This window comes from Tauraco erythrolophus, chromosome 7 (assembly GCF_009769465.1).
Source record: "Tauraco erythrolophus isolate bTauEry1 chromosome 7, bTauEry1.pri, whole genome shotgun sequence".
Lineage (NCBI taxonomy): Eukaryota > Metazoa > Chordata > Aves > Musophagiformes > Musophagidae > Tauraco > Tauraco erythrolophus.
The window spans coordinates 51,328,277-51,616,634 of NC_141471.1; the positions used below are offsets into that span (position 1 = coordinate 51,328,277).

General features: G+C 39.0%; 2 protein-coding genes across 45 annotated transcripts; one reads left to right on the top strand and one right to left on the bottom strand.

The window, feature by feature from the left end:
* Positions 1-9,656: 9,656 nt before the first annotated feature.
* On the bottom strand, positions 9,657-162,551 carry CLASP2 (cytoplasmic linker associated protein 2). 44 transcript variants are annotated; one of them, XM_086615098.1, is made up of 43 exons: positions 162,284-162,551; positions 148,962-149,040; positions 137,221-137,324; positions 133,914-134,005; positions 133,512-133,587; positions 131,913-132,010; positions 124,423-124,493; positions 102,191-102,337; positions 85,056-85,135; positions 80,155-80,247; positions 79,367-79,512; positions 77,801-77,936; positions 76,023-76,093; positions 73,928-73,987; positions 72,662-72,739; positions 71,887-72,054; positions 69,136-69,191; positions 67,806-67,976; positions 64,584-64,607; positions 61,809-61,826; positions 59,754-59,855; positions 59,591-59,617; positions 56,554-56,580; positions 54,431-54,601; positions 53,385-53,492; positions 49,085-49,147; positions 48,294-48,400; positions 44,924-44,947; positions 44,211-44,455; positions 43,433-43,496; positions 38,129-38,292; positions 36,908-36,986; positions 36,709-36,759; positions 31,531-31,674; positions 27,411-27,554; positions 26,867-26,973; positions 25,974-26,127; positions 22,017-22,245; positions 17,475-17,668; positions 16,533-16,661; positions 14,636-14,842; positions 13,367-13,483; positions 9,657-12,297 (listed from the first exon to the last, which is right to left on the bottom strand). In XM_086615098.1, exons 1-43 carry the CDS (start codon positions 162,476-162,478, stop codon positions 12,211-12,213), a joined length of 4,707 nt encoding a protein of 1,568 aa, XP_086471224.1. In that variant the 5' UTR covers positions 162,479-162,551; the 3' UTR covers positions 9,657-12,210. The 44 variants fall into 44 exon arrangements, with proteins under 44 accessions (XP_086471224.1, XP_086471225.1, XP_086471223.1 ...); XM_086615099.1 differs by lacking the exon at positions 56,554-56,580; XM_086615097.1 differs by lacking the exons at positions 56,554-56,580; positions 59,591-59,617.
* Positions 162,552-185,130: 22,579 nt separating this feature from the next.
* On the top strand, positions 185,131-219,509 carry PDCD6IP (programmed cell death 6 interacting protein). Its single transcript, XM_086614729.1, is given in 19 exon segments — positions 185,131-185,235; positions 185,237-185,337; positions 191,422-191,476; positions 193,284-193,353; positions 196,647-196,774; positions 197,318-197,471; positions 200,639-200,739; positions 203,146-203,262; positions 205,709-205,931; positions 206,678-206,801; positions 207,519-207,696; positions 208,100-208,211; positions 208,984-209,153; positions 209,926-210,174; positions 211,526-211,660; positions 212,587-212,681; positions 215,397-215,529; positions 215,961-216,166; positions 216,947-219,509. Coding segments are annotated over 19 exon segments (2,625 nt in total). The 3' UTR covers positions 217,116-219,509.
* Positions 219,510-288,358: the final 68,849 nt, after the last annotated feature.

The window sequence follows — 288,358 nt, forward strand, 5'->3', positions numbered from 1 at the left end:
GAGGCACCTCAGGGAGGACTGTCTGTTCATTCCTGCTTGCGTACAGGAACTGATCTTTGCTTAAGCAAGGATGCGAGCTGGAGTCTTTTCAAGGTTAATTTTTCCACTTACGTGTCCATACGTAACTGCATATTTTACTAAGCACTCTCCTAGCAGATATAAAGGGCTGCATGAGTCCCAGTGATCACTGCTGCATTTTTTAATATATTTTTATAATTCAATTAATTTGATTTCAGTGACTGTAGAAAAAGCACGTGTCCTGCTGTCCAGTTTGCTCCATCTACTGGCAAGTTGTAAAATAAAATCATTGTCTCCAACCCTAGATTGAGGCAAAGGTGTCAAATGCGTACAGCGCGTTGTATTTGGAAGCCAAATTTCCCTTTCAACTGATTATTCTCAAGAAAAGGACTACACATCCCTCAAACCACTTTCACAATCTTCCCTTGGGGCTGACCTGAGCTTCCCACACAGAGGGTAGGCGTTTGGTTGATCCATCCGCGGGTCCTGAAGGAACTGGCGGATGAAGTTGCCAAGCCACTGGCCATTGTATTTGAGAAGTCGTGGCGGTCTGGCGAGGTCCCCGATGACTGGAAGAGAGGGAACATAACCCCCATTTTTAAAAAGGGGAACAAGGAGGACCTGGGCAACTACAGGCCGGTCAGCCTCACTTCTGTGCCTGGCAAGGTCATGGAGCAGATTCTCCTGGGAACCATGCTAAGGCACATGGAGAGCAAGGAGGTGGTGGGTGACAGCCAACATGGCTTCACCAAAGGCAGATCGTGCCTGACCAACTTGGTGGCCTTTTATGATGGGGTAACAGCATCGGTGGACAAGGGTCGACCAACGGATATCATCTACCTGGACTTGTGCAAAGCTTTTGACACTGTCCCGCACGACATTCTTCTCTCTAAACTAGAGAGGCATGGGCTTGATGGATGGACCACTCGGTGGATAAGGAGTTGGCTCAATGGCCACACTCGGAGAATGGTGGTCAACGGCTCGATGTCCAAGTGGAGACCTGTTACGAGTGGCATCCCTCAGGGGTCCGTGTTGGGCCCGGCCCTCTTCAACATCTTTGTCGGTGACGTGGACAGTGGCATGGAGTGCACCCTCAGCAAGTTCGCCGATGACACCAAGCTGTGTGGTGCCGTCGACACGCTGGAAGGGAGGGATGCCATCCAGAGGGACCTCGACAGGCTGGAGAGGTGGGCCCATACCAGCCTCATGAAGTTCAACCAGGCCAAATGCAAGGTCCTACATCTGGGTCGTGGCAATCCCAGGCACAAATACAGACTGGGCAGAGAATGGATCGAGAGCAGCCCTGAGGAGAAGGACTTGGGAGTGCTGGTGGACGAGAAGCTCAATATGACCCGGCAATGTGCTCTTGTGGCCCAGAAGGCCAACCGCATCCTGGGCTGCATCAAGAGGAGCGTGGCCAGCAGGTCGAGGGAGGTGATTCTCCCCCTCTACTCTGCCCTCGTGAGACCTCACCTGGAGTATTGCGTCCAGTTCTGGAGCCCCCAACATAAGAAGGACATGGACCAGTTGGAGAGGGTCCAGAGGAGGGCCACAAAGATGATAAGAGGGCTGGAGCACCTTTCCTATGAGGACAGGCTGAAAGAGTTGGGGCTGTTCAGCCTGGAGAAGAGGAGGCTCCGGGGTGACCTTACAGCGGTCTTCCAGTACCTCAAGGGGCCTACAAGAAAGATGGGGAGAGGCTGTTCAGGAGGGCCTGTTGTGATAGGACAAGGGGTAATGGTTTTAAAATAGAGGGAGGTAGATTCAGATTGGATATTAGGAAAGAAATTTTTACCATGAGAGTTGTAGAACACTGGAACAGGTTGCCCAGAGAGGTGGTGAATGCTCCATCCCTGGAGATGTTCAAGGCCAGGTTGGACGAGGCCCTGAGCAACCTGATCTAGTTGGAGATATCCCTGTTCCTTGCAGGGGGGTTGGACTAGATGACCTTTGAAGGTCCCTTCCAGCCCTAACCATTCTATGATTCTGTGACTTGCATTTCTATTAAATGGAAAGACTAAAACCACAGATCTCCCTTCACTTGAAGGGCTTTCAGTCCCTAGCACAGAATGGCTCCCATCTCTATCCTATCCCACAGAGCTCATCTGGCTTTAAATATCAGGCACATGCTTAGCCTCCAACATAGCCAGTTGTTTTTGACAGATGCCGGTTTGCCAAAATGAAGGTGGGAATACTGCAGTTTCGATCAGTCTTTTTTTGCGAAGTTCAGGAGAGAACTTGTGAGTGAAAGCAACTGAGATTCCCAATCAGTAGCCTGTTTTTTTTTTATATCTATATACACACACATCTTCATGTGCATACTAAAAAACTGCAGTCCAATTTTTTCCATCTTTAGCACAGTAGACTTTTAAAGTAGCCCTTTCAGAATTAATTTTTATATTTTAAAATAAAAAACGTCAGAAGACCTAGATTTATTCTTATGTCAAGACCATCAACTTAGTGTCGTTGACAACAGTGGCGGCAGGGGAGCCCAGGCGAGCAGCTGCAGATGAGGCCACTGGCCTGGCTTTGCCCTGTAGTTCTATGCGTGGACAGCGAGTGAGCTGTTAGCCTCGGCACTTCAGTTCTCCCATGTCAGTCCTGTCGTTGGCTTGCCCAGCTGTTAACAAACCTTTGACTCTACCGACCACACAAGGAGGCCGTAATAAAACACAGGAGCATTGCAGAAAGCGTGCGCATGCAGTCTCTTGCCTTCATTTGAGTTTTCAAGTACTGTGCTTATGCAAACTAAAAATAACTGAGTCATTGGTCATCCAGAAAGCTACTGCCTTGAGGAGATGGGGTGTTTATTAGCAGAGGAGGGTGAAATGATGAAGGCTATTCTGATGTCAGTTTCTAAACACCTGCTTCTTATAAAAAGCAGAAGTTCAAGACCTGTGTCATGGCTGCCCCTCATGTTGCACAAACTGTTTCAAACTTGAGAGCGCGCGGCCACAAAAGCTGCCGCTACGAACCATCATATCCCACTGCAAGTATTCCTGACAGCACAGAGAAACAAAGCAGAAACAAATCTTGTGCACTTCCATGCAAAAGCACTGTGCAAGAGGAAAATTTGCCTCTCTTTATACCCTCTAAGGGTTGACAAGATGCTTATCACTCATAGAAGCTTTGAGTTCCTTGTATGGAAAATACTAAAGAGAACACGTAGGAAAGATGTTATTAGTCAAACTAAAATTAAACACTACCCAAAAAAATAAAATCAGTATTTCTTTTCTTTCTTCTCTTTACAGTCTAGAGTTTTGACTGGTCTTTGTTGCAACCAGTATATGGGTAAAACTTCAAGTACAGCATAGCTTTGTTTTCAAATCAGGATAAACTTCCCAAGTTCTATTTAATTCTGGTATTTTGCCTCGTGAGGCACTGTATATTCCTCATACCCACACCTGCTGCCCTTGACTAACCTCTAGACATAAAGGTATGTAGTTACACAGTCTTGCAAGTTTGGGGACAAATAAGGTGAGTTTCTTACCTTGTACTGTTTACTGTTAAGGGGCTATTTTTGTTTCTTGCTTTATAATCTGCCCAGTAAGTACTAAAACACATCTCAGTAAAGGAGCACTGTATACACAAACAACAAGACATTATTTATTTAAAACATCTCTTCCTTTAAGGCTTGTGTATGGCATGCAAAGTCCAACCTGAAATTTAAGGTGGAGAGGCTAATGTTTTGCTAATGGGTGGATCTGCACTGAAGTTGAGTACTTCAGCATATGGTGCCTGAAAACCTTAATTGTTGGATTTTTCCAGAAGCAGCATCCAAAATGACAAAGTCTCCTAAGGCATCGTTCAATTTGCTAATCTTTTTTATAGTGATCAGACTCCTCACTGCATGTTGTGATTGCCTGAGAACTACAGCAAATGACAGTAAACACTGGTATTATAACTGGCTATATATGCAGATTGTCTCGTCTCTTTGTTTTTAGCAAGTAAAAATTATTCTAAACACCACCACATGGAAAAACTCAAATCAGGTACCATGTAAGACATTGTAAATTCAGTATATATTCTGAAAAAAAGTATTTAATGGAAGCTTTTGCTGTTCAGTGATGAGGTCTAGTTGTGCTTAAAATGCTAGGTCAGTTTAAAATCAGAAAATAGGTTTATATATATATATGCAGGAGCAATCCCTATGTACTTCAGCCCCAAAACAGAGTATAGTGGGAGAAGGTGGTGCTATTTTGTTATGTTGCTGGCAAATGCAGGGTAACTTTGGAATGAAAACACCTGTCAAACCAGATGTTGATGACCCTGTTCACCTAAGTCACTACGTAACAGTGAGGTATTCACGTCTAGATGATACTGCCTGCTTGGATGGGCTGTGACTCCATCATACATGTATGTGAAAGGTGCTGAAACATATTTCTAGCCCTTCCTTGTACGCACTTTGGAACAAATGCACAACCTCTCTGTCTCCTATATACATTGGTAGCCGACTGTATTCATTGCCACTACTATAATGAACTTAAAACACTGACAGTAACAATCGGAAGCAAGAAAAACTTCTGCGTGTGATCCATGACTGCACTGACTTGCCGTTCCCATCACACATCTCCTGACACATTACGAGCCAACCCAGCCCAGTCCTATTGCTATCTCTGGTCACCCGAAGGTGGTGTCACTGGTAACAGTCAGTCTGCAAGGAGCAATGCACTGTGTCTGTTTGGTGCAGTGAAGGATAAGCAGCAATGTCTGCATATTCTCCATGTCCACCTGCCATCTTTATTCTGGATTGTTGGATGGGTTTAGGCAGCCTAATCCAGGCCTCCTTAATGCTGAAGCACTGTAAGGACTGCTGTATTCACCACTCATTCCTCTGGGATACAGAAGGACCCTTGAGAAGCAAGGCTGCCAGCAAAAAGTAAAGGGAAATGGGAAAAAAACATAAAGAACATTTCTGATAGACCTCCTAAACTTCAGTAGAAATCTCAGGACATTAACAGCACAGAGACAAGGCAACACATCACAGGGTATGTGACCAGAATGGCATGCGTAACAGCACTGAGCACACTACATACTGCAACAGCTCCTCCTGGTTGCTTAGATGAGATACATTAGATGTGTAGCAGACTCTGCTTGGACTCAGCGTCTCTGTGACATGAAACGCTTAGAGAACTGATTTCATACGTAAAGGGGAAATATGGATTGCTTCCAATGCCTTCGGTGTCAGATTACAAAAGGAGTAAGTCTGGCTTTTTCTGAAGAATGCAGGGATGCTCCTTTCCTCATGGGATCTATCCCCTTTTAGAAAAAGTCTGAGTCTCCACTGCAGAGTGTTACTGCTCTGTAATTTATTCCTCCATAGTTGTATTCCTCCTGTAACCTACTTCTGAATCTAAAAGGATGCGATTAAGGTGCTGAGGTATGAACTGAGGAATATGCATCTTACTGACTTCACATCTTGTATGAGATGGAGGCACGGTAGGTATTACCTTTGCATTCTTCTGCTGCCTCTTAGGAAGACTTTAAGGCCTGCTAAAGAACCTATCATACAGAGATCATCTGTAGGCATAAAGAGATTTAGACAGCAACGTTGCCCAGAAAAAAATTTGATTTAACCCATCACATCATACTCAAATCGAAACTTAAATTAAAAGGTTTTTATGACTGTGGCAAAAGATGGAGTCAGTTTTTTTGTAGAAGTCTCTAAAGGTGGACAAGTTCAAGTGTTTTATTCTGCCGTTCTATGCTTGCTGAGTGCCTACTTGATAGGCTAAAAAAAATTTTTAAAAAAATCAGTTATTTGGACTTGCTAACTGCTCAGCAATGTAGGTTTCCTGCGTGTTCTGACACAGAAAAGACAGCTCAGTTCCTTCTCAGTCCTCATAGACAAAGTTCCTTTTACCTGAGGCTCTAAGGCAGCTTTGGTACTCTGCCAGGCCTAACATTTTTTAGCATCCTGCTGTCTTGGCTCTGTGGACAAAATCCTCCATTATCAGTGTTTTCCTCTTAATTCCCAATGCAGAAAGCAAGACATCGTGTATTCCAGGAAAATCCCTTTCCTAAAAACATTACAAAGCATGTGGGTTTAAGGTTTTTAAGAACAAGAGCTACAACTTGCAGGAGCTTAAATTAAGTATACGTACCATGTCTCTCCTCATATTCTGTCACAACCCTGCTGTTTTTCACTTCCTAACAGGGCAAAATCCCCTTTCTTACATGGTTCAAGAAGCAATGGCTCATTAACAGACTTCTGAGAAAGGGCAGCCTCTGATGATACCAGCAGTTACTTCCAAGTAAGGTTTTAAAAAGTTTCATCTGATAATTTCTGAGCAATCAGGTAACACCCAATTAAGATTTCTCTTCTTAAGCAAATACAGGCTATATAAACAGTGATGCATGAAAACTCTTCAGGGAACACAGGTAATTTCATCTGGGTAAAATAGTTCAATTGATTAGTTGGCCAACATGGCCACAGCTGTCACCTGAAAGATGAAAAACCATCTCAAACACCTCAGAATTTATCTACATAAAATACAACCACCTATAGTGACATTTACTATGGTGTAAAAATGTTTCATCCACATCAGTTTAAGTTGTGCTGAAAGTACAAAAAATAACAGGCCAGAAATCACTATTTTAGCAGATTAGAGGCTTTTTGCACTTGAAATGGTAATTGTAATGGTAAAACTGTAATGGTACACAAGTGTATTGTTTCAGATTAGCAGATAGATTAATTAAGCATTTTAAAACTACTGATCTGCAATTCTAATTGAAACAGACACATCCAGTCCAGTCCCGTCCCCCTCCCGCCCCGGCTTGCACTTCAGCTGTGTAAACCGAGTTGAAATCAGTTTCCTTGTCTTCCCTGGTATTTTAACATCAACTGCATATGCCCAGGCTAAACAAACTGTGCTAATAAATAGTTTTTTGTATTTCCCCTGCCCTCATATAGGCAGACCCTCAAAGGCCAGGACAGACGTGCACTTTTGCCAGCATCTCTGGCACAAGTTTCTGATTCCAGGGTGCTGCTGGAAGACCAGTCCGAGATTGTTCCCCAATATGATTTGCCTGGAATAGATTAAGGGAGCTCCCAGGAGGTACTCTGTTGGCTATAATAATAGGGAATAACTAACCAGTCCGGCTGACTTTTGTGAATGTCTGTCTACTGCCTAACTTAAATCTACATGTTTGTTTTACTGGTATAAATCTGCCTTGGACAGACAGGCATCCCCTTTGGAACTAGCCTGACATATAGTTAAAAGAACTGACTCCAGTACTGATTTCAGTATGAGTTTATATAGCGGTCCAAAGATTTGCATCAGTGAGCAACAGCATGATCTAGGACAGGAAGGACAGTAAAAATGGAATACTTGTAAAACTCTGATGCCCAAAATAGAGTTTAGTTACCTTTCTATCTCCTGACAATGGTAACAAGTCTGGCTCTCAGAGTTATATGCAGGTATGTTATTTTTTTCCACTGAAGAAAAGTATTTTCCATGTTTCGCAATCCAGCATTATTTCTAATCTTACTGCCTCCAAATAGGCTTCTTTAGGATCACTTGTATCTACCTAAAATACATGGAGAGTTACAGAATTTTTAGATTTGACAGAAATCCTATCATATTCAAAACTGCTTGCAAAATACCATTTAAAAGTTTCCAAGAGTTATTGTTTAACAGTAATTTACAAATATAGTTGTGATTCTGTCTGAGCAGAAATTACCTATAAGCAAACTTTCCTCAGTATGGAACTTCTCAGTAAATGTGCTCACTATCCTAAAATCCTATCAGCAAATGAAGAAACCTTCTTTAACTGAGACAATCCAAGCTGCATAGCTTGGGAACCCTCAAGTCTTAAAACATACTTAAGTATACACACATATACACAATATAGAAAAACAAGTAAATTAAGTTTGATTTTTTTTTTCACTTGCCAGACTAGTACAATTAGATTCTCAAACTTCCCGTATTACTGAAAATCATCTATATTTTAACAAAAAATAAAGAAAAACTTTCATCTGTTTGAGAACACATTTACAATATACACAGCAAATCTTTAAAGTATATACTTCTAAAGAGTTGGAAGACTTAACTACATAATGTCAGAGGAAAATGTAAGAAGTTTTCTTTAGAGAATGTGGTACGAATATTACCTTTCATCCTACCTGGAAGTAGACTGCAACTGCAAAACTGATCAGTTTATTGCTTTAATTGGGAGAAGACATCAGTTTTCTTCCTGCAGATAAATCTTCCAGTTCCCAAACTGCCTGTTTATCCCCATCATATTTATGTTTTTTGTGTTTGTGTTTATTGTGCTCTCTGTTTGCATTTGCTCACTCCCAATCTGACGTGGTGAAAGTCAGCAGAACCAGCTGAACCATTCTCACTACTGTAGCATAACTCAACAAATTTATTCCTCAAGATTTTCTCTTTTATGATTGCTTTCAAAGGGACAATGTCATATTCAGAATTTGAATTCTTTTGCTGAAAATTAAGCTGTAGGCAGTTCAGGCCTGCATTCTCAACAGGCTTTGTAAAAAGGGCATGTTTGTGAATTTACTCAAGTGTTTAAACAATCATAGAAATTACCAAAAATATGTAAGTGTTTCAAGATACAAATGTTTGTTCTTCTTGCTCAGGGACTCAGACCACAAATAGTAAACACAACTCAATCTGTTCCAACCTTGATCTTCAAAAACAAGCAAGCAACCAAACTCAGGAAAATTTATGTCATCAGCTCTCCTTTCAGTTTACGTTTACTAAATCCCAACTTCCTTGCTAAGACTTCAGCTGAACATAACGTGTTACTTAAAATTCTTTAAAGCAAATGACATCCAAGTCAGAGACATCTAAGACACACATTTCCTCCCCTGATCTGCTTTCTCTCCTTCTTCCTCTTTCTTTTTAAACCCAAACTCAACCTTTAAGAATTACCTTTCAGTACTCAAATGACTGCAATGACCTATCTTTACAGAATATCAGAAAAGAACATAATGAAACTCCTTCTGAAAGAACACCAACTTATAATTGTCCTAATACTTCCCAGATCTTTATGCTAATCCATTGGAGGAACCACCTCCAGCAGGAACATAAGGCATGACTAATCGTTGCTTGAACTTAACGGAACTAATGTCTGTTTATAATATAAGAAATGAAGGCAAAAAGCAACACAGTGAATCTAGTAACTGGCTGCAGCAGAAATAATTTTGTTGCAAATTCTTACATTCTGATAGTTCCATGTAATACAAACAGATTTTATCCACTATAGCAGCTCCATCTTCGTTGGAAACAGAACTAGTCATATATCATAAGTAAAATATTTAAATATATTGCATTTAGATTTTTAATACATGGGTAATCTACACTTAGAACATTTAAAAATGGCTAAGAAGCAAAACTGAGGGACAAACCTTGTGGAAGTTCCTTCCTCCCTCCCTACCTGGAGCAAAATTTTTCAGTCATAGAGGAAATAAAAACATTTCTCTCTTCCAACTTTTGTTTACACGTAAAAAAATAGGTTAATCCAGAATATATACGGTATGTTTCAATGACTTATTTTTTCAGTATGAAATAGCATCTTCAAAAAGATAGTCATCTTAAATAGTCATCTTAAAATAATCCTGTGAAAATAAACACTCCCTGTAGAAAAAGCAGGAATAACATACGGGACTATTAAGCTTAGAATTTGTGCAATTTCTTTGAAGTGACTTTTTGTATAATAAAATGCAAACTACAAGATGGTAGACAGAAAAATATTTTTGAATTAAAAACCAAAATGCAAACAATGTATAATGTACAAATAAATGAAACAAACAAGAAACCTGCCTAGAAGAGAAGGAAACTAAGTGTTCATAAAGATTCTATTCAATTTCCAAGAAACACTTTTGTCTAGTATATTCACTGCATTTCTCAAATGCCAAGTCAGACTCAATAACAAGACTATATAAAGAAACATCATTTGGACACATAAAACATGAAGATTATTTTTTTTTAACCAATGTTGTATCAATCGCATTGATAATTTTTCTTATAGCATGTGATCAAATAAAACAGAAAACCAGAATGTATACATTGCTAATTTTTTAAGTAATGTTATGTACATTTTATTGCAAGTATATGCACAATGGTAAGCATAGAACTATAAATACACAATGTAATTAAACAGTAGAAAACAACAAGGATGTTACACATAACAAAGGAAAGAAAGAGGAGATACTATTTTCTTATGTAGCTGCTAAAAAGGGCTAGCGACGAGTTATGACAGTCTTGGTTTTAAGTCTTTACATATATTTCTACAACTTTTCCTCCAAATAAATCTCTGCAACAGCATTGCTTCTTTAAAAACCACATTTTAGCTCTTTCTATTGCATTCACTTCAAACTGAAGTGAAAACAACCCTTCATGTAACTACAAGCATCTGACTTAATTTGTATTCAGTTTTGCTTTTCAGGGTTCCTAGCAAGTAAAGCGTGTAAGTAGTTTCTTATGATACTTGGCTGCAATGTTGAAGAATAGAGTTTTGAATACACACTAAGTGACAATTTGGAGGAAAAAAAAAAAAAAAAAAGATTTTCTGTAGATAGTTCTTCCACCGGATGCTATATGCAGCAGCTCAGTCAAAAATTAGTCACCCTGAAGAGGTAGAGAGAATTTTAGCCTAGCATAGATCATCATCCTTGGCACTGCTATTTTCTCTCGTATCAGGATACACTTCCTACAACTAGGTAACAACACAGGCAAAGGGAAAAAAAGTCAGGGAAAAAAAGTTCCACCATTCCTGGGAAGAGCACTGTTTCATCCCAGTTCTCAGTTAATTAGCTTGCTGCTTATATCCAAGACCAAAAAAAAAGAAAAAAAAAGAAAAAGACAACATTTAGGGACACATTTACTCATCTTTGCTCTCTTTCCATTATCAAGTTCATAAATACAAAGAACCATTATTCACAATAAACTAACTCTTTTCAAAAATGGAAAAACAAACCCTGGAAACATTTCCACACCTTAATCCAGATGGGTCTTGAGGATGCTATTCAAGAAAACCATGCAAATAATTTGGTGCAGCTTTCCCAACTCATCCAAAATATATATATTTTTTTTTTAAATTAAAAGGTGGCAAAATCCATAGCATTTGTGACTAATTCCCCCTCCCCCCCATTTAAACTCAATGCAGAAAATCTTGGTGCTTTTAGGAAGGTAACGAATAAATAGTTTTCTGCACTGCTGTCATAAAATCCCATGTGAGTTACAAGACAAGACTACTTGTTCCAGCAATTAGGTTGAGAGGAAACATTCTAGTGATAAAGATAAATACATACTGAGCATGCTTGGGCAGAGCACTCCATTCTGAAGCATCCTGCTTGAAGAACGAAAGGTGACAAGGATGGTTCACGTCCATCAAGTGACCATTAACTCTGCTGCTACAAAGCAGACTGCCACACTATCACCAGGTCAGCAATGCTACCCCTGAAAGGGCTGTCATCCAGTTAAGAGGTACTGGTTGTACCAGTCCCCTGCCGTGCACACTGAATTCTTATTTATGCAACAAACATACAACCAATGAACAATATCACTTTTACAGAACTGGATCAATCCAGCTTTTTTTATAGGCATATTTCTCAATCTCCAGAATATCCCAAACAAGCTGTAAGTAAGATGATGAACCACCAACACAGTGAATGAGTCTCACTGCAGTTCAGACTAGTTCAGCCTTGTTTCACATCACTTCTTGTTTCTAGCGAAGGACATGATAAACAAAATAGCAATAAAAAAGTAATGTTAACTGCAGCTGAATAAAAGCAACAGAATTTATATTTTAACTTCTGAGGCTTAAAGCATACCTTTTTAATTAGCATTAAAAAAAATCTTTTTTTTTAATACAGTAACACTGGCAAAAGTTAATGGGAAGACACAGAGGATTGTGAACAGGATAACTGATGGATTAGATTACTTTTAAATTTTATTCTGCTTTGATCAACTGATGTTAATACTGTTTTTTCTTGGATTTGGAATAATTCTATTGCAACAGTCACATGCAGGCTGAGGACAGCCATTGGTTAAAGAAAAAAAAAAAAACAAAACAAACCAAAAAACCCAAAACAACAAAAGAAAGGGGAAAAAAAAAACCTAAAAATGAAAACAAGAAAAAAGTTCCAAAGTTGTATGTAAGAATTTTCCTTTCACTGAAGAGGGCCTTGCCCTTGCTTTAGGAGACCTGGGTAACTTCTCAGCTTCATTAGCTTTGTCCAGACATATCTGCTGTTGTGTCCCCTGGTCCAGAGCCTGTTTGTGCACGTTTGATGTAAAGGTTCAATAATTTCATCTGCAAATTTAAGCCAGAAATTCACTTTGTTTAGTATTTGCAAACTGTACGGACTGCAGGAATGGTACAAAGGAGACATTAAATTATTTTATTTTCCCCGAAAGTGAAATTATATTTTACACAGTTGATTCAAAGGTAACATACTTGCCAATGAAAACATCAAAACACAGCAAGATTTGTCACAAGGAAACCTCAAGCTTCTTTAAGGATGTAAAGAAGCGAATAATCTAGGGTAGCTAGATTGAGACAGATAGAATATTTTCCTCAAACTGCAATGCTGTTCTAAATAAGGCAGGATTTTTTTTTTTAAGTTAAAGTTGAGGCTTTAAGCCTCTAAGTAGAGTTGTTGATGCTGGTGTTTATTAAAGCTTCCAATACTGTCTAGAATCATATTCAACACAATCACTGCCAGAGAGTGTTTTGAAAAATATAACTGTAATATTCAAAGAGATACAAAATTAATTGTCCTGTTTTATTCTGAAGGACAAGGAGATTCACAATTAACATACAGCTGTTTGCATGCAAAAAACTCTATGTAAGCGATGTCAGTAAATATCCTGAACCAAAAAGGATCACAGACTGGTTACTATTCTTATTATTTCAAGTTAGAGATACTGAAAGAACAGATGAAAGCAAAATAACAAGGAAGGAGAATAAATAAAACTGCTGTATGTAACATCTACATATTAGATTTATTGCTTTCCAACTAGAACTTGCATGGAAAACAAGACAAGAAATACTGATAGGAAAAGCCATGCTGAGTATAGCCGTTATCACTACCACCTGGGATACAATCAGTAATTAAATCCATTAAACAGCAGTAAAAATATATAATTTAGTATTTATCTTAATGTTAAAGTTCGTAGACTTGCATAAATAAAAGATCTGTGGATTTTCAGTTTTGAACATTTTATGACCAAGTTACATTAATCCTCAGAGGGTTTCAGTAGCCCCGATATTCTCATTCAAGTACATACTTTCATGAAAGTTTCTGGTAATTGTAACCAAAATGCGAATGCACACATGCGACTGCGAACCGCGATTTCTTAAAAAGGTATCTTTTACTTACTTTACTGCCCGTGAGTTGACTGAGATGTGGTTTTAGTTCATCACCAATTACTGCATGAATGGCTACAAGGCAGAAAACACATGCCTTACGAACACTGCTCTCTGAATTATCATAACCCTAGAAAGCAATAAAATTAACATTAATACCTTATCAGTTAATGATTAAAAGCTTCAGAAAGCTATTTACTTATTTACTATAATAAACAGATTGAAGTCTACAGTAAATGAATGCTAGTGTAGCCCAATGAAGCATTTCGACAAAAAAACAAACACACAAATACAGAGCATGCACTTAAAGGCAGGCTGCTTATTAATCACCATTGATAATAATTTTCCAGACCGAAATTAAAACCCCCACAATCCTGTTCGTAAGTTACACTGAAAACAGAGCTGCTGTTATGCAATAGGTGAGTACGTAAAAGAAATTCTTCTAGATTATACAGATATTTACTTAAAGCAGAAGACCACTCAACTTAGAGCTTCCTTACTCCAAAGGAAGTATTCTCTCAACAGCCAAAGATTCTTCCGTTAATTCCCATCTTGTTCCTTAATGATTTTTCTTTTGCCGCTTTGCTAGTACCCCATGCCTGGCTGCCTCACTCACATCCCCTTCTCAGAGGGCCCCTTCTCTGCCTCTACCTTCCCGCAGAGGTATGGTTGGATCACACCCATTAAAAACAGAAATCTGCAGAATGCAGCTGTCAAACTCTGAAAAGTCTTTATCCATCATGTGCAAATTAATGTATCTTGGCTCTTGGTAAGGTGGGAAAGAATTTATTTTTAAAGACAAAGGAAGAGAAACCTCTGATTCCCTTCTCGTTTAGTAAAACCTTCCCTAACAAACTGCTCCTTCCCTCTTGTCTTCCCCAAACCCCAAGTGATAAAACCCTACAATTATACACAAATACAACATGGACAATTTCAGACCAAATGACTGCAACTTGGAAAAAGATACAAACAACAAAAAACTATCTTGTAACTAAAAGTATATGCCAAGCTTAACTATAACCAGTACTTTATATCCTACAGAGATTTCCTTTGAGTCCTAATCACAGTTCCAATTTAGCTACCTGCCAATCAAAGAGTTTGTTCCCACTATCTTGAGTTACTTTGGGTCAAAGCAGCTATCAGCTGAGACAAGTAAAATTCTTCATGAGAGTCGAGTAGTATTATTTTTAAAAAGTCTTTGCAATTCCTATATATACAGTTTCTTTTTTGTTGTCCGTTTTTCTTTTTTTTTTTTTTTTTTTTTCCTTTCTTCTCCCCTTACCTGTATTAGACCTGGCACAATCTCTGGTAAAAGCTGAGTAAGGGTTTCTTTAGATACTCTTTCTATGACTTTCGTCTGCATTTTGATTGCAGCCAGATTAATGGGGTAATCTGCAGTTTGGATAATTGGACAAAGAACTTTGATGCACTGATCTGGGCTAATGGAAGTGGCCAGCATGGAAGCAGCTTCTTCAGCAGATCTCACCACCTATTAAAGGAATAAATAAAAAACATGGAAAAATGATTTACAAGACACTGTTACTATGGTCTGTTATCAGGCAGTAATGGTCTTCAGTATAAAAATTTCCTACCAAGAGTTCTACAACATTGTAGAAATATGTGACTGAAGAGCCCTTTGAAAAAATCTGTTTACAAGATTCCAACTGTTGGACATAATTTCCTCTTCCCAATATTCTGTGACTAATCTATGTCTTCACAATATGTGTATCAGCTTTTCAAACCTGCTTGTTGAATCAGATCTGAAATTTCTCTGTTCTGCAATACCCTCCCAACTACATACTGAAATATCACCGCGTTTGTAAATCTGTAATTTCTTGTGTTTTCATTTGTTATTGGCTGTTAGGTCAGTTATCGCTGACAAGACATGTTTTCGCATTCATCTCAAAAACATGTTCAATGACATGCTTAGGTTGGATTGCTACCTCTGGAAGTCAGTCTAGCTGTTTCTCCTCCCCTCTAAGCTTGAAAGAAACTCTGACAAAAGAGTACTTTAAGCCTGAAGAGTATGCAGAACAAGAGTAATTAGGTGGGAAGTCAATAGGTACAGAATCTTAGGATACAACATGGGCACAAAAGTGAAAATTCATATCTGATCTTCATATTAGTGCAGCTGTGGCATCTGTCATCTACAAGACAAAACTTACATCAACCATCATTGATGTACAGAAACCTCCATAACTGTTTCTCTCCATCCTTGTCCTCTTTACTCTCTTTCATATACACAAAATCAAGAGAGAGAAAAAGCACAGTAACAGAGAAGGAAAGATGAGGACAAGACACTAATAAATACAATATACAAAACAAATCAAGACAGTGCAGGGAAAAGAGAAATGAGTATCAGATTAGTGACAAAAGTCATCGGTATGGGACGAACTGAATGGGTCAAACTTCAAAATCTGGAAGTCTAGAGTAAGTTCCATATAGAGTAAGTGCCCTTGCATGGGGAGGGCAGGGAGAAGATGTACTTATTCAATAATAAACCTGGATTCTTTCTATAGCATCAGTGACACATTTAATACCGAGGTGGTTACTGCATTTGTGTTTCTTCTATCTATATGCATTATCCTTTATTATGTATGTGTGCATCACAAACAGTTCTGAGCAAGATTACAGTTATCCTTCTGCTTCTGAATCCCCCCACTGTATCAGCCACAACCAACTCCTCCCTTTGATATGTCCCTGGGTGTTCTCCCTTAACAACATTCAAAGACATGCTCTTAACTGATGCAGAGCTGGCTAAAAACGGAAAGGGTTGACAATTCCTTGCTGTGTTCAGTCCCATCTCTCAACCATGAAATCCAAGAGCTTGCTGTAGTGCTCCAGGACATTTATATCTGTCTAAAGATGGCATACAAGGAAAAAACTCCCTTCAGTTACTCCTTGAAGAGCTATGATGACACATCACTGGTTACTACGTCCTCTAGGACAGCACACAAGGCAAATGTTATTAGGGCTGATAATAAGCATTTCAGAGCTCGTAAAACTGCAGGTTTTTTTTTCGTTGCACACACGTGTTAACTAATAACAGCTAAATGCTTGATTATTAAGCAAATTACTTCCTCAGTAAGATCTGACTAATTTCTCAAACATTTTTTGGACAGCTGTTTCATTTAATAATTTGTTGTAACTTCAAAAAAACTGAATAACTGATTACTAACCTCCTTATGAGGATCCTTATGCGCTTCTAACGTCTTCATGATTGTGAGCTCTGCATAATTCTTAAACCTTGCTGGCTGGTTTCTTAGAATTTCTCTTAGAACTTTCAATGCCAAAGCTCTAATTGCATGCTAAAGATTTAATATTAAAACATATGAGTTATGTATCTTTAGAACATAGATTTTAACATTTGTTCAGCAGCTGGAAGAGTCGTTGATAATGGAAAAATATCAGATTATTCTCTACACATATAGACAGTATGAACCTAGTGGTAACACACAAAGCCAGGAAAAAAAAAATCTTCAGTTTCTCACTCTTCGTGATCTCTCTTTTTGCAGATAATTCAGATGGCATATCATAAGCATGTTGCTAACCTAATTGAGTTATCTATGCTACCCAGAAGTCAAGTACAAACAATTTTACTCTTCACAAGTGCTGATAAAACCTTCATATCACATCATGCCAAAACATTTTTGATTTTTTTTTACATTTTAAAAAAATAAATCAAAAGCAAGTGTATTTTTGATCCTCAGTAATTTCAAAAACATGGCCCTTGTAGAGAACAATTAGACAGAACTCAGCCTCTTCACAATGAGCATTACTATATTTCAGAAATATGTTTTTAAATGCTTTGCCACACGTGATGTTTCAATATTCTAGATTCCACAGGGACTATTAGCACATAAGCTTTGAATCCCAATGAAAAACGTTTCATTTAATTTATCATGTGAGAATCAACAAGTAAGAACACTTCAGAAGGTATTACTGGTGCCCTTTTCACCATCAGAGCATTTAGATTTCATGAAATTTTTGTATTTCCAGTTTTTGCTTCAAGACTAACTGTAATTTGTGCCCTTCCTACAGTAACCCATACAAATTTCAAAGATACTGAAAGTAAATCATGTGCTTTGTTAACACCCTTAGCTGGATTAATCTGAATTTACCTCTTTATCTCCAAGAGTTTCAAGCAGCAAAAGCAGTATTGTTTTGAAGTGCTCATCCCAAACACCGAAAGACTCTTCTTGAGTTAACTTCATGAGCTCATACAGGGCAGCTTTTCTTTCCTCGACTCTTTCGTTATGGTTTGATAACTCTTTCAGTAACTCTGCAACCAGATCAGAATGGTCCATGGGAGGCTCTGTCAAAAAGTAATACAGAAAACACAGCTCTCAGGTCACTGCAAATAAACATTAGTACCTGCTGTACAACTGCAGGATATTTTCTAGGATGGCTAGCTGGCTTTATAGCAGGCTTTTATTTTTTTCCCAAATTTGTCTGCAAAAATTGCAATTTGGCTACTATATTTTCAGTGCAGCCAACACTTCTCAACACACTTGCAATAACAAAAAAAAACCTGTAAGCTAGTTTACTGCAAAAGTTTTTACACTTGCAATACCCAAAGTGATAAGTACTCTGCATCCTTTTAGATCTGATCTATACACAAAATGCTACCTTTTCCATATGACCCTTCCATCCAAGGTGATAAATTTGTCTTTTCTCCATTAGTATTACAGAATTGCTTAGACTTTAAGTCACGGTTCCACAGCAATTGCTGTTAAGAAAAACGGGGGGAAAAACGCACAAAAATGGTGCACGGTACACAATAGCTGAAATAGAAGCAAACCAGGGCCGTTAGCCCAACAGATATTCCCAACAACAGTCATCAAGAGATGGCTCTGGATTTTAGTTTTTATTAGAGAGGATTCCATGATGATGCTAGAACACATTAGTAACACAACCCATATTTGTAAACACTGGACTGCAAATAGAAAGATCTGAAAACAGTCAAGAAACTTAAAAATGGTCTTAATGAACCTTAAATACCAAGTTGTTGCTTTTACTCCATCATCAAGACCCATTTATGGCCTTTTAAGAAAGAAAAGCATACAGCTTCCATCTTGGCACTGAGACTTTTGGATAAATCAACAGAAACACACCTTTTTTTTCTGGAAAAAGGTTGAAAGTATTGGCATAAAATGCAAATGTTCCTGCACTGCATCTTTCACAAAATTACTCCAGGTATTAACACATGAAATACATTCTCCATAACAAATTTATTAGATCATATGCTTAAAAAAAAATCACAGCCCTTGAACATCTTATGTTACTGTACTCAATATTGTAACTTATAAATGCTGTACAAAGAAACAAGTAAAAGCTGAATACTACGTATTAAGTACCTTAAAATTACACAGTTACCTTAAAAATCACACTGGTTTTGCACCCAACATTCATGTTTGCACTCTGTTTTGTATGAACAATCAGGAGCACGAGCACTTGAAAGCAGAAACTTTTTTCTGCAAGCGCTTCTACTGCCTCTGTATTAATGCACGCTTTGCAGACGCTCTAAAGGGATCATTAATGTTTGCCTGAAAGGCAAACTGAAATTGCATTAGGCGAGTTATTAATTGGTACAGATGAGCAGAACGCACAATCACTCTTACAGAGGCAAGATCATTACTTCAATTACCAGAACTATAACGCTTGTTCTACCAAACTGTGAGGATTACAGCTATTATAAATCCTATTTTGGGGAATGCATATTGACACATAATTAGCAAAACTACCCATATCTGTTTGAATAAAAGTTGTTTGCGCTGTGGAAGTATCAGAATGAACAAAGTGGCAACTTGAACACACGGAGGGAAGGGGTAAAGACGGGAGAAGGTAGTAGCCATGTCCATGCAGGCATAAAGGGAGGAAAAAACTCCAGTAGTGGAGGAAATAGCTGGAATTCCCCAAAAACATGAAGACAACCAAGAGGGATATGCCTTCACAGTCTGCATTTTCCATTCCTCTGTATGGACTTAGCACCCAGTGTTTCATTTCCAAACATTCTCTAGATAAATATGGAGAAGTGTAAATCAAGTCACATTCAAAGTCTGCTCTCAAAGTTTCTTTTTCAGAAGAAAACAAAACACAAATGATAAGGAGTAGCTGCAACTCCTTTATTTGAATGAATTAAAACATGCATTAGAGATATAAATATTTGATGAGGAACAGCTCTTCTCAAACCAATCAAATAATATCCTTTTGACAGGATAACCAGTGTAGAGATTAAAAGGGAAAATGTGGTTATGTCCTAAATCTAGTAAAGATTTTCCTACTGTCACCCACAGGATTTTAATACACAAGTTAGCCAAGCATGGTGGCCAAAAAAGCCAATGGAGTGGGTGAAGAACTTGATAAATCACTTGCAGGGTGACTGGAATATAAATGGCTTTCTATTAATCTAGGACGGTATGAGTGACATCCCTGCTTAGGTCTGTGCAGAGCGGGTTCTGCTTGATGCTTTTGTTAATTATATCAAAGGAATATGGAGACCACTTATGAAAATCTGCAGATGACATCAATTTAAGAGCAGTTGCAAACATTCTGGAGAACAGGATAAAAATTGAAAATTCTAAGGATAAATCAGAGGAATGGTCTGAAAGCAGAAAAGATAGCAAGTGCAGGACCCAGAAGCAGGAATTTTAAGCCCATATACAAAACGTCAGGTAAAAAGGAAGATGTTTGGAAAACACAACCCATGGAAATAAAGTGAACTAAATAAGCTTCTTTGGAGAGGAACACTGGTTTCCAACAAGGGACTGTGGACTGCTTTTAAGGAGTCTGGAAGTGACTTTGCCAGGTTTTCCCTATGCTTTGGAAAAAGAGCATCTCCCTTGGAAAAAGAGTGCTAGCGGTTGGAATATTTAGGCTGTTAACTGAAAATCTGTTTTCTGTAAGAGGTGAAACACTCAAGTGGCCATGTGGGGTACACTGTGGCATCTCCTCCAACTGTTTGCAGAATATATGTTCTTGCCTCAGTGCTGTTAACAGGACTGTATGAGCAGCTAAGGTTCTCCCATCAAGCCCTCCATTTCTGCATCTTTCTCCCTATGACACGAGAGGATGGATAGCTAGGAGTCAAGTAAAAACAGGATTTTGTGTCATTAACAGACAGCAATTCTATAGAGTTTCTGAAAATTAAAACCTAACGTCCAATGAGTGCTTCAGGTTTATGAGAAAAGCATGCAGCTCCTAATTGAGGAACTGCAGGCACGAAGTATTTTATGGAGTATATCTTTTTCATGTAGACTTTTTCAAAGTTATCTTAGATTAAATTCTAAAAGTAACACAAATATGACAGAATGCACGTGGTAGAAGTAAAACTTAAGGGCGAACACAGGAATGAATGCAAGTACTTCGTTAAGACACATTAAAGAGCAGACCTAAATAATGCATTGCACTACTCCAGCCAGGACACACTAATATGGGATGGAGAGGCTTCCCTCCAGCCAGTCATGAGTTTTTAAAAAACCTGAACGTGCTGGTGCAGCACAGACTGCATTTGGTTTAATGCAATATCCACAAATATGTTGTCAGAAGGTATAAAGAGGCTTAACCCATGTAACAACAGGATCCCTGTAACACAGAATCTTGATCATAAACTGGCTCTGTATGTAGATGACAAAGGTATTTAGTTATTGATATTTACATGACATGATTTGTAAAAGTTTGCTTTCACCTCAGTCTTTTTCAGAAGATAATAATTGGCCATATGCCTCTTCACTAAACAGAAAACAAAGAGGAATGCAACTTAGATTTGTTTTTAATGCAATGTAAACTTAAAGCCAACTTATAGAATAGCTGAATAAAGCACCATGTCAGAAAACAGCTTTGTTTTTCAATGTTTCTGTAACACATCTTTGCTGGATGACAGAAGCAAAGAATTCAGAGGGGGTAAAATTCATTAATTTGTTTACTTAAACCCTGATTTTAATCTATAACTGAGTATGAAATATCAACAACAATGAATACTAGATTATGAAAGCCTCCTACTACCTTTCCAAATAATGATAGCAGTGATACTTTGGAACTTTCCCAACTTTTAGATACAAAAAATTACCCAGAGATATACTATATATTAAGAAGAAGTTCTGGAAACCTACGAAAACAACAGCCCAAGTTCCTAGATTTACATGGACTAAATGAACCACCTTCCTGCTAAGAACTGGTTTTCTTTTTTTTTTTTTTTTGTTTTAAAGAATGTTTAGTCAATAGAAAACAGCAATGTCATGTTTCAAATACAAATATATTACTAGCAAAATACTTAGTCTTTCACCTAATTCCCAAACTGTTTTGATCCAGTTTTACTTCCTTGTTGTAATTTTTTTTTCCCTTTAAATTTGAATCATGAAGCAATCTGGTAAGTAAATTCATATTGACAATACTGCTATGGGATGTACTACCAAAAGTATACAATATAGTTTGGTATTTATCTTATTTTTACCCTTAATCTCTACAAATACCAAGTAATCCAACAAAGTCATTCAAAAGGATTACTAACAAAAAACTGATTCAAAATACGATATTTATAAAAACCTCTCGAAGAAGCAGCGCTAGTGATACATATATTGCCACTAAGAAATTTATAAACTGAACTAAAAGATGGAAAATCTCACCGTTTTTCTTCTAGCATAGAATGCAATTCTGAGCCTTACCATCAGGAAATTGCTCTGCATCATCATCAAACATGGCTTCTTTCAAAGCAGATTTATTAAATGAACCGATACCATCAGAGTAATTGTACGGGTTATAATCTCGTGAACGTGGCGAAGAGTGAGGAGGCATCGTGTTGAGTAATGACGTTTTGTTATCAAGAGCTGTTCGGCCTGTATCGCTCACGCCACTTCCTGCTCGTAGGTCCACTATTCCAGAAGCACTGCAAATCTGCAGGAAAAGGAGTATCATACGAACATCGGAAATACACACGCTTTTCAATTAGCTACACTACTAATTCACCTATGTAGCGAAAACTTACAAAACTTCAAAAATTTCAAACAAGAAGTCTTAACAACAGTTTCCTTTTTTTAAGGAAAGCAAAGTTTAGGGAAGTGTACATAGTCCAAAAATATTCATGAACCAGAAACAGTTGTCAGTATTTTATCTGAGAAGTTTGATGCCAAGTAATTAAAAATATGTTTAAGCATGTATATATTTGGCAAGTTCAACAAATCTAAAAGCCAAAATTCCACAGAAACAGAAGGGTAAATCACTGCATGTAGCACTGAAAAACCCGTAAGCTCTGTACAGAATAAAATAAAACCTTTGGAAAAACATATATTTAGGTGCACACATCTCAAAAGGTGAATTCCAGTTGTTTTGCAAGATCATCTATTTATATGTTGCAAACATTTTAAATAAACAAACAGCAAGTTGGCCAGCTTGCTGCCAAGGGAATGTTCAGCAGCAGTCTGGCCAACCTGGTGAGGCAGGCTTTAAACTGAAGGGCTTAGGGAGCGGGGTCCAAAGTGGCAACGCTCATGCCATTGCAACCAACTGGGGAATAAGCCAGACCAACCAGAGCAGCAACAAATGTTCCTTCACTGCCTCCCAAGACAAGAATGAGAAGACCAACCTTCTCAAGAGTATGTATACCAATGTATGCAGCCTGAGGAACAAACAGGAGGAACTGCAGCTCCATGCCCAGTCGGAAAGTTGTGATATCATAGGAAGAACTGAAACATGGTGGAACAACTGACATGACTGTAAGGTCATAATGGATGGCTATAGGCTGTTTCGTAAAGACAGGCAGGGAGGAAGAGGAAAAAGGGTTGTACTCTACGTTAAGGAGAACCTTGAACATATAAAAGTCAACTACGGCAATTGTGGAAGCCCTATTGAATGCCTCTGGGTTAAGATCAGAGGGGTTGCCTCCAAGGGGGAACCTACAGTAGGCATCTGCTACCGACCTCCGTAACAAGACAATAAGGCCGAGGAAGAAATATTTGGGTCACTTAAGCAAGCTTCAGGTCAACACAACCTGGTTCTTTGGATAACTTGAACTACCCAGACATTCTGTGGAAGAACAATACAGCAACTCACATGTCATCCATCAAGTTCCTGGAATGCAGAGAGGATTGCTTCCTCATACAAATGTTATATGTGCCAACCAGGAATGAGGCACTGCTGGACTTGCCGCTCGCAAACCAAGAAAACCTGCTTTGTAGTATCTGGTTAGCGACAGCCTTGGCTGCAGCGATCACAATACTGTGGAGCTGGGGATCCTGCTGAGCATGCTGAAGGTTAGGAGTGAGGCACAGGTTTTAGATTTCAGAAGAGCAAGCTTTAGCTCACTCAGAGCTCAGTTGGGAGGGATTCTGTGGGAGGCTTCCATGAAGGATTAAGGAGCTAGTGAGTGCTGGGAGTTTTTCAAGAATGTTCTCCTTGGAATCACAAGAACAGTTCATCCCCTTTAAAGGTAAAGGAAGTAGGTGGAGCAAGAGACCCGCTTGGCTTAACTGCACACTTTTGAGTTGCTCAAGAAGTGTACCAGAGATGTAAAAGCAGATGAATATCCACTGAGAACTACGAGGCATTTCAAGGGCATTGCAAGGGCATGCAGAGAGGCAGTTAGAAAACCAAAAGCTCAGCTCAAATTGAAATTGGCCACAGATACCAAAAACTACAAAAAAGGGTTCTTCAAGTATGTAAACAACAAGTAGAAACAGAAGGAAAATATTGGTCCACTGTTAAACAGGAAAGGTGAAATAGTCACCAACAACTCTGAAATGGCAGCAGTTCTCAACACTTCCTTCACCTCTGGCTTTACCAGCACTGTTGGGCCCCAGACCTTGGGAACAAAAATCCAAGCTGATGCAAACAGACCCAAACTCAGTGAAGGAAGAGTTGGTATGTGAACTATTACAGGAGCTTGACCCCTACAAATCGATAGGCCCTGATAATATCCACCCGAGGGTGTTGAGAGCTGGCTGACGTCATTGCAAGGCTGCTTTCCATAATCTTTGAGAAGTTACAGAGATCATGGAACATCCCAGAAGACTGGAAGAAGGCTAATGTAATCCCCATCTACAAGAAGGGCTTAAGGGAGGACACAGGAAACTATAGGCCCATCAGTCTTAAACTTGAGTCCCTGGGAAAGTTATGGAATGAATCTTCCTGGAGGCTATCACAAGTCAAATGAAGCACATGACTGGGAAAAGCCAAAGCGGATTCACCAAGGGCAAATCATGCTTGATGAACCTGATTGCCTTCTACAACAAAGTAACATGCTCAGTTGATGTGGGGTGAGCAGTAGATGTCTACCTGGATTTCTCCAAGGCTTTCAATACCATTTCCCACAGCCTCCTCTTAGAGAAACTGATGTGTTATGGTCTAGGCAAGAGGTCTGTGAGGTGGATGGGGAACTGGCTGATGGGCTGCACTGAGGGTGGTGGTAAATAGCTCCTTTTCAAACTGGCAATCTGTCACAAGTGGAGTGCCCCAAGGATTGATTCTGGGCCCAATGCTGTTTAATTAAGTGATCTGGATGATGGGATCAAGTGTACCCTGATGAATTTTGCTGATGATACCAAACTGAGCGGAGAATTGGACACTTTGGAAGGGAGAGCCACCCTGCAGGAAGACCCAGACAGGCTGGAAGAGGGGGCTAATGAGAACCTTACAAGTTCAACAAGGACAGGTGTAAGGTCTTGCACCTGAGAAAACATAATTCAAGAGTGCAGCACAGGCTGGGATCTACTCAGCTGAGAAGCAGCTCCATGGAAAAGGACCTGGCAGTCCTGGTGGACAAGCAGCTCAATACGAGTGAACTTGTGCTGCTGCGGTGGAAGAGAAAGCCAACAGGATGCTGGATTGCATCAAAAAGGGCATCACCAGCAGAGATACAGAAGTCATTATCCCATTCTACTCAGCGCTTGTCAGGCCACATCTGGAAGTGTGTTCAGATTTGGTCCCCACTATACCAAAAAAGATGTGAACAGGCTGAAGAGGGTCCAGAGAAGGGCCACAAAGATGATCAAAGGCCTGGGAAGACCGCTGTATGAGGAACAGCTGGGAGAACTGGGTTTGTTCAGCCTTCAGAAAAGAAGCCTCAGGGAAGACCTTATCACTATGTTCCAGTATTTAAAGGGTGGCTACAAAGACAGAGACTCCCTTTTTACAAGGGGTCACATGGAAAAGAAGAGGACTGACGGGTACAAGTTACTCCCAGGGAGATATTATTCCAAAACATAAACTACTCTTAAAAAGTGGAAAATTTTTTACAATGAGAACAATCAGCCATTGGAATAATCTCTCCAGGGAAGTGGCAGATTTCCCAACATTGCACACTTTTAAGATTCGGCTGAAGAGGGTGCTGGGCCATCTTGTCTAGACTCTGCTTTTACCAAGAAAGGTTGGACCAGATGATCCTTGAGGTCCCTTCCAACCTGGTATTCTACAATTCTAGTGCTACTCAGAATTATCATTTGCATTTCCAAAATGTGGTTTCAAGACTAGGAACATATTTTTCTAAAGGTCTGAAGTAATTTAGGAGAAACGTTCTATTTCTAAAGTTGTAACATATAAACCTACTAAAAAGATGCTTTATCATCTGTAACAAATCAGTCACTGGCTTGGTTTGCTGGTTCTAAGATGCAATGAGTTTAAATACTCACCGAATCACCATCATCTTTTTTGGAATCTCGTTTTACAGGCTCATTCATATCTTCCTGACTACGAAAACTGAAGTTCTGAATGGCTTCAGTGACTCCACGAAGAGAGCTGTATATATCTTCAGAATTCATATTTTCAGTGTCATAGTCAAATGCACTGTAGACCACAGAGGAGGACACAGGAATTAAGATGGATCATTCTGTAACCCCATATTTTTAAACAACATCAGCACTACAGAGACTCAAGAACTATTAATAAAATTATTATTTTTCTTGAAACACATTACAGAAGAAAGCTAGCTCTCCACATAACAAAACTGTACTACATTAAGTAGCAGCATCTAAGAAACAAACTTCTTTCGCTATTTTACTCCAACGATTATGAAACAATGGGGATTTTTACACTATTCTCTCTTTCTGAAAAAAGTCCCAAAGTAAGGAGGACTGATAAAACTCAACAGTTTTCACAGTAAGCTGACTGCTAAAAGAACAATTACAAAATCCACTTTGGTGGCAACATCAGTACCACAAAATTAAAGACCAGAACACATTTATGAACTACTACTTCTTTTAGTCTCCTCAGTATTAAGTCTGGTTTGATGACCTAATCTAAAATTTGCTAGAGGTGAACACTTCGTTCCTTCTCTTGCTAACCCACTTGCACTCCAGGGTGCATGGCCCTTCCCACCTCAGGGCAACCCTGGCACTTGTCAGACCCTTCAGGGAGGCCAAGCAGTTCACTGTACCGTCATTCTGTGGAGGGAGGGGGATTATTTTTCCAGCATCTGGCAACTTATGCAAAATTCACTCCATGCTTTCGCTGTTGGGGTTACAATTTTGGATAACATGTAATGAAGCCTTAGAAGCAGACCTGTAGCAAAACCAGCCTACATTACCTTGGTGACAAAGTGTTCTGCGATGTGTTGGTTGGGGAAGTGAGAGGACTGGACCAGCTTGCTGGGGAGCGTGGAGTAGGTCTTGTTAAGGGACTTCCCATTGATCCCTGAAGGAGGAGAGGTGAGAAAAGATACTCCAGTAGGACTTCAGCTTCCCTTTTAACTTATTATTGTATTTTCTAGTGCCCAGAAACATTTAAAGAGCTTCTATTTAATTTCTTAGATAGGGTAACCAATTGCTAGTAACTTCAATCAGGTATAACTTTGAAATGAGTAAAGTAAAAGATAAACTACTCTTAAAAAAGCACATTCAAACTTATTAAGTCACTTGGAAGCAACATAGATTTAGGAAGTATCACACTCTGAAGGAGAAAGAAAAGGCATTCCATAAAGAGTGGTATCTGCTACTGAGATAGACTTCTACATAGGATTTGGGTTGCCTCCCCTCCTCTACCAACCCTGCTCTCACAAATAACTCTACTGAAAGGAACTTATGTTCAAAACACCAGTAACTTCAGAAAGAGTAAGATGACAGTGTAGATACCTGACCACTGTTGCCTGTATTCCGGAGATGATTATGGAGAAGCTTTGTGGCTCCGTCCTGAAATGTTTTTGGTAAAGCACCCAAAAGCATTGTAAACTCTGGGGTGTTGAGTTCAAAAAGGGAAATCAGCACGGACTGTGCAGCCTACAAGAAGAAAAGATTGAAGACATTAATTTGATTTTCTAAAGTAATTTTATCAGCAACAGATGCTATACTGAGTGGTAATCACAAAGTGTGACTTCAATCTTGATCAAGCTTGAATAGATGTTAACGGATGTGAACAAAAGCAATTCATATTTACTGGTAAGCTGGAAGTTCAGATATTGATAAATCCAGGCACACAATAATGAGCTTAAACTTTGCACAATCATTTTAACAAGCAGTCTTTCAGAAACGTGGTCCTCAACTCCCTCAACCCCAGATCCCTACTTGCTAAAAAAAGTACTGAAGGTATTTGCAGAATGGCTTTTAAAAGGTTTGGAAAGTTGAACGAACTTAAAGAGAGGAATGGAACATACCAGCCAGGAACAAGCCTGCAATTCCTTTGCCTGAGTTCTGCAAGGGGTAATTACCAATGAGAGATAATCAACACACTAGCTTGAAAAGGAACAGTTATTGCTTTAAAAATTAATAAAAAAAAAAAGCACAAACCAAAAACCAACCACAAAACCAACAAACAGATACCCTAATTTGGAATGAGAGAGTCCTGATTTTGAGTTGTGATGATGGCACTGGATATTCTTTATAACTTATCCTACAGTCTAACTAGTTAGTTAACCTTCCTTCCTTCCCACCCCACTTCCTTTATCTTTTCAAAAGACAGGAAAACATCACGAGGAATAATTTAGCTGAGTACATATTCAAAAGGTGAAAACTGTTAAGCATTGGAGTTTGTAGTCTACTGGATGTCACCTCCCACATCCTCAATTTTAATAGTTCATCTTTAACGTCATTCTCACCCTATAGCGTGGTTTACTATATATACATTTTTTAATCTGAATCAAGAATCAGAGCTCTTTACTGACAAAGCAACACAGTAAGTTACACAACGGTTGGGTTCCCTCCAGTAAAGGAACGTCGACTGCATGACTTAGCAATGTTTGTGCAGTTTGATGAATATTCACTGGACAGGTTAGTGAACTCGTCAACACAGCAACTCATCTAACACATGTCATGAAGGGCTAGGGATTAAGTTCACCAGAACTGTTTAATAGTTTCTTTGTAGTATGAAACTCTGATTCTAAGATTAACCAACTATGTCTAGTTTATACAGCTCACCATCAAGGTCTGCCACACACTGGAGAGAACCAGTGCCTCATGATAGAATGATAGGCAGCTTGCTTAAGCAGCAATATACTTCAAGCAAATAGTTTAGAAAATTCTTTTAGACATTTATTTCCCTCCTTTTGCTTCCAGAGCAATGAACTGTAGCATTTTTTAATTAAAAGTGGAAAGCCAAGGTATGAGCACACATACCAGCACACATCTCAGTATTAAGTTTAATGACAAAAATACAAGCATGTTAGATTACCACAAATTATCTTTGCACACTCGTGACTGGCTGTTTTCCTTAACTTTTATTCCCGTCTCCCTCTGATAGCCTTCCCCTCAAATGAACACCCTGAATGCCCTCTACAATCTGTCTTCAATGTTTCTCTCTTCCTTGTTGTTTCTTACAGTCTTTTAAAAGAAACTGATACAAAGCAAACCCAAAACAAATCCCACAACTGAGCAAAACCTTAGGAATTACCAGTTCCCATTTCTGTTCTGTCACCCATGTCTCCACTCTGTAACACTATGTCTATTTCAGCTGTCAAAAAAATAACATAATAGACAACCCGAGGTCATATCGGTAAAGAAACTGATACCATCGAGGCTGCCCAAAATGAAGCTCAACCTGAAGTATCAAAATTGACATTGACTCAGAGGTTTTCAACTATGCCATTATCTATTTTTATTCTCTCTTTCTTGAAAAAAAAAAAAAAGGCATTTTAGAGTATTTAAAGATTTTTCTTCTCCTTAGCATAAGCTCTCTCTCTTAAGTCCAGTCATACAGATAACATACTTAAAAGTCTGCAATAAGAATTAGAAATATTTTTTTGGTTTTGTTCTTTCCAGAAAACCTTAAAAGAAATCTAGTTCTGAAACAGAATTTTACCTTCCAGAAAGAAGTCTCATGTCACTGAACTGCACTAAGAGTGCCCAACTTCAGACTAATAAAATAAAAAAGATTTTTCATAATACTTAGTACTGGAAATGTTTTTACTAAAAAAAAAAATAATCCCAAACCCATCAATTACAGAGAAATACACTTGACAAAAACTTTCGATTTAAAGAAATCATATTAAATGCTATAAGCTTATTAAAATAAATAAAATGAAAAAGCCTGTGATAGCAGGTTGTGAAGCCTGTTAAGAGAACAAAACATTTTATACCACCAGAATAACTCTTGACTACTTATTGGTGAAATTTTATTTTCAAGAGTTATTAAAGGCTTTTGGCAGTTATTTGCTTTTAACAGCTGTGTTATGGAAAGAAAAAATAAAATGAGAAAACTTCATATAACTAAGGTGTTCCAGATGATTAAACTCACTGGCAATTCTTTCCACGATTCAGTTACTTATTGACATAAAAACGCTTATTACAGATATGAACCATCAGATAAGACAGCTTGCCACGTGTCTTAGTACTAAAACTTGACTGATTTAGAAGATAGTGCTACTTGAATTCTCCTTCTGTTTTATGGTCTTACATATATCACTAGAACATGGTACTAGGCAAGAAAAGTCCATAGGACATAACTTATTACTGCTTTCTCAAACTCATGAAGTTATGTAAGTGAAAGATAGAAACATTATCTCCAATATAAACTCTCCTATGTATTTTTTTATTACGTATTACAAACATTCCAGGTATCGAGAAGTTGTGGAAGTTATTTTTATTTTTCTTCTTTTCACATTGCACACTTTGTGAGGCAGTTCCCACTATTTTCTCTCAATTCTCTCCCACAAAACATCTCTCCTAAAGAAAGGAAGCATTGGTACTTTTGGTACATTTCCCAGAAATGCTGAAGTTGCCAAAACTCAAGCTTAATTGAAAATAGCAAAGGAAATCTAAACAAATAAATTGTTGCAACTCTTCAAACTGTAGAAATAAACACAGAAAAAAGGAACAGAAGGGTTAGTTCTCCATGTCACAGATGTCTGCACTTATGAGCCACAAAGTAAATATTTCATTTAGCACTGGAAAAGTGTTAGCATGCTGTTAATGGCAGCTAAAACAGAATGGCTGGTGACAATCAAAACAATAACAAAACCCTATTCCATCAAACTGCAAACAAAATTCAAAGATTTTTGCTTTCTATAATTGGAACGACTATTTAGAAATCCTTTCCAAAGACTGCATTAGTACATTTCTCATGGTTATATCCCCGGTGTATCTACATAGCTCACAAATACTAATTTTCACTTCACATCGGTCACACAGAGAAGGGAGTTCTGCACTGGAATTGTAGCATTACAAGAACAAACCTTTGATACTACCTGATTAAAGCATAAACATTCTTTTTTTCAAGTATCAACAGTTATTTACTTATCTTTTGTTAAACTCAAAAGATTCGAGAAAATCCAACTGAGACTGAACTGAGTTTGCTCCCAAACTTGCCATTCCTGCAACGAATGCGCTATTTGCACCAGAGAGCGGCCACTGAAGTAGTATTGAAACGGTATAAAAAAAGCCCACTGAACAGATCTTTACTAGATAGTGCTTGAAACAAAGTTATTCCTTATATTATGGAAGATAATCTCCACACACGAACACAAAAAAATACAACCCTAATGGAGAGTTTCAAGATGTGTTAATTTTAGATTTTTACTTAAATATTCTTAAAAATATAATTTTTGGCAAAGTTTTACTTTGTCAATTCTGCTACGTTATACAGAAAAATTAGGTGTGTTTGCTGAGAAGGATATAAAAATGTTTTTTCTCTATGAAAGAATAAGTTTGTTTTTAAAGAAAAATTTATTTTTTTTTTTTGTTTAGGCAAGAATAGCTTCTCTAATTTGCCAAGATACTTGGAATGTACTGCAATTCTAAGCACACTTTAACAAAACAAACATACCTTCCTAACATCTGAGCTTTTAGGTTCTGTGGTCCAGGTGATGATTCGAGACACTGCTAACCTAGTTTCACTTGAATTTACAAAATCTCCTGGATCCATCTGTTGTGCAAGAGTTTCTATGTATTTAAGGATTGCAACTTTGACCTGCAAAGAGAAACAGAGTCAGGTGGACAATAAAAATGGTGTGCTGCAAGATCAAGTGTGCTCACAGAGCAGAATGCTCATTCCCTAAAATAAATGTGCTTTTTTCCAATTAAACATCTTTTCAGCATTGATATAAAACTCTCTAAAATAAATCAATTTATAAATAGATATAATATTTCAAGAAGGGAGTTCAAATTCAAATATTAACAGAAACTGGTAGCAACTAAAAGATACACAAATCACTGCATATGCAGAAGCTTATATTTAACAAGAGGAATACCAAAGTAGTCAGAGTATTTAAGAATAATCAGGATTTTATAAAATTATTCAGAATTATCAAGAACTTTTTTCAAGTACTAAAATGAAAAATTAACATAATCTGATAAAACAATAATCAGTTTCTATTAGATGCTACAATGTAGTTAACACTCAGCATTCTTTTACAAAACACCAGAGTTGAGCAGTCACTATCTTTGGGAAGAAGCCACACGAATCCTCCCATTAAACACTAAAAAGGTAGGGAATGAATTCCTACAAAAGACTTAGAAGGGCTCACACACACACTTTTCCTTTGAAGATATTTAGAAGATAGAGACATGGATTTATCAGGGGGATAGAAAAGCCGCTTTACTCCCTCATTTGTCTGAACATTGTTCTCCTACTCCACTAACTCCCTCTACTCCCTATGCAGAATCTGTTTCATACATCCCAGACTGCAGCACCTCTCTAGTTTCTCCAAAACTGCATCACTGCACAGCTTTGGGCAAAAGGCTATTATGCCTGTATCCCCCTTAAGTATTTATCTCCTGAACTCCTGCTACCCCAGAGATCTGTCACAAAAAGTGTCAACAAAAGTGGTGAACGTATATTTAAGCTACCTATTTGACTTAGCTGCTTTTATTTCCACTAATAATTACCGTGAACCAGAAACACCTACCAGGAGGGAGACATCTATGTCCATCATAACCAGAACAAAAAAAGGTTCTGAGTGTATTTTTAATCATTCATGACTTGTAGTACAACTGTTCTGAGCAAAGCTATTTAGAAATCTCCCTTGGTCATCAAAACTTGCAAGCTCTTAAAAACTCAAGATACACTAAGTGACACACACATTAGTGATAGCTGATATACGTAGATTAATAATGAATACTTCATTTCCATAGAAGCTGTTATCCAAAGTTATACAACAAGCAACAGCTGGAGGCTTTCATCTTATGCAAATCAATATAAAGAAACGCAGTAAAAACCATACTATTTGCTAGATTCTTTCCAAGGGGGGAAAAAACCCACAAACATCTCTGAAGCAAAATACCTCAGGCTACATGGTTTTCTAAACATGAAATGAGTTAAAATTTCTAGATTGCCAAGTGAAACCATTATGACAGCACTATGTTTCACTGTTCCCAACTTAAATACGTATAAAATCATGCCTTAAAAAAAAAAAAAAAAAAAAAAGCACTGTTAAGAATTCTAACACACCATCCAGAGGCATTTCTCCCAAATAAAAAATTCTGGAGTACTGTTTCTGTGACAGCAGTATTATTTAGTCTTTAAACTACTCCCACAGAGTAAATTGCACAGACTTTTGGAAAAACGGAGGGTGGTCTCAGGAGACAGAAGAACACTGCGCAGAAGCCGAATGGGGAGTTAACACTAAAAGTTTTTCACAGTGTTTTTCATTAATTCCTTTTGAGAGAAAAACTTCTGTAAAGGGTACCTTTCTATGCTCAAATATAATGAGACAGTACTATTATGGATTAAAAAAACCCACTAATTATGATGTATTTTTGACACTATTTCCAGTAAGTACATACAGAGTTGAGATCTAGAAATAAAAGGTCTAACATAGTCCTCTTGAACAATCTATTTAATATCTCTGAGAGAGGAAATAAACAAAGTAGCTTCAGAAATTCTTATAATGAATATCTGCCATTAAACTGAAACCACTGTCTATGAAGTTGTTTAATACTGTCTGTACTCTTCTAGGATGAATTTATCGTACTTTAGCTGGACTATAAATACAGAGACATTTTTCCTGTACAGTATATAACACAGACATTTTGTTTAAGAAAAGCACTTCTGTAGTGAGTTCAAATATAGATCAAGTCACAATTAGCACTATTACTCACACAAAAAAAAAGATTAGACATAAACGGAACTAAAGTACTTCATAAACATCTTTCACAGATAATGAAATGACAACTTCCATCACAAAAATATGTGCAACTACCTCCAGAGACTCAGGAAATACTGCAAGGATGCTACACAGTCAGTGCCAGAAGGCAAATTGTTTTCCTGTCCTGTGAAAAATTTCAGATTTACAGGTTCATTTGCTGCATCAGGGTAAGACAAAAGGAACATTTCACGTAACAGGAAAAAAGGAGAGAGGAACGTAGAGAAGCTGCTTTACCTAAACCAAAAATAAGTCCATCTCTTACAGTGCTTCCCTGGGATGCAGGAGACTCTGCCTTACTCAAACTGAATACAATCAATCACACAAAGTGACTCTCAGATTGCTACATCCCAGGTGTCTGTCCCTAAGTTACTGCACATATAGGAGTGACTGTCTCTGCCATTATTTAACCAAATGACTAAAATACACACTAAAGATTAATTCTGAAGGGCACTCTCATCTCTGTGAATCTGTGTCGTTGGTTGGTTGTTTTTATTTAATCCAGAAATTTTCATACGGACTCAGATCTTCTGATCAACTGCAGCAAAAACCTTTGTCAACAAACTAGTATTTTCAAAGGAAAGAAAGGTTCAAAAACTTGTAATGAACTTTGGTCACAAATGCTTAAATCATTTCCTCACTGAGTGTGAGCCATTTGATATTCAACCTAAGAAAAAATGAAATGGATGATCTGAAGTGTATTTCAGGATGACATCCACACTTTGGAAAGCATGTTCTGCACCTGCAAAAATAAGCTCAATAGATTATACTGTGCCTAGAAAATATGAGTCCTATACCCATCCATACATTTGACCAAAACAGATACATGCATCTGGCACCTCTAAACAGTGTTTCAACAGTTCACCACACCTACATGTAAAATTATAGCAAAAGAAAATAAGATAGGTACAGCACAATACACTGTGCTGCATCCTCCATGAATCAGGTCAGTAGAATTGTACCTTCTCTATGTTTGGTCCTCTTACTGGCTAGCTGTCCAAATCCACCTCTGTGGCTACTCTAAAAGCTTGACTTTTATTGTCCAAGACTTAGCTGTGTTTTAAAGTGCAAGAACGACAATGACTGTTTACTCTAAAGGATCATAATCATTTACTACTATCACATGAAAACCAGAGGGAAAAGCCATTTGTAGAAGGGAATCCTTCCACAGAGTGCATTTCTGATCTACCATCCCTTCCTCTACCTGACGACCTTTAAGGACACTGAAAAATCCTTTCTCTGATTTTTCGTGACACAGTGAATGCTGTTTCTCAGTGTATCTAGCCCAAAGTCACACTCTGCAACAAAATAATCACCTATCAGAGCAAGAACAAATGCTGAAGACTTCAAGAAATGGAGTAGCGCCCTAGGATTGTTAATTAATCTGATAGGCATCTGGGTGCACTGAGAATGGGATTTAGGCAAAATATTCAAGAATGTGGATATTAAACAGATACTGCTGCAATTTAGGCTCAATAACTTTACTGTCTGTATCTTGCAGTTACATCAAAGATGGAAGTAGGGGGTAGATACCACTTCCTTCTGAAAAAAAAGCTTACCTTCTCTTAAACAGTTATATAATTTACTGTACCAAATTTCATTTTAAGTACTCTTGATTTTTTTCAAACTAACAGGTGTTCTCCTGTGGAAGTAATTTTTACTGGCATCTTGATTTCAGAAGTCTCTCTCAAATACTGGAAATTATTTTCAGAATGTCTTCCCATTAAGTGTTTCAGATTTCTTATTTCCTTCTATGTCACTTAGTGAATAATCTTTAACTTAGCCCCAACTCAGCTAGTAGGAGTCCATGTCTCGTTCCAAATCTACACTCCCAACTTTGAAATGTGACCAACACAGCTATACTACTGAATGGACAAAAAGAACATTTCAACCATCAAATTCACCTTCCTGGGGAGGAAAACCATGTAAAGCAAAACCAAACCAAATTTGTTCCAAGGATTTATTTAAACAACAAACTGATTTTTACTACCTCATTTGCTGTCTTCAATAAATGACAGCAGTCCCTTTTTAACACAGCTCTATGAAGCAACAGTGGTCAACGTATCAACTGTCCTCAAAGTTTAAAAATGTAAGTTTTACTGTATTGTAGACAAAAAAGGCATATTCACGTGACTTTAGGTTCTACATAACTTGGGAAAAGTCATATTCTTGTGCAGTATCAAACTATGTAAAAACATTTCGTGCAGGATAGAGCAGAAAATGTCAGCTATCATATGCTTGTTATTTCCCCATTTACGTCACTTGAGAATCTTCTTAGGATTTGATGCATTTATCCTAAAAAATCAACTCTCTTTAGAACTGTAAATGTACTACAGAATACATTTTTACTCTTCAGTTATGCTGGCAGGTCTATGGACTATAGATTCTTATGTAAAAATGTGTGTAATTATAAAGCTACACACTGCTTTCAGAAAAGTAAGTGTACCACAAAGGGAGCTGATTTTTAATGTAATAACTCAAGTTCATATTAATACGAAAATAGTGTAAATTAATTCAAGACCTATCAGGCTGAACACAGAAAAAAATGAACTAGGAAAACATGATTGGGAAATCACAAACATAAAATTAGAAAAGACTTGATAGAGTGAGTTTGCATAACCAGCTTGATGTTAGGCGGCCACATTTTTGTTGCTCATTTTTACTGCACTGTGGTTTTATTAGATCTCTCTTGCAGCAAACATTTTCATACTAGAGTAACGTTTAAAATTGAACATCTGCATGCTTAAAGTTTCTTGCCAAGGTTAGTAGCAGCATACGAATGCATTCAAATAAAAATTATTGGAAACACTGTAAGAGTTTGACATAGGGTTAAGAATAAAGACAATAATTCAGACAAAAACCTTTGAGCTCCAAAAAGAGCGAAGCTGGTCCTGTAGTGCTGGCTTGACTGTCTGAAAGTTTACAAAAACAAAATCCACTAATTGAAAACCTTTTTTTTTTTTAACAAAGCAAACATAACAATTCAAATATAAATACTAAGACAAGCAAATGTCTGTCAATAAAGGTTTTTGTTTGCAATGAAAGCCTGAAAATTCTTACCTTCAGGCTAGGTGTTTGGGTCTGGTCAACAGTAAATCTCATTAAAATACTGAACTGGAGGTCATTTGGAAAAGATTCCCTGTAAAACGAACACATCAAATCGTGTGAAGTTATGTGAAATTTGAAATTTTCTTTTAATACCTGTTTAGAGGCACTAAATAAGCCCTCACTCTCTTCAAAGAAAAGCTTTAGGACTTCTAATCAAAAAAAAATATTACCAGTTTTGTTGATACTGTATCTGACTTTCAGAAACATTCACCTAGCATGGAAAGGACAAAATTTAAGAAATTCCTGTGCTTTGAAGAAATTATTGCTATTCAATGCAAGTAACAAGGAATGATACAATAACGATATGGTATTATTCTGATTCTAAATCTATGCAATGCTCAAATTAATATGCAGTATTCCTGCTGGAGGTATATACCACACGGCTCCTGCACATTTCTCTGAACTATCCTACTCCACCCTCAGCTGCCTCCGCTCTCCCACACTGCACACTCTGGGTATGACCTTCAAGGGCTCTGCTGCAGCAGCAAAAAAGAGCTGTAGCAGATCGTACTCCCCTCTCTCCCCACAACACACACCATAGCCTTCCTCGGATTTCAGCAGAAGCCTAGACCACTTAAGACTGTCCTGTACTTCAGAGAACAGAGGATAAGAAGTAGGTCCCAGTATTCATCTGGAAATAAAACTGGCCAAGGATGGCCAGCTCCAATGATCCCCTAAGACCATTCTGGAATCAGGCTATTAATGAAGTTTGGGGAGAGTGGAGGGAAGACAGAAATCAAATCCATTATTGCCGTAACTCCTTAAAAGCCTGCTGACACTGAGAGATTAATATTGCAACAACATTTTGATACCAAAATAAAGAAGTTTAAATACAAGCACTGCATCACTGAACACAAGGCAAGACAACAAACATATATGGCTCAGATACAGAGTTTTGGAATCAGCTAAGTAGTATCATATTAATTGTTCAACATTAAGGACTCAAACCCTTTCACCTAAGAATCATTTAGGGAATCAAAATGCTTAAGCAGTGAGGTTTACTGAAGTTTCACAATCTGTTATTAGCTCTACATTTTCCAAGAATATCACAGCACACTAAAAAAAAAAATCAAAAATTTGGAAGTAGCATAAGGGTTTGGATTTTTTTTTTTAGTGTTTGGGGTTTTTTTAATTTTTTTATTTTTTTATTTTTCTTTTTAAGAACTCCATTACCTTGTAACATCAAGTGCCTTCTGAACTTTTGCTTGTACAGACCCAAGCAAATCAGCACCCATTTTTTTCAACAGCTGTGTCAGCAATACAAACAGCCAGTCCTGCAGATCTTCTTTATGGACCTGGATGAAGTCCACCAGTGTTTCCAAAAACATACTGAACACCTAAAAGGCAGAAGAAGATGGAAAGAGGGTAGGATGGGGCAAAAGAGGAAATGACACTGACATATGCTGAACTTACAAACAAAGAAGAAAGCAGTAAGGGAATCAGAGGCAGAGAAAGGCAGTGTTTTGCAGCCAAGCAGGAAAAAAAAAAGAAAAAAAAAGAAATCTGTCTTGCTTTTTCATTGGATTTTGATACAAGAGTACACTGGAAATGTTAGCTGACTTCTGTAGAAGTTTGAAAATTAAGTATTCCATGCAGCTTTGTCAAGAAAAGAAATGCTTACTGTGATGGCTGGCGCAACCTCAATTTTTTTCAGTAAAACTTAATTTTTTACCTTTTCAAGCTTTGTCATTAACTTGATTTGACATATTCCTCAAAGACTACAAAAACCACTTTATCACCAAAAAGCTCCTACAATTCTTTAGCAAAATATTCATCATAAATATCTGCATTGCTAATTACTGCAAAATCATGAAAGCTCGCCAATTCCTTTACATAAAATATTTGTGGAACAGAACAAAATTCTCTTGCTATTGCAGGTATCCAAACACAAAATTATTCATCAGAGTCCGGGAAAAAAGCCATGATACATTTCAGACTGGCAGGTGTTTAAAACATAAAAGCACTTTCGTTTTTTCAAAAACATGTTCTTCTTTTCAACAAGTAATGCTGGATACAAAAAATACATATAGTGTTGAAAAGACTGCATTCAGTTAAAAAAAACAACAACATATATTATTGTATTTACAGTAACCTCTGCACTCAGACCAGGTAGAAGGGCTTTTCGGAGGGAAGAGGTAAAGCAGGTGATGACAAATAGGTAACTTTGTTTAAAGAGCTTTTTTTAGCGTCTCACTGATTTTATGCTTTTTCAAGACTTACAGTGAAATCAGGATGTATATGCTCTATACCGGTGTGGCCCATGAGTTTCCTGTTTCTCTGACAAGAAAAACGGGTCTTTGGGCTGAAAATGCTACCTTCACAACTGATAAGCGCTCCAGCTCCAGCACATAGCTGGGAGCAGAAGCAGAAGTATTGCCATGATGCGAAGAGTGTTGAAGATGTTGCCTCCTCAGCATTTATAACATGGATACAAGGTTGGAAGTAGCTGCTGCAGAGGAAGGGCTGGAACTCCACATCCTCCTGCGTCTGAGCTGGCTTATTATAAGGTGAAACTCTGCTACTGTCTGTGAGAGTGGATGATCCCAAACTGTGATCATACCTCACATGGCTGCAGAAACCAGTTCACAGAAGTGGGCTTTCTTTCACAGCACTGACAGAGTATGGAGGAGTTGGTGCATGCTGCTGCATGCCTTCATCGCTGAGGAAATTAGATCTCTTTTCACATTGATAATCAAGCCAGGGTAAGCAAATTCACACCATAAAGTGAAAAAAAAAAAAAAAATCCATACTGGTGTCTTCAAAAGAAGTGCCTCAAAATTTACACTAGAAATAGAAAATCTATTCAGATTCTTTCAGGACCTAATAAAGATCACAGAAAATCTTTCAAGAGACATCTTAAATACTGAAAGGTTGTGTTAGAAACAAAACAATGTAAATCCTACTCAACAAAAAGCCCATCAGGATGAGCTACTTTAATTAACTTCTCTTTTGGGGCAAATTACTTGGAAAATTGTAAAAAAATTAAAAATTGCTAACTCCTCTGCTATCTGCCTAAATTTTTATTCAAGTCCGAGGTTTAGAAATCACCCTCCCAGTAGTGAGAAGAAATTTTTATGTTTAGGATTGAAAATGTCTTCTGTATTTGGCTGAACTGAAACAATATACCCCACTTTGTGGATGCACAAGTAGAGGGCACAATTGTAAGACCTAGGCAAAACCAAACCAAAAAGTACTTTCTGGACTGTAATACGACAGTCTTTGGATTTCACAGCCCTAAAATAAGGGGAAAACATATTGGACTTAGGCAAACAACAAAAAAATTTCTGGCTATGAAAATTACACTAGGGGTCTTAGAATAGAATTGTATTTAAAACCCTTCAAATTAAACTATACAGCTCAGCAGAATTTAAAAACTGTACCTGTTTCTTTGAGTTTTCAGACACTAATACACATATCTTTTTCATTAAAATGTACAAGCTGAACAAACTGGTTACAACCTCTTATTTGATGGAGTAATGTGCACTTCTTAGTACATTTTAAACATGTAATGTGGTTTAAATTGAAATTATTATGAAGCGAATTATGAATCAATGGCAAAAGTACTCTAAAGATCCTGTGCCAATGTTTTATCTGTTAAAGAATACACATAACTGAAGAGTCGACTTTGTTTCCAAGTTGTGTTTGATTTCAAGTTTACCACACAGTGACTGTCTGGAGAAAACTCAAGTTGAGTCATCTTGTTGTATTTACAAAAAATACGTATCATACCATTTTGTCTTAGGCTAAAGCATGAAGAATTTAAGAAGGCTATAAGAGCATTTAAGGTAAAGGATGAATTTGGAATGGAAAATGGAACTCAGCCATGTGAAAAATGCATGTGTGTACTGTGATTTCTGCAGTTTCCATTTTTATGCTGTGAATTAAAATTCTGAAATCAAGCATCTAAAGTTGAAGTTTTCTAATAATTTGATAGTGGAAAAAAATAAACAAATATGAAAATAATTATAGGTGATCTACCTTAAAAGTGAATTATTTCAGATGTGCCAACCACCACAATATAAAAGCAGGAATGCATAACCAAACAATGTCAGTTAATTAGTAGATAAAGCACATCTCGAAACTTTACCACACAGTTTACATAATTGTATATAGCATTTTATGATTGCAAAAGGCTTGACACTGCATGAACTCTTTGGGGAAGAAAAATAGAGAAAAAGGGTTAATTGCACATTCATGCAAGTAAGGTTAGGCTTCCAACAAATATTGAACCAACTTACTCTCTAAAGAGAGTTCCAACACAGGGGACAGCATGCAAAACAAAAACAAAAATAAAACAAAACAAACAAAAAAAACAACACAAAAAAGGAAAAAAGATAAAAACACACAAATTAGTGGCCATCAATACAAAGTTCCTGTATGGAATACAAAACAAAATAAAACAAAAAAGGTATTTCAAAACTTTTATGATAAATTTAGTAATTTTATTGGGATATCCAATGGTTTTTATAAGTAAGCACTTGGCATGTCCTTCATGTCATTCTCCCATTTTCTCCTCCAAATGACATTACTCTCTTTTTCTAACCAATACTCTACATCCAATTATCATGTTAAAGTAAACCTTTAGAAAAACAACCAAATGTGATGACAGAATAATTCTTACAGACACTTGAAAAGAGTCTAAGATAAGATTCGTGTAGCCATATGTGTGTGATTAAAAAATTAACAGTTAATGAACTATTATACTTAAAGGATCCTCCCGATAATATAAGGACAACTATTAATAGTTTTGCAACACCAAAAAGCAGGCAAGGTTTCAGTGACTGAAACAGGTGTACCACACATGCTATATAACACAGGCCACATCTTCAAAACCTAAGCAACATTATTTTAGGTCAGAATGTCTAGTAAACAAAACAATCAACTAGAATAATTCAATGTAACATTCCTAAAAGCTGAAAAGATAAAATGCTCTTCTGATACATACAACTAAATTTTGGAAGATTTTAGTTATCCTTCCCTGGCTCCCTCACTACAAAAAAACTCCAAGGTAGTTCTGATATATGCACAGCTGCAATATTAATTAACACAAGAACAAGCAAAATTAAATCAAGCTGCTATTCAAAATTTTGTCATTACTTCATTTAGAAACCAGTAATACTTCAACATTTAATCTTCTTTCCTCTCCTTTGACTTAGCTGTTTGGGTTTTTTTGAATCTTTCCTTCGGCTTCTCTTTAACCACTTGGCTTTAGTCTTTTCTGCTGGATTTCTGCAGCATGTAAGCAACTTTAATGCCATGTTGCTGTGTCCAATGCAAGTTTCTTCCAAAATACATGATGTCACAGATAGCAGCCAAGTCACTTTTTCCAGCAGGAAGAATCAGGAGGACAGATGAACACTAACTTAAGCTGACAGGACTTCTCATGACTCTGAACTTAATTTGCCATTGCAGCAATAAGGAAGACTTAAAAATATGTAAAATGTATTGCATAATCAAAGTCGTTTTTCAGAATTCTGCTGGGAAAAGCCAATAGTTCTGAAATAACTACTTTGCTCTGAATTCTTCTGTGTTACCATTTTATCAATTCTTAAATATGGACACAAAGTGTCTATAAAAGATAAAGTCTCTTATAAACAAGCCTATAATTCAAACAAAACATGAAGTTACATGGTTTTTACATGATACTAATATAACTTTATTCAGCTCCTTATTTACATGCAGTCCTTTTGCTATGGGAAATGAATGAATATTTAATTACTGCTAGCTGTACTAGCAAACCACCTCCCACAAAAATGGTAAAAATATTATCAAGTGAAGTAACTCAGTTAAAAAGATTTTCATGGTCTTAGAAAACAGAAGGATTATCCTCCTTATTATATCATCCATACTGGGTCTTTACCTAGGTAAACGTGAATAAAACATCACATTTTCTTTTATAACTAAGTATAGTCTCCACCTTACTTAATGAATACTAATGATGATGTAACAATTATTCAACAGTCTCAACTGCCAGCCCTATCTACGAAACTCGAGGAAGATGTCATAAGCTATGATAACACAAAATATCCTGGAAAATTTTTTAGAAGTAGATATTTGGTACAGTTCATCAGACTCATTATGTATGATTTAGTCACACTACTTTCTTTATGATTTAAATTACTACTCCAGAGCTTTTGCTTCTAATTGAGAGAAAACCATTACTCATGATGAAGTGGCCTCTATAGACAACATGACTTCTTAGAAACACAAATTTTGAGCACAAACCGTGGAACTACTTCAATGCATTTTACATGAAACTAACCTTTACCTTATTTCAATTATCCTGTGAAAAAGGTGGAAAATTATCTTGTTCAAAATTGCAAATTAAATGGATTGAAATGTGACACCATTTGCTGCTTACAGAACACAGCTTGTGAAATTTTTACACGTGCAACTACTGCTGTCATGTTTTACGACAACTCGCTTTCTATTAATGTAGGTTTGCAAATGTTTACTGCAAGAAAAACCTAAACATACCTTACTGTGAGGATCAGCAAACATTCTTGTGAAGATTTCACACAACCTTTTCAACTCAACACGACTGTCAAAGTGATAACAATACATTAGTGAACTCTCCTCGTTAATACTACCAGAACAGTAATGCACAGCAATCAGTGAAATCAAGTGTAAATATTGAATCAAATAATCTAGTAAACAAAGTAGAAAAAAGCATTTTGTTTAAGGCATGGATAAAAATGTAATGGGTTTTGTCTAAAATGAGACTTTCAACCTAGAAAAGTCTCTTTAAACTAATTCATATACTAAACCATTCCCAACTATTTTAACAGAGCAGATAAAGGTATTCTTAATAGCTCGTAGTAAAGTTTCTTCCAAATAAAATCCCAATTATTATTATTAATATATAATCAATAATTATAGCAAACCTAATCGCATAATATAATCAGATAATTAATAATCACTACAATAATAATTAAATTGTAACATGAAGAAATAAAAATAAAGGACTTCCATCAATACTACATGTAAGCATTTTAGGAATCTTTTGTATTGCAAGAATTCTCTTGATTTTAAATCCAATTTCTTAAACTGAGCTTTTAAAACAGATCCTATGTACTAGTGGCCAGAATTTAAATAGCTTCCTCATTCCTTCCCCCATCTTACTCTCACAGCCACACCCCCTGCTTTCTTTCTCCCCACCTTTCTGTACGCTTTAGAACACTAGTCTCCTCTCCTACTCCCCTTGCCTCACTTCAACTCTGATATAAAATGTTTTGCTGATAACGTGTCTTCTTACCTTAAAGTTCTCTGGTTCTTTAGTAAGTTTTGCAGGCCTAGAAGGCCTTCTTTTCTCTCTGACCAGTTGGAGCTGGCACAGCGATTAAGGACTTCAGCCACATCTTCTGTCTGTCTCATATACGTTGGTATGCTTCCATTCCTAGAGCTATAGGACCTTTCTGAACAGGCACTTGATGCATCACTGTTGGCATCATCGTCTGAGTACATCCCATAGGACTCGTATCTTCTTCGCACAGGCTTCTTCTATTGTACAGAAACACCCTACATGAGTACTGATTTTCAAAGAGATAGTATACATACCCATAATCAGTAGAAAGACCAACAATTCAAATACTCGGTGCGATCCCTACTCCCTGCAGTGACAAATGACTCCAACTCTTCAACAGGTCAAACAGAGTGAAGGAAACTATTTTAAAGAAATATGGCTTGTGTAGTATTCCAAATATGAAAGTAAAGCAAATGCAAAGACGACGTACGTTTGATGAAATGTTCAACTTAAAAGTTTACTTGTAAAAATCCACAAAATTGCATTATAGGGTGACATAAAGACTGCATTGAAAGTTAGTTATTTCACTTTATAACTCTATATATATGTTACAGAATGTAAGAATCAGGTTTAAACCCACATAATCTGTCATTTTAACTTACTTTGTATCAAGCATGTTAATAGCAAAATATTAAACTACTGAAGAAGGAAAATAGTTTCTATACCTTAGTCCGTATGTCTCCTAAGAGCTGTTAGCAGCAAATTATTGAAAAGAAACAGAAATTGAGAACAGGAAGGTAAGGCATAGCAGCATTGTGATTATTAAACTACCTGCCTCTGGAAAATATATAGTCTTATTCTAAATTTTGTTCTTAGCTCTCTATCTGATTAGCTTATCATGCATTGCCAAGAAATAGTTTGCTAAACTTCATTTTTGAAGGAAATATTACATATCGTCTGCTGGTTGTTCACAGACTTCTCTGTCAAAATCTTTGTGTCTAACGCAATGATATTTCAACATGAAGACTTAACACATGCAGTGAATTGCTATCTAAGTAGAAACCTTCATTTAAACTTTATTTTCCCATCAACTTCTCCATCTCAACTTCATTTCAGTATCTTAATTTTGTCATTGCAACAATAACTACAGTAGTCAATGCCCTACAAAAAAATTAATTACATAATGCAAAATGCCAAATCCCCAAAAGCAAGCCAACAAAACAAAACACAACATGCCAAAGGTCAGAGGGGAAAAAAAAAAGCTATTTATCCTAAAAGGAAAAACACACATCTCTGCAAAATAACTCTTCCATTCAAATTATGGCGTTGAACCTAGTAGTTAAAAATTAAGTTTCATTACATACTCAAAGAAGCAGTAGTGTAAGTGATTGTTTTCCCCCTAACTACCACTGCCATTTGCACAGGGTTCTCATTTTTGACTGTGGAATAACTTAAAGGATATCGCAATACAAATTAGTCAATACATCATGTAACAAGCAAGCTTATGTGTAAGAGAATAAAGGAAGGGACAACTGAGAAGCTCAACATGACCCGGCAATATGTGCTTGCAGCCTAGAAAGCCAACTGTCTCTTGGGCTGCATCCAAAACAGCGTGACCAGCAGGTCAAGAGAGGTGATTCTTCCATGCTGCGTTCAGCTCTGGGGCCTCCAACATTAGGAAGAAGATGGACCTGTTGGAGCGAGTCCAGAGGAGGGCCATGAAGATGATCAGAGGGCTGGAGCACCTCTCCTATGAAAACAGGCTGAGAGAGTTAGGATTGCTCAGACTGGAGAAGAGAAGGCTCCAAGGGAGGCCTTCTAGCAGCCTTCCAGTACCTAAAGGGATCCTACAAGAAAGCTGAAGAGGGACTTTTTACAAGGGTGTGTACTGATAGGACAAGGGGCAATGGCTTTGAACTGAAAGAGGGGACATATACATTAGATATAAGGAAGAAATTCTTCACTCAGAGGGTGGTGAGGCACTGGAACAAGTTGCCCAGAGAAGCTGTGGATGCCCCATCCCTAGAAATGTTCAAGGCCAGGCTGGATGAGGCTTTGAGCAATCTGGTGTAGTGGAAGGTGTCCCTGCCCATGGTAGAGGAGTTGGAACTAGATGATCTGTAAGGACCCTTCCAACCCAAACCATTCTATGCTTTTATGAAAAAATCACAGAAATGAGCATTTTTGAAAAGAGCCACCATAAGCAAAATTAAATAAATAGAATCTGAAATGCCAAGGACTATGCTCAAGTGAAAGGTATATATCAAGATGATCATATTGCTGCATTTCATGTGTCTTATATTCAAACGAGATCTTAGCCAGAAGGCTGATACCCCTTTGGCTTGAGCAGTACTACAATTGGCCAAGTGTTTTTCATACCATAAAAATAGTAATACAATCCAGAATATTTTTTATTTTTACATTATATCTGTCAGGACTCTACTTTTTAAAAACACCGTTTTGAGAGGGTGCTTCAGTCTATGATGAAACAAGAAGGGTGCTCATAACCAGATTTCCATCTAAATGGAGCTGTTTGTACAGGACAATTTGTACATTTAGAGCATGGCAAGCAAACAGGTATGCAAAAAGTACAATAACAAAATGTTGCTGTTCTTGATCCTTCTTTGTAATGACAGATTCTAGGTAAAATACAAACAAACCGAAACTTTCTAGTTAAAATACAAACAAATTTTCCTCTAATATTTCTACGAACAAATTTTATTACTTCAACAAAGCAGGACACATTCAAGCCTCAAGAGCAGTCACTGGAAGAGTTGAGTTTCTCCTCAATTTATGTTCTTCACTACATACCTTGCCCAGCTAAATTTGAATAAGCTATGAAGCTGCCAAAAGTACTACTGATACTTTTCATGTAGCACCAGTGTGAATAAATCTATAGCACAGGCTTTCAGATTATAGCCAGAAACTTTTCATGTTTCACAGACTGTTCTTCTATAGTTCCCTTCCAGTTCACTGAAAACTTTTTGCAAGTTTACAATACCAGAAAGAGGGAAAACCATCTGATTTCACCATGACCTCTTAGGCAAGATTTCACATATATCCTGATCTCTATGCCAGTGAAGGTACAAAAATTTTAAACAAATATGCCAAGACGACAGTATTAACCAAATCAATAAATTGTGAGACTAAGAACACGACAGAGTTCTTCAGATTTTCTCCTTTGAAATTTGGTTTCTCTCTATCCAGTCGTATTTGGCTATAATTAAATTTTTTAGAGTCTAATTTTTAGTTTTTTACTAACATTCCAAATAATCTTTTTGTTAAAACAGGGTAATAACAAATTTCTTAAAGCATTCTGATAACTAGAAAATGGGTACCTATAAATATTTAATGATATGCAAATAGTATACAACACCTGATAAAAATGTATCTGACTCATAGCCTCAGTATTTCCAATTAATTGAAGATTTCAGCTTGCTGATATAAATGTCAGAATAGCAAAACACATGATGAGTTCAGTTTCGCTAACTGGAGCAGGTAGGCAGAGGAGCCAAACCCACCCAGTCTTTACTTTAGCCAGTAAAGGTTAGGAAAAAGAGTGGCATAACCAGTTTTAAATTCAGAGTAACATTCTGAAAACAAAAGAAAACAAAAACTAAACTTAAAATAGTTTACAGACTTGGTGCCTGCCAAGTCATCAGTTCATGTCTTCAGCATCAATCCCACAGACAGAACAACTTTAAATGGAACTCAGGCTTATGATAAGCCCAGTTCTTTAGCTGTCACCATTCCCAGCTCTGACAAACCTCCAACCTATCTCAAAGTTTGTCTGGCTGTTCCGGGAAACTGCTGGTTAGTGCTACCTGCTCAAATGGCTGTTTGGGACACGTCAATAGAACAGTCCAAGACTGTTTCCTGTCTGCCATGCAAAAATAACCATTTCTCAAAAGTTAAGACTTCCGTAGGGAACAAAAATTCCAATACTTTGCAGCTCTAACAATTCAGTTTCTCTTTTTTCCCCCACCTAGAAGCCAATATAATACTGAATTACAAATTCTTCTACATACTTTAATGTATAGATAACAAACGTTTTACGAGTCTGTATTCCACACAAGATAACTGCAAGATTCTTACCAAAGCATCTGCTACTGCCTCTTCCACGTCAGAACCTGTGTTCAGAACTCGCATAGCACTAACTGATGACGACAATCTACTCGACTGACTAATTCCAAAGCCAGTACCTGTTACAACAACAAAAACAAATATAAAGAATTCAGTCAGAACAGCAATGTGGCACATTAATATCACACTCACTTAAAAAAACCCAAGCAGAAGAAAAGCATTTGCTTAACATTTCTACTCAATTATGTAGTATCTAAAATACTGGTTATTTTCATTCTCAAGTCTTTAGTGGTGCAGCTAAAAGTAAGAAATGAAGTAAAAAACTAGAGTCAAATACAAACATACTCTTCCAATATAACAGGGAAAAAAATCCCACAAAACAATGGTTTTAACCCGAAGAATCTTTTTTTTTTTTTTTTTTAAATTAGTGTCTTCTTCATTTTGGGTTTTTGTTTTCATTTAAAAAGAAAGTAAATACAACAGGAAGGATACTGAGAGCACTGATGAGAAAACTACATGCATAAAGAATGCTCTACAGATACTGAAAAATGGAAAACTAAAAAATGTTCTTCTGCAAGTCAAAATAAAATGGTTGTTAAGGAAGAAAAGGATTAACATTGGAGGGTGGGGGTGGAGACGAAATCTAGAAACATAAACACATCTATCTGGATTATTAAAAAACACAAAACTCAAACTAATATAAATAATGCTCTTAAAAACTGAACTATGAGAATAACCAAGTGGGTGGGGGAAAAAAAAAATCCAGGATGACTGCACAGATGACAAGTGTACTCATCCTTCACCTGTAGCCCCATAAACATCAGGAGTGTAGAGGGCACCGGTGGATCTGGAGTGATGTCTGGAAGCTGCAATAACAGGATCATATAAACCCTATCTATTACCATTAAATCAAAGTGCTGCAATAGTTGCTTAGATGAACAAGAGAATATTTATGAAAAAAATTCAGCTTTAGCACAAGAAACTGAGCATTACACAGAAGGAAAAAGCTTCAGAGAAGATCTTTGACTGTACAGAATATGATTATATAGAATTATACAGGTTTATGTACACTGGACATTTCATGCATTTTTTTTATTTAAAATATTAAGAGCAGATTAAAAGCAAGTATGTTTAAGTTCAAAGAAGAACAAAAAAAATGCATAGACACACATATACACACACACACAAACACACAATCCTCAGAAACACCTAAAAAGTTCCACTGATACTGGTCCTTCACTGTAGAGTTAACTCAATTCTATGTGCTCAAGTTAGCACCAGAGCTCATGTACCAAACATTACCTGGCAAAAAGTGACTACCGCATAAACTTACTACGTTAGTACCTGACAATCTGTATAAATGTGAGTTCTTGCCTATGTGTAGGTAAGTCAACCTCAGTTAAAACTCACCACTGTGCAGATGAAAGTTAAAATTATTCAATTTTAATTAAAAGTTTAAAATAATTTAATGCAGTTAACATTTCACATTTGTATTGTTTTCTTTAAATAAATAAAATGTGAAATTGAAACATTTATGTTAGTTACTACAGCTCATTAAGATTCTTTAAAGTTATGGAAAGTGGGAACTAAAGATCCTCAAGGACTTTCAAATAAAACTGAGTACCTTTTTCCTTCTGGCACTTGCATAAAAGTTGTCTTTTAGAGATTCTAAAGAAGTTGACTCACCATTGGTAATATTTTCTTTCTTAAACCAAGTAATTTTAAATTCAATGTATTTTTAAACAGTCGTCTTTCTTCAGTTCACTTCAGTTAGAATTTTACAGGCACATAAATGAAATTGGTTTTGACAATTTTAACTTGAATTCAAACGTCCACCCACAGTGACACAAAGCCCAGATATACTCTTATAATTTAATAAATAAACGTAAATGTAAATCTTTTACACTTTTGGATACATAAGGTAGCATAAATAGAAACAAAGAATCAATTTAATCATATTTTACTCTTGATTAACATAGACAATTTGAGAGTCTGATTTGAATCAAATAACCCTGACATGGATCAAACCACATTTGGGGAAGCTCACATCTTAACTGAGTGAACTCCAAAACGATCCTAAGTCCTGTAAAGGCCTCGGAAACAACATTGAGGTTTTTTCATTTAAAGTTCTCTACTCCTTACATTATGTAAAACAATGTATTTTATTTCAAACTAAATCTACGTGGTTTAGCTAGGGCATTATATTTTGCAAATAATGCTTTGTGGAATACTTGTCTCAGCATGGAAAAGGAGACAGGACAGAAGATGTCAAAACATAGGCATCAACGCTGACAGAGCTTTAAGTACAAGTAATAATAGGATAAACCTTTCTATTGCTTTCCATCAACAAGCCCTGAAAATTAAACATACAATTAAAAATTCAAACTTTAGGCATGTAATTCAAGATGTTCCTGTCCCCATATATGTTTGAAATACGCTGGACAAGTTTTTAGGACAGCGGAAGGAAGTACTGTATTTGATCAAACATACCTCACTGCAAAGCATATTTTCAAGAATATTCTTTGTACTCCTCAATTGAAGAAATTGTGCAAGTATTTACTTTTGTTGTTTCATTTTTTAAAAAAGGTGAATAGAAATAATAATTATTTCGAATGAACTTAAAATAACAATTTCTTGGCTAAAATATGGAAATTACACTGGTCTGATACTTAATATTAACAATATGCAACAGAAAAACAGGCACTTCCATATAAACTACAAATCACTTACTTCTCAGAGTGGCTGTTATCTCCCAGTTTATATTCTTACGCTGAGTTGTGAGATTACATAAACACTTCATACCAATGTATACAGAGAAACAATTACGTAGCATTTGGGTAATTTTATGCCCAAAGGGCTTTGCATTTGTAAGCAAAAATTTCTATGCTGAGAATCAGATGCAATACAAGTCACATTCCCTCGTCCAGCCCCATGTGCAAGTGTCTGCCTTATTCCAACTGGCACTTGTATCCCCAAAAAACATTAAATTCAATATATTTGACAGAAGTTAATAGCATCCTATAGAGATAAAACTGGTCCAACAAAACAGTGAAGACATTCAAAATCATTCAAATAAGAAGTCATACTAGAAGGAATCCTAGGAATCCTCATTTATTCCAGGTATAGTTGCTCTTTTAAAAACTAAACAAAAAACCCACACAAGACCATACTGGATTCCTATACATGCTACCTTACACACTCTGTGCTATCAGACAATTCAACCTACTGTATTCCTACAGGTACTTGTTTTGATATCTGAGCACAAAAATTAAAGTCCATCAATAAAAATAAAACTTCAAGTAGCATCTGTCCCAGTGACCTAACGTACGGTATCAGTTTAATACAGGTTTCTGAAGATAACAAGCATTTAACCAAATATAAAACCTAAGTCAGATGTCACACGCATGCAACTGAAGTCAAGCTGCAAGGCAGAAAAAGCAGCTTTTTACAGCTTACAAAAATATCCAGAATGTATCCTTGTTTTTAGATAAGTGTGTGCTACAACACAGTCTGCCAGATGTGTTTTTCTTAGAAAGAGATATAAGTTTACTAATGGATCCTGTCTACTTTTAATTTAATTTCCCAATTAAATAGCATCTGGGCAAATAAGCATTAGTTATTGAAACAGCTTTCATTCAATTAATTCGTACTTTCCCAGTAAAACCATCGCTAACAGGAACCATACGGTCTTAACAAACTACAATAGACTTCCAATGCTAATTACGAGTACAGTCGGGTGCCTCAATTTGAAATAGAGACCAGAGATTTACTATTTTCAGACTATGTTTAAGAGCTGGTAGTACCAAGTCCTAACTGTAAGCCACACTTGAAGAAACAAAAGAAGATGGATACATACTGAAGACTAACTCAGACAAAGATAACACCAAAAGAGATCAGTTTCAGATACAATCTTACAGAGGCCGTTTCGGATTACCAAGCAATCAAAAAAAAAGCCAACAGGTAAAAACTTCAAATTAAAAAAAAAAAATCAAAACCAAAACTTCTATCAAAATCTTACTACCAACTTTGTAGTAACCTTGACAAGGATATAAGGAGATGAGAAACTTCCTTAATCCTTAACCAACAACATGTTAAAGTACTTATAAGCTAATGTTCCCATGCCTTACTGACATTTCAGAAACAGACAACAGCTTGACAATCTCGCAAAATCTTGTAAGTGTCAGGACAATAAGTTGAAATACTAAGTGGAAAGAAAACTTTTTGCTTATAGCAGCTCTAGGAATGAGGACCGAATGCAGCTATGCGTGTGTGAAAGCTGAAGTTTTCAATTCCTCTTTTCTTCCCCATGTAACATCAGCTGCTACTTCAATTACTTATCGCTAGTTCTACACAGATTAAAGTAAACTTCAGAACACGGTACTTTGGTTCATCTACTTGGATATGGACTTCGCTGCTTGCCTTGTTCATTTTTAGAAAACGAAAAGAAGCCTCAGAATACAGTTCTGCTTCAGTAGATTGGTCCCTTATCTGCACCATCACGTTTACTTGCTTTAATAGCAAAAAGTTACTTATTTTTTAATTCATTTTTCACATGATACAGTGATGACAGCATAGCTAAGGAGACAAAATGAAGCATGTTTTCTTCTCCTACATCAAAATGATTCATTAACTAGGGAGCAATTTTGAATACTAGCAGACCCTAGCTGTTGATGCAAGGTTGATGCAGGAAAAGGCAGTGGATGACAGCTGCACTATATTCTTTGCTTTAGCTGGTCAGTGAGAAATAGATTATCTAACTGCACCCAAGTAATGAATGCTGTAATAAAGAGAATCACATAATTTCAAAGAACTTTCCAAAAGTAGAATTGCCCTTTCAGAAAACGTTACTAGGCACTGCATATCACGCATCTTTCCAGACTTGGTATTTAAGAGAAGACCAACACTAGCAAAGCATTTATTTTTCAGCTGTGCAACCCATTCACACATTGGTCAGTTCTCCACTGAGGGAAGCGGTGAGCGAGTGAAAGGAAGGGAAAGTAACGGTGGCTGGCTACAAGCTAAACGAAGGAGGCACGGACTCGTTAGGTGCACATAATGAAGGGCAAAGACAGCCATGCACAACAAGGGGCTCCGAGTACTTACCAAGGGGTTGAAAAGAGCGGACAGGGCTTGTGTCCCTGCTACTTTCACGGCTGGCCTCCCGACTGCATCCCTGACTCACACTAGGCCGAGGAATGCGGCTGCCTCGTGCTAGTATGATTCAGGGTACAGACAAACAGCAGCACAGAAGGGAGAAGACATAAGAAAAGTTGCAGGTTTAATGCAATTCTGGTTTGCGATTAGATCAAAGATGTATTTCTAAGAAAAGACACCGACTATTATGTCGTATTATAAGTCATCACTGTTTCCACACACTTTCTTGATGGTGCTGGATTACACTAGGAGTAGCCAGTTCAATTAATCTATTTCTTCACACAAGTAAAAATGGGGATTTACCAACTCTTTAAAGAATGGTTGAAAAACTTCTTGAAAAGGATGGAGAAGAAACAAGCAACAGAAAACATGAAGACTATCGATTCAGAACTGTACTCAAGATCAAGTTAATCAACAATAACACAAATAAAAAGACCCACAGCTTCCTAAAGAAGGAAAATACAAAGTTAAGCTAAGGCAAAAATCAAAATACAAACCAAACAATAGCAGCAATGCCATTAAAATCAACTGGTATTTTTCGGTAATACTGTTCGTAATAAAGTGTAATCAGGTTATACTGCGAGGCTTAAGTATATGTCATTCAGTTTTGTATGAAGTAGAAGTATGCACATGCACGCACACATACAAATACACACAAAAATAAAGAAGAAAATCTTTTCAAAATAGTATCACGCTTTCATTCAATTGATGTATTTTGGAGGTGAGGACAAGAAGCGAAGAAAAGTGAAAGAGAAGGAAGAAAGGGAAGTGAGGATAAGAACAATTACTGCATTCTGACAGAAAAAAAATTAAAGTTTCAGCTTAAATTTAAAACTCTCTCAAAGACTATCCTCAGAAAACAGGCACATTACAGATTTTTACTGATAAGTATTCAAATGTTATCATGCACGTATAACTAAACTCAAGCAGTAGGTATCTAGCACTTAAAGTAAGAAGGGCTATAAAGAAACCAAGAGTTATTGAATGATTCTTACCTACTGACAATCTAGAAGGACTAGCTTCTCTACTGCATCCCTGACTTCGTGGGATTTTGCTTCGTTTTTGTGCAGCTGCAGGATTCACTAACACCCTCTGAACTCCTGTGTTCATAGTGGAAAGTGTGGTGGTTGTCAAAACTCTTCCAGGAGACCCAGATCTACTGCCAGCTGAAGGCAAAATGAATAAATATAAGTAACTGCATAAAAGATAAATAGCTATGGTTGAAAAGACAAAAAATGCTTGAAGTTAGTAGGAAAGTGGTGGTAGATTGAAATGGTCTGGAAAAACTTACAAGGTAAAAATATGAAATAGAAAACCCTGGTCTAAGTTCTTAGACTATATTCAAGGCAGATAAAGTTATCAATGCAAGAAAGCACTTGGAATGGTATTTAGCACTAGATATGCTCAAGAAACCATAAATAGTATTTCTAGTCTTGATCATCAACAGTTCCAATGTCCCTAACATTAACATTGGTATGTTAATATTTTAGGGTACATGATCTCACTAATCACATTTTCCATTGAAAAATAACTGCTAGAAAGCTAAAAGGAGCAACTTTAAACTGGTGATTTCATAATTATCCCAGCTCTTCCAATGCAACCAATGTTATAATAGAATAACGTAATTTTCTTAACATTTAAACTCTTCTCCCTTGCTTTTAAAAGCATGGGATCTTGAAGTGCTACTCTTCAAGTAGTAGCTTCAAGAAGTTAAATAAAATGTCACTGAAGACAATTAAAATATTCACGTTCATTTATGTAGAGGTTACTCTACAAATTCCAAGAAAATCTTCCACTAGTTTTAACAAGCTAAAAAATTATCAAGACATAGTTAAGGGTCCTTTATTTTTATTGACCAAAACTGTAATGTTAAGTGCTGTAACTGTTCATTTCAACACACTGTACCCACTACCAAAAACTGGTCACTGATCCCTAATCTTGACATTTCAGTTACAGAAAATTTAAGTTCTAAGCCCTAACAAAAAAATCCTTTCTCCTCTAGTTATAAACAATTTATACCACCAGTTGACATATATATTGTTTCCAGCTGCAGAATTCAAGCAGTCTGACCAAATAAAAAGCCAAACATAATTTTAACGAAAGGTTAATTACATACAGGTATGAACTCTTCCGTAACCTTTTCATCAGGTAACTGTATGACCACAGCTATGCTATCACATCTATAGACTTAACATGCAAGATCTCAAGTGAGTTTCATGGGTTACTTCTAATGAGGCACATTTAAAAAAAATACAAGTTGATTAAAGCTTGACCATATAGGAAAAGAAATAAAATCCCAAACAAAATAAAACATATGCTGGGTGGAAGGAAGAAAACAATGTACCATGCATATACTTTCAGATTCATTGTTTGAATTCGAACTTGAAATGATTATTTAGCAAAATCCCTCTTCCAAACTATGGACCTATTCAGCAGAAATGATAAAATAAAATATTATGCAGCCTGGAAAAAACAAGCATAACTTCTGTAGTGAAAAAAGAATAGGCAAATCTATAAAATTGCAGTGGTCTGAAAAAATGAAGGGTTCAGCAGTTTCTTCATATCAGGGCATTTCAACTTAGACCTTGTATTACTATGACTTCTTCCTAGCCTCCAAAATGTTACATTTCTTTAAAACAATGAAAACATTGCAAAAGTTTTCACAGTGCCAGAGACTCTTGGAAAACTTTTTTCAATAGGTCAGAAACCTGAAACCTACTCTTTTCATAATATAAAGAAACACAACCTCTCATTCTAATACTTTCTATTGTCTGACCTGCAAAGTGTACCACTATATTGTAAAGAAACCAAATGAAGCTTAAAATCCTGAAAATACTATGCTAACAGCAGCACTGGCATACTGTTGTTACTACTACTACCAGTAGTAAATCTAAGTGAACTGAATGATGAAAGGATAACTAGAACAGTATTCCAAAATGACAAAAACTCCCATCTCCTCCCATCTCTACTGCCTTCTAAGTAAGGATTACATTCAATTACGTAAGTGCAGCATATGGAAAAAAGTGAGCCAGAATTTCTGCTGAATAGGATCCTTAAATGAGGTATGTCAAACAGGTGATCAAACAATGATGTATACACAAATTCTGTAGACTCTTACCACCCATGGGGTTAGCAGACTGTGATCCTGAACAAGTGTAAAGGCAGGATTAGGGTAGGGGTTTATAATCCATGAAGAGGGAGGGAGCAGAGCAGATTAAAAAATGGATGGCAAATGGAAATAAGAAAGCTTTAGTCATTTCACACAGGAAAAAAAGCCACAAGGGGGTTACGCTAAAGCAGTGCTTTTAAGTAGCTTCCACAATTGAAGAATTAAACTCAGATGCACAAAGCAGATGAAGCAAAGCTGCACAAGCAAATTACAATTCTTCAGCTTTCTAATCAACAACTGGATAATACTGAAGAATTACATTTCAATTAAACATGAAACTGTAGCCTTCATATTACTTCAAAAGAATAGTATTGTTGCCAAAAAAAGGTTCAAGGAGTTCAACAGCTGAACAAAAATTACACACAAGGCCAAAACATTATTTTTTGAGACAGACAGTAAAGAAACTGAGCTGCAGGTGCGGTGGATGACAAAAAAAAACCCCAAACCTCACAATGGTACAACTGAAAAGACTTGCATAGAATTTCAGGTTTTTCTCTTTAAAATTAATCCAAAGTATAAAGGTAAGAATTTGTTTCCATTCAGAAATTTAAATAATTTTTCTCTGAATGAAGATTGTAATGTAATTTTAGCACACTTTGCTGAATTACCTGACAACCAAACGGGAAGGGAGAGGAAAAAAATTGAACAATTTTTTTCCATAGATAAGAATAAAATAACGAGCTATAGATTATATATGCATTTATTTTATGTTACAGTTTAAGAATAGAAGAGGAAGAGTAAAGGGCTTCTAAAACCCTTAAAAAAAATGTTTTGTAAAAGCATTCAAATTTGCAAGTCTTTCATAAAATGATCTTTGAACAGAAGTGGTAAATAATTATAACCTAAAATTTACAAAAGCATCTATGTTACAGTGGTTTTTAAAAAATAAAATCTTAAATCTAGTATGAAGCTATTCTCCCACTATAAGCTGGGGAAATAAAACAATCCTCTGTAAGGAAATATCAAGCATCTCACTCCCCACAACGCTGTGAAAATTTTCAGTCATGTAAAGAAGCATCACCCAGCTGGCATACGGTGTCTGACAATTCTCCTTCACCTGTCCACTCGCATCTGCCCTGTTTATCTTCCTTAAAACATCTCAGAATTCTTGTTCTCCCCCACTGACAGGTTATAATGAGCTATCTGAAGCCATCAGTTCTGAACAGAAATAGTCATAAAAGGCTGTAAAGATACATTCACGCATTTCATTTTCACACATCGTCACATGGAGACTAATCTAGTTCTCAGTATCAGTACAATTTATCTCTTTAGATGCTAATACTGTGCAAAAATGAATTCTTTTGGGAAAAAATTGTCATTATTAGTAAAAAGAAACTGAAAAAGCTTCAGTTTGCTTCCCTGAATATACAGTCAGTTTAATTAATATTATATGATGACGATAATCACAAAAGTCTTATATTGCTACCTAAATTTAACCCCTCCCCCAAACAGTTTACCGAACACCTTAACTTTTTAAGAATTTACCAAATCTTTTCAAAATACAATGGTATTTTCAAAAAGCTTATTTCAGAACTTTCCTAATACTAATGAAAAGAGTGTTAAAGATACGGCTCATAACTTTTCATAAAGGGAAAAAGTGATTTGATGGGATTGTTATCTACCCCTTAAATTATTAATCCAAATATTCTTTGCTTACAACATGGTTTACATTTTCAGTGTTAGAATGATACACTAAGTTTTGCATGTTTGCCATAGCAAGTAACTAGACTTTATTTTCAAGCTCTCATCCCGTAAACACTTGTGGGATTAGATAACTGTCACATCAAAAATAACACTTAAAAGAACTTCTGTTATTGATTTTTATTATTTTATATTTACCTGCTAACATTTTTTGAAAGTTTTATTTCACAAAACCTGCAAGCATTGGATCACGTTTGATCCAATAGTATTTGTTGGAAAATGAAGTAAAGCAAAACTGAATGGGAAGCATTCTAACAGGAAAAAAACACCTCTTTAACCTGCTATTTAAAGTCTAAAGTCATTCTATTTATGACAAATACAGTCATTGCTATGAAGATAAATGTTTTTGCCATTGAACAAAGAATTAAGGGGTTTTATTAAAATAAAGTGGATATCGTTACTGATACAAAATGAATACTGGAAAATGGAAAACATATATGATTTGCTGCGTTTGCAACATCAGACCTGACAAACTATAGGACTGGTTTGTTTATTTTCATTTCATTGTTTATTAATCTGTCTTTCATAATTTTCATTGCGTTTCACTTAATTAGAAATGATGAGAATGTGAAAACACTACAGAGCTTAGTCAGAAGATGTCTGTTGGAGACATCAGATGTGTGAACAAATTGCTGTAGGTCAGCCAGTGCCAAAGAGTATGGGGTAATCAGGTCTTTTTAACTAATGACAGAGTGCTCAGCTAGAACGAAAATTTTGCATTTGCTTTGGTTTCTAAGCTCACATAGAAAATTACTGTGGATTAGCTGACATATGGTAAATTGCTTGTTTTAACCCTTGGATTCAATATAAGTAACTGATTATAAAGTTAGGGTTTAGTGTTTTTACTCCAAAGAAGAGTTAAGTAAAAGTAATGGTTGTAATAAACCAAAAAGAAGTACATATGCAAGAGCTGGAGCAGTGCCTAGCTTAAAAAGAAAATAAGTATTTATGGCTGAAAACTAAGACTTTTTGAAAAATGAGGTTTTGCAGGTAACACTAAGGACACCATTCAGCCTACCCATTCTTCTGTATTACTCGTCCATGTGTGATATGTAACTGACGCAGAAGTTTATTGGTGTTTTGTATTGGGGAGGTCAGAAAGGGGGGGAAAAGAATGTTGAGAAGTTATAATTGAAGACAGAATTTAAGAGTAGATTTAATTTCCTGTTACATTATCTAATTTAATTGGCAAACTAAGACCTAACCTAGTATTTTGTCCAGAGAAAAACAACATGAATTAGAAAAGCATGCAAATACCACTGACCCAAAACACTGAAAAAAATACCTTCATTTTTGTCTGGCGATGATGAACCTAAGGCACAGAACAACAACTCAGTATGTAGCTTTTTTTAAAAAAATTAACTTTGACTGTAGCCATTGGTCAACGAATATATGCTTAGGCATTTGGCCTCTTTATCAGGTATAAGTGGCAAACAGAAAATACATACGCTGAGACTGTGACACCACTTTGGTTCTACTCCGTCCTCTGGAATCTGTTTTAGAATTTCCGATACCAACAGAAGGCGTTGAAAGCTTGGTTCGTACACGACCTACAAAAGAAAGATGGCATTAAATCAGTTTTTCACAGTAACGTACAAAGCAAAGCATCAGTAGCATTTACTAACATTTTCTTAAGTTTCTGTAGATAAAAAAGAAGCATAACATAACTCAATTGGTGAAAATTTGCTTGGGATAATTAGCAGAAATTTGAACACCTTGAAGGACTTAATAGTTGAGGAATCAAAACACTTCTCTGATGCTACATGTTTCATTAAACAATTTAGACATTATCTTTTAAACACCCTCAACTAGCTAGCTAGTTCTTGCTTCCTACATAGTTAGGTTGATGATATTAAAAAAAGTTTATTAAATGTAACAGGCAACACATACGCTAAAGTTGCTGTACCAGGTATACTCTTCTCATGATTACTTGTAGTTGTAATTCTATTTTTGCAGTCATAAAACTACAAAAATTATGTTGACTATTTTTTGAATAGGGTTCTGAGGCTTCTTCCTAACTTCACTCCTCTTTTTAGAAGTCTAAATATCAGCTTTCTTATTACTGAAGATTCTACTGTTTTCCTGGCCACAGTCATGTAGACTTCTACAGAATTACTCAAGCCTTTTACAGTATTTTGCAAAGACTAAGTAACACTTAAGTACTTCTCAGTGACAACATAATATAAGTAGTACTACTTTTCTCGACAGATAGTTTAACCTGTCCCTTCCTTAATTCTTCTGAGTATCTCCAACTCAGAGTCACTTCTCTAGAATGCCAAACCATCTTGGTTTTGGGTTAAATCTTTCTGCATTATTAGCCATGTTCCTCATAACATTCAGAGTATACAATGAAATCACAAAAGAAAGGAAGATCCCAGTTGGATGAATTATAGGTAACCAAAAGATTATTCATAAAAGAAAATAGCAGAGTTGTGTACTACATTTCCTAAGCCAACCTCTCAAAACAACAGAAAAATCAAACAAAACCAAAAACTGAAACCATGCTAACCATGATTCTTGTAAGTTGCAAGAACAAAAGCCAAAAATCTTTTACAGGGTAGACCTAGCTCAACAAGTAATCCACTTTTAAAAACAGCATAATTAAAAATATTTTCTAGACACGCAGAGTCAGTATTTGACCCAGAAGAATTAGGTACACAGACTGTTATTTAGTTCTAGCCTCTTTAGGCTTTCCACAGCAGAATTTGGAGACCAACCAAGTTAACATTATTCATCCAAGTAGAGGGAATAGCCATAGATGAGAGTCTATAAGAAGAGAATCAGGATAAAGGAGGTTATTCACTAAACTATTAGAAAACAATATGCTAGCAAGAACGGTTAGAGTAACTAGTCCAAACTCTACTAGTTATCCCCGTGCAATGGCAATGTTTTCCCACTGAGTGCTGTGAGACTGCAAGGCATGTAACTGCATTCAGAATTTGGCCCAAAAACCTAGGAATACAGAGTGCCACTATTTCGATACTATGTTAAATTATCAGCTGGATCCTGATTCAATTTTATCAAAGTGAAAAAATACTTTGTATTTGTCAGGCAAATGAACTGCTAACTCACTTGGAGTCTCTACATCCATTCACTATTGACAGGTTTGAATGCTAATAGCTTATTGAAAATTAATTCTCAAGTCTCAAAGAGATGAGTAATAGTAGCACCTGCTTCCCAGAGCACGAACACATGTTGATGAAACATTCTGTGACAAGATTTGCTTTAAAGAACAAATGCAAAATTATAAAGCTCCTATATTTTCACACTAAAAATGTTAAGCAATGACAGTTCTACTGCAGATGAGTACTTGAGAACTAAAATAAAAGCAAAAGAATTTTAAAAACACTACACGGCAACCAAGTATTAGATGCATAAGCTATCTGGAGTTATGAACCTCCACAAAGCCCCAGAAAGACCATATTCTACTTTTAAAGCTTAATTTTTATCAATGAAAATATGAAGCTGAAAATATTAGCTATTCTAACAAAATATTTTCTTACCATCTTCAGAAGCTGTTCCTAAACAGAAAAAATAATAAAATACATGATATTCCAAACAATACTGTGTCTCTCCAACTCCTTTTTGAGATCAATCTTAAGAATGTTGACATTTTATCAAGTCAAGAGGTCTAAAGCTTTTCTGTTGCAACTCCATTATCCAACTGAAGAAAGTCATCAAGAAACATCCATACTATACCATTAGTGATTTACAAGAACACAATATATAGCACTGCCTTCCAAACTTGTTACAAAATCACCAAAAAAAAAACAATAGAAAAAAAAATCTATGAGGTAAGTCAACAAAATGACATGTACAGATCAAAACAGACATTAAAAACATTTTAGTGTAAGCTCCTCTGAAAACATAAACCATACTATTATAAATTATCTCAGAGAAAAACACAGGGACAGTGTTTCCCACACTGGACAGTGATAATTTCATAGAAACCGCCAGCAAGGAACATTTCTTTGAATGAAGTCCACGACTACTCTCAAGATCTATATGCACAAGATCAAGTTTTGCTTAGAGAAATGGAAGTAATACGAGCTTGCTGAAACCAGATCACACTTATGCCAAGCTTAACCTGGCTCAATTACGACAAAATGAGAGTCGGACACATCTTCTTACTGAATTGATGGGAAGCTATCTAAACAGCAATCCTTCCTCTCTCTAAGTTTCTTTGAAACAAATCTGATTATGGAATAAAATATGTATCAGTAGCAATAAAAACATTAAATGCCTCAAAAAAAAAAAAATCGAAGAGTATTGCCATTTTTGTTTTCTCTCTCTGTCGTGTCTGCCTTGTAAGTGAACTACAATGAATAAAATGTCTGTTAGTGTCTTTGGCTAGCCTGAACTTAACTTTCTCTGCAAATCTAGCTATGGCTTTCTCACAGTATACTATATTTAAGGCACTATTTAAAAAAATTCCCTCTAAAAATTAATTCAGTGTAAATTTCAAAGCTTCTTCGCAAGAATCAGTTACAGTAATACGTACGCAGGAGTGACTCAAAGTTTTCCAGATCAAAGTTGCCACTCTACAAAAAAAACCCTACCCCCTAAACCCAACATTTTTCCAGAGCTAGATCCTGGAAGGCAGGTTCTATGCAACACCTAAGTCAGGCAAACAGCTAGCTGCTGCTTAAAGGGGTGGTTCTGCTTCTCCTTCCTCTCTACCCTTTTGCTGCCACCTGGTTTGGACGGCTGAAGGCTCACTGTCAGCTCCAAAAGCTAAACAACAGAATGCTATTAGCTTTCATTTTATGAAACCAGTCTTAGGGAGCTTGTTCACCTACAGTGATTGATAATAGACTATTACAAAGCACTAGTGAAAGAAGTGGTAAAAACACATGGCCAAGATCAGAAGGAAAATGAAAAACAATTAGTTCCTCCTGGTGGTAGTTAGATCAGAGCAGTTACATCATACAACTACAGCTGGATAGCTAAGCTGTGTTCATTCTCTCACACACATTACCCCTACAGACATCTTCTAGAAAAAACAAACTGTTATTCTGATCAATTGTGTAGCACTCCTCCTCTTATTTCTAAAGAGATAGATGTGTGGGACACCATTAGTTCTGACTACTGATCTGAACAAAAAAAGCCTGTACACACAGCCCTAAGAATCTTCATTGCTGGTGATCATGTGCAAAACTCAAGATTAACTGTTTAGCACAGATAGTTATAAATAAATACTATTACATGCAACATAAGGAAATCTGATATGCAAGTGAGTGAGACAAGGCACTACTATCCCGTACAACCACCCCTCATTTTATTAAAGTAGGCTTGCCATTTGGAACACTCAAAAATGTCTCAAATTGTTCCAATTCTTCTCTCATGAAACTGACAGCCCAGGTTTTAGAAATCTTCTGTTTCCAATTCTATAAAAAATATCACCCGTTTTGCTTCCAGTAAACTATTCATTCCTTGAAATATCTACTGTTAATATACACGTGACAAGAATTGTTAAGTAGCAAATATAACTGACTTGTTCAGTGTCCTCCAGCGATAAATTAGAACTAGAATTATCGGGCATCAAGTCAGACTGTTGCTTTATTATATGGGAAGCATTACTTACAAACAACTGAAACAGACAACTGCTATGAGAAGCCCGATTCTCAACTGCTTTGCAGTCAGGATAAAAATATATGATGACTCCCTCCATGTGTTTAATACAGAGAATTAAGAAAAAGTCAGTGCTAAAACTTAGCTGGAATACTTGACTTGGTAAGCTATTTTATCACATAGGTGGTCTTAAACTATTCTTTACTAGAATTACAATGTATTACACAATTTACAGGCATTTAATATTATGTAGCTAGACTAGATTTTGATAGAGTACTTCGGAAAAAGAAATTTTTAGGTTATTTCTTAAAAAAATCCTTAATGTGGTCAAGCATCTTCTGTTCTCTCATCGGTGTTCTATCAAGGAATTAAAAAATTTGACTTTATAGGTAAAACTACGAAATATGATGGAACTACAGCTCGTTGAAAAAAGCATGTATTGATTACAGAATTGCTCTGTGATGAATAGTTTTTTTTAAAAAACAAGAGTAACGTCCAATTTCTGACAAAGTTTTTGTTGCCAATATAGACCAATCATAAAACACACTGACAAATACAGAAGACATCAAGATTACACAGGATTTAATGAAAACAGCATACTATTTTGTTAATGGACAGACAAATATATCAAATATCAATAATTTTACATAAAAGACAGGTTATTAAATATTTAATGGAATTAGAGGACAGACTAAACAATTTCTTACCATCCATCTTGTCAGAAGTATCCTCTTTGTTGAAAAAGCAGGCAAAGAAACATGGAAAACTTAGTGTGTTAGAATAAAGGTGTTCACAGCAGAGTCATAAAACATTAATTAAGGAAAATACATTAATATTAAATACAGCAGACATGTTTATCTAATTCATGCATGCATAAGCTACCTTAAGTAAAGTTGGTTTCTCTCAGTCCAAGGTACAAAATTACAGGACAGGGTACAAGTACCTTGCACAGGGATGTTGAATCTCTCCCTATTATCCAAAGTTGAGCAAACTCTTACAGTAAGATACTTATAAACTGTTTCATTCTTGGTGTCAACAGTTACTGAAGCATCAGTACATATTTATATCATTATTGAACTACAGTATTTCTACTTCTTACAAAATTTGCTACTGAGCATGTAGCCCCACCTGGGGTAGGTGACAGAAGGGAAAAAAGACATCACAATAGACAGAGCACAAACAGGACAAAGTTCCACTCTGCTTTAAAAGCATTAACAATTTACCAGTTCGCTGGAAGGTAGTGTGTACACATTCTGACAGTAACAATCAAAATTAAAATATTTAGCACGAGACATACAATTACAGCTCAAGTCTCCTCAAAAAGGACATCAATACTTAAGGATGTCAAAAATAGTCAACATTTAAAGTAACTAAAGTAGTGAATGTCATGTTGCTTCTAGAATAGTCTTTAAAAAAATTATAAATAAGACAGCAAGAGTTCTTCTATTAATAATAAAAGTGGAAGAGACGGGTGAGACAATTATAGATGACTATGATCATAAACTTGTGGTCCACTGAGGCTCTAAATTTGGCAGCTGTTTAAATAAAAGGTGGATGCTTCTCTAAGTAAGGGTGAAAATAAATTCAAGCTCTGGGAGACAATGTTATTTCTTTTGGTATTGACTGCAACACCTGACAAGATGTGGAAAGCCTTATGGAAATACAGTACCATTTCCTAGGCATTTGAGTACCATGGTCAGCATTATCTTGGTAATTCTGTCATTTAAGTTGCCATATTTGGCTCTAGTATAAACAACCTCCTCAAAATGAACAGAGTGGAAAAGTTTCTAAATTAGCCCACTTTCTGAAACGTGGCACTTGCTTGGATTCACATTCCATTCACATTAAGGTTACCTTTTGAAAACGAAAAGCAAACAATATTTTGAGGCGAATACCATGGCTAATCCATAGCCAAACACACAACAGTCACGAGTATGTGTCATTTAAATTACCTTACCACTATTAAAAAACTGTTAGGTGAATGAGCCAAGATCAATTCAGCAGTACTGCTTTTGTGTGACTGTAAACAAACCTTGGTCTCCTTGAATATCACTGCCCTTACACCTTCTGTAATAAGATTTGACTTGACTATACATTGCTAGTACCACATTATTTTGCCATTTCAAACCACCATCGTATGTATTCTTCTCCACAAGTGATAGCATCTGCTAGCAAGGCAAAGCTTTCCAGCTACTCAAATCCTTCAAAAGAATACAACCTGGATTTACTGCCTATTCCTCTCCCCCACTCCGACTCACCGAATCTATAAACTACAAAGAGAATGAGCTATTTCTTTATTTCTGTTATTTTCCTGCATAAAACCACCAGTATTTACTTCCCCAAAAACCTCTGTGCCCTTCTCAACTCTTGCTTACAAAATTCTGGGCATGAATCACATATTGCTTAAAATGTTCTGAAAGCAAACCAATACTCTAACTGAGAGCGAATTTTCTGTGAAACTCAAGACCAAAGTAGTTCCTTCATTTCAGCAGCATGAAGAAGAGGAGAAACTTCTCTCCATTAATCTTTCCTTTCTGTTAGACTTTTTGTCCTTCTACTACCATGCTCTATGTCACTTCTCACAACAGTTGAACTCCAGCTTTATCTGAGAGTCAGAATACGTCTTGTTGCACATAAAACCAGACCAGGCAATACTTCGACCTAGGAGAATAATCTTACCACCTATTCCAGGTTTTTAGGCATTAAGTTAGGAGGAACTGCGAATTTCTCAAACAATAACCACCAAGCAAACTGAGCACCCTAACTTTGGAGTTCACTTGCTACCCAATGGGTTCTCCAATTCCCTGACTGTGGGCACTAGAGGGAGCCCACACCCGAAATTACTATTTCAAGTAGCAAATACTCCTTTTAGTTAGCATTGCTCACACTCATAAATTTAATCCTAAAATCAACGGTGTTCAAACCATCTCAAGTAGGCCCCGATGACAAAAGAATGAATTAGTTTAAAATAGTTTTTTAATTTAAATAATTAAAAAAAAAACCACAATCAAAAACTTCGAAAATCATAGCCTAAGTGTATCCTAACGTCTCCACAAACACAAGCTAAATCAGGAGAACTATACAGTTTCTCAGTCTCTCTTGTCATCATCTTTGGCAATACTGACATTAGGACATGCCCTCCTTGGTGGTCTAGATGGCACACAAGCCAAGAAAAGAAAACTAACAGTTGTGTGAACACTGAACCTCACTTTCCCCATTGCTACCCCTACAAGTATGGATAACCTAAGAATAACAAAAACATGTCCATATTCCTTTACCCTCCCTACTCGGTGGAGGTTCTAGCATCTACCACCACCACTACTATTAAATACCTTTCCACACTCTTATCATTTATAGCACCTTCTACATCTAACAGCAAGTACTCCCATTGATTAAGACTGTCACCTAGATAAAAACATATGTAGTTCCATCAACATGCTTAGGAAGAAATCTAGGAAATCAATTTTGTATATTATTGCGTAAAACACTTCTGTATCACATGAAGAAGCCACCGCTTACTGCCAGGACGTCTCTTTAGCATTGTTGTAAAACAGTCAGCTAAAGAGCTGGGAAAAAAGGAAAATTAAGAGTCCTAATACTCATTTCCCTGTTACTTCTAGAAACAAAAGAGCCATGATTACCACCTGCTGTTAAGTGAACGTAACGCTCCTTCCAATACTTAATTCCAGATTCACACATTTAAAGAGTATAGTATGGATACTTTCTTTGCATTGTCATTCTTCCAGCATAAGAAAAATCAAATATCTAGCAAAGCTGGTAACTTACTTCAGAACACCTGCTCCTTTGCAATACTCCACTACTATTAAGAATGATGACAGTTTTTCAAATGTAGAAGCATATTCCCTGTAACTTTTTGATAAAAAAGCCTCAAAAAACATTTCACAGCATTGTAAAGATGTTTCCCTTACCTAGCGAAGCATAAGATCCTGGAGGTAGGCCAGCTGCTGACAAGCGCCCCGCTCCAGCTGTCTGCCCAGCAGCGTGGCGGGCCTTTGCACCTGCCGCAGCATTAACATCGATGTCGCTGCGCGACCTTTGCAGAGTTCCTGGGCTAGGAACGCTCTTGCTGCTGCCTGAAACTAGAAAAAAAAAAAATTAAGAAATTTGTTGGTAAGGAATAAAACTAACTATATCTAAAAGGTCAACATTTTCTGCTACTGCAGCATACCAGCAAAAAGTACAGAAAATGATACAAGATTGTTTAATATTAACTCGACTTACACTAAGTACTACTGAAGTAAGAAGCAAACTAGACCTGGTGTTGCTGTGAAATTCAGATGAAGAACTGATTATTTCACAGTAGTATTTATCTTCATTCAGCACGAAATTTTACCATTATTTAATAAAAACTATGTGCTCCCACCCTAGTACAAATTACATAATTCTGAACATTCATGTGACTTATTACATTACTGAATGTTTCACAAACTGAGGAAATTCACAGCATTCCTTGTGATACTGAGGGAAGATAACACTCCCACACTTCAGCTAAGATCGAGTCACACGCAAGCTGAACGCATATCTTGAAATGCTTTAGGGTCTAATCTTTTGTAAAGTATCTTTATATTCACCTCCTATTATTTACTAAATATTAACTATTTGCTTCAGTTGTTTTTAACCATTGGTTTATGTCTTCAAACTTCACTCCTCCTTAACAGTTTCAGTATCCAGAAAACAAACACTCTCAATAACTGGCCATTTTTAAAAAGCAGTTCAAAGATTTACTATGCAAGAGTTACAAACACATCATGTGAAAACAGAATGAAGACACTAAATTCTGAAAACTCAAGACAAAATTAAACTCTCTCAATTACAAGTCTGTGGTTTTGGTTTTTGTTTTCTTATAAAGCAACAGCTACATGGTAATAGATAAAAGGTACAAGTCCTTCATTTCCAATTGCCATAAGCCTAATAATCATGAATGGACCATAAAATAATGTTTTGTTTCTTTGAGAGTGACTGTTTCATGACAAAATTCCAAGACAGATTATCAATTAATAGTACCAATACATAGCAGATTATGTCTTACACTTTCAACAACTGAAAATTCATAAGACGTGAAGCGAGCATGAGGCCATCTTAGCTCCAGGTGCAGTCTGCAGTGACACATACCATTATTCAATTTGGAAACACGCTAAATGCTTCAGACAGTAAGATTTTAAGCAACATTTAAAGCTTTTAAATCAAAGAACATTAAGAATAATTATTGTGCACTGCACTATATAGCAACCACCCTACCTCTGCCTGCAAGGCTTGCTGGGCTGGCTGCAGACCATTTAGAAGACAGAGGCCGACTGAAAGAAAAGAAGTCAATAAACCAAGTAAGTCAGTCTCATGCATCAGATCCAAAAGGCAACAAGTAACAGAGAGGAAAAAAAAGTAATCTTCTGTTCTTTTCTCTTCTTCAACTTTCTCAGTGTATAAACACACTAAATACAGAATGATACAGAAAACACAGACATCTTATCTTTTGCATTTTATAAAATTACATCTTCATCACAACGCATTATCCTTTGGTTACCTATAGGCCCAGTTTGCTAACACAAAGTTCAGGCATTGCAGACTTGGTCACGGCAATGGTTTAAGGTTGTCAATACAAGGTTTCAATCATAGGGCTGATCTTCTAAATCAGCTGTCAAACAAAAACAGCAGGAGCTACACAAAAAGCTTGATTTATGAAAGAAATTACGTGAAGTAGTGTCTACAGTAACAGGGAGAGCAGCTGCAGATTCATAAGCCTCCTCCAGTCCTACATCTCCCAAGAATCAAGTTACAAATTAAAATAAAACAGTGGAACTCCAAGCAGCTAGACTGAATTCACCCTGTTTGAATGTTAGAGGCTTCTACAATTTATAGAACAAGAAAAATCTCATGTTTTTTCCTCTATGCTTCCTCTCCATTTCCCTTTACCTTACTGCAAAAATTGATGAAGCAAAATTTTTCTGTCTACTGAAGTTAACTGTGAGCCCTTCCTTCTGCCTGGTTCAGAAGGGTAAAATGCAATCAGAGGGACCACAGAAAAGCAAAAGACTGGCAGAAGCAAGCATGGTACTTTATTCATGGATTCATATCTAGCCATGTAAATATTTATCTGACTGGGAAGGTTTGTATTTGCTGAAAAAGTTAAGTATTTCATCAATAGTCAAATTACAGCCTGAGTCTAGAGTCTCACCTTTAGTAAAAATAATCCCTCTCTAATTTAAACAAAAAAGCAGAGAGAAAAGAAATGCTTAATATTCTGTATTCATCTGAGTTAGTAGCTCACGTGCTCAATGATAATACAGAGGTCAGGACTGTTACCAAATTCCTCACAGGAGATCATGTATTTGCAGCTTATTATGAATAATACCTGCTTTTCTGACATCAATAACTAGTGTTGTGGAGGTATTTTGCTGCAAGTTGAGGAGGCCCAGGCAGAGCTCCTGTGTGCATTCTGACCTTACAAGTTGCCTCAAACAGAAGGCTCAGACAACTGTTACAATTTCAGCACTTGCACAATCTAGTGCAAATGACATTTCATTTAAGCAGTTTCATGTAGGTAGGCACAAGTCACCACATTTCCACCATTCTCTTTAAAACCACTTTTGATCAATGATCTGTAAGAGTTGTAAGTTCAGAGGGTCAAAAATCGAGGAGGATCAGACTTTTAGGAATACCGCACCCATGTTTACTAAGTTAGTCTATACAGGAGGAACTCAGCATCTGGATTAGAAACCAGAAATACAATTTTGCATAACACAGGTAAAAAACACATGTATCTAAATGCAAAACTAGTGACAAAGAAATTAAAAATGAATCTATTTCCAGTATCATGATCTCTTCTATTCATCTCTTATTTTACTCCTTCCTTTCTGTACTGCAATACTTGCACATCTTGCAATAAAACAAGTTACACTTACTCCAGGACTTAAGAGTATTTTAAGATTCTAATTTCTCTGTAATTTAGTTTTTAACATTTTACTACTAGTAACTCATTAACAGCACTTTGATTTCATGACAGAGAATATAGATTAATTTAAACAAGAGTAATTAATCTTTGAACAAACATTTGTTTGTGGAAAATGAAGTGTTAGCAATAGTCTACATCACAGATGATTATTTAAAAAATGTTTTTTATAATTACAAGTATCACAGGAAAGATAAGATTTGACACAGAAGAGGGAATTCTCTGGTATTTAAGGCAGTAGTCAAAAAAAGAGCAAAAAATGACTTCCAATATTCTAGAAGCAGTCATTGCTTTCAAGTCAAAAGCGAGCAAGATAAGTTCTCTGGCTTTGGAAATTAAGCATCTGAATTGAAATCTTAACAGGTTTAAATACTCTGAGGAAGCTTTCTAGAATTCAAAGGAAAAAAAACAGCACTGTTTTTTTTCTACTGTTTTACATTTCTACTAAAAAGCCAGTAGATTTCTTTTGCTGTTGATACCTAAGCAAACTTTGATCTATTCAGCTTGAGATTGCCTACACATTTTAATAAATAACTAACTGCAGCACAGAACCACCCTCTAGTTATTAGCATAGCTGGAATACACTGCTAATACTCACTCAACACCATGAAGACAGGAAAAAAAAAAGATCTCTGATCTGAATGAATCTCCTCGTCAATGTCTCTTTCTCATATTTCCAGTGAAAAGGGATAAAAAAGGAATAACATCCTTATTTCTTTACTAGACTTATTCATTGTACCAGAATGCTGCACATCAAGATGTTAACCTTGAAGATACTTCGGTGTAGCTGAGGCTGCTAAGGAATAAATATGTGAGTAAGAAGAGCCTGCTAAAATCCAGTTAATGACTGCCCTTATTTTTCACCTTGCTGGGGTAATATTGTCATATACCATAACACAATAAAAGATATTTTTATTAAAAATAGTTAAAAGTGACGAAATACAATTGCAACTTTTTTGTACAGCACAGAAGTCTGGCTCATTTGCTTTTGAAAAATAGTTTTCATTTGTTTATAGGCTCAGAAACAGTTAAGCGACCCTTACTTAAGGCTCTCCTGTGAGCTGGAGGATGACCTGTCTGACTGAGGGAGAGATGCTATGCTGCCAGAATTCTTCAAGTAGGTCTGGAGGCTTCTTTGATAGGGTGGCTCAAGAGAATTGTAAAGAGTCTCAGCTTCACTAGGAAAGTGATTTCTAAGACCCAGATAAGCCCTGCAAAATAAAAGAATAACCACATGTAATTGCTCTATATTTTCTTCAAATTGCAGAGTCAGGAAGTAAAGATTACAGAATGAACCAGGGATGTGAGGGAAAGAAACTCAGACTAAAAATACATAATGCACCCAATACTGCTTATCAAATTATAAAAGAAACTAGCTACATTGACTCAATCTTTTCAAAGTAACTTAAGTCTATCCTCTGAAATTCTCACATTCACTTACCCATTCCGTGCCAAAGCAAGAGAAATTCTTTTCTGCCCTACTCACTAGTCAAAGTGCTGTAGCTGCTTAATAAATTAATGGAGAAGGAAAAAAAAGAATGACTACGTGGCAATATCAACCTTTATGGCTCCTGTTTCAGTAAAATCCTCAAACACTGTACGACAGTACTGATCACCTCAATTTTCAGAATGTCTTTTGCAAAAGAAACTAGGTATTAATTCAGGACTCCGAGAATAGAAACATCATTTTTCAACCTAACTTGTGTCTTCTTCTTCAGCTATAGTCAGCCGCTCGCCTCCGATTAGATCCTTCTATTGCTCATGTAAAACAAACATGTAAAACAGATTTTTTTAGAGCAAAACGTAGCCAAAACTCACTTTCTTGCCTCCACTCTTGCTTCTGCATCAGCATCATGAATGCCCTTCTTGATTGTTTCAACCAAGACAGCTGCATGCCTAGAAGACAGACATTCTTCATGCTGCTTTGCTACTCCAAATTCTATTTTTAGTAAAGTTTTATAAAGTTTAATTAACATTTCTTCAAGTTAAAAAACAGATGAGATTGTTTACTTCAGATCTTAGAAAGAATTACAAACGCTTAAGCACACTGATAACATAATTGCATCTTCTGTAAAAGATTTAGGTACGCTTCCTTTTTCAATCTAAAATAATTATAATCTACTTTTCAGACATACATCCACCTATCACACTTAAAAATTTATTTTAAAATACCTTTTTAAAGACATCTACTTTCCTGAAATGGAAAAATTATTTCCCCTACTGTATTAACAGTAAGAAAAAGCAAAAAGTTACGACTTGTAAGTTTCTTTTCCTGGAAGTTCACCTCTGAAAGCTTTTGGTGTGAGTTCTGAATCTCAACACATGCTCAAAGTACAGCAAAGCACCCATCAGAACAATCAAAAATTGTGATAATAAACAGATTTTAATTCAAGACATGTTTTAGGTTTTGTGGGTTTTTTTTGTTTTGGTGAGGTTTTTTGGGAGGAGGTTGGGATGTTGTTCTTTGGAGTTTGTTTTTTGTTTTGTTTTGTTTTTAAATACACACTGACATAAGTCAAGTGCTCTCCCCATAGCTCCCTTTCTCAAGAGCACCTTGAGGGGTTGAAAGGTGACTATGGAGCTGGATCAGTTCTTCAGAGCCTTCTCTGAAGGCCCTGTAGTCCCTTTGCTGTTACTCTGTGCTTACAGCACACATTCTGCACTATTTTCATATCTACCTGGAGAAGCTACAGTGTGCTCAATAATTACCAGAAGTCCTCCAGTCTAATCCCACTTGCTGTTTTATGGTCAACACACAAATTTCCTCCTTTCAGGAGCAAAGACAAATGTTTACCCACACATCTCTGCTGCACAGAATACATGATATAAGTGAAACTGAGAAAGTATGGTACCTGTTGCTCACATACAGTATAAGAGGCAGAGGATAAGGAGAGGAGGCAACACAAAGTCAATGCTGCAGCATACAGCTCTCCTCCCTGACACTTGAATGAGCCACATGAACTGCTGTGCTAGAAAGGGTGGCCAACACTAAACAACATAATCCAATTAAAGGATTCAGTGAAAAGATTTGTCTTAAAGTTCATCAGCAGTTTATTTTTGGGGAAAAAGTATCCTGGCCCATACCTTTCCAACGAATGTGTTTGCCACTCTTGTAACAAGAGGTCTAAAAATTCAAAGGAGCGCCTAAAAAGACAGAAGAAAAAGTTATAATTAAAATTAATTTCTCTCATGTGCTTGTGGAATAAATAGTAGCTTTTTTCTTTTCCCCAAGGGAAATAAGTACATAAAAGTACATTTCTCCATCAAATAAAGACACTGGTCGTCTTATTGCAAAGTTAAAATATCCTGCATAGAAAGCAAACATGCAAGCTAACTAATCCTAAACTTCAAAAAAATAGACATTGTTCAATTAATCATCTGTCATGCTATTATACATATGCTATGTTAGTTTTATTAGCCCCAAAACAACAGATGAAAATCAATAAAGTTTAAAAACTGTACAGACTATAAAATCTTAATATTAAAAAAAAAAATCAATACTTGAAAAATTCAGCTATTAATTCATAACATAACGTTTCTATCGCAGTGTACTTCTGTCCCAAACACTATTCCCATCCTTTCATCCATCATCACTGAGTATGTGGCAAAACAGAAAACATGAGACCATTAGTAAAGGGCTCCGCATGTAGAAAGCACTCCTTAAGATTTGCTGGCACTGTACAAACTACGTTATGTAACATTATTCATTATTAATTCAGAGTTCTTGACAATTTAGCAGACAGCCATTAGCAAAAGGCATACTTTAAAATATGTCTAAAGCTAGATAGATCCTGGTGAACAAGTCAAAGTGACATAGATTATGAAGGTGTAGATAAGTCTTCAAAAAGGTAGCAGACTCTTACTACCTGGAACTATTACTTTTTATGGTTATTTTGCATCTTTGACCTGTTCTGGAGGGGAAGATTTCATTTTTATTCTGTCCAAATCCTTTGGACACCTACAAGACATGGCAAGAAACCCTGAACAACTTTTCACTATTATAACTGACCTAGTTTTCCTTTTTCTTTTCAAAGGAATGAAGTCAACATGAAAACAATGCAATTCTGGTCACCTTCACTGATGATCACCAAACTGTGAACTGCAGTACCAAAGCCACCTACAGTCTAATGTTTCTCAGCAAAGCCGCCTCAGTAAGCAGAGGCACTGAAGCTCTGTGAATTGTTCTGCAGTCAAACCAGAAGTTATGACAACTTAGTACAATCTGGGTTGAGACAATACTTGCTTTGGATGCAAAGACAACTTAGATTCGGAGCAAACAGCTTAGATGCTCAAGCTATTTCTTGCATAGACACAGTTGTATCGCTTTCAGGGCTAGCCTGGATCCAGAAACAGCGTTAACTGCTTCCAAGAGATTCTGTGCAGAAAACGAAGCTGTTGGAAATCAATTAATTTTGTCAAGAGCCAATCCAAGTGTTCAAGTATCGTGTTCTTGAACAAAGCAACGTGCTGAAGATGCACCTCAGTTGTTAAAGGTAACATCGCATTGATCCACCATGTCCTGTCTAAGCTCACAGCCACTGTCTCAATCCCACAGTCCCCAGCACAGTAGGTTTATTATTTTGGGCACAGTATCAGACAGCCTAGCTCCACGCATTCAAACCATTCTGCACAACAGTTACCAAGTCCTCCTGGAACCAGAAGAGAAAGATGCTGGCACACACTGCATGCAGTACACCGTAGTGCTTTGGTAAGAGCCAACCTCACTAGGCCTGTCAAGTCTGGCCCCAAGAGTACTAAGAGGCTCAGGCTGGTTCTTCCCAAAGACATGCCTATCTGTTTCATGCTCTCCAAATGCCTCTCAATACCTGTGGTGTTTATTCTTGCTAGACTGAGTAACACAGATTTAACTATGGCTTTTTTTCTCCTTCTGGTTTTAAATCTGAACGTACTTTTTCAACAAGTGTTAGGAACGCTTTAAATTGGAATAAATTCTGCAGAGGATACAGTGCACATCCCTGAACATGGCAGAAAGTACCATTCCTCAACATCATCCAATGTAACTTCGCTGAAATTAATTTTTGTAGTTTACTAGATAACACAGTTTCGTGTATTCAGAGTTAACAGCCATAAATCATCAAATATATTTGATTTTCAACATATGATCATCATATTTTAAAAAGCGACAGCTTTATGAATTTGTTATTTACAATGTGCTCACCTTCTAACCGCAACTGATTTTGAGGTACAGTTGCTTGTTATTAAAGGTATGAGTCGTGGCACATGGGTATGCTGAAGAAAGAAAAAAAAGACAAAGCAGTTAATGACAAGAGCATTCGTGAATTTGTACTGTACTAATTAAGTCAAATAGAAAAAGCCACATAATAAAAATTGCAATCTTTTAAAGAGCTTACTGAAACTAAATGCAGAATACTATTAAATAAGAGACTGCCGAAAGCATGCGAATTAAAGCTCTTTTTTTCTAAAACATTAAGCAAAAAGCATTTCCAATGCCATCAACAATCACATCACAATATGCAATATTTAGCTGTAAAAAGTCATATATGTAGGCTCAAATATAAGTGTCTCCTCAAAGGAGTTGTAAGCTGATGTTACTTTGGTTTTGCCACAGAAAAAATAAAGCAATAGACATAGTAGTCTTAAAAAATCAGAGACATGGAGCGAAAAGCAGATCAACCTGAAACTACTGGCATTGTTTTAGGAATCAATCAATACAATTAGTGTTACAAAGACCAAAATTCCTTTTAGTGCAAAATATGTCAATAAAATAATAAAAACATGATGTGTAGTATAAGCAAGCTTATGTATATAGTCTATATGGAAACACCTAACATCCTCAGGGGAAAAGAAAACCCTTGAACTATCATTTAAAGTGGGTAAGATAAACCACGTTAAACCTGAATGCAGTACTTCAATTCCGAATTAAAGAAGCCTTACTTCATCTTAACTAACTGTAGATACAAAGAATTAACATTTTAATTCCAAGTAACAGTAACATGGTTCGACAAATCCATTTTCAGTTCATTTCTGTATTCCTTTTTTGATTAAACACTTCTAAAACAGTCCCAAATACAGTGTCAAACTGGAGCCTATAAAAAAAAATGCTTAAAAAAGACAGTACTGAACAATTCTTAGTATCTCATGTATCATGCTTTGTCCTTAGGTATTATTGCAGGATATAAACACACAAATCACCAAAAAAAGCAGGTAATTATCAGCTCTCAGAGTACTGCCAACTTCAAAATTAGAAGAGAATTAATCGAAAAATCTCAAAGTGCCTTGCACTTGCCTATGCATTTGCGAAGTGCCTATGCATTTGTCCATACTGATATATTTTTCAACAGGATTTTAGCGGTTTTGTTTGTGATTTGCACAGTTTTCAAACTGCAAAGTGGCACGACTGCCAAAAAGAGAACAATAAGCAGTATCATGGGAAAAAACAAAACAGATGGAGAAACCTGTATGTTCCAAGTCTTTGGAGCTACTGACACTGTAATTTCTACAAAATGTTCCGCAGAGGAATCGAAGCCTCAGGGTTGTTTTCATCCCTCTACTCTGCTCTTATGAGACCCCATCTGGAGTACTGCATTCAGCTGTGGGACCCTCAACACTGAGAAGACATGGTCCAGAGGAGGGCCACGGAGATGACCTGAGAGCTGGAGCATCTCTCCTATGAAAAGAGGCTGAGAGAGTTGGGGCTGTTCAGCCTGGAGAAGAGAAGGCTCCAGGGTGATCTTCTAGCAGCCTTCCAGTACTTAAAGGGGGCCTACAGGAAAGCTGGAGAGGGACTTTTTACAAGGGTATATAGTGATAGGACAAGGGGTAATGGATTTAAACTGAAAGAGGGCAGATTTCGGTTAGATATAAGAAAGACATTTTTCACTCAGAGGGTGGTGAGGCACTAGAACAGGTTGCCCAGAGAAGTTGTAGATGCCCCATCCCTGGAAGTGTTCAAGGCCAGGCTGGGTGAACACCTACCCGAATAATGAATCTAATTGCTGCACACCCAGAAGTTGCCATCACTTTGGCGCTATTGGGAACCAGATTAAAAAGAGTAGGCACAATAGCTTCAGCGCCATGATCGAACTTGTTTCCCAGAACAGTTGAAAGATGGCTATTTAGGAAAAAGAAATAAAACTAGTTAACAAATTAATTTCTTAGTCTTAAAATAACAACGTTCACTGTACATTTTAAAGATTTATCTCTCCAAACAACACAATTTCTTAGTTTCATGATTTCCAAGTTCCTATCTCATTAGAAATGCAGGATTTTTACAACATTTTTGTTACTTAAGGAAACACATTGAAAAGTTGAACACTAATAACTTTATTTCATAACGAAAAACAAATACCACAAATCAAAAGGCTAAAACTCTCATGTCCATATAAAATATCATTGTATTTCTGCTTTTTAATACACTTTGAGAGTATATAAATCTAAAATCTCATGGAAATTATTGTTTGAGATTTTACTCCTTTTGAAAGCAGGCAAAACTGCAGAATTTATCATTAATTAGCCAATCACAAAATTTGACTCCCTCATTTATCAAAGGTTATGGGTTCAATTAAGAAATACACAAACATACAACACACAGTAATTTAACTGTTCAGTGGTGACAACAAGCTCTTCTTTTATGCAGAGAGACTAAGTGAAAAGAATTTGCAGTCAGCAGCAAATGAGGCATCAAATATACCTGTGTTTTAGGGATCAAGAAAAACTCCAGGCTTTTAGGTCTGAATGAGGACATTTACACAGTGCTTTCACACTACTTCTGACATCGTATTAGAAAAGGTTAGCGTTATTTTCTCAAAGCCTCAAATTCTCTGGCAAGGAAAGTTGTATGCTTCAACAAGTCCCCATGGTCTGTTCAATGAGGAGACCAAAATAGCAAGGGTGAACTCTGAGGCATATCTCTTCCAGATGGTCACTGAAAATCAGTGCTTACATTAATGCCTTTCCAGAGGAAAAAAAAGTAATGGAAAACATGAAAAAGGAAGAGACTGCCCTGGTGTAAAAATAAGGCTATTTCCGTCTACCCTTGAATCCAATGACAGCCTCAAGATAAAGGTGAAGATCTTATTTCTGTGTAGCCATGGCTTCTAAAATTACCATGGATATGAAATACCTCACCAAAAGGTACCATGTTCAAAACACTGTAGGGCAGCTCACTTTGTTACTACAACTGGTCACAGTAAAGTCTTGTGTCCATCACCCAAGAATAAGTGCTATGAAGACTAGCCCCCGGTATTGCAGGAGTACTTTCAGCAGTTTGTATTAACTTGCACTAAGCACCCAATGTAATAATGGTAACTTGTTCTTCACATACAATCTGTTACAGGACTATCAATTACGTATATCACCTAAAAAAAAAATTCCTTTACATGTTCTTTTTCTCTATGGCTTGAGACGCTGACTTAACTCTATCAATCGTAGTGTACAGCAGTCCAGTAAGATAACCCTCCTGCAACACTGATAAAGTATCTTTAAGTCAAATTCATACTAAAAATCTAGCAATGTACAGGAATGTACATAAACTATACTTACGCTACAGTAATGCATGCTTCTCTAACCACCTGGGATCTGAGATCCTTGGCCGACAGTTTGAAAGCACCATCCAACAACCGTAAATGCTGGAAAAATCCGTCATACTGTGCAGCTCCAGCAACAAGCAATGACCGAACTTTCTTCAGCTACAAAATTTAAGGTGTTTAGTTTAGGACACTATCAATACGCATTTCAAAATAAAGACGTAACAACTTCAGTGCAAAAATGTACGTAGGCATGTCTTTAAAGCAAAATATCACTTTAAAATGTATGGCAGTAATTTAAAAAAAACTGTAAAAAAATCTATTACTTAAATTCTATAGCTAAAAAGTCTCAGATCCCAGTATACAAATACACGAATACATAATTCTGTTCACGTACCTGTTTTCAAACACTACTATGCCATAAACCTGATAAAACCCATAAATGCTACATACACACAAACATTTTAATCCTACAAGTGAAACTTATCACAGCCACACATAAGAGGTACTAATGCTAGCAGTTTACCTGCAGAATATGTACTTTTGCATAAATGCCAACTGAAACATACATTACAGCTTTTAGAAAAGCTTCCTCTTAAATGTGAGTAAAAATGAATTTTGGCCTTTTTAAAATACTTGCTCAAACTTATTTGGTATATGGAAATTCAATTTTAAGAAATTAAAATGAACATTTCTTTGATTATCTGGAGTGTAATTACTTTAATAAAAATGATTTTAAATATCTAGCTGCCTGTGCTTTATGAAATACAACCACTCAAACACAAAACCAGGTTAAAAGTTTACCGCATTAGTTCGTTGATCCCAATCATGTTTGTCATCTGAGAGAATTTCCCTGATTTTGTTCAACGTTTCTTCAAGTTCTCGACTAGAATAGATCTGAAGTATTAAAAAAACAGAAAATGTATGTTGTTAATATCCCAGGTAAACTGATGATGGAACATAGCTTGAGAAGACTGAAACACAATTATGTTCTGAAAATCTTTCTGCAGAAGTTCGAGAACTGTGTGAGAGGTATAAACGGGCATTTTAAGGCAAATCTTTGAAGATTTCACCAAGTAGTGAATATTCATTAAAACAAAAGCTGAAGAATCAATATTTTCCTCTAGATTTCACCTTTCACCCTTGTCATGATCTAATCGTATCTAGAATTTCATTAACTCAATTTAAAATAACATAATTCAATACAAGCAGATGTTTTAGATAATCTATTGCAATACTACTGCGATTCAATTTCATTTTCATATGCGCTACTATAATGATATTCAACTAACAGATTTTCACTCAATGCAACTCTTCTGGGGCAGGGACTCTCTTCTGCATTACAAGAGTGCATGGCTCTATGAGGGCCTAGCTGGGCTGCTAGTCAAAACAAAAATTAAAAATTTGTCTGAAAAAATAAATTAAAAGCTTCAATAGCTTCTATATGTATTACTACTCCAAGCCTATCATTTAGTAACTTATATAGTCAGTAAACAGATGTAAGGAGCAGCCTCCAGTCAGAGTTCTCTATTCTCTACCTCCAGCAAAATTGAAGCCTGACCAATCTAATCATACATCAGTCGCTATTTGGTAACACATGAATTAATGCATTTATTGGTAATTATATATGTACAACAGTGGATTTCTAAAGAAGAAAATTTTAAAAAAGTAGTGATGAAAAAATATTATTAACACCAGAAATAAACTGAATCCCGTTCTATCCTCCTAGACAGAAGCAACAGGATGCTCTTTTCTGCTTCCACTGAATATGCAAAATTTAAAGGCTTGGTTTTTCCCCACATTGAGAACAAGGTGAAAAGAATATGAGGCAAACTATCAAAGAGAAACCTGATCTGGCCAGGGTTATTTCAAAAATATATTTCTGGCTAAAGATTTCCAATATTTTTGATCAAAAGTTGTTTACATAAACACATCAGGCAAAACTCAGTTGCCCATACACAGGCATCTGGTGCCATCTGAGACACATCCAAGACATCCACATGGGGGTGGCAGATATGATTCAGGACTTCAAGGAAACTCAAACCATTCTAGACTGAAAGCTGGAGTCCAGCATGATAACTTATATAGCACCTAAACAGTAGTGCCTGATGGTTCCTCCTTATTTATTTAAGCCCATGACAATTTTTTTTCTGTGCAAGAGGACAGAGCATGTAGAGGAAACAAGGACCAATGGTTAGGACACCTTGCTTTGCTTGAATCGCTGAAGAGCTTTGACCCTGGTCTCTGGAACACACCGTTCTGCATGTACATATGCATCTTTTATTTTGTTGTAAAAAGATTGCGGAATGCCTTTCTTCTGTTCTTCACTTAAGCTGAACGTGTATTTACTACAAAATACCTGATTTTCCTGGGAAACTTGAAATTACTACAAAAGTTATTTTCAATACAGTCTAGAGTTCTGATTTCCTGAGCACATCAAATGAATTTAACTTACAGAAGATATGGGACCTTTACTCTATTTACATCTACTTTTATTCCAATGCTTTGACAGGACATGGTTATGGAGCCTTTGACCTGACATTCATGCTCTAAAACACCCACATATCTTGTTTGTAGGATAAACAGAGTAGGAATCACTTCAGAAACAAACTAGTACACCTAGGCCAGCTTCACTATCATGCTGAAAACAATTTTTGAATATGCTTTACCAACAAAACTGAAATTTTTACTACCACACAGCTATGTAAGCTTTTGCAGGGTACACTGTAGAAGCAGCTTCACAGTTCTATACAGGGGACACAACTGCATCCATAAAAAACAAAAAGCTATTCCTCATGATTACTATTTTCTTCTTTATTAGATGTAAATAAACATCTGATGGATAACTTCAGAAGAAAGGATTTGATGAAAACAGTGCGTTCAAGCATAACAGACTTTCTATTCCACTGCCCACAAAAATCAAACATGAGTTTTGTATCACCACTTAATATACTTGTGCATACTAGTAGTGTTTAACACTTGTTACACAACACTAATTTATTCTTAATGCTAATTCCATAGGTGATCGTACTATTAAGAATAAATACTACATGTGTTTCAGTAAGCATATTTTTCAAATTAAGTTTCTATTATCAAAGAGAATTCTTACTTCCCTTTTAAGAGTGGAAGGGAGTAGTCACTGGTTAACTGAAGATGCAATTTCACATTATGATGACTAATGCCATCAGAATTTGTGACATGATTCAATACTTTCAGGCTCCGCCTTTACCATCGCCACTTCACTCTGTCTCCTGTAAAACTCCACTCAGGGTTTTAACATACAAGAAGCTAACCTAACAAAAAGCTACAGAGGGACGGCAAAAATACCTCTGTCAACTCAGTAGCCTATGCCAATGTATCACAAAGAAGTGAAGTAAGTGCAACAACAAAGGAAACAGGGTGATGTCTTTTGATGGCAGCTAACTGAGATCTGTTTAGTGCACACCCAAAACTCAGTCTGAGGTTCTGGTCACGGTACAAATACCTTTTGTAAGCTGTCTCATTGAGTAGATCCTCAAAAATAGGCTATTTTTTGTTGTCAGCCTATGTGTTTTCAGAGACCACGGGTTGTAGTTACTGCCACAGGCAACAGACAAGCACAGAAGCAACATGTACAACGGGTTTATGTCCACCCTACTTGCATGCCTAATTTTTTTTAACTACGTGGGACAAACAGAATTGGATCTATGCAATTTCTGCTATGCAAGTTGGCATTGTAATGACGAATTAAATAAACAGCATAGTTTTATCTAGTCATGAAATTAAAACTGTAATTCCACTGAAAAATCCTGAATTGTCAAGGTTGTCCATATCTACGTTAGTTTCAGAGGAATAAAGGTCATATTTTAATAATGTCTTTTCTCCCTGCCCTTGATTAATTATGCTTTTAGAAGGCCGAGATGAAATTTTGTGTTCAGGCAATGACATAAAATATTTATTTGTTCGTAAGTTCCCACATCAGACTTTCAAAAACAATTAAATTTGTTTTGAAACAAATTCTAGCTATTAATGGGAGTTACTCCTAATAACCTGAATGCAGAATTTTCTTCAATTTAAGCAAAAGCAAATAAACAGAGTTGTAAAAACATTATGGTTGTAACCTTAAACATGAAGGCACAAACCTCTCACCACAGTACTCTTCTTTTTAGCACACAGATCCATCAGACTATACCTCCACATTACTGGAAAGGCAGATCCACCCTTGGAGGCTTTTAAGAATTAGTTAAACCAACATACACCGTAAGTAATTTGAATTTACTTGATTAATCCAGATGCACGTAATCTTGATCCAAAATTGGATGTTTTTCCATAATATAGTTTCCTGCTCTTTACTTTCACTGAAGCCACTACTAAAACCTGTTTCCTGGTCACGAGGTCTTTCTTACGTTCTCATCCATAAAACAAGTAGGTTATTTTGAGATTAGTTACACATTTCTCCCCTGCATCCTAATCTCAAGTGAGATTAATAATGACAAGTGGGTCTTTCTCCTCCACTTCTTGCGTTTTAGGCATTATCTACCTTCCTATGTCATCCAGCAGTCAGATAGAAAAATGATATGTGCTGGTCAACGACATACAGTTATCCTACTTCTGTTCTCGCAATGTTATTAGTCAACCTGAGTGATTACAGAACTGCAAATTACTTAAGGCATCGAACTACAGGCAGCACATTTTCTGTGCTGTGGAACACAGCTCTGTTCAACATAATTGGAATAATAATATTAAGAGCTGCGTTTTTTTTTCTCTCTGAAGAATTCTTAACATAGTTTGGAGAAACGAAGAAACATAAAGCTCTTACAGTGTAAGACAAAGATTTCCTCAGTGTGATAGGAACCATGGAGATAAAGTGTTCCTTCATAAAACCAGACAGTATTTCTGCCCACAGAGGGAGATCTAACAAATAACTACGCTATCATCTTAGGAAATAAAAAAAGAACAGAAGTATGTCTCAAGAAAAGGGAGTCATACAAAATCCTTCTGGTGTTTGGGAACTATGGCTTGCCTGAGTTTTTGGTTGCCTTCCACACCTCAGCTGCTCAAGGAAAACTTATTCAAAATAGGTCTAGGAAAATAAAAGCGTGTTAAATGACTCAACTGTGTGAAAGTACCAAGTATGTGCAATTCCCACACTTCAAGAACAGAAATTGAAATATGATCTTTCAACTAAAAACTCAGAATCCAACCGGTTCATTAGTATTCAAATGAGGCACTAGATTTTTTTTTTTTTTTTTAATTTATTGCTAGACATGAGAACATGTATGCCAGACAGACCATTACAATTCAGGTACATTTGAAAATACAATTCTTGCTTTTTAAATTATTTGCCTGTATTATTATTACTTGATTATCCCATGAAATGCTAAATTTTCCAAACGTTATGGAAATCTTTTTGTTATTTAAACTAAAACATACAATTATTTTCAGCAGCACCTAGGAAAAGATTAAGAAATGCAATAATGGATTTTAGTTGAAACATAATGTGATGGTAATTATTAGGACGGCAAAGAAAAGGTGGGTTTTTTTTTTTTTGTAAATAACTGGAAAAAGTAAAGAGCTTTCCACGGAGACTAAAGTCAGAAAGAAGGAAAAGTAACAACACTTACTTAGAAGACATTAAAATTAAAGACGACTTAAAAGTAGGCTTCCATGTAGTATTTCAAACAGCATATTTCTGAAAACACACATAAGTATACACCGCATCTTACCTGTACAGTAGGAACATCTGTAAATGCCTTAATAAAATCATCCTCGTCCACAGCTCCAGCTCCTCCTTCTTTAGAGGAACCTACATAAATGTAAAATACTGTTAAGTATTACGTAATGTACGTCACGGTTTTCTAACTAAACATCTTTCACAATACCTATTTTCAAACATTTAATATAACTTACAAAAAAACTGAACATTCATCATCTAAAACTGCAAGACCTTGAACTCTGTTTTCACCATGAATAAGAAAAAAGTTAAACTTCTTTTTTCCAGAAATGAACAATTCAGAGCAGTTTCCAATTTGAGAAAGTTAACGCTTTAATTTTATTTTCATTTTTGTGTTTTATTGGAAACATGTTCATTACAACAATCCTCTAGCTGCTGTTTGCATAGAATTCTGAGACCTGCATCCTGATAACACAAATGTTCCCAAATCAAGCACAGAATTTCAAACTATTTACCAAAGAGTTATTTGTCATCAAATGGATTTCCTCAGAATGAATTTTCACCTTAACACGTGTCACAAGCAACCAGCCCCAGAAGTCTGGGGTTTTTGTTGTTTGTTTGTTGGGGTTTTTTTTTAAATCTTGCATAGTAGCCCTACAAGATTCATTTAGCTTGTGCTTCCCAGTATTCTCATGAGGAGCTAAGATGAGGAGCTCACCCAACTGTGAGGTGCATTTCTCAGTCTCAAAGCTCCAAGAATGTCAATAGAGAAAGCAAGGACAAGGTGAAGGGAATGTTGTGTTGAAGCAAAATCTGAACTCCAATGATTGGCAGCCACCTCCTCAGAGTGCTCATACCCATGGATGTTTCACAGTAGGGCTCCAGGATTGTATCACCTAGAAGAAGGTCACAAGAACCTTCCAGACACATTACTAAAAAACTATCACACTAAAAATGTTTCCTCTCCAAAAAGGATCAGGGAAGAATACCAACAGGTAACCTGCTGGTTTCTCACTGGCATATGGTTGCCAAATTTCATTAAAATCTTGGGCAGAAACTAAGGCAACTCGAAAAGAAAATAATTTGAAAACAGCATCTGGATTTCACTTCCATGCAAATACTAGGATTACCAAGAAAGCCTTATTTTTTTTTGAAAGCAATGAATGCAAGTTTGCTACGAAATCAAAGAACAAGGTCATCAGATCCAGGCTACACTACAAGCCTAAAACTCCAAGTACAAGGCAAAGCTTGGAGAATCCCTAAGTATCTTCAATAAATGAATCAGGCAGATAATATGACAAGACAGGTTAGCTACATGGAGATAGTCAGTCCAGTAGAACATTTCCTTCTTAAGAGGACAAAAAAAAAATCTTACAGCAAACGAGTGCTCAGGAACTAGGGTCTTGTCTAAACTCTTTCAGAGTGAGGACAACAAGATAGATGACAATGTTCTCCCTAACTTGCAGAGCACAGCTGAAATGGAGGTATCAGGCAGAGAAGACATGTATTTTACTAACTACAGAACAAACGAAAACCATGAGAAAAAGCAGTTAAGGCTGAGTGGTCAACTAAAATAAAAAGCCAGGACTTCTTGACAACTGAAACTCTTGGGGGCTGCACTCTTCAAAAATGTTTCACAGTTTACAGTCCCTGATCTCCTGTTTATAGTGTAGGGAATTAAATCTGCTGTATTTGTATACTTGTGCAGTTTGGAAACATGAGGGTCCACTACAAATTTGATGGCAAACTTAATAGATCTCAACACCTCTATGCAGAACAAGATCTCTCACATGCCTTTGTGGCTGCTTAGCATAAAAACACTGAAGTGGTATCTAGCAAAATTTGGACGTGACGCCTGCGGGATGATATAGGAACATCTAACAAATTTTGACAGGCTAAGCTCAAGGATGTTGTAAAGAGATGCTGTACATAACACACTTCTACGTGTGTATCTCCAACAACATCTGTCATAATTGCCAATGGCAGCCAGAAAGGAAAGAAGAAATCATAACCACCTGTTTCTTCTCCCTCCGGACAGTAGAGGGAACAAGTCCTTCTACAAAGAGAATGAGTATCTGACTGGCTAAGAAAAGGAAGAGGGAAAAATCCCATCTGCACCCAGAACACACCCTTCCGCCACAGAAACTTGTAAAGCTCCTAAAAGGGAGAATGGCCTGGTCAGAGCAGAATTTTGTGGAAAGGAACCTTGAAAAGAAAGAATTTGACACAGGGGCACCATGCTAAACTAGGTGGTGTAAACAGCTACCTGGATGCTCAATTCATAACCTGATTTGTCCCTCCCAAAACACTCCAACATTTAAGAATGTCTCATAGTACCAAAATAATCAATATGCAGTACATAACTCAGGAAAAGTAAATGGAAAAGAAATCTTAAGTAGCCAAAAGGTTACCAGAAAACCTGATTTTCAAAGGTTAAAAGATAGTTTTCACATGGTCAAAAACGTTATTTTTCAAATAACTGTTTATAATATAATCAGTTCATAACAAGTTTTAGTCAAAGCTAACCCATTGTGTTAGTCACAACACAGTAAACCCCTATGAAGCTCATACTACATGTTTCTTTACAACCTAATAAAATACTAAGACTACAGAGATCCTGTGACACTATAAGCAAAAAAATTTTCTGCAATTAACAATTTATGCAAGTCTTCTATTATTATTCAGTTACATAAACACCTAAACACCACTGTTGAAGCAGGGAAGAAGGTACTTTGCATTCTCATCCATTATTTATGCTTTTCTGACAAGGGAATAAACTTATAGAAATAAAACATTAAAAATTGACACATACAGGCCGTGAAGACAAAAATCATAGAAAATGTTTGCATTTCAAGTACTCATAGCGTGCTGTATAAAGTAAAGAATAAAAGGGGATGAAGTTGCCTTTGCTAAAAAGTAGATGATGTTATCTTTCATCTGCCTCAAAGTAACCTTTTTCAAATGAGAAAACTGCATGGACTACATGACAGATTTTCTAGCACCTTAACATCATCCAATAACGCATCCTGAGGAATAAGAGAAAATCCTTGACTTAAGGAATAACAATGTATTACTTTAAAGAGAGAAAGAGGAAGAACAGACTATTATTTAAAACCCATCTGACATAGTTCAGGCACACAGGATTTCCCACCTTCCCTAGTCTCAGCAATTAGTTCACCTCTATAGACCACTATTCTTGGAAATTAATACTCCCAGACAATTGCTTTATTGCCTCGTTGCCTGGTAATAGAAAAAAGGTTATGCATTCTTTGGCAGGTGACACTTTTTTGAAGTCAACTCTAAAAGCATATTCACTTCTATGTCACTCATCTTTCTCCTCCTCAGCTGCATGATCGCATATGCATACTGAAATAAAGTATGAAGTAACTGACTTGGTATACAATATAAACGGAAGACAAAACTCAAGAGGAAAAATATTGTTCAACTTTTCCCTTCCCTTCCAGATGTCTTTGTAGATATGTTTACCAAATCACTGTTTCTGTAGAGACTAACCAAAAAATGACAGAACTCAACCTGCTGCTTCCCAATTCAGGAGAAAGTCTTCTACTACGCTAAGAAGATACATAACAGTCACACACATGTAGATGCCTTCAAAGAACCTCTCATGCTTTTGTAAGGCTTGACTCTCCTCCACGAATGTAACACCTGAGTTCCGCAAAATTCTCATTTCAGACATTACTGCCTACAGACTCAAACTGACATATCTGACAGAGCACACATTTTGATAAGCTGTTTGTTGTTGTTGCTTACATTCTCAGTCCAAGCTGTGATTATAAATTTCTTGGAAGTATCTCTTTCAAGTGTAATGCCTTCCACTGAATAATGCATGTTCTCAACCTTACCCACAGAACACACAATCCTCTGACCAAGTACAGACAAGTTCAACTACTGCATTCCTAATGGCAAGAACACCATAAACAATTCTAAGGGGCTGTAACCCCACGGCATTTAACACCTTTAAGTGCTCAGTAGATACCTAAAATCCGGACCCTCATCAATTGGCTTTTTGTTAAAATTTGAGTGCAATTTACATTATCCTACTTTTGGACTCAGCCCACTGAATCCAACTGGGACTCCCTCAGAGGAGGACTTAATACGAATTAAATTACAGCAGCTGAAGCACCTCTGAGGTTTCCAGCGTATTTGTGGTTTTGTGTTTTGGTGGTGCTTTTTTTGTTTGTTTTGGGGTTTTTTTTAAACTTAAGTTCAAGGAGCCTGGGGATGGAGGCAAAGGAAACAAACCCCTCACTTCCCACAGACTACTAAGAGAGATGACATCTTTGTAAGTTAAATTCAAGGTTTTCTAACATTTTATGAGGCCCTAGGAGTCTTATTTTGAAGAAAGATTTTTCCAGTCACAAGGCTTCGAGTTCAGCATTGTGAATAGCTCAACACCAGACAGGGTACTGTATGCAAGCGAAGAACTTAAGTCTTTTGCAGAATCAGTTTTCTCACCTAGGAATTAAATCCTGTGGTTGAGTTCTTCCCCTCTTCGGACTGAAACATTTGAAATCTTTCCATTGTATGGCAACAACTTTGAACTGCTCACTTGCTCTACACTTTGATGCTCTCCCCACTAGTATCTACAAAGTTGTGCATGATAGGATGACAAAACAGTGGGACAACACTAAATGGGAGAAAGATGTTATGAGAGTGACACTAGACTGGTATTTTTGTTTTGAAACAAAGAACTGTTTAATCAAAGCATGCTTACAAGCACTGGTCTAAAACCAAAAAAACACTCAATTTGTATTCAGTAGTCACTCTTTACTAGTCAAAATTTAGTTTTTTCTGCTTCTGTGGGTCTTTTGACTAACATTTCAGAATAAAAATTCCCCCTGTGAAAAAAAACGTAATTTCAAAACTGGTACAGAAACTTACAAGTAACACAAACTAAAACTTTGTTCCACTTTTTGTTCTTAAAAGCTTCTCTCTACACACTTCTCTAAAACATTCATAACTATTCTCTGGTACAATGCGTGTCACAAATTCAAGTGTTAGTAAACTTTGAGAAGGGTACTGCTATACAAATATCTCCTATCCCTCAGAATTCTCTAATTGCCTGCAGTAACAGTATCTTACTGAGCAACACTTCTAGAGTAAGATCCTGTGGATTACAACTTTTTCCTGAAAGAAACAAACAAAAAAAACCCTCTATACCCACATCTCAACTCATTCAAAAGCTTCACAACTTATCTACCAGATATCAAAGCAGAATTAAGAGATGCAGATCATTCTGGATTAAAAAAAAAAAGGTACCGTTACCCTTTTGGGTTTGTATGACAATAACAATCAGCTGTAAATTAGGAACTGACAGTAGCTTCAGCTCAGCATAGGATAAGTGGACAGGATAAGCTCAAGTACTTACTCAGCTTTTCATATAATAGGTTGACCAGCAACTCCCACTCACTCCAGCTGACCTCCCTCATTCTAGCACTGGTACAGCTGAACAGTAAATCACAATCGGGAGTGGCTAAATTGAGAATAAAATAAACTGGCCAAGAAGAATGGTTTTGATGAGGCAAGTTCTCTGGTCTGCCTCACTGTGGGGCCATATAAACACTGTGCTAGCACAATCCAATGGATGACTCGGAATACAATGAGTTAGTGGAGACAAAAAAAGGAAATTACTCTAGGTAGCTTAAGTAGTACAGCTGCTGAGAGCTTAAGTACAGACTGAAGGGAGTAGAGGAATACTCAAACACAATGAACTCTAGCAAGGACAAGTGCAGAGGCAACCTAGTGGAATGGACACCCTGTCACCCTAAACACAAGGGTGGGGGAGAGGAATGTAAAGAAAGTGTTGATACAAAACAAAAAGCAAATGCACCCACACGAGTCACAAATAATCAAGTTACAGAAATCAGATTATGCTTCCTATATATTACAGCAAACAATTTCTGGAATCCCTTTCAAATACAATGACACCAAACCTAATTGTTTGTGAACAGAGCTCTTTAGCATGATACTTGCAGCGGACAGAGACCCTGTTCAATAAACAAATTCTGCTCCCAGTCCCAGTGGACAGATGTTGCAACGGTCATATTTAATTCTTTCTTTGAATGTACGTTCTGCTGTTTGTCAGTCTCTGAAACTAGGATTTTTCCTGAATCTTCTGCAGCTCTCAGATAGTCTTCGCAAAATCTACTTATTTATCCTTGGGTCAGCCCTTATTACTATTTGATAAAACTGGCAGCTTGCTTCTAAATAGGTATCTGTTGGAGGCAAGGAGGAAGTTACCAGTGCTTCATGATCTGAATTACCACCTCTGAGACAGCACGGATGAATTTTGAAGACCGTGATTCTGATAAAGCCTTGTGTATAGACTGAATTTCAGTAGCTCACTAAGTAATCCTCTTTATCTTTCCAGGTATCGTTAAGATTACTGCTACAGTTAATAAAACAGTCCAGAAAAATATCTTTTCTTATGCAATTTTCACAGTTCTCCTGCAAAACATGACAAATGTATGGAAAAGTAGCTGAAGACTGAGAATCTCTGAAAATTCCCTTCATGTTTTAAATTACTGGTCATCTAAAGCAATTTGATATACTGTACATATACATCTTGACATATTAACAGAATACAGGAAACATTGGTGACCTTACCTTGATTCTATCAGTGTTCTAAATGTTCTTACTTCCGCGTTTGAAAGACTGATCTTTGGATTTTAATCAAAAAACTCGAATAAAAATCTCCCGTAAGACAAGCAAAGAACGATTCTTCAGTCTCAAATATATTGATAAAGCTCGAAGGTATTCTTTCACCAGGTGACTAAGAGTCACTTAGTATAAATGCCTTCAGGTTACCTGCTTAAGTTAGGAAAACATTTGAGAGCAATGAAGTAGTAGCACTTGCTCTAGTAAAAAACACTTCGATCAACATTAGACAAGGTGGGTTTCTGTAAACAAGGCAGATTTACTTTTAGATACTTACATTGGTAAATCCTCTAGGATGGATATAATTAGACTAATTTAAATAAAATTATGTTAGTGTAATAACTTGTACCAAATTATACTCACAGCATAAATTGTACCAATCAATGCATAAATTTTCTGGTGTAACTGTTAACTTGTATAACAAAGCCAGTAAGTGATGTTAAGAAACAGATCATGCTGCTAGTTGCCACAGCTCTGCCAATAAAGGGGGGAAATCAAACCATGAAAAGCTGTCGTGATCTTAGTTTAGACAAAAATTTTAATCCACAGAATTCCAGTTGCCTTGTGTCCATTTTCTGAGAAAACACGCATCTGGAAACAAGTAACTCCTCATCCTCAAAAACCTCTCTGTTATTATAAACTTGTCTATATTCCTAGTGCTTTTGCAAGCACACATCTTTGCCTACCAGAGAAACCTCACAAATAAAACTTTGGAACCCACGGGGAGATTACCTTATTGGGTTGCTAAGCACATCTGTCTGATGGTAGTTATTACTTGCATAGGGGGGGAGAGAGGAGGAGGGAGAGGAACAGCAGAAGGAATATGTACCAGCCTCTTAAGCCACTGCAGTTCATGATTTATTAACTTCAGCTGAACTGCCTTTGACAAAGACACTGGGTAGGCAATTAGGATCAGTAAACCTATTCAGTTGTTCCAACGCAAGTCACCAGAGTTTTTAGAAGTAAGTTTCAGAAATAAAATCTATTTTTAAATCATCAGATACAACACTAAACTGAAGCCTTTTTTTTTTTGGGCAGAACCTTAACTGAAAAAGCCTGCATGTTGTTTCAAACCAGGTTAGAAGACTATTCAAGTTATAACCAAGTCACTTAGCAGAGTAGAAAAGCCTTCGCTAGAAAGCCACTTTAAGAAAACTGACAGATGAATTCTGTCATGTTCAGCCCAAGTGACTGACATTCATTCTGAACTGACTTGTCCACCTCAGCTCCTCCAATGCCAAAAGTCATTGTCCCTGAGGCACCCAGAAAGTCATTCAAGTTGAAACAGCTGCACAAACTGAACAGAACAGCAAAATACCTTCAAATATCTTCATAACACTTTCTATTCCTTACTTCATCTGCCTACATTAGAAACCTAGCAGACACAGCTAGAGAACTTCCCAGAGATCCCACCTGTATCGTGCCTGCCTCATTAAAACATTCCTCCTACATTCCAGAGACACTGTACATGAAAACAAGTTCTAACCCAGCAAATGAGCGTGCTGTCTCTGAGGACTGAGATGCTAAGCAGGTCCCTCCATACAATTACTCACCCCAGGAAAGAACAGGAGGAAGGACAAGAAGAAATCAGGAGTGAGCAATGCTTACAAGCAAGAAGGTGGTGTGAGCTGTTCAACTATTAGGATAGCACATCTCAATCCTTGAGGTGTGCCACATTAGGCAGGAGAAAATACAGGACTTGGGTACTAAGAGGAAGCACAAAATTTTTATGTGGATGAAAAGACTGAAGATCACTGCACCAGCATGCATACCTTGAAATCTAGAGCTGGTCTGGAGCATAAAAATTCCTTTGGAATTGCGCATTGAACACTACATTCTCTGAGAAATTTAGTCAGTAGTATTTGATGCTCATTCCTAATAATGAATGCAGTTTCAACAACTTTACCCTCAATTCCTATGTAGCATAGTTTCACAGGTATAAAATATTAAGCATGCTACCTTTTATTTTCACACAGGCATGCTATGGAAATCAGTTCACAAGCATTTGTGAAGCACGTAGAAACACATATGACAACACTACAACAAAGAAACTCATAGTGTTTTACTTAGTATGAGGTTTGGACAACATATATTAGGTAAGATCAAACCCTGGGTGTGGAAAAAATTCAAGCAGTTCAATGAGCAGCAAGAATATGGATACCTGATTTCTTTTAGGCTTATCTCACCGTTGATTAACGTCTGTTCCTATTCAAGTGGAAGCTTACAGAGTCATCTTTCAACTCATGCACAATGTTCGTGCTTGCACAGTAATCTTTCAAAGCACTCATGTATTTCTTTTCTCTATTGGCACTCATTTTTCACAAATATTTAAAAGAACAAACATTTGAGACCTTCACTCATTCGTCCAGTTTCAACAGGTGAGTTTTAAGGCTATGCTAATTTTACAAGCATGACAGCATTAATCTTATTTTCAGTTTTTAATATAACTTTCTAATAATCTAATATTTACACATTTTACTTTAACTTGTTTCTAGTTTTACACCTGAATAGGAAAAATTGCATGAATTATTTCACATTACAGAAATTACTCAGAACAACCAGGAACACAAACAGTTCGTTTGTATAATCTACAATTTGTGTTACAAAACAGACTGGTTTGTGATACTGTGATTTTTTTAAAGCTGTTGTGGTGTAACAGTTTCAGAAAAATAGTATTTTCACTACTGCTGTCACTTCAACTGTCCATGCTTTTCTGAAATAATTTAAGCAGATACTGTATTAAAAACAATTAGAACTAACATTGCCTATCATCGCAAACTACACAGTTACAGTTTTTACATGTTTTAAACAACCCATTTTTAATCTTTTACTTCTGTAAGTTCTCTAATTCCTTCACAGAAGGTCAAAGCCATTTGATTTTAATGTATTGGTTTCCTCTCATATTTTTAAGAACATCTTATCTATTTGTTGCAAGTAATATTTGCACCTTTGGTGAAAATTCTCTACTCCAATTATGAAAATAACTTGTATCTTATGGTTCTACATTCCTTGCTTCTTTATTTGAGAGCATACACATTTGCTCAAAGAAATGAAACAGGGTTTTTTTAAGATAATTCTCCACCCCCAACCCTGCCCTATTAAAGAGGAATCACACCTGCTACTTTGCAAAGCAGCAATGCAGGAATATTCTGGAATGGTTGTTTTTGCTTACTCTGTAACACAGCCACAGCCCATAAGGACTCAAAAGCTGTAGGGTCAGTTATTTCAGCCCAGCTTCCTCCTCTGTCCTTTCTCTTTTCCTTCTGGAGTCACTCATATGAAAAAAATAAACAAATTGCTTCCCCTTCTTACCACTTGAAAAAAATCAGTATTCAATGTTCACACACTGAACAAGGGGTGGGTTGTCTTTCTTATTCTCATCACTGCCTGGTACTACCATGATGGATAGTAGGATGTCTGGGACTACAACACAGGGTAAAGACATAAAAAGAAGGTTACACAGTGTGGTGAGCTCTTATTTCCAGACATCTTAATTTCTACTCCACTGTTACTCTCTTCCTATTTTATCCATTTGTAAGCTGCCTTCTAGGCTATAAGCCTTTTGAGAGAAGACTATCAGATACAGTATCATGCTTATACCAAAATAATAAATCCTAAAATCTAACTGAAGCTTCTAGAAATTAGTGCAAAATAACTAAAGTAGTATCAAGTATCTGCCAATGGTCCTTGGGTGACGGATATAAAAACGTGAGACTAATGAGCAGTAATTATGAAAACAAAACATATATTGTGTGAAGGTGTATGTATAGGTGTGTGTACATATATATTTATAATTTATCAAGTTTATTTATTTTCATTCAGATTCCTCATTAGGGTTGATTTTCCAATACACCTGCTGAGGCCAGCTGCAAAGGAAAGTATCTGTTAGAGGAATGGAAACACCAGCAACTGGGCAAGCATTTATAATGGCCAAGAACAGACCACTGATCACGTGCAAGGAAACTCTTGAAGTGCCATTCAGAGGAGTAAACAACAACAACATCCAACAACTCTCAGAGAACCTGGAAAGCTGGAAGTCCTCCTACTTCCCTGAATTCTGTGTTAGGTTAAAATAGCAGCAGTTCACAACAGCAGGATTGCAACCCAGCAATTCCACAGGCAAGGATCTCCAGGAAGGAAGTTAATTGACATTCACTGTGAGGACAATGAAGCAAACAGGCATTCTTTAACAAATCCTCTGATTCAGACTCTGATACCCAAGGCTGATCTCAAAAGGCTGCTCAGAAAGACAAAAAGGCTCATTTCAGCTGAGATCTTGCAGAAAAATCCTTGAATTTTACAACAATCTGGAAACCAAAAAGGAAAGCAAGTGCCACAGAGTGTCAGGGATGCAGACCAGGATTATCTCAGAGCAGTTTTACATTATATGAAGCACCAATACAGAACAAGGAAAAAAAAATTAAGCCTAGTTTATTTTACATGACAAATACAGCACACTGGAAATCGCTTAATGAGGGCAAAACTAGAGGAAGGACTCAAACATAATTTCTGCAGAACTCAAAAGTTAAAAAAAAACAAACCTTGGGCATTGATTACTATGAAGCTTTTTTTGTGCAAGTAAACACAGAACTGTCTTTATGAGTCTGAAAACAATCGATACAGTAAGCATGAGTTTACCCTGTTCCAAGTCCATTCACTAACAATTTACATTCACAGTTCCATAATTCCTGAAACCCTTCTACAGTACGTAGTTTCAATGAGGTTAAAGTCATCTGGCTAAGATTTCAGAAGGCAAGCGTCTATTTTTCAGTAGTACATTTGCTTTATGCAGAACCTTTCCATTTAAATTGTTTCCTACTAAAGCCTCTACACTCTTTGAAAAGTCTTCTGCTAGGAAATAGAGCTAAAAGAAGCAAATCAGTACCATTTTAATACTGCTCAAACAGCTGTATTGCTATTGTTGAGAAGGGCAAAAAAGCATTATAATGCTGATGGAACACAATATAGACAGACAGACAAACTAAACTTAAATTTCGTAAAGTTGAGAATATCTTCCTACAATTAAGAATGTGTTTCTGTAGTTAAGAAAAACATAAACAATGTTATTACGGTTCTCACAGCCTTCTTTTGCCAAAACTCTTCACCCAGTTCAGTCAAGTTTTCTCGTTACTACACTAGGAGATATTTTTAGTGTTTTTGAGCAATCATCAAACTTCAGGAGGCCTTTTTTTAAGAATTAAGACCATCCTAAAACCAAGGGTTATTTCAAGCAATGCCAGCATCAAATCTCAAAATGGCACAGTTGCAGTCTTCATTGGGGATCAGATCCTTTGAACAGTTTAAGAAAAGTAGGCAACATCACAATTTTTATGTTAAGAAAAAAATGCTTTTTGCATGCACACTTTTTTTTTTAACAGTAGAAAATAAAACTTTATGTCCTTGGAGTTTCACTTCATATTCGCCACGCTTGGCATCAACAACATTCTCACTCTAAAATATCTTTTTAAACAGCAGTTAAAATAATTCTGACATTTGAATTCGTAACATCCCCTTTGCTGTTGTTTCACTGGATGATTCATCCTAAAGCAACACAGACTGTTACAAGAAGTGTAACAACATTATTACTGTTCAACAGTAAGCAATGTGCAATAACACTCCTAGGCCAATACACTGGAGATTAGAAAAAGCCAAGGAACCACAGGTATAAACACATGATGCAGTATCTTCCCACTGAAGACAATTGCAAAAAGTAGAAAGTCCACCTTGTTTCAAATTACAGCATTGAGAATGATGTTTCAGCCCTACAAAGCTTCTCATAAAACATATTAACAGAAAGCTAATTACAAACTTTTGTCATGACTGGCTTTCATCAGCAAGCTTTTCTTTCAAATGCCACATGGCTCTACTGAAGCCTATTCCTAATCCATTTTCAAGACTACCAACTTAAACTGAGATCTTGGGAAAAGAAAGGAGGCCAGTTTTCTTGTTGAGGAACAGACTGAGGCTTCCTACTAACATCTAGGCTACATGAAACTTCTGAATAGGATACAAGCAAACAATTCCCTGGAAGACTTGGAACAGGGAGCTCACATTTGCAAGAGAACCTGCCAAAGCCGTGTAAGAGATCTGGAGCAGTGGAAGGACCAGAATATAGCTCATTTGGCTAACATACATCACTTAAGTCTTTTTCGACTGTAAATTACAGTGTCCCTTACAACCAAAAAGCTGCTTGCCATACTGCCAAGAAAGAGCTCACGAGTATCCATTTCTGGAAGGACAGAACACACACAGTGCACATTCTCAGTAACGCCTTAGAGCACAGGGGTATTGCCAGAGGCTCTGCTACTTGAATCAAGAGCTGAAAGTAAGTGTGTCAGAAACAAGTATGTCAACCATGTGTTTCCTGGCAAAGGACTAACTTGGGAAACTATATTGACCATGGAAAAAGAAAAATGCCAAACAAAGCACTGTCCCATTAAGTTGAAGACCCATCATTTCTCATTCATCACAAGCAAGAGGTCAGTGTCTGAACACGTTCCAGCAGTGAAGTCAGATGAGAAACAGACTGCTGGGATTTCTTACTCTCAGGGCAGTACTCCACTGAGGCTGCCTGCTCTGGTACTTTTCTGGCAAGCTGTCTTCTACAGACTTAATCACACCTGTCAGCAAATGCACGAGTTCATTCTACAAGCTCTTCCACCCCTACAGCCGACAGCAAAAGATCTTGCACAGTCATACCCAGCATAAGGAGAGAGAATTCCAGCCCAAGCAGGCCATCGCTATTGCTAATGTACAGTACACAGCTGTTTCACCTGCCTTCCTAGACAATGATCTTGCATTTCTAATGTCACCCAAGTGCATTTTCTACATGAAATGGAAAGTGCCCAACATGGTGAAAAAAATCATCTTTTTGTATATTGGATGGGTCCTTTCACTTGAACCGAGTGATCTAATCAGTGCTCGAATTATCCATTTCTTTAATAAGAAACATCTCCATGGAGTATATAATGAAAAGTAAGCACACATGCATCTGTGGTATAATTTGGGAGATATCAGCATAAAAGAAAGAAGCAGCATGGCTAAGACTTTTAATTTTCTTAGCCTTAAGACAGGATAACCACCACCACACTTCTGGAACCAGGAAAAAGCTGTACTTCCTTTATTGTCATCTACAGCTGATAGGAACAGGCATCTTTCTAAAGCAATATCCTAGGAAAAGGACCTCTGCATGTAAAATGCAGTTTAAATGAATGGAACTTGCAGTAATCTCAGCCTATGCTCAACCCCAACTTCTACCTGCACTGGCGGTTCTGCCTAGACGGACACAGAAGCCTCAAGAGAAGAATGTGCAGCAAAGGAGCATTTCAGCTGCAGTTCACTGCCATGACTCTGGGGATTTTTGTGAAAAGGAAAGAAAAAGCAACACGCTCAATGGAGTTGCTGCTTTCTCCAAGGTTGAACTGCAACTTGTCAGTATGTACACAAGTATATATGAAAGAGTCAGAAAAAATGTAGGTAAGCAGAACCGACAGAGAGTAGAGTCATGAGGTGAGCAGATATGAGCCTGAAATACCTGTAGCCAGTGTTTATGAAGGAGAAGTGAGAAAGGACATTCCCACTGATCACAGGCTTGGAATGTAGTGGTGAGCAGAAGGACTTGGGACTGTAGGATATGGCAGAGCCTTAATAAATCAGCAAGAGCAGACAACTTCCAGAACCATAGATTTGCTCCATAAAGATGGCAATTTTGAGGCTGGAGAAAAATTTCAGGTGTCCCTTAGGCACCTGCAATGCAGACCCTTCAGAAAGTGCATGTCAAAGAGCATCAAGGTTTGTCTGTAGCCATAAAGATCCATGAAGTCTCAAGATAAGCAGAACAGGATGCCCTAACTGGACACTTCGAAGATCATGGTACTCTGTGGAATAAAGCTCTCTGAACCCAGCATTTTGTCCTGTAGTGATAGTGTGCTTGTAAGCACTTGCCCTGTTCACATATATTTCTCTAGCAACCATTTCTGCTACTGTCAGATGGGACAGTGGACTATACAGACCAGAACCTCTTGTCTGACTTAGTACCATTGTTTGTTTATATGAATAATTATATGGGAAACTCCTCACTTCTGGAAGAGTCTATGACTTGATTGACTTATTTAAGAAATACATTTGATATCTACACTAATGTCCCTTATCAGGCTAGGAGATACCGGATTTGTAAATACTATGCAGAAGAGCAAGGCTCTCTTAGCATAGACACTGAACATTTCTATCTGTTAGCAGGCTTGTTACTAGATAGAACTAGTTTAAACACTGGTAACATCAGAAAAAAGTATGGACATAGAGAAAAACACATTGAAAGACAGAAAAAAACAGCAGCAGGAGCAAAACGAAGACAAATACTAGCTGCTAAAAATGAAAACAGTAATAATAGCCTTGCTGATCAATGGTCACACATGGAAAATGCCAAAACCAAAAAAGACTGAGGGTCAACTCAAGGAAAACTTGAAGGGAAAAAAACGACAACAAAGAATTAAACTAGCAAGCATACAGTTTTATGTCATGAAAGATATCTGTGCACAAGCAGATTAATAGACCTGTAAAAGTTTGTCCCTGGTAGACAGCAAGAGAAAAAAGTAGAGGTAGTCAAGAACTGAAGACTAGAAGACAATATTCCAGCTTCTAGCCATTTGGTGAAGTACACAAGGCATAACATCTTTCCTACAAAACATGAAGGCAAAAATTCTCCATGGTCAAGCACCTGAGTAGTCTGCACAGCCACACCATAGAGGCACATACAGGCAAGCATTCAAAGAACAATTTAATCAACATTATAAAGGCCAGTCAAATATTTAATCCTAAATTTTCAAAATTCTGACTACGGACATAATGACAGAATAAAAAAAAAAGGTGAAACAGATGCTTATGTGAACACTCCTTCAGTATTTTCCAGAGTTGAAAGGAAACAGCATAAAGCCAGGAATGACCAAAGTGCTCTGGCTTTGGCACACTTAAATTTTGTCCTTCTTTTATGTATTTTTTCATTTTAATTTTTTTAAGTTTGGCAATCTAGGAAAAGGAGGAAAAATAATGTAATAATTCTTGGGGTTTTTTAATCTCTTTTACTACCAAATTTTTAGATAAACTGAAAATAATCAGTTGATTGGTTATTTTGTTATTTCCCTTCCCCTGCTCTCCTATCTCCATGTTTTTACTGCAGAGCACGTAAAGCGGAATTCTGCATGTAAAAACAATTTTACATTAAAAAATAATCTATATTTAATAAAACATCATAAAAGAAGCACATACTTTGAGAAATAGGTATCTGAAGCATTCAGTTCTGGTACTATATATGTTCGTCTTGCATGCAAAAGCCAACACGTTTCATGTTAAAGGAGATTATATTATTACTACTTATTTGTGTAATAATAATAAATACTAAGAGTCTATTTCAAGAGATAATTTATTTTAGCAAGTCTTTTAGGTGGTACTTTCTGATTCATCCTGCTATCAGTTTTGAGTTATACTATGGAAGGGTTGATCCCGCCCTATGGGAAGCTTTTCATTTTATTAGGAATTCTGAAGATCGCATTAGAAAAGACAATAAATTGCAAAAACATTAGCTATATCTAATTAAGATGAAAATACTTAAGGCAGCTTGTTTGGCATGTATATCTTCTTTCAAATTTTATCTTTGCTTTGCAGTTCACATAAGGAAATGAATGTTACATGAATAGGAACAAGAAAAAATTACTTACTCTTACAAAAATCCCTTACCAAAAGAATCGCTTATTCATAAAAAAGTCATATCTGAACCATGGTGTATTTTCACTTAATTATATATTTTTCTGAATATGTACATGAACCATCAAAAAAAATCTGTCAGTTCTTAAGCAGTAAACAGTTGCTTTTGCTAGATACCCCCGCCCTAAAAAAAATGCGGATTTCCACCTTCAAAGATTATAATTAGTAAGCACCATCATTACACTGCTTTGAAGTCTACCATGCAAAAAAAAATCCTGGCAAGGGTTTTGGCCCTCATTTTTTATCTTTCACAACCGATTTCACAATACTCTGACAGTTTAAGGAATAATAAAAGTCATTCAGGTGTAACAGACACCTCTGCTGAGATATATGGTTGATGGCTAGTCCTTTCTAGCCACGTGAAACAGTGCAGACCTACAGTAAAAATTTCATCCACGCAGACCCACTACAGAATTTTGCAGTATATTTATATATACAGTAAGCGAGGTGTGGATTCTACGAGAGACACCCATTTATTCATTTCACCGACACAACTGCTATCTCCAGTTGTTAATTTTATTTATAACATGAGAGGCCTTTATAAGCTAAATCTACATTCACGAAAACAGACAGACATCCACACACCTTTACATACGAATAATTACGTAAAACAGGGTCCCTTACTGTTTTCAGCTCTGCAAAAATACTGCAGTCATGAATTAAACATCACCTTACAAAGTTCTCTGTTTTGTGCCTGCTCTGGCAAGGTTTCTGAGAACACCGATTAGAATCTCAATAGCTTTGCATTACCTCCAACCTTAGGCCCACCAGCTGATCCTGGCTTTCTTGCACTGTTTGAAGGATTTCCTGGCTTTTTAGGTGCCGGAACCTTGAAGGCTGAAGCAGCTGATGATGGCCTATTTCCATCCACTGATTCTTCATCATCAAAGCTTTTGTCTAGAAAGGGATACATTAAATAAAAATACAACTATTAGAATAGATGTCTATTTATTTCCTAATCAAGTATTCTGCTTCACATTTCACAGAAATTCACAAAATGTAAAAATGAAAACAAGTATTCATCACTTTGTCGTCTCTCTCTGACCTAGGAATAAAATGACAATGAAAAATAAACAGCATTGTCTATACATTAAGTTCTTACAAAATATTATTTTGCCTTCATAATTAACCACTGCAAAACTGAACATAAAAATGAACCTTACACATTCATTCCCACAAAGGGAAAATATCTTTGCAGAGATTGAACATTTTTGCCCATTTCTGACTATTTTCCCCAAAGGAAAGACCTTAATATAATTTTTATCATTCCAGTCTACCAAAGACAAACGCTTCTCCTTTTTCTTCTTTTACTCATGCATGCATTTTCTGCTACACATCCTCCCACAATGTGTCTAACCAGCACTCCCTGTCTCTTTCCTTCCACCCAGATTTTTCAACTTACAATCGCAGATCCTCTTGCAGATCAGCCGCCTCATTCCTCTGATAGCTCTTCAATTCCCTCACCCTAGGACAGACCCAGCACCTCACATGGCCACACGCAGTAAATTCTCAATACCAATCAAAGATTCTATCAAAAACTGCTGGCAAACACCCTAGATCCACCACTGAGATTTCTGCCGGCATCTTTCTCTCCCTTCCCCTCACTAGGTGCCGCGCGACCAATGAGCTGCAGGGTGACATCATCTGCTGGGAGCCACCGCCGGAGGAAAAGGTGGAAATTCTCCATGCAAATAAATTCATTCCCACACACCGTATTCACCACTATTCCAATCCTTCATTAAAAAAAAATTAAGACAGGCAGACGATACTCTGGGGTTTGCACTCCTCTTTCCTATAATTTCAGGTTTGCGTATTTTTAATCAACGAAGAAATTAATCTCTAGCGACTAAGTAAGAAGTCTCAACACAAAACATTCAGCCTTCAAAAAAATCCCCAACGTATTCCAACAGTAGAACGTAACAGTTTCTCAATCCACTAAGAGAAGAAGGATTTATCTATAAACACAGAAAACACAGCAGCCTTTGGTTCCTATAATAAATAAAATGGGCGAGGCTGAGACACAGCTGCACTACAGCAGTGAAAGATCAATTTAGCATATTACCTGCTTTAAAACCTGCCACTTCTAAAAAAAAAAATTAATTACAAAGCTTTGCTATCTCTGGATTGGTGACTATTTACCCTTCGCTTATTCAGCACTTGCTCTCTGTGAAATGTCAGCTATATTTAATAACACAGCTTCCCGAAGGAAGGCAGCTTTCACTGAAAGGGTATGGCAAGGTTTTGTCCAACAGCATCTGCAGCACCACCAAATGTTACAACACTCCACGTTTAACATGTCCGATACCACTGCTGCTACACTTGGTACATTTTTCCAGCGTTAGCAAAAAGCCGTGTGCTGCACTAACAAATCTCCACGAGTAAAGATGGAACAAACCACCACAAGAAACATCTGGATGTGTATTGACCGTTCTCAATAACGTTATTTCCTTCTCTCCCACAAACACTGATTTTTAAGAGAATCTTGCTAAGAATAATCATGTTTGGATATGTAAACTCTCAGAGTCGGAAAAGGCATCAGCCTCCGCCCCACCAGCCTTGGTGTTGCCATGGAAACAGCATACGGGCTGAGGCAGAAAACATTTTGACTCCTGCTGCTTTTACTCTTAGTATCTTAAATAGAACCAGACGTCAAGATTTTTGAGCAGAAAAAAACTACTAATCCAAATGCCAGATTAAGTGCAATGCACTAAAGACTATAATAGAAACGTAAATAGTAATGGTTAATATCTAGGATAGCCACAAAATTACAGGTAACTTTAAATTAGCATTAAGTAGTATCTTGTATATTTGTAGACAGCATAAGCAGATCAACATTGACACATGAATACGCTATCAAAAAACTGATTAAAAGTGAAAACATGCCTTTCAAATAAAAATGGTTTTGTTGCTGCATTTTCAAGTTTAATAACAAAACAGGCCAGACTTTCCTGTTTCTATCCTGCAGCACTACAACGCAGCATTGATATGCAAACATTGCACAAGAAGCCTTTGAAAAAATAAAGTTATTTGCAGTACAATCTTAAAAACAGTGAATGAGCATTTGCTCATTTATGCAAAACCTCCTAATCAAGAAAAACCTAAAGCACCTCAAACAACAGTGTACTTTGGGAACAAAAGGCTCAGATAAATTAATTTTATTGTTAGCAAGATATTAATTACAAAGGAGTACTGAAAATGAAGAACTGTAGATGTTACTGCTCAACCCCAAAATACACAAACACAATTTCAGAACAATCCAAAGGCAAACATTCCCAGCTCCTGTTGTGTAAATTACAGGATGTTACACTGAACATGTAACATCTTGATAATACCATCAAATTACTTTGCCTAGCTAAAGAACTCCATGAAACGGTGGAGTTCAAGACCTGTAGGGCAGCGAGGAGAGCACTCAGCAAGCTCTCTGCCCTGGGCTTCAGCAGAGCAGACTGCGGTCTCTTCAGGGATCTCCTTGGTAGAGTACCACGGGATAAAGCCCTGAAGGGAAGAGAGGCCCAAGAAAGCTCATTAATATTCAAGGATCATCTCCTCCAAGCTCAGGGGTAGCACATCCCAACGAAGAGGAAGTCGGGCAAAACCACCCAGAGGCCTGCATGGATGAACAAGGAGCTCCTGGACCAACTCAGACACAAAAAGGCGGCCTATAGGGGGTGGAAGCAAGGACAGGTAGCCTGGGAGAAATACAGAGAAATTGTCCAAGCAACCAGAGATCAGGTTAGGAAAGCTAAAGCCCTGAGGCAACGAAATATGGCCAGGGACATCAAGGGCAACAAGAAAAGCTTCTATAGGTGTGTCAGTGACAAAAGGAGGACTAGGGAAAACGTGAGCTCTCTCTGGAAGGAAACAAGACCTAGTTATGTAGGATATGGAGAAGGCTGAGGTACTCAATGACTTTTTGCCTCAGTCTTCACTGGCAAGAGCTCCAGCTGCACAGCCCAAGTCACAAAAGGCAAAGGCAGGGACTGGAAGAATGAAGAACTGCCCACTGTAGAGGAAGATCAGGTTCGAGACCATCTAAGGAACCTGAAGGTGCACAAGTCCATGGAACCAGACAAGATGCATCCACGGGTCCTGAAGGAACTGGCAGATGAAGTTGCTAAATCATTCTCCATCATATTTGAGAAGTCGTGGCAGTCTGGTGAAGTTCTCACCAACTGGGAAACATAGCCCCCATTTTTAAAAAGTGGGAAAAAAAGAAGACCTTGGGAACCACCGGTCAGTCAGGCTCACCTCTGTGCCTGGCAAGGTCATGGAGCAGATCCTCCTGGTGAGTATGCTAAGGCACATGGAAAATAAGGAAGTGACTGGTGACTGCCAGCATGGTTTCACTAAGGGCAAATCCTGCCTGACAAATTCAGAGGCCTTCTATGATGAGGTTACAGCACTGGTGGATAAGGGATGAGCAACTGACATCATCTACCTGGACTCATGCAAAGCATTTGACACTGTCTCGCACAACATCCTTGTCTCTAAATTGGAGAGACACGGATTTGATGCATGGAACACTTGGTGAATAAGGAACTGGCTGGATGGTCACACTCAAAGAGTTGCGGTCAACAGCTCGATGTCTGAGTGGAGATCAGTCACAGAGTGGCATTCCTCAGGGGTCGGTATTGGCGCTGGTGCTGTTTAGTATCTTTGTCAGCAACATGGACAGTGGGATCAAGTGCACCCTCAGCAAGTTTGCAGATGACACCAAACCGTGTGGTGTGGTCAACATGCTGGAGGGAAGGGATGACATCCAGAGAGACCTTGACAGGCTTGAGAAATGGGCCTGTGAGAACCTCATAAAGTTCAACAAGGCCAAGTGCAAGGTCCTGCACATGGGTCAGGGCAATCCCAAGCACAAGTACAGGCTGGGCGGAGAATGGATCGAGAGCAGTCCTGAGGAAAAGGACTTGGGAGTGCTGGTGGATGAGAAGCTCAACATGAGCTGGCAATGTGCGCTGGCAGCCCAGAAAGCCAACCGTATCCTGGGCTGTATCAAAAGAAGTGTGGCCAGCAGGTCGAGGGAGGTGATTCTGCCCCTCTACTCAGCTCTCGTGAGACCCCACCTCGAATACTGCATTCAGCTCTGGAGTCCCCAACACAAGAAGGACACGGAGGTGCTGAAGCGGGTCCAGAGGAGGGCCACGAAGATGATCCGAGGGCTGGAGCACTTCTGCTATGAAGACAGGCTGACAGAGTTGGGGCTGTTCAGCCTGGAGAAAAGAAGGCTCTGGGGTGATCTTATTAGCAGCCTTCCAGTACTTAAAAGAGGCCTACAGGAAAGCTGGAGAGGGACTTTTTCCAAGGGCGTGTAGTGACAGGACAAGAGGTAACGGCTTAAAACTGGAAGAGGGGAGATTCAGATTAGATATAAGGAAGAAATTCTTCACTATGAGGGTGGTGAGGCACTGGACCAGGTTGCCCAGAGAAGTTGTGGATGCCCCATCCCTGGAAGCGTTCAAGGCCAGGTTGGATGAGGCTTTAAGCAACTTCACTCTAGTGGAAAGTGTTCTTGCCCAGGGCAGGGGAGTTGGAACTAAATGATCTTTAAGGTCCCTTCCAACCCAAACCATTCTAAGACTCTATGAATATTTTTTTCATACATTTAAAACATAATATTAACATTAGATTTAAAGCCTGCACTATAAAATAGTTTCATACAGTTTCTTAGTCCACACGAAACCTGGCTTTAATATCAAATTATTTGTTTAAAACGCATAAGTATTTTTGAGAGACATGGATTGATCTTAACCACTGATACAGATTGTTCTTAACTGGACTTTTTGTTACGTATGTTAAAGTAGATTTAAAATTAAAGTACAGTCCCTAAAAGTGTTCCAAAATTACAGCACAGTATGACAAACGTATAAAATTAATGGGTGAAAAGGATTTGTTTTAATTCTATTAAGGTTAAAGTGGTAACGCAGGTGAGTTTTCTTTTGTTGTGGGTTTCTTTTTAAATAAACATGAGCAGGAAAATTTTGTACTGCCTTTTACAGAAACCAGAGGTTTTCCCCACCCTTTCGGGCCTTTACACCTTTATTTCCCTAGGCTTTAACAACAGCATAATCCCAATTGATCTTCAAGGACGTTCCATTTTCAGAAAGATGCTGAACAGTATTTGTGAAGACCTGAAACCTGAAGTCTGTATTTACAACCGTTAAACACAAGCATTCCATTTGCTTCCAGTACGACCTGCTTTCCACGTGCTCTCACTCGTGCACAACAATATACTTGTTTGTATGTCTTAGAAAAGCACTTCCATATACTTCAGCATACAGAACCTCAGGCTCAAGGTGTAACTGTTATTCTGCAGGGATAATCAAGGCGCAGTTCTGCTCACGCCAGCTGAGCCAAACTTCTTTATTATGTGCCTTTGGTTAGCCAATGGACCAGGGCTGGAGCTCCCAACTGCCAAGTGCAAAGCATAATGACGGTTGTACTGTCAGTATCAAACTGTGACTGCAATGTTAGCTTCATGCAGTCCACAGACAAAATTAATTTCTACAACAGAAGTCATAAAAGCCTAAATATAACCGGTATTTCAAAGCAAATCTATCTGAAGGATGCAAAACCTTTTTCATTCTAAAATGGCTAGACAATTTTCATTCTAGATAATTTTAAAGGCCAAATATTTTCAGTGCATCGAATTTCACACAGACAAATATACCTGACAACTGAGAAGGCACTATCCAAACAGTATTTTACAACAAAGCTTTAAGCTTCTAAAAACAGGAATAAAAAGCTGTATGAATTGCTAGCAATGGACAGAATATCTTAAACAAGAATACACAATTAATGAAGGACACAAACTCAGTTAAAACTCACAAGACTGTTCTTGTGCTTAATATCTTCATTTTAAACCACAATGGGTAAGAAGAGTTTTGGAGGTAAGGACATCGCACAGAGAAGAGCCTGGAATCTAGTACTGTCAAAAGTTCCTGAAGAAACCCGACAAGCAGCATATGTTCTCAGTCTGGTAGAAGTTCTCTTCCAGATGAAGAACTTCAAAGCAGAAAAGAAAGAAAATTCAAGTTGTGTTTCTAACTTTCTGAATGTAAGTACAAGATCCAACTTCCAAGTATTAGAAGTTTTCTCTTCAATAGAGGAAAGAGATCTGTACTGCAGAGGAGTGTTCAGCAGGTACTATGCAGCAAATGAATTGGTATCAATGAACTGACGTGCATTTGTTTCAGAAAAGGAGTCAGAGGAATGTTTCTAGTAAAAAACCCACCAAACCAACCTCTGTGACACATCAGACCCTAGTTTACCACACTTTCAAAACTTACGGTTTATCAAAGTTATTCTATCCAGACACCACTGTTCAATGAGAAACACAGACCAAAACTCTGAACAATCACAAAGGTTTTAATACTAAAATTCTTAAGAAACAAACTACAGAATTTCAACTACGAATAACTAAAAGATATGCGATATATTTGTGCCCTGTAGCATTAGTCTTGGGAGACATTACAAATATATAGCACGTGTTTTTTCTAAGTATTCAGAGATATCAAAGGATAAGCATTTACAATTAAACTTTATACTCAAAGAACATTCTAGTACTCCCAATGCTAAAAACTTCTAAACAACCTATTTACTGTGATTTGGCCAGAGAGCAATAAGAGTAATTACAAACGTATCAAGAGACAAAGGACAATCTAAAACTTTACATATCTAGAGAGGAAAATATTTTGGTTTTAAAGAAAATTAAGTTAAAACATATTTCTTGTTACTGTAACTCAAGTCTTTCCCTTAGTTGGTCTTAAGATTCATAGCATTAATGTGATTTTTAATACCTAACATTTTCTAAGTCACAGTCAATAACAGAAGAAACACAGCATCATCTACACGGCTGTAGAAATAGATGATGATATATATTCTACTCATGCTACTCAGAAGCAGCCAGAAGTTAACTGATCAAGCAGATCCCCAAGTAACACCACAGGGGGAAGAAAACCTAGATCCCCTACAGTTAACACTGAACTAAAACTGGCCATAAAGGCAAATCTCAATGCTGTATCAGTATCGAGATCTTAATCATCTAACACTTCTACTAGGGTTGTAAATACCAACTTGTAGTATTTTACAGTAGGTTGATAACAGTCAAACTAGAGAACAGAGTATCTTTAATAAATCTGCTTTTAAACTTTGACTTTTGTTAAAATATGTGACCTTCCCATATCCATTTTCCTTTCAAATATTGCTAAAGGATACCGAATGGTTTAGAACTACTGCTAACAGTTCCTCTCTCACACCACAAACTGTTTATAATGACATGATTGCAAAATTGTGCCCAAGTATAACAATGACAAGTAGATGAACTTACATTGCCCAAGTCACTCCCACATCCTGTGCCTACCAAGATACCGGCTGCCAGTCTCCCTTCACTGATTTACAAATATAGACTGCATCAATTACTTGGAACATCTGGGACTGGATCATTAGCTCAATTCCAGATGAACTGGTGCAGCCTGCAACAATTTCTGTCAAGCATGAAAACAAAGCCACGGGCGCTACAGATGCATCAGGTTAGTTGATCCTTTTAATCCATACTTCAAGCCAATGCCCCACATCATTTAGTGAGCGTTTTATCCCTTACACACCAGGCATTCCATACAGCCCAAATCTGTTTGTCCTGGCACAAAGGACATGATTCATTTGCCTAAGTACAGCCATCTAAAACCAGTTTAGACAGTCCTGGGTATCCTGTCTGGCCACCAGCTGACATTCCAGAAGGGCATCATCTCTTTCGGGTCTCCTGCCAGGCTTGTTCGCTCCATGTAGCTAGCGTGGACACTGTGAGGCATCTCCAGTGGCACTAGATGCCTATGTCAGGGCAGCTGAATCATACTTAAGACACTTTAGCTCTACCGTAAAGGCAGAATGCCTGGGCATTCTTCCTGTGCCACAGCAGGCAGAGGGATCTTGAACCACTAGGACACAAATTCCCATTCAAAAACAAAACTCTGCTTCCCACAATGATGAAGCATGGCTCTTTAGAAGATGATGGAGCATAGTGACAGAAGTAACATGAGGCTGGTTACTGATGGATTTAACTTTACTTCATGGTACCCTCCTCTGCTTCTCTTTGCACTCTTGAAGGAGACAACCATATCTATGATTCAGTGCTGGCAAACAGTTCTCACATTGTGCAACATACTCTGATGCTCATCAGCAAAATCTCAAACTCTTATCAAAAGAGACTCCTTTTTCCACTGTAACATCACAGGTGCGGGGGAATAAAAAAATATCAATGACAAAAGTAGCTAAATAATAAAACTAATACAACTTGGTTCAAAAAACCCCCAACGTACTAAAGCCAATTATGAAGCCAAATGTATTGTTTCACATGCTAGTTTTCAGGCAGTTCCAGTGGACTAGAGTGTCTTTAAAAAAAGAATAAGAAAGGTAGCAAGCATGAGGACCAGCAGTCACTAACAGGAACAAAGCAGATACTTATCAGTTAAATTTATACTGTTGATCCAGTCTCAAATTCTGATAAAGTTCCTCTAACTTTTCAACAAGCAAAGCGGAGTACAGCTCTCCTACCTTCCACTGATCAGCTACAGCACACTGAAAGAAGCAGCTCATGCCAGATGTGCTTTCTTTTTTTTTTTTTTGGTCTGGTTTGTTGGGCTTTTTTTTTTTTTTTACACATGAATCTAAATGAATAGGGCAAAAGGAGAGAAGTGAAAACTGGAAAGATGAGACAAGACATGATAGAGACATTCAGAAAATAAATATTTAGGAGTGGCAATGACACTTGCCACAATAATCATCCACATTTCTTACAGGTCTATTCTAATGCTACTACTAATTTATCCATTTTCTTCAATGTGTTCAGAAAAAACTTAATACAGAAAAAAAAATAAAACAACAAACATATTCCAGCAGTATTTTCTTGACCTCAAAGAAAAGCTAGTCTTACAGTTCATCTTACTATTGTCTGGCTGAAAGACAAGATTTAAAAACAGGTTTTAAACCAAGCTGCCACAAAGCCAGAATAAGCAACTGAGCTAATTTCACTCCCAAGCAAAGCTTCATCCCAATTTCCAGTTCTGGAATATCTCCTTTAAACCTAGGTTATTTTCTCATTTTTATCTATTAAAGTGGAAGACAGTTTCTGCAAACCTTGCTGGTTTTTACCTTTGTGACATTTGTAAAATTATTTCCACAGTGCAGTTAAATTTGTTACAATAAATAAATAAATCATTTAGTCCATTTTAAATTCTTGCAACTGGACTTTTTTTGTTATACATTTCCTAAGTTCTACTCAGAGCAACTCACTGAAAAACTGGAGATCCAGTCGATATTACTGTACTTTAGAAATCATCAATTTCGTTTTGTTTACAGCTGTCCTCAGGCACGTTCAATAGCCTTTTGAATCAACACCTTAGAGCCTATAATCTATTAGTAGTCAAAGCACAATTTTATCAGAAAAGAGGGATGAGAAAGAGCCAGGGTCTCCAGAATTCATGACAAAGCATCACCTAAAATGGGATTCAAGATTAAATAGCAAGATTTAAAAAAAACAAGTACATAACTACTGTTGCTGTTCTTCAACATTTCTACTATGTTATTACTTTAGGCCACTCTGTTCGGGCCCCACCACTCTATCTTCAGCACTGAAAAGTTAACAAGTGACACATCTCTTAAGCAGAGGCAAGGAAAAAAGTGCAGAAAGGGCACGGACATGTTTTGCAGAAGAAATTATAGACTGATAATTCATGACAATTTAAACACATTATAGGGTGACTCAGCAGCTGTGATGTAGAAACTGATGGGAATGCTCCTCTATTTTACCACAAAGCAAAAATATGTCTACCTCAGCACAGGTGTTTTGCTCTCCTATGAAACGTTAGAAGTAAAGCTGAGAAGAGTAGTAATTATTGAAGCAATCAATATCTCTGGTAAATGAATGTGAGTTCTATTCTATGAATATGAGTACTCCCAGAGAAAGCCTCCCTATCCAGACACTGATGAAAACCAATTAGGTAGTTCACTGACAATATTAATAATAAAAAAAAAAATATCAAAGGCTTGAAGAGAATTTTTTCTTGATGCCTGGCAAACCTGTGAGCCACAGAAGACATCATTTGTATCAAAAGTTATGATCTATTTAACTGCTGCAGCCTGTCTGAATTCAAATCTCGGTTTTGGCCTAACACATCACTATGCTGCTCAAGTTACCCTCTAAAAAAGCTACCACTTCAAATATTTTCTTGAAGGTGAATTTTCTATTCCCCTTTCAAATATGCTGTAACTCAACGGCTAGTCTTTGCTCAGCAGGCCTGGTTTCACTACTATCTTCATTACCTAGGTTTCAGAAGTAATTTCATTTCTTTCTTCACAAATTTTCTTTGCTTGTACATCAAGTATTTACTCTTGGTAGCACCACTATTTTCTTCAGTGAATCTAATGACCTATTTTAAAACCAATATGTTTAATATGAAAACACACTTAGAATCCACTATCCATAAGTTACATCGTTAATGCTGGTCATATTATTGTATTTAAGTTCAGAAAAGTCAGACCATCACTTTAGTATCTGTAGCTAAGTCAATCAAACAACTGATATCCACTCAGGAAGAAACCATTTGTGGCATTTCTAATAATTCATTCACACAGAAAAAATACTTAAAGAGTCCAGAATTATTTAAAATTACGTTGAAAACATAAAATGGCAAGGCAAATTCACAAATCAAACACAGGCCGTAGAAACAGACAGTGTAACTCTAATATGAACACAGAGTAGATAAGATGTAGAGAGATTTATTTTTCTAAATTTACTTTAAATCCCTGTAGTTCAGGAATTAGAAAGTAATATTAATCTCTGAACATGATCAGCACGGAACAATGGGGGCTGTTAATGGTCTTTCAACTCACTGACCAACCTGTTCTCTACCTCACACATTCAGAAGTGGAGATTAAGAAACTACGGCAAACTATCTTTAATTTACTCTCAGCAATGCAATTGTCACTGTAGGTGACAAAACCTGTGGTTTTAAGAGGACAGACTCTCCTCAAACTGGACTTCTTCGAAGAAGCTAAAAAACTCACATCAGATCAGAAAATCTGAAGTGTCTGATACATAGCTAGGCAGTTTTAGTATCTGCCATTTCTCCTCTTCTTTTGTGAGAACACCATCCAGTCTCAAAAGATACTGACGGCTTCCCTCAGTGTTTCTAAATAGTTTGCAGAAATCAACTCAACACCACAAAGGTTTTAGACAAAACTAATCTACACACAAATGTATTTGGCCTGTAAGTTCAATAGCAAACCTCATCTTGTACAAGTTGATCAACTGAAGGACTTTTATCAGGTCAGCTCTCAAAACAACTCATAATAACAGGATGTTTGGTCAAATATAAATTTACTGAAGTTTATTGTTTAGGTGACCATGGCATATAGTGGAGCACTTGACATTTAATGAAAGCAAAAACATCTAATTTGAAGAAAGTAAGTTTCTTCTGCAGCCTGTTAAGAGTTTTGTTCTACATCTTTATCCCTTTCCTCACCTCTCCTCAGGCTCCAACTGTCCATAATTTCAAGGCTTTTAAGTGTTTCTCAGTTGAAGAGAGGAACTTTCACAACAACTAAATACACGTAAAGCTGCACCAGAGAAATTTTAAACCAGTAACCATGAAAATCTTGCGTCCTATACTCCATACAGCTGTGTAACTCCATACAGCTGTGTAACTCCTTCAGAGTTTTAAATTGTAGTTACTTCTTGTAAGAATCTACGGGCATAGATGGTTTTCAAAAGGCTCTTTAAAGTTAAGCATTGCTCTTTCCTGTTGTCACTACAGAAGCATATTTTGATGAGGGAGTCGGGAAAGGAAAGAACACACAAAACCCAAACCACTGTTCTTTAAAACAAAGGTACTTTTATAAATACAATACACAGAGTGGAATATCTGATTCAGGTGAATACTACAGCAGAATGTTCACCTCTGAAGGCATTTCAGACACCAGAAATGATCCAATTATAGCTTACTTGCTCATCAGTATTTACTATGGTAAGATTTTACTAAAAATAACATATAACAGTAAGGAAAAACTCATTTAATAGAAAACAAAAGATGAAATTAACTCTGCAAGGCAAATATCCAATTAGTCACATGAAAGAGTCTTGCAACATCTGTCAAAGAAAATCCTTACCCGACTTTAAATTTCCCCTTGGACTGTTGGCAATTCTAACGCTTATTTCAAAACACACCTTTTTTAAAAAAAGACAAAACCCATAATATTAGCCATAGTCTGGGATAATCAAAGATGTTTCAAAACAAATAAAGGTATCAACTGAAACACCAAAGGATTTCTTTTTTCTTATGTAACTTGTTCTTAAAAACAAATAGAAACAAACTCCGAAAGAAACCAACACACAGACATCAGATAAAACATACCTGGAAATCTTTTTAGTGGACTAGTGTTTCCCATTTAATGAAAACAACAACCACCACCCACAAGTTGCTCAGAACTGAACACCAAAAATTCCTTGACACTTTAAAAATGTCATTCAGAAACAGGAAGACAAAACTTACTTTTAGTTACTATTCTAGAATCTAAAAGAAAAATCAAGTGCAGTTATCACTGCAATATATGTTGGTTTTGAGAAAATAACTGTGTGTTTGTCATATGTTTGCAGCTTTGTCTTTTTAAGAAATGCTCCAAGTTGCATACTTCTTCCTTGAACAATTCTCTTTATTCACATCAGTGTTGAACCTTGCTGTATTCATCTGTTCTCTGAGTAGAAACTGTGTCTTTTCATATAGCCCTTGGCTTGTTTACACATTCCCTCCCTCTCCCACTCAGTTGTTTCACTGTCCCACTGTTCTTTTACTGCTATTAGCAAGGGTAAGTGCACTTTATAGACAAAACACTACTCAGAATCTATGTTAATCACTGGGAGTAGCATATGACCTTACCATGAAAAGAAGCTTTGCACTGGTTTGGTTCAGAACAGCAATCGAACTCCAACTCACGGTATTTTTCCTTCCTCTCTCAGGCACAGTGGGTAAAGCCATGTCCCAAATCAATGTGCCCACCAAGTGCTAACAACGGAAGAAGAGGGGTGCAGAGCAACCACAGGGAAAGGAGCCAGTGCAGGCGCAGTCAGCATGTTAAAAAAAACAGGCCCAAAGAGGAAGAGAAAAGGGAACAAGTGGTGCATTCCTATTCCCCAGAAGAAACTTCTGCTATCATCTGTAATTCCCGCCCCCCCCCCCCCCCCCCCCCCCCCCGGAAACAGCTCAGTGGTACAATGCACCAGAATCAGATACTGCCAATTTCTAGGCCAGTGTAGTAATTGCTTTCTTACCATCACTCACAGGACTCTCTTGGTTTAAAAAACCTCCTCCCTCCTACCAGAGGAAGGGAAAAATCAAGAAATATGTATCAGAAATGCATATGCACTACAATTACCTATTTTTTTTTTAATCAAGCTAATGTCTCAAACATCACTACATCCTCTTTACCTTTAATATGTCCGATTTTTTATGCAGTCAGAAGTAAAATATTAAAGCTGTACAGCACCCATTTTTACAGAAACTACTCATCAGATTAAAGACTTAGGAGGACAGTCTTCCACTCAAAATAACATCAGGGAAGAGAATATAATTGTTCTTGTGCTCTAGGACCATGCATTCATTAATGAAGTATTTTGAAAGAAGACAAAATCCACAATTTGATACATGTATGTAGTGAAATATAAGGATAGTCCTTACTCATGAACTAGTTACATATGGTTTATCATCTGAAATCTGACAAGTGCTTCAAGTCATAAAAGAACATTACATTGTATGCTATTTGAACAAAAATTCACTAATAAACAGAGAGTCTACTAATAAATAAAGAAGTAGACGTCCAAATACATCCTCTGACAAAGCTGATTATATGCTTTTAGATCGCCCTCAAATACCTTATGTCTAGTACTGCAATGTTTAGCACATCTTAAGAAAACGTATGTCTAATCTTCCCTTCATGGCCCTTCATAGTTTTAGGCAGATAATTTTGTCCTTATTCTAATTACCTTGTTCAACTGGGAGCAAGACAGTCCCTTACCTATCATAAAGCACCATAGTCCAGACTGACAACAAGGGGAGAAAGCACTGACAGAAGCCACTGAATTACAGACCCTGAAGAGAACGCACAACACGATGCACTGCAATTCTGCTAGCGACCTCCTGAACACCCTAATCTGGTTATCAAGGGATAAGGGCAGAAATGCATTATCCTCTCCAAGGAACGAGAAATCCAGAGCAAGGAACAGTTCCTGACTGGTTTTCCTCAGCTGCCTTGGAACACAACCGGCAAGTCAAACACAGACCCACATTCACACCAGTATGTGAAATGCCTTTAAGACTGCGACAGCGCACACTTTCCCACTGGCACGCATTCAGTACAGCACAAGTAACAGTCCAATTGTTTGCTGGGCCACAAACACAGCACTATTTTTTTTTTCCTCTGCAGTCTTCCAACAAAAGATTGAAGAGCTTGAGACAGTTAATGTGGGGGCAAACAGAAAAATCTGGCTCTTCCCTTTAATCTTTACTTGAGAAATCAGATTAAGACTCAACAGTTAAGCACCATGTTTTATTTACATTTCTGCTTGTGCTCAAGAAAACTGAAAAAAAATCCAAAAGCTTACAATAAGCCAGCGTCTTGCATTCAAGACAAAATGCTGAAATCACCACAAAATAGCATTTCCAAACATACTCTGGGCAATTTTGTAACATAGCTAGGCTGATTAAGTGAGCAAATCAAATAAAATAAAAAAATTCTGTTGTCTGAAGTATCTGCACAATACCTTTCAAAAAATCAACAGTCTCACAAATAAGTCAAACATACCTACTAGTCACAACAACGTGACATTTTGTCAAGAAAAGACATTTCTCAAAGGCTACAGAATCAGTAACCTTAAAACAACAGACTGTTTCTTCTACGTTGCACACATTAGGAGGATGTAGAGGTTATTATCAAAACAAAAGACCACAGCAAAACCCACATTACATTCAGAAAAAAACATCAAAAAGTTTTCTTAATAGTAACTAAGGTTTTGTTTTCCCTAGCAGTTTCATAACACAGCGTCAGAAGACTGAATTCCTTGTAAATGTGGTAAGCAGTAGTTTTGAGACCAACTGCTACATAATCATCCTACACGCTGTTAATTGTATCTGGCATCATTGCTCAAAGCTCCTACACAGAATGTCAGCTGACTGCCTGAACAGTACTTTGTTCTTAGTGCCTTTGTTAATGACGAATTAAATTATACAGAAGAGAGCTCCACAACCACCCTCACTTTATAAGCCTCGACCATTATAGAACCACAAAAATCCTATGGCTTTGCCTAGGGAATACAGTTATTTCTTATCATGCTACAACTTGCATCCTTAATCTGCAAGTTACCACAATCCATGTTTACACCACAGAGAACTGTGTTGCTTCACAGGAAGGAAACAAAGACAAATAAAAACATTCCTAGAAAAAAAATGTCAACAAGAAAGAGCTTACTACCTATTCAGTTCTACAAAGACCATGACTTCCCATGCATCTTGTGGATCATATGACAAACAAAAACACAAACATCAGAGAATCACGCATCTTTTTTTTAACTATACAGTCCAGCCTTAATTTCACTGTTTTGGTCACATTACTTATGTCAAAAAAATAAGTGAAAAACACACATTTCAGGACACCTTCAGAAAATGTCATTCTCGGGACTCTTACAACTGATATTTCAGCAAATTTAGATAAAAGATACACCTTAATCTAAGTATCTGACCTCTATAAGGCCATCTTTCTTAATATTATTTAAAACTACATGTATAATCGATTGCAAAAGTACAGGTACAGCCCTCCTAAATACATTCTTAAACTTGCTGCAAACCAATGAACATTTCTCAAGTTTCTGTGAAAATAATGTGTATATATAGAAAGTCATCAAGTCACTAAGCTCAAAGAATCTGTTGTCACACAAAAAACAAGAGATATGATCAAGATAAAACACATGTCCAGTTTTTAAACAAAACACAGCCATATAGCCTGTGTTGCTTTACTGACCTATTTTCCATTGGTTTGTATAACAATGCACTGCACAGCGAAGGAAACGTAGTACGATCCCATGCCTTTATTACATATGTATCCCGAGCCCTACAAGCAAGGCGGTAGTTCTATGGCTACACTGAATTACTACAACTCCTTCCCGAAACGGCGCAGAGGAACATACGCTGCTTTCCAAACGCTATCGTAAATTCCACCTTATCTCAGGGAGCTGGGTAACGCAAGTGGCACGGAGACAAGGGGGTAAACAGAACATCAGCACAAAACACAGGGCGGAAACTGACAGCCTTGTAAATAATTAAGATCACGGGCCATCCCAGAAATCCATGAACGGTTTAAATTTTAAAAAGGAGCAGAGCCGCCACGCTCGGCGCCCAGGGTACCCTCCAGCGGCACGTGCCCCCACCGCGCAGCCAGGGACCCCGGCGGAAGCGAACTCCACCAGGGCACGATGTCGACCTGCCCCGCGGCGGACCCAACGCACTCAGTACAGCCGAACCGCGCTCGGGGAGGCGGCAGCCGCGGAGCGGAGCCCGGCAGCCCGCCTCCCCCTCGCCGGAGGGCATCGCCCGTTCCCGGCGGGCCCCTCCGGACACCGACCGCCCCGGCCGACCTGCGCGCCTCGCCGCCGACACGGCACCGCTCCCCCGGCGGCCCCGCGCCTCCACGGGGCTGCAAACAACCCCCCCCCACACCGCCCCCCACCGCGGACCCTCGGCCGCCGGACAGGAAGCGCCGGTGCCCAGAGGCGCGCACTCACCGTCCCCCACGGCCATCATGCCGCGGCACTGCCGCGGGAGGGCAGCGCGGCGGCCGCCGGCGCCCTGCCGCAACCAACAGCCGCCACCGCCGCGGCCCCGCTTCAAAATAGCAGTCCCGCCTCGCGCGGAAACCCCCTTTCCGCGACGCCGCGCCTCCCCCGGCCCGACCCCGTCCCACCAGGGACTTTTACTGCGCTCCTCCCCGCCGCGGCGGCGGTCACGTGCCCCGCGGGGTCCCCCTCCCGTACCTACCCGGGGCCGGGGCGGGCGGCACCGCCCCCGCTGCCCGCAGCGGCCGTCCGCCGGGCACAGCCTGTCCGCCGGGCACAGCCTGTCCGCCGGGCACAGCCTGTCCGCCGGGCACAGCCTGTCCGCCGGGCACAGCCTGTCCGCCGGGCACAGCCTGTCCGCCGGGCACAGCCTGTCCGCCGGGCACAGCCTGTCCGCCGGGCACAGCCTGTCGACCGGCGGTCCGCGCCGTCTCGGCCCCAGCGAGCGGGGGCAGGCAGGTTCACCCGTAACGTCCGCAGGTTGAAATTCCACCCCTAAGGTGAAGTTTCCCCCTCCGGAAAAGGATGCACTTACTGCTTTCTGCGCAGTTGTCGTTATCAGGACAGGCATTCCGCAAAAAGAAATCAATAAAAAAAAAAAAAAAACAAAAACCAACTCCAACCCAAAACCCAACCAATAATAAATCAATTTGAAAAAAAAAAAAAAAAAAACAACACTCCCACGAGGCAGAAGATGGCTCGCTGAAGGAAGGTGCTCTTTCGACAAAACTTTTTGGAAATCCCCTCAAAACTTTCAGAGAAACCGCCTTTTAAAGCATGCATGCAACAGATGCTGGAGAGCACTTTGCAGTGGTGTGGAAATTATAATGAAAACCTACCCAAAACCTCAATTTCTGTTTACAGCTTATTCCCAAATGAATGCTTTAAATGACATACTGATAGTAGAAAATGTGCAATCCCATAAAGTGATTAAAAAAAAAAATAGTTCCCATTTACTTCCTCTTGCCTAAGGAGAAGTTTGCAGTGCAGACAGACACACAACCGTTAACACAGACTGAGCCGCGCAGCGCTTGTAAACCACCCATTTGCAGGAGCTGAGGCACAGTTCACAGTAGCAATAATTCAAAAACTCATGCAAGGTCCTTAAAAAACAGTGGAAGCGTCAGCCTGAGCTGAGGCTCTTTACTTCCAAACAGGCTTCCACTGACCGTTGTGTTTCACTGGTCACTACATATTGCTGTTCAAAATTATAAACCAGTAAGAATAACAGCTGAAGTTTAAAATAATGTGGCTACATTCTGACCATTCGGATTGAGCAAGCAATAGAAATACATGTAGCTCAAAACCGGATAAAATAATCATGGCAGCTATCACCCACCAGCTCCTGTGTTTCCCAAACTATATACATTCATCCTGTGCCACACTGGTGAGCTCTGTCAGAGTATGCCGTCATTGTCTCCATAGTAACTGTATTTCCAAAAAGAAAACAGCAAAGGGAAATAAAAAACAAGAGCGTAATGTGGAAAACCAGATATGCGCTTGTGCCATGAATTTTTATTGTCCTTTTTTTTTTTTTGAGAACATAAAGCTCAACTGCATCTTTATCACCCATGACGCAGCTCCCCCACAACTGTGAGACTCTCATCACTGCATCCTACCTGTCACATTTTACATTTAGAAAGCTAACGCTGCAGCATACCATTAAAATGGGAAAATTGCATGGGTTGAATAGAGGTGTACAATTTACATTCAGCTCAAATCATTGTCTGCTGAACAAGGCAGAGTAGAGAGCTCAATACTGTTATTTGCACTTCTTTTAATTCCCTGTCAAAATTTACACTACTACCCAATATAGGAGTCTGTTTAAATTCTCTTAGGAAAAACAGTATTTACAAATCTCAGGCAGCAGAAACAAGCGCTTTTGCAGCTTTGAGATTGGCTGTCAGTTCTGTTTCCATAGAAATGAACATTCATTTGCTGAAAAATGGGGAGGTGCTTTAAAGAACCTTCTCCAGTTTGCAGGGATACATATATTTCTGGGGAAGTGAACGGGCAAAACAAGAGCATGCGTAAGATTTTGCTTAAAAGGCAAACATTCTGACATGATTCTCTTAGTATGCAACATCCTTATGAATGCAAACAAACCCCCAGGTTTTCATAGCAGCTAATTCACATAATTCATATTAAAGAAATTTTGTCTGGTTTTCCTACCCATCGCTGAGAGCAAAGGAAGATGGGGGAAAGGAAGGAAAAAAATAATAATAATTAAAAAAAATCAAAGGTCAGTTGGAGGGGCAAATTAGCAGTATGAAATTATTTAAGCCTGTAAGTTGCCGTCATCAAGCAAAAGCACCAAGAGTCTTGCCCAGTCTCCTTGTTAGACATGGTGCCTTCTCATCTGTTGGCTTTTGAAGCTCCTTAGTATATCCTGCCCCAATTATTCCATCCATCCTTGTTTCAATATGCTTTTCACCTCATCTGCCCTCCGAGAGGATCCATCAGTCTCTAATGGTAACTCGTTGCCCTTCTCCTCTTTACAGTTGCATCAGGGACCAGAGTCAATAAAGGAAGTTGGCAGCACAAGACTAAAGGGACTGTTCACACTAGGTCCACTCTGACACAGTCATAGGTTAACAAGGTATCAAATCCACCAATGTGCATAAGACTGCAGGTATGATACCTTTTCCTCTCTTCCCTGTATTTCTCCCACATACCTAAGCATACCGGTGCATTGTTTTTAAAACTCGTCATGTGTTTAATCGTGTTAGTATAAACCTTTTCTTTTTTAAACAAATATTTGGTTTGATTAATAAAATACTATTGAAAGCATTCTTGTATTCAGATTGCTTAAAGCTGCTAGTTTTGAGGTTTCTTCCTTCCTTTCTTTTCCTCCTAAGTACATGCTGAATAAAGAGACTGAAGAACTGACATGCGTATTATTTGACACAGGAATCCTAAGTCACATCTCTGCATTCTCAGAAACTGGGTCAACACAACAAAGATCTACTAGCACAGCAGTGTCACTAAGGACTATGAAGAAGCTGACATCTTCGACAGTTGTATTAGCAAGCCCTTCCCTATCCATCACATACTGAAAAGAACCCTCATCAGTATAGTTAACTTATTTGGGGAAAGTAACTCAATTTGGCAAAAAGCCATTTCTTTTTGCTGGTAAAAAGGTCCACTACAGAGCTGCACCAGTCTAATTACATTAAAGACTGTTGAACAGGTTTTTTGTGTCCTTCCTCCCGCTTTGGAAACATAACCCTACTCCCCCTCTACTTCCCAAATCCTACTCCAAAATATCCTAAGCACTAAAAAAATCCTCAACACTATAACAGATTTATTTAGACATTAAAATTTGGCCTTTATCCAGAAAAGTCTGATAAAGTGCCTAGAAAAAAAGTTGGTAACAAGGCTACAGGAATTCAACAGTAACTTTCAATCTACATGTGCAAGCAGTAAATACAAATTGTCCTTCAGAGAACATATGAAGGACAAAGCCAAGATAAAGCACTAATAATGGAAAAATATCTTTTCAGTAACATTAAAAATTGTTTAGATGGCTGCAACAGATGAACTAGGTTCAAGAAAAAAAACAATGTATTAGAGGGATTCTGTCTCTATGGTACCAAAACAGAGTCATAGTAACTTTTGCATAGAAATTGCCACCTATAAGACAAATAATTTATACTGCTGTAGATCAGCATTAGTATCTGCATTTTACAGATGACACAAAAATGGCTTAAGCGAAAATAAACTTAATGAACTCTCTTAAAACAGACAAAAAGCTCATAAGTGCTACGTAAACGAGTCCAGCAATGTTGTATTTATATTTTCATATATATTTAAATTATTTCAATGCATTTATATTCCCTCATGTAACTTTCTCTGTTCTCCTGAGAACTACCAACAGAAAATACATACATGTAAAATGCATCTTTGAACCTCTCAAACCTATGCAGTAGTATTAACTTTAAATGTAACATATAATGTTTTACTCTTCCACAATGAGGACACTCACAATCTAACAGAACATTTGCGTAAAACATTTTTCCCCCAAATTATTAATCCTTACAAATCTATTTTTGTATTCTTGAAGTGTTCAAGAATAGCAATGTTTTATTTCAAAGCAGAATTCAGCATAGAAACTCTTACTACCTCAAAGAAAAGGTTGTAAAAACACATTACTTTAACTTAGTCTCTTCTGTTTTCACTCCAAGAAAAGGGTGAGAATATTTGAAATGAAAAGGTATATTTGAGTACATTAACACATCATATGCATTCCTCAAAATATTTCTACTCCTGCACAGTTACATTTTTTAGATCTAGCAGAGCCTCCTTTTCAGTCAGCATAGTTGCTCTGAAAGGAAAAGGAACATCAGAGAACCTTCCCCTATAAAAGGGGATCTAATGATTCCATGCAGAAGACAGACAACAAAGCTTTCAGAAACAATATATTAAAGCCACTGCCACAACACCTCCCTTGTGCTGTTATGTAACAGTTTTCTTAAATCATAGTTTTAAGACAGAATTATTTACTCTTTTATAGTATAAAATACTCTATTGCGAATGCAGTAGGAAGCAACAAGGATTCTCTGCACAACAGGTTTTCTTTCCATGAAATACACACAAAAAAAAGGGCTCAAACTCAGTACAGTAAAGTCTTAACTTTAACATTTAAGTGTCTTTGAATGCTGCAGTCACCTATTTCTACAATTTAAAATTCCAATTATTATAATAATTATCATTTTAAGTGAGAAGAAATCAAATAGTCATCACTAAATTACTATTTTCTTTTAGAAACATACAGTAAAATAGGATAAAGGTTGATCTGATTGTTTTTCCCCCCATGCATGAATACTTTGCAGGATTCTTGTATCCTCTACTGAGCACACATGTAACTTGTTAAAGATTCACTGCTTGCTTCCATGCAGTTTCAACACCTTTTCCAACTGTATTCTCACTGCAGTCCAGAAAATACTTTCAGTATCACAGTATAAATTTGTTTCATTGTGTCTCACTTTCTTAGTACTTACACGTTTCTAGTCATCCATCTCACATTATTTATACTAGTATTTAAATATTTATCTTGTATTAATCTAAAACTGCTTATAAATACATGATCTTTCATACTCACCACTAATGTTACTTAAAATCATATTTCCAGAGTTTCTTACTTCATCAAATTTTGCAAAGATTGTTTGCAACCTGTAAAGTGCAACAACAAAAATATTTTTACATCTGACTGAAATCCCCCAGGTTACTGGTAAAAACAGAAATCAGTTTATTATTATATAAAAGCAGTAATACAGAATATACAAGGGATTAAGAGTATCTAGAAATAACTCCCAAAGGACTCCGCTTAAATTAGTTAAGCATCTTCACACAAATACGTATAAAACTAAGTCAACTTAGCGAAGAACAAAACTGATCATCAGTATTAGCATGATTAAAAATAACTAAAATTATTCTAAAGTTCAGGTTCAGTAATAGTATATATTGGGTTCAGATGACTGTGATATTACCCTATTTATACACAACACTAAAAGGCAACAATTTGAACTATGGAATGTTCATGCGGGGAAAAAAATAGGGATTACTATTTAATTTGTTCTGAGACAGCTACTAATTTTCCTCCAAATTTTTGTTCGCCAAAATTTCTTCAGCTTTGTTATGAAAATATTGTTGTACTAGTTAGCACTTCCACAGCTAAAAAAAAAGAAATACTTTTTTCTAAACTTAAAGTATACTAAATGCTTTAGTTATGTTCACCATGCACACCACTGATTTGAACTGTCACCATAGAAAACACACTGCTAGTGCTTAGCTACATGTAAATAGCAAAAAAAAACCCAACACCAACACACATCAGCCAAAGAACTCTAGCTTTGCAATCAAGTCACACAAGGCAGAAAATGCTATTCAAGCAAGAAAGTTGGCCAAACACTTAAACAGCCATTTCTCCTCACTTCTGCAGAAAACTCAATAAAAGCAGTGGAAGTATCTCAAAGAAAAAATGTGACCCACAAACTACCAATGGATTTGTAGCGACATAATACACTGTTCAGCTGCAAACAATTGAGAACATTTTCTTACATTTCTCCAAAGACTTTTCTGCATTTATACTACTCCCACCACGATAATATCTAACATGGATGTGAATTTTTAGCTACAATATCAGCAGGACTGAATCCTGACCTTAAACACGCAGCATTACGAACTACAAATCACATGATAGTCTGCAACTCTGTGAACAGGTTCAGTTCAGCTACACCGCCAGTACTAGAGACTATACGGTCCAATTCAAAATCTGCTAAAAGAGCAAACGTGGAGCATTTACAACTCACAATCTAAACTATTTTAAGACAAACCAAGAAAAACAGATAAGAACAGTGCTTGGGTAAGAAAATTCTCACAAAACAAAAAGGAGGAAAGTCAAAGACACACAAAGATTTAATTTCAACATTTCCTTATGGACATACCACTTTTACTCAACGATCCATGTAGAGACGCTGTGCACTCACTGTGCACACCCTACCTTCTCTGCCACACTGCATACTCCTTTCATTCACTGGTACCTCATTTATCTAATAATGAAGAATGTGGTAAAATCATGAAACACAGCCAGACAATAGTATAAAAAGCCTGAGTCTTTCCCCACACTTTGCAACATTCTAGGACTCTCACAGTGCATTATTTTTACTTTACAAATACTTCAAAGCAATCTGCTACAGAGCAAATTTGTCCTGTACTTAACAGGCCCACAACAAGGACTACCTGGATTTAGCTGAGTCTTCCACAAAAAGACCTACCCTCCTGCAAGCATTTAAAAGGCAAAAAAAAAAAAAAAAAACCAAACCTAAAACATCCCTTGATTGTGTAAGGCAATAACCTGTAACACAAACCAGCGGTTATTCTACCATCTCAACTTATCTCAAAACTATATGTAGCTCAGTAGCAGTTTCCATAATCTTCCCCTAACATACTGGTCTGTCTTCTCTCTGGAACCTGTTATCTTCTCCCTTTTGTGCCACCATTGCATTTACAACCATTGCAGCCGCAGCAAAATGTCTGAAATGGCAGCAATTCACAAATTTCAGACCATACTGCTTAAATATTAAATCCCAGTCTTTTAATGAAAAGGTCAATTTGTAAACCAAAGGCAATTCATATCAAAATGGATTTTTTTGCACTTAGACTTGAAAAAGTAAACTACAGTAGTTATATGAAATGCTCCTTCTGATACTAGCATTTACTAATGACACATGGAATCCCATTAACATACAATGTGCACAAACATACCAAGTGAAAAGTTCACAGAAGAATCAGTGCACATGGCAATGTGCTATGCCATCTTACTTTCATCAAAGAAAGTTAATCCATTTGCTTCATATAAGCCATCAGAAGTACTTCTACTCTTTACCAGTGATTGCCAGTTCTCCTCAACACTGCTGGACTCCATACTAAACACTGCATTAACAGTTCACCTAGTCAATGAGGACCTCACGCTACATCTGAAAGGCCGAAACTGTTATTCTGAGAGAAAGTGAACATGAAGACTATGGAGATTAACAGATTTCCTTTAAAATTTCACTTCAATTTCTATATGCTGTTAGATTGATGTTATGCATTTGGCACACACATTTAGAGAATTCAAAAGAAAAAAAGTATTTCCTGCTCTTTTGAGCTTAGTTTTCAAAAATGCTTTCCTAAGAGTTTTAAACAGAAGAGCAACACAAAATGCTTCCTTATAAATACATTATAATAATACACACGTTGCCTCTCACTGTAAGCAAAATGCCAGATAAATTACTAACTGTGAAGATTAAAAAATGTGTTTGTCAGCACTGGATGCTATGTAGTCAGTGGTGCAAGCTGAAGAACACCACAGTACTGCCACACCTAAAGCTTTCCAAAGACGTCTTTACGACCAGAGGCACACTCTACAGTATTTTGTCATAATTACAGAAAAAAAAAAATCCAGTAAAACACAGCTGACAAAATGGTCAAGCACTACTGTAGATTCAACCCTCTCTTTAGTACAGCTTACAGGAACTGTAACTACTGCTTTGTAAACACTGTCACTACAGGTTTCTTCCTCCCTCTCCTCACACCCAGCTCTTCATTCTACCATCTTCTCATATTTCTTCACACAGCCACAGGCAGCGAGGCAGTATGGGCTAAGGTCTCTAAAATTATTGCAACCACATCAATTTAAGAATGTTTATAGGAGTTCAGCTCCCAGCAAAAGTGAGCTCAGCCAAGAGGAATCCAAGAAAGTTTACAGGGCTGAGTGAAGACTAGTTTCACCATCATCAGCAACGAGGAACGTTCTTTGAGAAGAACAGCATTATTATTCCTTTATCTCATATCTGCAAGTCCCAGTCTGGCTATGACATGCATAATCATTCAGTGAAGTCATCAGTCAATAGCAACACTGTGTCACCAGTGAACAGAAATAATATCTTCTTTCTCCAAAAAGGCAAGTCTTCTACAGTTTCACATACAGAAGGAAAATCCCCGTTGAGGAAAAACACATGTTCAGGACAGCAGGCCCCTTCTGCATGGGCTAGATGACTGTTGCTGTCTCAATGAACTAATGAATAAGTGTATGAGGTTGTAGTACTTCAAAAGGGGGCTCCTGGCAACCTGGTAAACCCTCTCCTATGGCAGGTGACAGGTCTCTATCAAAGGATTAACATATTATGGTGATTACGTTCAATGAGGAGAATATGTACCCTTTTAAGACACAGCTTCATCTGACATGCACACACATGGAAACGCAGATGATAGCAAAGAAAGTGCACTACACCTCTAGACTGAAAAGCTGTTATTGATAACCATGCTTGATAGAGTTCAACTGTTTGCATGACAGGCAGAGGGGGATACCTAAAAGTTTGGACCTTGTGATGAAGAGGCAAAAAAGCACCACTCTCCTGTCAACAGCAAGAGGATAAAGAGAAGAAAGGTTGGTAACTAGTCTGTTCTTCATGTCTAAAGTGAGTCTAAAGCAGGAAACGGCCCATATGAAACCTTGCACTTATTTCCCCTTACTTCCCTCTTCCAAAAAAATAAAAAAAATCTTGCACAGACATGTGTCTACATCTGGACACACAGATGGACCTCATCTACAATATGAACCAGACAGATAAGTAGAACGTACATACCACATAAAATGTGGTATTCAGAAATGCTTACTGCAAAATGCTTTAACATTTCAGGATATGAAGTTGTGGCCCTAGACATAAGAACTAAACAAACAACTTGGTTTAAACATTTATGTTTCTCAAGTAATGGTGGGAAAAGTTGTCAGATGACTTCCTGAAAGATCTGAAAAAGCTTTTAACACCCAGACTAAGCAATTGCTGTCCAGAGCCACATGTACTATCTCCATTCCAGGAAGATCAGCCACATACATTCCATACTGTAACACATTAAATTTGGTCCATATAGAACAAAACCTGTTCACTACTCTTGGCTCACAGAACAACAAACATAACATCCACTTTCAGTACTCACAAATGTATTAACACTAATATTTACAGGCCCGATACCTAAGACTGTCAAACCTCTTTGGCAGCAACTTTAACAAAAGGCAAAACAACATCCAAATTTCTAACCACTGACTTGATACTGATTTTTCTGAAAACTCAATGTGCTTCAAGCAAAAAGCACAATATTTTTCTGAGATCTGTAAGCTGGAAAACAACAAATAGAAAGAGGACTTCACTGATTATATTTATAAAGAAACTCAGAAATTAATGTTTGTAAAGAATAAAAATATACTGAAGAAAAACTTGAAAAGTAAGATCCCATCTTCTTTTATTGACTACCTAGACTCCAATAGGTCAAATAACCTCCTCTAGAAAATCCAGTATTTTTCACAAAGGCAAGCTTATCAGGTGCAGATGAAAAAACCTTTTAAGCCTACTATTATTAAATTACTAACTATGTTTGGCTTTATATAGACACAACATGCATATACTATTTGCATATTTAAGGAAGTTGAACAACTTCTCAAAACAATGCTTGATTAACTTCCCTGCCTTCCTTTCAGCAGACATGAGCTCTTATTTTCAGTGCTTTAGGGCAGAGTGCATTCAAGCAGCAACACACACATCTCTAATGTGTAATTTGTTATGTAAACTAAACAAGCCTACATTCTATTAAATCACGTGTGCACCAAATACTGAAGTAATGGCATTTTCTGCTAATATCTGTTTACACACAATTTTTAATGCACTGTCATACAGTGAAGGAGCTGCAGTGCAGTTCTTTAAGGCTGAACTCAGCAACTGAAGGCAGCTGTGTCTGAACTACAGATTATCCGTAATACTTAAAACCCTTAAAACCTACCCAGACACACAAACATGAACACCAATTCCCTCAAACAATGATGATACTCTACATCAAAGGGTTTTTTCTACAGGTCATAGCTCCTGCATAACCACATGAAAATTTTAATGCATCTAAGTGAATGGAAAACTTCTGACAGGCACTGGGGAAGAAGAATCTTAAATGAGATCTGCCTCTGAAGGAACAGAAGTCTGAGCTACCACAGAGCTAATCTGTCTTTCCTGAGCTTTGTCAAATGCCTTTTTACTTGTGTGAAAGAGTAAGAAGAGACTATGGGAATTCTGCTTTCTGTAGCGATGGATGGAACAGAGAGTAGTAGCCTCATGCTTAAGTAAATCATAACCTACCCCTTCATCACAACCTGAAAACTACTGCAGAGGACACGGCACTGAGACTTAGCTCATGACTCAGCTTTGACTGTCAGGTGCAAAACTGTTGAGATTCAGTAGCAACAACTCATTTAACATGCACCAAGTAGAGCCTTGCTTCTTTATGTACATGCAAATGGTACAACTCTGCTTGCTCTCAGATCAGGGGCAATTTTGTATTCAACTGATTCAGACAGTAGAAATAACAGTTTGGCACCTACTGCAACTAAATTAGAAGATGTTGATTGCCCTGAAGATACAAAGCTCCTACAGTGTTTAATCCTATTTAGATCCCAAGATTTACTCACTTTGTATTGCATGGAAATGTGAACAGGATGAGTGCTGAACCTAAACTTATGGTCAGACCCAACATTCATAGTACAAAGGCTGTTGTTACCTGCACTCTTTTGCTCTTATTCTCTATCCAAAAAGATGTCCAAGACTATATTAATGCAAGAAGGATCTTCTCTAGTATCTTCCAATTATCTGCTACAAAACTTGATTTTTGGAATTGTAGTAACAATAAGTCTTAAAATTCTGCGGTAACCATACAATCTCTTCATAGTCTAAAATTGTGACAGCCATTAAACAGAAGAGAATGTGTACAACCTCCCATTCCCATAGGCAGGGTAAGCTTTTGTCCAAACAGGCTGAACACTGCCTGCAATAGGAAACAAATTCAACACCATTCTTCTATGGTATTCAGATACTCTACATTATTAAAAACTAGGGCTAATAGTTTTTTTAAAAGGGTCTGATAAGGCACAGCATCCATTCTGATATTCTCTCTGACACCATGTAGGAGATACATTCGACTTAGTCAAATTCAAGAAGCAAGATGAAGACTCAGAGTGAAGTGGTACGTTAACTGATAAGGGCTTAATACATTTTTAAAAGTGTAAATTGTTTAATAAGGAATTTGAACGATTTTATTGTATAAACAGTCTTTTCCACTAAGTACAGTTTTAAGCTCTAACGTTCTTAATTAAACAAATCCTTACCAAGGTAGCAACAAAAGAACAGCCACTTTTATTTCATATAAACTAATCTATACACAACACAGACCAGCCTTTAAAAACCAGAATTGCTTTTCAGAAAGAGAAAGGACCAATGAGGTGCTCATTTTCAAAATTTCCTCACACCTTTTGCAAAAAACATCCAGTGCCCTGTGATGGTACATGTAACAGTTAGACCAGTGAACACTCTTTTCTCATTGAACCCCAGAATTGCAACTTCAGAATTGGGAAGTAGTTGTTTTGAAAAGCACCTCTTTCTGTCTCATCTAACTGTAGCTCATAAGCAAACATCTAGGGTAGAAAGGATTGGTCTCATGTAACTAGCAAGTAGCAAGGGAGGACAATTTTTCTCCTATAACTATCTTCAAGAAAATAGTAGCTTCTTGATTTGCCATACTTTCATTGCACACTCACACATGTATATACCCATTTGTTCTCTCTCACACATGGACAATACATGAAAAGTACTAAGTGCTCCAGTTGAGATTCTTCTACACTGAGGCTAAACAGCAACTGTAGAATAAGGAACAAGATGTATATATTCAAGTATTTTCTAATTATGTCCACACTGCACTCAGTATACGTTTAATTATGAAACATTTTTCTACTACTGTCCAGTTCTCAGCTTCTCTTCAAGTTAGGGGGTTTTAAATGGTGAATGCAAGGCTGCCTTTCATCATACACCTGTACGCCTCTTCCAAGCAAAAAAAGACAACAGCAAAAGAAATCAGGAAAGCTAATAACATCGTGATGGAAGTAAAACTTACTAGAAGACAAAATAAAAATTGTAATAACTTTAAAACAAAGTTTTTAGTGAGTTTAAAGTTCTGATGAAGAATAGTAACACAGAATGGCTGAGGATTACAAAATCAAAGCAGTTAACTCACCTTCCAGGAGGAATTCCTCTCTTCGAAAGATCTATTCGTACTTTGTCACCCACATGTCTATAAACCTCTACAATGGCTAGTATGGCAGCATCTCTCACCTGTGAACGCAGAGTTTAAATTGTTCATTTCAGGGTTACAGAAACCAAAACAACATTTGCAGACAACCCACTAATCTTCCAGTTTCCATCAACCTGCATGCCAACTAATTTCACAAAACAGTTGAAACAGCGAGGATGGAAGAGAAAGGAAATACAACTGTTATTTCAAGATGGTATTTGTTCCAAGTTAAAACATCTCCAGATGGTAAATGAAAAATCCTAGAAGTAATAGCTCTAGAGGGAATTTCTGAGATGGACGTAAGAGTATTATTTGTGGCGATACTGTGCTTTATTTAGGACTCTATCACAGTAGGCAATGCTTCCAAAAGTTAGACCCTGCACTCAGACTTGACACTTCGTCTTGCTTTCATCTGTTTCTACATGCAACAAGGCCCTTCTGGAAAACCAAGGACCTGACTGCCCACAAGACTGGGACAAAGCGATCAGCGTTTTCTTAACTTCCTTCATGGCATCGCATTAGCACAGAAAAGGGAGTAAGACTAGATAAGGGAAGGGGAAAGAACAGTTAAAGCAAAGACATGGAGTGGCTCTTTAAAAAATGTAAACCATAGTCATGACAATAAAAACTGCCAAAAATGCATGTTAGTAAATGCCATTATTATCTATAAAGAATTACTGGAATGACTTTAGTATTGTTCTTTGTAACACTTCAAATTAAACCCACAATTGCTCTATCAAGATACGAACTACATCTTTACTAATTATCAATAAACAAAGAAATTCTTCGTGGATTTTCTCTAGAATCGAACCATGCTACGCTATACAGAGGAGACAAGGACTTTGCTGCCCCCAGAAAATCATCATGAAGACCTATCCTGTTTATCTGCCCATCTCCTACCAATGCTACCTTCTTCCTTACTGTATTATTAGCCTTTTCTCTCAGTCACAACTTTAGATAAAACAAGAGATCTTATCCATTTCCACTGGAAGGTCTTCTGAAGTTCACATGTCATCGTTATGAACTACATGTTGATTTTCACTGCAGATTTTTTTTGCTTAATTAACTGATTCTCACTCCTTGCATGTGTTCAAATACCATTTGGGTACCATTTAGGAAATTATTACCTGTCCTGCACATGACAACGTTAACTTTAACTTTAGCAAATTTGGCAGACTATTACAGGTCTCATGTAGGGGCTCCTTCTGGAGGTAATTCCTCCTGTCAGTGTATTTTTTTATTTTCTTTCAACATGCTCTAGAAGAAACAACTATTTTAAGTAATGACTAGTTTCAACCTCTTAAGACAAAACTGAAGGAACCAGTATATCTCAACACTGCTGCCTTTTCAATTCTACTTTTATCTTCCAATGGATAGCTTGATTCAGAAGAATATGGGTTTATTTTTTCTCATGGTAGAAAACAATGAACTGTTGTATACAAGCAAGCCTATCGGCTTTTCTTAAACGTCAACATTTATTTTGTTTTCATTCCTCTGTCAAAGTATAGTCACTGAAGCACCAGTAAGTAGCGAAATCCTTACCTGACTATTCGAGTCACCAAATGCTGTACACAGATGTGGTACCAACTTGCTGAGGATTAATGGTTGTGCACCATAACTTTAAAAAAAAAAAGTTAAATTTATTTTTTTTACAGAAAACTTGAAAATACTTTATGCACAAGTGAACTTTTAGCTTAGCCTTGATAAAATAAATTTACATAAATCAACCTTCATCTCTCTTAGTAGTCCTTTGTCTGCTTTTAAATAAGACAAAAATACTATACTTTTAGTCTTTCTTTCAGAAAGCTCACAACTTAAGTTGTTTCAGTTTTTCCCATTTGTTGATTTAATTTCATCAGACTTCTTAAAGTATTAGTTGCAGAGAAAAATGACATTCAGAAGAAGGATAGAACTCTTACATCTCCATAGAAACAAAAAGCTTACATGTTTAAGGTAGCAATAAGACACAAACACACTCCTTCTCGAGATCGGTAATTCTTGTGTTTAAAACCAACAGCAAGGCGTTCCCAAATGTACTACAAAAACAGAAATAATTGTCTTTGATTACCAGGAGCACAATACAATGTAATTCTATCCATATTTTACAATTACATTCATAACAGTTGCAAAGAAATAACAAAAGACAGGTATACTGGAAAAGTAAAGGCACTTCTTGGATAAAATTAAGTTATAAAATACACAGTATGGAACCAACACAGTTTATTCCTATGGCAAAAACAATTTCTAAAAAAAATCCTTCAGAAATCTCATGGAGTATTTTTATTGTTTTAGAAACAGCTCTTAAAAACATACAGAATTGTTACTCACACAAACCAAACATCAACATTACAAACTACTGATGCAAGCAGAAGTTGCTGTATTCCTTTCGCTTCATGTTCTGTTTTCCTGCCAAAATTTCCTCTCATCCATTTTACCTCGTCCTGATCCACACCCCTGCTGACCACTTCTCCCCTACTTCTGCTTTAAATTTATTTCTTAATTTTTCTGTTATGTCTCAACCATTCACTCTAATTCCTTTGCTTCCCTTTTTTTCTGCTTTCGTTCCTCCTTTTGTGCTGGTGTCGCTTCCCGCAGCACGACTCTCCCTCTCCGACTCACCAAACCCTCCTTTACCTTCCTGCGCGCTCCATTTCCATCGCCTTTCCCTCCCCAGTTAACCCTTTTACCTGTCCATCTCCTCCTCGTACTCTAGCTGTACGTTACAGCGCAAAAAGCGTGTACGTGAAGCTGACAAGCCCAGGGATCGGCGGCAGTGCGGTGGGAGCAGGCACAGGGACTCGCACCGCTGGTGCCACGCCGGCCTCGGCCCGCTCGCCCCCGCGGGGAGCGTTGCCTGGTGATGGCCGCGCACGGGCGATCGCCCATTTCGCTGCCCGGGCATCACCCTCCTTCCTCCCTACCCCCGAACCGGGGCCATGGCGACCTATCACGATTCCATACCAACCTGCTAAAATGTATTAGATACAAATTATTGCAACCGTAGTCGGCTTTCCAGAAAAAAGCCCTCACAAACAGCTACTGATCAACCCAAACAGACGGCGTAAGAGCAGGGAATGCTGCATCCTCTTTATTAATGAGGTAGCGTGCTTCACAGCGGACATGAAATTTTCCAGTAAGAGCCTTGCTTGATGGTTTTGTCCCATCTGTGGTTTCTTGTTTGTTTTATACTTCATTACATTTAGAGAAAACAAACCTTAGACAAGCAGGATATGGCTTGCCAAAACTGCACAGCTTAGCAACAAAGAACAGGATTTTATGGAAGAAAACATCCTTTCGATTAACCCACTGTCCCAGATAAACATGGAAAAAAGGAAATCTTGCTAGGTATACAAAAATACAGGTAGAAAGGTCAGCTGTACAGTACTGAAACAAACAAAGCAGACTGAAAAGAAGTTTAGCCTTTCACTAAATTAACTCTTAAAGTAGAGCTGAATTCTTCTAAAAAGAGAAATTCAAACATTTGCTTAGAAACGTCAACTCTCACAACTTGCTAGCAACCGCTGGTGTCAACCTCCCTTTGTCCCATTCATGTATTTGTATCACCTGTATTCTTATTTTTATGCTTTCCTGCCCATAACCAGCTACATCTAGTTCTCCCTCATTAAAAAAAAAGCAACAAAACAAACAAAAAACCCAAATACATTGAAAACAAGAAAAGAACTGACAACACCACAAATTAAATATCATTCAACAACATACTAGAACAGACGAGATGAGTTGATTGGAAAAGAACTTACAGGACTTATCCCCAAAAAAATATTCCACCCAGCTCTTCCAAAGGGATGTTTCTCTCCGGCAAAGGGAGCCTAAAACTCGGCATTTCAGCACGGCAGGCACAGGAAAGACTTCTCTGTTTTGGTCCCTGCTGTGAGGATGATTGATGGTTTTCATCCAAATTTTCAATGATACATAAGCTGTCCTGAAAGCAGACAACTGCAGCCAGGTTCCTCCTGCCTTAGGGAGTTACCAGACGAGCTGTACCTTCTCTCACACACGCTGTTTCTTGGACCCCGTGAACCTTGTATTCTTTCCGACAACTGAAAGGGGACAGAAGCTTCCTTCCCTCACCTCAGTGCACAACCTAACAACTCTTCAGAAACTGAAAGATGGACCAGTAATCTAAAACTCTGCTATGATGAGGGCCTAGCAGGAACGAACCATCACCACATTCTTTATCTGCAATTGTTCAAATGAAGGTGTCTCCCAGATGCTCTGCTCTGCACTTACCCAAACATTATTACTGTAGAGGTAGGTGTACTTTCAGGTCTGCATGCTGGATACTTGGAGCCTCTTGGGCACAGGAACACGTCACTCATGACTTAGGCATGAAAAAAATGCCACAAAGTCTCTTTGTAAATGAACAGGATCAAAACGAGATCTCATGAAAAGGTAAAGGCATGTCTTTGTGGATGACTTTGATGCCTAAATCCCAGTCAGATCTGTGACCATATCATGAGAGAATGCCTCATGTTGCACGAGACATAAATATGTTTCTATAGTTGCCTAACATGCTATCTGTTTTTCCCATCAGGCAAAGTTATTGAGAATAATTTTCTCACTGCAGATCAAGTCCGCAAAATCTTATTACCTGCACACAAACATTCAAACCTGTATCTATGAATAAACAAAGCCAGGAATTAGCATGCAAAAGAAGCTCATTTTTGTTCACAAAAAATAAGACACTCCCTATTAACTTCTGCACTTAAAACTCAAATAGATTTTCTTCAGAAATTAAAAACTCAAATAAGAAGTTCCTACTGACAACCAAGGTCCCAAAAGTTCCAAATAACATCATAGCTCCAACAATATAATCCTGTCAAACAATCCTACATTTTCAGACTCACAGACTAGAAATATAAGATTTAGCACTTTGAAGACACAGAGTGCCAAGAACTGTAAAAAGGTTTGCTTAACTGAAGCTTCGACCTAAGACAAGTCAGAGGGCAGTTTGTCCCCACCTTCAAACATGCTTTAATTAACGAAGTCCTGCCACATGACATGAAAACATCTACTCAGAATTTAGCTATGATATGCGAAAACTGCAGAATTGCACTGCGCCAGATTTTTATCTTCAGCTGAACAATGCATCAGTGTCAATCCATTAAGAATATCTTTAACATTTACACCATTAACAGCCACCGTAACATTGTGACATATTCAAAGTCAAGTTCATGCATAAGTCATAAGCTCACTGAAGGCCTACATCTGAATCTGCATTAAGTAATCATACCATGGGCGGTGCTGCTTCGTCCATCAATTTCAATATGAGATTCTGTGCTTGCTCTCGAACTTGGTCTTTGGCATCTCCCATACGATCTATCAAAGGCAGGAGAACTACAGGAGAGAGGAAAAAAAAGAAAAAAGATTAAGCACTCAAAGAAGATTTTCTAATGCTTAAGGATATTTCCTAAAACAGATTTAAGATACATCTCATTCAAAAAAAAAGTTGATTTGAAGTTGGTCAAAATCTTTTAAAGTCTCAAATCTATTTCTGAGTATGCTGTCTGATCTCTCTCAGCTGCTGAATGCTGCAAAATTAATTTTCCTGTTCTACTCACAAAAGAAATAACTATCACCCTATTTTTTGAAAAGGTGATCTGAAAGCATTTTAACAGTACTTACTGATTTTAAAGTAGTAATTGAACAATAGCGTTGCCAGCAGAAGAAAGGGAACAGAATCAGTAACTCAGGAGGTCTCCTCAGTCCTCTCGAGAAGCCATTTCTGTACCATGATTATTACTGGACAAATACACTGCTGAAATGTCAATTTTCCCTCCTGCTGTATCTGAACACTTTGTAATTGTCCTAATCTGAATATTTAATTCTACTGAATCTGGATATTCCACTGACCTCTTTAGCTACCATTATCAAGTTTTTGCATTTTTGATCTATCTTCTTTTCCCTTTCTCCTCTGAATAAATTATCACAGCTATCGTAATTTTACAGTTTGAAGAGAAGGGCTTGGGTTTGTTTGATTTGGTTTGTGGGTTTTTTCTGTTGTTTCGTTGGGGTAGGTTTTGTTGTTTTGCTTCGTGGGAGTTTTTTCCCTTTTGTGAACACAGAAGAAACATCCAGAACTCAAGAAGTAAATATCGAGTACACAAGTTGACCTCTCCCTTAAATTTCCAATCACTCTTACACTTACTGATTACATTTTTCTTCCTAACTGTATTGTTCCGTTACTATTTTCAGCACTTGTAAACTGACCTTTTACCTGTACCACATGTTACTGGCAAGGTCTGCTACAATAACCTGACTGTTGGGCAGCTGAAGACAACTCTTGCTTTACAGAGAGGGAAGCAAACACGGCTACCGAGAAGCTGTTCCAGCTGAGGGAAACACAGCGACCGCCAGTCCTGCGGGAACACGGCTCCTTTGTGACTAATTAGCACCCTGAGTCAGTTGACGGAGCTGCAGATACCAGGGCTCTGCTCAAATCACTAAGGCAAGCACAGAGAACAGCTACTAGAAGCTGCTGAACCGAGGTGAGGTCATCGAGTTAAACTAAGCTATGACACAACCTGCAGATTGCAGCAGGCGTAGCTATGAACACACCAGCCTTTGTCACTCGTGGAGCTCAGACAGAGACAGCCTGCTGTGGGAGCTGTTAAAGGGCCCAAATGTCTGCAGGCTTGACTTTTTCCCCCCCTAAATCCCAAGTTTCTGGAAGACCCCATATAAGGCATGATATATTCTGTTTGCATAAGACAAATGAAATTAAGCTGTTGAATGCTGGCAACCACTAGCTCATTTTCAGTTTGGTAGTTCATCTTTTCCATCAGAATAAGCTTCAGTAGGAAATTATTTAAAGTTGGTTGGCTATCGCTGAAGTTTGAGAATGCTCAACCAGAAGAGTATCTCCACCACACATATTCAGTTTGAATTCCTAACGTCTTCATCACTTATTCTCCACATGTTAGACATGTCTAGGGAGAGCTATAGTCAAAAATAGCTGAATTGTGTTAGTTGTCCTGTCTATGAAAGAGTGGGATACGCATCTCCCTACCTAAAAGTTCTGACAACATTTGAGACGTTAAGGTCTATCCCAGTATCCTGTTTTGCTGATCACCCTTCTCTCTTCCCTACTCCAAGCCTCCTGGCCTCTCCCTAGTCCTACCCAGACAAAATCACAGACCACAAGAAACTGAGTTCTCATAAGAAACCTCACCTAAACCCAAGACAGCAATTACAGCTGAACAGCAGAGATGACAGTAGAACATAGGCTTTTGCTCTGCATCAGGATAAGCCAGTCCTGTCACTAGCAAACAGCAACTTTGCCTGCTCACTGCCCCAACCATTGTTTCCCCCTCACAGCCCATATCACCCCTTGGACCAGCATTTGTCTGTTTACAAGGTGAACTAAGGACATCCTCAGACATTCAAGATGATATACACTGTCAAACAAAAGCAGGAGCTAAGAGCTATGTTGGAACTAAGCCAACAGGAACAGTCCTTAGAAAGCTGAGTGTTTGTACACTAAGATTTTATCAAAATATTTTACCTTTGCCATCTTTAGGCAGGTTTCTATCCCTACCCGCAACAGCCGAAGTCACACTTACAATACAAGGGCATCCTTTAACAAAAATCAAGTCTCTGCTTTAGAAGATTTGAGCACTGCTACATTCCCAAGAATGGATGACCAGAAAATACATCACTAAGAACAATGCTTCCTCCCCCGCCCAACTTCATTCCAAATACAACTGAACAATCATTTTGGCTGATACTTTTCCTTTAAGTTTTATATGCTTTCTCATCAGCATTATCAAATTATCATCCTTTATGCTGCAGTGCAAATATATGCATCGAGTCATTTCCGGAAGCAGTCTGCAAACTAAATCTCAAATAGACACTGGATTTAAAAGACAAGTGAGGAAGGAGAAACAGAACCATGCATAAAAGCAGTAATCAAAGTGGTAGCCTCCTAACAAGTTATCCACTGAAGTATATAATTTGTCACATTCGGTACAGATTCACGTATTCCTACTGTTTTATATTAACCTTATCCATCTTACTACTTCTGTTGCCTAATTATTTCAAAGGTGTTTTGGAAAACCTAATAACATATGACAACTTGCTTCCTTTTATTTATTGCTGCTGATATGCAGAGAAACATTACACTAAATTTAGGAGACACTGATTCCCTTTGCAGTTGCTGGTTACCTTTTTGCAGAGCCAAGCACCACTATATCCCATTTGATTTGCCTTTTCACCACACTTTAGCATTGTCAAAGCTTCCTATTATTGTAACCAGCCACTCGTGAGTTATTCCTGTTATGATTTCTACATTGCTATACATGATTTTACAGGTTTTGATAACTGAAGAAAACTTAGAAGTGTGAGTAAAAGTATTCTATAGCACACATTGATTCTACCAGATCTACTTCAAACTGACCTGCTACTTACATCTGCACTACTATTTATGCCTTTTTCCTTTCTAACTGCGTAACAGTTATCTTTCTATTATATCCCTAAAAGAGCTTACTATCCCAAAGTTTCTTCTCCATTGTTTGTATTCTTTCTTGGCTCAGTAAACCTAAACTTGCATGTATACAAACTCACATAATGACTTTATCACCAGCAGGTGGACAGAAGATGCAGGAGTTAAGGCAAAAAACAGCCTGTAGAGTCAAGAGTACAGTCTTGAGAGATGTAAGCATTTATTTCCTATACCGGGCCTGAAGATGATAAACAAGTAAATCACAGAAGTCGGTGCCTAGAACAGCACTCGATGTATTTTCAAAAACACTGAGCAGCTTAAATGTATGACTCCCTGCAGCAAATGCCACAGGTAGCACAAACAATTTCCTTTTGTTAAACTTTAACAAGAATTCCTTCTGTTGTGACACAAATATGGAGCTTTTCAGTTTTTATTATTGCTTACAGCTCAGGCAACAGCACTGAACAGCTGCCATTAAAAAGGAGGGAGGGAAACAGCTGCCTCTGCAATTAGAGCAGTCTCTGTGCTTCTGAGTAAGATGCACCGGAGAGAAAGGAATCCCCCAGAGACTTTGCTGGGCCAGCAATAGGGCTGGTCTGACAGACCCACATGGCCAAGGACTGCTTCCAAGCAAAGAATCATTAGCAGGCTCTCAGAGAGGGCCTCACTGCTCTCCTCCCTCAAGTTCAATCAAAAGCCATCTCAGACATTGACGTGCTTCTTTGGGACTCTCTAGGAGCCAATAAAGAAAAGCATTAATAGGATTAAGAAGATACACGCTTCATCACCAGCAGTGGAAAGAAAAAATACACACTCTTTTTTTTTTTTTATGATACATGCAGGAATCTATCAGGGTCCCAGTCTCAGGAAAGATGAGATGAGAGCCTTCCAGTCCAAAGAGTTTCAAGAGTTAGACCAGTAAGAAAACTGAAAGGTAGAGAACAAATGCTCATGTCAACATTTGACATTTTTTAGCTCTAGGCTATGTTTTTACAGAACTAGGATTAATTAGAAACAAACATAAACCAAGGAAGGCTAGGATTTCTCTACTCTTGTTTAGTGGCACTACGTTTCTGGGTGTCATACAGTGAGGTGTCCACAGACAGCAAGCAGATGGTACTCTAAATCACAGTCTATCGCTCAAGCATGAATCACTTAAGGTAAAATTAATTCCTACCACCAATAAATTCCAGTGCTAGCCAGCCAGGACATAAGCTTTAAAAGGCCGCACAGATTTTTTTTTTTTTTTTAACTAAAGCTTTAGAGAATCTGTCACCAAGATGAAAAAAGTCATAGCTCAAATCAGTTACGACCATTACCTATGACCATTAACTGGGAATGAGGGAATTAAAGAAAATTCAAGGATTTCCTGAGATGTTGCAGGAAGTTCACCTTTTTATTAAATTTGAAAATATAAAAGTAATTCAAGACATCTATTCTGAAGGAAAAAAAAACAACCCAAATAATGGAGTCTCCTCTAAAAGCCTTTTCTAAAAAAAGTTTGAAATAGTCAGCATTTTATTCTAGGATGTTGTAGGATTCAGGAAAATCCTACAACACAGATCCAACACAGCTTTTCCTGAGATCAGTAAGCAATAAAAGGAAAAGGGGAGTATCAGACACAACACCTGACTTGCATTTAGATGCAACAAGGTATCTCTGAAACAAGACCTCTCACATAAATAGAAAAGCTTGCTTTACATTATCCAAGCAATTCAATTTTTTCAGTTATTTGATTTCATTTCAAAGTTTTCTCTAACATCTGAGGTTGGTCATACTTTAAGCAATGACAGGGGCCAGATGATCTTGAAGGTGCCTTTCAACCTAATTTATTTCAGGTTTTACATTTAGGTGTTCTGCAAGAATTTGTAAACTGGAATCCTACAGGAGATCGCAGCATTAGTCTCAACATTTAAATGAAATTAATAAAAATTTTAAAAAAAGAATAAAAATCAGTCCCTAAAACCTGAAAATCCAATATTTTTCTACATGCTACATATGCATGGTAGCTCATGCTAAAACAGTTCTTGGTTTTCATGGTGTTGAGGAAAGCATTTCTCCACACATAATTAAAATCACTTATTGAAGAATCACATCTTGATTAAACAGCACATTTAAGTCTTTTCCATCCAAAAATTTCAATCCTTAAGCAGAAGAAAAAGCAAAAATTAAGAACTCGGGTGTCACTTATCTACATGCAGTCTTAAACAAACAAACATTTCCAAATTCTTGTACCAAATGCTTTTAATCCAAATTCACTCAAAAAACTAACGCACATTGCAAGTCCTTACAACTGCTTTAAAATACATCGGGCAACATACTTGCATGCTTAATTATGACAATAAATTTGGAAGAGCATTTAAATTATTCTGAAGGGTCTATCTACAAGTTCTTCCATCACTTCTAGAAGCCACCTGGGAAAGAATCTAAACACTTCAAACTGGTTTCGCATCTTAGTATTCGGCACTACAACTATCTTCCAAAATTATTTTTGCCCTCTGGTTTCTTTTTACAGTAAGAATTTGAAACTGCTATTGCACATATAAGCAAATTTACATTTTTTGTGTGTGTAAAACATCTATATTCAGACTTACACATACACGTACATATATAACGTGTATCCATGTTGTCTTTTAGTGTCAAGTATCTTTAATTTGCAGATAACTGAAATATATTTTGCAATATCTTTTAAGTTTGTATGTGAAAGTGAATGACTATAATTATATCATAGACTAACAGACAGTCCAATATATGCAGAAAAATAACACCACATTAAAACTGAAACAGATTCCATATACCTTTACTCCCACTCCTTTGATAGTAACCAGAGGGCAAAATACCATTCACTTCTTTTAAAAAATGAAGCTACAAGGAGAGACTTTTCCCAGAAACTCTATCATCCAATCACATCTGCCCATAATTCCAATAGTCTCTTTTACTTCTGATACATAACATTTTAATAATTAACACCATCACCTGGGAAAAGAGATTGCGACAGGGTAATTATGTACTCTTACATAATCTCTTTTAATCACAGAACAAGCAGTAGTTTTAAACATAGAAAGATCTAACACTCAAACACTCCTTCATCTTCTGTATTTTTTCCAGAATATAGCCATATAGTTTTATGAACAAACACATACCCTGATATTTATTGTTTGCAAAGTATTTTCAAGCATCTTCACTGGAAGTGCTAAAAAAAGAGATTCCAATTTTGTGTGTCCAAGTTCCCAAAACACTGATGCCAGCTGCAGAGAGCACGCAATGTGGTTAATCATAAAAGGATGACAACACCTTTGAAGAAAGTTACTGCAACATTAGATTGTTGCCTAGGAAACTGAATTAAGTCTCTTATCAGGCATTATACTTCAAAACAAAGATCACTAACTGCTCTTCAGAATATTGGAAAGCATCTGTCCTCCAACTATTGTATCGATTTTGCCCAAATCTGATTTACGGCATATATGTAGGCTGTAAAGATGGAAATAAGAATAAGGCGTTTGTGTTTTTTGCTTCTTAGCAAAAAGCCTGTAATGCCTATGGGGGTCAATATTCAGTCACATTAGTTATTTTTCTCTGTACTTAAAGAAATCTATTCCCATCACAACTGAACAGGAAATTAAACAGAGGGGGGAAAAAATAGGTTTTGCTATGTTACAGTTTACGCTATTATACTTCCATCATTTACTGATTTCGGAATCATGAATAAAACCAAGTCAGGGTCACCAAAATGTAACACTCTTTAGTAAGATAAAATATATATTTAACGTTCCAGGTATTTCATGACAAATACAGCTATAAAAGTGAAAATCCACCTAGAAAATAGGATTCATTGTATTTTGAAAAAGGCAGAAAACAAAGAAGGTAGATATTTTACTTATACATCTGTCTTTGTTATATTCATGGTGTAACCCGGATCTGCAGTGAGAATACAAGTACCTACAATAACTTACTGCAATAAATGGGAAGTTAACTATATTTTGAATATTTCAAATTAATAATTAAATTGCTTGGAAAAGTTCTACTATGCTTGTCTTCAAAAAATAATATACTCATATTTATTTGATCAAAACAGAATAAAGTAAATATCACATAAAATACTACTCAGACCTCCTGTGGGGCTACAAGAACCTCATTACTTAGTTGAAGTATTTTGTTTCCAAATTTCCCAACATTTTCAGGCTTGATAGCATGATCTTTATTTTCTCCTTATATCATCACCTGTATGAACTGTGAAATCGCAATACACGATTAACCACCTAAATAACTATGTTCACATCAAACAATGACCTAACTGGACATAACCAAGAAACAAACCAAAATGCTAAAATGGCAGTTTGCATAGAAGAGTTGATTCTTCTCAAACACCTAAGTTCCAGGCAGGTGGGGGGGAGCTTATTTTTTCATATTTCTAAGCAATTTTCATCATCCAGATGTAACAAAGAGGTTACATCTAAAACCTGAACTAAAGCATTCTGCTGGAGAAAGTGGCTGCTCATGTCTTGCATGGCTGTACTATTCACTGGGTAAAAAACTGGCTGGATGGCCAGGCCCAGAAAGAATGGTGGCCGGTCACAAGTGGGATTCCACAGGGTTCAGTACTGGGGCCAGTTCTGTTTAACATGTTCATCAATGATCTGGATGAGGGGATCAAGTGCACCCTCAGTAAGTTTGAAAGGAGTTCAGGTTGTAGCAAGGTGGGTGTTGATCTCTTCTCCCAAGTAACAAGCGCGAGGACAAGAGAAAATGGCCTCCATTTGTGCTAGGGGAGGTTTAGGTTGGACATTTAGAAAAATTTCATCACTAAAAGGGTTGTCAAGCATTGGAACAGGCTGCCTGGAGAAGTGGTGAAGTCACCATCCCTGGAGGTATTTAAAGGATGTGTAGATGTGGTGCTTAGGGACATGGTTTAGGGGTGGACTTGGCAGTGCTAGGTCAACAGTTGGACTCAATGTTAAAGATCTTCTCAACCTAAATGATTCTCTAATTCTATGATTCTGCTTTCTTCCAACATCTATAAAGAACTAACTATAGTTAGAGTTCACACACATAGAGTCAGGTATGGCACAGAAGAGACAATACAGATTTTCAAAAAAGAAGTGGTACCTCACAAACTTTTAAGAGCTCTCTGCACAACAGTTGTGCATAGTTCTCAAGAAAGGGCCTTACAGAAGGAAGGTACCATAATGATAAAGGCATGGAGGAAGAGACATCACTCTGGACAGCAGATGCTAAATCCACCACCACTGACAGGAAACAGGTTGTTACAGTAGACCGTCTCATGAATATATCAGGTCAATTTTCAGGAAGCAGTGATGTAACAAAGAAATAGATTATAAATAATTGTAGAATCATAGCATCATCCAGGTCATGCGTGACAGCGCTTAAGATGATCTGCCCCCTAATCTCTCCGAGCATCATAGTCAGACTGTAGTTCCTCAGATCCTCCTTCTGGCCCTTCTTCTAGATGGGCATCACATTTGCTAGCCTCCAGTCAACCTGGACCTCTCAAGTTAGCCAGAACTGCTGATAAATGATGAAAAGTGGCTTGGTGAGCACTTCTGCCAGTTCCTTCAGTACCCTTGGGTACTTCCCATCCAGCTCCATAGACCTGTGTGTGTCTAAGTGGTGTAGCTGGTCGCTAATCATTTCCCCTTGGATTACAGGGGCTTCATTCTGCTCCTCATCCCTGAGTCCCAGCTCAGGGGGCTAGGCACCCACAGAACAACTGGTCTTACCATTAAAGACGAGGCAAAGGAGGCATTAAGTACCTCAGCCTTTTCTTCATCCTTTGTCAACTATGTTTCCTCCTGCATCCAATAAAGGATGCAGATTCTCCTTAGCCACCCTTTTGTTGCTAATGCATTTATAGAAACATTTTTCATTGTCTTTTACAGCAGTAGCTAGATTAAGTTCCAGTTGGGCTTTGGCCTTTCTAATTTTCTCCCTGCACAACCTCATGACATCCTTGTAGTCCTCCTGGGTTGCCTGCCCCTTCTCCCAAAGGTCATAAACTCTTCTTTTTTTCCCCTGCATTCCAGTCAAAGCTCTCTGTGACATAATAAAACCAAACAGAATTATGCCACTATAAATATATGCTGCACCTGTGCTGTTACGGCTTCCTCAACTCAAAAACACTACAACAGAAAGGCACTAAAAGAGGAAAGAAGAACAATAAAAACTGTGGAACCATATGTATATAAGAAACAATTAGACCAGGACTCTTACCCAGAGTGGGGGGAAGGATAGCAGAGAAGAGGCACAAAGACATTAAAACAAAGACTGGCAGTCAAGAAGCTAAAAAATGATGGCTCACCTCTCTAACACAAGGTCTAGCAAGCATCAAGTTATCAGGCAGCCAGTCTAGAACAAGAGTTTTGCATAATTAAGCTTTACTATAGAACACTGTAGAAGCCAAAAGTCTACGTGGGTTCAAAAGCCAACCAGATGAAGCTGTAGGAAAAGAGGGTGACAGGGGAGACACTGAAGATACCATCTGCCTCAGCTGGCCCTGAACTGCAAAACTGCTGACAGCAAGGGGGTCATACTGAAGGAGTCATCACCGTATGTTTGTCCTGTCCTTACTTTCTTCTCAGGCGCTCGCAGACAGATCACTGTCAGACACGAGTCTTTGGTCTGACTTACTAGAGCCATTCTCAAATTATGTTAGGAGTCAAATCTGCGCAGTCAACAGAACATGATTTGGGAAACTGCTGGCTCTTAAGTTTTGCTCAAAGAAGCAGTTTCATGCTCAATAGTGTGCTTTTAATTATTCTTGTATATCCCGGACTATCCACACTCCCAGACTTTTACGACAAAGTTTTTGTATTACTGCTTCACTGACAAAAACTGAAAATGATCCAAATCTTGTTGTAAGACTTGGAGAGACAGCTACCAACCGAAGAGAATTCATACTATAAATCACTTTTTTAAAAAGCCATCTAAAATACTGTTTTCTGCCTTTACTGAGACTAACATTTCAGTGCCTATTAAGCTTATATAAAAGCTGATCATGCACAACAATGACTTGCATATTCAGCAAAATACGCTCTACAGGTCTTGATCCTGGAGACGCTCAGAAGACCAATTTCAGTTGAAGGCACTACTACTCACCTTTTCTTAAAAGTACTACTGGAACTCTGTCTGTTGATGTTGCATATGTTCCATGGTCATCCCCTGCCAGTACTCTTTTTTTTTTAATATAAATGCTACTGAGTACTGATATTTAATTTGCTCATAATTTCACACTACTCAAAAACTGGGACAAAAAAAAAGTGTTTTCAGGCTCACATTTCAAAAACAAAAACAGAAGAAATGAATGAAGTTTTTCAATCTTTAATAATGTTGCTGTAATTTTAAATTCTATACACCACTAAAATATAAATCAAAACAGAGTAAAACTCTGAAGCGTAACGCTGTTCGTAGCTACAAAAGGAGACTGTTCAGAAATCTATATTCTGCACAGCACAATATACCTCGAGTTCCCTTACGCTGCTCCAATACAAAACTAACCAGCCAAAGAAAAACCCTCTGCAACAAAAGATTTGAACTCTGTAGCAGAAATCTACTGCAGTAGTTCTACAGCATCCTGAAACATGCTTCCAATGAACACAATCAGTAACTTGTCATAATCGATAATTCGTATTCCTAAACTTTCAGATTTTGCTGATTTCTTACTTCTCAAATAACAAAGCAGACAGGTAAAGAAGAGGAAGCTTAACATTGTTACAGACAATTTGAGATAGCTGGGGATATAGGAACAAGATGCATGATAATTCACACAAATTTTGGAAAAGGACATTAAACTAGAAAGTTCTGGTAAAAATAGCCAGTGATATAACAATGTTAATGCCCCAGTATCACACTCTCTTTTCAAGGACAGCAGTAAAATGAGTTGAGCAGCATAGTTTGCTGGTACTTCCCAGAAAAACTGTTTCATACTCAGGCACACATAGATCCATTAATCCGAAACACATTTGAGTAAACATTTCACACAAAAATAACAGTTAGTACTTTTTTTCATCCCATAAAAAGTTTAGACTACTAAAAGTCACAGTTCAGTATCTAACAGGAAATGGACCACAGGAGTCTTCTGAGACCACAGGCTTCAGCAGACATAAGGCTCTCATTACAGTCATCTGCAAATAAAACCTTCAATCTTTGACACAAGTTAAAGATAATGCTTTGGTTCCAATGTTCCAATTTTTAGATGACTGTCTTGGGGAGTGGTAAGCAAGCACACAGAATGGGAGTGGTAAGCAAGTATATAGCATGAAACTAATTACTCAAAAGATATTCCTGGAACCTTTAAAAAATCCCAACCACCACCTAGAATTCAGTGATTGCATGTCAAATTAGTATTTACAAGTTCAAGTAAAATTATTTAAATTTCAACAATAGCAGTAAGATGCTTACCAATATATTATAATTAGCTTAGAAAGCTTCCAGCACGTTCCACTTCAGCTGCTAGAGCAGAAAGGGAGAAGTGTCTTACATTTTTGGTCTTAAGGAAAAGAAAGTTATATTTCACTTACCAGTTCCTATATAGGATTTAAAGCGTCCTGATAGTCTGTCAACAAAGGCACCTAAAACATCTAATCCCAGTAATGCTACCTGTTGAAACAAAAATTAGATATACAAAACAGATCACTAAAAAAAAATTATAATATATTTTAAAGAAATTAAGACACATATATGCAAGCATGCTGAAACAGTGTACCTCTACTTAAAGATAAATTAAAGTTCCAATTAGACAGCTGATAATTCCTTGAAAGCTTTCATTAAGATCAAGTTATCAGAATATGTTTGGAATGGATCAAATATATTTATTTACATACACCAGAGCAGTTCAGATTTTTCAGTACTTGTCTTAAAACAGAAAGAAAACAAATATTAGAAATCTAATGATTTAGTATTTTCAACTACAAATTATTAAAATTCAAATTAGTAATTATGAGAACTAAGGAGTTGGAAGAAGTTCTTTTTTTTTTTCCTCTCTGCATCATATATTAGTACTACACTTCTGACTCTCTTTTTCTTTAAAAGATGACTCTAGATGTCTAACTCATTATTAACTGAAAAACAAATTCCTTTGAAACAGGTACCAGTAAGGCTTTAGGCCTTACATCCTCTACTAGGTTTCTAAGCTGCTGAAACAAACAAAACAAAATGCTTCAACAACAGAATCACTATTTAAAAAAAAAAAAAAAAAGTGTGGGGGTGCAGTTACCAGACTCAGAAAAAGCAAAAAACTTAAAATATAAAACTAACTAAGCCCCAAAACATAAGTACTAATAAAAACTGGACCAAAAAAAAAAAAAAAAAACCACATGGTTTAAACCGTTTCACAGATGCTAAGAGCTTATTTCAATCTGGCTACTTAGCTCATCCACTAAGGTCATTACATAGTTTTCCAAACTCCCAAAAGAAAACAACTGAGAGAAGCTAATACTGTTTTCCATAGCAGTTCAGACCACACCATTTGTCCACCTGCTTGTTTAGCTAGGGAAGTTTTATTTCTCTTCATTTCCTCTTGTGGAAAAGAAATAAATAAATAAATTAGAAAACAAAAGGAAGCTCAAAATACTACTGGTATTGTGAGGAACTTGCCAACTATGAACAGAAACTAGATAAGAGGACAATACCTGCTAATATTGAAACAAAAACATCATCAGAAATTATCAGTTAAACTAAATTATCTTAACAAGCCAAGACACTTTTTGCCCTTCACTATCCTGCACACTAAGACTTCATTCTTTATTTCCTATAGTAGTTCATGATAAACATCAGAATCTGCATTTTCACATCTTGTAGTTAACTCAATACGCTGACCATGAAGGTGCAAATGCCAAAGGAAGGATCTCCTGAATCATGGAATCATTTAGGTTGGAAAAGACCTTTAAGATCAAGTACAACCACAAGCATAGCACTGCCAAGTTCACCCCTAAACCATGTCCCTAAGCACCACATCTACACATCCTTTAAATACCTCCAGGGATGGTGACACCACCACTTCTCCGGGCAGCCTGTTCCAATGCTTCGCAACCCTTTTAGTGATGAAATTTTTCTAAATGTCCAACCTAAGCCTCCCCTAGCACAAATGGAGGCCATTTTCTCTTGTCCTCTCGCTTGTTACTTGGGAGAACAGACATCCACCTCGCTACAACCTCCTTTCACATAGTTGTTGACAGCGATAAGGTCTCCTCTGAGCCTCCTTTTCTCCAGGCTAAACAACCCCAGTTCCATCAGCCGCTCTCGTAAGACTTGTGCTCTAGACACTTCATCAGGTTCACTGTCCATCTTTAGACACGCTCCAGCACCTCAATGTCTGAAGCTTGGCCATTCGTAGCAGTTTTTCCTCCTCTTTGTTTTCTAGTAAGACACACATTGCAAATTTTTTCCCCACGCAGACATGAGTACAACTACTCCTCTCCATTAACTACTTATTTTCATAAAACTTGGAACCACATTTTCTTGGATAACTCAATTTCTTTAAGATTCTTATCTGACACAACTGTCCATGCTGACAATGGGCCAGAAAAAAATTGATGAGATCAATGTGAATACACGTGGCCCATGCACACACTATCACATGAGCCTTGTTTCCACAGGAAACTAGACAAACAAGGTCCTCATAAAATCCAGGATCTGAAGCAACTGCATAATTAAGCAGACTTTAATCAACTCATTAGTAGTACAATAGATCTCCTTTTAAACAGGAGGTACAAAACCTAGTTCCAAGTTAGTAAAACTTACTTGGAAATTTACACAATTTTATTACAAACTAAAACAGAGAACAGCAAATACAACTGGTTGCCATCACCGCCTTAAATTAATATACTGCTAACAAGTGACTGCATCTATGGCTTAGGATGAGAAAACAGAATACTATAGTTGATAATTCAGACAAAACGTATAAATCAGCTTTTATGGTAATGTCAAGGCTTCCCAAAAGCTCTTTCCTTTAATATTCTTTTCCAGATTGTCAAGCTCTATGAGACCAAAGACAAAAACCTCAATCTAAAAAGTTATGCCTGAAAGAAATACGAAATTCATTCTGGATATATATTGTTTTCCTGTGCTTCTGTTTCCTGACTACAAGGCCCACCTTAAACTTGTCTTCCAGCGACAACTGTTACGATACCTTTGCCGTGCAAGTATTTGTCTATTAAGGCAGAACCTTTTGTTCTCTAAAAGTACCTCCAGAGAGTCTCTCTTCTCCACACATTTCATTGGCTTTCTAAAATCTCTTGAAGACTTCTATCATTCCAAACAGCAGCAGTTCAGAGATTTAAGAGAGTAAAGCATGCATGGCTGTTTTTTCAATACAGATCTACTATTTACTAATTGCAAAGAAGAGTTCTGAGTAAGATGGAGAGTATTTCTTGATTAATTCCTCCAATGCTTAGCCGCTAGGGTTTGGAGGGGATTTTGTGAGGCTTTTTTGTCTTTTTTTTTTTGGTTGGCTGGTTTTGGTGGCAGAGTTTTGGTTGGGGGGGTGAGAGGGAGTAGTTTGGTTTTGAAGTCACACCTGGGTAGAAACACTGGCCATAAAGTTTTGAACCTCCTTACACCTAAGGGTCAGAGGCTTTGTAACTATCAGAGAAATGGCTATTCAACTTACCATGACTGTTATTGCCAACCAAGAATCTGATCACCCGTATTTCACTTGTGTAATAGTATTTTATTTTGATCAAGACCACCCACTGAGATAATGCCTGCATATTCCATATTTTTGTATCTCTCCCTGTGAATGAGTAAAGTTTAATCACCTCTTATGATGCAAGTCACATTTATCTTGATTAACCGTGCAAGCAGTCGTCAATATGGTGTTGACTCTCTGTAACTATCAAAGATTTGCTTAATGAATGCAGTAGGGGTTCTACTTCAATAATTAGTGTACAAAAGTCACTTCAGTAAATACTATCCATTTAAATATCCTGACAAGTAGTTTTATCTTGTGACGTCCTTCCTGTACGAAAGTACATAGTTCAGACTGCAAGAGATGAGATAAAGCTTTCAAAAGTTACCTTTGGAAGTCAGAGTAAGATATGAGACTAACCCTGGCTTTAAGAAATGCACAAGTAATAAACTCTGCTGCGAAATTCTCATCTCTTGAACGACTACTAAACAAGAACCTTTACAGATAAGAGGTAAGGGAACAGGTTACTGTAGTCTTAGAAGAGCAATCCTCTACTTACATCATGATGGTTACTCTTCAGCTCATACAAAGTCCTCTATGGTCAGCAACTTTGAAAATACAACAGGTAGGAAACTTCATGATACTTGCAGAGTGAGAAAATACAACGTGACCCCAGGCTGGAAGTAATGGGAAACTGCTCTAGTTACAAAATTGGCTCTCATTCCATTTCAAAACAAGTCAGCTGAAGCATACCATTACAGAGTATGCCAAATAAACTACTCCTAATTGTTTTTGTAAGTTGGTCTTAACATTTCTCTGCTTTGATACACAATGTTCTGATTTTCAGTATCTCCTGGTAGGTATCATCTGTGCAGTATTCAAGCAGCCCTTTGGAAGGAGTCCTTAACAATTGATATGAGATCACATCAGCAGCATTCATAGAATCATAGAATGGCTAGAGTTGGAAGGGACCTCAAAGATCATCTAGTTCCAACCCCCCTGCCATGGGCAGGGAAACCCTCCACTACACCAGGTTGCCCAAAGCCTCATCCAACCTGGCCTTGAACACTTCCAGGGATGAGGCATCTACAACTTCTCTGGGCAACCTGTTCCAGTGCCTCAGCACCCTCTGAGTGAAAGATTTCTTCCTTATATCTAATCTAAATCTACCCTCTTTCAGTTTAAAGACATTGCCCCTTGTCCTATCACTACATGCCCTTGTAAATTCAAAAAATAAAGAAACTATCTCAAGTCAAGGCAAAACTGATTTGCAAGAAAAAGGTTCCAAGCTCTCAGATGCTGTGTGGGACCATGCACCAACACAGGCCCTCCACTCCACTATCAACAGAAAACCCTCTCACCATCATCATGGCTGTTTCCTCACCAGCTTCAATGAGGGATCTATTTCTTCGGGGATTAAAATCATTGGATCTGTTTCTTACTCTGCATTCATTAAGCCTTTTGCCTGCTGCCTAGAAAGAGCCTTTGTATGCTGAGACTGATTCATCAGCTCACTATTGTTTGATGCATTTAAACACTGCTTTTGAAGTTCACAGTACAAAAGAAATTAAGGCTTATTTGAACTGGAGTTGGTTAGTTGTCGAGCTACTTTTTAACAAGCCAGCGTCCAGAACCATCCTTGATTTCTCAGATCACAACAAAATTGCCAGCCCAACTGACAAATATTTTGTCTGTTCTGGAAAGGACCAGACTCTTTAGTGAAACCAAGATGTTTCAGCCAAAATGAGATTATTGAGCAAACCAGTGATCAGGAATTGAGCCTATTTCTTGCTCTGCAGCTTGTTCCTTTTCCAGCTCTCCTTCTACGTATTTTCTTCAGCACTGCCACTGCTCTTCTTTGGGTGACTTCCAGGCATCTAACCTTTGCTAGGAAAATAAATACTGTTCTTCAAACCATACCTGGATAACCATGCAGGCTTACTATTATTCTCACCATGATTCAGTAACTCCCCATCCCTGTGAGGGACACATCTCCAGGCAGGGCACTGCCAGGAAACCACCACTACTTATGTCAATTTCCAAACTATCTTAATACAAACATCCTTGGATTTGGATCTCTTCACTGTATATGGAAGTACGGATTCTGCAGATCACAATCTGCAAACCAGTCATGAGAACCTAACGGAAGAATTATGGAGGTCGCTATCTGGAACTTCTAAAGAATCAAGTTAAGGAATTGGACTTCCTGTCACCCTGGGGACAGCTGTGGTATCACTAACAATCAACTAAAACACAAAACAGCATGCCAGACTACGCCCTGCAAGAATAAGCATTGTTCCAGCATTGCAGTGTTTGAACAAGACATAGACAAAAATATCATGAGATTATTTATTTTAAGTATTGTCAGTCAAGCCCAAAGGTATACCTTCTCAATTCTCAAAGAGTCTCAAGCACCTTGCAAGTAGTTAAACATGAAACAAAAACACGTACATACGTGCAGTCTCTTCTGCTTCGCTTTTTGAGGTTTTTATTCCTAGTTCTCTTTACTCATCTCCCTGAGTACACTTCTGTCCCATTTCACAGGATACTCAATTGCTTTTTACTCCCTTTAATGTTTACCACTCCAATTCTCTCCACATCACCCACTTCACTGAGATGTACCCCTATTCCATTCCCTCCCTTGACACTAAAGCTTGCACAGACACCAAAATCTGCCCCTGCCTCCCCAGACAGAATCAAACTTCCATTTTCCTGGGTCGTTTCTTCAATCCAGGTGCTTCTTCAGTGCCAGTCAAGACATCTTCAGATTCCACTCCCCCTTGTACGAGAAAATGCATTGCTGCAATCCTCCCACTCAGCATCAGCTGGGCAGCTGCCTCTGCTGACAGCAGCCAAAATTGCAGACCCAGCTGCTGAAGCTACGAAACGCATCATATATGCTTGATATTCCAGCTGACAAGAAAGCATTATTTCCATTCTCTTGCTTCTTTCATCTTCAAGGGTACAAATGACACTTCCAAAGATGCGTACAATCTTTTTTTTTTTAAATGTATATCACATCACATTGCAAGGAGAGTAATTAGCAAAGTCTTCAAGCTCAACAATTTGACTTGCAAGTTCTTCTGCAAATGCAGAGCCTCTTCCAGCTAAAAATGCAAGTTTACTGACTTCAAGGCAATGTTTTGCAACTATAATTTGGACTACAAGCTCAGATTCTCCTGAGGGTATCAAATCTTTCCTACCGTTAAGACTACACATGAGCTGCAACCCTCACTGTCTCAAAAGGGGTATAGACTACCAAACTTATCATAATCCTCCTTTCATAATTCTTCTGTGATGGCTGACCACAAATCGTTTCAGCGTCGCAGTGCAAGTAACCACACTACCAGAGGATTACTGAATGAATCACTCATATTTATCCAGACATTGATGAGTGTAGTTCAGCACTGAAAAGGCCTGGTTTCCTCAGAGGTCCTTCTCGATAGGCGTAGATCTGGGAGGTCCTTGTTATTTTGACCTCCCCTGTATAGGAGCCAAAACAAGCAAGCATAGTGCTGTCATAAAAATTTGAAAGCTTGTAAAAAAAAAATAAAAAAAAATCTGGTTTACTGCCCTTTCTCCATGATGGGAACTGTAACATTCCTCCTTCCCTCACGTTAATTAAGAAACATTTACCCAATTTTGAAGAACACATTAGTGTAACACTCAAAATGGTTACTGGAAAAACATTTACAACCTTCTAGTATTTAAAAATCTCGCATGACGTTCAAATTGACTTGAATTCAGACTGAAAGTGTGATCTCCAAATCATTCTGTATTCTGTGGACAATACAGTGATTGATACTCTCAAACACGTCGTGTACTGCCTCCAGCTTGATCTATTACAGGAATCTCTAGTTTGCTTCATACATACGTTAAACATTGCTCCTCTGACCACTGCCATAAATTTGTCGTAAACATCGTGCCAAGGACAGTGAGCATAAAACAAAGTATATGACACAATACCGTCTGACTTTTTAAGCCATTTTCTTTTTGAGATTGTCTGGCTTAAACTTTATGTGCAGCAGTGGAAAATCTTTAAAAGCAGGGCTCAGTGGGAAGACAATAAGATGTATGGTATTTCTCCTTAGAATACATATTTAAAAAAAAGCTTTTTTTTGTACCCAAAGAAAATTGCACTTGAAAGCCTTTCTAAGCATGTTAATGGAGCAAACAAAGAAACACTTTATTTTAGGACTTAGTACTTTGAAAAGAACATCATTCTGCTTGTGCCCAAGGTCTCTTATTTTCCTTCCCATTTCCTCTTATTTAAATTCTATTATACATATCGTCATTCCCATTCTCTGCTACCTGCTTCTACCCCTGCACCAGTTCCTCTACTGTGAGGCGACAAGTATTCATGCAGCTGAGTAGTAATACACTTTAGAAAATCAGTCCAACAAATGAAGAAGAGAAAGCATCTCCTCAGCCCGATCCCTTCCCTGAGCCTGTTTACTGTGCAGCCTCACAAGCTCTCACATCAGAGCAATGAAGGCACGACGCAAAGTTTAACTCAGCAGCCAGGGAAAGAAACTGCTTACATCAGCAATGACACTAAAAACACACGTTGAACCACATACGGCTGACATGCCTTGACTGCTGTGAGTTCTGTTCTGAAGGATGCACCTCTCCTCTTGCACAGAGCTTGGAAAGGAGACTCTATTCACACCTGAATCAATCAAACCACAGGCTCAAAGGGACAGCCCTCTTGACTTGCAGGCATATTTGATCCAATGCACTTAAATCTCCTCTAGCATCAGTCAAATCAGCTTGTTGAAACACTGGAAAATTAATTCAACATCAACAGAAAGTTAATTGCCTCAAGAATGAGAGTGAGAATGCCTGGCCACAGGAGAAGCAGAGCTGCTATTTCAACAGGGACTACAGTTAGGCTGGATTACACAAACCAAAGCTGCAAAACATTTAAGAACTGTCAATTCCACCTCAGGAGGAGACGCCTGAGAGTTTGAGACTACACATTCCACATTTCTAATTAAAGGGTGGACAAAATTAGTTATAATTACACTTATAATAATTAAAACTTCTTACAAGTTTCTCTTGTCTTCTGGAGATCTGTTTGATTATTTAGTTCATTCAATAGTTTATTTAACATTCTATGAACAGAACATAAATAATACATGAAAAAATAATAATTATTGCTCAAGAAAAATAATCGAATCATTGAGCTTGAAAACTAAAACTGGATTCATAAATGCACAGGTCCAACCACATTCTCATTACAAAGAAATAAGGGAAGTAGTCTCACATAGCCAAGATGAAATAAACAACTTAAAGAAAGGAAAAATGCAATTCAGCAAAGAGCTCAAAGTCGAACATTTCTCCTCCAACAAAGACATTTAAATTACCATTATTTGCTAACAAAGACTAAGGAAATACCAGGATCTATACAGTAACTGAAAAATAATAAAGGTTGAGGTGGGCTCTCTTCTGTTCCGTTTTCTGTCCTGCTGGTTACAGTCCTACAACTTGCTACAGCAATTGCCTTTTGTGTAGTGTATCTTGGCTTGTGTTCAACTTCAGATCCAAAGTAACCCACACAATTTCTTCCTAAGGATGGCTACTCGATCATATACCACACATCCTGCATTTGTGCATTCAACTATTCTTACTGAAATGTAGGACTCCATGGAACTTTCCTTTTCTTTAATATCCTAGTATCCGCATTTTGTTTAAATACTTATAATTCTAACTTCCACCTTAAACACTTACAAGCAGTCAATGAAGTTATAACTGCTGCTATCCGTTTGCAAGAGCTTCAGACAATCCCGTTTGCAAGAGCTTCAGACAATCCCGTTTGCAAGAGCTTCAGACAATCCTCCTAACCATTTGCCTTAATTTATTTGCAAAACTGGAGTTCAAGTCTTCCCTTCCTTTCTGGAAACTGAAAGCTCCTCCTGCTGGCCTTTGACTGAACTAAAGACAAACTAAAATAAATACTTGCCAAACCACAGAAATACCAAAATGCAACAATAACATTACTTGTATTTTAGTATCTTTCCATATTTGGTGTTGAGACAAACAAAGATGAGAAAAATCTCACTCTATAGGAAGCATAGAATAAAAGCTAATTCCAATGATTTGCCTAAAAGAAATGGATTATCCACACTATTAGAAACAGTGTGAAATCCAACTTTCTTTGCATGGCAAAAAGCTGTTGCTCTGACATAAAAAAATAGCGTTTAATAATTATTTTCCTACTGCTGTTGCAAAATAAAACAATCTAAAATACCGACTACAAAGGTAAGAAATCCAAAATGACTCACAGTCACAAACATTACTGCTTATATAAAATTACCTTGAGAACCTACTAGAATTTTAGTCATAGGTTTTTATTGCTTCTAATTGGGTGTGATTTGCATGAAGAACTGAAAGGTGGCTTTATTGTTCAAAAAATAAAATTTATGAGGGTAACTACTCAATTATAGTAGGCTTAAAAAACACAATGTTTTAACTAACAGCCAAGAGTAGACTTGCCAAGCTTTACTTGAAAAGTAGTATTTCTCCATCCTGTATCTTTTTAGCAGTAGTTCAAAGTAGATTTCCAGATTACTGATTTGAGTCAGACACAGAACAGTTTGAGCCACCACACTGTACAAAGTTAAATAATCTTGTAATTATTTCAAGTGACTATCGAGTACGAGAGACACAAGAGATGTGTTAATTAAAACTCATGTATACACAGATGTACAGGTTAAACAAGTAAAGCCAGCAAACATCTATCAGTAGTGATACCCTCAGAAGGGCAAATTAATTTACTGCTTGAAGTTCACCTGAGAGTCTGAACTCAAACATTATCATTGTTCCAATTTTCTGAGATTGTCAAACATTTCAGAGTTTGAGAAGAACAAATACCAGCAGAATAACAACATCACCCAAATCTGAATGCTTTGCATCTACCTTACCTGCTCCTTAACAAGATTTCACAATTCGCTGCCTATATTTTTTTTCTTCCCTATTCCTTACAGCCTTGGGAAAACAGTCACTTTGAGAAAAAAAAAACAAGCAACAATACAACAAACTATCACCTGAAAACCAAAGCTCTACATACTGGATGAGAGAGGTCAGTCTCAACCATGAAATAAAAGAGACCATGGTACCCAGACAGCAAGTAATTTTCAGTTTAGTTAGCCACTCTTTCATTCTAAGGAGATCCAAAATAAAATCTGAAATCATGCACATCACCTGTGTACTCCCTGGTTTGCAAAGTTTTCAATAGTCTTTGGGAGCTGGTTTATCATAACCGAAGTCCCCATAATACACCACTAAGGTCAGCCTTTAAAGATGACTCATCTGTCTCTAGGTCACACTCCTCGCATTCTGCAGCAAACTTCCACTAGGACCCCCTACCATCTGCAGATGAGTCAATACTTATTACTGCCACCTTTTTGATTTATCAGTAACTCAAGCTGGTAATTGCGTTTTCCACTTCAATGAGTTAGATGAACTCAGAAATTTTTCTATCTGCTTTCTTTGGAACTGCCAGATTGTTTATTAAACCACTCCAAATAGCTGCAAACTTCAGAAAAGGAAAAGCACTATTTAGATGGCCAAAATCTTTTGGAAACAAGTTAATTTAACCTTACTGATAACAAGTCCATACTTGTTTACTGAATATCTATTCTTTTTCCCTACTCATTATCAAGCTTGCCAAATTAACTCTCCTATTCCTATTCCCTTTTGGTTATGTAAGGCACAAATCTTCCAGGGTGGCATTTCATAGGAAGTTTTCTCTTCTGATGCACAGCATAGAGAGGAGCCTAGAGCTCTCAGATCATGCATCTTCTCTTTCAGTATGGTCAGCAGAGTGCACTGCATGCAAGAAGAGAGTTTTCAAATGAAAGGAAAGATACAGCACATCCAGGACAAGTTACCTTAGTTATTCCCTCATCCCTACCAGTCATCTACCCAGGAAATAATGCTCCCCCTCAAAACTTCCCCCAGCATTCCCTACTTGTCACTGCAATTCATCTAGCTCAGCAGTTCTGATAAATAAGACAGTCACCAATCATTATCACTGCTCAGTTAAACAGCCACATCAACAGGGAGGGATTAATTACTTTGGGACTCTGAAGACCTGCAAGAGTTTTAGCAAGATGTAAGAAGAAAGAGATGATACGCAGAATTGACCAGGTGCTCTACATATCCATTCCTCAGGAGAGGAATGGGTAACCAACAATTGATTAATAACACAATAATCAAAACCAAAGATTACTTTAACATTTTTCTTGAAAAAACACACGTAAGCCTGTGGTTTACTTATTACTTTATGATATTATTCAGGTCCTGAGTTTAATAACAAACTCAGGTCTGACATTTACAGGTGTAACATCTATGCTTGCGTAAGATAAAATATGTAAATAAGATGCAAACCACAATTTTCCAGAATATTTTTTTAATGTTCTTTCTTTTTGAAGCAGCAGATGCTGGCAGTCACCACAACCAGGAAGCTGAAACTGATCACGAACAAAACAACTTGTACTGCTACAGTTAATATAACGTATATAATATGCTTTGAACTGGAATATGTTGCATGTATAAAGAGCCACCAGTAAGTGGACACAGAGAAGACATTAAAAAAAAATTCTATTATTATGCAAGCAATTTTAGAACTCTTAGAATTTGTAATACTCTTAATCTCATCTTCCATGACTGAGGCTTGTGATCTGGAGCACTGCATATTCCTCCTTTGTCCTGCACTTCTAACAGCCAAGGAGTTCTGTCACCTTACATCAACAGCAAGCAGGATGTCTTGCATTATGAAAAATACGTATTTCAAAGCAAATTTCAAGTATTAACATCCAATTTTGTCATCTTAAAAGCACAGGAAAAAAACTTTTTCATTACTCTGTTAAGTAATTATCTAGTCCTCTTTACACAAAAGTGTATTTTTAAAGACCTGTCTAGGCTTCACAGTCACCAATTATCACCAACAACTGTCCTCAGATTAGGAATTTTAAAGCAAACAAATGACACTTGTCTAACATAACATTATATCCTCAAGCTAACCTGACCTTTAATGACAAATACACTCCCAAAAAAATAAATCATACGCGCAAACAGAGTTAAGCCTTATTAGTTTCAGACCTCAAGCTTAGAAGTGCTATGTGGAAACAGTGGCAAGCACACAGCACTGTAAAGCCAACGGATAAAAAAAAAAAATCCCATTTCATGAACATACTGCCCTTACGAGTTACTCCTACGTTTGTCCTCCTGAGCCTAAGCAAATCGGAAAAAAATTACAATAACCTCACTATGCTAAGTTCAAAGGCCCAAAGTGCAAGTCAGTCATCTCACGGCGAGGAGAGGGGAGGGGAGGGGAGGGGAGGGGAGGACCTCGCTCGGCTCACGGACCGGAGGCTGGGCGCCGCAGACCGCCACCGCCACCCGACGGCAGCGCAGCCGCTCCCAGCTCCACACCGCACGCACCGAAAGGAGAAAAAAAAAAAAAAAATCCCTCATGCGAACACGATCATCCTTAGTAATAAAACTACGTTGTGGATCGTGGTATCGGCTGACCAACGTGGGAAAAATTTACAAATATTACATGAGACGCCTGCAGGAGTAATCACTGTTGTCCTGTAGCTCAGCTTAAAACGCTCAAAAAAAAAAAAGCGAAACGTGAGTCATCATTGGGCTACTATAAAGATACTATATAACTTCCCACGTACAGGAAAGTCACCTAAAGACGACACAAACAGCTTTAAACTTAAAATGGGAACCCCGAGAAGCAAATTACTCATTAAAACGTATAAAACACACACGGTGTAAGACAAACCCAGTGAAACAGCACTCTTCAGGGCCTACAGAAAATAATGGCAATCCCATGAAACATTACACTCAAGTAAAAATAAAGAAAAAAATCATCACCTATCTCGTTTCAGAATAAGAACACAATCCGAGTATGTCCAACAGTTGCGTGGCGTTTCTTTTAATCTTATATGCAAAAAAAAACCCGTTTAACCAATGATAAAAGCAAAAATAAAAAACCCATTACTGCTTCTTTTACGACAGAAGAAGAGAATGCTAACCAACCCCTCCCAAAATATTTGCATGTCCCTTTCCGGGAGGAGAGATAAAAACTGGTATAAACGCGGTTTTATTTATGCTCGTATCCGATTAAAAAGTCATGCGGAGCTCTGCACCTCCCTACCATGATGAATCATGGTCTTCCCAAGCCTCGCCGACCAGCCTTACCTTAAAATTACTGGAGTTGACCCATCCTGTTAATTCGTCAATCACTTTGTCAAGGCGTTGCTGGTCCTGCTCCACATCGGGGGACCTCGCCGGGTCGCTCAGGTACTCCAGCAGCTCCTGGCCGACCTGCATCCTGCGGCCCACGTCCTTCTGCTGTACCTGGTCGCAGAAATAATCCATACCGGCAGGCTCCATCCTCGGCCGCTGCGGAAAAGTTTCTTCGGAGACGACCCGACTGGCTTCAGGGTCGGAAGCGCGGCCAGGGCAGGGCGGGCGGCAGGGGACGGGAAACGCCCGACGAGGCGGCGATCCCCGGCAGGGCCGCGGCGCTCATGAAGCCTCTCCTCGCCCTCTCCGCCCCGGCTCCGCGCCCGGCGCCTCCATGCGCACACGCACCGCCGCCAGGGGCACGGGCGCTGCCTCCGGCCTCTCCCCGCGCCCGCCCGCAAGGTGAAGCCTCCGGGCGGAGGGAAGACGGGGCCGCACGCAGGGCTCGGAGGCTGCGGCGGGCGGAGGGGGTCGCGGAGCCGCCTCCTCGGGCTCGGGGCTTTCCAGACGCCTCCGCGTCGTCCTCGGGGATGGCCGGAGGGCTCCTTGCCGCCGCCCCTCCTCTTCCCCCGCCGTCGGCCGGGAAATTACGAGCGAGAACAAGCGTTAAAGCTCGCCCTGCGGGGCGGAAGGGACTCGCGAGCACCTCAGCGGAGGACGGGCAGGGAGTCCCCGTGGGAGCTGCCGCCGCCTCTCCCTCTCTCTCCTCCCGCCCGCAGGCGCCGAGGAGCGATGCCCGGGCCGCCTCTCACCGCTGCGGACACCGGCCCGTCCTCCCACGGGCGCAGCAGCGGTGAGGCCGGAGCGAACCTTCCATGCTCCCGACGCGGCGGCCTTCGATCCCTCCTGCTTCGAAACTTCGCCCCGGCGGGTCTCCGCTCCGCTCACTCCCCTTCCCCGCCAGCCCCACCGCGGGCCGGGTCGAACGAGCTCCCGCTCCGCCGCCCGGCCGCGGCGCCTTCCCCGTCCCGCGAAAGTTGCGTCCCGCCGCCCCGGCCGGCGCCAGCGAGACGGGGCGTGGCGCGCGACGGCCCCACCCCTCCCCACGCCCCCCCCGCCGCGTCCCCCCTTTCCCCGCCCTCCGCCTCTACCGGGGCCGAGCGCGCGCGCCTGGGGCCCGCCCGGCGCTGCGGCGAGGGGACGAGCGGCGCGCGCGGGCTCCGGGTGGTAGGAGGCGCATGCGCCCTCCGCCCCGACCGGCTGCCCGCAGAGCGGCGGGACGTGCGTCGCTCGTCCCCGCGGTGCCAGCCGGTGCCCCGGGGGCAGGCGGCGGGCGAAGAGGAGGAGGCGGTGTTGAGAAAGAGGGGAAGCGGGGTGGAAGGTGCTGGGGTGGTGGTGGTGTTTCGGGGCCGGTTTGGAGTGGTCCAGATCCCTTTGATGTTAGGAAAGGGATATGGTTTTCACGAGGAAAATGAAACGAGGGGAGATCGTTTTCCCTGTCCTCGTGGCCCAAGCTGCTCTGCTTGTCCTGGTCTTGTCCCCTGTGCCGAGTGGTGTGCTCACCGACCACTTTGGGTTGGTTTAACGGGCTAATGATGGAGTTGAAGAGTTGGACTGTCTCACAGGTCCTACGGCAGAAGCATGGGACTGTGGAGATGGGAAGTGTAGCATCCCCTGTCCATGGCCGTGGACAGGGATGTTTGTCTACTGTCCCTCTGATACTGGGAGGATTCATGTTACGCCAAACCACAAGCTGCTGTTGATACAGGTGGTCCTTTTCTTCCCCTGCTGTTATGGATACAGTCCTTACCTTTCTTACACCAGAGCTGGTGTTTATTTGACTTACGTACCAAATTCAGGGAAATAATTTTTTTTATTTTTCTCTCTTTTTTTCCCCACATAATTGGATTTTTTCTAATTCAGATTTCTAAATTGCCTCACTCTGGGGGTTAAGCAAGTGCCGTAATTACTGCAGGGAATATAGAAGCAGACAGCAGAAGCTAGATGGGGGCAGATGAGGGCTGGTGGGACCTCTTTCGATGACTGCCGTTGTGTCATGACAGATCAACTTCATTTCAAGACAGCACGATCTGGCTATCTCGCTTGCCTCATTAGTCCTAATGCTGGGAAGGGTGAGACCCTTCATTTGGCTGCAGGATTTAGGCAGGTATAAACTCCCCGAGGAACCACTCCTGGAAATTGCAGTTTCACAGCAGTGTAAACCAAACTAAATTGGTGCTACACTGGTCCCACTTGCCTGCTTCTCACAAATCCCATTTTCAGGAATTCTGCACTTCCTTTCTGTCTCATGCACTGATGTTATGTAACCTTGCAGAGCGCTAGTTCAGGGAATTGATCTGGCAAAAAAAAAAAAAAAAATCTTTGTCCACAGACATAGCAGAAGGCAAGACCACAAGCAGCCTTTTGTTGATTTTGGTGTGATACGACAAATTCAGGATCCTGTGCTCGATCGGGCCCTAGGCATTACAATAATGAAGATTGGAAAGATCATAGATGCCTTTAAAACAGAAATGTATGTATCGTACTTTGAGCTTATTGTAATTTTACAGAAAGATTATGAACTGCTCATTGTGTTTTCACAGTGGATTTCCCTGTGCACATATAAAGAACCATAATTTTAGATGGAGCTGAGTATTTCTTGTCCTGTGTGTGCAATGTCATTTACAAAGATAGATTACTAATCCATCATTACAAAGATGAAATTACAAATTGCTTTTACTGAAAATAGGACTCAAAAAACTGCTGGAAATGGAAAAATAAATATCAGAAAAATAAAACAGAATTGTTATATTTTTTCATTGCACTAGAATCTGATTCACTGGTATTGTAAGTTTAAAAAGTACATTTCTTGCTGTGGAAGTTTTAAAAGTAACTGTTGATCTAATAAGATTGACTAAATAGAAAAGAACTGACTAGACGATACTGGAATCTTGGAGTATCGAGACCTGTAATCAGTTTCAGTCCACTGAACTTTCTGAAAAAAACCCAAGTAATTAAAAATTCACCTTTCATTATGGTCCAAGTTAATGTCAATCCCTTTAGACAGAAAATCCTGACAAAAAGAGAGGGTAAAGGTCATGGCACTAGCTTTCCAGAATTTCTCTTAATTCAAAGCATGTATACTGATAAGGTAATCTAATTGCTGTGAATAGCATTGAGGCTGAGGAGAAGGGTAAAGTTTAATAAGATATACACTTGAAACGTTGTAACTATTTTGTCAGCCCAAAGTCGACACCCCAAAGTTATGTTAAGGGCAAAAAGCCATGCTGGGATATGTGAGGGTTTTTCTTCCCCATTATATGTAACAAGTTTTTTCTTAGAAAACACAGGAGAAAATAATTGCCTCACTGTAAAATCAGAGGATTAGACTACTGTATTTCATCATGTTACTACCTGCCAGCACTAGTGTCTTTATACTGTATGGACACTGATACAACACTAGAACATTGGTAGCCTTTTTATCACTGAGGTGTTCTGATAAGATCAAGGCAATTTCCTTTGACATCTTAGCAATGAACAGAATAATCTTTTTTGTGGGATCAATAAATGTTGGTTCATTTCTTCCTCTGCAAACAAATGGCATTTCGATTTGGCAAATAGAGCTTCTGGATACTCATTTCTATTTTTTTTTGACAAGGCAAGATCAGCGCTCCAACGTTGAATCTAGAGCAGTCCTCCAGCTTGGACAAAGGACACAGGTTTGCTGTAGATATTCTCACACAGTTCTAGTGGACTTTATACTAGCAGTGTGGGCCAGGCTCCAAAAGGAAGGCGTTTGCATCCAAGCCGAAGATCTTTTAAAGCCTCTTATTCTCAGTTAAGGAGATTGCTTCCTTTGGAATGCAATCTTCTTTTTGATATGCAAGCACATGAGCACAAATCCACTGCTCTTGTGTATTTGTACAATGCGCAATATTTTGTAGAGCAATTCAGCCCTGCAGTCAAATTCAGAATCAAAATTTCCTTTGATCTTCTAAATATGACTTGCTAGCAACCAGGGTGATTACAGCAGGAGCTGAGGTAAACGACACTAATCCAGTGAGGCGCATTTCCAACCTGAATTGCACACCAAACCTGTTTCTACGCCCCCATCCCGAACGAGTGTGCTGCACGATTATCACATGTAGTGTCCTGTTCTGAAAAAGGCAAGAATTCTGCACAGAAACAGGCTGGAGAGAGAAAATGCCGTGCTCTTCATTCCTTTGGCTGATGAGAAAGCACATACTGTGTTTCAGGCTCTATTTCTACCCTCTTTCCTTTCCTAGCAGTAGCTTTAACAGGCTGAGATCTTGTGCAACTCAGTTATCGATCTTCTGTAGCAGGCCTGTCAGTCATTCCAGCAGAAAAGCTACTTCCACAGACTGACTTCCCCTTCTGAAAAATCCTGCCTATACAGAAGATATAATTCCATCACTGAAAGAATGATAAAAATCCCTTAAAAACGCTGTGATTAAAAGGTCACTTTATCACAAATAGCAAGCGCAGGCCGTAATAATAAAAATAGAGTTAATTTAAACATGAGTCACGCAGAGAGTTCCCATAAATTACATTTGATGTAGCCTAAGTTGTCACTGAAGAAGTCTATGAGAAACTTGCCCTTACATTCCTGTCGGATTCCTCAGCAGCCAGGATCACACTTCTACACCATGTTCCACCCTGGTGGCTTGAAGCAAATGTTTAGATTGCGTCTTGGATGTGGTGTCCTTCAAACATATATCACCTGCTTTTAATGTATTCTGGAATAACCAGAGGCTTTTATTTGTTTATGGGTTGCAGATCAGCATATCAAGGCTTTTCTTAATACTGTCAGGAGGTGAAATAGTGCCATATTGTGCTATTTTAAGCAGAAATGTGACTTTTTTTGTTAACCATGTCATGTCATATAGGTATTAATTTTGCATATTCTCTTACATTAATTGTAAAAGGATGATGTGTATCTTTTCAAGCTGAATTTATCACTGTTTTGAATTTCTCCCTCCAAAACGAAGAATATCAGAATAATGAAGTAATAAATATCTTCTGAATATAAATCAATTCATTTGTGATGGAAAGTTCTTATGATGATGTTGCAATGTATGTACCAAGCTAGTTGAAGTATTGCCCGTTTTTCTTACAAGGTCTTAAAGATGAAATTAGATGTAACTGTATTAAAAATGTACTCAGTGAATTCTGCTACATTTTGGCTTGTGCCAGGGATGTTCTTGAAATTAAATGTTTAATATAGATGGCTTTCATATGCTTGTTTGTAAAGCAGTCAGAAGTTGAAACTAGTAGTCTGCTATTTTTCTTGTATATACGAAGTCAATTTGATTACAGAAATGGGGTGGAGGGGGCCAGACTGATGCCTGGTACTAGATTACTCCAAGGTATTAATTTGTTCCTTTTTGTCAAATATGTTTTAACATGTGGATGCTGCAATTAAATAATTCATTCTGATAAATCTTTTATGATTCATTTGCTGATTTTCTTGATACATGTTACAGAGAAGGAAGAACAAATGAAAAACTACGGGTGATGAAAAATAGTAATAAAAGATCAAGAAAATAGTGTCAGAATTAAAGTGTAAGTGGCCACTTTTATCACGTTAATCTATCATATCTTCTATAACTACTTAAGCACTGCTATATAACTTAGTATCCTTTCTGTCACTTTTGTGCAGTGGCTGAAATATTTGTCTCTAGCAGTAGAGATAGTTAACCATGGTTTGTCAAGTGAATGATTGCATCTGTTTTGTACAGCAGGCTGGTAACTAGACCTTGATCAGTTATGCTTTTCTATCTTTAAATTTATGTGATTGAATATGTTATGCATGTGTTCTGTGCAATACCTTTGTATAGTGTTGCTGTATAATAATAATGTGTCATGCTGGAAAAATTTGTGATGCAATAACTCAGCATAATAGTCCATCAATCTAAAATTTTCTAACTTCTTAAACATAAGAAATTGATTAAACTTTTAGTTAAAATTCTTGCAAGAACTTTTTCAATATAGATGCAATACCCATGTATTGTCATGCTACTGTTTGCAACAGCAGTATGAAAGAACTAGGAAAGGATCCAAAATACTTGATTCATCTGACCTGAAAAGTGAAAAAGCTACTGAGTACACACTGTACTACACAGCAGTATCAAGGGACGTGTAGATGGGTGTATTTTGACCTTGGACTGGCAAGTTCTCTATTCTTGCAAAACAAGTCAAGGCATTTTTATTATCTGCAGGAAGCTTGTAGGACAGTGAATGCACTGAACAATGTGAAAAAAACGTGCAGAATAGTATCCTCACTACAGAGAAACAATTTTCAGAAGTGTGGTGATACTCTTCCTAGTAACACTAGGACAGTGGCAGACTGTGCCCACATTTAAACTTAGCAACGCACTTCTCATTGCATGGCAATTAGAAGGGAAAGGGAAAAACTTCCATGATCTGATTTGTTGGTCTCTGATTTGGCGCCTTTTTTTTTTTTTTTGTAATGCAAATCCTGCTATAAATAGGACCAGATTCAGCAGTCGTTACTGCTTGAGTAACTCCTACCAGTGTTGATCAAGAAAGGTTTTCTCAGGCAAGCAGAGGCTGCTAGGTTCTTTCTCAAAAAAAAAAAAAAAAGTAAGTTTTCCTTACATACATATAGTTTAATGCATACATAAAGTTACGTATGTATAGTTTTAAATGCTTTTTTTTCATAAAGAGTTGTATGTATTTGCATTTGCGATGAACTTAAGCTGATTGAATTTCTTAGCTGTCGCCTGATTGTGACATGTTTTTCCCTTGTAGTTTGAAAAAAACCCAAACCCCTTGTCTGGCTGCTTGAGAGCTCCCTCTCGTGGTAAACTTTCCTGGAAGATCTTCGCAAAGTTCCCATCCGAAGACATGTAGTTGAAACTTAACCTACCGTTATCAATTACTGATAACGCCATGCAGCAAAAGAAAGAAGCCACGTTAGCAGTTGTTGCAGATCATATTTTTTACTTGGCTGCCCACCCTTCTCACATAGAAACCTACGGGATTGGTATGGATGCAAATACCAGTGTGTATTTCGGGGGAATTCCTGTAAACGCGTATGCATATGAAAACAATGTAAGTATTCATCTGTGTTCTAGGAAAAAAAAAAACAAAAACCCACAAAACAAGTCACAGGTGATTTTCTTTTTTACCCTAAAAAGAATAGATCACTGTCCTTGTCTAGAATAGTTTAGAATCTCTTACATCTGGGTTGGTGCTGCTGAACACGCAGTTTAAAGCAGACTGTACTTACTACAGCCATCAGCAGCTCTGACCCAATGCCCACTGTTATGGGTCTGTGCCGTACAAGTGTGTGTTTCTTTCTTCTAAATCACTTTGCACTTTGGAACTGTTTCCCACTCTGTGCAGGAAGAGTACCAAGGGTTTGGAAAAAGAGGTTCAGACATTCTCCCTCTGCTCCACTGTCCCCCACCCCCCCAATTCTTGACCTCCTGTGCCTCACCTGGGAAAAGATATGGATCTGCAGCGTCAGGGACTAAAGCAGCAGCCACAAGTCCTGCAAACCTCTTGCGCAACGTGGTGGAGTCATTGCAACCCGCTCTTTATGTCTCCTGTGAGAGAGGCTGAGTCACGGGTTTGGTACCTCTGCACCAGCTGATACAAGGGAATGTGAAGGTTGCTTCTGAGGATACAGAGAGTGCACGAGTTAGAATCATAGAATCATAGAATGGTTAGGGTTGGAAGGGACCTCAAAGATCATCTAGTTCCAAACCCCCACCATGGGCAGGGAAATCCTCCACTACACCAGGTTGCCCAGAGCCTCATCCAACCTGGCCTTGAACACCTCCAGGGATGGGGCATCCACAACTTCTCCGGGCAACCTGTTCCAGTACCTCACCACCCTCAATGTAAAGAATTTCTTTCTTATATCTAACCTAAATCTGCCCTCTTTCAGTTTAAATCCATTGCCCCTTGTCCTATCAGTACATGCCCTTGTAAAAAGTCCCTCTCCAGCTTTTCTGTAGCTCTCTGTGTTTTCTGTGGTTGAAGTGATGGCCTGTCCTGATCTTCCACGCTTCAGTTTTAGAATGAAAATTAAAGTAACATAATAGCTCTGAAAATAATAGTACTCTAAAATAAGTAAAATAGTGGGAAAAGTAAGGTAGATTATGGGGAAAGACAGTAAGGTTGGTTTTCTGTATGTGTATCTCATGGGTTCTGAAATGGACTGTTTAAATTAAATGTAGTTGAATTCACAGTGCCTTAATGATCAACAGATAGCTCGCTGTCAAGAAAATAAAGCGTTTAGTCACATACAGTTTTCTAACTGGGAAACAAGTAGAAAAACCACATGAATCCAAGCAACTCAAATTCAAGCAATTTTTGAAAACTCAAGTTGAATTCAGATCCTATGGCTCTGAGCAGTATCACGGATTGGGCTTGCTATTTTGTTCTTTTTTATTTGCAGGAAAAGGTTGAGGTACTGATGTAATGTGTACTGATGGGATCTTTTAAAGAAAGTAAATGGAAATAATAATTGAAATAATAAAAATTAGTTAAAATGTCTTATAATCAAAATGTAATATAATCGTCAGAACTTAAATTGTTATATAAACATACATGCACAAATTTAACTAAAAAAGAACCTGTTTCAGAGAATCATTCAGAACAACTTCTGACTTTTCTTTGGTATTTATTGAACCCATGTAGATCTTCAGTTTACTTCCTAAGAAATTCTATGGCCAGTAATTTATTTGATATTTGCAAGTGCTTATTGACACATACATAAAGAATCTGATTTTCATTTGCCCTAATCTATAAATTTGCAATTAGAGTTTCATAAAACAATGATTAGATGCCAGTTTAGCAGTATTTTAATAAACATTTTAGGTATTTCACCATTTTTGCATTCTAGAATAGAAATGGTTAGAGAAGTGAATGTACAGATTTGATACACAGGCTCTTTGAACAGACAAAATTTCTTAGAGTCATATTATGAATAGGAGTTTTGTTCCCCTTTTAGAGCCTCCATCCTTCCACTGAGGGAACTCATCCGAATTGTAGGTCTGGGGGACTATTTCACTATAGACAAATCAAGGAAAGTATGTAGTAACATAGGCAACAGTATAATATCACTTTTTTATATGAAATTTCAAGTAATATCATGCAAATTCATGGCTGCCGAAGTGGACTCCTTTTAATCTTCTTTTAACTGAGTAAACATAGTGTCTGTGATGCCTCAGTTATGAATTAACTTTTTTTTTTTAATTTGTATGACTCATACCAGAAACATTCTTGAATTCGTTGCCAGCATTTAAAGACAATAAGCGGCCTGTTTATAAGTCAATTTCTATTGACGTAAAAATTTCTGCATACGAGTATTTCTGCATACAAACATATCCTGTGCTATGGATTTTCTGGAACATATGCCCAGTGCAGAAGTGAGCAAGTGTGTCCGTGCTGGAAGTGACGACAGGTGCAAAGCCCTACCCACAGCGAGGTACACTGCCGCCTTTGCAGCGGATGTCTTTGCCTTCTTCCCCTGCATTCGCTCTAACGGACGTCGCAACAGACATTCATAGAAAACTGAGAATGTATAAAAGTGAGAGTGACTAGCCAAACACCATCTATGTCCAGACTTCAGGTTCATTCAGTTTAGATACCTGCTTATGTTAAACACTTTGGCTGATTTTAAACTACTTTAAATGCCAATCTATAGCCCGATCCTTTTGGAAGGAATGGACTGTACAGCTAAAACGATACCAATTCAGTGACCAGTAGCTGTTTTGTTTTTTTAATAAAACAGTGTTTTTCATTCCTAGGTCTCAACAATGTAACTTTTATTCAAGGATCCTAGTACCAAGCAGATGTTCTTATAGATTCACTCCAGATCCTATGAACCGCATGAGATCACCGCAGCGAGGACTGCAGCCGCAGCAGGCTGCTCGATGAGGGGTGGCCGGCCACCAGCCCAAGGTGACAATAGACAAGCCAGAGCAGGGGCTTCCTGTGCCCTGTGTGGGAGCAAGCCAAGCAGAGTGGTCCCCTGGCAGTGCCCAGGGGCAGCCAGCAGCCCGGTGGCTGCCAGACAGGTCTGCAGTCCCATGGCAGGTCCCAGGTCAAGCCAGGTGTCTGAGGCAGAGGTGCGTGACTTGGGCTCGGGCGCAGCCCCATCGTATCTCAGCCAGAGGCCCGGGGCGAGAGCTGGAGCTTAAACGCAGCTGCCAAGAAAAGTGAGGAGGCCTCCAGCAAGGCTTCTCGCAGCTCTTTCTCACCCACCAGCTTTTCTCAGACATCTGATCCGAGGTTAGACGGCTACACCACATCCGTGCTTGCCTCCAGCACAGGCAGGCAGACCTCTGCTGGGGGACTGCACCCAGGGCCCTCATACTGGGGATTTAATGGTATAGTTGTGGTCTCTGATTTGTTGGTTGCAATTCAAATAAACTAATTTCTTACTTCCGTATATACTCTCTTATTTTCTGAAGTCTAAAAATACATGCTGCTTTATGTGTACAACAGCAGTGTTGCTTTGTCTTAAATGCTTTAAGTATCTGGTACTGAATGTAGAACTTGAATCCCACTCCTGTCACAAAGCTACGTTGTTAAAGGAGTAAGAGCAGTAGAACCAGTCCATCTCAACTACAGATTTACATTTGAGATGGACCTGAATGACAACATCTAAAATTTCAACAGAGAGTTTGATTTTCCACCCACAGTTCACTTTTATTTATCTCGGTGGTTTTGCTGTGGACCATTATAAGTCTAAGAACTAGTTTCAAAACTTTAGCTGTAGACTTGGGCTAGATTCAGAAATCCAGAAAATCCTGTTATGATGAGGCTCAGTCCTTACCTAAGCACAACTTCCCTTGAGCGCAGTGAGTATTGCTTAAGTACAAACTTCCGAAATATGCCCAAAAATAGGAATGAAGCACATCTTGGCAATGGCTACAATTCCTCATATTTATGAAAGCAATCCTGGGGCATGATGACATTTTCAAAACTAGCATCTAGTTATATGTATTTTTGGAAAAAAAAAAAAAGAGACACACTTCAACAGAGGATAAGAATGTATTTTTCTCCCAATCACATTTTCTTGATCTATGTATGATGAAAGGAAAGTGCTTCCTGATCATCCATTTTATTTTTTCAAACAAACACTTCATTCAATCAGATTTTGCTAACTGAGAAGACTTTTAGAGAAGTTGCAACATTCCTGGCACTTTGCAGTGCTACTTTATTTTCCCTGGGATCCTGGAAGTTTCACAAGGACTGTGCTCTCTGGGTTTCACTGGGACAGATTAGATAGCAACATTTCGCTTTTTCGATGCAATGTAATGGATATCTTAATACTGCTTCAAGAAATGCTGACTTGAGCCTAGAGAATGAAGCAGATATGCTGGCTATGTCTACACTGCATTTGAGATTACTATATCCATATTCACACTGCAGACTGCAGGGTGCTTCCACACTATTACAAGGATGTCCATACATAGGGATACGCTATAGTTATGTCAGAAAGTGAAATCAGACCTTTTGGCTTTGAAAGCATTTTTGAGTGCACATTTGTGCAACCTTACATGTTTAAAGATGTGGGTTTGTGCAACTAAAAGCTGCCTCCAAGGCACCATTTCGGGAAGCATGATATTTGTATGGTTATGTGACCACACTCCTAGCCGGGCCAGGAATTTTATCCAAGGAGGATTATTCAAGACAAAATACTTCTGCTGTGCTTCCTATCATAAGTTGTAGCCAGAGTCTGCCACAATCAGCTCCAGAGTGTCTTGCTAGGCAGTGCTTGGCGTCCCAGGGTTTGGTGTTCAGCTGGTATTGCTGGAGGAAGGTCTGCAGCTGCAGGTGAAAGCCAGCGTGAAAACGTCGATATAGCTGCTGTGGCTGTGCTTGTCTACTTCCAGCATTGCTGTTCACTTGTCATTGTAGGTGCAAGGCAGACTCTGGCTCCAACAGTCACCAAGTCCTTAGGCCTTCTGGAGCTGGAGCATGGTGTGAGGTTCTCTCCTGTGCCTTGTTGGTGCAATGGTGTAGTCAGCCTAGCAAATAAGACAGCTAAATATCCCACCTGCGCTATGGAATATCTGAAGAAGCACATCACAGGTGGAGGTAAGTGCTGGTGGTGCAGGCTGTGGTGTGGCCCCATAGGGTATATGTTGTCCCAGCAGCAGGGCTTGAGAGCAGATCAGCTCAGACCTCCTCATTGCACGTACTGGTGGACACGTGAGGAGGATCCTCTGACAGCTTAACTGGGTCACTCTCTGAGTGCCTCGGAGTGTGTATAAATAATTGACAGTGGACAGTCAGGGTTTCTGGCCTCAGGCAGTGTACACTCTAAGGCAGCGATACAGCTGAGATCATAGAACCTGTATCACAAAACAGTTTCAAGTATATTCTGTACCGTCCATGCCAAGACATTATCATTACATGAAAATCCAAGAACACAATTATCACAAAAAGTTTTCCTGAGCTGTATTTGTGTCCAGTACTCCATGTAAACGAATATTTAATCCAAATCATATTTTTCCACAGATGGGCACGCCCTGTCAAAAGATAATGCAAACTGTATCTCACAGAACTGGGCAGTGGCTATATAATCATTGCTTGAATCCAGACAGTCTTTATCAGTTTTAAAATGTGTCTGTAACCTCTCTTTATAAGCATATAGATCTCAGCAGGTGTTCTGCCCGAAGGGTTGTATAGCAGCGGGCCTTCTGAGAGCAATCAAGCTAAAACTCATCATATGGTTTCAGCATAAAACTGTTACTAATATTTTAAATATTTCCAGCTATAATTAAGTTTAGCTGCCATTACTCATTCCTATCTAATGTACCACCATTATAGTTTAATTGCAGACTGACTTTCTTTCCATAACCACTAACCAGCAGTTGGTTTTATGAGCCCTGTTTTTTTTTTTTTTCCACTCTGATAAAAGTCTATTATACAATAAAATCTGACAATTTAAAATGTGTTCTGGTCACTGTATTTTATCTCACGTGTCAGTAGTCATAAAGTAGAGAGCTGATCCTGCAACAAGGTGAAACCCCAATATTAAATTAATACATAATAGCTTTGTACAGTATAATCTTTGACACTGAGAGATGAATTTTGTCAGCATGGCATTTGCAGTTGGTAGTAGATTCAAGAGATACACTACTCCTTAGGAAATAAGTCAAAAGCATGGCAGGAATATTATTACTTTTAGCTTTATCTTCTGGCTAGAAAAAAATGAGCTTCCTATCACTTCTATCAGTATCTCCTATTTATTTAGGCAGTGCTGAGGGTAAGGGTATAAACGTGATTTCCATGGTGATTGTTTTAAAAAGTATTTTCATTCCCTTCTAGAAGTGAATTTTTAAGATAGAAGTGGAAAAGCACATTTTTTTCCTTGATGGTAACAATGTTGTGGGTTGTACGGTATGGCATGACAGCTACCTTTGCACCATAATAAGAGCTAAATGGCTTTGGGCAGTGCTTCTAGAGGCTTCTGCTTTGAGAAGTAGTTCTGGTAGGGCTACATCAGGAATCTCTGCACTCTGCATTACATAAGTAACCTTGTATCTTTCCATCTGTCTTCATCTGTTAGCTCTTCACAATTGCGCATTGCTTCAGACAGTATTTTTTTATTGGCTTGTACAGTAATTCATGCAGTTGTGTTCTTCCTCTGCAGCACAGTAACATTGACAACACTAGAAAATTGAGACAATGTCAGACAGCTTAGTTCCTTTCAGGTGTAGTACAGAGCAGAAAGCAAATGCAAGAAATATTTATTTATCTCCATTCTGAAGTTCCCACAGGCCAGATTAGTCCGTGGAAAAACTCCAGCTTCCCTAAGAGTTGCCCTGACTTGTGCCATAATTGCTATTTTCCCATAGGACTTTTCAGCACTATGCATGACAACTACTGAAAAACCTCTCAGCCACACCTCAGACTGCTTTCATGCTGGCTCGCAGACGGAAAGTTCTTTAGCATCAACCCTGAGCTTGATGCTTTTTCACAAGTATTCTGAGTCATCACCTCAGCTTGCAATAATCACCCACATAGGGCCCCATTCTTTATAGGATTCCCTTTTCCATTTCCTAAAGAGTCACTATTCTGAATTCTTCTGTTTCCCTGTGTATAATCTGGCTAATATGCCATTCTCAAACCTGGTTTATTATTCTGTGTCAGTACATTTGAACACAGGAGGGAAATGAGTTGGAGCAAACTTTCTGCTTGTCAGTGACGAGATACAGAGTCGGCACGCTGTCACAGCCCAAGAGTGCAAATTACTGGGTACAACTACGGCACTCCGGAAAAAAATTTCTGGTGAGCCTTAAGTTTTCATCTGTAATTTTTGTCATCACAAGTAAAATTCCCATCTCTCACTGAGCTGGGGCACGTACTTTGGTGTGCATGTATTTAGACCTTATTTGAGTTTTATACAAACGGAGGTGGTTACCATTGAATCACTGCATATATTTCTGAGCAATAAAACAGAGTATTTAAATAATTAGCATATAAACGCTGGGTATGTTGAATGAAAAGTCATATTGAATCATCTACATAGTAAAGAAAAAATTCTTTAGCTGCTTCATCCCTGAAAACAGATACCTCATTAGTCACTGATAAACTGCCATGCCAAGCAGGTAATACTGGTAAGATGAAAATGGAAAAAATGACAGTCATGAGGTGCAACAAAACATGCCATGGGAAAATGAATTGACCTGCTATGATGACTCACATCTAGCTAACCAATTCAAAGCATGTTCTTTGAACCCTGTGAAAAGCGGAGGAAGTAGACACCAGAAAGAAATGTAGATATAGGGATACAGAAAGGATACACAGAAACACGACCCTGAAAGTGGACAGACACATGCACGTCTGGTGTCAACAGAGCTACAGAAGCATGAAGGATTCTATCGGTGAAGAAGCGGTTAGTCTTTGCTTTTTACTTCCTGAAATTCACTTGCTGTCCTAGAGTGATTCCAAGGACAATTTAACGTCAGTTATGCGTAGTCATCATCAAACTCCCAGCTAAGTAGTTTGCAGGTAGTGCCAGCTGATTTGCAAGAGACTGCTGATAAGCCTGTCAATGCTTGCATGGAGAATGGATAGTAATTAGGCATTCATTTAAACATAACATTTGAAGCAGGAATATACTAAGCCGTGTTTCTTGAAATATCTTATTTGTGTATGTCAACATCTCTCTATCTGGAAGTGAAGGAAACAGTGCTAAGTTGCTAGGCATACTAGTTTGAAAGGAACATGACATTACAGCTTATACCAGTCAATGTGAATGGAAGAAATGTTGCATATTCAAAACAGAGGAATGTCTGATTCCACAGAAGAAAATATCAGTTAAGAAAATGGATTTTATTTTTCCCCCTAAAAGTAACTCATTACAAAAATTTCAGTCTGTCTATATGACAGTAAGAGCTTCCTGGAGCTTCAGAGGGAACGTCAGGCAGAGCAACCTGAGAATTCACGAAGTAAGTATTAGGGGTAATCTCCTGAGTTTGCAGAACACAATTTGCATGCTAAATTCCTTACAATACCATTTTATGTACTGGCATTAGTCAAACCATGTCCAGATACTTCATGCCAGGATGAATCACGTATGACAAATAGTGAACTGAAATCTGCCCTAATTTATATAACTTTTGCAAAGGTGTTGACTGAAGTGCAGTCTCATAACACAGACTGGCTCATCCAGTGTCTCTCAGACTCTTCCCTTTAATGTCTGAGTCAGCCTCTGTGGTGTCCTATGGATGTCCTACCACAATTAGAAGCAACTTGAGCCACAGTTATCTCCTTTGATGGGGGAAAAAAAAAAAGGCACGTCTTATAAAAATGCCCTTGATCGGATCATCCTCTCCTTCCCTTTTTTGAGCAAAAGCACACTGCTAATGCTGGATTTTATTGCCTACTTACACCACAAACAGCCATGTAGAGCCAGTAGTATGATGAAACAGAATATTAAACCACATTTTTTGCATCTCACATTTTGCAGACTGTGCCTGTGCAAATGTGTCTATCATTTCTGCTTTGAACATTGCAAAGCAAGCATTTTTAGGAGGAGCCCTCTGCCAGTGTTGTTGGCAAATCCTGTTGCCATTTCTTTATCCCCAAATTTTTGTGGTTGCATCAACCTATGCAAAAGAGCTGCCTGTACCGGGGTTTGTTACATTATGTAAGAGAGAAACTTTGCTCTGATTCATTACATTTGGAATGTGTAAGATAAAAACCTCATACTATGGACAAGTTTAACAGCAGGACATGAGGATCTTGACTGCTTTCAGAAGTGGATTCCCTATATTGTTATTAGAGGTGGCTCTTGGTAAGCCCATCAGTACATGTGTTAAAGAGATGTTTTGAACTGGGAAAAGTCATAAACCCCTCCCTGCATGGACCATGGAACAACCCTGATCTCAGGGTCTTCAATCTTTTTGTTTGATCTTTCCAATTTTTTGTAAGGTCTCAGACTGTTGTGCACCAGCGTGGGTTGTTTCCAGAGAATGAGGACCACAGCCGTTCTTCCTGGACTATGTTCCTAGGGAACGATGCATTCAATTCTCAGATTAGCAGAAGAAACCTTGAATTTACAGCTTTTAAATCAAGCCCTTGCTTTCCTCCTTACATGCCTGTCATCCCCCTTGGACCTAAAATTAGGCCTTGGCCCTGCTGTTGTCTCCTAATACCGCTTCAGCAGTGTGATTCTGCTCTGTGCAGCACGTAATGGCAAATTCTTCCCCCTGACCGTAAGATCCTTTAATGTAATAGATTCCATCTACACAGTGGCAATGTCAATATGCACACAGGATCAGCCTGTGTGAGCATGCTCAAAAGCACGTCTGGCTTTTGATTCACCTTGGTTCAAAACTCCTCACCATCACTTTACTAAGTAGGCAAAGCACAGGGTCTCATTGTTTATCTGAACTAGTGAGTAGGTGGCAAATAACCTAGCAACGAGTGAAGAGCTGCTCCGCACATTTGGGCAGCCGCTGCTGCAGGCCCATGGGTAGAGACACATGCCCTCAGCCAAAGGACAGATGCTTCCCGCCTCGCACTCGAGCAGCAAGCTTGTCTCCGTTGGGGCACATGTACGCAGCCCATAAGAGGGACAAACTTTGTTACTGTCTTCTCAAAAAACAAGGCTGCTTTGTGCAGTGAAGGAGTTCTAGATATTTGAACTGCAACTTATTACAGACTCTTCTCCACCTGAAATGCTGGAAATGAAATACTTAATTGCCAATAAAAGAGGATTGCTTAGTAGTGTAAACCTCTCGCTTGCCATGAAGAGAGTCCACAGAATGACAGAATTGAATTTCGGCAGTGTTTTTTAGTGAAGTTTGCCAAGTGGAGGCATCTCTGTCGGGATCATAATCGCTGTCCCGCTTGTTCCATGTAGCAAGAACCAATCTCTCTATACTAGCAAGCATTATGCTGTATAATGACTGACTGCCTAATTCCCTACTTCCATCCATATCTATTTCAATTTATGTAAAATTATTTCTATTTGAATATTTTGTATTTCAGGATATTAAATACTCCAAACAGAAAATACTATTGAAATAAATGCTAAGTTAGCGATGACTTACAAAGGACCTTCCTCAATTAACCAGATTTAATTTCTTTCATATCCTCAATGTAATAAACCTAGCAGTCTTCAAATTATACATGGATTTTTCTGGTCAAGACTTGTAATTGTAATGTAACAAACAGCAAAAGGTATTCTTCTTGCATTGGCTATATGGGCAAAACCAATATAAAATTTAATTACATATTGTAAAATACCAACAAAAGACAAATATTAATTTCTGCTTCTTTGAAGGCTACTCTGTCCTTTGGTGCAAAAAATATTTGGATTGAATTGATGACTTATTTGCACAAAATTCTTTATAAAATGTGAAATGCAATGCTTTAAATGAGGAAAGCAATGTTTTACACTGAATAAAATAAAGACATTGTTTTAGGTATGTCCCACATTGCAATAATCAAGAGATTCGAAGTTATCCAGTTATCTTTCATCTATTTTGTTACTTTCCATCATTGATATATTTGCATTATTTAGTAACACAGAATTTAAGTATAAACTTTCTGACTTTCAAATCTTAAGGGGTAGATTAATTAGCCAAGCTTGTAAGAGCAATTTGTAATACCAAAACATCATCTCCTGGAATGTATGAAGAATCACATACGTAAGTTTCAGTTGTTTATTATTTCAAAATTAGAAGCAGTAAAAACACAGCATAGTTAGGGGAAGGATATATTGCAGAACATTCGTGTTTCAAGGTCATTAATCCTTTCTTCTTTTAACTTTTAATTAAAGATGTGATAACATTAGAACGCTACCCATCTCCTGTTGGGGCTTCTGAAATCCTATGACAGTTCAAGGAAATGTTCATAGCACGAATAAGTGCAGTGTAAGATAAAATTTAGTTCATTATCACAAAAATCGGAGTTTGATTTTTCATCTGCTTTTAACGCAATATGATGGGTACTTTGTTTTCCATTCCTAAGGGTAAAAATTATTTAAAGCTCCATTATTTATATATGTAAAGTAGAATTAATGATTTACTAAGTAACATCAAAGGTTCACACCGAACAAAGGCAGAATAAACCTCTTCCTTCTTTCAACAAACTTTCAGAAGAAGGCTTTGAACTTTTTTCAAACTGCACACCACAAACATCGCACCAAAATGTGTCGATTACAGAGTTTTCAGGCTAAAATCTAAGTCAAATACTCATCCACAACTTTGGATTTTTCAAAAACTTATATGCAAGGTTGGAATCCAGCACTATCATTATGTGATCAGTAATATGGCATATTTCTGAAGCCTGCTGAGACTCAAGGAAAATTCTAGGCTGCACTGTAATTAGCCTAATAGCTAATATTCTTGTAACCATTTCTGGAAAATATTGCACTAATTCTCATTGGATTGCCTGTTTGCTCTGCTCTAGTCCATCTACAATGCAGCAGGTAAAATTATTTACCTAAGTCAACAGTTTCCAGACCTTGCATAATCTCTCTCTCTTTCACATCTCATCTACTACTCGTAGGTTCATACTACTTCACCTCCATTTCTCTTTAGCCTTCTCTGATCCCCATGTCTGCTTCTGCTTGCCATTTATTTCATCTACAAGGTTCTCTTCTGTGCCACTAGCTATGCATGTGATGCCCTTCTTATTCTAGACCATCCTGCCAGCACCCTCTCCTCAAGTAAAAATCAAACATAGTCACTGTCCTTATTTAGTTTGTGGCTGAAAGGCAACTTTGTTGTAATTACCACTATACACTAGTATATAAGTAAGCGTACTGACAGTATTGACTTAGACTTGTTTTCCCCCTTCTCCAGCCTCTCATTTCTTTGTCCTGACCTGTATCACACCTGGAATTTTGACTGAAGATGTGTTTTTGCTATTTAGCATTGGAATGGCGGGAGGATGGTGTATCCAGCATTCTTGTGAATGCTGCTCTACAAGCAGAGAAATAAGCATGGCCCTTGACCAGCTGAGTTTACTGTCAATGTATCTTCTGGTTCAGGTCCCTCCTCACCTATGAGAAATATAAAACTCTAATAAATACAAATTAAAATTCAGGAAAATAGGATTAATAGTTCATCTAAATTTTGAAACAAAAAGTAAAGGAATGTCAAATTCGAAGGAAACGGTAGAAATTCTTCCTCATGCTTTTGATTGCAGGGAGATTAGGAAGAATTGTCATTCATAGGTCATGAGAATTTTACATTTTCTTATAAATGGGCAGTAGGACTAGATGGATTATTTGGACCCAATCAGAGCTTCTTCTGACAAACTTGTTTTCTGCATTCCCTCATTTTGGCAACTGACGGTAATCACTTAATCGCTCCTGAAACTCATGGTCAAAAGATAATGGTGATAAATGGCTTGGTCTTACCCCATGTCACCAAAAGATTATGTTAGGAGTATTAAAGTGGAGTTGGATCTGAGGGATTAAATGAAGCCTTAGGGAAGAGGACCATCAGATTCAACGAAATGAACAATTAGATCCCTTATCACTTCCTTTTGCTGATTTTTGATCTGTTTAGTACAGCATCTGTTTGCCAATCACTGCTATCACTACAGGGCAACTCATATGCTATGGATAAAGCAGTGTGATCAAAATCTACAGAATAAAATACAGCAACTGCAGAATAAAATCTTGCATCAATGAAGTATCTGTACGCAGAATTTGTGAACAGAAAGCAAGCATCAAATAAAACATTAGGGTACAGTGGAAAGTTTTCTGTCTAAAAATTGTAGACAAATAGCATGAAGCATGCGGAAAAGCCAGTTTGCATACTGAAAGCAAATCTAACTTAGAAATGCTTTTGCAAAACTGCGGTGCTCTACATATACATAATGGTTGTTTAGGAAAAAGAGGAAAACTGGGAACATCTAATATAATGTGTCTATACTAAAATGTATGTGACCTTGGTATGCTTAAATATGGCTGTAACTTGTTTATGCTGCATTACTTTAAACATTTTAGGGAAAACCTGTTTCAAAGTGGTTCCCTTAGATACTGTCATAAATTTGTTGAAGAAGGAAGTACGGCCTGTTTTTTGAAGCACAGGACTCTGAGTCAGAAGACGTAGATTACGCCCCCTGCACTGATAACTACTGACTATGTGGCTTCCTCATCTCTAAATTAGGAAATAGTACTTAACAAGTCAGAGGTAACAAGGAGACAAGTCATTACTGCTTATACTATTATAATTGTAATAATCAGACCAAAGCCTTCAGAGGATTACTGATTTATTAAGAAATCTGTGGGAAAGAAGCAAATCACCTGTACGTTTGAAGTTCTGGTAACTTGTTCTAAGACAAAGTGGAATTTCAGCGCTGTGCTGGTGGACGGTTTAGGAACGCAAAGTATCAGTCGTTGCATTCGTTAAGCAACAGCCATCTAAAGGTCACCATGGCTCCAAAGTAGAACTATGATCTCATAGCTTCAGCTTTTGCTGTTCCCTGTTCACACCCTTTCCGTGTTTATGACTGTTATGCTGGAAGGTATTGATGGCTTCCATCTTCCCTATATAGACAGCCACGTATCTTGTAATGATGTGTAGGCTAACTCTACCCCATAAGGTCTGGATGTTAGAAACAAAGGGAGGCACCCACCCAGCCGACTGTATCTTAAGACTGATCAGAATCCAAGCTTGTGAGGGTGGAGGTTTGCCCTGGGAAAGTGCAGCCAGTGCAGGGCTGACTCAGGCTAAGAGACCAAATGCTTACAAGAGTATGCGGACAATAGGACCTGGGCAAAAAAAAACAGTGAGGAACTTACATACCCAGATATGACTACGGCAGGATGGCTTACTTTATGTATTTGTTGTACCATAAAAATCCTTTTTTTTTTCCTTACGTAAAATTAAGTCAAATTCTCTTTGGTTCTGATTGAACTATGGGAAATTGGTATGGGAAATTAAGCTGGGTGTTTTCTCAGCGCAGGGAGGCCGCAGCACACTGAGGAACCGTTAACATATATATTCACTTTCTATGAACACAGCAAAGGGTTCTAACAGCAGCAACCCGGCGAGGCTCTGAAGGCTCACCACCTGGGCCTCACCCAAGGCGGCTGGAAGCAGCAGAACGAGGGCAATTCCATCACTGCCATCCCTATGCCTGTGACAGGGAGGGCCTGGCTGCTGTTGCAACTCCGGGTTTTATACAGGGACGGTTCATACTGAAGGAGCTGCCCCTCCCAGTGGCGACAGGAGCAGTTAGGACCGATTTCCCAGGCTCTACCCTTTTCCTCTTAAGCCATCACTTTATACGTTCATCAGATGACGAAGATAGCTCTACTCAGTATATATAAAGTACACTTTCAGTAGGAAGGGATCATCGGCTTTACTTCACAGCAAAACTCATGGTCTGCTACAGCATGAGAATGAGCTTGTTTACATAATTTAAAAGCACTTTTACCACTCCTTTTCATGGTATCATCACCTCGGGGCTTATGTAATAAGAAAATAGCAGGCCTACGCTTTAGCTGTATGGGACCGGTGGCAGAAGGAACGGGTAAAGGACAACATGGGTTGAATATTCCCGTTCGGTCTTCAGCCAAGCCAGCCCTGCAGGCTGCATTTGGCCTCCGTGAGCTACGCCGGGCAGAGCCAGCAGAAGGCAAGTGCGACGTGGACGCCAGATCCGCGACCCCAGCAACACGCGAATCCGCGCCTCTGGCTGCCAACGGGCATTTCAAGATTCGCTCCGGAGAAGCAACGTTTTACTTGATCTGAAACACCGGCTCTCAGCGTCGGTGGGGTACGGGACTCGTTGCTCCCCCCTGACGCGCCACAAACCGGACGTCACACTAACTTTCCAGCACCCGCTACTTTCACCGGTGCGTCACCGCTGCTGTCACCGGCTAGCGAAGCTTCCCTGACCGCGGCTGAGCATCGCCGTCACGCCTTTCGCTACACAGCGCATCCCCGCAGGCGGCACTCGAGCTCTCCGCCTGCCCCGGGCTCCACGCGCGCCTCCCCCACCCCGCCCCGCCGGGCCCGCTCCTCTCGGTAAAACCGCGCGGCTCCCACCGGCTATGCCGCTCCTCCGGCACCCGGGGCAGTTATCGGAGCAGCGCGGTACCCGCCTCCCCTCGGCCGGCCGGCCCGGGGCGCTGCGGCGGAGCCGCCCCGAAGCGCCAACTGCCGCGCCGCGGCTGCGCGAGGGACGCAGGGGGCGGGGCCACCGCGCGTGACGACGCTGCGTGGGGGCAGCGCGCGCCGGTGGCGGAAGTGCGGGGCTACGGCGGCGGTCCGGGCAGGCGGCAGGCAGCGCGCGGCGGCCCGGGCCGCTCGGAGAGGAACGGGAGCGCGAAGCTGCAGTGACGGCGGCGGTCGCCCGCCCGCCCGGCGGCCATGACGAACTTCATTTCGGTGCAGCTGAAGAAGGCCTCGGAGGTGGACTTGGCCAAGCCGCTGTGCAAGTTCATTCAGCAGAGCTACCCGGGCGGCGACGCGCAGGGCCGAGCACTGCCGCGCCGCCGAGGAGCTCAGCAAGCTCCGCAAGAGCGCGCTCGGCCGCCCGCTCGACAAGCACGAGAGCGCGCTCGAGACCCTCCTCAGGTAGGGGCGGGAGGGCCGGGCCGGGCCCCTCAGCCGCCCGCCGCGCCAGCATCCGGCCCGCCGCTACCGCCGTCCTTCCCCTCTGCCCCGCGTCCAGCGGGCGGGGCGCGCACCGCCCGCTCCCCCCGCGCGGCTCAGGGGCCGCGGCGGCGGCTCCAGGCCCGGTTCCTGGGCGCGGCGCAGCCGGAGCCAGGTGCGGGCAGGCCCAGGTGTGGGCGGCCCGCGCGGGGCGGGGCGGGCGGCCCTGTGGGAGGGAGCGGCCGGGGCTGCCGGGCCGGCTCCGGCGGCCTGTGGGTTTGCGTGCCCGTCTGGGGCGGGCGCCCCAGCGCTGGGGTGTCTTGCGGCATCCTGGGGTCCCCCGCCCTCACCGCGTGGCTCGCGCGTTGGGCGTCGCGGGGTGTCGTGATGATGGCGCGGGGGAGGCGGAGAGAGGAGGCCTCGTCCCGATCACCTTTCCCTTCCGTGTGTTTGTAACATGCCAGTCACGGTCGGATCTAGGTAGACATGGCAGATTTTTGCTTCTCACAAGAGAGCAGTTGTGTCTTTTTTTTTTTTCAGTGTTACGTTTTGCTGTTACAGCTGACACCTTTCGTTTCAGTTTTGTGGTTGTATTTGCTTCTTAATGTATTTGCAAAGTCATTCTTATCTTCTAGTTAACACGGTTTGCTGTCAGAAAGTTTATTGGTGCCTCTGTTGTGCTAGAACTGCAGGTTCGATGAGCAAAAGATTAATCTGTGCCATCTGCCTGGTAAACTGTATAAAGTGTGCTTTAGGACTAACTGCTCTGTCATCTACAAAAGCCCTCGCTCTTTCCTATCTTTCTAGAACATTTATGGATTGCAATATTGACTTACTATGTAATCCTGTTCTGTTTCTTGTTGGAAATACTTTGAGCTCATTTATTTGTAGCTAATCTACTCACTGAGGTTGCTGTGATTCGTTCACTAGGTTAGTACTAAGTGCATGCTTCTGTTTGCAAAGCTGGGATCAAAGATTTGCAGTACCAGCATATGAGTTTTTACACAGTGGCAACAACTTTTTTTGTTCTTTTTGATAAGGGAAAAAAGTAGAGAGATTTTCTAGTATAGGGAGAAATGATACTTACAGACCCGACATCTTTCTGTAATATCATGAACGTTTGATGTCCACTGGAATTTCTTGTTTATAAAATTAAACAAATGAAGAGCAATAGAAAAGAAACAAGTGACTTATTAAAAAGCAGGTAAGATTTGTAAAGTGAGTTACTGATGTTTTTTGAGCTTATCAACCCTTCACTGAGTGTTTGGGATAGAAAATCTAAAACTGTACTGATTAGGTTTTACATTATCTTAGTAGTTTCCTTTTCTATTCCTGTTTATTACTGGGTATGCTTTTGTGAAGGTACAGCTGTGTATGCCTTTTGAAGGTCAAGGAAATAATGAGCATTTATGAACTGAAAGAGGGACTCTGCTAGCCCAATTGAAAGGCATATTGTTATCTTCCCTTGGACGCTGGAATTGAGCTTCTTTTTCTCATGGTGTCGGTCAGGTTTGTGATTAGTTTCTACCTGAAATCCTTGTTTGGCCCAGCCACATCATATGGCGTCACCCTATCAAACAGCTATACGCTGCCGAAAGGAGAAAGTCCTCTCTTCAGTTCTGGTGCTTCTCTTGCACCTTTTCTGGAAGGCAAAAGACACACATGGCTTTCTGACAGTTGAAGGTCAGGTGAACATCAGCACTGGTGCAGAAGAGGATAAAAGTAGTGTTGCTTGAAAGCCAATAGGCTGAGTGCAACCTCCCTCTTTTAGTACTAGCAGATCATTAAACTAATTCAAGCTATAGTATGCAACCTCACCTCAGGTTTTCTCTCTGAATAATGGTGGGAAAGCACTTGCAGTTGCATAATTACCATTTTTGTTTTTGAGTCAATTCTCAGTGATCTGTTCTCTCTGCTGTTGCTCAGTGATCAGCAGATGACTTCAGCTGGCCCAGGTGCTGTTGCAGTACTCAGGAGGTGTTGAACGTGGCTCAGCACCAGAGCCCCATCTTATGCGTGAACAAGAAGTGAAATCCCTGCCACACAGAAGCTCCCCTCTTATAAAACACCTGCGTTTTAAATTGGATCATCTGAGAATACTTGTTCCCTTTACAGTGGAAGTAGGATAAGATGAAGGTCTGGATTAACTGTAAATTAGAGAAAGTAAAACAATCAGATGTATATACGTTTTCCCTTGTCTCTAACAAGTTATGAATGGTTTGTCCCTATCTGACCATTTATATTCATTACACTTGCTGGAAAGTAAGCTGGTCTTATTCTGTAAGAATATTCCAACATACATTCTCTTAATGTTCCGTAAGGCACAGTTACTTTAGAAAGTCAGACTGTCTGCACACCCAGAAATTTGAAGTATCCAGCTGAGCTTATGACTGAAAGAGCACAAGCGTCTGAGTGCCTTGCATTTCCTCTGAAAATTCTCTTCCAGCTTCCAGTGTATTCCTGTTGCTGTTTGAGTTGTACTCAGTCTTATGCTTAAGTAACAACTTTAACTAAAGTTGCAGTTTACAACTGTTTTGTTCTTGAAGTAAGCTTCGAAGAGCTAATCACAATGTGGATGCCTTTGCATATATCTAGTTCTTTGTGTCTTTTTATACACTATAATACCTAGTAGAGCACCGTAGACCACTTAACTGTTAAGAAACGAGGGCTTAATCTTCTGCTGATTAGTCTAGGATTTGCCCACGGTTTTGTAATCTTTAGAAGCCTTGTTTTGCTGAGTAGTCACTGCAGAATTTTTTCTTTTATGGAATAAATGAACTCAGTTGCAGCCTTGTTTCCTGGGCAAACGCTGACTAGTAAAGCTTTAAAAGTTCCTGGTGCGCTGCTGTTGGACTGATGGACACAAATGCTTCCCTTGGAGAAGTATTTGAGGTACCCAGTGAAAAGGGGCACAGTGTCACTGGGAAAGATCTCAGCCTGCTTCCAAGCTTTCTTTGTTTGCTGAGAATCTGAGCACTCTGAAGGTGACGTAGGTGAGCTTGGTACAGATGTTTCCCCTTAAATTTTGTCATAGCAAATTCGATTTAGTGGTTTGGGTTTTTTTCTTCTGAGTATAATTATAGCTTCAAAAGGCATTCCTTGCATCCTCTGTTAATATTAAAGATAGGCTGGACTTCATTTCCGTTTTCTGGAGGGATGGGGTGGTGGTTCGAGTTTAATTGGTTTAATTTTGCTAACAACTCTTGCAGTGCTTTTAAAAAAAGAAAAAGGGGTGGGGGGAGGGGTGCGTGCTTTTATTTTACATGGTCAAATTCCCTGGGGGCTGAAAGCTGTGGTTCTGGTTTCCAGCTGTGAGTTCAAGACTCCAGTTCTTACTTAGAAGATCTTGGTGTCTTTTTTGTTCTTTTGAAAGAGATTTTTCTTTATGATTCGTTGAAGGAGGAACAGGATTTGAGGTTCTTAATGCAATACATATATTTTAATTACATTCTAATTTGAACCTGGACTTCCAACTCATTTGACTGCTGTAACTCATTTTTACTAGCATTTAGGAATGTGTAATGCCTCTTTTGGTGAAAGATTGCTGTACTTCGAGAACTAGATCTGTGTTGCTGACATCTGCCCTCCCTTCCATTGCTGTAGTGGGAACTCAGGTAGTTGGTATGTTTGCATGGTTTCTGTAGTTCATTGCTCTGGCACAGCCAAACACAATGCTCATCTGTGTTGCACGGCAACTTCTGTTCTTTGTGTCTTGGTAGTTAGATTGCTGTAAATTTTTTTTTTAAATAACACCTTTATGTTTATCCTCATCCTTCAATGTGTAACTGACTTGTGCATCGGATGTGGCCATTTCTTCAATATTTATTTTCTGTCTTTGTACTGCTAGTTTTGTGCTGTTCTGTGGTTAACATCTTCATTCACCATTTTACTTACATGCATTTAGTTTATAGATACCATTATATATGTTTAGATAACTGCTAAATGAAACGGAATGATTTTACATGGGGTGTGTTGTGGTATTTTTTTTTTGTCCGTAAAGTTTTGAATCTTGACTAGAATTTCAAGTTCTTTAATAAAAAGAAATGACACCACATGCTTAAAATAGTAAAGAAAATAGTAACGTAAGTTCTGAACTTGTTTAAAACCAAACAACTGATGGGTTGTTGGTTTCATTGATGTTCTGTGTAGCAATGTGTGTGTTTGGGAGGAGCATACACTTCATTGGCTTAATTTCTTTTTCTTCGTGATTCTGTTGACATACAAAGAATAGTCTGTTTGCAAACAGCCAACGCTTAGGGAGCCAGACTTCACAAGACCATTTAACAAGCTTTGCTTCTTGACTGCCCTCATGGCAGATGAGGACAGGGTAATCGTGGAAAGGGGAAGACAACTCGGCTTTATTGGTGGCTTTTGGGTAACAAATTAAACTGAGGCAGGAGGAGACAGCATGTAAAGTCTCTTTTTCTTTGTGTTACTACCCGAAAACTACTGTGTTAAGACCAGCCGAAGGCAGTGAAGGAAGTACAGTTGTACTAGCAACCTGAATGCTAAAGTATGGCAAGATAGAATATAGATTCATAGATTTGCGTAGACAGAAAAATTGTCATTAGCTTTAAAATCCACATTAGAATTTGTTTTTTGTGGTGTGTTTTTTTAACTATACCTTTCACATACTTGGTAAGTTGTTAAAAGTAAAAATGAATCTTGATTAAACTCTGTCACAGTAGACATTTACAAATTTCTTTTTTTCCCTTTACTTTAGGAGCAATTTCTTTCAACTTGGTTATTAGTAGAAGTACTGCTGATTGCAGATTATTGTAGCTTCCAATATGGCTTGCTATATTGTGTCTTAAATTGCAGTGGCTCAGTTAAAGCCAGAAACCTGTAGTATTACATATATAAGCAGATACAATTCACTGAAGAATATGCTAACACTAGTTTTATTGTTATATATGACTTTTAAAAATGCTTCTCGAATTTTTAAACAAACATTTATTGCCTGTGGAACAAAGGCCTTGCACATCTGCTACATGTCTAGATCAATAGTGATTAATATTTAATAACGTAGTGTAAGAAAACAGGAGCAATGTTAACCATGTTTCACAAACTGTGAGACTCATTACTGCAATGTGTTTTGTATAGAGGGAATATAAATTATTAAAAAAAGAATTTGACCAATATAATGGTGAGTGTACACGCATATGGCAAGTGCTACAGGAAGAGTATAGGAAATAGGCTTCATGTGTTATATGTTCTCAGCAGTTGGCAATTTAAAGTTTTTTTTGTTCTGTATCCTGCCTGTCATGTTCAACGAGTGGTACAGGTGCATGGTACCACTCAGGAAAACTTTGAATTGCTAACTGTTACCTGAACAGATTGTGTGAGGGACTATGCTATACTTTCTACGTTATCTTTCTGGCATTCCTTCCTGAATGGCTTCCACGGTGAGCAGACAAAATATTGGCACAGAAAAACTTCTGGTTTTAATTTGCTGTGACTGCTACAGTATACTGTAATGGAAACTAAGCTTACAACTATAGAATTTTATCTAGGATTAGACTTTACAGTTGATACTATGCAAGGCAAATTGCATCCATTTCAAAGACATTGCAGTTTAAACAGATGAGTCAGAAATTGTAGGGCAGTGGGATATAATGTTCTATCAAGAGAGTGCAGTGTAGCTTCTTAATATTATGTTAAATGCAGTACTTAATTTACTTTGGCAGCATGACTTAATGTCTAATGTACTCTTTGTCTTCCTGTACGTATACAGGGACTCTTTGCATGACATACTTTTGTAATCCACCCTCCATCAGGAAGTGGAATGGGTCAGCTTTGTCTTTGATAATTTTCTACTTCTGAGTGAGATAGGGTTTCCGCATTATCTGTGGAAGACTACCTCCTACTGAGTTCGTTCCTTTACTGAAAAAATCCCTTTAGGCAGAATTTCTGTCTGTCCTGCAGATCCTCCATAGTTACAAGTGAGCTTCACAACTTATTTGTGTGTGGGATTTTTGCGCCCTTTTCCTGTGTGCCAGTGTAAGAAGCAAAATTCCGAATTTTATTTATCTAACAGCTGTTTCTTCTGTTTGTTTTTTTTTGTAGATACTATGATCAGCTGTGCTCAGTTGAACCAAAGTTTCCATTCTCTGAAAATCAGGTAAGAAGACTTATCAAACTGTTAAACTGATAGATGAAACCAGTGATGTGTGACTACCAAGCCTGTACCTAATCCACTAAACAATACTTCTCCTGGACAAGGCATTTAATCTCTTTGAGCCCTATTTTCTTAGTCTGTGTTTGTTTTCTAGTCAGTGCTCGCATATAATCAATACTGAAACTTCACCTCTAGTGGCCATAATTGCCTTCGTTTTACAGCTTCAGAAATGTTTTGGCTTTGGCTAGTGGTTGCTGTGGTCTAGGTCAGAAACAGTTGTGCTGTGCTAATTCCTCTTCAACTCTCCTTTTTTCCAGGAAGTCTATTTCATACTATGTTAGAAAGGCTTTTAAAAATGTAATTTCTATGGGAAAACTTTTAGTAATGGATGGAATATGCTTTTTGGTTTTTGAAGTAGATGTTTCCTTCACAACAGCTAACAGAATAAGCCAACTTAAGAGTTTACCACTTTATTCCTGTCTCTGCATCTGCAAATTACATAATTTTTGTATAGACATAGTGTTCATTTAGCTTTTTTTGCTACCATATGTCTTTAGAATCCTGTTTCTAAGGAGAAACTCAACTCCTGCCTACTGAAGTCTTCCTCAGGTGGAGACTGGAATAGATCTTTAGACTTCTGTATTTTGACGGAAACCGATGCAGTTTTTCTTTGGGCATGTTTACAAATAGGACAGAATTTCCATTTCTTTCCTGATCAAGTAATACTTAAATGGTAATGTTATAATGAAAAGAAAAGGTTTCTTTAAGTCTGAAAGATTACAAGTAAGGGAATAGTTTTAATGCAGTTCAGACTGGTTTGAGTTTTGCATGTAACTGCATCCTCTTGCAGCCAAGAACTGCACTTTGGTTTTCAGTGTGCAAATGTTTTGATAAAGTGATCTGCAAACTGTGAGACATGGAAAACTGGAAAACTTAGGAGCAAGTTCTGCAGACCTGTAAACTGTTCCATCAGAGGAAAGTATTCATTAGGGGAAGCAGCAATGAACAGCTGGAGGCCAGAGCTTAGTGCTGCTAGACGAAAGTACATTAGCAAACAGTACTGTGCTCTTTCTTAAGTTACTCTCCACAACCACTTTAAAACAAGGAATTTTAATCTATTCTCATCTGGTACCAGTTGCCTGCAAGTAGTTTTATCAGCTGAGTAAGGAATCAAATTGTGGAACTTCAAAGCAGATTCTGTGAAGTATTTGCATTGTCTGTGAAATATGTGCTGGAAGCGTAATGTAAAACACACCGTTTCTACCTACGTTCTCTTTGCTGAGTGCATTTGCTGAGAGTGCTGCTATTGAATTCACTCATAAAAATAAGTCAATTTTGATATAACAAAACAGTTCCAAATATCCGAGTCATTTGGAACAGTGGAAGCTGCCTGGTTAGGTGGTTTTCTTTAACTGTGACTGTACCTGACTGTCAGACTTCTTGGGAGAGCAATATCATGGTTTGGAAATAAATTTATCTGTCACTCAGAGTATGAGCAAAGCTGGCAGATTATAGAATTTCTGTCTTTTCTGCTTGAAATGTTTTGAGCAAACTAACAGGAAGGAAAAAGGTAGAATAAACTTTTTTAAAATAACTCTTGATGATTTTCTGAAACTTTCAGAATGTGTTTAATGTTACAAGTGAATTAAATGTTTTATGCAGTAAGAATATAACAAGATAAATATATGAATTTGGGATATTTTCTGAAGATTTAATACATTATATTAATATAATATAGGATGATATAGGATACATAAATATATAATATTTAATTTTAGAGATAAAGATTTTTCTTTTTCACAACTTTCAGGTCTGTGTAACGTTTACATGGAAAGATGCTTTTGATAAAGGATCACTTTTTGGAGGATCTGCCAAACTGGGTATGTGAATGTACTGAAAGTGCAACTATTAATGATACTAAACTTTGAGAAGAGTTTTATATAGCAGAATTGTTAGTATTTTTCATGTTCTCAACATAGCTTTCAAATGAGTTCAAATATATTGGTAGCATTAATCACTTCAACATTGGTAATGAATAAACGGACACATTGCAAAGAATTTCTGTAAAATTGAGATTTAATATTAGTTTGCCAGAGGCACAAATGCAGTGCAGTCTGATAATAGTTGTGCTGTCTGCTCCTCAGACTTTTTCTGGGAGCAACCCCAACTGACATAATCAAAATTGTTCAAGGTAATGTTAAGTTTTGAGTAGTAGGTTTTTGTTAATCCTGCTTACTGTTCTAAGTGAATACGATCCTCATGAGATGTGCTTGTGAGTGAGCCCCTTCCAGAAGAAGGGGAGTGATGGTAGCTGGCTTCAGTAACCTAGTCTGATAGCACATTTTGTTCAAGAGAATAGAAGGATCTGTCCGTGCCCTGAAATGATTCTCCTATCACTTATTTCTAAAATATTTTCATACGAATTTAAACACTTGGAAAGAAAAAAAATTGTATCTGCAAACATTAGAAGTTTGAGTCTGATTAATTTTAGTCATATAGGGACAATTCTGCACTGCAAATTCAGGATCATGAAATGGATTTGGAACACTTACCAACGCAGAAACTAAGATTAAATCCTTCTGAGTTAAGTGAGGAGCTGCTCAGTTGTGTCATCATTCTTTAGTGTTTCTGTTTATACCGAAGTGTTCATCATGACCAGCATTGCAGGATGACTGTTGCAATTTTGAAGCTCCAGACAAAGCCTGAAAAAGTCTTAGAGAACTTTCTCTTTTTATTTTTTTAAACTTTTTATGTCCTTAATCTAGTTTTCTGTTGGCAACTACTGAAAGTCTTTGCATTTTTCCATGTTTTGAATATGCATTCCTATGTGTAAGCAAGTGGTGCATGGCTTTCCTTGCTTTATTTTCTAACTATTCTAAGAAGTCTTTCTGGATAATTTGAGACCTTGCTGAAGATGCTGTGTTTTCTTTCAGAATTTAGTTGTTTCTGTCTTCTTTGGGGCTAGGATTTCATGATGATTGAACCTGTTTCATAGCAAAGTTCAGAATATTTAATTATAACTTAAACATAGTCTGTGAATTGCTGGAGATTTAGAATAATTGTGAGAAAAAGAATCAGTAATCATATCGTTGATGATTACACTGAGAATTTGAATAAATGTGAAGTTACAGCAGTTTGAGAGAGCTTGCTTGTCTGCGGGATATACTAATCTAAATAATCCGTGAGGCAGATGGCCAGAGATTTATGCAACAGTCCGTGTGAAATATCAAAGAAATTCTTAACTGAGAGGCGAATAATGCTTAGTTAACAAGCAATGGACAAAAATTTATTTTGAAACTTTAAAGCAGATCTTACCAGAAAGAAATGAACAAAAGGAGTCTTTTAGTATATATCTTTACAGTGTTGTATCACAGATTATCCAGATGCTGGATAATATCCAGGTTAACTATGGCATGTGTGTATCTATTTCAGATCAGAATTGGCAGCAGGGTTTCTCAGTGTAAAGCCAAGTTTTTGGGTGCTAAGGGATCGAAATTTCTGTTGACTTCTAAGAGGAGGCAATCCTCTCTCCAGATAGAAATTCAATGTAAAACTCCTTTGACTTTAATGCGGTGTGACTTCAGAGTTTTGGCTCTTGCTGTGGTGACAAACTGTTTTCTTCCCATCTTCCCCTGAATCCCAAGTCTGTATTACAGGGGTAGCTGACAGATAGTGTGGCTGCTTCAAAAGTGACCCAGTTCACGGCATACTGTGTTGGCTGAAATATGTTGGCTTAAGTTAATAGGTAGAGCTATAAACAGATGAGTCTGAGGAAAATCTATATTGCTAAACAGCTGTTCTCACTGTAGTAAATCACACTTGAGATGCAGCCCAGAGTACAAAGTAATTCTACATATAAAGTAAGTTTGCACTTCAGAAAGTTTAAAACCATGTTTTCTTTTCTATGTTTGTTTTAGTCTTTTGAGTGATGTGTAAGTTGTACAAGATGTTATTTTTAAAAAAAATCTGAAAAATAAACTATGGAAGAGAGATGATCTAGATAAATGACTATTGTCTTGATGAAATACAGTGACTCTGAAACTCGCTCTTCACTCAGGGAAATAAACTGGGAAAATGGCATGTCACGTTTGTGGCTGCTTGTCTGAAAATTTAGTTCAGGTCAGGGAGTGCTAACATAGAAACTGCAGAGATATGTTAACTGTATAAGGAGGCTGAATGTTAATGAAATGAAACTAATGTGCTTCTTCGGTAGCTTCATGTTTTAAGGGTAACTTAGAAGTTGTACCTGGGTTGGTGAAATTGAAAATTCACTAGTCGAGTTTTCTGTGTCCTCCAAGAGGAGTGTCTAGACACTTTTTAACAGTTGTAGGAAACTAATATCTTCAGTCTTTAGTTTTTCCAGCGCTTGCAAACGGCCAATAACCTTTTGAAAGCAATTAATAGATTCAGAATGATTCTTGCTCAGATATTGCGGTTTCTAGAAGTGTGAGCTCCATCCTCTGGGACTATAAAGTACTATGGGAGTTGAGTCTGGACAGGACACACTGCTGTCTAGTGAGCACGAGTTTTAATTAAGTAAATCCTTAGCTGTTTCAGTATATGTATAACCAAGAGATTTGTCAGCATTTTCAGTCTGAACAATAGCTTTGAGAGGTGAAAAATTCTCTGCATTTCAATAGATAGTAAGACAGCATGTAATAATCTGGCCTCAATGAGAGTAGGGTGGTTAATCTTACATTGGACATAGGGTAAAAGCATGTAATTGGGCAGTTAATTGCAAAGTGATTAATGCATGGAAATTAATATTTCAGATTATCCTTGGATGCAGTGCGTGTGTTTCTGTATCCTCAGGAGCCAAAAAAGCTACACTCTACTTAGAAAGACTTTCAAATTATTTTGTGTATTGTGTAGATTTTCATACTATTGCTTATAAAATACTGCTTAGCATGTATACTGCTACATGACTGTACTGCTGTATACCAGTCTTTGTAGCTCCTCATGTCAAAACATTTTGTGGAAGTACTAAATTAGACTATGTAAAGCCTTCAGAATGAAGATGACTTCAACTTTAGAAGTTCAGTAGGGTTTTTTTTCTTTAAACTGTTGATATCTTAAAGTACAAATATTAGTTCCGTTGGCCTCATCTGTAGGATGCTGGAGTACTGAAGTTTATTTTCATAACAGTATGGGTAACTGTCTGTCTTGATTGCAGCTTTGGCAAGTTTGGGGTATGAGAAGACCTGTGTTTTGTTCAACTGTGGAGCGTTGGCAAGCCAGATTGCAGCAGAACAGAATCTAGACAACGATGAAGGACTAAAAGCTGCAGCTAAGCACTATCAGGTACAGAGGCTCCTTGAACATCAAATAAGTATCTATCAATTTTAAAGCTATGTATACACATACATAAATATATATGTATGTATTTTCCCCCTTTTAGTTGCAAAGGTGGATTAGATAAGTACCTGGTCTTGGCTTATATTCATTTACCATCTTTGGAGACAGTTGCCCAAGTATGTTGGTAACTAATAACCTTCAACTTAAGGTTTAATAATTTTAGCTAGTATACATTTTAGTTTTACAAGTTATACAGTAATAATCTCTCTCTTTCTTCTTTGTGGAATATATTAAAATTTCAGTGTTCTTATGCCATTAGGGGTAGCAAAATATACCTTTACTTGTAGTCTGTCTTGATAAATGTCTTGGTGTAAGTGGCTTCAAGAGCAAGAAGTCACAAGAAATTGTTTTTAGTGGCTAAACAATAAATTGGAGGCTGTATACCAAAAAAGCTCTCTTTTTTGAAATTGTTGTATGTGTTATATTTGTAAGAGAAAAAAAAATATGTTCAGAAACATGAATGATGATGTATTATTTTGTTTTACTTAGTTTGCGAGTGGTGCTTTCCAACACATTAAAGACACAGTTTTGTCAGCCTTGAATCGAGAACCTACAGTGGACATCTCTCCAGACACAGTTGGAACTCTTAGTCTTATCATGTTGGCTCAAGCCCAGGAAGTCTTTTTTTTAAAAGCTGCAAGAGGTATATCTTAATTTTTGGCTTGTGTATTTATGTGCTTGTTAGAACTTCCACAAAAGCTTCCATGTGTTTTAAGTTATTAAGAGCTTGTAAAGGGCCTTTTATAAGTTTTTATTTTTGTCTTTACTGATGTAGCCTCCCCACCCCCACCATGGCAGGTCGTTACACACAAACAAGAATTTGTCTAAGGTTCACCTGACAATGCAGTTCTCATTTGCCTTTTCTTTCTTTTTAAGTCCAAAACAATTAGTCTTCATCTTTACAAAGGATTTTGCTGGTTTACATTTTTTTCCTTTCCCCCTGTTGAGAACAAAAGACATTGTCTAAAAGAACTGAGTACTAGAAATGGCGCATAGGGATTTTACCACTACTCCCCTCTTCCTCTGCCTGGGGAATGATTTTGTGAGAATTTAGAAGGAAGGATATGACTGTGCTAGGAAACAGAGGAAACTTCCTAAGAGTTCAGGGGAAACAAATTCTGTTTGATTGCTCCTGTTTTTAAGAGAGGAACTGTCTGACCCAGTCGAACTTTGAGAATGCCCCGTTTGTCTCAAAGTGAAATTCTGCAGGTAGAAGAAAGAATTACGTCTCGAGCTGTTAAAGGCTGATTGTGAAATACTGATTCAGAGGCTGCATATTTTAATGCAGCTATTAAAGAACATAGCTTCAAAGAGTTTTCCTGTGGAACAGGACTATGTTTGGTACAAGATCTCTTGCTCTTTGCTGTTCTGCTCTTCTGTTTGTATTTACAAGAAGTTGTGCTTCTAGAAATTCCAGATACCTAAAAGTATAACTAAGGACATGGAGGTCACATGTGATTACCCACCAACTCCCCATGTTGTTTGGAATTCAGTGGAGGAAGATAGGGATTATCTTAACTGAGATGTTTCTTCACAGAGAAGATCACTAAAAATTCTTATAGCCTTACTGCCTTTAGGAGAATCTTAATGAGAAACTATTGTCCTTCAGCCAACTGATAAGTAATGTTTGTTCTTTGTCATGCTGGTAGCAGTACTTTAGTCTCTGGCTATTTGGGCATTGCTTTGAAATACATTTATATAACAAATACCTCTAACTTCAGAGCAGGAGCAGACACTTACCTCATTTTGCATGGGAAACAGATCTTTCTGTCACCTTGATTTCTTCTTATTCAAAATGTGAAAAAGATAAAGCAAGGCTAATCCAAAACCCACACGTGCCCAGTGAACTGAAGATGTTTTGTGACTGCTCCCAAGACGACAAACTTGCCAGTGTTAGAAGGGCAGTAAGGTTAATCATCTGATTATGGAGGCTGTACAGATTTTGCCAGATGTAGAGAGGTTCCTTTCCCTGACAGGAAAGACATTTTGTAAAGAATCATGTTTGACAACATGATTGACTTCAGAAAACTGTTTTTCGAGTGGAAATGCTTCCAAGTTTGATATCAAACTTCAAATTTAACTTCTTGCTGCATTGACTGTTTACCTTACTTGCAATTTTCTGTTGGTTCCCCCCCCCCCCCTCCCCCCTCATGTGAGACAGTCTATTATCAGCTTACCAGCTGATAATGTTATTTCTGGTGGAAATGAGTTTATTCACAAGTCGAAAGAAAGCAAGAAGTGTTTGGCAAAAGCAAATTGGTCAGTCAAATCTATCTCCACTGCATAACTACGAATAGTTCGTTAATTTTTGAGCCTTTCTTAATGTTTTCTTCAAGTATTTTTAAGTCTGCACGTGTTCACTATTCGATCTCAAGGCTTGCATTGTGGCTGCAACATTTTAAAGATATACGAGTGAAAACTAAAGCTTCTGATGGTGAAAGTTGTATTCCAAGCTGACTGCCTGGACAAATGAGTCTCCTCTAATGTTTCCTTAGTTAATGGAAAGGTAGTTAATATGCCAATATTTTTTTTAATTTTCTTAGAGCTCAAGCTTTATGAAGGAACATGCAACTGCTACACACTAGATGGGGCTAGAAGGACAGTCTATTTAGATGTTATTTGTTTTGGTTTTATTAAATACTTAGTGCACTGGACAGAAACGTTTTAGCAACAAGTAAATTGCTAGATCTCATCTGCTTTTCATTTGTCATCTAAATCCTGTTCCACAGTGAAAAGAGATTTCTGGCATACCTTAAATGTGTTTATCACGTAGAAGGTAAATAGATTGCGTCATAGCTCATGCCTGAAGTGTTGTAGATATATGAATATGCTGGAATGAGCAGCCCAGTTTGGAATTCTTTTGGTTTAATTTTGGCAATTAAGCATACTCTGCAGACTTCCTGATGTCCCCATACCCCCCACTCATGCTTGTCAGTCTGACAGTAGATAAAAATCACCTGAATCAGAGGATACTTGTTTGTAAGGGCAGCTATTTAGAGTGAATGGCCAATGCTTGCATTGATTGCCTGCCTTCTCTTGGAAGGGTGAATTGCTAGTGCAGGCCAGAGGTGGTTATAAAAGGAGATAAAGATAGATGCAGCACATTGCTATTTTAGTAGTTTTGGCTTCAGGAACAGAGTGAGAACGTGAGGCAGGGAATGCTGCTGCTGCTAGGTGCACACAGCTCTAAGATGAAGTAGTGGGTACCACTTGGAGGTACCGTCGTTATTTATGTCTAGGAATGGTGTTTCTATACTCACTGTATGCCAACAGCAGTGTGGACTGCCATGGAAGGGACCTGTCCCTTTTTTTCTGTTGCACTTCTGCAAATTTTTGAGAGTCCTGACATGAAGTTGGGTTAGAGAACAGATCCTGCTGAAAACAAGCTGGTTTTTTGCCAAGTAGGTTTCAGCTAAATTCTTTGACTATGGCTGTGCAGATGCCTGTGCTGACGCAGGGGAAGGGCTGGGAACAAGCTGCCAGAGTTAGAGTGGGACTGTGGCTTTTGTTGGCAGTTTGCCATTTGTCCGAGGCAAAGCATCACTCGTAATCCTGCATAAATGCCAGCAGCTGCCAAAAGATTTCTTCTATGACTGACTGAGCCTTCAGCGTCACGATTGAAGTAGAAAATCTGGAAACTGCTGCTGGATATCAAGAGAGAAGAATGGGATCCCACCTTTGAGCTACAATGTAAAGCTATACCCTTAGAATGCAGTTCTTGTTGTTTGAAGAGGAAGTAATTTACCTGTTTACTTGTAAAAACTGCTGATAATCATAATTATTCTTTGTTTTTTCTCCCCCTCCCTCCAGATAAAATGAAAGATGGTATCATAGCTAAACTAGCTAATCAAGCTGCAGATTACTATGGTGATGCTTACAAACAATGTCAATATAAAGATACTTTGCCCAAGGTTAGTAACTCTCATGGAAATAATCTGGGATCTACTGTTATTGTGAGTAACTGTTACTGTTTACAATGTACTTGATGAAATACACTTAAAATGTATCTTCAAGAAAAGCTGACATATTGCTACATTTAAGGGATATGAACCTATAATTTGAAAAATACAGTGAAGAATCTAGGAGGCAAAAGATAGTGTTTTTTAAAAATAAGTAAAATCTTATTACATGAAGTGTGCTTACTTGCAACACATTTCATTTGAAGTGAACTTGGAAATGTTTATGGTAGCATTTAGGGATGCCTTCTTAGTACTTAATGCTTTACTAAATCTGTTTTTCAAACTAACACTCTTATGGGGCTTAATTGGCTTCTAGTCTCAATGTTTTCTTGTGAAATTTGCTATCATGTTGGCAGCATGAACACTGTGGTACTGTTCACTTACCTGTTAATGAAAAACATGACTGGAAGTCAGTGTGTGCCTGTCCTTCTGCCTGCCTTCTCTTCCTCCATCCCAACACAATCTTGATACTTTCTAATTATCTCAATTTAGTCTTGACTTAATTTGAGTGCTTTTGGTTTTGGAAGAGGCAGAAGGATCTTTTCTTCTTGCTCTTTGAGTATATACTGTATAACAAGTACTTTAAAAACGAGCAGATTTCCAATGTGTCAAATGTATCAATTATGTTCAAATCATAAAATAATAGGAAACCTTTTGTGCAGTGTTAAAAATGTAAAAGTTGGATATACTTACTTTTGGTATTATTGGACTCGTGAAATTTTATCTAGCTAAGTTGTCTTTCATAGCGCTTTTTTTTAGTGAATGTCCCTAGGAAGCATCCCTTGTTGCTAATTTGCAATTATTTTTCATTCATTAGTAGTTTCAAAACTCTAAAATAACTATTTCAGGTTGCAGTGGTCTTTTTTTTTTTTTTACAAATAAAATGTGAAATATATCAGATTTACTAGAAAACTTACTAAAAATATTTTTACAAGTGGTAAATGAAAGTGGTTGATTTCTGGTCCTGTAATTTAATATGCAATCTTAGTCAAATAATTGCCAAAGTATTTGCTAAAGGCACTTTTATTCCCTCTGGCTTCTAATGCAGGATAGAATTTTGATAATGACAGGAACTGAATGGGTGAGGGCTACTGTGCTAAAGTAAAAGCATGCTTTTTTTTTCTTTAACAATAAATTACAGAAATACAGTTGTAGGCCAGTCAGCGACTTCTTATATATATTCTTGAAAAAAATATTTTTCAGAGTTCAATTGATAGTCTTGTCAGCAACTTGAAAGATTCTTTTATTCATGTGCATATTTCCTCTCATATGTTTTGTGGCTTTTTACAGATTGGACCAATTTCTCAAGATGTAATAAAGCCTTTGCCTTGTCTTTTGTTGTTGTGGACCTTTCTAAGCCGTAGATCTGCTTCCTGTTTCAGTAGCACAGTAATCTGCCAATTGATTATTTGAAAAAACATAATAAGATTTACTGATTCCATGAGTTCACACCAGCTCTGAGAACAGTTACATGTTTAGGAGTGTAAAATAGAGGTTGACTTGATGCGTTAGACTCCAGTTGTAAGGCCTCCCAGATAGTGTTTTCTTCCAAATTTACCTTTTTTCTTTTTTTTTTCCCCCCTCCTCAACTCTGTGGAGGCAGCAAGTTTACAGAAATAGGAAGAAGCAGGTCTTTATACGTTGAGGTCTTTAAAACATCACTCTGGTTTTCCAGTGCTCCTTGATTTAAGAAATAAAACGTTTAAGGCCAAGTCCTTGATCAAAGACCATGCCTGTACTGTGGGCTGCAGCATAATGTTTTATTCATGTCTAGGTTGGTACACCTGCAAAGATAAGTACATTTATGTAAAAGCCAAAAAAGACTTTTAAATTGCTTTCCATGTCAATAGTTACTGGTTGTCTTTATTTGTTCTTTGCTTTCATAATTTTAGAGTTGCTTTGTTGATAGAACTGCTGCTGTTTTGAATGTAATTACTGTGTTAAATAATAAAAAAAAAAAGGCCTGTCTTCTCCCTCTCCTCTTCTTTTGAGAACACTTTGTCTTGACTGTCTTGGGGGCGTTTGGGGGTGTTCTTGCAACTATCCTTTCTAATACATGCATGCATTTCTAATCTTCAGTGTAAATGTTTCGACTTCATGGCTTGAATTTAAATTGTAGTTCATCTAAAATAATGGACACTAAGAATTTGGCAACAGCAGGTTAAAAAAACCTTACTGGATTCAATCTGTGTAAAGTCATGTGGTCTCTGACATTTACCTCTAATGTTTTAACCTGTCTAAACCATTAATTGGGTGATTCTAATTTCCTTTTCTTCTTCCTTTTTCTTCCTGCATCCCATGTTGTCTGTGGTGGTTAATGTGGTTGGACTTTCCCCTGGTCAGTATTTTTATTTCCAGGAGGTGTTTCCTGTTCTGGCTGCAAAGCACTGCATTATGCAGGCCAATGCAGAATATCATCAATCTATCCTGGCAAAACAGCAGAAGAAATTTGGTGAAGAAATTGGGAGGTTACAGGTGGGTAACTTTTTTTCTTCTCTGAAAAACATGTGAAAACTTTAAATCCTGAAAAGCTAGCTCAGAGTTCTAAAATTCAAATAACTAACAATGAAACATTTTCAAAAATTACAGTGCATGTTTATCACATGAATCAAATCATTAGCAGCTGCGAAGATGATAGTTATCTCTCTGACTTTTATAGAGATGTATTTTAATGATTTTTTGGCAGTTTGATACTACTTGACAAGTTAAGTCTGTATCTTTATGTTTGCACAGATTTCTTATCTCATTATAGCTAATGTAACAGATTTGTTAATAAATTTTTCTAAGTAATGTTATATTAAAAAAATTTCCCTGAAACACTGAAGTTCTGCCCGGCCTATACCTAAATCCTTTCCAGCAATGCTGGTTTAAATCTGAATCACTTTTGAAAAACCTACCAACAGTTGTGTATTTAGTATTTTTTTTCCTCTATATCTGATTTCTAGAGAGACTCAGATATAGATGTTGTAATGAGTAAGGTTTTCTCATGTTTTAAGTACAGTAGGGAAAAGAAATGGCTAAAAAAACCTACTACTTTGAAGTCCTTTGGTCCTTGGGGGGGAAAAAAAAAAACAACAAACAACCAGAAATGAAGTGCCACTTTGTCTGACTTGGTAGGATCTGTGTGCAATATCTATTTATTGATAATGGAGGAAGGTTGACACACTTAAATATTTACGACTATCATGTTGACATTTTGAAAGTTACTGTTATGCATTTTCTGGCTTGGTGTGGGACGGAGCTTGAAATGTTTTTAGTATGTTTGCATGACAACAAAGGGCCTGTATGAACTTCTAATAGCACTTTGTTATGTTATGACTATGTTACTAGGTGATAGATGAAGATGTATCTGTTGGGTTTTTTTTGAGTTTCAGATCTGCCTAGCAGACCTCCTTTTCTAGGACTCTAGTAGAATGTTAATGTGGCTTTTTTTTAGTGCTTGGCCTTGACAGGTCTGGCTATACCAAATTTACTAGCATTGTTAAGTTGTATAGTAAATTAGTTTGTGTCCATGATTTTTCTTCCTATTTTGTTTCAGGAAGTATCTCTTCATGCTGATTAGTTAAAAGTTTTGGTGATGTGTTGGGTTAGTGTTTTTTTTTTCATTGTGTGTTTCGGTTTTGTTTTGGTTTGTTTTTTTCTTTTCTTTAGTGAAGCCTGAGGGGAGATATTCCATTATTTCTCATTTAACACGGCTTCATGAACAGCATGTAGTCAGAGGTTAAAATCCTGTGTCGTCTTATTTAATATATTTGAATTAAATCCTTTTCTCCATAGTTATTAAAATACTGCTTCCATAATTAAGCTGAATTAGAGGTTTAGTATCCTTTTTGAGTTTTTGAAAAAAGCAGTTGGTATAAAGTAATGCTTTCTTTTTATTTCCCTTTTTAATAGCTAGAACAAAGATGGATTAAATTGAGAGAGGGGGAGTTTAATGTAACTCCTTCCAAATTAAAGTATATATGCACACATCTGTTTCTTTTCCTCAGTTGCTGTTTCTGGCAAATGCTAGTTAGACTGTGTCAAAGCAAAGCTACTCTTCTATGATTTAGAGTGCATTGGGAAGTGGCAAAAAAATCTCAGCAATTTTGAATATACTTCACTTCTAATGTAGCTCAGGTTTCATGCCACAATCCCCAAAAGCTTAAGTGTGAGTTGTTGTGAGTGTATGTAAACCTCGACTGACATTGCTTCTTAGTCTTCTGTTTTTACACATTCACAACACAAATATGATCAGGATTGAACAGGCATAATCAAAGAACAATGTTTTGTCTTGCATCTCTCCTGCAGTAAATTGGATGTAGGAAAACCTGATACCTCAGGGTGGCATCTAGGCCGAGCAGACAGAAGTGGAGAGACGGCAGACCTTGTATTTTATTTTAATTTGCAGTTGGATTCCAGAATAATTTCTGTAGCTTCTGAGGTCAAGGTTATGTGGGTGTGAGTGGCAGATTTGAAAAGCAGGACTCTGGCCTCTTCCTTGATTAATGTGAGCAAGGTTTGAGAAACAATTTCCAGTATCTGCAAAAGCAAACTGTGGGTTTCATGAAACAAGGTGAAAATGACATAGGGGCATTTTTCTTTTTTATTTTATTTTTGTTATTGGATGTTTGAAGCATTATTGGTTCTAACTAATGATCGCTTGAATTTTGGAGTCATAGTGGAGCTATTGTGAGATATTAACTTGGTTACTGAGTTTTTTCTGTTTCTTTTTTTTCTAATGAACTATTTTAATGAGTAAAATCTCCTTTTTCATTTTTGATATATAAAAAGGGAGAATATTTTCTTAAGAAAATAATAATACTGATCATACGTATTGACAGTAGTTACTTGGCTAAATAGGAAGCTAATCTGTTTTCTGAATTATTTATGAAAGCGACAAAAAAGTTACTATTTTAATTGTATTTTAATTTTTTTTTAGCATGCAGCAGACTTGGTGAAAACAGTGGCATCTCGTTATGATGAATATATAAATGTTAAAGATCTGGCTGACAAAATCAACCGTGCACTTACAGCTGCCAAAAAAGACAATGACTTCATTTATCATGACCGGGTTCCTGACCTGAAAGACTTGGAGCCCATTGGAAAAGCCAGTCTCGTGAAGTCTACTCCAGTTGTTGTTCCCCTCAGTCAGAAATTCACTGGTAAGCAATGTGTGTGGAGTGTGCAGGGTGATTGTTACTTTGTGAAATGTATGGCCACCGAAGTTTATTTGTACCATGAAAAAGTAAACGTTTTCTTTCAAACTGTACTAAGTGTACAGCAGTGTTTTTGAAGTGCCATTTGTCTTTTCCAGTTTATTGTTCTACTACTTGATGTTAAAAAGTACTGGAAGAGTAAACCATGGGTTGAGATCCATTATCTGCAATGTACCCTTCTCTTAAAAGATTTGCTAAGCAACTGTATTTTCTATATTAAACCAACTTTTTTAGTTTCAGAAGGAACACTAATATAAGGAAAAAGTATCAAATTGTACAATCTTAACTAAGCTAGTTGCTGGCCTTTCATAAAGTTGAAAAATTTCAGTTTGCTGGTTGTACAGAGGAGTTCTGAAAAATGATCCTGTCTTTCCTTTCTCATTTTCTTCCTTTAAAAAAGCAGAATTAGAAATGAAGCTGTAAGGAACATCTGATTTGTAATCCGACAATTGTTTTAAATATAATGGCTTTAAATTATTTCTAAATCAATTTCAGCCTTAAAAACTGAAATCCAATCTAAAGACCTGTAGAAATAGATTTTTGTTTTTTTTAAGACTTCTTGCGAAGGGGGAGAGTATCTTAAACTGTTTAGGTCAGTCTCTGTAGCACAACCTGTATGAAAGAGCTGTGAAGATGTGTGTCCTTTTACCTTCACAGTGCAACTTGAGTAATTTATGCTACTTTAATTGCAGACCTGTTTGAGAAGATGGTTCCATTGCAAGTTCAGCAATCTGTGAGCGTTTATAATCAGAGAAAGGCAGATCTAGTGAACAGGTCAATAGCCCAGATGAGAGAAGCCACAAATCTAGCAAATGGGTAAGAACGATGACTTCTTGTTAAATTTATTAAGAGGAGTTATACATAAACACTGATTGCCTTGCAGCCTGCAGACATCCGGATTACAGCAGCAGTTTTTTATTACTATATGGTATTCTGGCAAACTTAAGCCATAGAAAGAGTATTTAGAACTACTTTTCTGCAGATACTAAGACTGAAAGCATATGACGAACAAATAGTATTTAATTTGCTTCAATATTTCTTAATTTTTTAGGAGTCTGACACTTGCTCAGTGAAAGTTCTGGTTCCATTAATCTAGAAGGATTGTTACATTCCAGTGGTCAGCTTCATTGAACCAGTGACTCAATACATGATATTTTTTCCACAAAAATTGTGTTCTTTGAAGTACATAATAAAAAAAAAAAATCTGTCAAGCTGAAAGATAAGAATGTAACTCAAGGTAGTTGGTTCTTTATCTACCAGATAGTTACTAATGAAAATGTTTGCCCTATTTTTAAGTGCTAGAAGACTAGCATTTGTTCAGTTCTTAAAGAGCTTTGAAGCTTATTTTTGCTGAGGTATATACTAGGAATGAGTTTAGAGTTTTCAGTTTGAAATTTCTGTCCAGGAGTATGTTATACTCGGTTTCCATTATACTTGACTGTTTGATTGTTTGTTTGGGTAGTAGTGTTATTTACAGGACAAAAACATCTAATACTACTAACAAGTTGTTATTTAACATGTTGGCTTTTTTAGTGTCTTGGCTTCCCTCAATCTTCCTGCTGCTATTGAAGATGTGTCTGGTGATACTGTTCCTCAGTCCATTTTGAACAAGTCTAAGTCTGTGATTGAACAGGGAGGAATTCAGACTATTGATCAACTCATCAAAGATCTGCCTGAACTGCTACAAAGGAACAAGGAAATTTTAGATGAAGTAAGCTCAGCAACTGCTAACACTGAAACGTTCTTAAAAAAACAGCAGCACTAAACTTTTTATCTTTAAATGGAAATAGAAAAAGTGGACCATTATCCAAAATGCTTGTAACTTTGATAGCACTTGAAAAATATACCATTTAAGCATTTAGTCCATTCAAAAACTGTGCTGTTATATGTGGATGTTCCCTTACGAGTTTTTATTTTTGAAATTTTTGTAAGGCGGGGGGAAGCATTCGAAAGAGTTTAGTGTGGTTTGTGCTTTTCATGCCTGGTTTTTATTTGCCAAATTAAATTTATGAAGCATGTATAAGCTTTCTTTATATTTTCTATGCCAGCTTTAGACTTGGTAGCTATTTCATGCTTAGAAGCGCTTATATGCATTCAACATTTTACTTTTGTAGTCGCTCAGATTATTAGATGAAGAAGAAGCTACAGACAACGACCTGCGAACCAAATTCAAGGAGCGCTGGCAGAGAACGCCGTCCAACGAACTGTATAAGCCTTTAAGGGCAGGTAAAGACCATGTGTCATGCTTTGGATTCTGGGGATGCTCTAAAAATGTCTGTTCTCATTGTGTAAATTAAAGTAGTTTTCAGTGCTCTAATACTACGTTTAGAAGTACAAATTTCAATTTCGGAGAGATTGCAGTAAGTGTATTTTGGCGTAATCTGCACTATTATTTGGAGTTGAGAGATAATGTGATAGCAGAGAATTTGCTATTGCTTTTGCACCCCTGGAGCGCACATACATGCTGAAGTTGCAGAAAGCATATGTAACCAAAAATGACTGCCCTCTTAAGAATCTGGTTGCAATTACCTCTTAAATACTTTAGTGTATTTTTCTTTGTAGATTAACATCTTTTCTATGTATTTCAGATCAAGGTGTTCTTTTGTCTTTCGATTTGATGTTTCGTCTTGTTTTTCCCTGTAGTTAGTCAAACTATTTAGGGCCATAACTATAGCATGTTTTCTGTGTGCTTAATATGTGTGTTAACAAGGGGCTGATACCACTGCGTTAGTTTGGCAAACTACAAGGGCTTAAATCTGGGGAGTAGCTCGAACCAGTGTTCAATCACATCCTTTTGTATGCTTCTCTGGAGAATTCATATAGGTTCCTAGTTTATGGAGTATTTAAAACATAACTTAGAACCTTAAGTTTTATTTAACTTTTATATAACGTCATAACCTGCAGACTCATAAAAATGTATTGAGTACTGTTCTGGTGCAAGACTTGATAAAACAAGTTTTGAAGTGCTGTGAACACCTTTTTTTCCTCGCACCGCCAGAGGGAGCCAATTACCACAACATTTTGAATAGAGCTGTGCAAGCAGACGGCCAAGTTAGAGAGCGGTATCAGTCTCACCGGGACACGATTGCACTTCTGTGTAAGCCAGAGTCAGAACTCAACGCGGCCATTCCTTCTGCCAATCCAGCAAAAACATTACAAGGAAGTGAGGTAAAGTGTTGAAATTTATCTCTGTTTTGAATAGAAGTGCTGTTCATCTAGCAAAGTAAACTTACATGAAATGATGTGGAAGCTGATCCTTAGGTGCTCTTGTTTCTATTACAATTGATGCAGGAGGTAACTAACATTTGCAAGAGACGTTGTCTTTTGGTTTAAAATCTGCTTGAAGACATTTTGTTACGCTTGGTGTGAGCAAGTTCAGTTGCCACGGAGAGCAAGACTGATTGACTGTTACAAAAGGAGCAATCCTTGATTAATGTTTTAGTTATGTAGGGTGGTGGGGTGTAGTGCTCAGGTTTTTGGAGCAATTAGGCAACGTAAAAGACATGGCCCAGTATTTTAAACTATTAGACAATTACGTCAACTAACTTTCCAAGAAAGTAATTACTCATCTAGAGCAATATGAATATTTTTCTCTTAGGAGTGATTTGAAGTCAGCGTTTTGACAGCCTTATTTAGAGTATCCCATTGGACTGTATCTGATCAGTTTAAAAAAAATAGATTTAAAAATCTTTGTAGGAATTCAGTGTTATTAGTGGAAGCAAGTCTTTAGAGGAGAATATAGCTTGAGAAATGCTTGAAGATTTTTGTTTCATTGCGTTTTGTCCTGGTTTGTTGTCTTAAACACATTTATAACCAAATACTCTTGCAGCAGTGTTGCAAGCATCGGTGAGGAGTGCAGGATGGAAAGAAGTAATAGGGTGGTATACTTCGACAATAATTCCTCCAAATGTGCTAACTTCTGACAGTTTTTATTGCCTAGGTTGTTAATGTCTTAAGAACTTTGCTGGCCAATCTGGATGAGGTTAAGAAGGAGAGAGAACAACTGGAAAATGACCTGAAATCTGTAAATTTTGACATGACAAGCAAATTCCTGACTGCACTTGCACAGGATGGTGCTATAAACGAGGAGGCTATCTCTGTGACTGAGTTGGACAGAATTTATGGAAGTTACACACAAAAAGTGCAGGAGTCCCTAAAAAAGCAGGAAGAACTTCTCAAAAACATTCAGGTATGTTACTTTGTGTGTCTTCCTTCCTCTTAAACCAAGGAGCATTGATTCGTCTGTTTCTCCAGTGCTGCAGAAGTCTCGCTTTGCTTTCTACTTTGTTTTGCTTGTTAGCTCTGTTATAGACCAGTTGATACTCTATTACTCCCCTGATTGTTGAAAAATACAGGGGTGGTTTTTTGTGTTCACCAGGAAGAAATGTGAATTTTTAGTAGACTTTCCCAGAGCTCCAGTGTAAATTCTCTTGCACTTTTTCTTGGCCCAGTTCTGCAGATGGCATTGCCCTTGAAAGATTGCATGTATTAAGTTTTGGCTTTGATTTCGTTTTTCCTCTTATCCCATCTTAATATTTCTTTCTGGGATAGCAGGAGACCTGTCCTTACTGCCTACAAGAAGACATTTTGGGTCTCTGATTTGGGTCTCTGAAGTATGTTTTTGTTTATTCTTAGTTGCTGCTTACAGTGTGATTGATTTTTCAGAATATGCGAAGCTCGTAAAAGAAAAAATTAACGAGAATTTCCAAAAGCTTATTTATAAATGCAGCTTAATTTATCAGTAACTGTAGAGACAGGTACCTGAAACATCTGGCAAAAGAGGAAGTCTTAGTTATTGGACAAGTGACAGTAGTGGCTTAAGTAATGATGCAGCCTATTTATGCACAAGAGTACTTGCAACTTCTGACTATGATTTGGGTTGTAAGAATAAGAGACTTCCAAAAGGGAAAAAATTGTTTCTAAATGACCATATGGCCCATGTTTATCAGGGATTTTATATTCAGATATCTTTTAACATAATATACTTTGAAAATCCTGATGTGTATTACTTTGATATTTGAATGTCCTGGAGTTCAAGTTTGACTGCTTCTGGAAGCAGAAGTAGTCTTTTTAAGTTTGTTTGTTTATTTTCCCAAAAGAAATGAGATGTAGATGATGCTTCTGTGAGTTTTGCACTTCCCTGTCTTTTTAATAGCTTGTCAATGTCAACCGAGTTTGAGATAGCACTTCTTAAAAATACTAACTTTCAGTGTGGTTTTATGAATATCAGTGGAGGGTAGTACAGGAGAGAGCCTAATTAGTATAGCCTCTGAAAGAGAATATTAGCTGAAGGCTGCCCATAGCAGATAATTAGTTGATACCTACTGCCAGGGAGTTAATATATGTATGGTTCTGGAATAGCCACTGCGCTTGGCAGACAGCAAGTTATCGGTGAGTACAATGTGTGGATGGAAGGTGAAGAAAGGAAGGTATCAGGAAAGGAGGGTAGAAGCGATGAGTAAGAGGATAAAACTAAGAGACAATCTTATGTGGAACTAGCGTGCTTTATTTTCACTGCTTATTTTTTCCCTTCTTTTAAGAATGCACATCAGGATTTTTCGAAGATGAAACAATCAAACAATGAATCTAATTTAAGAGAAGAAGTTTTGAAGAACTTAGCTGTAGCAAATGACAACTTTGTGGAACTTGTAGCCAATTTAAAAGAAGGCACGAAGGTATGGTAATGCTTAAGGGACTGGAAGAACTTTTTTTTATTTACACAATGAGACTTGAATCAAAAATCATAATAAACTTTGCAGACATGCTAGATGAGAGGCACGTTTTTTGAGGATTTCACTACTGAAGTGAGGACAGTGAGTTGCTCGAATTTTGATTGTTTTGACAGCTGTGAAAGGCCTCTTTGTTCCTACCTGAAAAATAGGCTTTTCTGAGCATTGCTTTATATTAAAATAGGGAAAGGTGTTAATTACAGCTGAACTGGTGCTGACGTACCCAGATGAGCCGTTTTATCTGAGGAATTCTTTCATCTGTTCTCCCATGGTGTTTAATCACCTTATCGAATTTTTGTGTATTATATACTGCCATGGCATACATGAGGAGAGATGAGGAGGGCTTTATTTAGCTTGGGTTTTTTTGATCTGGGCTTCTGAAAGGTGTCCTACTGCTTCTATATTAAGTACTTTTTGCTGATTTGTTGATAGCTCACTAGAGGTAAAAATTAGACATCTGAAATGTCTATGCCAATGAAATGCATGGAACTGACTGAAGGCAGTAAAATTAAAAAAAAAAGAAAATTACCCCTTAAAAAAAAAGGCTAATCACCAGAAGTGATCTAGTCTTTGTTCTGGTTGTAATACATTTTTTTAGTTATCTTAAACTATTTTTGTATTTATACACACACACATACATCTATATATATATAAAAACCTCAACAAAATTATATGATATTACAGGGATGAACAACAGCTGACTAATACTTGTTTTGAAAAGCAGAGTAAAATGCACTAGCAAGCTTTACTGGAATGGCAGGTTCTGGGCGTTGTAATAATACAATACCTGTAGTGGGATCAAATATGTAGAAATATGCTAGCATGGAGTCTGCAAGTATTGATTGAATGTGTTGGTTTTTTTTCTTTGCTAGTTTTACAATGAGTTGACAGAAATCCTTGTGAAATTCCAAAATAAATGCAGTGACATTGTCTTTGCTCGCAAGACTGAGAGAGATGAACTGCTCAAGTAAGACTTCAAGTTTTTGTTTAAGTTATGTAGAAATGGTTAAGTATTTATCAGAAATTAATCTTTGGAGACATGTTTATTATGGTACTTGATGAAGTGAAAAAGGGAGAATAGGTGTGTTAAGACTATCGCCTCTTCTTTGCCTTAATGCTAACCCCACCCTCTCCTCCCCTGAAAGGCTAGGAAAGTTGATAGGAGAAATAAATGAAACAAATCTACTTTGAAGTCTGCTTTGCTGTGCCCATATACTGTTCAGTGTGAATCTGTTTTGTCCTACCATGATTCCATTCTCATTTCTTTGGCATGCGATTGTTAGTCATGTTAGTCTTTCCTGTGAGGATCTTGTGGTTTCTGCACCTTGCTTCTGCTGTCATTTTGGTTTGAGAAATTAGATAAATGCTTTAGCATATGATTGCCTTCCATGTGCCTGGTGTCATGGGTATAAAGTGTTGATATTCCACCTCCACTTCATGGTCTGATCTGATATTTTATCATTATTTAGTTATTTGCATTGTGTACACTGCTGGGGAGAGAAGTAGATTTGATCCTTTGTGTGAGAGAGCTTCTGATGTTATTGTTGTCCCCCACACCTGATCAGACTAGTCTAGTGTGCTTCAGCTGTGATTTTCGGATACTCGAGAAGAAAGCGTAACTGCAAAGGCTTGCCTTTTAATCAATATTCTTTATAATCAATATTCTTTAGCAAAGCACATAGCCTTTTAGAAAAAGGACTAGCTGTTACTAAAGTTTCAGTTGGTGAAACTGCGCTTGTTCTGTGCACGTGCCATGTTGTGAATGGGATGCTCAGCCCTCAAATTTTACCTTTCCTAACTTTGTCCTTTGTAGAACTATTGTTCTTCAGTTAAGAGTTGTGCTTGTGAATTGATTCTTAGTAATCGTATGCAATTCCTTCCATCTCTCTTCCACTTCCTGCATTCATGCAATTGGAAAGCTGTAGGCTGCCTAACCAAGGCTTATGTCTGAATATCTCGCGTCTCTAACATGCTAATGTTCAGTGTTAAAGCTGCAGGTTTAGTGTTTGTGTAACATTCAGCTGAATCTTGCCCTGATGTCTTTTACTGCCTCGTGTGTTAACTGATGACTGGCATGAAACCCTGTCAAGGTTAGGGGCGATGATCAGATTTGGGATATTTGTAGTATACATCTACAAAATGTATTTCTCAGTGCGCCCAACCCATAATTGGAGTGAATAAAATGTGTGTTTGCCCCTTTCCCCTGCCCCCAACTGCGATAAAAATACTGACTCTGGGCTGCATCTTCACTTAATGAAAATAAATTTGTTTAGGTAATTTCTGTTGTTTAGAACTAGAGATAGTTCTCCCCTCCCCCAATGATTGCCCATTGGAGGATCAGTTTTAATAGTGATTTAAGCTTCACATTTAATATATTTGGTCATTTTGTGGTCAAAATATACTTCACTTTGAATGGTAACCACTGTTCTATAAGCCATTGCTCTTTGTAGCATAATTTTAAGATGGCATCTCTTATGTCATCTTATAAGATACAAAGTTTTGGTTTTGTTAGTTTCAGAATAGTACAGTATTGAATAGTCCCTCCACTGTCTGCGACAAATAGCTTGAGATACACAAATGAATATGTAACAGAGCATCAAGACAGTATTTCCAGCTTTTTCTCCATCGTTCCTTTTTATTGCAGGGATAACTGAGAACAGTTTTCTTGGAATTTTTGGTTCAGTGTTTTGTTTTTTTTTTTTTCCTACAATGTTTCTTCAGAAGTTGCTAGTTTTATTCTCCTCCTTTGGAGCTCACCTTTGTCTGCTATATAATAGGAGTTTGTTGCTAACTAGACTGCATACCTTTGTCAGTCTCCCGTCTTGTGTTTCACAACGCCAGGGATCAAGTTCTAGCTGTTACATATTGCTCACCTATCATTTTACTCGTAATTGTCTGAAATTTTAAATGCTTCAAGTCTCTCTTTAGAGTCTTCCCAATCTCAAATATTGAATGTTTGCATTGAGAAATACACTAAGTTCCTCTGACATATGTAACTTGGAACTGCTTCCTTGGAGTTTTTGTGACAAGCTGACTATAAAATTATGCTATTTAATGGCAGCTTGTAGTACAGCTTAACAAAGCTTCCTTGTATCTTACCAAAGTAAGATACCAGAGTATCTTATGAAGAGTAATTCTGACAGTAGAGGTAACAGAGAACTTGAAAGGTCATGTGCTGAGCCATTCAGATTTTTGCCAGAGTTTTTCAACAGTTATGCTTACCCAGATATAAACGATGCTACAGACTATATAGCACTCTTTTTAAAAAAAAAAAAAACAAACCAGTTCTGTTAGATGTATGGTATTTGTATGCAATATTACTTAATTTAGAGCAATCTAAAAGCAATATGACATGGATTTTCTTCTGTATCTGACCATCTCTTCACATATGAAAATTACTGGTAATTTCTGGTTTCAAAGCTTTTGGCTAATTCAGTGATCTATACCCAGTATTGAGTTGTAAGATAAAGACATTAGAAGATACATGTAGTGGTTAATCACAGGTTTGGTTAGAGGGTTGTTTCTGTGGAGATGATTTGGACTCCCAATTTAGTTTGAGCTAGCTGAACAATTGCGCTTTAAATACTAGATTTAGTCTGTTGTCTTTTTAGCTTAGCTTGCGAAAGTGTATAACAAACAAATCTTACACTAAGCTGTATGTTTGCTTGTTTGTTTTTCATAGAGATTTGCAGCAAAGCATTGCTAGGGAACCCAGTGCTCCCTCTATACCTCTGCCTACGTATCAGACCACATCAGCCGGAGGAAGTAAGCCTGCTGCATCGTCAGCTCCTACTCCAGCACCCAGAACCATGGTGGTAAATACATGTTGTGGAATTAGTTGGTTGGAAATAGGAGGTCCATACTTTGGAACTCCAAACTGATCTGTAATTTGTGTATATCAATCACTCCTTAATGTATTGGTGTATTTGAATATGTGTTGCAGTGAAATAGAGGACAGAGTCTAAAGGCTTTGCAGAGAGATGTATTATGTACTATGAGTGTTCATAATTTATAAATTTGAAATTGAAAGCTTATTGCTTTTTAGATGCTTTACGTTATTATCTATACAGAGTAAATACATGGCTGGTGCAGGAGGCAGGTTTTAAAGCAGCTTCCAGAGATAATGGAGCTGCAACCAGCAGAGTGTCCATTTCAAATGAAAATAAAAATAAAAATGAAACAATCATACAACCACAGCTTTTGATTCCAGAAAGAAGCTCCAGCTTAATTCACTTTCTCTTGTTAGGGGACTAAACCACAGCCACCAGCAAGGCCACCACCACCAGTGATTTCTGCAGCAAGCAGTTCCTCTTCTGCATCAGCACCCCCTGGAACAGCTGCAACTCCTGCTGCTGCTCCTGCTCCTGCTTCAGGAGCCAGTGCACCTGCAGCAAGCACTGCACCTTCACAGGCACAGGGACCTCCTTACCCAACTTACCCAGGTTACCCAGGGTAAGCTGTAGGAGTACTTATTGCACTGTTTTGTTACCTATTATCTAAAAGTATTTGTTTGTTGCATGTGACATTTCAAAATCCGTTATTGTTGTAATTGAAGATGTGTTTAATATTAGCAGCAAGATGATATTCTTACTCGTTTGTTTTAATCCTGTAGTACTTGCTGGTATCATTTGTGGGAGAGTTCCTTTTAGACTTTTGTAGTTTGGCTTTTTTAAAGAAGGGAGATAGGACTGCAGTTCCTGAACTGTGGTTTGTGGACGATTGCCAGCCCTTGCGTAATCAGGTGGTGATGTTTATCTCAGAAGTGCTGGGGTATCTTATTTTTCAAATCTTGGTATCTTGCTAAAGATGATGAAAAATACAGAAAAAATGCTAGCTGGGTAGTGTGCTTTCTGCTAAAGCTTTTTTCTGACTTCCTGAAGTCATCATGAGGAATTGAAGGCAGCTGCTCTCTCGTTCAGTAGCAGGCTCAGCAAAAGTTAAAATATGTACAATGATATTAAACATGAGAGAGTCAATTTAGATCAATTCTAGTTCCGGAAAGTTGCCTTTACTCCACCTTCTGTCTGCATTTCTTTTCCATGCATTGTAATTTTTTTTTCATGTTCAATCCTTGAAAGTTACCATGCTTCTGCTGCTCAAAAAGGAAAATGAAAGGAAAGCATTTGTGGTGATAGCATGTCTTTTTGTATCAGTTAATGAGTTGTTATTTGTGAATTAACATCATCAGTGTTTTACAACTAAAGTATGCTTTTTTTCTTCCTGCCCTTCCAGGTATTGCCAGATGCCGATGCCAATGGGCTATAATCCATATATGTATGGTCAGTATAATCTGCCATATGCACCTTCACCTATGTATCAAAACCCTGGACAAGCGCCATATCCAGCACCTCAACAACCTGGATACCCTTTTCCTCAACAGCCTTATTACCCTCAGCAATAATATATCTGCAAAGAAGTTCTGCTTGTTAAAATTTGGGAGAAATTGGCAATAAGCATACTAAAACTTTTAGCTTCAGTTAATGCACCATACTGAACTGTATGCAGTCTAACACTTCTGTTTATTGTTACCTGCTCAAAAATGTCTAGATCAGTTTTTGATTACACTAAACACTTAGAAAGATCTATTGCAGTGGTTTAGACTGTAGACTAATGCCAGAATTAGAGCCTAATTCAGTGGTCTGAAACTCTGCACTACATGTTGGCTAGACCAAAAGATTTCTTTGCAAAAATCCTATAAGTAACAAATGGGTTCAGATGAGAAGAATGAAGCAGTGTGTGCACTGGGTGTGATATATTCTATGGAACCATATAGCATTTTCTTCTATACTCTATTGGTTTGTATTTTTTTGAGTTTAGTTAAAATATTTTGTCTAATAATCAAGGCCCTGTAAATCATCAGTAAAAAAAAATAAATTACTTAAGAATGGTTTAAACACTTGGCATTCTCGTTACCGTAAAAATGTGTTTTGTGTGTCTGTAGATTCTTTCATTTGTCCCTTGACTTGCATAACATAAAGATAACTTCTCAAGTATTTAGCTTTACAACCGTGTTTCCACCTCTCTTCCTTGATTCTGTGTTTTTGTGACAGAATCTATAATTAACAACTTATGTTGGTAGATCAAGCCTTGCAGGTAGAATTTTCCTATAACTTTGAAGTATATTGGACTAAAATAGGTTCATTACTGTTTTAAAAGAATGTTTACTCTCATCTCCAGGATACTACTTAAAAGAAGGGAGATCAGGGTCCCTCTTACAGGACCAGTGACTGGTTGGTCTAACCCACGTTTTCCAAAGAAATGTTGATCAGAAATGTGTTGTGGCTCAAATTAGGGCAACTATTGACCTTGGGAGTTTTTCGGATTATGTTTTTAAGTGATTGCTTTTTTCCCTTGAAAAAGAAGAATGTATTCCCTCAGGGAGCTTGTTATCAGTGGAGAAACTTTTTTTTTCTGGTGAAAAAGTATTATTATCTTGTAAATGAAAGCACATTGAATGTTTACCTTTGGATCCATCTTCTCAAGGGATTAATAACCTTGCACTACATTTTGCATTAAATAGTGAAGAATATAAGTTCGGTTAATGGCTTTTACCAAATATTTGCTAACTATCTTTCAGTCTTTTTGTTTGTTTTTTTTTTTTTTAAACATAGTTGTCTAGTGAGGGACTCTCCATTCCTTTAGCCCTTGACATGAGTGGCGTGGTTCTGTGGGACAGTTAGTTTCCTGAGTGCTTCATACAAGATGTTCTGGCCTTACAGAACAGCTATCACGATACCTATGTTAAATATTACTGCTTTGTTTTTCTATTTAAGTGCCTGATTAAAATACTGAGGTATATTTTAATGTAGGGTTGTAGAGGGTGCCAGTTAATTGTAGCATCTGGGTGGAAACCTCACTGAATCTTGAATACTCTTCCTCATAAAGAAAGCAGCGTACGTATCCATATGAGCTCCTTTCTTTCTGACTCAAGTTCTTGCTATGCGATTGCTCCGATTACTTTGGAAGACTGCTTGTCTTTAATCCTGACCCCCATAGAAATGCAGATCAAAAGGTAAAAGTAACCATCCCTTGTAGAACATGAGTCTCTAATTCTAAACAAATTTATTATCCCTGTCGAAGCTCAGTGATGTGAGGAGACAGGATGAAGTAAGGAAACATAACCATGCACAGGGACAGGTGGCTTTGCTTTTCTTTATGAACATTACTGAATGAGGTGGCACAGGAACCTCTCCAGTTTTTTTTCTGCTGATGATAATACGTAAGAGGCAAGTGAGGACAGTGAGAAAAAGCTAGGAAGATAACTGTTTGGAACCAACAATCAGAACCTGATTTTACTTTAACAGGAAAAATGGTAGTTTTCCACTAATTTGACTGTCTCAGTGTGAGCAAGTGCAAGTCTAATGCAGCCTTTTAAGTTCTAAATTTCTAGTACACTGTGGCCTGTAGAATTTTCAGTTTGTGCATTAGATGCATTTGAGCTATTGTGTAAGGTAGGTTTGTTTCTAGTGCCTCAATTTATAAAACTTATTTTAATGCTGTATAAAAATCTAACTTGTTCAGCATAAAGATTCCTAGAACTGAAATTTCCTTTTTAAAATTTCATAGATCTGGAGTCACTGTTAAAACATTTTTCCCATTTGTGTTAACTGCTTGCTTTAGTCTGCTATTATCTGAAAATGTATAGAAATCTGTGCATTATGTTCAGCTTTCACATGACTCTCTCTCTTTTTTTTTCCCTCCCTCCTTAAAGAGAAAGGAAAATCCAGAGACATGTATGTATCTGCTTTTAAGCATGCAGCTGTCATGACTTTGGTTGAAATGTTATCTTGTTCTTCTGTAGTTTATTAAAAAAAAATCAGTTAGAAAATGTGATTCCATGGCTTTTCTCTTGAGTCCTTTGGCTTCAGGCAAGTGTTACTTTGGAAAGGATGGAAATAAGTTATGGGCCTGCAAGTAAGTTTGTGCTGTGGTGAAGGCACTTGGCACATCGGCCACCATGGGAAACGGTCGGCTGTGCTTCATGGTTCTGCTGCTGGTCTGTAATAACAGATGTGTTTAAATCCTGGTGGTTGTGTTTCTTTCCGAAGCTTTGATTGCATAAGGAGGAGATGCAGTAACATTGTTCTGCCTTCAGAAACTTTGATTTAAAGTTTGGTGTTATGAACTGATGTCAGGCTGGGTTTCATATGACTTAAAGCAGCATGGGTATGCCAGACAAAGCAATTAAAAGGCTTGTAAGGGCAAAGTTAACTTGTCCCAGCATGTAAGTGGCCCCCAAGGGCACTCCCAGAAGTTGATTTTTTTTTTTTCTTTCTTTAAAAAAAAAAAAGACTGTATAATACCATGCTTACTACAATTGCTGTGTGGAGACGAAGTTTTACAATCGCATCTCTTTAGAGACTTTGAAGTCAAGCATTTATTTTTGTCTTGCATAAAAGCTTTCAATGCAGTTAATAAGAAAAGCAAGTCTTATGATGCAAACTAATTACAGATCATCAGCGAAATATTACACTATTACAGGGCTAGCAGGTCTTTCCTCAGTATTTTTTTTCTTTTTTATGTGGTTTCAGCCCATATGAAAAAGTGTCGGCTTTCCTGACCAACTATTTTGACATTGCCAGGTAATAATGATTCTTTTGCTATTGTCCTGAATAGGGGGTAGGTATATTTTTAGTGCTTTTGGGTGTCATTGGTGGGATCTCATCTGAATTACGCTGAAGGCAGTCCTTCGCTATTTCGAAGTACCCTGAGGCAGTGTTTGGACCTTGATGTTCTGAAACTATGTTACCCATTGCCAGGTAGCTGAAAATAGCAAGAAAATTCTTTGGAAAGCAAATCTTTTCCTTGCGTTAGCTGAGAGATGTACTTGTTTGTTACTAAAACGTGTTCAGTTCTGAAGTGACTTGCGTCTCAGAACCTGTTTTCTGGCACGTATTTATCCACACTGAAAATTGCTTTTTTTGTATTGCTTATGGGGAGGATTTGGGGCTTTTTTGTTGTCACTGTTGTGGCTTAACCCCAGCTGACAACGAAGCCTCACACAGATGTTCACTCACTCACCCCTGCCAGTGGGATGGGGGAGAGAATTGGAAGGATACAAGAGAGAGAACTTGTGGGTTGAGATAAAGACAGTTTAGTAGGTAAAGCGACAACTGTGCACATAAACAAAGCAAAGCAAGGAATTCGTTCACCACTTCCTGTCGGCAGGCAGGTGTTCAGCCATCTCCAGGAAGGCAGGGCTCCATCGCATGTAAGATTACTTGGGAAGACAAAACACCATCACTCGGAACATCCTCTCCTTCCTCCTTCTTCCCCTAGCTTTATATGCTGAGCGTGATGTCATATGGTGTGGAATATCCCTTTAGTCAGTTGGGGTCAGGTGTCCCAGCTGTGTCCCCTCCCAACTCCTTGTGCCTCCCCAGCCTGCTCACTGGTGGGGTGGGGTGAGAAGCAGCAAAGGCCTTAACTCTGTGTAAGCACTGCGCAGCAATAACGAAAACATCCCTGTGTTATCAACACTGTTTCCAGCACAAATCCAAAACGTGGCCCTGTATTAGCTACTGTGAATAAAATTAACTATCTCAGCCAAACCCATCACAGCCGCTTTTGACTAGTGTTAGCCACCTGCTAGCTTTTTAGAGTTATGACTTTTGAAATTCATATTTACAATGGTCAGTATTTATTATTTTAAAAAAGTTGACATCCTGTTTGTCACAGTAGTTAAATATTGCTGGATTTAAAAAAAAAAAAAATCAAAAATTTGACTTTTTTCCCTGAACTGTTCTAATTACTTTCCCTTATGCTCTAATAAAGAGCCAAAAACTTTATACTCAGGTTGAGATTTTTCTGGTTTGGACTCAAATTTGGAACTATAATAACTTTTACTGGCAAGCGTACAGTTACTGTTAATCCTGAATGATGACTTTAGTCTTGTGTATCATTCCTCTAATTGAGTGTAATAGTCCCTGGTGGTTAACAACTGTGTCTTGGTTGTTGTATCCCTCTCTTTTTATTTAAAATTTAAAAAAAAAAAAAAAAAGAAATGGAGTGATGTTTCTAAATCCCTGGGAGAAGCTGGCCACTAATTCTAGTAACTGGGTTGTAAAGAAAAACTTCCTACTATGAAGCATGAAAAGGTAGAGATGGCTGCCATTGCAAAACCAGCACCAAGTGCTCATCACAAATTACTGGTATCGATTCCTTCAGCTCTTTGCCTTGAATCCATTCCATGCTTTTGTATGGCAATGTCTGAATGCATTTACCCTTTTAACGTAAAGCACTGCCGGGCACTGGTGTGCCATTCTCCATCCTGGCAAGCTGCTGGAGTGTTGGCTGGTAGAGACTGAGGTGATGAACAAGTGTGTGGGTACAGGCTCTCCAAGCTTGCTGGCCTCAGCACCTGCTTGTGGGCATGTGTTGTGCCAGTTGACAGCTGTGAGAGCATCTGCGTGTCAAAAACACATTAGAGACTTGGTTCTGACTTCCACTGTGGACACTGGTGAGATATACACCTAAACTAGATTTGACCTCAAGTAACCTTTGACTTAGAGTAACCTTAGTCCTGTGACCTGGAGTAACCTTTATCCTAGAGTAACTTCTGTCCTCGGCTCTCAAGGAACCTCTGTCCATTGACCTCAAGCAACCCTTGGCCTTGAACTGCTGTCTTGTGACCTCAGTTAACATTTGACCTCAAATAGCTGTCCTCTGCCATCAATTAACTTTTGACCTGTGGTAAGCTTTGACCTAAAGTAACTGCTGTCCACTGACCTTGAGTAACCTTTGGCATAGATTAACCTTGGTCCTGTAACCTCAAGGAACATTTAAGCTTGAGTAACCTCTGACCTCAAGTAACCTCTGTCCATTCATCTCAAGTGAAGGAGACCTCAACTGTCCTTGGTCCTTTGACCTCAACCAACCTCTGTCCTGTGACCTCAAGTAATATTAGACCTGAAGTAACCACTGTCCTGTGATCTCAAGTAACCTTTGACCTCAGACAACCGCTGTCCTATGACAAAGGCCGGACTGGTCTCACCCTGCAAAGCGCCTTAGAAAGTCACCTCTGACCTCAAGTAACCTTTGACCTTGTTCGCTCATCCTGGCTGTGCTGATGCTGGGTTTTTTTTCCGGATCTGTGTCTGTTTTGGTACTGGCTTCTGCTGGAACGGAGCGGTTGCCTGGAGCAGCACTACCCTGTGTTTTGGCCGGTGTGGTGTTGGCAGGTTGTTGTGTTTAACTGGGGTTTGCTGTCCCTCAGCCTGCTCCTCGGTGCACGACAGCGAGCGTCTGTATGGCATGCTACGGGGGAAAACTGGGAATAAATGACAGCACGGCCTGTGTGAAGCTGTGCCTACAGATTGTTAAAACTCTTGTTTCTCTACCTTATATTTCCTACTCGTGATTTCCTAGTCTCCTGGTCCTCACACCTTGTCGGACCTCTTGATTTTTGCCAGTTTAAACAAAACTTCTCCGAGTTGTATATTGATGCAAGACAGGGCCAGCCCGTGCTGCTGGTGTTCTGAGAAAACAAACGGCGGTGGGAAGGGGACCGAGGCGGTGCTGTGCACCGAGCCCTCAGCAGAGGGCAGGCTGAAATCACGAAACTCAGAAATGCTCTACCTTACCGACAGATCTTTTTTGGTGCAATTGTACGCAAAAAGCGATTTTTGAGTTCGTGTTTGTGGAAGGACAGGTAGAGGGCTTTTATTAAGCAAGACAAATTTTAAGCACATGTAGATATCATGAACGCTCCTTATTTGATGACCTGGAGCTTGACCTGTAGAAGCAGCCAAGCACAGGGACAAATGAAGCAGCCAAGCACGGGGACAAATAAGTCAGCTGCTACATCCACCATCCTGACTAGTTGCAAACTGGACTCACAGTGCCGTACTGTGAAGGTGAAGGGATAGGTAAGACTTCACGGTCTTCCTAAACTGCTTTATTGCTCTGCAAGGGTTATGTGGCTTTTGGGTATTTTCTACCTTTAGCCTGCATCTCCGGACAGTCTCTTTCTGAATCTATCCAGCATGGTTAAAACTCATCACCCTCATCTGACACGATAAGCAAAAGAGGACGTGCGTGCTCCTCACCTGCCTCAGCACAAAGGCATCTGATCAGGCTTAAACCGCTGTTGCGATGAGTGACAATCGGCGTTGGAGTGAGGTGGATGGGGGGGTTATGGTGACCCATTCTGACAGTGGGAGCAGACAAAAGGAGCATGTGTTGCTGGCGGGAGAAAAGTTCGTCGGCATTAACAGTTCTGTCGCTGCGGGGCAGCTAAAACCCGAGCAGCAGATGTTGCACCAGGGAGGTGAAAAACACTTAAGAGAGGAAAGGTGCTGAAGTGGTCAGAGAGGAGAAAGAGCCAGGATAAAGTGGAAGGAAAGCTGAGGGACAGCTGATGGCTGAGGAAAGATAGGGCTTGTCAAATGAGTTTAGGAAGAGGAGAGAGCGTGGAAGAAGGGCCCTAGGATTTTGACAGCATGGAGTCATTAACTGTTATGTTTTGGGTGGTGCAAGGAAAGCAAGAGTTGAAAACGCTTAACTGAAACAGAAGAAAGAGCAATGGTAGTAAAAGGAAGAAAAAAACAGATGGAGCCTTAGCCATACAGGTAGGGAGGAAGAGTTCAGAAAAGGAATTTTAAAAGTGGAGGAAACTTATTTTTTCTCCTCCTCCTCGAGCGAGGGGAGAAGCGTAATGGTAGGGAAAGGAGTTAATCGAGAAGATGTTTTCCAGTGGGTCTGGAGAGCTGGGTGAAGGCTATGAATTGGTGACTGGCAGAAAGAGTCTTTAAAAGGGAAGAGGGAGGATGCAGCAGATCAGGTGGATTTGACAACATTGGCACAAGCTGGGTGTAACAGGGAGTTAGGTCTTAGAACTCTGAGTAGGATCATCTGTGGAGTGACCCCTCTGAGTAAAGGAACCAAGGGAGGTCCCTACATGCCAGTCTCCAGTATCGGACACAAAAAAGGAGCAAAGTGAACCCCACAGCCTGTGAAGGAAAGGAGAGAGAGGAGATTAAGGTACAAGAAGCCAAGAACTTGTGGTAGATAGGAGTATCTCAAAGCACATGGAGTTTTTTATTTAAGTAAGAAAACTGACTTTTTTCTCTATTCAGCCTCTTGCTGCCACTAGCTATATTTCATTAGTGAAGGAGCATTTCATATTCTATTAGTAAATTTTTCATTAGTCAGTTTCTAACAAGTATTAATTTCCATAAGCAGGAAAGGAGCATCTGATCTAGCACAGAAACAGACACCGATCCAGCAAAAAAAGCCTGCCTGTTGTGTTGCTGTTTTCCAGTGTTGTCACATGGCCACGTTGAAACACTTTTTCTTGTTGCTTTGAAGTAAACAAAACTTTGCAGTGCACTTCCGATCCCCAAACGTAAACAAGAAATAGTCTAACCGAGAGTGTCTGGCAGTTTTTTAACACTAGGTGGCATTATATGGAAAGGCATGGCATAAATCCCAATCATTCGGTACGTACTGCACTGCTGATAAATCCCTGCATCCCAACGGCATCATCAGCTTTGCGTGGAAAATTTTGAACAGCGTTGTTAAGCGTCGAGATGAAATGATGCAAGCTGATGGATGAAAAAGTTTTGCTGTGCTCCAAAAAGAGATTGTTGTGAAGATATTAGAGAAATTGAAACGCTACCCGTAAGTCTCCAGGAGACAGTTTTCTGGATTTAGATACATTTCTGCCCCCTCCCCCCCCCCCCCCCCCGCCTTTGGCTATGTTAAGCATGTGGTATTTCACCACAGGGTTTTCAGTGGGGATCAGCAATGGAGCCCCTCCATCTCCACACCAATTTTCTGTGAAATAACAACTTATGCTCATTATTTTAAATTAAGGGGCAGAAGGGCAGTAGGTTGTGTGAAACACTGATAGCAATGACCTACATTATCAATTAATAATCTTGCTAGTATAAAATATTTCTCCTAATTCCTGAAGAGGGGGTAATAGTGGACATGGGAGTCTTCCCCTTCTCCCTGCTGAACAAGGGCCATCACTTTGGGTAACTTCTCATGCTGTTGAGTAGCAAAAGCAAAGGGTCCCAAAGCTGAGTGCTACTGAAGACTTACGGTTTCTGCTGTAGAGCTGACAGTAGGACCTTGAATGTTACACAGGCTGTAACAGGTTGGTTATAGCAGAGAAAGAGCGTGTACCCAGGGTGAATTTACTGGTGCTAATTTTTTATCTCCTGTGGCTTCGTGGTGGCTGTGTTTCGTGTGACCTCTCATGCACTGTGGAGAGGAGTGTGAGGAGGTGAGCTGGAAACTCAGGCTAATATAAATAGAAACTTCCTGTGCCTTGGTGTACTATTCCCTTGAGCTGTGCTCGCTGTTTTTTGGGGTGAAGTGAAGAGATCTGTTCCCTGCACAGCTGCAATAATATTCATATCACACAGCACAGAAAACGTGCTGGAGTTTGGAGCACACTCAGTATATTTTTACCTGTTACTGAACGTTACCTACACACAGGTTATTAAAACTGTCTCTATGTGTAGCAGGAGGTACAAAGCCCCTCTTGAACAGTATTTCAGGATCATCTTTTTAGCAACAATCATACAGGTCGCTTTGAAAATGACCATAGGTGTAAATAAAATTTTCCTCTTCTGGAGTGTTGATTAATACAGGTCACATGGTTTTATGCAGCTAACCTTAAGCATGGATAATTTCTTTAAGTATATTCAAGATGAGGCTGATGGGGCTTTGTCACAAATATGCTACATGATAAACTAGCCCCTAAAGCTTTTGGATAAATGCAAATGTTCCAGCTTGCAGGTGTCTCATTCAACCAGACACTTCTGCCTCCATATGTGCTCTGAGCAATACCTGTTGTGGAAGCATTGCTTTGCACACTGTGCATGGATGCTGTGCGTGCGGACGACCACATACAAACAGAAATTTGCAATCAGAGTGACCTTGAATTCTGATCGAGAGCTGCAGAGTGAGGTCGAGAGCAAAACAGGGCTCTGTGGGAAAGCATCTGGTGTGTGTCTCTGCTGACAGCCTCTGCTGCAGCGAGCAGAGAAATGGTTGCCAGCTCTTGCAGAGAGGGGATTAGAGATTAGAAAGGGTAGTAAAAGAAGACAAAGGTATGGACTAGACACTTGCATGCTCTTGCAGCCTACTAGGGTGCAGTCTTGTGTAACTTAGGTCTTGTAATTGGATTAGCAACAGTGACAGAGGGGCACAAAAACGATGAATATAGAGGTACGCTAAAGGATTTCATCTCTTCCTGAAATTAATAATGTAGTGATGGATGATTAGAGATTATAAACTAGACGTTCTCTCTAATTTACCTTGATGGTCTGACCTGCCCTTTTTGTTGTGTACATGGCTGTGAGAGGCAGCATGGTAGCCTATTTTGAAGGAATGAAGAGATGGGCCAAACTTGGTTGACTACTTCATTTTCTTTTTCTGAAGAGTGCAGGTGACAGAGCAAGGCACCCCAAAAGATGGACAAATGGGCAGGATAGATGTTGGTTACTCTGTTGGCATCCCAGACCTTCAGGCAGGATGTCTTGCGTTTTGACAGTTTCTAAACGTGAGTCTTGACTTCCAAGCCCAAGAACAGATTTCCCATGGATCTGTGCCTTGCGGCAGGCAGTGTGTCATGGTGTTTGATGTGCAAGCAAGAACGAGCTTTCCTACTGAAACACCTTCTGGAGATGCAGCAGTTGCAGGGTTGGCCTCATTCTCCTCTCATCCAAGTTCTTTACTGTCTAATGAGATTTATTTGCCCAGAGAACTTACAAGATCACTTCTTCCTTACATGGACGCTTTCACAAAACTGTTTGCATTTAATTATCCTTAGAACCTCAACTATCCTGGCAAAATTGTTCAAAGTTGCTGGAGGCCGGGAGAAGAATACACAGATATACGTACACATGTATGCATCCACTTACTCCCTTGCAGGACAGCATCATCGCAGAAGTACTGTTTCCATGGAAACAAGGCTAAAAATACTGAATAATGGAAATTAGAGACTCATCTAACGAGTATTTTCTACCCTGGACAAGGTTATTCTCATCTATATGCTCTGTCTGCATGTGTCTTCATGGGTTTCTGAAAGACGGTGGATTTTATTTTGTTTTGTTGGTACTCTTTTCCTCTAATACACAAAAAAAGACCCTCAGCAGTAGCCCCTGTTATTCCTTCTGAAGAAAAACACTGCAGTGCATCACTGTGTGCTGCTGAAACACCTCGACGAGATCAGAAATTTATGTTAAGGTTTCTTTCCCTGTGTTGGTTGCTTTGTGACCATGTCCCACAGAAAGCAGCCCCTGGGGAACTCAAATAGGTAGCCCGAAGCAGGCTGTGTGCTGGCGGTTCTTGGTCTTTGAATCAGGGACAAGCACCTGCTTCACGCCAGCACTGGGAGTGTCAAAAAGGCACATTAGACACTGATTTATCCTTGCCCTGCAGCTCTTCCAAACCGGCATTCAGGAGATCTGGGCTCTGAGCCCACGGTCTAACGTGCACCAGCAACTGGCTGTGCGTGCCCAGTGCCCTGCCCCAAGCAAGCTGCCACAACCAAACAAAGCCTTCAGAAGCCTGCAAAAGTGCTCTTGCAATTTGCATATAAGAGAGACTCCGCACTTCAGAAAAATCTTTCATTTTATTTCATAAACATAGGCATCTGCTGCTAATTAAAGTAGCAGCATATAATTATACCCTTTCTTATTAGTAGATATAGAGTCTGACAGTTGCTTAGATACAAAATAAGCAACTACAGATTGTCTTCTGCACTTTAACAAGCACAGAGAGCTGGAACAATAGAATTGCAAACTTCTGTATTACCTTCAGTAAATGTGCCTAGGAAAAATATGTTTAATTTCATTGGTAGATTGTAATTTTACCTGTAAGGTTCTTCAGCTACCTCTCTGCTTTCCTCCATGAAGTACCAACCAAAAAATTTCCGTGGAGAGGGCAAGATACTTCCTTGGGGAACAGCAGTGCAGCCACCAGTCACCATTTTGCTGAGACCCCATTCTCTAGCTTTTTATTTCCAAAGAAAGTAAATTTCTTCTTATTGATTAAAAAAATCCAGGAGCTAGTGGAGTTATCATCACTGTAGACACTGGCAGATAAATAGGAACATAAGCTGTGCGCACACCATAGCTAGTATTTTCCAAAGGCAGATATTACAAAATGTGGTTGCCTTATTTTTTGTGGGCTAAGCTCACAGTCAAAGCACTTGGGATGTGACAAGGAGGATCTACGACTTTCTGAACCAAGTCCCTATTTCTTCTTATCAGAAAACTCATGATGCTATATTGAGAAATCACTTTTCTTGCCCCACAGAATGTCAGCTGTATCCTGAGAGACACATTTGAGCGTGTGACCTTTTCATTTCTCACATTCTTCTAATAACCCCCAACTTTCTTTGCTCTCAAATCCAAAACTCTGTTGATATACCTACAGTCTCACTGCTCTTGTTATTAAACTGTAGGGAATGTAATCAGAGCAGTTAATGCCACAATAATCCTTCTGATCCGTATGGTTATCTCTGAAGATATCAGAAACGATCCTGCCTGTAAAAGAAATGATGTATGTTCTGGTGAATTCTGCACCAGCAAATCTTTGGAGGAATACACTGAGCTAACCTTCAAGATGCTTTGAAGCAGCAATCAGATTTCAAATGCCTTTGTTATCAATTGTCAAAAACATTAAATGTTTCTCAATAGACATGGCTAGCTTATTTCCACCCCCCCAGGGCGTCAGGCAGGAGTTTGGGTTCAAGATGGAGGAGGTCGTGTGGTGTGTTGGTTGTAGCTCACAAGCAATGTGTCTCCCAGAAGACCCTCCTGGTACACACAAATCTAGGAAACAGGTTGCTGATGGAGAGCGGAGAACTATGGTTTGCTTATGACCACCTGTGCAGCCTGCTGGGGCTGACGGGTCAGCAAAGGTTAGGCAGGTGAAGTTAGGCTGTGCAGAGTAATTGGAAAGTACTTTCATATGATTGTTGCTGTCCCAGATTTAAAAAAGAAAAAAAAATGGGGAAAAAAAGAGAAAAACAAGGAAAAAAAAAGGAGAAAATAAAAAGAAAGAAGAAAGAAAGAAAAAGGAATAGGAGGAAAGGACAGAAAAAAAATAAGAAAAGTGGTTTCTGAGCCTGATGCAGTCATTGGGTGTAAATATTGTTTAAATAACCTGTGATGGCTGAGTGTTGGTGGGTTCAGAGAACCTCTTCCTCTCTCCAGATGGCCTTTTAGTGTTGATGGGTTGTTTCTGTTCTCTCCCCTCTGCACCATCACCAGTTTTAGACTCTGCCTTATCGTTTTGGCAAACGTGCCTTCAGTAGCAGGTATGAATACCTGATGGGTCTACTTGGCACTTTCCAAGTCAGGCAGATCAATAGCCCAGGCATTCCTGACATGCAGATAAAACCACGTTTTTCGTTCAAAGATTTTGTGCTACGGACAGCATCAGGATGCCGGTAGGTAAAGGCTAAGGCACCTTTTACTCTCGCTGTGTCGGTCCCAGAAGTCTGAATCCCTGTCTCCTTCCAGTCTGCGTGTGAGCTAGCTGGTTTGCTCTGCGCTGCATGTCTCCTTACAGCCCACTGTGAACTGACATAAAGGAGGACACACACATCAAAGGACACCAGTACATAGAGATGTGGGGAAAACATTACAAGACGGTAAAGTGCTGCAGTGAAGAACTCTTAACATCTTTTCCCATCTCTGTTTTTGCTACTGGGCTATTTCCCTTTCTTTCTCAGTGTGATATGAATTTTACCATCCTAGTAACATTAATTTGCCAGATCCACTCCTCTCTAAAAGACTCCAGACAAGAGGGCTTCACTGTGAGCTCCTGTGCTCTCTATCCCCCCATAAGATTTTTCAAATATTTTGATGTGGGTTCAGTAGCTTCTTTCTTCTGCTGTTTTTATTTCTCAGCACGAACTTCACGGTCCCCAGAGGTAGATTCAGAGTTTAAATGTAAGTGAAATGCAGCATCACTGAGTATGCTTCACGCTCTTCCACATGAAATACCGAAGAATAACAATCCCTTCACCTCCTTCCAAACATAAGTACAGCCCTACTTCCCGTCGGACAAAGTAATGCAAAAATCAGTAAAATCCTCAGTATAGTCAGCGAGTTGGCTGCTCACGCTTCAGATCTGTGGGCAGTTGACACTTGTGCGAGATGTGTTTTAGCAACTTTCCCATGAAGTTGCTTGTAAATTCTGTCCCCTCCAGAGCACCACAGATCCTTTTCAGGAGTCCAAATTTCAAAACGAGATAATCTAAGAGGTTGCCTACCACAATCTGTCTTGACAAACATTGGCTTCAGGCAAGACGTTTAAGTGCATTGGTGTGCTGCGCCAAAAATGTTTTGTTTTGTTTTCTTGATACAAAGCATCTTCTAATCCAAGCTCAGGTGATGAAGTTATCTAGTGGCACTGCAGGTGATTTGGGGGGGGGTTTGCTTTGTGCTTGGATGCAGGTACAGGTTCTACTGATGAAATATGAGAGGCTCACATGTGATAAGACAACCAACCTCCAATAAACTTACATACTCACTCTGATCCTTGGTATCCTGTTTTTTTAATAGACCTCTCGTTACACCTCCTTTTCTGTATTTTTTGGATCCCTCATCTTTTTCTATAAGTTTTTTTTAATAGGTTTTTTAATACAGCTTTTTTTTCATACGAGATTCTCCTCAGCCAAGGTGCCTCTTTCCAGGCAGTGCTTCAGGCATCTTGCCTGATAGACCTCTGAAAGGCTGTCGATGTCCCGTCCATTGGTTCTGTGTCCATCTGCCAGTCACCCTGCTGAGGGTTTTGCTACTTCAGCAGCACAAGAGCAGCAATTAGACCTTGTCTTTCTTAAAAAGGGCTTCACAACACGAGGGGAGTCAGTTCCCAGCCATCTGTAGCTGTCGGGCTCTAGGAGGAGACTCTATGCACAAGCGAGTGCTGCCCATGGACCAGCTGGGGTGGAAATGTTGCTTCCAAGGCCCAGGTGCACGGGCTTTCAGTGCAGGCAGTATGTTTGCACGTCCCTAAGAAGGTAGGGTGGGTGAGGCTGTAGAAGAAGGGATATGGGATTACGGCACCAGAATAGGGTGGGAGGGCAGGGGGCATCCTTTTTGCTCTATCTAGGGGACATGCATGGACTGATGTAGGACTGGATGCATGGACTGGTGTAGGACTGATACCACTTTGTCTCTTCATCACTGCAAAGTGATCTGCCTGACAGGTTCAGTCTGAAAGAGCTCCCAGAGCAGATGTCTCTCATTACATGCAAGTTACAGGTTACTACAGATCCAGGAGTGAGTCCCTAATGCAATACCCATGATCTGGGAAAGAAGATACTTGAGAGGTGGAAAGACGATCCTTCAGCTAGAGTGGGTGTAAAACACCGAAGTGCCAAAATGGCTTGTTATATCCCCGCCTGGGCTGAAACAATATTTGATTTATGCTCTCACAAATGCAGAGCTCATCAAAGCTATAATGCAATCAGCCTCTGTAAACTGGCTATCAAGAAAAGAGGAAAAGTGGGGAGCCAGGACCGGCTTTGAAGATTCAACGTACCACCTTGATAAACTGCAGCTATCACCAGTGGGAGGGAGAGCTGAGAGCAGAGTCCCCTTTGGCAGACAGCTCTCTTCAGGCTGGCCAACGCTTACCTGTTGCAGTTAAGGGGTGTCTGAAAGGCACAGCTGGTTGGAACACCTTGCTGTATCTTTATGCATCTTATACCTCTAGCATCAGTAGTGTTTTTGTTAAAAGATGTCTTGGAGAAACCTTAAATAATTCCTTGGCAGAAAATCAGGTTTCAAGTACAGGTCAAGTCTGCCTTTACTCAAGTCATACTTTTCTTTTGTCACTTGGCTTCCAAGATTTTTCTCAAGGACTTGTCCCATTGCATTGCCAGAAAAAAAAAAAATTGTCCTTTTCTCTAAGATTTGTTGGATTGTTCAGCATGAACTTCAGTGAATCTGACAAATCCGAGATGCTTTTGCTTCAGTGAAGTAAAAGATACCCAGATAAACAGTGTTGCACTGAAAACTGTTTTGGTGTCTATAGTCCAGACAAAATGGGGAAACATTCATATTTTCATAACGGGGTCATGTTGTTCCCTCTATAAAAATCAAAGCTTTTTTAAGGTAATAGGTTTCAACAATTTGTTAGTCACTGTGTTTTGAAAAGGAACCTCCAATTTTCCTGTTAGTTAGTGCTCTTCCCGTGCTGTAAATGGTGATGCTCGATCAAACATCCTGACACCGTTATAATGAGCTGTACCTAATACTTTAATGAAAACATCTGTGTGCAGGCTACAGGGGAGGTGAGAAGCAACAGAGACTATTTTTCTGACTGTATTAGCATGTTCAAAACTCTGTAGTTTGTACATCCCAGCTAGATAGTCCCTGTTCGTACCTTTCCCTCTTGGCTTTCTTCTTTTTCTAAATCTGACCTGGGTATCCAGCACTGGGTATCCAGCCCCAGCCCCAAGTCACTGACTGATGTGGCAGTTCTGCTGCTCGTGGCTGTTCTGACGGTGTTGAGGAAATCCAACAGCCAGGAAAGACTGCAGTGACACTTGGTGTTTTCTCTACAAGCACATCCCACGTGCCATGTTGCTCTATTCTCTAATCCCCCGGAGCAGATGTTGTGATTCCCATGTCATACACTTCTGACTTAGACCACATTTAAGACCTTTCAGCTTCAACTCTTGTTTCTCCAATGGTTAGAATATTTTTCTTATGTTCTCCGTGTGTCCCTCAAAGGCACTACTGTGCATGAGGGCGTCATTCAGCACGCAATACCTCATTCAGAAATTCTCCTAGGCACTCTTCTAGACCCTGCCAACAAGGGCATTCGTTAACTGAATCGGGATTTCAACCTACGTGATAAAGTATCTGTGAAGTTGACTGAGCCTGCGGAAAGCTGACAAGAGATGATTTCTTTCAACTGTGAAGCCTTGAACCGTGAAGTTTGCAGCATTGCTCATCCTTTCAGAACGCTGTCATAATTTGACGGATTAATCAGGGTTACTTAGCAGGGATGCTTACCTGGAAAGACAATTCTCTAGGTTTTCTGCCTCTTCTGTACAAATCTCAAGGCCAACAAGCAACTGCACCTGGCTCAAACGGTATTGTTCAACTTCAGCACCAAGACCTATGTGAGTTCTACATTTGACACGTGATTTTTTTCTCCTTTGAAGATACTGCTGTACATTGTCTTTGCTGAGGTGCACATTTCATTGTAAACTGCATGGTTGCATCTGATGACATTTGTAGAGCCTTTTGCCCCCTGCAGCATTGAGGAGATGCGTGTTTTCTGTCTGTGTTAACAGTCCAGTGCACGTCAGCATTATTGTTTAGAGGATATTTGTGCTTCAAGCCAGAGGGCTTGAAGCAAGTTCTGTTGATGACTTTGAAATCAAACTTTCTGTCCTTCCCCAGTAAGTCTTCAAGCTTCCTAAAGCCTATCTTGGGACGTGACCAGCTCTCAGATACAAGATCGTGCGCGCGTGTGTGTGCCACTGTCCTGAGGCTCAAATGTTCTTTCTCCTGAGGAAAGGTCATGAAACGCCTTTTCCTAATGATGCCGGGACCTTCATTTGGGTTGGCTGTGAGATGGCAAAGACAGGACCCTTATTGCTACCTGCGTGCAACCTGCTCAGGCTGGACTTTGCAGCTTGTGATTCTTCCTGCACCCCCTCTGTGTGGTAGTCTGACATTCAGGTTCCTTTCTTCTCCCATCTTAAGGAGAGGTCAAAAGCAAGCTAGCTTGCTGCTTTCTTTCCTGCCTGCCCTGGTCTGTGTACCATGCTTTGTGTTTTTGGCACCTGCCTGGGCAGCTTTTATTAATACTTTGACTTTAGTTTTCAGCCTTTAATCTGCTCTCCTGTAGCTATTAATTATCTTATGTCATTCATCAATGAGACTGCTTTTCCCCCCGAGAGGAGATGGTCTCTGCCTCTGCCCTGTTTTCCCTCATATTAGAGCTACAGCATGTTCACAGTGCCTGAACTTAGCTCTGCAACTTGTTTTCCTGTAACACATTGCATACAGCAGAATGCAGCTTCTCAAATGACATCTCGTCTGCAAATGGACTCACTTTTAAATAAAGTCTCATGGTATCTGAATACAGCCATTCCGTAGCCGTCTCAGGTCTGAAGAGAGGAATGTTTTCTGCAGAATGGCAGGTTGTATTTCAGAGTGGAGTCAGCCCCTCGTGAAGCAAACAACACTTCTGCCTCAGATCAAATGCTCAGACCAGAAAATGCTGATCTCTGTCTTCTGTTACTCACCTGGGGCTGCAACGTCGGCTTAGTAGAATCTTATTCCTGGTAACGGGGATCTTCAGAAGCTCTCCAGTGTTGGAAGGCTTGGATCACCTTTTCCCCTCAAAGAGCTCCAGCAGATCAGGATCGAGCAATATGATCTGATTACAGTTTCCAGACTAGAACTCATGACTGTTTCAATAAACTGAAAAGCAAAGGCTTAATCTTTTTCCTAGGCATCTCCCTACAAATCATGTTCTGTTAATGGAAAGACCTTTTTAATTACACATTTTCAGAGTACTCTTCTTGAACAGCCACTAATTAATGTTTGCTCTATTTTGGCATAGTACCCAGTATAAAATCTCTTTTTAACTGTTTTTGTTTAAACCATTGCAATATGGAGAGTTTTACACCTTTCAAGTGTTTTGGTTTTCAGTGTTTAGGTAGCTTAACTATATACATTTTTAACACTTTCATTTTTTTCCTTTTTCTTTTTCCACTGCAGTTCTGCTGCAGTCTGTCCTGGAAATATCCTGAACCATAGATTTCTCCTCTGTGCTAATTCTGTAAATGCCATAAAGTCTTCCTGCTTCCACATGAAGGTTTTTTTAACCTTCTCTTGCCCAGAAAACAAACAATTTCTGGCTGCTGCAGAGGAATTCAGCCTGCTCTCGCCCATGTTGCTTCAATAAAGCTACCTCTTGTCTTGCTAAGTATTCCACTCCTAGATGAGAGGCAGTTTAAAAAGTGAAATTTTAATAAATTGAGTATTTCCTTCCTTTTTCATAACAAAAGAAAAACCCTTTTGTCCCTCAGCTTGCTGCAGCCTCACCGCTGCTGAGCCTGAGCAGCATGGTGCAATGAAACCTTATTTTCCTGAGTTAGAGAAGGTCTCCTCCGCTTGCACACTGCTGGATGCCCACCCGCTCTCTCTCCATGACTGCCTGTGCTGTGCTGCCACGCTGCAGGTGGGAAGCCCCAACTTTCCAGCAGCCAACCTTGCTCCAGAGCTGGGGGCGGCTTTTGGACTTGGAGTTGTGGGTGTCGATCACAGAGTCCACAGGCTGATTCCCCCTCTGGGGCTGGTGCCGCTGTGCTGACATGATCCTTCATGCTTTGGAGGGTGCCAGCCTGGCACCTCCTTTGCAGACACTTGTTTTTCAAGCCCGTCCTGCTGCACAGGGCAATGTGCCTTATTCTGAGTAAAGGTGGGTCTGGCTGGTTCTGTGGCGATGGACTGTACGGCTCTGCGCTCCTCTGACTCAGGGTCATGTCGACAGCCCCTCCTGAACCATGCTAGATCCTCACTTGCTCCGAAATCTCCAGATAAGAATAGAGGCGGGGATGTTCTTTCATTCCTAGTTGTCAAAAAGACTGCAAGATCATTTTTTCTACAGATGGATAGAAACTTGCCCTAACTATCCAAGCCTTTTCCATCTTCATATTAAATTACCTCTGCATATTTCTGCATGGGGCTATGCTGAGCACAGCACACAGGAAAGTTAATAATGGAAAAGAAAAGAAGTTAAATGTAAATCTGAAGTTTTAAAATTCATTCATGTGAATAATGTAAACTAGTACTTTTTGAAATTCCTTGCTATGTTTTTACAGTGCTATTTAAAAAAAGATCTCTCCAAAAAGAAGGCTAAAAATCAAATACAACTCTTAACTTTTTAAATTGTTCATTATTTTAATGGAGAAGCTGCTGGTGTCCATTGGTCCAGTGATTCACTCAAAGATCTTAGGAGTATGGGAAGAAATTGAGGTAAGGTCACTTATTTCCTTTTGTTTTTCTGTTACTTGCAACACTGCCACAAAACACTGCAACACCCGGTGAGGCTTCTCTGCTGATGGCTTGTGAGTGTGCTGCCAACTCCAAATGCTGCCCTATCATGAAGTTTAAAAGAGAAGAACCAAACTGTCTCTTCACATCCTCTGCTTTGAGTTTTGAGGTTTATGTGGGAATATTTTCTAAGGCCTGGGAGGCTGGATGTTTTCTCTCTTTCTTTCTAAAAGGTGGTTAAATTTCCTATGGAATTACCTGATGCAAAAAACCTGAAGAGACAGAAGTCTCTGAGTATTTGGGAACAGTCAAGCCCTGGCATGGTGTTGGATGCTCACATGGGTAGGTAGGAAGGCTATTGGTACATGAAGATTTCTCTTTATGAGTTTTCATACTGCTAGCACTGCTCAAAAGCTGTTCTTCATTTAGTGGTACTTAACGGACTCATGGAGCCTTTGATATGGGGCAATTTGCCAGATTAACATTGTCCTAGAGCAGTTTAACAGTTCTTAGATGCTGTATGCTCACTGAGCTGGAAATACTTAGTTGGCAAAGTGTATATGGAAGAAAGAAAAACATTTTTAATATCATTAAGATATATTTAATTAAAAAGAGGTAGAAAAGGCTTGGCAAACAGAATTCCACACTTCTAAACACTGCAACAGATAGAAGTACCAGGTCAGTTTTGTAAACATGAGTTTTAATCCTTCAAGAAAGCAGGTTGGAGAGATCCAGCTGCAACCAGCCAAACACATCAATTCTAAATTCACACTGATGTAAAAATGCAGGACCCCATTCTGCAGTCTTCTCAAAGGCAAGCCCATGGTCAGTGTCTCACATGAACAGATCAGAGAGATGGCTTTTTTCCTAGTGTCCAACTTTCCGACTCTAAAAACCAATGAACTCCACTTTGTTTGGGACCCTTCTGACTACAGCCTATTGGCAGCAAACAAGAAGCACCAGCAGAGGCAATACCTGCCCCCAGGACCACACCGTCGTCTCAGCCCCTTAATGGACCCAATCAGCCTCACCTGGGGTCTTTCCCCACCCCTGACCATGCCCCAGGAGCCTCATTTCAGCCCAGCCTGGGTTGTTACCTGCTCCTTGGCAGTGGCTGGTTTTTGCTGCTATGGCTCTGCAGGTATGTGCGTGTATGCTGTCTCGCTGGGTGCCTGGGTCTGGGCTGGGGCTGGTCTCGTCTCAACACAGAGGAAAAAACCTGACCAGGTACACTGTAATTTGAGGCTTGTGCTGGGGTTTGTACTGCTCTGACTATGTGTTTGGTGCTAGCTTGCTTGCTCGCTCTGTTACACCTAGCAGCTGAGGGACTGTCTGTCCCTCTGAAAACCATGTGCTGCTCAGGCTCAGTCTGAAGCAGCAAGCGTTGTGCTGCTAGTATTTAAGGCTAGCTGAGTTTGTGAGCTCTGTCAAGTTGGTCTCTGTGGATGAAACCTAACAGGGTAAATGAAATTCCCCCTCTGAAACAGGTCCAGAGGTCCCTGGAGGAGAGGTGGACGTGAGTGCTCTCTCCTGCCTACAAAATGATGTTGCCTCCAAAGGCTGGCTGCTTACAGAGGGTCTGTAAGCCCCCAGTCCTCTTTGCATTTGCTTTATAACTCAAGGAGATCTTAACCTGATGCCTTACTTTTACCTGTTGACGAAGTTGTCTCGGCCCTAGAGCTGGTTGTTCTCAGGCAGCCCAGGTGCTGGCCATGGTAGCAGTGCAGGATTTCACCACAGCTTGCTCTTTGGTTTTCATGATGGTAGCAGAGTAAGCTGAAAAACTTAAAAGGAACGGGGATAGTTTCCTCATTTAGGGGTGCGGGTAACTCTAGGAGCCTTTTCCAGCCTTGTATTTGCCATCCGCTTCTCCAGTGGGAAGCCTGAAGGAGCAAAAGTAATCTATTTCCTAGTGTTTAGCTGTATTTATTTTTCACTGCCTGCATCTCTGCCTGCAGCACCACTAATGCTTCCAAAGAACTTGAAGTAATTTATTTTCGACCTCTGCCTATGGCAGTGGTACTGCACCCTAGAAGGTTTTGCTGGAAGCCTTCTGGGCTTTACTGGGGGTGCTCTAGGCATGTGAGAAAATAAATAGACTTGGGAACAGCATGTGTTAAATCCACAGCGGGTGTCTAGACTGCCAAGGTTTGTGTATGCTTTCACTTTTAATAAGTGTACATAGATGTATTGCTAAGTATCTGGTAGACAAACATACTCTAGATGCTCCAAACTTGCTGTTTGTATGGTCCTCTCAGGAACCATTTGAACAGCATTGGCTTCCCTTTATAGAAACTCTAATATTTCTTTAAAAACTTAAATTACTTTTGATGGTCTCCATTTAATTAGGAAAATCTCTGCTATGTTTGTCTTGTTTTATGAGCTTTCCTGGGTCATCCAAAGCCCTTTGTGAATAAGGAGGATGCTCTGTCATTGCTGAGGCTTTTCAGGTCTTACTGCTCTGAAGTGAGCTGTGCATGCACAGACCAAGGTTCAGGGTTTTGGGAGAGATCAGCTGAGGAAAGAAGCCAGCTGGCTGTTTGGTTTTGTGGTTGGTTTTTTGTTGTTTTTTTTTTCTTTTGAAGAATGATGAGGTTTAGTGTGATTAAAAGGCTACAGGCTTCAAAAATAACAAGAGTTTCTTTCTTTTCTGTGATTGCAAATGGCTGAGAATCAAAATGGGTCCATTTATTTCCATGACTGACTGCTTAGGAAGTGCCTGGTTCATGCTTGGAATAACTTGTGTTTTCCCCTCCTTCATGCCCTTAGCTTCTGACGATCTTTTGCAGATGTACCTACACTTACTTCTACCTTTCATCAGCTGTGTTGCCTTAGCCCAGGTGATGTCACTAATATGACCTCTAGATCTTCACTGCAGACCTGTTGGCTGCTGACTTAGTCATATATATATATAAAGAAAAAAGCTGCTGACTTCAAGATGGGGCTGGTAGCAGGGCTGCTATCCCCAGGTTATAACCAGTCTGGCATCTAATGGTGATCCTGCAACCAGGGAAGATCTGAGGAAGGGAAATGTGAGGGTAAGCTGAGACTGTTTTCCTCTTATTTCACTTGAGTGCTTTCCCTCTTTTCCCTGTATCTTGCTAGGAAAGGCACCTGCTGCTTGTCTGACAACCGGCTAAGACTCGAGCTGGAAAAAAGCTCATGAGATATTTAAAACTTCTGTAATTTGAGCTCCTGTGTAGCTTCCCTACTTAGCACAGGGGAGACAAATCCTCTTACCCAACTGACAAATAAGCCCAGCAGTGAAGCTGGAAACGAGCTGTGTGTGACTGCCCAGTCTCTGCGGCAGCTCCTGGTACTGCATTGGCCCTCTCCTGCCTTATAGGTGTTGCCTGGAGCTTTATGGGGACCTCTGGGGTCATCCTGGACACTCCGGTGCCAAAGAATTCCACTCTGCTCAGCAAATTCACTCGAGGTGACAAAAGTGGTTTAAGCAACTGGTACATCTTGAAGTTATAGATGAAAAGGGGAACTTCTCATCAAATAATTCAACTTTACCTGTAGTGCTGCTGCCCCCAGGCTTGCTCTCCTGATGACCCTCTGTTGGCCTGTGCTCGCAGGGGTCACAGAAAGACGTCTCTGTCTATTGACGAGGGGGTGGAGGAGGAGGAGAAACTAAAGAGAAATTGGTATTTTTCCTGAAATCGAAAGACATCAAGTTTTGTAGAACATCATGTCAATCTGATCTTGCTATGGAGTAAGATCAGTGACATATATAAATACAGATATTAGGGGAAAAAAATGTAATGCAAACCAATGTCTTATTCCTATGCAAGCTGGAATGGCTGCACAATAAATACAAAGCATCCAGTCTGTGTTTGATGCTCTAGAAGAAGCCATAAAAAATAAGATTTCTTTCCTCTTTTACTGAAGTCTCTCAAAAAGCTATGAAATTAACAGCTGATTCTTATGAATTTTTCTTCCTGGGGATTTATAAATATCTTGGGTATTTTTGTTTTGGACTGTTTGACACTCACACAGCCCAACGTGGAAGGTATATGTAAGATGAGTAGCTCTAAAAGGCCTCCTTGGAACATTTTGGAGGGTTTTGAGCAGGCTCTGTTGCTGAGGCATAATTGACATTATGGCATCTATCCTGCCTCTCTTAAAAGTTAAAATTGAAACATAAAGAATGGTTTCTCCAGTGGGCTACCCCAGGTCACAGTCCAAAAGCAGCTCTTTGTTAGCAGTGTGGGCTTTGAAAAAAAAAAAAAAAAAAATGTGTCTTGTCAGGAGGTGAGGGAAGGCAATGGGTGAACTTTGCAGCCCCTCTGTTGAGGCCGCACTGGGGCTGGCTGCTCCTCCGGGTCCTGAGGAGACTCGTGCAGGTACGACTCATAGCGTTTGCCTCCAGGAAAAAGCAGTTTTCTCAAACAAGAAGGGTGGTGTTGAGAGCTTTCAGAGCTCTGGGTTGCTCACTTCCAGTGAGGTAACCAGCTGCAAAGCAACCAGGCATCCGGCAGAAAAACTCACCCAGTAATGCAGCATTTTGGAATTTGCTAAGGCTGGGCGTTTATCTGCTATTTAGTCAGCACCCAACAGGATAACAACTAATTGAAGCCAAAGGGACCGCTCATGGTGTAAGATACTGGGCAATGCGAGTGAAGATAATACTCGTTGGCCTTTAATTAGTCATTTAGAGTTTCTTTCAGAGCTAGAGAGCTCAGGCTGGATCCACTGCTCCTGTGTAAGGGTTCCTTGTGGATTAATTTGTGATTCCCATGAAAGGTATGAAGGGCTGATGACTGCAGAGCTGCTGATGTTTGCGCCACTCTCTTACCCCTTCCATTCATCACCAGAGAAATGGGGCTTTTTCTCCTCCTTTGTCACAAAATACCTGTGGTCTCTCAGGTGTCTCAAATCTTGCTGATTTCTCTCGATGCCTGCTAAATTACAGCAGCTCTGCTGCAGGATAACAAGCCTGACTGCCTCCCAGCTGGTTTCTTTGTTGGTTGTCCAGCTGTTAACCTGACCAGAAAAGTGCTATGGATGTCTGTTACAATACAGGGTTTGTTGTTCTTTCTCATTCCTTATGTTGCTGTAAGTATATTTGATAAGAGTTGAACACCTGAAGTCTATGGGAATTAAATTTTTTGATTATTGCCCATTAACATCTATGCAGGAATATTAACACCTGTGGTTCTCAAGAGGACTGGCTGGGGATTTCTTTTTTTCTTACTGCTGGGTTTCTTTTAGGAATATATCTCTTGGAAACCTTGTTGTTGTTGTTCTCCTGTTGTTGTCTGTGTACTTCAACAGGTAGATCGACTACTGCTGTGATTGCTGCTGAAAAATGTTGGATGCGCAGATGGGATTAGCAACAAGTTTCAGTGTGCCCTTAGTAGGTATTCCTTGATGTCTGGGGTCTTTCCTGGGATCCTGTGCTCTGGCTGTTGTGATTTGATGTGGCTTGCTGCTATGGCATTGCGTCTGCTCATTAGATTTGATGTTGCTGAGAATTTAGAGAGGTGGTTTACTGTTAATCAGCTTCTCTGTTAATCTCGCATATGTCCTCCTGCTGTGTAAAACCTCTCCATGAATTTATACCAGAGTCTCTTCTTGGCTTTGTCTCCTTGTTTCTGTTTGTGCTTGGTATGAGCAATTATACGTATTGCAGTAAGTAACATATCATTTGCTGAATCCTGCCAAGGAAAAAAGTACCTTATTCTTCATAGCTGTGGTGTTTTTTTTCTTGTTTTCATAAGCTGGCTTCTGTAGTATCAGTCCTTGTCTCTTCTGGAAAATGAATCCTTTGCTGAAAATGTTTTTCGACAATACATCTTGCTGTACCAGTATTGAAAGTTAGTCTCATCTTGACAAGGGTACACAGGTTTTAGCAATGCTCACTTTAGAAAATGTGACTAGGAGTGAGGAATCCACTTTTGGTACCTTTGGTCTTCTGTGTTGCTCCTAATGAATCATCAATGGGACGTGCTCTTGTCTGACTTTTAAGTGGGCATGGCTTCAAAGGAAAGCTGCTGCTACACGGACAGTGAAATCTAGAGCTGAGTATCCCGCGAAAGGCAGGGAATGCTTATTTTGTGGAAGCACTGTGTCCAGGCACTTCAGGTCAATGTTGAGCTGAAGCACAGTAGCAGCAGTCAACTTGAATGAGATAGCTACAAGATCTGCTTGTTTCCACCAAAGATCTCCTCAAACAGAGCCTACAGCATGGACTACCAGACCTAAGGGTGGGAGGGAAGTTACTAAGGGGAGATGGGCAAAGCAAAAGGCGACGCATTTTTGCCATGTCTGAAACAGAAGCATCTAGATTTAGATCTTGTCTAGAGGCCTTAACCTGCAAAAATAACAGCCACCGTAGTATGGGGTTAGATCCTTATCCAGTTGCAGTTTGTTTATGAAGCTGGAAGGCTTGGCTTCCCTCAGTCCCCAGCTTCTGCAGGAGTTTCATAACGACATGTAGCTTATGTTATCTCTGTTAAAAGGGGGAGGAAAAATGAACTGCAAGCAATCATATACTTTATCAATTAGCAGATTGGAGCTGGAAAAAGAATTACCCCTACCTATCCTCAGCAATTGCCCGTTTGCTGAATTTATTGAGCCTGTTCCTCTTGACTGAAACATGCGTCTGAATATACAAGTGCTGCTACTTAATAGGGCAAAGCAGAGAATTTAAAATTCAGTCCTTTTGAGGAGCAAATATTTTCAGCCCTTCACTCTTTCACTTTTTTTGCCTTTTCACTCTGTCTTCTGAGCTGTGAAAGCTTTTACTTTCTCTGCATTTGATTGTCACCTCTGAGGACGTGACTCATCAGTGAAGGGATGGACATGAAGTTTATGTTTCTAGGTTTCTTTGTAGGGGCACATCTGTCCTGAGGCAGTTCTGCTTTTCAAGTAGCAGGGGGTTTTAGTAGAAGAAAGGTGTTTTTAACTAGGAATGATAAAGACTATCTAGTTAAGGCTTCTAAGAAAAATGCTCCCCTAAATTCCTTCAATTGTGTGTTAATAGGGCTTTGTGTCAGCGAGCGTCCAAAGGTGGAGTTTGGTCTGTAGAGGCAACACAAAAAGATGTGGACATCCTAGAGGGCTGCCGTTCCCTGTGTTGCTCTGATCTTGGAAGGGTCACTTCTCAGCTTTTGAGCATAGTTCCAGACAGAGAGAGAGAGATCTTATTTACACTACAAATAAAACTCTGGGGTGTACCTGGACTCTGACATACAGCTCCACAGAGAGCTCCCAGCACTAGTTTTCTCCGTGCAGCCATTTATTCTTTCCTTTGTCCGCTAGGTTGTTCCCACTATCATGGTGTCAGGATGTTCCAGGGAGTTTGGCAACTTGAATTAGCTTGTGCCGTCTATCTTCTTTGTATATATCAGCTGCTGGCTTGCTCTGGGGCACAGATGTTTGTGATTTACCCCACATGTTCAACACCACTCTAGAAGCAAAAGTTTGCTTCTAGACAGGTATAAATATCTTTGGGGCGCTTTGTCTTGCCAGTGAAAGGCAATAGCTATGTTAAGTTAGCTGGTAGTACTGACGTATTTATCTTTTTAAATTCTAGTGTGGTCATTCCTGGCTTTATAGTCTCTGTTCAACCCCAAGAAAAGCACAAAGACTATTTTTCCCAAACAGATCAGCTCAACTGATTGACAAGGAGTGCTACGTTGCAAAAGGATAGGTGTTCTGGTCCTAGAGGATTTACAACTGGCATGATAGGTTTGAAGAGTGTTAATGAAATGAAAGGAGAATGGGAATATTAGACTAGAGAAAAAACATGAGGCAGCTGCATAATGCAGCGACTTTTCCTAGTTTCCAAACCTAGGAAGAAGCATACGAATAATGAATCTAGAAGCACCTTGCATATGTACTACTGAGATCATGCGTAATTGATATAGTAAAGCTGTAGTATTGACTCGTGGTCAAAAGTGGATTTTTTGGGTTGATAGTGTGCAGAGCAGTGAAGCATTTTGAAACGTCCTTCACCTTCAGACCACTCTGCTGTCTGGTATGTGCGGAAGAGGTTGAGTTAAGAGTCCTGTGGAAGGGAAAGCTGCTCGAAGCTACTTTCTCTTGATCTTCCAGGTGGGGAAAGTAGTTTTCCTCTTTAAACAGATCACCCTCAGAAATGGTGCCTTTCTGACTGTCTCCTGTTTTAGGGCATCCTGGGAAGATACTTTATGATTTTCATGAGTGAGTTCAGCAAATGCATATAATGTTTCTCAAACACTTGCACTACTGTTGAGGGAACTTCTGGGATTTTCTTTTTTTCTATTAAAGATGACTACAGGTGTGTAGGAATGTAACTTCATAAGCCCATGAACTTGAAGTAAATGAATGCATTTCCTCCAGTATCCTTATGGCTTTAATCTCAATAGGCTTTGATAATATAAGAACAGGGAATGTGATGGACAGTTTAATCTTACCTGCCTGCTGGTAAGATACACTGGCTGATCTAGAGAACTGCAAAGTATAAATTGTCTTTTTAATGCTGACAAACAGAAAGGGGAGGAAAAAAGCTTAAGGAAATATTACATCTTAATTGTAGTTCTCTGCTGGGATCAACAAATCTGGTTCATCCTTGAACTTCTGCTGTTTACGAAGTCTCTCAACCCCAAAATAATTATTTCCTTAACTCTTAATAGGTTGGTGACACAATCTGTGGCACAGCTGTAATTGTATGGCAGCCTGATGATAGGACTTTTTTTGTCCATGTTTATTATATGATCAAAACAGTCAGTGAAGTATTTCTCTTCTGTGACTTTCTAAGCAAACTCATAATCTAAATGATGCCTTAATATAAAGAGTGGGAGGTTAGATAATCCCCCTAGTCCCTTAAAAAAGAGTAAGCTGCATTCAAGTGTCCAAAGCCAGGTTGGATGAGGCTTTCAGCAACCTGGTGTAGTGGAGGCTGTCCCTGCCCATGGAAGGGGGGTTGGAGCTAGATGATCTTTGAGGTCCCTTCCAACTCTAACCATTCTATGATTCCCTGTTACTTCAGTCTCTTTGACTGCATAGAAAAGGAGCAATGGGAACAGATTGAAAATACAGAACCTCACTTAGTCACAGAAGTGTAGGGCTGACAGTGACACTTCAAGAGTTTGTCACACCCAGCCCTTTGTTTTGCCATGAGAAGAGATAGGACCCTTTCAAGAACTTCTTACTGGGTCTTACCTTTCTATCTTAAGGCAGGGCTGGCTCTTATCAGTTTTCAAGCTGATTTGACATAAAAGAGATTAAAAGTCCTACAGCCAGTCAGCTGATGACCAAGCAGCCTACAGGTGCTACAAGGATGGATATTGAGTCTAGGCTGAATATCAGGCCAATATTTCCCAGCAGTGATGTCTAACAGGCTGCCGAATACTTCTGGGAAAACAGTAGCAGAAATACTGTTAGGTATGATCTCTGTGTGAGTGTTTAAAAACCAAAAACTTGCATATTGCCCTGTAAAGGGCTGTACTGTGCCACTAGGAATGAACAGGCACTGTCTTGGCAGCATGCACCAGCTGGACCCAGGCTAAGGTGGCTGTGATGGGAGCCACTTGCTGCAGGAGCGGCTTCTTCTCTATCTGGGCAGCAAATTACATATTAGTTAATTGATTGCAGTCTAAGGAAGATCCTGAGCCTGTTTCACAAAGATGGATATTATCACTAGCATATCCAAGAGAAGGCTGAAGTTCATGGGAACTCAAGAAGCAGTCTGGTATCCTGTCCATCTCCCAGGCCTTGCTCTCACCTTCAGGCACGCTGACCCTGATTCACCTGTGGCACTGCTGGTGGCACCTCGGCTCAGCCTGATTTCAACCTATTGCACTGAAATACTCTCATAGTGAATCAAACCCATCAGAGTGGTAGCCTGCCCTGACAAAGGGGTTCTGTTGCATTTGCCTATCAAGCCTTGTTTCAGATGGCTGCTTTTTCCTTTTACTCCAAGATCCCAAATTCCAAAGCGCTTAAAAGAGCAGGATCAGTTACCTACCCCTGAGGAGTACTGCCATGACAGAGGCATAGAATTGTGCTCAGTGTGGCTGTCTCCATCTGGCGTGTGGCATGCACTGAGAAACAGCACGGAAGCTCAGTGTTTTGAACAGCTAGGAATAGGCAGAGTTTCACTGCCATGTCTTGGAGAAAATGATCCTCTTCAGAGGAATGGGATCTGCTATAATCACAGTGTCATGTGGAAGGGGTGATGTTAGCATTTGAGCTGGTTTCTGTAACATCACCATGAGTCACTGGTAGCTCCCCAATTACTGCTGTGAGATGGGAAAGGATGACTGACCACTGTGTTTTAAGTGCAGCCTGTATCTACCTTCTGCAACTGTTTTATGTGAGCCTAGGAGGGCAGGCATTGGAGGGCATCCCTTTCAAAGAGCAAAAAGGGGCTTGTCTGGCTTTACTTAGTATGCCTAAGAGGTGGAATAAACTTAAATATCCCCTTCAATTTTGTTAGGAGAAATCCCGTTTGCTGTTGCTCCATTATTAGCAGAGACAATGGCACAAATGTTGGTATCCTGTTAATTATGGGCAGGTTAATGATATATATTTCTGCAGTCAAATAGCATTGCAAGTCTATTTCCCGTCTTAATTTTGTGCTGTGTTGTTTGAAATGTTAATGAAGCCAGAATTCTCAAAGGTCATCCTCTGAATGCATTGGCTTCTTTTCTGTTTTGTTTCAGAACAATTTAAATGAGGTTTTGTTCCTAATGTTGCTTACAATGTTAACTTTCCTGTTTAATTAATGAAGGTGTGGGAACATGTCTTTGCCCTGGTCAGCGAGTTAAATAAGGAAAAAAACCCCTCTATTCTCCTTTAAACCATTCCTTGGCATTTTCCTTCCATTGTGCATGTCCTGTCTCTCCTCTTTCCCCAGCAGCCCCCACTTCTTTCTCTTCATAGATTGTGTGAAAGAATGATTAAAAAAAGATCAACCAGCTACCAAGAGAAAAGTGCACATTTAGTAGAACTGAGCACTGCATTTTTCAAGGAGCCATTTATCATCCTCTGAAAGTTTTGATTCTTCACAAATAATAAAGAAAAGGACTGGTAATTGCTGTTTCCAGCTAATTGACAGAATTGTGTTGTGAAAGAGGTAGAATTTCTGCACTGCCTTTGCTGATGACGCTTGCAGGTTGTTTTAAATGTTTCCATTGCTGCTAAATTGATTGTCCCTTGTCTGGGTCCATCGTTAATTCAGTAGGTGGGATTTTCTTTTGTTTTAAATACTATTAGATGACAGGGAAGTGGCAAGTGTAAAGTATGTTTCCATCAACTCAGTTTGTGTGATAAAGCTCTACAGGTTTGTAATACTCGCCTTAATATTACAAGGTAGGGTCTGACTCAGCTCCCACTTTGCAGCCTTTCTACTGGTTTTGTTGGAAAGCAGATGGAGCCTCTTGAGTATCAGATGTTTTAGTGCATAACCCTCCATACAGCTTCCCAGGTGTCTCTGACACCTTCTGTCCTAGGCCTGGAGCTGTTCAATGGTTGCTAAACACACAAACATGCTTTGCCTGGCTTGTTCAATTTCAGAGTTAGTTGTAGAGTTCTGTGAAGCTGAAAGTTGATGCCAGCAGCTGCATGCTGAGAGGAGTGCAAGGCTTGTGAGGTACCTAGGGGGGTCTAAGGAGGTTTCTGGGTGCACAAAAGCCCTTGGGGCTGTGTGTATGGAGGGATCAGGCAGCAGCAAGGACCACCAGTTACTGGAGAAGACCAGTGTTTTCACCAGCCAGACTGCCTGGCCCCAGGTTCCTGCCTCCAGTCATAACTCACCCACAGGGAGTTCAGGCAACAGTGACCACCCGACAGAAAGATATGTCCTCTGCATCCCCTGTGGTATTATCACCCCCTGGAACTGACACAGCTACCCAGACAGAGCTTCCAAGGGAACATGCAGCCTTCCAGGCCTTCAGCTTGCAGGATATGTCAGGGATTTCTACCGGTGTCTGAGGACAGTAGTGAGAACTCCTGTGGGATATACACCCAGATAGCAGAACTGCTCAACTTGATGGCTGAGCTTCAGGAGGAAGTGGACAGGCTAAGGAGCATCTGAGAGTGTAAGAAGGAAATTGACTGGCAAGCCATACTCCACCCAGAACAGAAATGCCAACTAGGTAGAACACATGGCAAGGGGGATCCTGAACCTTCTCCTCACCAGGCAGAAGGTAGTGACTTGAGGGATAGAGGTGAATGGATACAAGGCTCTGCCTAAGGCAGTGGGAGAAGCTTCTCCTTGTCTACCTTGCCTTCCCAGGTGTCCTTATACAACAGCTAACGGGCTCTGGAGTTGGAAGGACAGGGACACAATGAAGTGGATGATGATGCATCTATACTGGAGGAGTCATCAAGATCAGGTCAGCCTATCCCCCACTTCATGACCACCTCCATGAAGAAAAAATAGCAGGTTATTGTCATAGGTGGCTCCTTTCTGAGGGGAACAGAAGGCCCAGTCTGCCAATCAGACTTGTCTTCTAAGGAAGTTTGCTTCCTCCCTGGGGCTTGGGTTAAAGACCAAAGGAAACTTTCTACCCTGGTATGTCCCTCAGATTACTATCTGCTATTTCTTTTTCATGTGGGTACCAATGAAGCTGCAATGAGAAGTCCGAGGGAAAACAAAAGAGTCTTCAGGGACTCGGTGCGGTGAGATTGGTAAAGGGATCAGGAGAACAGCTGGCGTTTTCCTGTATCCTCTCAGTTGTAGAGAAGGATGTTGAAAGAAACAGGTGAGTCCAGCTTACCAATATCTGCCTCCAAGGCTGATGTCACCGGCAGAATTTAGAGGTTGTTGATCATGGGATAGTATATACAACACCATACCTGTTGGGGCCTGACAGGATTCACCTTTCTCAATGAGGGGAAAAGTTAGTAGAGTTGATTGGATGATCTTCAAACTAAGGGGGAAAAGACTAAAATCAGGCTTACTAGTGGTAAGCTATGGGATGACGTGATAGTGTTTGAGGGATGTTGTGCTGGTGAGGACTTTCACTCTGCTCCATGACGCACTGAGCACACCAGGAGGAATTGACACATGAGGCAGAAGATAGTCCTGTATGCAAAGGAGAGGTTGGGCTGTACAGCATTTGCAGTTGGGAATGACATGGTTAAGAGCCTCTGGGTAAGGATTAGGGGAAAAGCTAATACAGTGGATGCTGTTGTGAGAGCCTACTATAGATCAACAGACCAGGGTGATGACAGACGTATTACTCTACAAGGAACGAAGGGAAATCTTAGATGAGTCACCCTTATCTTCTATGGGAGACTTCAGTTTCTCAGATTTTAACCAAGGCTATTGTACAGTAGACGTGAACAAGACCAGGAAACTCCTGAAGCATGCTGAGGGTAACTTTTTGATATAAGTACTATGGGATCCAACTAGGAAAGGTGGCCTCCTAGACCTGTTGATTGTCTGTAAGATGGTCTCGTGGGTGGAATGATGATTGGTGGCTATCTTGGCCACAGTCATCATGAAACAATTGATTTTAAAATCTTCGATGTAAGAAAAACTGTCAGTAGAACTTCTACCTTGGATTTTGGAAGAGTAGACTTTATACTTAAAGAACTAGTTAGTAAGGTCCCCTGAGAATCTACTTGCAAGGGTAGTCGTGTCCATAAATGCTAGTTGCTTTTTAAGAGCTGTCTTTTAAGAATGCAGAAGCAGGCAATTCCAATGTGTTAGAAGTCAAGCAAGCAACGAATGCTGGCTTGACTGAACACAGATCTCCTTCTGGAACTAGGCAGAAAATGAAAGTGTATGGACTTTGGAAGAAAGATCGGACTACAGGGACGCCGTTCACCACTGTAGGGAGAAAACTTGTATGGTCAAAGCTCAAGTGGAGTTGAAGCTTGCCAGCACTGTGGCGGATAATAAAAAAGTCTTTCAAGTATGTTAACAGGAAAAGGAGCACTAAAGGAAACACTGGTCCATTACTTGGGGAGGTTGGTCACCTCACAAATAGGGATGAAGATAAAGTAGAGACCTTTAATGTCTACTTTACCTTGGTCTTTAACACCAATGATAGACCCTGGGACCCCCAGAGCTCTGGGTTGGAAGACTGCAGCTGGGGAGGTGATAAGGTGATCCCGTTTGGCTTTGAACTGGTGCAGGATTTGCTTCTGCAATTGAATGCACATAAATCTATGGGATCCAATGCTATTCATCCAAGGGTACTGAAAGAGTTGGCCGATGTTATTGTGAGACCTCTTTGTTATTTACCAGCCATCTTGCGTATCTGGAGAGGTCCTAGGTGACTGGAAACTAACAAATGTTATTCCAGTTTTCAAGAAGGGCAAGAAAGAAGACCCTGGTAATTATAGGTCTGTCAATCTCACTTTGGTGCCTGGTGAAATTATGGAGAAGATTATTCTGGGAGTTACTGAAAACATCACTTAAAAGACAAGGCAGTCATTGGTCAAAGCCAATGTGAGTTTGTGAAGGGGAAGTCATGCCCTACTAACTTAATATCCTTTTATATGACTAGGTTGTCTTCCTAGTGGGTGAAAGGAAGGCAGTGGATGTGATTTTTTCTTTTTTTTTTTTACTATTCTTTTCTATTTTTAGCAAAGCTTTTGATACTGTCCCTCACAATATTCTTCTGGACAAAATGCCCAGTATACAGCTAGACATGCACACAATATAGTGGGTGAACAATTGGCTGAAGAGTTGGGCTAAAGAGTTGTAGTAAATAGGGTAGTGTCTGGCTGGTAGCCAGTCACTAGTGGTGTTCCCCAGGACTCCATTTTAGTGCCCTTTCGCTTTACTGTTTTTATCAGTGACCTGGACACAAGCTTTGAGTGAACAGCAAGTAAGTTTGGTGATAATACTGAATTAGGAGGAGCTGTTGATTCCCTTGAGGGTAGAGGCCTTACAGAGACATCTTGATAGATTAGAGCACTGGGCCATCAACAACTGTATGAAATTTAAGAAGAACAAATGCTGGATGCTGTATCTGGAACAGAGTAATTCTGGATGTATGTGTAGACTAGGGAACACAAGGCTGGAGTGAAGCCCTTCAGAAAGGGATCTGGGGGTTTTGGTTGATAGCAAGCTCAATATGAGTTAACAATGTGCCCTGGAGGCCCACAGGACCAACCCTATCCTGGGATGCATTAAGTGCAATATAGCTAACTGGTCAAAATAAGTGATTGTCCCACTATACTTAGCATGGGTGCAGCCTTACCTGCAATAGTGTGCAGTTTTAGGCTGCATGGTATAAGAAGGGTATAAAAATATTAGAATATGTCCAAAAGCAGGCAACAAAGATGTGAAAGGACTAGAGGTCATGACTTAGGAGGAGTGACTGAGGATACTAAGTTTGTTCAGCTTACAAAAGAAGAGGCTGAGAGTTGACCTCATTGCAGTCTTCAACTTCCTCTTGATGGTGAGCAGAGACGAAGATGCTGATCTCTTCTCTCTGGTTTCCAGTGATAGGATGAGAGTGCATGACTTAAAGCTGTGTCAAGGAAAGTTCAGACTGGATATTAGGAAAAAGTTATTTACTGAGAGGGTGATGAAGCACTGGAACAGGTTCTCCAGGGAAGTGGTCATGGCCTCAAGCCTGTTGGTATTCAGGAAGCATTTGGACAATGCTCTTAAATATATGACTTAACTTTTAGATTGCCCTATGTGGAGTTGGGAATTGGACTTAATGATCCCCATGAGTCATTCTAACTCAGAGTATTCTACAATTCAAAGCTGTAACCTGGCTTCCAGTTTTTAAGCCTTCAACATGGTAGAGCAAAAAAGAAACTGGCTGGAGTGGTAATATGCAGATTTTAGTTTCTACTTGATTAATCAAAACTGAAATGGAGGGAGAAGAGCACAGGATTTTAACTAGGCATTTTCTCAGCTCTTGTTGTTACCCATAAATCTATGCAAAAGAGACAAGCCTGAGACCTTCTGAAGTAAGCTTGTTATTTTTCATGTGACTTAGATATCATGATCATGCTGCATGTAGAGGACAAATGTGTGAGTGGAATATTACCTAATTGTAATATGAACAAAGCAGAGTTTACTTATTTCTTCCTGCTTCCATGAAGGTGACTTTGGTCTGCTTCCTACTTTTCTTATTTTACTACTGAGATTGTCAATGTGTTTTACCTTCACTGCCTAAGGCTGGAGAGTTCCTCAAATGTTATTTTACAGCACGTGTTTCCACCTACATCTCTAAATTTGCATGTTAGAGCACTTCAAGGGCAGCTTTGCAGACTGCAGACCCAATTGTCATTCAGGTACAGAGGACACTTAATCAAACTTCTGAATGGAATTCAGTGGGAGTACAACATGGAACCATTACACAGGAATTGTTTTGTCCCTATGTAGTAGATGAGGAAATATTTACCCTGAGGTGAACAGCTCTAGATACAGATATGAGAGCTGTCTCATATGGGGAGAAGTCTATGGCATTCATAGCTCAGGAACACCCACTAGCTTAAAACCAGGGTTGTGGCCACACAAGCCTCCACTTTAACACAACTGCAGAGGCTGGGAACCTCTTAAAATGATAGTGCAAAGGAAAGCTGGGTTTTGCTTATACAAACTACCAGCAAGCTCATTCCGTGAGGATGGTATTACAGGAAAAATCAAACAAGAATGTTGTTGGACTCAGAAAAACTCAGCGGACAGGTTTGTGGGAATGTTTGCCCGTGGAGCGTAGCAATGGAACTGCCCCAGACCCTTTTCCTCATGCTGCAGGGAAGAAAAGCTCTTTTTCTGCCTGCTTCTTACTGAGGTTTTCAAGCAGAAATTGATGCAAAGGCTGATCTCAGCTCAGTTTGCAACTGAAAACACAAAAATCCCCCTACAGGCAGAGATTGTCCTCTACTAAATGTTAAATGAAAATGAGAGCTTAGACTGTGTACTGGTGTATACCTTAGACTAAAGTTTCTTATACCTCCACTCACAAAGTTGAGAGCCTTATCCTCCCCTTGCCAAGAAACAACAAACACCAAAGAAAAACACATGGTGAAGCGGTGGTGTAGGGGGAAGGGAGCCCCCAGACTACTGGACAGTGCTATCTGCAACACCCCTATTTTCGGAGCTTAAATGGTTTAGCTATGTGGATGTTAGCCATGTTGTGCTACTGGCCAGCTGGAAGTTTGGTTTGTTTTTTTTTTTACTGTTATGGATTTAGTCACAAAGTCCAGCCTTGTACCCAAAGCAGTAGCACATCCATCAAGATGCATTATGCTCTCTAGGGCCTTTTATTTTTTTTCTTTAAATAAAGACTGTGTATTTGGTTTTATATTAGAAATCAGCTTTGAGAGAAGATTGATGTTTTCAGCAGATTTTGGTATTTTGTTATTTACAAGGCACAGAAAAGTGCAGAGGGAAAACAATGTGGCAATAACTTTTCTTGAGTACCCCAAATAGTTAAATGGAAGTAAAGTTCTTTGGAGTTCCCTAGCAAAAAATATCTCTTTGTTTTTTGTTTTTTTTTGAGGTAATTATGGATTTTCATGAGCACTCCTTTCTAATCAGGTTTAATGGCACTAAACCCAAATCGCATTATAGTTATTTTCCTAGGCTATGTTGGAGACATGCCACATTAACCCAAAAGAACAAAGCGTAGAGATGACAACAGCAGCAACAAGAACAACATTAAAAATGAAGCAGTAGAGAAGCAGAATTCTTATCACCTGTGGCTCTACCCCTTGCACAGCACTATCAGAATAGGCACTAGTAAAATGATTGATAAATAGCAATGTCCTTGAATCTTCTGGGAATCTAAGGGACTTTGGAAAAAGATTTACTCCTAATTTTATCACCTTTATTATGATGTCTAGCTGATTAAACTAACAAAAAAAAAATTCCTGTGTCTTGTAGAGCTGCATTATTTTATTATAGCGTGCTATTGCCTCCTGCTTGCTAAGTCTAACCTTGCTCAGTTTTTCAGTACAAAGGGTTATAACTGAGCCTTGGTCATGAGCTCACAAGGTGAAGAAAAAGCTTGGGTATTTGAGGGATGGAGGAAATCTCTACAAGAAACCAATGGTGCAATCTCATGCCCCCAGTGATGTGTAAGGCTTTAGCAGACGGTCATGAAAAGTGCAGCCCCCAGCAAGTTCCATCCAGCTGGTTGCTTCTGGTCTCCACAGATCTGTTCTGTCTTCCGAGAACAGCATGTGCCAACGTGGGAAACAGTAAATGCCAGTGTGGGTTACCTGCTTTCTTCCATACTCTTGCATTTACCTCTCCTCTGTATGTGTAAAAGCCTGTGTTCCATATTTTGTTGAGGCTGAATAAATGTTATCTGTCATCTAATATATTAGGTGCTGGCTATTTGGGAAAGTATTGCTTTGAAAAATCACTCATAATGGAGGGAGTTTAAAAAGACAGGTTTTTTTTTTTTCTTTTCTTCTAAAAACCCAGAAGGTAATACAATTTGCATGTTTTTCCCTTGACTGGATAATAATTTTGGAAAGCCTGTCCATAAAGGCTATGCTCCAAACAAAGAATTGATAGGAATTTCATTACTGAGCGAAAGAATGGATATGATCAAACTGGAAGTATCTTAACATTGATATATGGAACATACTTTTACATATATGCATCATCTTAGTCCTGGTAAGAAAATAAAACAACACACTGACACATTATTATCCATTTTGCTATTTTGTGATGTGTGCTTATTACTTAAAACGCTCCTTATCATCCTTAATACTGAGAGGATGAGAGAAATCACATCGTCAGTTTTCCTGTGCTATATTTTTGCTTTCTGGCTTCCATAAAACACCACAAGACCTTAATCTGTAATTAGCATGTGAGTTATTTGTGATATTATGAAGCACTAACCCACTGTAACTGTTGTCTTTTGGCGCTACACAACTCTCAAAAATGGAGATGTGGTCTAGGATATCGTCAATCTTTGTGGTTCAGAAAAAGAATCAATTTTCCTTGATAAAAGACCCATTGATCTTTCTGATCTATAAATCATTCTTTCAAAAGAAGCCCTTTGAAATATCAATTCAGGGTATTCTCATGGAATATTGCTATATTTGTTTTTCTAGGGATGGAAGATAATCCTTGTGTCTATCAAAAAGGAAGATTTGTACTATTTTTCATTGAATTTTGCAACTTTAGTAGAGGCTCTCTAAAGGTCCAATATTACCACCTCTAGTCTTGCGTACTGCATGAAGTCAGAGCTTGTGTTGAACTAACATTTCTCTAACATCCAGCAGAGTTTGAGATTACTGAATTAAAAACAAGATCCTATAAAATAGTATTCCACGGTCTTTCTTACAGTGTTGAAAATCCTTAGCCCTTTTAATGAGAAACATTGGCATTTTGTGTGTGGTTTTTGTGTGTTTTGGGGTGCACGTGTTTGCTTTTCGTTTTAAATAAAGAACTGGTTTTCTATCACTGGAAAACTGCTTTAGGGACCCTGCTGAAACAGCCCTCATATCAGCCTTATATCTCAGTTTGAACTTATCTTTTGTTCTGTGGAAACACTTGATTCTACATCAACTTGTTCTGGCTATACCTGCCTGTATGGAGACTATAACTGGTACATGATAACAGCGTGGTCCTTGGTGGAACAGCTGAAGAGGAGGTTGCCAGTTGTCAGTGTCACTATGCTGTCACACTTCTGCAGCTGGAATAAGTGTGTGGTGGATCTCTTGTCTTTTCTTTTTTCTTTTAAAAAGCATTTGTGTTCTCAAATTTTTTCATTACTCTATGAAGGACAAACTTTTCTTCATATAATGTGAAAACTGCAGCCATAACTTTAAAGGGAGGCAGCAGTGCGGTCCCAGCGTGGCTGCCTTTCAGTGGTATAAGAAATGAGCAGTCCTTAAATGTGCAGATTTTATCATTCCTCAGAGGCCTTCAGGAACCTGCTGTACAAACTAAATAATAATAAACAATGTAGCTCTTTTACATAAATAATCTTTTCTGTTTCTAATCTACTGGTTTATTCCTGCAGTGGCATATCGTTTGCAGTATTTATCTCGAGGTATTGTTATTGATCTCTATCGCACAAAGGAAATGAATTTATCTGCATGAAACTACATTGTCGGAGAGGCACTCTATGACTGTACTTACAGTTTCCTTCTGTTTAGCAATTACACTGTATCTTTATTATTATTTTTTTTCCTCCTCAATTTATCTTTTGGTTGGCTGGTTCAGAGCAGCGGGATGTTTAGTGTGGGCTGCGAAACAGAAATAAGAAGTCAGAGGTACTTTTAATCCAGCCCTAACTTGTTCAGTCTGTAACCTGCCTGTGGAAACAATATTATTTGTTTCCTTTTTTTAATAGCTTTCTCACAGGGACATCATCCATCTGTACTCGAAAGAATTGAGGGCAGTCAGTAGAAGAGGGGAGAGTGTGATGGTGGGGGAAGCCTACTGAAATTATGTCCATAATACAGTTAAATACAGTAGTCCTAAAGGGTGAGAAAGGGACTAAGAGCTGAATGTAGCTGGAGGCAGCACAGGAGGGATGGGGTGTTACTGACAAGTGTTCCTCAGCCTATATTCCCCACTGTGAGGAAAACGTGAGAATCTAAGGCTTGTTCAAAGAGTGGAGCCTTCACCTCATAATTGTCTCATCTAAAACTGTATAACAAAGAGTGAGAAGCCTCTTAGATTTGATCCTAGGATGAGGGGATAAAAGAGAAATATCACACTTCTATTTCTGTTCACTCATCCTTCACAACATTAGAAACGGGGCGGCTGTTTTTTAGATTTCAGTAAGTCAATTATTTCTTTGCTTTTTATTTGGCTTGTATTATGGTGGTGTCAAGGTAACCGACAACTACCAAAGCTTTGGTACTGTTCCCATGGGCTTTCTCATCCTCAAAAAAGGGAACTGAACTGCTTTTGTGAGACCCAGCATCCTGAGCGGATCCTCCAGAGGATCCAGAGCAACCAGGTGCATCTCAGCTTAGGTGCATGAGTTGGCTTAGCATCTGGTTTCTGGGATCTGAGGAGAAGAGGAGCCTCCTGGTGATCAGCATTAGGAAAAAAAACCTCCAAAAAATCTCCTTGACCTGCAGCAGGATGTTGGGGAAAGCGTTTGAACTCAGGAGAGTTCTTAAAAATTATCCTTAGAGTACCTCTTTGCTTTTTCTTATGGAGCTCAGATGCCAGTTCACTTCTTTCCTCGGGACAAGCCAGCCACACAGAATTGCTGTGGAAATCTACTGGCTTCAGCTTCTTGTATGACTGCTATAAACAAGGAAATCTGTATCCTCCTTGCCAGTGTTCAGCAGAACCAATCTACTTGTTTCTGGGTGGCTGGGTGAATGGGATTTTGAAAGGATGCTTTGTGTCTTTGAAGCTAAATATCATTAATCTTCAGAGTGATTCAGTTCTTAAGGTAATTTGTGGCTTTTTTTTTTCTTTTCTTTAAATCCTTTAAAGGCGTGATATGGAAAAACGACTTTGCTTTGAGATTATCCAATGTAATGAGAAGTGTCACTTTACTAAGTAAAGTCCTTTATAGATGCTTCTTTTTTCTCTGTATTGTTAAAATTTAAATCCATGATACATGGGAAAAGGTGCAAGTTATTGTTTGCTTATTCTCTATCTCCCCATACACTGTATTGCTAGAACTAGCCAGCACTTCTTTTTGGTTTTGTGACTTTCAGGAAGTGATATTGAGCACAATCAGTTCTGTGAGGCATTGCTGCCTCTGTGGGAGATTCTGAGGTCCTTTCCACTTGTATCAGGTTTACTAATTGCCTTAGTGATGTATGAAATCCTTGTGTAAAGGATGACTGTGTGACAAGGCAGTGTAACTGGAATGTCAAATATGAATTTAACAGACACCACTGGGTATGCTGCTTCCCTTACCTATGTGTCTCTATTAATAAAAAAGGGAAACCACTTGCTAACCTACCTTCATAAAAGCCTTGTTCCTTGGAGGTGAATACTACTACATTATTAGTGTCTAGTGTTGGTGTTTCCTCATTCCCTCCAGTGTATGAGACAGATGGGAGTGAGGCCAGTGGAGGGCTGTTACCATGGTCAGGAGATGGACCATGAGACATAGTGGGGAGGCTGAAGGTAGCCTTGAGGTGGCGAAGGGAGGAACTGGGGATCTATTTGCAGCCTTTCTAGTCTCTAAAGGGAAGCTGTAGAGAAGGTGGAGTTTTCTCAGATGTGCAGTGAAAGGACAAGAGGCAATGGACAGAAGAAGCTGCAATGAAAATTCCTATGGGATTAAGGAAAAATTCTTCATAAAGGGTGCTCAAGCACAAGAACGGGGCCTAGATAGGCTGTGGACTCTCTAACTCCCAAGACCATGAAATTGTGATGGGCTGAGGCTCCGAGAAACCTAGTTTAACTTTGAAGATGACCCTGCTTTGAGCAGAGGATGGGCCTAGATGACTTGCAGATGTCCCTTCCAACTTGTGTTTTTCTATGATTATTGAAATTATGGTGGTTTGGGTTTTTTCTATTAGAAAGGCTCCCTACAGTGTTGTTTTCAACTAATACGTTGTCTTTGCTGGGATACTTGCTATGAATTCTTCTAGTCCTCAACCAGCAGCTGAATGTGACTTGATGATCTCAACTCCAACTTGAGCTGTGACTTTCCAGGCTTTGTGGAACAAATTGCTCTCATTTCCAGTGCTCAGGATGATAAAGAAACTGGCTTTTCTCTACTTCAGTGCTTCATTTGGTTGTGGAAAACCTTATTGCTCAGATATGACTCATATCTTCCTCCTGCAAATACCTTGGTTTGGTGGACAGTTGACTGAGAAGTCATGGGATGCAGTTATCTTTTGCTTGCTTGTCACTTTAAATTTTGTTTGTCTGGGTTAGTACTATTTCAAACACTATTCATTAATTAGAATTTGGATTGCTGAATGTGACATTCTCTTGTGCCTTGTGTAACCATTTATCATCATACAAAGGAACAACCATGCTGTTTAGTAGACTTTAATAGACATTTTGCATAGATGTAAATGACTGTAGAAAGTAAAAGAAGATTTAAGCCAGCCCTGTGCTAGCTGCATATCTGCAATAACTGTTTTCCAAGTATTTTATTTGTTTTGGCTTTCTTATTCTTTGGACTTGTCTGTTATTGTTGAAGATAACTCTTTTTTCTTCCTTCTTTTTTGTTTTTGGCCTTGTTTTTTTATGCTTCTCATGACTCTATCGCATTTTTTTCCTCTATCCATGCAAGAATAAAACCTTCTCTTAGTTTCTTTTTCAAAGATTTGACTGACTTATTCACCACTTGAATCTTGAAAATGAGAGTTTGATTTGTAGTCTGTCAGATCCATAATAATTCTTTGTCCACACAGCTCACATTCTTTGTCGGAAGTTGCAATATCTTACAAATTGCTGAATAACTGCATGGTGTTTTACTTGCTTTCCGTTTGTGCGGATTTCCTATCAGCTTCCACCATTCCTTCTTTGCCGTTACTGTAGTCTGTTCTCTGTTCCTAGTTTAGTTTTCTTGCTTCTACAAGCCTTTGGTACTCCAGTTGTCTCATGCGAAGCCTCCAACAGGCCGAGTCTTGTCTACCAAATATCCGTTTCCATGACTTCATGAGTTATCTTTCACGGACAGTCTCCTAGGTGGAACTCTTGCCCTGTGCCTTCATGAGGGGCAGTACCTGGCTAGGTTGCTCACTTTCCGAAAGAATTTAATAGAAAGCTGTTATTTGCAGACATTTCTCCTGCTGTGTCTGAAAGACACAGGAAGACAATCCAGCTTTCTCACGAGCCTGTGAAGGCAGTTTAACAGCAGGTAGTCATGCAAAAGTCTGATTTTTGAGGACAGGAAGAGTGGTTTCTATAAAAAAATGCATGTCTTTATGGTCCAGTTTGATTCTCTTTCGTTGTGGAACAAGAGTTGGACTTTATCTTCATGACCTGGAAACTCTAATTTTGTTTTGACAAAATGTCTGGAAAATAGAGGAAAAGCAAAATACTGATGCTAAATGCCAAGCTGAATGTTCCTCTTAAGTGCTTCAAGCTTACAGAATTTTTTTTTTCTCAGTTTGATTGTCCTAACTCAAAATCTTTTTTTAATGCTTCTAGGAGTTCAGAAATCACCATAAACTGCCAGATGCATGGTCCATCTCGTAGTCTGTCTCTCCAGGAGGATGGGCAAGACCATAAAGCTGCCTGTAAGCTGCTTTTGAAGTACTGCAGGTTCGATTTCACGTCCTGAGACATGGACATCACATCCCTAACAATTTCAAACGGTTAGTGCATGTGCTTACATTGTACTTTCTATTAATCTTGACCTAAAATCACTGTGATTTCACAGCTTAGCTATGCACTAATTACGGCTTTATTTGTAGATTATAATTGAAGGTTTCAAAAATACAGAATCTAATTATTATAGCATTCGACTGAAGTAGTGGAGACCTTTAGAGAGGGCCTGATAGTGAAACAAAGGATTATGGAGCAGAACATCAGTAATCCATCAAAGGACTAAGCATGGGCTTTGGAAGACCTGTATGGCTCTGTACAAGGAGAACGTATGGCTGGGCGAATTCAGAGTGTAACAGCTCATAACACAAGCTGTGTCCATGGTGCTACTAATCACTGGAGCTTGTGAGCACGCTTTTCCAATGAGGAAAAATAATTAACCAAATAGAAAATGTATCATAGATGATAATCAATAAGACTGTGTGCAACAAAACACACTGATAAGATGCATATAATATAGCCTGTAGCTTGAGTTCTTCGGATTCAAAGTGCTGGAGTGCTGGACACCATCACCGTTTGTTTAATCACCAGTGATGTAATGTGTTTACTACTTACCAACTGCAACGATAAATCCATTATTTAACTGAAATGTGTGGTAAATTAAGGTTGAGGGAATCAGATTCATTGAAAGAGATGGGATAAGAAATGGCTTCAAGAGCAGAAAAATAACCAGTGGGTGATCAGCTGTATTCTGGAGTGCTGATGGTCGTTTTAGGGTCCTAGCAGCGATAGCCTTTGAAATGTAGACGCTGCTATGAACAGGCAGCGGATTGCTTTTGTTTAATTTAAAACTTTTTGCCTTCTAATTTTTTTTCTAGTGACTTTTTCTTGAGGAGAAATAATTTGGGTACCAGCTCTAGTTACCCAGTGTGTGTTGTGCGCACAGCTCCTTTGCCGCCTTAATTTTTTTGGTAGAGGGGAATGTTGTCTTTCAGCTAACTAGGAACTTTTCTGATATGTCATTTTGCAGAAAGGAAGCTTAGTTCTTGTCTCCTTTGCAGGGTGGGAAGTGCTGCCACTTAAGTTAGTGGAACTGCTCTGTTGCAAAACTGCTTTATATACATTGGCAATCAGGTTAAAGGAATGCTTTCAGCTGCTTGGACCAAACTGGTTCCCTGGTTTTGGACCTGTTTACTGCTTCATCTTTGTGTATCATAATTCTGCAATTGGGCTTTGGTAGAAGAGAAATTTCTGGATTTCTTGCAGATTTTGTTTCAAGAAACTCTTCCCCAGTCTGAGTAGGTGTTTCTTACACAGTTCAAATTATATTCACAAATAACTTGTCTGTATTTTTATACCCCCACTGGCTCTGTGCCTCAGCATGCACCATAGTATTACAGATGAATTCATTAAAATGCTTAGGCATTCATTGCTGACATTTGTTCTGTTTAATTGAAATAATTTCTTCACATTCTAATCTTAGCTTTTATGAGACATCAAAACTTTGGAACGTTCTCTTCTCAATTATTTATAAGCCTTACAAGTTATTTCTTAATTTCTTGTTTAGTCGTCCCAGATCATGTTTTTATGTGAGCATGTATTTGTATAATAGCACACCCTTCATCTTAAGAATGCTGCCTAACTTATAGCTTCCTAGAAAATACATCTACAAGCTGCAGGATGAACATATAATGCAAACTGCTCTGTCAGAATGCATAGACCATAGCAATGTTATGCTTTTGAAACAGGAGTACTTCCTAATAGTATGTGCTTCTTTGTGCTGTAACCTGTCCACTGCTGCAAGTAACCTAGTGTCTGGAGCTGACAAATGAGGATTGGTTTGTAACTTATCTACATCACAATGACAGAAAATGCAGGATACGTTCTGTCTTCACTTATACTTTTTCCAATTTAATGAAATCATGGAGGTATTCATGGCTGAACCTGAACTTGATTACCTTAACTTACTGATATGAGCCTGCTCTGTCATGATACATCATTCTGAGAATTTGTGATTGAGCTGGAACAAAGGAGGAAAGGAGGGTAAGGGTTTATTGACAGAACAGTGTGGTTTGTGTTCACAGACTTCAGAGCAGTCTTGTATTATCAACTGAAACATTGCTTCCCCAGCACAGAGCTGCTCTCTGGCTGTCTCAATCATTTTGCATTCTAACCTCTAACAGCGCCTTCAATGTGTTAGTAGCAGCAGGGTCACTCTGTAAATGAGTTTGAGGAAACATTTTGATTTTTTTTTTTTCATTCGAGGAGGAAGAAGAAAAAAATCACTTGTGCATAAGTGATAAGCATAAATAGGTTTTGCCTGAATGCAGCAAACCCCAAAGGGCGTTGTGTATTTTTAAAATATGGGAGTCTCTTCCAAGATTCCTACATCTGCAGTCAAGACACTGAGGAAGAGCAGCTTGGTTAAGTTCATCTACCTACACAAGTCCCCTGTTTCTGAGAGCTGCAAGGGCTCAGATTTTTTTCAGGTTGAGAGGCTTTTTTTTCCTGACTTTTTGAACTTGATTTGTCCAGCTAACCACTTGGGAGGGTAGAGATAGCACTGAGGTAATTTGCAAGCTCAAGTCCTCAGAACTGCAAACCTTTTTTTGCTCATGTTGAAGTGTGCATCTCACAGGACCCACAGTTGAGGCATGTGTTTGAGTTTAACTTCCAGTGCAGAAGTTCTCTCAGTTTCTGGGACCATGTTCTTGCTAAACAGGAGGATATCTTTTGTAGTGTTATAATTGATGATCAGTGTTGGGACTAACACCTTTGCTGTGGGCTGGACAAGAGATCTTCAGAAATAGCACAGGGTTGTTGTTAAGTGCAGTGAAAAGAAGCAGTGTCTTCTAAAACAAAAAAAAAAACTTGCAGGAGTTCTGGTGAAGATGTCTGTTTTCTTGGTCTTCATGTAAGTGCTCAGTATTAGTGTTCATAGAAAGATCTGAGTGCTAATCCTCCTGTAGGTTCCTTCAAAATATAATGTTTAAATTTTTTTTCTTATTCCCTTAAAAATTTTTAACACATCTCCTACACTTCTTTCAATGAAAACAGTCTCTGATTTATTAATGCATAATATGTCCGAGAAATCAATTTAACTTATTCCCATCCATCAGTCAGCATCACCTTTTCTATTATTTTGCAAAACGGGTTTCTTTGAAGTCCCATTTTCTAGACTTTGGTTGATATCTTTGTCTAACTTTTCTGAAGGAGGGAGAGAACCTGTGAGTTTTCTTATGTAAGATTGAAGAGTGCATTAGTAAGAGCCAGAAATCTACTTTCTGTATGGACATTAAGGTCTGTTTTTCAGAAGCTGCTGCTCACTCACACTATTTAACTCTTAGAAATGAATTTAACGATCAAGAAAGGTCCAACAACACTAGTTAAAGCAATATTTAAGGCCAGATCTGTGTAGAAATGCAAGGTCTGTAAGCATAGAGTATGCTTTCCATATAAATCTAAACTGGAAATGTTATGCCTCAGAGGCATGTAGCGCACAAGTCTGGTGCAAAGACTAGATTTATCTTGATACGTTGTCAAGCACTCATCTTCCATCCTGCTATTTCATGTCTGCCCTTCCCCTAACAGTATTCCTGGTTGCCTGTCCTGAGGCACTGATCTCTGCTGAATACAGAATATGTTGATATACATTTCCACTCTGTGGTATTACTGAAGCCTGTGTAGAGGGATGTAAACCCAGTATTTGTTATGCCACTTAAGCCATAAAATGCTGCCTGCACCAAAGCAATCTAGTGGTCTTTGGTCAGAAAGCAGGCAACAACTAGGGCACAAAGACAAACATTTTCCTTGAGGACCTGTTACCTTAGCTGGCAGCTGGGAATGATTCAGAGCATCCCCCAGCCAAACACATCCAAGTCTATACCTGGAATTGAAAAAGCTCAGCTGCAACTAGAAAGGCTTGCATTACCCACAGAGCAAATCAGGAGAGAAGCACCAAAAATGAGTCGGTCAGCAGTGGGTTGTACCTAAGCTAGAAATATTTAAAGCAGAAGCCTGGAATTTGCATTCAAGCAAAGAAAGTGAGAGACATGAGAAATTTCTGATGCTTATTAATCCTACACTGTGGGCATGAAGATGACTAGAAATAGTTCCCTTAGTGAGGAGTTTGGGTTTGCTGATGGAAAAGCTGTTACCAGACTTCCCTCTCTATGCACTGGGACAATGGAGATTGTCCGCATTTTAAATCAAGCATCTTGCTACCATGTAGCAGGAGTTTGCAAAGCCTCAGATTAGTTACGTCTCTGGGTGTGAAATCTCTGTGCAAGTCCACAAGCAAGGCTTCATTCCACTGTTTCACAGTAGAGCAGTGCCTACAGCTTTGTGCCTTTTCCTGGAGTGTGTGGGGTAGATGTGGAATCTATAATGAACAGCAGCACTTAAAAGTTAGCTAAGAGGCAGATCGTGTACTGGCACTGCGGAGAACTTGAGCAAGCAGTTCACAGCCACCCCGTGCGATTGAGTCATCGCAGTGCTGGAGCACTAACTGCTGCGCTCTGTACAAACTGTCAAACAGGCAAGTTAGAATTGCCGATGAGTGGAGGCAATTTGGGAGTACAAAAATGTGTGCATCAGCATCTCTAAAATAGGAAAAGGAGTAGAAGCCTTGAGTCTGGAAAAGTTTTACAGGTAGGCAGCACACACTTGCTTTAATCAAGACTACAGGAGAAGAGTTGAAGGTGACCTGTAAGGGTCTGCTGCTTTACCAGGTATAAAAATAGTCTTGAAGCTGGTGTGTATAATAGCATAATAGTAGCTTAAAGACCCAAGAGAAGAGTGCTCGCTGTTGATACTTGGTAGTGAGGACAAGGAAGCGACAGCTTTAGGATGAGCAGAGACCTCCTGACTCCCTGAGGCTAGGTCTTAGCTCATTTAACCATTCAGTAGGAGCCCATACTAATTGAATGCGGTCTCCCTTTCTTTATGCAAAGCAGAGGCTGACAGAACATTACAACAAATTTCAGCCTTTTCCTGTTTTGTGTTTCTAATAAGGTTGTGACTAAAGGGAGCAGGTCAGCCTCGCGACTGTTCCTAGAGGTTACAGTTCAGAGGTGTAGCATATAAAGAACAGCATCTCCCTTTTTGTAAGATGTATTGCTTTTGTTCAAAGACAGATTCTGGCCTTTGTGAAACTCTGAGGAAGATTTGTTGAGAACTCTGGTACAGCAGATAGACAGTGGTATAATTTAATTAATATTTAGCATCAGGAAGCCTTCATTAAGTAATGAAATGAAATCAGGGATGAAGAAAAAAGAATAATGGAGATTTGAATAACCCAGGTTCTCCTCTGAAAAAGAGATTGATGACATGCAAAAGTCAAGCAGCGTGCTCTTTGTACAGGAAGGCGTTTCTGGATGATGCTCTGAACATAGATGTCAATACTTGATTTGCTTTCCAGGCTGCTCCTATGCTGGATAACTTCATTTTGACAGGAGCCTGGTACTTGCTGGCACTATGACTGCTGGGTCGTTTGTGCCTGAGGGAGAGTCTCAATCTCAATATTTGGACTGTGTGCTCTACACGCCATACAGCTGACAGCACTCAGGCCTGTGACCTTCTTAGTGATGCATCTTGTCCTGTGCTCTGGAAAACACACATGCACACCCACTACTGCACTGAGTTCATGGAGAGGACACATGAATCACAAACTTTGTTATTGAAATCTGTGGTCTTTGCCCTTTGCTTATTTGTTTGTAAATGTTTCCATACAAGAGCATTCTGTGCATGTTTGTGTCTAGTTTATGAGTGAGAAAATCCAATCTCACTTTATGCTGGCACTTGTTTACTTCCAGAAGGTGGTGTGATACAGGTGCGAAGACAGATGCATCTATTGTGAAAATAAAGCAAAAAGACCCAGAAGTGCTCGGATACTTTCTTTTTAAAGCTAAAGTGGTTAAAGCTTTTTCTACTGTGTTATCTTCAAATCAAACTTGCAGTAAAGTAATAGGGCAATAAATATCCTAAGCAAAGCCCAGGGACACTTATGAGGTAATTTCTTCCCTAACACAGTCGTAGCTTTGGATGGTACCTTACATGACACTAGTATTAGACGGCCACTCAGTAAAAGACAGGCACTTGCTATAAAAACTTCAAACCCAAACCAGACTTTAAATCTGAAGTCATTAGAAAGATGAGTCCTGAACTTCCCCATAATCATTAGCACCAGGGCAAAGTAGCTGGAGTACATTCTGACTAACACTGCAGCTATAAGCACCAAGTGTAAATGATCACGTAAGAGGCAAAAGAGGAGAATTGTTTGGAGATGTCTGGTTACTACTTCAGGTTGCTATGAAAACTTAAGTATAGGGTGACAGAGAGGAATTGGAACGGTTTTTACTCTATGATAAGAAGATGAGTCATGCTGAAAAAGCCTTTGTTTTTTTTCTGGTAAATAGCCTCAAAGATCAAATACAGATTTAGAGTGTGATGGTTTTTCCTTTGAAAATTGTGATGCATTGAATCTAACTTCACCACGCAATCAAACAATCTTAATGTTTTTCCAAATCAAAATGATGCTAAACAAACTTGCAGATGACTAGTAGAAACTTGCATTTATGCAGGAAAGCAAACATCAGTAGCTACTAAAAATACTGACCTGAATGTGCAGGTGCTGTTGCATTCTCAGATGTGGAGATATTTTTTGCATTGTATGGTTGAGTATGTAGTTATTCCATGTGCATGTAGCGTTCTTCCTTTGAAATACCACAAAAATGTCTTTTCTCCTTTCTTTCTCAAAGGAAGGTCAAGAAGTATTTGGCATATTTACATATCGGCACTTACACAGGGCAATTTTCCTGGGATAGAATGCTAATTAAACTTGAATCAAAATGAACTTGAACTAAAGCTCTACTCACCCTCTGTTGGGTGAGGCATATAATATTGTGAAAAACTAATAGTTAGCCTGTGAAAAATGAGACCTGTGTAATAAGGTAAGTCTTCGGTGGTGGGGAACACTGAAATTTCATGAAGTGAATCTGAAAAATATTCTACAAGGTGCAGTGGGTGATAGGTCTGTGTTTCAGTCTCAATGAATACAGAACGAGCTACACTGTGCTCTTAGCCCTAGATAGTCCTACAGGCTACACCCAGACCTTATTTAAAAACACTATGGAAAGTGGGAGAAGGGGTTGAGTGTCAGCAAGCTAAGGTCATTGAATCCAGGTTCACCACTTCCTGGGGAGATATGCAATACAAAGATAATGTTTCATTACCTGCATAGTCTCCACCATCTTCCGGAAAGAGTGGACATATCCATATAACAGTGGATGATGGAAGGAGGAAATTTCTGGGGAGTTTTGGACTGTTGGTTTCTCAGATACTTATGACTTTGAGACTGAAATTCAAAGAATTTCAGCCGTATTTCCCTTTGAAGAGTGTGTTATTGAGAAAGGATATCTACATCAATCGTCTTGATGTGCTAGCCCCAGGAAACCCTCTTGTAGTCCCCAGTCACTGTGCTGCACAGGGAATGCTGGACTTGCGATTCTGAGTTCTAAATTTAGTGGCCAAATTCCTGAAAATTTTTTCCTAGCTTAGGACTGCGTTTCTCCTTTGTGCCTGCACACACCTTCCTCAGCTCTGTTTGTTGCTCTGCTGATAATGACAGTGCTGATTTGTGGAAGTCCTGGTGCAAGACAGAGTAAGCTACAGAAAGTAAGATTGCATCAAAGCAGAAGTTTGTTGGGCTGTACAATGCCCATAGCAGGTGTTGCCTGCCTTGGATGCATCACCTGGACAAGTGACAGGAAATCAGAGTTTACATATTCTTTGCTGGGCTATTTGTTACGAGTGACTGACTTGGCTATGTTACAGAAGAGTGGTGGGTTGTCCTTGTTGTTTCTGTTTTCTTTTCTCCTCTGTTCACTGAACTTTTCTGACTGTGTAGAATGCAGTGTATCATCACCCAGACCTATCCAAAGATATGCAGCCTTTACAGCCAGAAAAATACACTTCTTCAAGTGCAACTGATGTGGAGAGAATATCATTTGTGCTTTACAACTTATTATTGCTGAACATCTTAATATTGAATATTGTCGACCATGGAGCAACCTTGATTAGTCTTAGTGTAATGCAGACAAATTCTTTAGAGAAGAGGACATTCATGTGGAATCAGGATAAATGTTCTTAATAGGCTCTTTCATTTCACCAAGCAGTAGTAATAAACTTGTAATTGTTGTTTGTGTATTTCCAGACAAGTCAATAATTTGCTTCCAAAACCACTCAGAATTACGTGCAGCCACTCATAATGAAAAGGTTTGTTCTGGTTAATCTTCAGCACGTTATCTCTGAATCTCTCATTGAAGATTGAACTATGATGCTTAATGTGGTTCTTGAAAGGGACACCTTTGTTATGCTTTGCTAAAAGAAAGTGTTGTACTTAGTGTTTTAAAGTGGATTAAATTTGACAACGCTGCTGTGAAGAAAGGAAGTAGGGAGAGATCAGGATTGCTGAAGTCATCATTGGAAAGCAGCGCAGCTCTTCATCAATGTTCTAGTAATTTCACTGTAATGAGGTATGGGCAGAATCTAAAGAAAATGGCGTAAACTTCCACTTAGCCTCAGGCTGTTAATTCCTCAAGTAAACAAGATTTGTGAATCTGCATAGCTATAACAGAGCAAAATATGTCCTGCTAAGCTTGTTGTCTAACTTAACTAACTTCAACAAAATGCCCATTCACCTGAGAGGAATGCTCCATGTACCAGTAAAGCCACAAGCCTCTGAACTTGTTTTGTTGATGCCAGTTCAAATTGTCGTAATAAATTTATAAGATAAGGACAGAGAGAAATGGAAAATACTGATCCTTAATGCTCAGGACATGCAGAACTGTTCTGAGTTGTTGGGAAATTTAGAAGGCACATGTTTCTCCCTTGTGAGCAGCCTTTTGAATGTTTTGGTCTTTAATGAAGTCTGCAGAATTCATGGCATTCTGGTAAGCCTCACAGAGCATCTGGCTGTTGCCAGGACTTGAAACAGCTGACTTCATGTGTCTGGCTGATGGACAGCCAATGAGGAGTTTGCTTTGTATAGGTGCTGTGGCCTTGTTCCTTGCACCAGTCCTTTGTGTCTGGATGGGTAGGAGCAAGATGCTTTAGAGGTGGAGATGGGAGCTACAGAAACTTCCCATAGAACTGCCAACATTTGATTAAGAGGGATTCATTTCAGATTGAAAGATTAGAAGGGTTTGTAAGGATCCTTACACTGTTGTAGTAAAGAAACCCATGCTTGGTGTCTGCCCTAAACACCAGAATGAAGGTTTCTGGAAGCTATTAGAGAGCAGGCTTATATATTCAGGGTTGGGGTTGGGTATGTTTAGGTGTCTATGTAGTATCCAGATTCTCACTGTGGGAAGCTACAGCTCCTCAGCACATCAGCTGCAGTCAGATGTGGTTATTAGCTACAGTTACAGATAAAGATAACTTGGTCTTTTTTGTTATTAAAAGCATCACAAATGGTGAAAAAGTTAATAAAGGAAATACTGTGTGCTTGCATGTGATACTTACATGGAAGACCTGTAATCTGTGTTATTAATGTTACATTAAGAATCCCCACAAGCAAATTGTAATGGCTTGTTATAGACTTTATCTTAGTAGGAGCAAGGAGAACAGCAGATATCAAAGATCACTTTTTCAGAACAGTAATTATTTTTAATGAGATCTTTGACTTTATTTTTTGATCATCTTAAAGTATGCATGTTAATCTGTTTTCTACATGCTGTTATCACCAGAAATGCAGTATGGTTAAACATAAAGTACTTTCAGAAAATAAAACTTTACTGAAGTCTTATATGGACCCTTGATGTTGAAACATCTTTCTTATCAGTTTATAGATCCTTAAAATGTCATTGTCCTATAAGGTTAATTGCTCTTCTAACTTCAGTAACAACAATTACCTGGTCTGCCTTGTATCGAGTTTAAGCCATTGTATACTTATGCCGAGTCATATGGTTCTTCCATTTTAAATAGTCTAACATATGTTACAGAAATTAACAAAACTTTTCCAGATAGGCTTTTTAAAGGCTGATGTGACTTTTAAATCGTATCTGACTTCTGTTTATTTACTTGCAGAGCCCTTAAGAGAGAGGCATAAGTGTAAATGATGTTGTAATGTACTTGATGCCTGACTAAAATACTGGTCTTGTCATACTCAGCTGTTATCCCTGTTCTCATCCTTGTACCACTCTGCTCTTTTAGCAAAGTCGAAGAGGGTACTTACTGCTTTTAACAGCTTGGGTGTGAAAAAAGGACCTGTAGGGAATCCTAAACTGATTAATTTATTATCTACTTTAAAACAATAATGCAAGGACTGTTATGTCTTCAATATGGGTAAATAGGGAAGGGAAAGAGATTGGAACAAAAAACTGCGAGGTGATGTAATGAGTTGTCATGACATACTGGCATATAAGCATCAACGTACTTTGTAGGGGCATTTGCCTGCGTGCAGTGCTCCCGAGTGTGATGCACAGCTATGGTGTTTGTGATTGCCCACAGGGAAGTTTGGCAGGCAGCTATCCACTATAAACGCACAACAGCTTCGCAGAGCTCACAAAATGCAATTTGTGGATGCATAAAAATATCTGCTGAGAATATAACTCCTCAGGAGCAAGTATACTGATCATTTGACTCAAATTGTTTCTTAATCAAAACACGAAATAGCTCCTCTTTAAACTTCAGACTACTTGAAATCATGTCTGCTAGGGAATATATAAACTTCATCTTCGAGGAATGGTGTGTCTACTTTTTTCCCCCACTAATAGATGCCATTTAGATTGATTGACAAATAAGGATTCTCCTTACAGCAGCAATATCTGATGAGGTTATCAAATTCTCCTAAATTAAAGAGAACTTGACAATGACATAAATCAGATGTTATTGCTGCACATAAAAATGTTCACTTGTTAGCCCAAGTGGTAGCTCATTTTGCATAGCTGAGGAATTTCTTTCTTTCAAGATCTAGTAATAATTGAGAAGTGTATTTGACCAGGTTTCTATACATAAATGGCTTCAGTTGCACCCAAAAATGTTTTGCTCCTCATCCGGTGCTTTCCATCAACAGAGCTTTGTCTTTTTTGGCCTGTGGCATGGGGAAGAGTAATTTCAAGTCAAAACTTCCTTTGGTAGATTCAGAGATATGTGTGTTTCACCTATGATTTTGTGAAATTAAGCATAGGTCTGAGATGTTAAATTCCACTCTTAATTAAACCTGTATCAGATCAGAGGTGTCTGGACCTTGAGTTTTTCACTTTCATTTTCTTACAGAGCAGGGATCAGGTTTAAACCCCCAATTTTGATCCTTAATGTTTAGGGGGTGTTTGGCACTAGATTTCTTTTTTTTTTTTGTAACCTTGCCTTTGTGGTATTAAACATAGCTATTGCACTAGTGGCTATGTTATGCAGCTAAGTATGAGCACTCTGTATGTGGATAATATCTGGACTTAACAGTTTTCTTTGTTCACAGCCTTATCAGACCTAGCAACAGCTCCTGTGTGTCAAAAGCTTTGCCTAGGGAATACCTTCTATGCCTTTCTCAGTCAATCTCCTCTTACTACTGAGGTCCCCAATAGGACAAAAATATTTTGCATGCATTTCTGATTTCCTAGTGGAGAAGTGGGTCACTCTAATTATTTTTTTTTTCAGGCCTTGAACTTTGAAGAGGTCCATTTCCTTACAATTACTTTTACAGGAACAAAAGAAAAGATCAGGAGAAAATCACCATCCACCTCACAGTAGCTGTACATTAGCATTCAGTGCATTACAATAACTTTCTGGGCTGTTTCACTAATTTAGCAGTGGTTTCCCATGTTTAGTAGGTGGGAGTCAGAAGAATCTTGGTCTCTTGTTTCTAACAGCTCAGGATTTAGTACAGTCTAGAAAACACATCATGATCCTTCCATAGTGGGACATAAAGAAAAAGGCTACACATCTGTGTGAGCATGACAATGCTGAGACTTGCAGCCCTGTACTGGAGTGATGCTATCTTGAAGCATCCAGTAGGGCAAAAGCACAGGGAATTTGGTTCACTCTGAAGGGGGACAGAATCAGTGGAATCCCCATCTGTGTTCACACTTGTTGGTGAAGGGGGGCAGATGCTTGAGGATGCAGAAATTGTACTTGGAAGAATCTCCGGGGAAATACTTGCTTCTTTAGATACACTTTTGGATGGGCCTATATATATTCTCTGTAGAAAAATGCTATAGCTCTTCCCGTTCCTTTACAACCTCTCTTTGGCAATATTTGCTTTGAAAGGTACAATCTGGCCTTGCTATGTTCGCATATGCACGTTATTTCGAGTTTAAAAAGCGTGCTGTGAGTAAAAGCAGTCACAGGGTAGGATTCATCTGCCTACAACCAAGTTTCCTTTACAGTCAGTGGAGATCAAATCAGGACAGTCAATAGATTCTGGAGTGCAATTCCTGCTATCCTAAAGCAACACTTAAATGGGTCAGATAAACCATGCCTGAGAAGCTTATTTCTTTCCACTGATTTTAGAGGGAGAGTAGGTGGCTTTGTTAGAGTCATCAGCCCCCTAAACACTGAAATTTGGTGATGTGCATCCCACCCGTTCCATTGATGGAGGGTGGTTCCTACAGTGAGGTGCTCCCACTGGTGAGGCTATAGCTCTGCCCTTCTAAAGGCTGGGCTCTTCTGCAAGCCCTGACGTCAGAGTTCATCCGTATGAACGTGGAGTCCCAAAATGTTTTAAAATGCTGTTCTTGTGCTAAAAGTGACATGCTATAATGAAAACATAGGAATTTATATCATGTATAGAAAGGGAGCAGTGGTGCTGCAGGAGTTCATTGGGAAACGGGCCTTTTGCTGTAAACCTACAGCAGGTTAGTGCTGTTTTGAGCAGAGGTTGGATTATGTGACCTCCAAAGGCCTCTTCTAGTCCGGTTTCTGGCAGAAGAATAAAGTCTGTCTTCTGCACAATTATTTAGTGATAGATTTGGAATCAGTCTGTGTTTAGATGGCTATCCAGGTCACAAAGCAACTCACAGTCTCAGTGGTGGACCCTATCACATTTTCTGACCTACTGCTGAGACCAGATGAGGTCTGATTATCTTTTCTGCCTGAGATGAGGCTGAATCTTTGTAGACACCTAGAGTATTGCTTTGCAGTACTAAACTGTTGGGTTTTTTTCTCCCTCCTCTGCAAAGAAAAAATATTTAAATTATAGTGGAAGAAGATGTTTTTCTTTTCTGCTAGGAATATTTTGTAAGACTTGGCATGAGTGTCCTGGGAGCCTGAGCTGAAGATGGTTGAACATATGGGAAAGCCCAGGAGGAAGCATACAGTTTTAGTTTTCAAACCGTGCTCTTGGACTGTTACACTAACATAATGAAAGGACATTAAATGAGCTGAGGTTATTAAACCCTAAAGGTTACTGAGTCCTATTGGGAATCACATTCAAAATGTAATTAAACCAAGTCCAGATATTTTAATTTCTAGCTGGAGATTTATGCAACATAAGCTTGATACTTTTTCCAGTTCTGAACTTTATTGAAAATGGACTTGTTAATTTGCTTAGTTCTTTTTAGTAGTAACTGAATAGACATTGTTTAGGCCCACTTGGCTCTAGTAAAACAGTAAGTACCAATATCAAAGTCATGGTTCAAATCAGATAAGTATCTGGGAAGATATATGCTTGTGCACTGTTATTAAAATCTCACTCCACCAAAACTATGTAAAGTTTGCAAACAGATATCTTCTAAGGCTCTGGCTGTATATTTTTCCAGATGGTCTATTGCTGGTGTAATGCTCTCCATTATGGTGTGAGAGGGAACAATAGCCTAAACTGTTAATTCTGCTTATTAGGAATATGAGATTACACTTATTAATATGGGATTGTTTCTGTCTATAATGTTCCAATTTCATTGTAACATGAACTAAATGATTTTAGCACTTTAATTCCAAGAATGCTAAATAGCCTATTAAAAAAAAAAAAAAGAAAAAAATACTGGAAGTGGTCATTCTCAAAGCCTAAAGTTTTGTGATTTGACTTAACTTCTAATGTCAGATCCGGTTGCTGGAGTGGTCTATCTTCTATTTTTATCTGACTAGCTTGGCTGCTCTTCTCTGACAATTTGGCTCTGCAACATGTTTTCCTCAGGGGTGAAGCTGGTCTCTAAGGGGTTCCACTCTCGGGTGCTGCAGTTTGCAGGTCTGAGCTGGAAAGTTAACTACTGAAATGACTTGGGTTAAAATGATGAATCCTCCTCACAACTTATTTCTTGGACTGTTTCAATGACCTGTTCGACATCATGGCTCACCAGAAACCAGCACGTTTCTGTATGAAGCATGATTTGAGTGTGTCCTGTGGCTGTTCTGAAGTGAGAGATTCTTCTCCCTGGTGATGCTATCCCTATTCACGCAGAATATGTGAAAATCAATTGAGAGAGCAAGGGAATAGCTGTCAGCCTTGGTGACTCGTGCACACGCTTACTGGATTCAACTGACTTGGGATGATGGAGCACTGTGACAGGGTGCAGCTGGGGACTGGGAAAGACAGGTTAAAAAACCCCAAGGTCAGGAGAGAGATTCAAACCTAAGACTCCTACACCTTGGGTGGTTGCCTTGACTATTGGAGAAAATGGAATAGTGCTATGAAAACATGCAAGTTTCCAATTTAGAAACAATTCTGGGATAACCAAAGCTGTATTTTTAGGAAAACTTAACTGCTGGCTCTTAATTTTTTGCTTGCTACACCTGTGAGAAGATGAAAATGAGGAATTACAGGACAAGGAAGGGGCTGAAGAATGTTTTTAGGGAAAGGAGAGAGACTATTTCTCTCTTAATATCCTGCCATTGGATAAACAAGGCATTGTGCCTGAGGCAACCAAGGTAGAGGAAAACTTCTAAGAGATTTACTTTCCTGTTAGAAAGTATTCCTGTTTGAAGATACTAGTGATGTTTTACTGCAGGCAGGCTAGGGTAAAAGTTGATTAACGACTGAATTCAGGCAGAACAGTTAATATGCACGGGGAGGAGGATGTGAACCTTTCTTTTTGCTTTTCTGTGGTAGGGGTGCATCTCATTGGGCTGTGTAGGGGTTAGCTACTTAAGTGAGTGACTGTTTCAAATTAGGGAAAAGGCCACTTTAGGATACTTTTCCCCCTCTACCAGTGATCAGAAAAAAACAACAGACAAGTGGGAAGCATCTTGTAATGTGTGACAATAGCCTCGATATGCAGAATGGCCTGGAGAAACTGTCTTAGCAGCAGATCTGTATGTGGGAGTCAGTCAATGTTCCCACATTAATGAATGAGGTGAGGAAAGAAGAGGAAATGCTTGTTTTTCAAATTCATTCTCTACAGAAGATTTATCTGGAAAAGCTTCTAAGTACATTTAATGGAGATGTATACACTCCTGAAAAGAATTTGTATGTACGGTTCTGGGCCATTTGAACAGAGGTCCCAAAAATAGAGTAGGGCAAGTGATAACGGGTTTCACCCTGTTGATTATTTCAGGTTTTATTTATTTCTTAGCAAGTGAATGTCCTATGGAGTTGAGGGTAATATTTGAGTCAATTATTCTCCTGTCCTTACTGGAGGCTGCTCCCTGTGGGAGTGTGTCCTGAGGAAGAGCTGATGAAGAAATGGGGATTAAGCAACCTGATTGCCACCCCAAGAAGATAATCTCTGATAGTTTTGTCTTGAAAAGGTGCATGCTAGCACAGGCCAATGCATGAATTTATGCCATATCCAAAATACTTCCTTAATGCTGGCAACATGCTAATGACTTAAAAAAAAAAAAAGGGAGGGGAGAGGTGGGTGGTGATGGAAGATGAGACTAAGAAGCAGCAACATGTAAAATAGATTCAGCTGAAAGGGATAAAGGGATGAAGTGAAAAGTAATTGTGCTGTGGGCAAGGGGAACTATTTTGGGTGAGGTTAAAACAGAGTGGGGAAGGGGTCATGAATGCAAGCTAGAGAAGATATGGCTTGAGAAGCGCTTGGATAGATTTTTCTCTGCAGTGAAGAGAGGCAGCTGGTCCTGACTCTGCTGTTAAGGCTGAGTTTTGAACTACCACTATTGCATACGAAGGATGCAACAGATCCTCCCCAAAATACTGGCTGAGTGCAGAATTGGGTTTCTGGTGAGTGCAGGAATAAATCAATAGATAGACTTATGAGCTAAAATGAAAGCAAAGTGGGTCACTATGGAAAGTCATTGCCCCACAGCAGCTGATGGTTGTGCCTCAAGTGATCCCAGCAATTCCATGTGCTCTCTGAGAGCTCTCATCTGCATGGGGGTGATGCTGGCAAAATAGGTGTAAGCAAGTTATTATTTGTTAATTAATGCAAGCTTGATGTTGCACTATGCTCCTGTTGGCTTTTACACACACAAACACACACTTTAGGAGTTGCGGTTATGGCAGGAGGATGAGGATTCCCTTGCTGCAGTCTGCTGAGCTGGGGTGGGTTGGTTTAAGCAATGCTGGGGCTGTTGCTCTCTGGCATGCAGTTGTTACTGGAGTTTGGCTAGCTGTATATTGCTGCCCTGGGCTGGGGGAAGCATGGCCCTTGCACAGAAAGGTGTCATCTTATGCTCTTCTGCAGAGGGAGGCAAAGCACAGGATGCTCTCGTTTGTGGCGAGGAAGAGAAATTGTACAAGGAAGCCTTACATTATAAAAGGAGTAAACCATTGGCTAATGTTGATGTTGAATTACAATAACTGAGGCTTAGGAAATGGTAACATCCAGAACCAAGCACTCAAAATGCAGAAAGTCCAGAAGCAGTCAAATACAAAACTGACCTAAATATGAAAAGCCAGGAAATATACAGCTAGGAAATTTCTGAAGCTTTAGCTTCAATTAGTAGCTTAAGGAATGAAAAAAAAAAAAAACCCCAACCCCCCAAAAAACCCAAAACAAAACAAAAAAAAAAGAAAACATTCTTCATCGCACCTAAAATCCTCCACATCAACTCACCCTTTCAGGTCTCAGGTGCTTTTGAAACTTTTGAAAATTAGTGGAACCATATATATTCTTATACAGCACTCTGAACGGTATCATTACATCTTTCAAAGAGGAAATAATTGTATTGTGTGACTTAATGCATTTCCATACATCATATTTTACTAGAATTTCTTTTCAATTTAAACTTAATTTGGAATTTCTTCAGTTTTATGGTACTTGTTTGAGGGATTATCACAATATTCCTATAATGTTTTTGACTTTGCTCTATAACTGTAATTCCAGACTAATATAGGTTTGTTTTGAAGTATAGAATGGAAGAGAGCTAGTGCTGGAGTGTGAATGTACTTGAAATTGTGTGCATATTTAAAGAAGCCTCCTCTTTGGTAAAATTGTTTGAACAACAGAGGGAGGGTACACCTATGTTTCCTGACAATTGGTGGGGAAAACATAGGATAAACTGGAAATATTGTTCAATCAGTCCTATTGCCTCCCAGTCCTGCACACAGTGCTGAGCTCCAGTGAGACCTCCAGGGACTGGAACTGATTTTTAAGGAGTAAACAGGTTCCCTTTTAATAGAGATGATTTTCTCAGCTTTGCAGAACTAAACTTATTGCCCTGGTGTTGATGTCATTTTAAAACCTATCACTTAGGCTTTTTTTTTTTTAAATCTTTGACAGAACAATTATAATAATATGATGGGCTTAAATGGCACAAGAATTCTCAGCTCTTCTCTTGAAGTATCTGGTATGTCAACATAAAAAAAATATAAAAAATACAGTCTCTCGCTTCATAAATTTTTAGGATACTTTAGTCTTCTACCCTGTAATAATTGTATCTCCTGAGATACTTGTGCCCTTAGTTTTTCTGCTGGTTGTTTCTTTTAGATTGGATACCTTCAGGACCCGCAGGACTTAGTGGTTGCAATATTGTGTCAAAATTTTAATTAGTCATCTTTTCTCTCCTCTTTCTTGTCTGAACTAGCATAAATTAGGTGTTTCAGGGTGTATGGCACATAGATAGCATTTGGCTGAAAGTTTCCAAGTGGAGCGAAGATCCTTGTGAGGAATGTCCATCCTTTTCAATGTTATCCTGCCTCCAGATCCCAGGTGCCCTGGGACAGCTGCAGCTGTGCCTTGCAGTGATTTGAATGGCAGGAGAAAGATGAGTCTGACCAGGAAATAAGCCTGAGATGGGCATTTGAGATGGGCAGCTTTCCCACTGTCTCTATATATATTCAAGGTCTGCGTTGTCTGGCGATACCTCTTTGACCCTCACCAAAGCTTTTTGTGGAGTTACTGTATGCTTTGAAGCTCTAGCAGAGCACTGCCATGGTACCAGACTTCATCTGAGGGTCAACAGACTGGACTCATTTGCCAGCAGACTCCATGGTCACGGAAGTGTCGCTGGTGCCATGCCCCAGGATAATACACCAGGACAATTTTCCTTGGAAGAGGAGATGACAGTTTTGTCAAAAGGCTGTGAAGTGGGAATTACCAAAGCCACATAAATAGGAGTGTGTTCACTGAAGAAGTTTCTTTCTGGGATTGGGGGAATGACAGAAATTTAAATGAATCTTTCTTGTCAATGTTGTGCACTGGGAGAGGTGGAAAGAAACTCTTCGCAGGCTTGGCTGAATGACAAAGTTCGCATGAAGTAAGCTAGAAGATAAACTGTATAGACAATCGTACAGGCAGACTGATTTTTTTTTTCCAAAAAGACAGTTTCCTGTGTGATGTTAATGCTGTTAAGACTCCCAATTCTCCCTTACCTTTCCAGAGGTTTGCTGGATGGTTATTACAAATTTTGCACAGACTGAGAGATCCAGGAGTTCAGTTTGAACTATATTCTAGCTGAATTTTTTTACTGACATCCACTAGCATCTAGATGGGTGGGTTATTGTAGTGGTTCCCTTTTTTTCATTACTACTTATTTTCCTATCAGTATAGAATCATAGAATGGTTAGGGTTGGAAGGGAACTTAAAGATCATCTAGTTCCAACCCCCCTGCCATGGGCAGAGAAATCCTCCACTACACCAGGTTGTCCAAAGCCTCATCTAACCTGGTCTTGAACACTTCCAGGGATGGGGCATCCACAGCTTCTCTGGGCAACCTGTTCCTCTGCCTCACCACCCTCAATGTAAAAAATTTCTTCCTTCTATCTAATCTAAATCTCCCCTCTTTCAATTTAAATCCATTGCCCCTTGTCCTATCACTACACGCCCTTGTAAAAAGTCCCTCTCCAGCTTTCCTGTAGGCCCCCTTTAGGTACTGGAAAGCTGCTAGAAGATCACCCCGGAGCCTTCTCTTCTCCAGGCTGAACAGCCCCAACTCTCTCAGCCTGTCTTCATAGCAGAGGTGCTCCAGCCCTCGAATCATCTTCGTGGCCCTCCTCTGGACTCGTTCCAGTAGCTCCATGTCCTCCTTGTGTTGGGGACTCCAGAGCTGAACACAGTATTCCAGGTGGGGTCTCACAAGAGCTGAGTAGAGGGGCAGAATCACCTCCCTCGACCTGCTGGCCACGCTTCTTTTGATACAGCCCAGGATACAATTTGCTTTCTGGGCTGCCAGTGCACATTGCTGGCTCATGTTGAGCTTCTCATCCACCAGCACTCCCAAGTCCTTTTCCTCAGGGCTGCTCTCAATCCATTCTCTGCCCAGCCTGTACTTGTGCTTGGGATTGCCCCAACCCACGTGCAGGACCTTGCACTTGGCCTTGTTGAACTTCATGAGGTTCTCACAGGCCCACCTCTCCAGCCTGTCAAGGTCCCTCTGGATGGCATCCCTTCCTTCCAGCGTGTCCACAACACCACACAACTTGGTGCCATCTGCAAACTTGCTGAGGGTGCACTCGATCCCACTGCCCATGTCTCCAACAAAGATGTTAAATAGCACTGGTCCCAGTACTGACCCCTGAGGAATACCACTCGTTACAGGCCTCCACGTGGACATTGAACCGTTGCCCACAACTCTTTGAGTGCGACCATCCAGCCAATTCCTTATCTACCGAGTGGTCCATCCATCAAAACCATGTCTTTCCAGTTTAGAGGCAAGGATGTTGTGTGGGACAGTATCAAATGCTTTGGATAAGTCCAGGTAGATGATGTCAGTTGCTCCTTCCCTATCCATCAATGATGTAACCTCATCATAGAAGGCCACCAAATTAGTCAGGCAGGATTTGCCCTTAGTGAAGCCATGTTGGCTGTCATCAATCACCTCCTTATTTTCTATGTGCCTTAGCATAGCCGCCAGGAGGATCTGCTCCATGATCTTGCTGGGCACAGAGGTGAGACTGACTGGCCTGTAGTTCCCTGGGTCTTCTTTTTTTCCCCTTTTTAAAGATGGGGGCTATGTTTCCCCTTTTCCAGTCATTGGGAACTTCACCAGATTGCCATGACTTCTGAAATATGATGGATAGTGGCTTAGCAACTTCATCAGCCAGTTCCCTCAGGATCTGCGGATGCACCTCGTCTGGTCCCATGGACTTGTCCACCTTCAGGTTCTTAAGATGGTCTCTGACCTGATCTTCTCCTACAGTGGGTGGTTCTTCATTCTCGCAGTCCCTGCCTTTGCCTTCTGTGGCTTGGGCTATGCCGCTGGAGCTCTTGCCAGTGAAGACTGAGGCAAAGAAGTCATTGAGAACCTCAGCCTTCTCCATATCCCAGGCAGCCAGGTCCTCCATTTCCTTCCGGAGAGGGCCTACATTTTCCCTAGATCTCTTTTTATCACTGACATATCTATAGAAGCTTTTCTTGTTGCCCTTGATGTCCCTGGCCAGATTTAACTTTATCAGGGTTTTAGCTTTCCTAACCTGATCTCTGGTTGCTCGGACAATTTCTCTGTATTCTTCCCAGGCTACCTGAACTTGCTTCCACCCCCTATAGGCCGCCTTTTTGTGTCTGAGTTGGTCCAGGAGCTCCTTGTTCATCCATGCAGGCCTCCTGGTGTTCCTACTAGACTTCCTCTTTGTTGGGATGCACCGTTCCTGAGCTTGGAGAAGGTGATCCTTGAATATTAACCAGCTTTCTTGGCCCTTCTTCCCTGCAGGGCCTCGTCCCATTGTACTCTAGCGAGGAGATCCCTGAAGAGGCCAAAGACTGCTCTCCTGAAATCCAGGGTAGTGAGCCTGCTATGCACCCTCCTTGCTTCTCTAAGTATCTTGAATTCTACCATTTCTTGATTGCTGCAGTCAATGCTCTCCTTGAGCGTCACATTCCCTACCAGCCCTTCATTGTTGGTGAGAACAAGGTCCAGCAAAGCACCTCTCCTCGTTGGTTCCTCTACCACTTGGAGAAGGAAGTTATCGTCCATGCATTCCAGGAAGCTCCTGGCTTGCCTATGCCCTGCTGTGCTGTCCTTCCAACAGATATCAGGATGGTTGAAGTCCCCCATGAAGACCAGGGCTTGTGAACGTGAGGCAGCTCCTATCTGTCTGTAGAGGGCCTCATCCACCCAGTCCTTCTGGTCAGGTGGTCTGTAGCAGACCCCTACTACTATGTCCCCTGTCCCTGCTCTGCCTTTAATCCTAACCCATAAGCTCTCAGTCGGGACCTCATTCGTCCCCAGGTGCAGTTCCATGCACTCTAGCTGGTCCTTGACATAGAGGGCAACTCCTCCTCCTCTTCTCCCCTGCCTATCCTTCCTAAAGAGCCTGTACCCTTCTATTCTGACACTCCAGTCATAGGATTCATCCCACCATGTCTCTGTGATGCCAATAAGATCATATCTTATTATATCAAGCAGTCTGTGATAATTTTTGATCCAGCATTATTTTTGAGAGAGTCTTTCTAAGGGCAATGGAATCAGCATAAGTGGAAAAGAGTTTTCCTGTTGTCCTCTGGATGCAGAAACCCGACAGCACCTACAAAAAGGCAACATAAAAATCATGAGCAAGATGCGACTTTGCTGAAGAGGGTCATTATATGCTCCTTAGGTTAGAACAACTTGATGTTTCCTTCGAGTGGAAACCCTGGAAAAGCATTCAAAATGGAGAACTTTATATGCTTGATGTAAAAAGAGGATGATTTAGTGGAGGCCATGCGTGGCATTTTAATATTTGCAGCTTTGCTAGGGGATGGAAAAAATCCAGTGACTGTTTCTAAACGAGTTCTAGCAGTGACCCAAGCAGTCCGCCCTCTTCTTTTACGCTCACAAGGGATCTCTCACTGTAAAGAGTGCTAAGTTTGCATGCTTTAATTTAAAATCCTGCTTAAATAGAGTTTAACTGAGACCTTGACTCTCTTGATATTAGACATAATTATTAGGCAAAGCAAGTACTGTATTTTATTAAACTAACTGGTAAAGCTGGAAAAAGTAGGCAAGCTCCTGGGCATACAAGGATTTGTCTGCTTTTTCCACCTCTCCTAGTCAGTCTAAGAAAAAAAAAAAGGTATTTTGTCTTTCCGTTCAAACTTTGTCTTACTTATGTCCTCAGATCACCACAACACCATTATTATTAACTATAACTTGTGCTGTAGCTGTGCTATACGAATATATCATTGAGAGATGGGTCCTGCTGGGAGAGGCTGCAGTCTAATTGGAAACCAGACTCCACTGCAAAGTGTAACAGGCATAAAAGGAGGCAGTATCAGGGAGAGATCGCTGAAAAAGTGTGTTTGCATAGATCAGCTCCCATACACCTCATCTGAAGGAGCAGGTATGTCCTGGAGTATACTTCAGAAGTTGCCAGTAGCCTCTCCTCCTCCTTGCTGGTAGTTATTTAAGGGTTTGATCATAAAAGAGGCAGTTTTGAAGGATTAGTTAAGGCGTATGGCTGGAACAGATATAACTTGAGGTTACTGTTAACATCCAGTCGATGTGAGCTTCCAATGCTAAACTGGCCTTTGTGTCCTGTCACAGACCTCTGGAAAATGAAAGGTTTGGGAAAGCATGGGGAGTTCGGACCTAGGACTCAGGTTAGGCTCTTGAAGGAGGCAGAGAACATTTGAAAAAATTGGTCTGAACTGGGGTTTTGAACAACCAGAAGATCTGAGAGGCTCAGGTTTGATATTAACGTAAAACATTAGCTGGTGAGATCCTTGAGCCTTTTGTCTCCTGCTCAGATGGTAAAATAGGACTGAAGTGTGCTTGGATTTTCCACCTGGGATTTTCCAGCTTAGCGTAATTTTAACTGATGCAACTCATGTATAAATGGTATCTGCACCATGCTGTGAATCCCTGACGCATTGTGGGTGCAAACAGCAGCTGTGGCTACTGTGTCCTGTTCTCCAGCCATCCTTGGTCTTGTGGGGTGGTATCTGTTGGAGAAGGATGCGGATATCCCTGGGCAGTTGGAAAGCCATAACAAGCAGACCTTGCTGTAAAATTAGCCTAGTTTGCAAGAATGTTTTATTTACCTGCATTGTTCTGAGACCATATTTTCTAGAATAAAACGGAAACTCGGCTAATGAATTTCAGAGAACGTACATAAGATAGGCTAGAATGAGGGTCTAATACGGGCAGGTTTAGTACAAGACTCAGGAAAAGGGGATTAAGTGTCTCAAAAGCCAAAGTTATATCCTCTCTACTGCCCCATACTAGCTAATATCACCTCTTAACTAAGCTTGGTAGGGCCTTCTGCAAGGGTGGGATGTGTAGTGCTTGGCCCCAGAACTAGATCTGGGTCTGAGCAGACAGCGATTTATATCAGGGTTCAAACCATGTGTAACCCATTTCTGTGAAATATTTATATTCTCAAGAAGAATTTTATCATGAGAGGATTTCCCAGCAGGTTAGGCACACACCTATGCAGCCTTCATTTTTCATACTCTGATTTAACTGGGTCTATTCAGGAAATGAATAATTGCTATGCCATTGTGATTTTTGCTTTCTCTTAGAATTACAAGTTTAGCTGTTGCTGGTGAAGTTCTAACCTGAACCTGATAAAACAAGAGCAAGGTGCTGCCTTGGACTATAGGTGAAATTGAATCTTAGATTGCTTTGCATGATTCCTGGAACAGTTTCTCCAATACTACAGCTGCTTAACTTCAAAGGGTAGTAGATGGTGACTTCCTCCAAGTCAGTAAAAAGTCCTCAATACTCTCTGACAAATTCAGATCCCATGGCCAGTAATGCTATCCTGTTCTGGCAAACCATCCTTAAGGATGAAGGGATCCTGCTGCAAGGGACGTTCAGTCATTGGACCTGGGCCATCAGCATGTGTTTACGATGGGAACACTTTCCAGGCTGTTGTACCCCCAACGTTTTCACCTAGGGCTGGAGGGCTGAGGAAAAAATTTTCAGTGCCTTCCACCTGCTAATTGTCATCATCTGTAGCCCTTTTCATTTGATGGTTTCAGAAGGCCCTGAGACTAAGATGTAGCTCAGGGTATACTGCCTGTGAATGATCTGGCCCACATCTACTGGTTGTTTAACTTTTCTAAGCTGCCTTTTTAAAAAAAAAAACAGAGGAATGGAAAAATATGTAGGTTTTGCAATAATTGTGATTGTAACATTTTTTATAGAAATATTTCTAGTGGTATCCATAACATCAACTGAAGATCTTTTCTTTACCATCTCAACCTTATGCTCCAAACTGTACGTTTTCATCTAAGACACGCATTAATTTTTTGGGGAAGGCTATTTTAATCACATCTTGATTTTTCTTTTGCTGTCTCTTTTTTGGGAACCTTTTCTGCCAACCAAGATAACTCACATAATCATAAAAATAATATTTTAAAAACATATATATATAAAATAAGTAATGAAAACTGAGACATAGCCAAGATCCAAGAGCTCCATCTAGTACTAGTATTGCATCACACTGTTAATCACCATTCTCACTAGCCACAAAAATGCTGAGTTTTAGTTTTGGCTTCCCAAGCTCACCTCTGTTACTCAAGGAGCTCCAAACCACAAGGCTGAGCTAGGCAGAGAGCAGTCCAGATGAATCTACTACCTGCAGTTTTTTTAAATGCAAAGCCTATCCCTCTTTGCAGCATAACAATTTTTCATCTTTGAAGCATTTTCAGATCGTTTGCTTTTAGTCCCAGAAAAAGAGGCATTATAGCAGCCTTATCTGATAAAGAGGTTGAAGGACTTGCTTCAGGCCACAGAGGGAGCTGGTATCAGGGTTAAAAATCTGGTTTCTGCCATTCCTGTCAAAGGTTTTGAAGACCTGTGCCGTATGTTTGATTCCCACTTGACTCAGCATTACGGGCTCCTAAGAAAAGCCAACTAAAGCCTATATCTACTTTTTTTTTTAACAGTGCAATATCTATATTTTGTTGCTCCGCCTTCACTGCAGCAACACTAATGCAAGTTTCAGTGCTGCAGCAGTGAGAAGATGAGGTGTTTGTCAGGCGATGGCTTAGCGTTTGTTATAATGACATCTCCATACAAATGATAATTCAACAATTCTGTGTTCAATTTATCTGATGGTGACAAAATTTTCAGAATCAAAGGTATGGGGATAATTAGGACTCTTGCTAATCATTCTGTGCATTTTTTTTCCTTCTCAATGAAATGAGATTCACATGGATTAATTACTACCTGCTATAAATAAGCCCTGCGAATGGCAATCTACATCGCAGAGGCAGAGGGTAGCTGTCGTTTAATATATCACAGCTTTCTACGCACCTGTTCGCCCGATGCTGTTGCCATGGGAACTTCACTTTATAAGAGAAGCTCTGCATAATTAGCATGGATGGAGGTCTATATCAATCAGAATAATTTGGAGGAGTATGAAGAGCCCAAAGGAGAAGGCAAAGCTACTTGTCTCTGTAGAGAAGGTATCAGCCCTCTGCTGTGTGGTAAATAGTGAGTGAGTCACTGGAAGAATTCAGCAGAATTAGCAAATCTAAGGGAACGAAATTATACAAAATACAGAAATTTTTTTTCTCCTGGTTGTTGTTATGAAATGCTATTAGAATGGGCTTTGAAAAATGAAGAAAGACAGAAAAAAGATACTTGTGTAATTAACTTGAAGGCTTTGTCACAAGCTAAGAAATTTCATAGGCTGCATGAGTGCTGCCAGTCTGGGAGTCTGGCAGTGATGCACAGCAGTGCTGGTAATGCACAGTTATACCTTACGGACCTTCTTCTATGTCAAAATAAGAAAAAATAATTCTCTGAAATAGATGAGAGAAGGATAGTAACTTATGTATTCCTTAACTGCTGTTTCATAAGCCCTTGTGCCTCAAGTTCGTTGCTTTATGCCTGAACCTGCAAGACACTTGGCAAACCTACAGATGCAGTTATCCAGCCAGTGCATCGTCCTAATCACAATGCAGCAGATTAAGGATAGAACAACAGCTTTAAATTTGATCGTTCTTCCTTCCTTCTTTCAAAATGTATGAAATCGAAAAGTTGTTTTTAGAAAAAGTTGGAAGTGTGTGTGTGTGTGTGTCCCTGTTCATGCACAAGTAAGTGACTAAGCAAGTGAATCTTCTGCTAATATTGTCTTGGCTGTGAGTCTCAGCTGGATGTGATACAATATTAGTGGAGTGACAGCAGTACAGGAGCTGTCTTAGACTGTGGCTGTGTGTGAAGCAATAACTTTGAATTCTTTAGGGGTCCAGTTTGAATTTAAGCGACAATGTCGCATTATATTTCTATGTTGATATGAGCCATCAAAACAGCACAAAAGGAAAAGGTGATGAAAACTTGAAAATCTGTGCTCTTTGGCATCAGTAATGACAGGAAATAGTTTCAAATACATTGGATACTAAAAAAACCAGTAAAACAGTAAAGTGATGGGGTGCAGTATGTATATTGTCTTGGTTTTTGAAGATGCAGCTGCTGAAATCAGTCTAGGTTTGCAGAATTTATAGATCTTACACAATAGACAAGCTATAGTTCTGGGATGACACTGGATTGACCTATGCTACTCCATAAAACTTATTTCGGATCATGCTGATCTTCTATATTGTGCAGATTGTGAGGAAAAAGAACTGAATTAAAATCACAAATTGTTTTAGTTCATTTCCATGATATTTTAGTCCAGGTACTGAAACTCTCACTGATACCTAGGATTTTATTCATGTAGAAGCTTGTTGCACTACTGAATGCTGCACTAGAATATGGACTGGAGAAAACTTCCTTGCTACTTGTGAGCAGCAAGTCCAGAAGATGAGGTGAGATGGTTCTTCCCCTCTGCTGATCCTTTGTACTGGGTGGAGAGGCTTCCACCTGTGCTATATCTGCTATAGAGATGGAGGGATGACACATGAAGGGCACAAGCACAGCTTAGGATACTGCTGTTGCAGAATGTGGAAAAGATACCTCTCATAGTTGCTTCTGTGGAAGGCCAAGGCACAGACTTGAGTCCTGGCTCTCTTAACCAGAGGAGCTCCTCAGCGCTAGGTTGCAGAGTTGTGCTATGTCTTCACCTCTTTGAACTCCTCTTTGAACTCCTTCCTGCATGGTGGAGCAGCTTTAACAGTCAAAGCAGTGCATGCACTCTCCCCAAATGGATGGCTAGAGCACTCATTTTGGAAAAACAGTTTTGAATCCCTTCACCGTATGCACCTGTCGTTGCTGTGCTTGCTCCAGCCTGGCTTTGCATCAGACCAGAGCTGGGTGCCACCGCGACTGTCCTGATCAGGCTTGGAAGAACAACTTAAGGCACGCAACAACTTTCAGTGAAAAAGGAAAGTCCTTAAGAAGTTTAACTGCTTCCAGGGAAAAGTTGCA

Excerpts from the sequence above, each read along its gene's own strand:
- CLASP2 (XM_086615098.1), bottom strand. The coding sequence starts at position 162,478 with ATGGAGCCTGCCGGTATGGATTATTTCTGCGACCAGGTACAGCAGAAG. Across the intron at positions 67,977-69,135 it reads AGCAAGCCTTGCAGGCAGAG|TTTCAGGCAGCAGCAAGAGC; the intron begins GTAGGGTGGTTG and ends TTTTTTTTCTAG. Across the intron at positions 43,497-44,210 it reads AAGAACCAGAGAACTTTAAG|TCGTGTTGAGTTGAAAAGGT; the intron begins GTAAGAAGACAC and ends TCACTTTGACAG.